The sequence below is a fragment of the Betta splendens genome, chromosome 4 (genome assembly GCF_900634795.4).
Source record: "Betta splendens chromosome 4, fBetSpl5.4, whole genome shotgun sequence".
NCBI lineage: Eukaryota > Metazoa > Chordata > Actinopteri > Anabantiformes > Osphronemidae > Betta > Betta splendens.
In genome coordinates, this window is record NC_040884.2 from 9,209,713 (window position 1) to 9,492,252 (window position 282,540).

General features: G+C 43.4%; 19 protein-coding genes across 36 annotated transcripts; 7 read left to right on the forward strand and 12 right to left on the reverse strand.

Moving 5' to 3' along the window:
* The first annotated feature begins 13,097 nt into the window (after positions 1–13,097).
* LOC114854395 (uncharacterized) lies at positions 13,098–15,311 on the forward strand. 2 transcript variants are annotated; one of them, XM_041070573.2, is made up of 3 exons: positions 13,098–14,021; positions 14,332–14,445; positions 14,619–15,311. In XM_041070573.2, exons 1-3 carry the CDS (start codon positions 13,266–13,268, stop codon positions 14,652–14,654), a joined length of 906 nt encoding a protein of 301 aa, XP_040926507.1. In that variant the 5' UTR covers positions 13,098–13,265; the 3' UTR covers positions 14,655–15,311. The 2 variants fall into 2 exon arrangements, with proteins under 2 accessions (XP_040926507.1, XP_029004559.1); XM_029148726.3 differs by having other exon boundaries at positions 13,106–14,025.
* Positions 15,312–15,809: 498 nt separating this feature from the next.
* psmd1 (proteasome 26S subunit, non-ATPase 1) lies at positions 15,810–41,304 on the forward strand. Its single transcript, XM_029147498.3, has 25 exons — positions 15,810–16,009; positions 16,671–16,714; positions 16,916–16,989; positions 17,201–17,370; positions 17,505–17,713; positions 18,063–18,206; positions 18,417–18,643; positions 18,969–19,029; positions 19,112–19,240; positions 19,356–19,444; positions 19,535–19,613; positions 19,704–19,877; positions 20,028–20,139; positions 20,247–20,443; positions 20,794–20,889; positions 21,250–21,314; positions 29,918–30,032; positions 32,096–32,212; positions 32,836–32,938; positions 35,285–35,454; positions 36,198–36,290; positions 36,649–36,735; positions 38,206–38,370; positions 39,631–39,795; positions 41,108–41,304. The coding sequence occupies exons 1-24, from the start codon at positions 15,994–15,996 to the stop codon at positions 39,775–39,777; spliced, it is 2,883 nt and encodes a 960-aa protein (XP_029003331.1). The 5' UTR covers positions 15,810–15,993; the 3' UTR covers positions 39,778–39,795; positions 41,108–41,304.
* On the reverse strand, positions 21,321–27,807 carry htr2b (5-hydroxytryptamine (serotonin) receptor 2B, G protein-coupled). 2 transcript variants are annotated; one of them, XM_055507797.1, is made up of 5 exons: positions 27,397–27,807; positions 26,659–27,008; positions 26,461–26,577; positions 23,926–24,126; positions 21,321–23,522 (listed from the first exon to the last, which is right to left on the reverse strand). In XM_055507797.1, exons 2-5 carry the CDS (start codon positions 26,816–26,818, stop codon positions 22,582–22,584), a joined length of 1,419 nt encoding a protein of 472 aa, XP_055363772.1. In that variant the 5' UTR covers positions 26,819–27,008; positions 27,397–27,807; the 3' UTR covers positions 21,321–22,581. The 2 variants fall into 2 exon arrangements, with proteins under 2 accessions (XP_055363772.1, XP_029003332.1); XM_029147499.2 differs by having other exon boundaries at positions 26,461–27,008.
* A 4,290-nt stretch (positions 41,305–45,594) lies between the features above and the next one.
* LOC114853510 (arf-GAP with coiled-coil, ANK repeat and PH domain-containing protein 2-like) lies at positions 45,595–78,622 on the reverse strand. Of its 4 annotated transcripts, none has more exons than XR_008694353.1 (26): positions 78,193–78,622; positions 69,654–69,711; positions 68,157–68,276; positions 67,560–67,613; positions 65,636–65,694; positions 64,575–64,758; positions 61,857–61,901; positions 61,680–61,775; positions 58,512–58,586; positions 57,337–57,348; positions 55,947–56,009; positions 54,204–54,316; positions 53,951–54,002; positions 53,706–53,806; positions 53,495–53,600; positions 53,046–53,254; positions 52,579–52,648; positions 52,393–52,487; positions 52,107–52,309; positions 51,469–51,570; positions 50,878–50,970; positions 50,567–50,793; positions 50,298–50,407; positions 50,101–50,211; positions 47,680–49,985; positions 45,595–47,246 (listed from the first exon to the last, which is right to left on the reverse strand). XR_008694353.1 is itself a non-coding variant. In XM_029146950.3 (26 exons), exons 1-26 carry the CDS (start codon positions 78,243–78,245, stop codon positions 47,143–47,145), a joined length of 2,577 nt encoding a protein of 858 aa, XP_029002783.1. In that variant the 5' UTR covers positions 78,246–78,621; the 3' UTR covers positions 45,595–47,142. The 4 variants fall into 4 exon arrangements, 3 of the variants coding, with proteins under 3 accessions (XP_029002783.1, XP_029002786.1, XP_029002785.1); XM_029146950.3 differs by having other exon boundaries at positions 49,924–49,985; positions 78,193–78,621; XM_029146953.3 differs by lacking the exon at positions 51,469–51,570 and having other exon boundaries at positions 49,924–49,985; positions 78,193–78,621.
* Positions 78,623–80,607: 1,985 nt separating this feature from the next.
* Positions 80,608–93,241, reverse strand: ppp1r2 (protein phosphatase 1, regulatory (inhibitor) subunit 2). 2 transcript variants are annotated; one of them, XM_029148048.3, is made up of 6 exons: positions 92,836–93,241; positions 87,777–87,884; positions 87,320–87,403; positions 85,679–85,782; positions 83,946–84,149; positions 80,608–82,899 (listed from the first exon to the last, which is right to left on the reverse strand). In XM_029148048.3, exons 1-6 carry the CDS (start codon positions 92,964–92,966, stop codon positions 82,880–82,882), a joined length of 651 nt encoding a protein of 216 aa, XP_029003881.1. In that variant the 5' UTR covers positions 92,967–93,241; the 3' UTR covers positions 80,608–82,879. The 2 variants fall into 2 exon arrangements, with proteins under 2 accessions (XP_029003881.1, XP_055364269.1); XM_055508294.1 differs by lacking the exon at positions 92,836–93,241 and adding an exon at positions 91,928–92,046.
* A 1,068-nt stretch (positions 93,242–94,309) lies between these two features.
* Positions 94,310–96,230, reverse strand: LOC114854811 (protein ANKUB1-like). Its single transcript, XM_055508636.1, has 3 exons — positions 95,433–96,230; positions 94,537–95,346; positions 94,310–94,391 (listed from the first exon to the last, which is right to left on the reverse strand). The coding sequence occupies exons 1-3, from the start codon at positions 95,597–95,599 to the stop codon at positions 94,310–94,312; spliced, it is 1,059 nt and encodes a 352-aa protein (XP_055364611.1). The 5' UTR covers positions 95,600–96,230.
* A 3,039-nt stretch (positions 96,231–99,269) lies between these two features.
* On the forward strand, positions 99,270–124,001 carry rnf13 (ring finger protein 13). The gene is made up of 10 exons (XM_029146305.3): positions 99,270–99,502; positions 101,319–101,543; positions 101,762–101,842; positions 106,931–107,053; positions 116,131–116,218; positions 116,550–116,640; positions 117,014–117,119; positions 117,402–117,495; positions 122,232–122,312; positions 122,608–124,001. The coding sequence occupies exons 2-10, from the start codon at positions 101,430–101,432 to the stop codon at positions 122,976–122,978; spliced, it is 1,149 nt and encodes a 382-aa protein (XP_029002138.1). The 5' UTR covers positions 99,270–99,502; positions 101,319–101,429; the 3' UTR covers positions 122,979–124,001.
* Positions 124,002–124,347: 346 nt separating this feature from the next.
* Positions 124,348–131,181, reverse strand: pfn2b (profilin 2b). 2 transcript variants are annotated; one of them, XM_029146306.2, is made up of 3 exons: positions 130,802–131,177; positions 128,223–128,415; positions 124,348–126,124 (listed from the first exon to the last, which is right to left on the reverse strand). In XM_029146306.2, exons 1-3 carry the CDS (start codon positions 130,928–130,930, stop codon positions 126,027–126,029), a joined length of 420 nt encoding a protein of 139 aa, XP_029002139.1. In that variant the 5' UTR covers positions 130,931–131,177; the 3' UTR covers positions 124,348–126,026. The 2 variants fall into 2 exon arrangements, with proteins under 2 accessions (XP_029002139.1, XP_029002140.1); XM_029146307.3 differs by lacking the exon at positions 124,348–126,124 and adding an exon at positions 126,263–126,476 and having other exon boundaries at positions 130,802–131,181.
* A 14,395-nt stretch (positions 131,182–145,576) lies between these two features.
* Positions 145,577–170,141, forward strand: tsc22d2 (TSC22 domain family 2). Of its 4 annotated transcripts, XM_055508288.1 has the most exons (4): positions 145,689–147,996; positions 158,773–158,844; positions 167,518–167,569; positions 167,947–170,141. In XM_055508288.1, exons 1-4 carry the CDS (start codon positions 146,396–146,398, stop codon positions 168,184–168,186), a joined length of 1,965 nt encoding a protein of 654 aa, XP_055364263.1. In that variant the 5' UTR covers positions 145,689–146,395; the 3' UTR covers positions 168,187–170,141. The 4 variants fall into 4 exon arrangements, with proteins under 4 accessions (XP_055364264.1, XP_055364265.1, XP_055364263.1 ...); XM_055508289.1 differs by lacking the exons at positions 158,773–158,844; positions 167,518–167,569; positions 167,947–170,141 and adding exons at positions 154,373–154,478; positions 154,609–158,759 and having other exon boundaries at positions 145,577–147,996; XM_029145671.3 differs by lacking the exon at positions 158,773–158,844 and having other exon boundaries at positions 145,691–147,996.
* Positions 170,142–173,464: 3,323 nt separating this feature from the next.
* rubcn (rubicon autophagy regulator) lies at positions 173,465–189,404 on the forward strand. Of its 3 annotated transcripts, XM_029145668.3 has the most exons (22): positions 173,465–173,705; positions 175,444–175,597; positions 176,065–176,148; positions 176,876–177,035; positions 177,190–177,296; positions 177,504–177,729; positions 178,027–178,443; positions 178,712–178,759; positions 179,317–179,412; positions 179,818–179,930; positions 180,040–180,238; positions 180,475–180,579; positions 181,255–181,329; positions 183,051–183,111; positions 183,270–183,402; positions 183,551–183,696; positions 183,897–183,961; positions 184,056–184,294; positions 184,382–184,443; positions 184,535–184,688; positions 184,799–184,892; positions 187,366–189,404. In XM_029145668.3, exons 1-22 carry the CDS (start codon positions 173,668–173,670, stop codon positions 187,500–187,502), a joined length of 2,913 nt encoding a protein of 970 aa, XP_029001501.1. In that variant the 5' UTR covers positions 173,465–173,667; the 3' UTR covers positions 187,503–189,404. The 3 variants fall into 3 exon arrangements, with proteins under 3 accessions (XP_029001501.1, XP_029001503.1, XP_029001502.1); XM_029145670.3 differs by lacking the exon at positions 181,255–181,329; XM_029145669.3 differs by lacking the exon at positions 178,712–178,759 and having other exon boundaries at positions 173,466–173,705.
* A 719-nt stretch (positions 189,405–190,123) lies between these two features.
* Positions 190,124–197,440, reverse strand: LOC114852946 (5-hydroxytryptamine receptor 3A-like). Of its 2 annotated transcripts, none has more exons than XM_055508291.1 (10): positions 197,300–197,440; positions 192,990–193,082; positions 192,505–192,662; positions 192,356–192,400; positions 192,174–192,280; positions 191,855–192,027; positions 191,489–191,652; positions 191,129–191,339; positions 190,615–190,824; positions 190,124–190,502 (listed from the first exon to the last, which is right to left on the reverse strand). In XM_055508291.1, exons 2-10 carry the CDS (start codon positions 193,042–193,044, stop codon positions 190,198–190,200), a joined length of 1,428 nt encoding a protein of 475 aa, XP_055364266.1. In that variant the 5' UTR covers positions 193,045–193,082; positions 197,300–197,440; the 3' UTR covers positions 190,124–190,197. The 2 variants fall into 2 exon arrangements, with proteins under 2 accessions (XP_055364266.1, XP_029001508.1); XM_029145675.3 differs by lacking the exon at positions 197,300–197,440 and adding an exon at positions 195,283–195,774.
* On the reverse strand, positions 197,303–199,957 carry LOC114854812 (5-hydroxytryptamine receptor 3A-like). Its single transcript, XM_041070213.2, has 9 exons — positions 199,818–199,957; positions 199,385–199,542; positions 199,253–199,297; positions 199,071–199,177; positions 198,778–198,950; positions 198,523–198,686; positions 198,170–198,380; positions 197,720–197,929; positions 197,303–197,607 (listed from the first exon to the last, which is right to left on the reverse strand). Exons 1-9 carry the CDS (start codon positions 199,870–199,872, stop codon positions 197,303–197,305), a joined length of 1,428 nt encoding a protein of 475 aa, XP_040926147.1. The 5' UTR covers positions 199,873–199,957.
* A 312-nt stretch (positions 199,958–200,269) lies between these two features.
* LOC121201658 (5-hydroxytryptamine receptor 3C) lies at positions 200,270–203,294 on the reverse strand. The gene is given in 10 exon segments (XM_041070214.2): positions 200,270–200,616; positions 200,723–200,830; positions 200,833–201,024; positions 201,480–201,690; positions 201,759–201,919; positions 202,032–202,201; positions 202,295–202,404; positions 202,479–202,523; positions 202,615–202,778; positions 202,997–203,294. Coding segments are annotated over 10 exon segments (1,677 nt in total). The 3' UTR covers positions 200,270–200,398.
* Positions 203,295–206,499: 3,205 nt separating this feature from the next.
* Positions 206,500–209,177, reverse strand: LOC114854203 (5-hydroxytryptamine receptor 3A). 2 transcript variants are annotated; one of them, XM_055508293.1, is made up of 10 exons: positions 208,834–209,177; positions 208,705–208,756; positions 208,444–208,607; positions 208,309–208,353; positions 208,128–208,234; positions 207,889–208,058; positions 207,645–207,811; positions 207,335–207,545; positions 207,056–207,232; positions 206,502–206,969 (listed from the first exon to the last, which is right to left on the reverse strand). In XM_055508293.1, the coding sequence occupies exons 1-10, from the start codon at positions 208,858–208,860 to the stop codon at positions 206,680–206,682; spliced, it is 1,410 nt and encodes a 469-aa protein (XP_055364268.1). In that variant the 5' UTR covers positions 208,861–209,177; the 3' UTR covers positions 206,502–206,679. The 2 variants fall into 2 exon arrangements, with proteins under 2 accessions (XP_055364267.1, XP_055364268.1); XM_055508292.1 differs by having other exon boundaries at positions 206,500–206,969; positions 208,309–208,607.
* A 142-nt stretch (positions 209,178–209,319) lies between these two features.
* LOC114854206 (receptor-transporting protein 3-like) lies at positions 209,320–210,475 on the reverse strand. The gene is made up of 2 exons (XM_029148399.3): positions 210,252–210,475; positions 209,320–209,984 (listed from the first exon to the last, which is right to left on the reverse strand). The coding sequence occupies exons 1-2, from the start codon at positions 210,398–210,400 to the stop codon at positions 209,627–209,629; spliced, it is 507 nt and encodes a 168-aa protein (XP_029004232.1). The 5' UTR covers positions 210,401–210,475; the 3' UTR covers positions 209,320–209,626.
* A 412-nt stretch (positions 210,476–210,887) lies between these two features.
* On the forward strand, positions 210,888–213,621 carry dynlt2b (dynein light chain Tctex-type 2B). Of its 2 annotated transcripts, none has more exons than XM_055508295.1 (5): positions 210,888–211,045; positions 211,468–211,601; positions 211,710–211,815; positions 212,139–212,202; positions 212,303–213,621. In XM_055508295.1, exons 1-5 carry the CDS (start codon positions 210,999–211,001, stop codon positions 212,348–212,350), a joined length of 399 nt encoding a protein of 132 aa, XP_055364270.1. In that variant the 5' UTR covers positions 210,888–210,998; the 3' UTR covers positions 212,351–213,621. The 2 variants fall into 2 exon arrangements, with proteins under 2 accessions (XP_055364270.1, XP_029004234.1); XM_029148401.2 differs by having other exon boundaries at positions 211,746–211,815.
* Positions 213,622–216,454: 2,833 nt separating this feature from the next.
* Positions 216,455–220,802, reverse strand: nmur1a (neuromedin U receptor 1a). 2 transcript variants are annotated; one of them, XM_029148397.3, is made up of 4 exons: positions 220,409–220,802; positions 218,213–219,142; positions 217,637–217,742; positions 216,455–217,549 (listed from the first exon to the last, which is right to left on the reverse strand). In XM_029148397.3, exons 2-4 carry the CDS (start codon positions 219,114–219,116, stop codon positions 217,360–217,362), a joined length of 1,200 nt encoding a protein of 399 aa, XP_029004230.1. In that variant the 5' UTR covers positions 219,117–219,142; positions 220,409–220,802; the 3' UTR covers positions 216,455–217,359. The 2 variants fall into 2 exon arrangements, with proteins under 2 accessions (XP_029004230.1, XP_029004229.1); XM_029148396.3 differs by having other exon boundaries at positions 216,455–217,742; positions 220,409–220,525.
* A 5,431-nt stretch (positions 220,803–226,233) lies between these two features.
* On the forward strand, positions 226,234–229,056 carry hykk.2 (hydroxylysine kinase, tandem duplicate 2). The gene is made up of 5 exons (XM_029149041.3): positions 226,234–226,345; positions 226,725–227,033; positions 227,301–227,443; positions 227,547–227,727; positions 227,806–229,056. The coding sequence occupies exons 2-5, from the start codon at positions 226,730–226,732 to the stop codon at positions 228,246–228,248; spliced, it is 1,071 nt and encodes a 356-aa protein (XP_029004874.1). The 5' UTR covers positions 226,234–226,345; positions 226,725–226,729; the 3' UTR covers positions 228,249–229,056.
* A 47,055-nt stretch (positions 229,057–276,111) lies between these two features.
* On the reverse strand, positions 276,112–279,389 carry LOC114853920 (uncharacterized). 2 transcript variants are annotated; one of them, XM_029147824.3, is made up of 6 exons: positions 279,107–279,389; positions 277,933–278,271; positions 277,702–277,803; positions 277,294–277,605; positions 276,707–277,050; positions 276,112–276,523 (listed from the first exon to the last, which is right to left on the reverse strand). In XM_029147824.3, exons 1-6 carry the CDS (start codon positions 279,372–279,374, stop codon positions 276,473–276,475), a joined length of 1,416 nt encoding a protein of 471 aa, XP_029003657.2. In that variant the 5' UTR covers positions 279,375–279,389; the 3' UTR covers positions 276,112–276,472. The 2 variants fall into 2 exon arrangements, with proteins under 2 accessions (XP_029003657.2, XP_029003658.2); XM_029147825.3 differs by having other exon boundaries at positions 276,112–276,527.
* Between the last annotated feature and the right edge of the window lie 3,151 nt (positions 279,390–282,540).

Consider the following 282,540-nt stretch of genomic DNA (forward strand, 5'->3'; position numbering starts at 1 on the left):
AGGTGCTGGGAACCTGCTCTGCCCGATCCTGAGGACGGTCTCTGTGGCCGTGGATGGCGGCCTTAGTGGGTCCCGCTGCCTTTCCTTCCCCTCACCTATCAACACATTCCCCCGCTAAAGCAGTGACGATTTAACAGCAGGTTTTTACCAAATAGTTATACTGGACCATGCGAGGGGAAGGCTGCAAAAAAAAAGTGTGAGTGTGCCTTGAAATCACCCACAAAGGGACTAAAAGGCTCAGCAGTAGCCCTTGGCGGAGGTTGGTTATCACTCGCATCCCGCCGCCACCGCCTCCAGGACACGCTGGCTAAAACACCAGCAGCCCTGGAATCTGTCAAACTGTCAGCTGGGGGAAAATAAATAGGGGAGGGGGGGGGGCGCTGGAGTAATAGAGGAGAACCTTAGAAGCACAATGGCCGCTGCACAAAAAACAGAATCACCTCTGCAGACGGCTGATTGGTAACTGGTCCTGGGTTCGCGTTGAGGCAGGCGGCGGCCGCTAGCATCGTCGCCGCGGCGATTCTCTGACTTCCCTATGACGAATCCCAGTAACACAGACACTTGGCAGACCAAAGTGGGGCACCTCGCGCTATAGAGGAGCCCCGCGCATGGAGACGCCAAAGAGAACCTTTAAAAACAGAGCAAGATGTAATGCAGCTTTTTTATGCTCATTCTGGGCCTGTGATAGCTGCAGTGGCATGGATTTGTATCCCAGCTACACTGAAAGGGCTGCTGAATTGGATGGAGCTTTAAAGTGAAGCAAGAAAGCTCTGGAAAATCGGCCCTCAAAGGCACATTTCAACTGGAAAGCGTTTCTTTTAAGCTGTCACTCCTTGGTAGTTGACAATCCTATTATGGCACCAATTTATTGTAATTAAGAGCAGGAGAGATATATGGACGAAGGCGCATTCTCCGGGCCGGCCGGCCGACGCACAAAGAACTTTGTTGTTGCTCTTGTGCCCGGTGGCGAGCGGAGTGCGGGGCGGCCCCGCTCGCCTGATTTGCATTGACATGTGAGTGATGTAAACGGCATCCAGAAGCCAATTTTCCCTTTTCGCGCTGTCCCTCCGTCCCGCGGGCACCGCTTTAGAGAGACGCAATGGAAAATAGGTTTTATAGCCTTTCAGGTCAGAGAAATTGAGCCTTCAAAAGAAAATCCAGAGGAGGTAATGATCCCTCACCTCATCAACCCCTCCTGCTTAAGCCTAAATACATTTTGCACTGAAATTGTGGCCAAAGTCCGATATAAAGCTGCTAGGGAAGGATTGTGCGCCTCGAGTCCAAATGCTGCTATTTATTTGTCTGATAATAAGAGGATTGTGTCTCTTTCTTCTTCACTCTCCTCACAATGGGCAGATTTGGAGGCAGGAGCAGCTGACAGCTGGTGTCCTCAAGAGGAGCATTAGTTGCCTTTTCACTAACTGAGACGTGTCGTGAAATTCAGGCCTGAGGACGCCGACGCGGCCTCCGGTGAACTGGAGGTGAGAGATGATGCACGCAGGTATAACTGGGCTCCCTGGGGGGCGATGGAGGGTGACCTTTGAACCCGCACACGGCACCAGTGTTTGGTTTGATGGAAGCGGGGTGGAATCCGCTCATCTCTGCGTCTCTCCTCGTTGGTTTCTGTTCTCGGCTTCTTCTCTGTGTACAACCCTCACTTCTGGCGTAATTAAACGCTTTTTAAGTCAGCGTTTTAACGAACGTGGGTTTGTGGAGCTGCTCGCTCCATCGCGCTGCACTGTGCCAGTACCTTAAGCAACCCTTTGGCCCGCTGGACCAATCACAGCTCTCCGGGCCTTTAATCCACACGTGTTGGGAACGTGTTGCTCTCTGGAGGACCGGTCCTGAGGACCCCCCCCTCCGCTCTCACACTCAGAAAACCCACCATGCAGGTAGTATTTCTCGCCAGGAGACAACACTCAGCTTCGCCTCTGAGCAGATCAGCGTTTGTGATTTACGCCGTGTGTGAAAGCGGCCGACTGGCTCTTCCAGGGAGGGAGAAGTGGCCCATAATGAATTGGTGTTAATGAGCTGTTAACTCGGCCGCGGACCAAAGCGGCACAGTAACCCCTGCGGCTCGGCTGCTATGACAATACGGATCCGCGCGACCTGGCGCGCCGGCGCTCGTGCGGCGCGTCCACCGCCTGGCGTGTGTTCCCCATTCTTCAGCCGACGTCACGCACGCACACGCGTTCGCGGTTACAAGCGTTCCCACACACCTACACGCGCTCTCCGTCCCGACACGTACTCAGTCAATCTGCCTCTCACCCTCGGGCCGGGCCGGGCCCTGGCTCAGAGGCGGCGCCGCCCCCTCGCGCTGTCGCGTACGTGTGGATGGCGCGCGTCCAGCTGAGGAGGAACGCGTGAACGTTGGCGAAGCGCCGCGAGCCGTTCCCCCGGCGGGGAAGCGGGTGGGAGGTCGAAGGTCAGGCAACGGAACACGAGCGCGGATGCACGTACGTCCGTAGCATCCTTATGGCTTCGTCTGCGGGGAGTCCAACCTGCTCTGTAGCGGGATGAAGCACGGAGCGCCAGCACGTCGTCCCGGTGCTGATGCTGAGCCACAGCGCCGCTCGCCCCTCCCTCACGCTGCCTCTCTCTCCGCCTTCTTCTGCGGTTAGGAATCAATCGCGGAATAAAACAAAAACAAGAGCTGTGCTTGCAGTGTTCGGCTCACCTCAGGGTGCGTGTGTCGTGAGTGTGTGAGAACAGTGTGCTGTACTGAATGTGGCCATACAGATGCCCCCCCACCCTCCTTTAAGGCCAATCCGGGGTAATAGGCCAATTAATGGAGGATGCTGTTAAGTGATTTCAGAGGTTTCGCTGGAGATTTAGGGGAAGGAAGAAAGATGGCCGCCCATAAGGTCCTTCAACGGTGCCCGACAGCGCTGGCGCTTTATAACTAGCAGATGGCCCAGGTGTTAGCCACTGCCAGCACACACACACACACACACACACACACACACACACACACACACACACACACACACGCGCCACAGGCCTCATTAAGGCCAGACCTAACGGGAGGTTGGGAGTCGGCCGTGTGTCTTACTACCTGTGTGAACACACTACAGGCTGCCGGCTGCTCGCCTGCTTGTGGTTGTCATGCTCAGGCATTCAAATAACCATTTGTTGTGGCACATAAAAAGCCCCCGGAGACAAACCGGCACATTTACAGTTTCTCTTCCCGAGTTTTTAAAGGCGGACGCCACCACAACCACCAAATTTGTGCCGTTGTGTAAGCGACTTCTCACGGCGCTGTCTGATTAGCATACGCTCAAACTGTGGACATTCACACCCTGCAGCCCCAGGACCGTTAAAGCGCTGAGTCATCCTCAAAATACAGTAGGAGCCACTCGAAAAAAAATCCTAGCTCGGCGGCACCTTCCCAGCAGCATTCTGGGTAACGGTTGGACGTTAGCGTGCGCGCTTTGGGGCAGCACTCCACGCGCAATAATCGTACTTTGGCAATAAGTAGCTTAGCTAACAAGAGGACGTAAAGGACGCAGGGTGCTGGAAATAAGGAGCACCATGGGGGAAGCAATACAAGAGATTATGAGTTGGGAGAGTCCCCCCCACCCCCCCGCTCCCCCGCTAAGACGCCGACATTCACCTCAGCTCATCCACAGCTAATGCTGCTGGACCTCTCCTGGCTCCGGGCGAGGGAACAAAGGTGCGCCCTCCGTTCGCGCCCCCCGCGCTCTCCTCGTTGGGCTAATGAACATTACGGCCCGGTTCACTGAGAAGCTAAGGATGCCGCCGCCGGCATTCGCTCCAGTCGCCCACAGCCCTCAAAGGATTTGTTTCCTTTTACAGGCCTTTCACTTTTTGAAGTGTCCGTCCTCCTATCGCCCATGTAACAGGAAGTGGGATGTCCCACGTTAAGTGTGTTGTCCTCTGCGTGCGAGGGCGTGCTAGACATTCTTCTCTTTTTTTTCCTCTTCTCCATCTGTGCCTGCTCTGACGTTTATTCACCGCGAAGAACCCCGTAATCGTCGTTATTTAAAGAGACGATGCAAAAGTCAATGTACGTTCATTGTTTTGTCCATGTGGAGTCTCCCGTTACTCTTCACTGAATAAATGCACAAACCGAGGGTGATTTGATGGTGATCAAAAGCGTGAAAAGGGCCAACATTCACACTCTCCGTGGTCTCGAGCTTCCAGATCCGCTCCTGCGTTCACCTGTGAGGTGTGAGGAGGTATTTGACATTTGATTCACAGAGACGCTGAATCTGCGACCGCTGTCATGCGGCGCCCTTTAAAATAGCTGGTGCTGCTCGAAGTGGCTCCCGGTGCTTCTGACAGAACAGATGTTGACTGTACAAACCAAACATAATCTCTCGCTCTGCGCTCAGACACCCACAGACCTTCTGCTTTGATCTCAGCATGACTGTGTCTGTGTCACTTCTAAGACTTCTGACAGGAAGTCCACGCGGGGCTGCGTATTTGGTGAGGCGGCGGCTTTTCGGGATGTGGTTTGTCTGGAAGATTTCGATCTCAGAATATACAGTTAGCCTTTGTTTGTCATTATCCACTTTCCTTTGATGGTTTGCAAATGCGTTTTTGCATCCAGACCTGAAACTGTATACTTATCCTAGAAAAGCAATATTATGATAATCTGACCGAAAACATGTGTTGTCTAGAGCCAGCAGAACTTCAGGACCTGGAGACTCACACACAGCGACATCAGAACTTTAACAGTGCAAAGACATTTAAGCTTTTGAGCTACTGTGCATGTTGGCATGACTAAAGACAGCGTGTCTTGTCTCCCTGTATGAATGTGCATGTGTGGGCGTGTGTCGGGATGCGTGGAGGGAGGGGAAGCGCGGTTTTGGCGTCACCCCCGCCGACATGCAGAGACATGACACGCAGTTCCTTCCCGCGTATCCTCATAAACCACAGTGAAGCAGCATTAATGATAAGCACCTGGATTCCCACAAGGTCCCAGTTAGGCCCAATTGGCAGTAACTGATAAATTGGGACGAGTGGGAGTCAGAGCGCCGGGCCCAGTGAATGAAGCCTTTTCACATCGGGATGCGAGAGGGAACCGAAAGAGAGAGAGGGCGAGCGAGAGCGATGAAGAGGCCCTTTATGCCGGCAGCGTGTTCACATGAGAGGAGACCACACGCTTGAGAGAGAATGAGACAGAAGCAGAGAAAGAGGGGACAGTGTCTTTCCCAGACAGGCCATGAGAATCCAATACACTCCCACACGTCTGCATCAGCGTGTGTGTGTGTGTGCGTGTGTGTGTGTGTGTGTGTGGCCACCACACACACGCTAACCCGTCACATGTGTCCATGTCGTTACATCCACCCTTCGCTCCCTCCATCCGAGCCACGCTCCCCGCCGACTTTGATGCGTCCTTTTTTTTTTTTTAACTCAACGTGTACGACAATAATCTTTTTCACCCCTCCCAAAGGCGCGGGCCACGCGAAAGAAAGGCGCCGCTCTTCAGGCTTTGCTTCATCTTTTGCCCCGGCGCTCTCGGCGAGACGAAATCGCCTCGTCGACACCGCGGTGCGGTTCAGCCGCCGCTGAAAGGAGACGGGGTCCGAATCCCCCTCGTGCACAACAAAACAACACTGTAGCCTTTTGAGTGTGACTGGCCACGAGGAAAGGGCCCTTTCTGTCCGCGGCAGACACGCTGTCTCTCCATCCACCCTCTCCCCACAGATGTTGACGCTGGTTGTTGCGGGTTAAGATGCCCTCTAAAGGCCTTTGTCTCCCTTCAATCTTCGCTGTTATTGAGTTTTTCCTATCTGTCTAAGTGAGGGCCAGAGGTAGAGAGGGGAGAAAGCGCTGAAAGACCCCGGGACGGGGATCTGCGCTCCGGGGGGCCTTTCTGCCGAGAGAGACCCCGGCAAAGCGCTTCATTGTGGGTAGCAGCAGGCAGCCAGCGAGGGCTGTGCGCTGGGAGCATTGTGCCGCTTGATAGGCCCAAGTCCCTCTCCAGGGCGGGGGCAAAGGTTAGCCCCCCCCCCGCGGGCTGCTCCCTACCTGCCCCGTCCCCCCTCCACCCTCGCAGGCCCGAGGAGACAAAGCGAGATACAATGGGAACTCGCCAGCGCACCACTAAGGAGACTCTTAGGATTGAGAGGTAGCAGAGCAGACAGACTAATTCAGTGCACTCTACACTTCTCCATGAATAGCTAATTCGATTAATGGGCCCATGAGAGGGAATAACAAGCGAGGTAGGTCAGAGGCTCATCTGTCGCAAGGCCACATCTCAGCACTTCAGCAGGATAAAAATCTTATCGCAGACTCAAAACAACAAACTTCTGATGACATCTCAGTTATCAGTTGTTGATGCAGGCGTGAGTCATGCAGTGTGTGTGTGTGTGTGTGTGTGTGTGTGTGTGTGTGTGTGTGTGTGTGCGTGTGCGTGCAGGTAGCTGCGTGGATGTGAGTTATGCTTTTGAAGACAACCTGATGGTGAAAGAGCGTGTCAAACGTTCACATCTCTGCTGAGCAAGGTCCCGCCCCTATCGTCTTATCTCGACGCCCCAGTGCATCCTGGGAATGCTCGCTCTCACGCCTCCATGCGCCGTCAGCAGCTCCACAATAAACTGGAGTTCCTAAAATGTTCTTCTTCTAGATTGTTGTTGGCATCCGTAGTTTGGTGTTACTTGTGCTACTCTTTTCATTTGGGTTCATTTAATTATTTTGCATATGTTTTTTTTATCATTTTTACTGTATGATCACCATCATCACCACCATCATTCTTTGCATCTGAGCTGGGCTGGTTTCAAATGACAAAGGCTCATTTGTTGCTCACATTGCAGTTAATTTGTTCTTGATATTGACAGACTGACACTGTCCGTGTCCTAAATATAATAACTATACTAATTTAATAATAACTGATCTTGTGCATTATTTGCTTTGACGAAGCCTTTTCTCTCTGATGAATGCCGTTACACCAGCGTGTTTCTCGTTTTCTTCACAGCAGCTGGTTCATTTGATCACTTCTTAACGCAGCTGCGAGACACAACAAGAGAAAGTGCCCTTCCCTTAACACAGTCATTTAGCTGTATAGCACCAATGTGCAGCGTTTATGACGGGGAAGATTGGAGCCGGTGCTCATCACTGATTGGTGCTGTCAGTGGTGATATATGAGTGCGGAGGCACATCTCTGACCTCCGATTAACAGTACGTTAACCCTCTCCCTAGGCGGGGTCTGCGTGCCTCTTAAACCCTGACCCCCTGTCCCCTCACGCCACCACAGGGGGTCCGCCGCCACCGCTCTCCACTCCAAACCCTGCAAGATCCCACATTGTGCTCCCTCCGTACTATTGTGTGCAGACTTAAATAATGTGCACTATGCTCCCCCCCAGTTCTCATGCTTCTTTCCTGGGGAATGTCCAGGCCTGCGGGGCTGGAGCTGCAGGGTCCAGTCTGAGTGTCGTCCCCCGAGGGGAGCTTGACAAGCAGCTCCAGGTAGCTTTCACCGCCGCCCGGCAGCCCGGATTCCTCCCTCAGTGTCCTGCTGCTAGAAATTTGCTGTCCCCCTCTGGGTTTCTTTCTGGGACTGTCAAGCGCGGGGCCCCTGATGGGAGATTTGTTGATATGATAACTCGATTAGGTGCCAGAATGGATGACATGGTGGCGGGGAGCCGGTCAGAGCGCCATAGACTCATCTCCTTAACCTCTCCTCAGGAGGCAGCAATTAGTGGTAGTAATTGGTAAATTAGCAGCATTACTACGTGTATAGTCGACTTCCCTCTCACTTCAGCGGGCTGCGAGTGGAACGCCGAACACCCGTGCGATTGTTGGTTCAGAGACATACCTTCTTTTCTTCGCGTTTAATGCCGTCGTTTGCCGTCAGAAGACACAATGACGCTGAGCGCGTTTAGCTTCTGAAGGCAACGCTGGCCATGGCCACTGCCTTTTCTTCTGCTCACTCACGCCATTCTTCATGCATCTCTGTGCCTGCGGTTCACGAGAGGAAATTCAATTAATGCGGCCAAGGCCCCCGATTCATACCCTGCCCTTTACTGTATGTTTTTGAAAGATTTGCATCATAAAGCACCGCCACACGGCTGAAGGTCCTCCAACGTTTTATGCTTTTAACATGTTAAGATGGCAAAATATACGTTCGCGCCCAGACAAGGTTGTTAGTTTGGCAACAAGACGCCCCCTTTGTTGGCTCATGGAGATGTAGCCTAGGCGAACAATGCCAGCTCACTACACAACTCAAGGACAGAGTCTGTTCAGACTTTTAGATTTCTGCTTCAGACCATTAGAGAAAACATAATATTTCTTAGTAACAGAAAAAATATATATATAAAGTAACAATATTAATTATAAAATAATATTTTATTTTTCATTCTAGAAAAATAAATTTCTACCTTTTAGCAATAAACTAAATAAACAATAATAGGTTATGAAGTCTGAAATGGTCTCTGTAGATTGTTTCATGTTTCTCTATTAAACAATATTTGGTTCAAAAAAATAAAGAATTTAGAGTTAATACGTTTTGTCCAATTTTCGTTCAGGCCTTCTCTAAGCTCTTTAATTACCTCGACTCATCCTACACTCAGGTCTGTGGAGCGTGACCTCTGACCTGTCACGCACTGTGGGTTTAGTCTGACGTATTCAAGGTGTTGCCATCTGTGCCCTCGCCCCCAGCCCCTCATCCCTCTCTGAGGACAAACCCTCAGTGTCCAGACCCGCTGGGCTGGAAAAGTTGCTTACAGTGGACTGTTTGTTTGGTTTTGTCAGCGTCTCAGGCCTGGAGAAAGGATGGACCGAGGAGGAGCGAGGCTTCTGGAGGACACTTGTGTTGTCTTTTCCCTTTTTTCTTTTAGTTAACAGCGTTCCTCGGGGCTGTGCACCTACGAGTTAACTTGTAACCTATGACCTCTGCCTCAACGTGTGCATAAACACAACAACACAAAATGTATTTGTATGCTCTGTTTGTGAACTGTTAGCCCTCAGGCATATATTTGAGATTGGAAAGACCAGTGGTGGTCAAAATGTTTAATTGATTCAAAACCATGCTTTTATACGAGTACATAAATACACATTTAGTATTTATTTATTTCATTCTAATCTTTAGTTTTGCTTTGGACCACATGAGAAACAACTTGAGCCAGATCAGCAACAAAAGCCAATTTATCATGTGAACTATACAAAGTATATGAGTTATATAACTTGCTTTAAAACATTATCATATCACACTAATAATAAAACTATGATGCTAAATTCAAATAAAATACAAAAGGGACAATGCAGAGAGAGACAGAGAATCAAACTTTACAAATGTGATTAGGAGAACTTGAAATGAGATAATGGTCATTTTTCAGTTAAAGAGTCACAATAATGATGACAATGGTGTAATAAATAGTTAAAGTGTTTCAGTTGGTGTGTAACTGACACTTGAGGTAGACCATTAAATTAAGGGACATCTTTTGACGGGAAATCAGTGACGTCTTTGCGGTTTGAATCATTTCTGACAATCAGCGTTCAAATCAACAGCTTAACCAAACCGTGTCCCAAAACCTTAACAGATGGTGCTGCGGCGACGACACACATCCAGTTTGTTATTTGACTTGGATGTGTCATCTTGTAGTAGGAACACTGTGAATAAGATGAGCTGGCCCAGACTCTGAAATCACATCCAATGCACTCATATTCATCATAAACATAATTTATGGACCAGAAGGCTTGTTTTTTTAGCACGTGTGCACAGGGAGGGAATGTTGTGTGAACACTGGTCTCTCTCCCAGTGGGAAAATGCTCCCATCTTCTGGGCGAGAGCCTTCAAGTCGACTGTGTTCAGTCCAGATAAATGAAACAATCCTGCCACCTAAAGGTGACAGCGCTCAAGGACCCACGACTAAGATTTATGACACGACACTTTAATTTACCTTCTGCAGTGCATCACAGTAAAACTGTCTGGTAACACTAAATGTTATGATTTGATTTATGCTTTTTCATTAGCGCAAGACGTGGAAGTGGAGTCGTTTTAACTGATGTAACACAAGTAATGCTAAGCTGTTCAAGGTGTTTATAGTGAAGCAAAAGAAACCACAGGTGTGTGGGGGTGTCATTAAAATGACTGGCTGCTCCAATAAAAATGTAAATTATGCATAGCACTCATACAAACAAACACATGCTCAGATGACGTCAGACAGACCTGTGCTGGTCTGGCCTCTAGTGGACTGGACCAGAATTGCAGCCTTTTACACATTTGCGCCATTTACACACGCGTCAGTGATGACGTAGTGACGTGGCAACGCGTTTGAATAGACTTCACTCACGTGCACATTTTTTTAATGCTAAGTTACAGTTGCACATGTTCTCTTTCAACTCACAGTGCATACATTGTGCGGTACTTTCCCACACGTGAGATCAACTTTCCCTCACATCACAGGCTCTGAAGCGACAAAGCTCCTGAAATACAATAGCCATTGTTCCCAGTCTATTCCAGTATGAACTACATAAAGCCTGTTGCTTCCCACAGACTCGTCCTCCTGTTCCTGCTTTCCTCCTCAAAATGACACAGGCGTTTGTTGTCGGAGTTGTGCGCTTTCAAAAACGGACACTAATTGCTCATTTGCTTCTCTTGCTTGTGGGAAACAAAACTGTTGGTGAGAACTCCAAATATACACTTCAAATATTTTAAATGAATTATAAAGAATGAATGAATTTTTTTTGTTGTTTGACAAGGCGTTATCTTCTGAACCACTTTATCCTCCTAAGAGTGGCACCTAATGTGAAAACTAGTGTTTAGAATATTATAGCACCAACAAAGCTGCTGTTCTTCTGTTAAGTTTGTCATAGAAGACGAAAAAGAGAGAGGATCAATTAATTTAAGAAAAATATTTTATAATTTACCTGCATTTGTGAATTTTTATATGTAAAAGGATTCAATTAGGTTTATTAAATATAGTGTCAATTCACAAGTAAGGCAGTGTGATATTAAAGAGTGTTGTTGTGCCCATTCCTGTCTCACTTTCATCATTCCCTGAACCAATCTCAGGTTCCACAGAGGAATCTGAGCCACCAAACACAAGAACCGACCCCACGTCACCGGATGAACTAACGCCCCAGCAACATTCCTTCACCACAGGTTTTCACTGTATTTCACTACTGCCCCCAGAGTCGACTGGGCCGCGTTGATATTAGTGGACTGAAACGGTACATACATGTGTAATGAGCTGTAATACTGTTATGAGACAAGTAAATGTGCAGTCTTTTGTTTGCAGTGTGGCCGGTGCACAATCAGCATGAAAGCAATGAGCCAGCTGATGTCCCTGCAGGAGGACGTCGGGCCTCCGCGGCCCCAGAACGCTCACATTTGCCTCCACACGTTCTGACTGCAGCTCATCTCTCGTCGCTCCGACGTCTGGTGTCGCATGAGAAAATAACAGGTTGCAGAGTTTGAATGCAGCTCACTAATTATTCACTCATGAAATCATAAAATATTACAGCACTGCTCGAAGTGTTGGGAAACAAGGCGCATGAGGAGAACTGTCCAAAGGAGGCTGAAATATGAGCATTTAAAACTACTTTGAGTGCATTCTGTCTCTGTGACCCACACGGGTTAATCAATGTCATATGAGCATGAGTAAACATGTAGGTCACATGATCTGTGAGTCATGATTCCAGATGATCACACGCTTGGATCCAGGCTTGTTTCCAGCTTTTCTAACGTGATTTGCGAAGGTTTGTCTAAATGTCGTTGACACATGCGACGTCTGCTGTTGATCGCCTCTTTGTACAGACTGGTTTCCAACAAGATGCCATAAATACAGGCAGCCATCATGCTGTTGGTATTAACGCACCGTCAGGCGTGGCAACAACGAACCCAGTGCTTAGCAGAGCGTCTCGTGTTTGACAGTTACTGTAGTTAGTTTGCTGTTTACTAAACAGCCCCGAGCGTTTACTGGTGAGCTGTACCAAGTAACAATACTACCATAATACAATAAGAGTAACGCATAAAAATAATCCAGATCTGGATTGCTCTTTACGGGGAGGGTCAGACCTTGAACCATAAGATGGCAGCAAAAGACTGGCTTTGCCTCCTGTCTGATATGTAATAAAAGAATCAATTTTACCTACAGGGGACTATAGCATTTAATGTTCAATGTTCAGCCACGTATATTATATTATATTATATTATATTATATTATATTATATTATATTATATTATATTATATTATATTATATTATATTATATTATATTATATTATATTATATTATATTATTTTATTTTATAAAAGTGTACTATTTCTTGCAGTTCGTATAGGTCTTCGTTTGTGTCTCACTGGTCCACGGTCTCTTCTAGACCCAGACGTCCTCCTTTCCCTGCACAAAGAGGTCAGTAACTAGATCTGTCATCTATATTCTCTCCTTCACATTGTTAAGAGTCAGTAGATAGCAAGTATTTTTAACATTTTTTGCATATGTTAGACACCAAACACAGATAGTCTAAATAAAGGTCAAACATCACACTCACAACAACACCCATCTAATCAATGTTCGACCAGTCTAAAGGTCAAACCCTGAACTTTGTGTATTGGTTTTCAAAAGCTCTAGTGGTTTATCATTTATTCTGCATTCAGAATCGGTCCTTAGGTTTATTTCAGTGCACAGACTCTGTGACATTTCAGCCTGGCTGCACTTTTTAATAAAATAACAGTCGTGTGTGGCTTTAAGAAACCCAAGGGTTTAAGAGTCTCAAGAACTCGTGTCTGTTGTTGAAAGTCATATTTTTAATCCTATAAAGAAGTCAAGCATGACTGAAACTCAAACTTCCCTGAAATCTCCCAGGGAAAACGGGCGAAGCCGCTGTGTTGATACTTTTTTATGTTGCCGTGTCTGTTTCTTTTCTTCAAGCAGACAGGAATCTACAGCACTGGAGGAGCGACTGGACCCTTTACCATGCGCATAGTCGACATAAAGAATGTGACGTCTGCACCGTGAGATTTCATCATCCACGGTTTAGCCGGGAGCTGTTGGGAGAAATGTTAAATTAGTTAATTAAACGTATAGATCAAAAGCTTAAAATCAGTATTTGGGTGTTTTGTGTTTAGTTATCGATTAAAGATTAACTTTAAAATTAATTCCACCCACCGATTGATCCCGCCCATTCAGTGGCTCAGCCAATCGGAATGGACGGGAGCCCTCATTCCCACCCTTCCTATTTGCTCCTGGCGGCCGTGAGGAAGTTTTGTGCGCGTCGCCGGTCAGTGGTGGTGAATGGGCGGATGGATGGATTCATTGTAAAATAATGGGATTCGCGCAGCCCTGATTGCGCAACGATGGCAGACTCGGCCTCCCTGGAGGTCCTGGCGGCCGAAGAGGAGAGGGAGTTTCAGAATATTTTAACTATGATCGGAGGCAAAGAGAGGATTTATTTGGTCGGCGACGCCAACGGAGGTAAGTGCGCGGATGAGGATGGAGCTGCGGCGCTGCAGGAGTTCCTACGTGACATGTTTCACGGCGCGGAAAGCAACGGACAGCCCCGCTCCTCGCCCTCGGGCGGTCGCGGGGATCACGCGAGCGCAGCCCACGCTCCTTCGAGTACCGAGCCGGTTAAATGCGGCGACGTCTGCGTAAGAGTGAAGCCGGAGGACCGCGACGTGAGATCCAGCCCGGCGGCACAGGACACGCAGAATGACACGCGGCCGTCACGCAACGGAAGCGCGCGGCGAGTAGCGACGCGGAGGACGGACGTTTACAGCCAGAAGCGGGCGATAGAGTCCCGTGTTATCATGTTCATATTCAGAGAGACGTTTCTCTCCAACAGACTGTGTTTGAAGGAGATCCTGAAGGACGTGAAGGCGCGCACGAAAGTTGCCACGGGTCCCCGACCGGCTTTGATCGGATTAATACGCACCAGACAGGAAAACGCCGAGTCGCGTCGCAGCGCGCAGATCCTGGAGCGTCTGATCCGCTCTGTGTTCCACAAACATCCTCCAGAGACAATATGGGTCGACTGTTTCATCCCGAAGAACGAGGCCAACATGCTCAGCATCAAGAAGAACACCTGCCAAGTCATATCGTCGTCACAAACCGCAGGTGTAATAACATACATTGTATATCCTCTGTTTTAGATGTAACAGCCTGATTTTGCTGTTAGGATAAAATGAAGTGAAATGCCAATCCCGACCCCACTGTCACAGGGTAGGATGTCCCTGCAAACACTGTGTGGTTTGTGTTGTACACTCCATTATGCAGGTTGACCCAGGCCGTGGGTTTTTGCCCTTAGTTTGTTTGCAGACATGGCTACAAAGGTCAAGGGACCGTGGGGAGCATTACTAAAACGATTAGGCATAAGCCTTGCATAAGCTGCCACATTGTTAAACACTTATTATTGACTTTCAGATAATACCAGGGATGATGGGAGTCTGCTGTTTTGGCCAATCCAATGTTTGCCCTGGCCCCAGAGAAGAGGAGCCGGAGACCAGGGCAATGACACTTCAGCCAGCAGTCAGAGAGGTACATGAGTCATACTGTATTTACCTCTGCTCACTCTAGGTATTTTCATTCCCACTTTGTTGTTTTCTCTACAACAACAACAACATAACGTTCAATAAACAGGTTGAACAGAACTAGATATGAATCTAAATATACACATTTCTGCTAGTAATTGCGCTTGGATTGTTTTTCAGGTTGCACTGGAACTGCAGAAGAAAACATTCCGCTGAAAGCCAGTTCTTCTTCTGCTGTTCGTCATGTGGATGGGGGACCAGCTAGAGAGGACAGCTGAAGTCCTCACACATGACCAGTGGCTGCAGGCCTAACACTGTGGACAATCTTTTTTCCTTTTTAACCATAAAAACAATGGTTAGCATTATGGTGCCAGAGAACCTACAGGTTACGGTGTTAATTCACGGTGCTCAATATTCTCACGGTGGAGCCAGCATAACTCTTACCTTATGCAGTATGTTGTGAATGTGGTCATCATCTCACCTATGAGTTCTCTCGGTTGTACTATGGCAGTCATAATAGGTTTTACGTATTGTAGAATTGTCCTGTTAATTATGCCACTGTTTTTGCTCCATTTATTGGACATGTTTGTGCCATGAAAGTACAGTATCAACCTATGAAGTGGGTCCTACACTGAGGCCAAAGTCTGGCTGTATCTACTGACAGAAAACACCCATCCAAATGTTTTCAGGTTCATGGTGAAGCTGTGTGATGTTTGACCTTTTTTTCTTTTGCTTTAGCGGATTTTAGTGCCTTAGATGAATGATTTTGACAACTGCACTATCTGTAGCTAAAGAAAACGGCGCAGACCGGTTTCTACTCTCTTGTACTGTAGGCTATGAAGTTTGTAATAAAACTGAAGGAATTACAACAAATTTAAAGTTTAGTGTGCGCCTCTGCTGTTGGAAGCCGGGCAAGTTTGAGACGTTTTTATCATTTCCAAATCCATCAGACGTCCAGCTGCACCTGCTAGATGCATCCACTAGATGTCGACATGTTTTACATTAAAACGAAGAAAAAACTGGTTCGTAATTTTTCATGAAGTTAGGGACCGTCAAATGCTAGTTTAAAATAAAGTGTGATAATACAAGCAGCATAATAAAAAAGCTACGCTGCATAGATGTATTTAAAACGGCAAGGTAAGGACAGCTTCAAGACGGGACGCCTTGAAGGGGCCGGTACATAAATCGAACACATTTAAACATACATAATAAACATAACTATTTTAACACGTAACAAGGGCATCAGGGATACATATTTTCGACATTACTTTGCAAACAGATGCTAGTGTAGTAGACGAAGATATCAGATAATGAACTTTTTATACTATAAAACATTTGTAGTCAGGCACAGTTAAAGCCAGCCCCCTCGGAGGTCCTTCGCAAGGGACTTGCGGGATTGTACTGGACTTAACGAAATTAGCAGCGGCTGTTTTGGGTTTCGCTGTAGTTTCTGATATTGCAAATCTTTTAGCTTCTTCATTTCGTCTGTAAAAACACGCGGCATTCCGCTGTTGTAGCAGGACCGTGGGGCTTAGGAGGGAATAAAGAGCCAGTCATGATTACATCTGCCGGTAAGTCCCAGAAATTGCTTCTATTTTGCTAGCTGTACCTTTAGATAGCTGCCATTGATTTAGCTGAGTCACATAGCTAGCATAGCCGTTAACAGTCAGTCGTTAAATGTATTAGAAAATTAAACCTTAGTCGACGCTTTTATTTTTATTGCTTTCAGAATATAGTAGTTCATAGTAAATTATAGTTACATTGTCACTAGCAGTATGTGAACTTATATAAAATCATTTTACTAAATGACATCAGTGGCTCATAAACTTATTACATTTTCTCAAGAAATATTCTTTTGGTACCTTCTGTGATTGTTGTTCATTGTAGTTTTGCGCTATAGGATTTGCTCAGTTGTGTGTTATAGTGTTGGCATCTGTTTTTGTAGCTGTGTTTTTTTTTAACTTGATATAGCAGCTTTCGTAGATTTTATATTTTATTACATTTGTATATATATATGTATATGTATATCTATGTCCATTGTAATGTACTAAATAAAATGTTAAAAGTAATATATTATAAATATTATACTGTATTTGAAGAGGTACACTTCATTTTGTATTTTTTTGAAACCTTTTAAATTTAAAACCAGTCCTTTTTAGATGGAAAAATAATCCCAATCAATCAATTGATATTTAAAATTAACATTCTGTTCTTGTTTGTTTGTTTTTTTAGCTGGAATAATTTCACTCCTCGATGAGGAGGAGCCACAGCTCAAGGTAATAAGCACAACATAGTTAAGGCACCCAGGGTTAAGACACATAATCTTCTTGTTATTTAACCTCACCAAATGTAGCTTTTCCACTGACCTTATAGATTTAACATGGTACAGACAATGACATTTTTCATTAAATTGAATTGAACACTAAGCAATGATTAGGCTCCAATAGTATTATATGAAATGTTTGTTGTCTTTACAGGAGTTTGCTCTGCACAAGCTAGATTCCATTGTGAACGACTTCTGGGCTGAGATTTCAGGATCAGTAGATAAAATGTAAGTACTATTGATTCCAGTTTCCAAACTCTTGCGGACGTATGAATATTAAACAAGGCAACATTGGCTCAAAGTGTCTCTATTTATACGTGTGCAGAGAGGCAGTCACTAACTGAAATTGTACATTGCTCTGTTAACTAAATAGCCTGCCTTTTATAAAAAAATATAATATGCTGTACAGGTTTTTAGTCTCATACCAATTTGTTAACAGTGAGGTCTTATATGAGGATGAGACCTTTCGGAGCAGAGCGTTTGCTGCACTGGTGGCCTCTAAGGTTTTCTACCACCTCGGAGCCTTTGAGGAATCTCTGAACTATGCTCTTGGTGCTGGAGAGCTCTTCAATGTCACAGACGACTCAGAATATGTAGAGACCATCATTGGTAAGTGATTAAAAAACAACTAACTGCCTAGTTATTTAGCTGTCCTTATCTTTGGATTGAGCTGGAAGTCGTTTTTTGTTTTTTTTTGTCAGTAAAATTCGTTTTTAATGTGTGTTTGTCTGCCTGTTATCCAGCCAAATGCATCGACCACTACACCAAGCTTCGGGTGGAGAATGCTGAGTTGCCAGAAGATGAGGAGAAGAAAGACATTGATCCACGCCTGGAAGGCATTGTCAACAAGATGTTCTTGCGTTGCCTTGATGATCATAAGTACAAGCAAGCTATTGGAATTGCCCTGGAGACTAGACGTCTTGACATGTTTGAGAAAACCATCTTGGAATCGGTGAGCAGCTGACTATTTCATGAATAAGTTGCATTAATTTGGTATATTTACTGTTATGTTGGCTTGTCAGCACCTGCTATGACATTCATTTACAAATCAGGGTGGTCTGGGATAATTGTATTTTCCTGACTGACTTTCAACAATCACAACCATGATCAACACGTTTTGACACTGGATGCATTACATGGTAATACAATGATACAAGAATTTCAACTTGTCAAGATTGTAACAGTAATAATTCCTTTTATTAATTTTCACGTGAAGAGATGGGGGCTGATTTTGATAACTACTGTGCAGAATCATTTGTCATGAAACATGCTGATAACGTGTCATTTATTCTCCTATACAGAATGATGTAAGTGGCCTCCTTGCTTACAGCCTGAAGGTATGCATGTCGCTGATGCAGAACAAGAAATTCCGTAATGAAGTGTTGCGGGTGCTGGTCAAGCTCTACATGAATCTGGAAAAGCCGGATTTCATTAACGTTTGTCAGGTAAATGACAAATCTTCAAACAAATTTAATTATTACTATTGGGATGTTTTGAAGTTATACTTTCTTGTACTATTTTTTTGTAGAACCAACATACTATATCCTATAAATTTTTATTTTTATCAGCAAGAGCAATATTGGAAGCTTGTCATATTTTGTATGGATACTACATTAAGTTTGCAATCTTATTTTTGTTCCACTCCTCTCTACTAGTGTCTAATATTCTTAGATGACCCACAAGCTGTGAGTGACATCCTAGAAAAGCTTGTAAAGGAGGACAACCTCCTGATGGCGTATCAGATCTGCTTTGACTTGTATGAGAGTGCCAGCCAGCAGTTCCTATCTTCTGTCATCCAAAACCTGCGAACAGTAGGAACACCCATTCCTGCAGTCCCTGGCTCTACAAATACAGGAACTGTACCCACATCCGACAAAGACAGGTTTGCAGGGGGGAGATAAAGGGTGCTCTAATGTATAAACTAAAGCACTGTCAAAGTTTTGTTTGCAAAGGATTAGGGCTTTCCGCTTATTTTGTTTTATGTCACAGTCTACAAACCTACATGGTGTTGCACATTGTTGCCAGTAACTATTAGGAAAAGGCAAAAAATAGTAAATGTAGCCACTTCAAGCATGGCAGGAAACAAATATTTAAGTAATAGTATTTTCAAAAACATGCACAATATTATTTACTGGAAAAAAAGGAACATTTCTTTTTTTGACGAATTTGTTTTCTTGTTGTTTTTTTTGTTTTTTTTTGCATTACAGTGAAGCAATGGAGACAGATGACAAGGCTGGGAGCTCTCCTGCCGGAAAACCAACTGAAGCTGTAAGTTGTGTGTAATATTTGTCTGCAGCTTTCATTCAGTAGGCAAATAATCATTGCTTCATAACGTTTCTATTTTTTACAGAAAGAGGAGCCCAAAGACCAGAATGCCAAGATGATCAAAATCTTAAGCGGGGAAATGGCCATTGAGCTGCACCTGCAGTTCCTAATTCGAAATAACAATACAGATCTAATGATTCTGAAAAACACCAAGGTAATATTTGCTAGCAACAGTGAGAACTTAAGTGTCTTAGAGGAAAGTGTAGTTTGTGTAAAATCACTGCACATGACTGCTGCCTCCTAAAGATGTTTTTGTTCTGTCACTTCAGGATGCAGTCCGAAATTCAGTGTGCCACACAGCTACAGTAATAGCAAACTCATTCATGCACACAGGAACAACAAGTGATCAGTTCCTCAGGTAACCATTCTGTCAGACCCAGAAACACATTTCTATCTGTTTGCCCAAATAGACTGAGAAACTCAAGTACCATTTTGTTTTTCTTTGTAGAGAAAACTTAGAATGGCTTGCAAGAGCCACCAACTGGGCAAAGTTCACAGCCACAGCAAGCCTTGGTGTCATCCACAAGGTAAATGTCTGACACTATGATGAGAAGTTGAAACAAGTTATACAGAAGAAGAATGAATTGTATTTTATAATACTTTTCTTTGATTTTCAGGGTCATGAGAAAGAGGCTCTGCAGTTAATGGCCACCTACTTGCCAAAAGATACCTCCCCTGGCTCAGCATACCAGGAGGGAGGTGGTCTGTATGCTTTGGGGCTAATTCATGCCAACCATGGTGGGGACATCATTGACTACCTGCTCAGTCAACTCAAGAATGCCGGCAACGATGCAAGTTCTTATTTGTCTTAGATTTAATTTTAAATCTGGTTTACTGTAAAATACAGACTTTTTTTTCTCAAAATGATGAAACCACAGTGAAAGTTGGAAACTATATGTTTCAATTGTTTGTCTTTCATGATGTATTTTCTTCTGTTACAGATTGTCCGTCATGGTGGAGCCCTTGGCCTAGGTTTGGCTGCATTAGGAACAGCCAGACAAGATGTTTATGATCTACTAAAGTCCAATCTTTACCAGGATGATGCCGTCACTGGTGCGTGGTCTAATAGTCACCATTACTTTTCTTATTAAATCAACATTTTATCCACAATACTATATGTGCTTATGGCCTTATTCGGACAATATTTTGTAATTTTTCAGGTGAAGCAGCAGGCCTGGCTCTGGGCTTAGTAATGCTGGGCTCTAAGTCAGCTCAGGCCATTGAGGACATGGTAGGATACGCTCAAGAGACGCAGCATGAGAAGATCTTGCGTGGTCTGGCCGTGGGAATAGCCCTTGTCATGTATGGACGCATGGAGGAGGCTGATGCTCTTATTGAAAGCCTCTGCAGAGACAAGGTAAGGCTGAAAGTCACTCACCCTCAGTTGTCATCAGTCATCCCAAGACTACAATAAATTGTCATATTGTCTTGACCCTGATTTTACTCTTGTCTGCCACAGACCATCTTGTCAAGTGAAGATTATGTAGATTAGTGAGTGTAGGTCTAGGTGAAGAGGCTTTAGTAAACCCTAAAAGTAGCTGAATGGCAATATGTTGTTCTCATGTTTATTGTATGCAGTATATAAGCAGTTTGTGTATTCCTTGTCACTTGTTGGACTCCTGCCAAGTCTCCCTTCCGTAAAAGCTAGGTTTGGGAAATGATGATGACACTGACTAAAACCTCTGCTGCTTTCTCTATCTGTTGTAGGACCCCATCCTGAGGCGCTCTGGTATGTACACTGTGGGAATGGCCTACTGTGGCTCTGGAAACAACAAGGCCATCCGACGTCTGCTGCATGTTGCAGTGAGTGTTTGCACACAGTTTAGGCAAGAAAGATTCACCACAGAGCTGAAGTATTGTTGCTGGAGTGATAATTACCATAGTAATACTTAGTTCAATACTGTGATTTACATTTATTTAGTTTAGCTTGTAAAGTTTATGTAGGTTTCACTTGAAACACTTGATTTTTATTTACAAATTCATACTTTTACATTTAACAGAACAGAAAGGTTTGAGCAGTTCAACATGATGTCCTGTAGATGGCACTTTGTACAAGCTAGAGATATTAGACAGTATCACTTTGAGCAGGTGCCTCGTTGTCAGTTGTTAGGGTTAGTTGTAAGATTTGACAAGTTTGTTATTTGACTACTTTTCTTTTCTAAGGTGAGTGACGTGAATGATGATGTCAGAAGGGCTGCTGTTGAATCCATTGGCTTCATTTTGTTCAGGTAAGCTTGCCGCTGATTTGCCTGAAAATTGTATACATTAATTTTCACATGCTGCAGAGACTACATATTGCTCGTTGCCTTTTTTTTCTAAGATAAGCCAACTTGGATACATTGAGTACACATTGCATTACCTTCCTAATATTCATGGAGGACTTCACCTCTGTCATGGGAAGCGGGGCGTTCTTGCCATTGTCACTCACACATTTTCTTTTCTGGCTGTTTATAGGGATTCAGCCATCGCAGACAAGAGCGGTGTTAAACAGGGAAGCTAGCCAATGCACAAATATCTTGGTGTACATTTTTAAGCCCAAAAAAGGCTGTGTGATATTTAGTGTGATCAATTGGCCGCTAAATAAACTCTGTGTAAATCTTCTGTGTTTGGAAAGACTTCTGAACCAGAGCAATTTAGTTGGCCTCCTCTACGGTCCCACCCTAATGGCTCAAGGATCCCTGCCTCCTCTTTCCCAAAATGCACACTTGCACAAAAGCAAAACTCCTCCAAGTCTAATTGTTAAATACGGGTATATTAAATTCATACTAAATCATACACTTGTTTGTTAACAATAAGACAGACCGTCAGACAAGAGGAGTGTTATAAATAGGTTGAAACTTGCTTACCGTTTAAACCATCCAAATCAAACTTGGTCTGCGCTTAGTCTCAATAATCTGCTGTAGTTGCCTTTTCTGATAACCTCATGTTGTATAACATGTACGTATACACACCAATAGTAAAATAGAAGTGGCACTTTTCTTTTGTTCAGAAACAAAAAAGACTGTATAGAACATTTAAGTGTCCATTTATTCTTAATTTAGTTTTTGCTGTATGCAGTTTTTTTTCATTTCGGAAAGCATTTTGTGTCAAAAGAGCATTTCCCAAAGATCCAGCAAATACATTTAAACAGTGCAATAGTTTTGAAGCATCTGGTACAGAGAAATTTGAAAGACCGTACTGGTCATCCCTAAAACAAAAAATAAGAAAGTTGAAGTGTGTGTGATCTTTAGATTTTTTTGATTTTTGTTCTTCACCAGTACTGGTTGAAAACCTCCACTCTTTTTTTTTTTAATAATCCTAGTGTGTATGTATTGTTGCTTGTAAAAATTCACATTATAATGGTTGTGTTAACCCACTAAGTAACATTTTGACAACACAGTGAAAGAATTTGACTTGTTATGTAGTAGCAGCATTAGGCAATTTTGGGGGAGTTACAATTTTGACCAAATATGTCAGGTGCTTAATTTTTACCTGTATTAATGGTGCTTAGTAGCTCTATAAGCATGTAATATGTTCCTCCTGCTTACCATCTTCATTTTCGCTCAGTAACTTTGTGTCTAATATGACGCCACTAGATAAGTGTACAGGTCCTTGCCGGCACCTTATTGGACTTTGGTAGCTCACTGATCCAATACCGTTCTTCATTCCTCGTCTCATGAACAGTTTAGAGTTTTCTGTCATTGAAGACCTAAATGAAATGCGTGCAAGTGTCCGGTCTGCATTTGAGGCCCATGGCTGCCTTCCTGGCTCATTACTAGCACTTTTGTAATTACAGGTGATGTAACGTGTAAATGCCTGTCTGAACGTTTTGTTGAAAAGGGTGTAAACCAGTGGGTTGATGCCAGATGACACATAACCCACCCAAACAAAGATCTCCATAAGGCGCGTGATTACATTAACGTCACAACTGGTACATAACACAGAGGTGATATTAGTGATGAAGAAAGGGCACCACATGACTACAAACAGCAGGAAGACAATGCCTAGTACCTTTGAGGCACGTTGCTCATTGCTTAGAGTCTGCATTGACTTCTTGCCCATTGTTGACATTCTACGAAAAGTCATTTGATCTATAGGAGAGTTTGAGTCTGTGATTGTTTTTTCTTGCGTCCTGAGGCCTCTGCTGTCCTCCATGTTCAGTTGCTCACTTAGAGGGGTGGTTGCAACCTGTTCCCTCTGAAAAACAGTTGGGTAGGTAAAGCGCTGAGTCACCTTTGACTTAAGCAAATAAACCTTTTTACGTAGAACTTGAACAGTAAGTAGATAAATGACCATCATGATAGTCAAAGGGATGAAGAATGCTGCCAAGGAGCCAAACATTATAAAGTCCCGAAAGGTGTCTGTCTTCAGCAGGCATGTGTGGTTACTGTTGAAGGTTATGTTGTTAGGAAGATGGTAGTTCTTAAGCCCCTTGATTGGAATTGGGATAGCTATACCTGTGGGCCAAATGACAAACCATTAAAAGCAGAACCCAAAAAAGTGAAGTGCAATTAAACTACAAACCTATGAAATTACAAGTTTCAAAATGTTGAAGATGCTAATGGGTAAAGGAGAGAAAGGTCCAAACAACTGAAAAAAGTTGATAATACTTTTAAAAAGGTTAATGAAACTACCCATAACTAGAAAAGTGCATTAATTCAAAAGACACTTATCAGGCTATTAAAACAATGATTGAACAATGTTTACTGTTTTGAGCAAATTTAGTCAGGTTTAACACCATCAATATTCTAAATTTATATATAAACCATCATGTTTCATTCCAGGAATTTAGAGGAAAAAAAATGAGATTTCATCTTGATCTGACAATACTGTCTCGGGCAATATTGAAATTATACTCACCGATAGATATGAGCCATACTAGTGCAATTTTCACCATTGCTTTAGCTCTGGATTTGTACTGGCTGTGTTGAATCGGTTTCTTGATGGCAACATATCGATCCAGTGAAATTGCACATAGGTGCATGATGGATGCGGTAGAAAAGAGCACATCAAGGAAGAGCCAAATAGGGCAGAGGAATTCTGGAAGAGGCCAGCGAGAATCTAAAGAGAAAATGAAAAGGGAATTAATCCTTCTGTGTGTGTGTGTGTCTGTGTGTGTGTCTGTGTCTGTGTCTGTGTCTGTTTGTGTTCTGAAGATTGTTTGGGCTTCACTTATCTGAGGAAGTACCTCTACACTCAGTAGTTCCTATAATGTATTGATTTGGAGCATCGGTGCATTTTAATTCCAAACCCCTTTTTCCACTTCAACTTGTGGGACTGTGATTGTGGGGGAATAGAAGCAGCACTCATGCAAAAGATTGGTGTTTGTTTATGTCAGTGAGGACTGACTTTACTGGAATAGGGAGGGTTCCCTGGCTGTTTATGGAGTTAAAAGCTCTTTATGTAGATGTGCTGGAGTCCATGCTCTACAGTAGTGTTTATTTTCAGTTCTTGGAATAAAATTGGCAAGTAATCGTTCTGGCTTCTGTTCTGTCCCGCATTAACATTGCAAAAGCCTGTTGGAATAATTCCTTTGCATAATTAGTTTTTGTTAAGCCATGCTTTCCCTTTTGTGACTTTGTAAGTTATGAGCCATAGTTTTGATTAAGTTTCATCTGGAGGGATTTTTAATTGCTCACTATGTCAACATAGACGGTGTCTGCCTTTTTAATGGGTAGTGCTGTAATTATCCATATCAATATTTCTTGTTGCAGATAAGAACTAACACAACATTAGGCTTTTTTTTACTGATGTGTATATGTATACCCTGTAGTATGGGAAGATTTTCTATTTAGAACAAACTAAGTTTTACAATGCTGATGCCTGTGTAATATGTAATAGAAGTCCAGTTAAAAAAAGTAGTGAATCTGCTGCTCAACTACCCCAGAGATATGTATATTATGTGATATTCTGATATATTTGAAATCAAACAAAAGTCATACTATATTCTAGTATAGCTAATCAAAAGATGAACACAGGGTTAAATGATTTCTTGCTTAGCGTTACACTTCAGGAAGACTCACTAAACCAGATTAGTGAAATTGATTATTGTCATCATAACTATACATTACACTGCTTACACTAGCTCTGGCTGTTCAATGTGCTGCTTGTGCGCCTTGAATTCATCTGCCCAGCAGATGTTGATCACTACCAGCTGTGCTTATTGTAAAAGGGTCACATTCTTGCATTGTCTGGGTTTGATAACCACATGCTGTTTAACTTTGTATATTCAGATGAATATTGACTTTTTGGCCTTCAGTTTGTCTTTACTATTATAATTACTATGTATGGTACGTCTTGTGCTGTGTTTCCCACCAGAAGCTAATCTTGAGTTTGACTGTTGACTTGCTCAGGCCTTTTACAGCCCTGTTATGTTAATGTTAATGTTAATGTCCCGATGTCATCATCTTTCTCACGGTGACTCCAGACAAATTGATCATTAAGACTATTATAAATTTGGGAAGTTAAATGTTAAATTTAACACCTTTTTTAAACAAACTCACTTTCAAACCTCTCTCTACCAGGTTGCTAACTTTTGTGTAATTAGTTGAGTTCTTGGACGTAATGTCTTTAGAAGATCTCTCTCTCTCTCTCTCTCTGCTACACGCTTATGTGATGTTTGCAGGACATGATTATAGCATTGTTCATTGTCCTCAAATTGAATTATTGGAGAAATAAATGCTTCACTGTGGCTTTATGTTTTGTAGTGGTGTTCATACATAAACAGTTGTAACCTAAATCAAGTTCTATTTAGCTGTATTTACACACAACTGTCCCTGGAATTGATCACTATTTGTGTGTTTCTTTTTATGTTGGATATATACACCCAGACCAGCAACATGGCCCAAGCTGAGCAAATGCTAACATAACACTGCCAGAGGAAGTACCATGTTTATTGTCCACTATCTCTTGTTATGTTCATCTCTAATAATTTGTTTACCAACGGCCGTGATTCTATCTGATCTTGCTCACTAACTATTTTTATCCTTCTTTGCTTCCCCTAAGGATGCTGCCTTGTTTTGCTTGGTAGATGAACACAGCTAATAAGGTTCAAAAACTGCTGATTGTTTAATGGCTTGACTATCTTGGTTAAATATCTGCACTTGGTTATGTCCACATCCTGTGGACAAGTGCTCTCGTTTACACTCAGTTTAAAGCCTAGTTTATTGTGCAAATTGCTGCTAACATTTGTTTATATTGGTTGTCTGGGTTATAGATACTGTTGTTTTAGGCCAGGGCAGCATGCAGGGGCTAAAACAGTTTAAACATAGTAATGCATCATGGCTTTTTTAATTATTGAGGTTTAGAAGTAGAGCGAAGAGGGGTTCTGTCGTTTACAGAGTATTTGTGATTGCACACAATCGTTTTAAAGATACAACCGGGTGTCACACTTACTGTAAAGTACAGTGACAAGGGCAATGGGCATCACCAGGAGTCCCACCAGTAGATCAGCCACAGCAAGCGACATCAGAAAATAGTTGGTGGCATTTTGCAGCTTTTTCTCAAGTGACACTGCAAGAATGACAAGGATGTTTCCTCCGATAGTGGGGATGATCACTATGACAATAAGCAGGGCAGCCCATTTCAGCTCACCAAGAGAGTCTTCTGCCCAAGAGCTGTTTGTCTCGAGTCGAGCAACGCCTGTCCACGACATGGTGCTGCAGAGGTGGCTTTGGGCCTGAGTGTGGGTCGGGGCTCTGATCCTTGTGGTGTTGGACATTCGGTCAGCATGGTCACTGGGTCCCACAGGCATGGGCAGAGGGCAGGGCAGCTCGGGTGGACAGGGCGCTTCACTACTTGCAGGCAAACAATATTTGTAAGGGATCCACTGAAATCCAGTCCAACACTATAAACTCCGATACTGGTAATAATCCAAACGTTGTCAGTATTTCCACAATGAGAGTGTAGCAGACAGATCACTTTCTTGTCACCCGCTGCATCTCCTTTAAAGAACAGCATGTTGGTTACTGAACAGTGATGTGTGTGTGTGTGTGTGTGTGTGTGTGTGTGTGTGTGTGTGTGTGTGTGTGTGTGTGTGTGTGTGTGTGTGTGTGTGTGTGTGTGTGTGTGTGTGTGTGTGTGTGTGTGTGTGTGTGTGTGTGTGTGTGTGTGTGTGTGTTCCACAGTTTCATTGTAACAAATGAAGAGGGTCTTTTTCTAGGTGGTGCGCTGTGTATATTTTTCACACTACAGTAGAAATATTCTATGTTTAAACATGTAGAGAACGATGCCTTAATACCTCATGTCTTATACATTTCTACAGTTGAACACACGGCATACTAGCAAATGGAAAAAATGAAACAAATATCAGTTAGCTGACATGATTCTTACCTGCTCCTGAAGTCAGTGCTGATCTTGAACTCAAAATGTTTTTCCATACCCCTGTATCATAACAGTGCAGCTCATCAGTACCTTTCAGACCTTTTTGCACATATTTTAGCACCTCCTTTCTTTCTTTTATATTTCCACCCTCCCCATAAACGTGACAAAGAATGTCTCCCGTCAGCAGCAGCAGCAGCAACAACTAAATCTGTCGGTCGGGATCAGTCCGTGATGTGGAGTTTGTTTTGCTTCCACATGTTGGAAGAACCTCCAGTCTTGCTTCGCATCACCTACCGCGATCACGGCTCTAAAACTTTCAGATGTTGTGGCTCCTCCGACTCTCTCCCACTCCCCATTCTCTGCCTCCTGTTCACAGTCCATAATCAGCTCACACTCCCTCGCGTCTTGTTCACTCCCCCACCCCCCCTCCTTTTTTTTTTTTTTTTTTTTTAACCAGTGACTCAGTCTGTACAAAACAGAGACGAATGTCTCCTTGATGGCAACAGGCCAGCGGTTCTGGGAGGTAATTTCCTCCAACACAGCCGTCCCACTGTTTATATTTGTCACCCTTAGTTCACTCCTATTTGAAGCAAGCAGTGGTGTATGGGGAGAAGCCTTTTGGGTATTTGTGAGATGCTCAGAAAGTCAACTTGTAGACTTCACATTTTGATGCTGAGAAAGTCATTTAAATACAATTAATTTTCTCTTTTAGTTAGCTAACTGTTTTTCCAGTAATCTCCAGGCCTTAACAAGTCAAAATGTTTTTGACTGTGAACTCAATGTTTTTGGAAAACATGATACAAGACAGAAATAAACGATGACTATAGTTTGCTGTCAGCAGATGATAATTGCTCTCTCAAAAATTAGAACTGCAGCCAATAATCCCTGCTGGGATTTACCCTGATTTATGAAGATATGATAATGATTTAGGTAAAAATGCTTTTAATTCATTTAAAATGCAAATAATATGTGCCATACCCTGGTATGGTTATCTATTATTATTATTATTATTATTATTATTATTATTATTGTTATTTAGAAATTGATGTACATAAGCCTTTACCAAAATGTAGTTTATCATTTAACTAGTGTACTGTCTTATGTCCCTTTATCCTTCTCTGATCACATATGTGGTTGTTTGCAGCTCTGCCCTTTCATTTATCCTTTGTGTTAAGCAACGGCACAGGGCTTCTTGGACTGTCTAATATTCACATTGACCAGGACCTTTTCAGGATTTAAATTGGTGTCTAGTTGTAACAGGCGGGATATAATCTAATCAGATCTACTCTCTTACAGTGCGAGTGCATTAATAACTGCCAAGGTCTGCTAAATGCAGTAATAAGTGAGTCTGGGCTGCTGAATCGTTTGTCTTCTGATCAAAGTGGATTAGGAAATAATGCATTTTGTTATATCCCAGGTTACCTCAATGTACCGGGTAGTACTTTAAAACTGCTGCTTAGTTTGACTTTGTCTCTTGAATTGATTGCCTTCAAATGCAGACATTGTTGGTTCAACATAGTTCTTTCCTCTTGATTGTAAAACCATTGCAGTTTTCTCAACTGGTGTCTCAGGTTGCTGTAGTCTCTACTGAATTGTAAACATTATAAACTTGGTCTAGTGTCTATTTATTTTAAAGATAACCTTCCTCTCATCTCATGCCCTTGTTCATACTTTTCTAATTCCTGCAATGAATGCACTGTAAGCACTTCTTTTGTTGGGAACTTTAGTCTGACAACTCTGAACACACTACAATGTAGAGGAAGCAATTATCTTCCTTTTCCATTTTGGCACTATGTATTGTTTTAGTCAGGTTCCTTACAGGACTTAAATAAGGACTTTCGTTGTTTAATAATGTGTGTTTAAATCCGATCAAATCTTCTGTGTGAAATTCAGAGACCCTGTGATCCTAATCAGTCGAACTGTCAGGCTCAGAGAGTGCTTGTGTAATCAGCAACAGATTACTTCAGCCATGTCTTTTTAACCTGTGCTGTCCTGAGCTTTCACATTAAGCATCTCTGGGGAATTGACGCAAGGCAACCCAGTTATGTTACTATAAAAGTTAAGGTTCATCTTGACATGATTCATGGTGCTTCTCTATGTTGGAAGTTGGAATGTTGAAGTGTTCAGAGATATAAATCAATGTCCTATATTTTAAACCCTTGCTGTTTCACTCAGGTCTTTCTTTCTCTTTAGCTATTATCTCTGCACCTTGTCTAGCTATCATATAATTGCTCTTTGTCATTAAGGAGATATGGATGAATGGCACTCAAATGTCTTAATGGCCATTTTTCTTGGCCCTTTGTACCATGTTTCTACAAATTTTAGCCTTTGCACAGTCAGTTTAAACAAGCTTTTCTAATTGTTGTCAAACCTGGATAACTATAATTGTAATTATTGCAAGTAGTCATTTGTTTTTTATTTTCTCTTGGTCTTAGAGGAGGGACAGCTTCAGAATAAAACTATTTTAATATTTGTGTTGAAACATGCTTTTAATGTATCTGCAAACAACACTTTTTTTTTCCCCCACTAGAACTCCAGAGCAATGTCCCAGCGTGGTGTCTCTCTTGTCAGAGAGCTATAACCCTCATGTTCGATGTGGGGCCGCCATGGCACTGGGCATCTGCTGTGCTGGAACAGGAAACAAGGTGAGAAATTACTCCTTTTAATATGCTATAGTTTCCATAAATAAATGGCACAAAAGGACTCTGTGATAGAGTCATGGAGCGATTTACTGGTAAAATGGGTTTTATTGAAGTTATGCTATATGTCTACGTTCCCAAGAGTCCAGAAAAATAGTAAAGAAAGGAAAAATCTTAGTTGACATAGAGTTATGTAAAGATCGAGACAGAGACATGTTTCGCTTGTCCAAATCTAGATTGCATAAGACTTTGAGCACATTAGGGCGTTAGTAAGCGCAATAATGTTGGAGTAAAGGAAGGGGGCCACCTATTTAGAGAGAGCCATCATTTATACATCTTGTAATATTTATACTAGCCTAGACTTTTGCATGCGAAGGTAGTGATTAACCCCAGGTTAAGGCACAAGAACCATTTCAGTGGTTCAGTACATGACTGTATGACACTGTTTTATAATTATGTATGAAAATGGAAATAATGTCTTGGTAAAGTATCTGTTTATTTAAGCACCCTCTAGCCAATTTTTAGTAGCACTGAATTGGAACGTGAATTCTTAACTTGTGCTGTGACACAACTCTATAGAGAACAGTCGACAACTGTAACTGGATTAGTAGACTCCTGAGCACCTATATTATGTCTCGACCTGTTCTGCTGATTGGGCCTGACAGTAACGACGCTCAATTAAACCCCTCAGCAACCTATCAGGAAGAGGATGTGGTGAGGTAGTGTTGGCTTTACACCCCGGCCTATCCTGGTACACTGCTGCCCGCTGAGCCAAGGGCACTGATGAAATATGGTTTATTTTACCTCCACTGTCATCATCTCAGTTTGTTTCTCTTTCCCCATGGTGGAGCTCACACCTCCCTCTCAGTCCGGGGGTGTGGGTTACAGCCATTACCACTCGGCAAGAATAGCGGAAAGTAGAGGAGGTGGTCCTCGCACACGTCCTCATTTGATGAGTGATCATGGGAGGAAACTGAAGAAGGAAGGGCTTGTCGTAACTGCTGCATAGTTGTCAAGGGCAACCTCGATATCAGTGACACTAATGTCATTAATTTGCCTCGTCTGGTTGCCTTCTGTTGATAATCTTTTCCTGTATTTAGCCAAACACCAGCGCCCATGTTGCACTGATATTCTTCCTGGGGAATAGCACATTAGAAGCTACGCAGGCTGTAAAATGCATGCGATTTTCAGCTTCAGTCTGACTATTTATTCCCTCTTTGACGCGCCTGAGAGGCAGAAACAAAAACAATTTGCACTTCTCGTTTTTCACTTACAGTTGAATTCCAAAAATTTTCACGCAGTAAATATTAATCCTTTAGCCTGACAACACTTGACAAGCAAACTCATTTTGTTGGCCCACTTCTAAGCGTCGAAACATCTTCAATCATAATCTAATTCCTTTTTCTTTTTTTTTCTTTTTTTAAGACAGTTTTTTTATGTTAACTTTAAAACTTATGTTTTATGTTAATATAAAATTAAACAGTTCACACGCAGCGGTGAAATGGTCACCAATGTCAATCTATCCATCAATTTTCTTAACTGCTTACTCCCTAGTGCGGGGTCACGGGGGTGCTGGAGCCTATCCCAGCTGGCTACGGGCGAGAGGCAGGGTACACCCTGGACAGGTCGCCAGTCCATCGCAGGGCAACACATAGACAGACAACCATTCACTCACACACTCACACATACGGGCAATGGAGAGAAGCCAATCAACCTAATGCACGTCTTTGGACTGTGGGAGGAAGCCGGAGAACCCGGAGAGAACGGTCACCAATGTGATATTGCTTATTCTATTGCTATTGTTTTGTCCTGAAATGGGAAAACCTGAGTGGCTTTATTTTTTGCAATATATGCGACTTCGTTTTCTACGTGCTGGTCCTTGTATTTTCTTCAGTTGGCATACAAGAGGACCTTTTTCTGTTCCAGTCCTTTCATGATCAGTCATTTATTGCTGCTTCCATCTAAGGCAGTAGATTTTTAAAGTCCCATAAATGTTGTGGATTTTGAAAATAGTTTCAGTAATTAATTTGTGCAACATAACATTTTCTCCTGTGACCTCTTTTCCTCAGGAGGCCATCAATCTGCTGGAGCCCATGACCAATGACCCAGTCAATTATGTGAGACAAGGCGCCCTCATTGCTTCTGCCCTTATCATGATTCAACAGACCGAAGTCACCTGTCCGAAGGTATATGCAATTTTTTTAAAGAAAAATGTCATTGCTTCTTATTTGGTTTATTTGGTCCAAGCTTTATTGTATTTTAAAGACCAAAGAAATTGCTTTTAATATTAGACTAGCTCACAAAATCACAGGCTGAAGCTGACAAGCCAATATTGCCCTGGGTTTTGTCTGGGTGACATGTTGGTTCTCTGCACTCCAACAACATGCCTCGGTGGTTAAAATGAGACCACATCTTTTGTTGAGTAGAAGGTGGGGGAGGGGGGATCTGACTCAAAGCAGAGAACACCAGACCTTTAAAGACAGAATAAACTAGTCTGTCATGGAAGACTGGAGAGTGACCAATAGCTACACACACTCTCTCCCTCTCAGCACTCAGTACTTCAAAGACTGGTTTGCCAGGGAAGGTTTTTCTCATCTGTTGAGGAATCTGTAGTGCCAGCACCCCTAAGGTGATACACAATCAACAGGTGTGTGGTTAAAAATGTGCTAACATGAATATTCTGCTGCTAGTGTGCAACAGATTTGACAAACAAAACCCTAATATATCACATAATTGTTGGTGTGACACTAATGACCACAAGCCCTAAGGATTGTACAGTAACTTGTTCTCTTTCCGATCATTACTTTAGGTGAATCAGTTCCGACAGCTTTATGCCAAGGTGATAAACGACAAGCATGATGACGTTATGGCCAAATTCGGTGCCATCCTGGCCCAGGGAATCCTCGATGCAGGTTTGTCTTCAAACACATACAGATGTTTAGTTTAAATGTCTTCAGATGTGTGGGGCTCGGGTTCCCTCAGCAGGCATGGGTTTATTGTTGTCACTCAGAACAAGAGATCAAGCTGGTATGTGGTCCTGCCTGCCCCCAGACGCAAAAAAACAAGTCAACTGTTGTCTGTGATGTGGGTTTCTGCATGTGTGTGTCTTTGAGTTGCTTTATGCTGAGGCAAACACAGAGTAGCGCTCTTTGGCTGACCACCCGTGCTCTCGGTCTCTGGAACAGATCATGTTAAGGTGCATTAGCGCTTGGCGGTCCTACCTTAGCGTAGCTTGGCTCTGCTCTGAACCATATGGCCTGTTGGTCTCCCACTGGTGATTACTGTTTGTCTGATAGTCCCAGTGTTTGTGTGTCTGTGCAAGTGTTTGTGGACTCAAGCATGCAGTGTGTGTGAGGTCCTACAGAGCTGTACATTATCACAGAGCACGCCCATAGTCACATGTATACCCCAAACCTTTATTAAAGGCACGAGTAGAAACCCATTTTTTAGCACCAATAGAAAACTTTGTGCAAGGCCAAAAAGAAACCAGCTCTGTTTACACATTGGTGTTTAAATACACCGTTGGCTGTTGCTACTTACTGAGTGAAGCCTATGTCAAAAAGTCGCCCTGTTTTATTCATTGGGTGGGAATGTCTCTTTCAATGTTTAGCTTCACACGTAAAATGACTTCTTAATTGGCTCCACACCTTTTTGTATTGACAATCGGGACCTCAATCATATATCAAATCAAGCACATTAATCACAATGCAGTCACGCTGAGGAGCCAAGATGACTCTGCGTGAGAGCATCTAGACCACGTCTGACCACTCGGCTTGTTTTTCAGACTGTAGACACACTCCCAGCTCTCCTTCCCATGCTTCATGCCAAAACCCAGCTCTGAGCGAACACCCCCGTTTTCAGTCCAGCTCCAGTCTGTAACTTATGGTTTAAACACATTCCAGGCTGAAGCTCTACTGTTTAGAGCTCCTGCAGTGTGAATGTTTTTGTTTTCTGGGTTTTGTCGGGGTTTGGGGGTATTTGAGGTGTGGATGTAGTTAATTGACGGACTAAAGTGATTAGAGAGACACTTTGTGATCGCCAGCAAATGTCGGGCCCTTTTGCTTGTTGTCTCTCTCACCCGTTACATGTGAACTCCCGTTTAAACTGGCCATCCTTCGTTAATTGAAATACATCATTAATTAGGTTTAATCTGTGGTTTGTCTTTACCTAATAACCCTGTCTGTCTATTGGATTATTTTGTCAGTATAAAATATAAACGGCATGCAGACAGGTTGTTGATGTAGTCATATTAGACCTCTGAGCAATCACCGCTATCCCTGGCTTCCCTCACCAAGTCACTGGAATAAAAATTGAGCTGGCAAAAAGAGCAGTAAGGGGGAACCCGCTAGTCAAGTGCTCTCAACCTCTTCTTATGTTCTTAAGAGACTCTTCAGCACAGTCTTACGGTACAGTGAACACACCTTGTGACTCATTCTGGAGAATGTTGCGTTTGTGGAACTGTTATGGTGTCAACAGGGTATTCAGTGTCAAGATAAGGCCATGTAATCAGATCATCTGTCTCCGCACGTAAAAGCAAAACCTTAAATGATTGAACTGCTATTGTTTTGGTTGATTTAATTTTTAGCTGGAAGGGCTACTCCCAACTTTTTCAAAGGAAAGCTTCTATTTATTCAGCTCCAACTGACAGGTTTTACCAGGGTTGCCTGCTATTGTCTCTTCCTCCTCCTCCCTCTGTCTTTCCTTGTGTTGTTTCTCCTGGACAGGCCAAGGGAGGGCTGTGACTCCTTTTGTAAGGCCTTTGGGTACAGGCCAAAGCCCCACTGGCATTTGGATCATCTTATGAGTTATCTGCAAAATAAAGTTTATTTAATTATTTAATGAACATTAACCCTAAATAAATACTTTAATGTAATATAGTAAAGTATAAATGTAGCATCTCCATAAATTATTCGCCTTCTGTAAACCATAATCACAATCAATGTAGCCTGTTTTATTCATTTAAATGCAGGATGCTGTAGACAATGCTTTCCTGTACTGTACGTAACTGATGTCTCTGTCTTTTTAAATCCTCCTGAGATCAACAGCTCAATCAGGTTGAGGCCAAAAGCCAAGCATAGCAGGGTGGTGACAGCCCTGGTCTTTAATGTCATGACCTTTCATGTTACTGTAGAAATAAATAAAATGATCTTGCATTTTGTTTCATTCTATTGTCATTTCCAAACTGTGGACATGTAGCTGCTTACATACATTAAGCATCTGCCTTTTGACATTGAACGCTCTAACGTCTGCTTTCTTAGGTGGACGGAACGTGACAATTTCTCTGCAGTCCAGGACGGGTCACACTCACATGCCATCGATAGTCGGCCTGCTCGTCTTCACCCAGTTCTGGTTCTGGTTCCCCCTCTCCCACTTTCTGTCGCTGGCCTTCACACCAACAGCTATAATTGGCCTCAACAAGGACCTTAAGGTACGTAAGCACTGCATTTTAAGAGGACCAGCACAATATTTAGGTGGTGCTATTTGAATTAGCATTGGAACAACGAAGGGTTTTCCATCCCAAGAGTATTGCTAACAGGTTTTTAAATGAATAGACATTACCTTTTTATATCATAGCACCGATGATTAAATTCAAGTAGAATGCAGTCTAAGGCCGCTTCATTTAGCTGCAGAGCAGTTGGCGTTGAAAGGTCCTCTGACGGTGGCCGTTTTCTGGCTCCCTGCCACCTGCTCACTGTTGCCAAGCTATACGTGTGACATACGGTGGTCTCAAAGCCACATTAGATGGGCATTATCTCTTTATTGCTACCGCAAGTTGCAGCACATGACACAAAGGACACATGCACAAGTTGTTGCATATTGTGCATTCCCAGCTTAACAATCCTGTGCCTTGTTAAGACCCTTGTGAGTCCACAGGAGGATCGAGTGTGACAGGGCTTAACTCGGCACCTGTCTAACTCCACAGCAGATGATGCCAGGCAGGTTCTGTTTTAGACAGAGAACATTCCTGTGTGCTGTTGAGCAGCACATTTTGCTTCCAGACACTTGTTATTCAGGAGAAACTACCCAATCACTCTGCCGCCATACGACACTTAGGTGGCTGATATCAACATTGCTTTATTTCATTGTCACGTAAAATTGTATCTTACACAAATGCATGAAAAAAAAAAATATATATATATATATATAAACATCTTTCTCTTTCATGTTCAGATGCCCAAGGTCCAGTACCGCTCCAACTGTAAGCCCTCCACCTTTGCCTACCCACCAGCTCTGGAGGTTCCCAAGGAGAAAGAAAAGGAAAAGGTGAGAACTCAGGCGCCAGCACAGATCAACATGACTTGCTCTCTCTCTTCTGAAATTATTAGATGAAGAAAGTTGATCTCACTTCATATTGATTTGTGATGTGTAATGTGTGTAATTTTGAGCCCTGCCTCCAAAACTCATTTTCTTGCCCATTATGTTTATTATTTTGGCTTTTCTGTCTTACTTTTCTCAGTCACTGTATTTCAGAATCGTACATGCTATTAAAGTCCGTAATAAAAGACCAAACGGTGTTTATTTTATGGTTGACTAGTTTTGTAAATTGTTATCCATGTTTGTAGAAGGTCTGAGTGTGTATGATATTGCCTTTCACCGTTCTCTCTCTCCCTTTGCATGGCAGGTATCCACTGCTGTTCTCTCCATAACAGCCAAAGCCAAGAAGAAGGAGAAAGAAAAGAAGGAGAAGGAGGAGGAGAAGATGGAAGTGGTGAGTGAGAACACCCCAAGCTCCAAACCTTCTCCTCCCTCAGTACTAATCGTCCTATTTTATTCCCACATTTGTTTTCACTAGTCACATTTTCAAAGAATTCTGAGTGCAAGTAAGACAGTTTACATTTAAAAGTAAATCATTTTGTTTATTGTTGGAAGATTCATTTTCAAGAGTAGGGGGTTTATGTTTTATAACAGAAGGATCATTTAATTCACCTTTTAAACACCTTCGACTGTACTGGAGGTGGCTGGCCTGAATGTAAACAAATGAACTGATCTTTCCACCTATGTGTGGAAGGTTTACAGTGCTCCCAGACTGGTTGTAATGGTTGTACAATGAAATATTGCAGTTTATGTCCTGCAGTCTCTTATGTGATTTTCTTTTTAACCAGGTGTTCGTTCAGAAAATCACCAAAAGGTTCCTTTTTAAGCCCTGCAGTCAGAGCAGTTAAGATCCGTTACCAGAGATTGTTCAGTCTTAAGTGGAATATTGTGTTGTTGTGGCAGATCCTAGGCATCAGTCTCTGCATTGACAGCATACACAATCTACACACAACTTTATTTCTTGATTCATTCACCCACTGGCACTCTCTGTTGGTTCACAGTCAGTCTGACTTTCACTTGGATTTTCTTTAGGTTCAAGCAGCATGTTTGTTCCACTCCATCACGCTACATTTCAGCACTGGTGCTGATGGACAAACCTGCAAATGTCCCTGCTGCTCTTTTCTAAGGCTTTTGAATTTATTTAACTAAACTTACTGAGTCAGTTGTAAGAGAGGTATCCTGCCAAACTGGGATCATGTGGTTTATAGTGGTTCTGGTTGTCATTTTCCGTTCAGTTCCATAATATAGATCTGCCTTCAGTCTTACAATATGATCATTATTTGTCCAGATATCATCAGGATAAACTAGTAAATGAACTATTTTACCTCTCGATAGCTGCAACTTGATACTTCCTGATCTATTTTACTGTAGAAGTAGACCCATTGTTACGTTCACTGTCACTGTACGTGGCCCAACACTCCAGTTTGAAGGCTTATTTAGAGACTGGGCCAGTGGAGAAAAGATCAAAACATGTGCAGGACATGATGTAGTTGGGTCTTTTTTGTATTGCCAGCTCTCATGGCTCCTTCTTTCCTCCATTGGCTTGTTTATGGGTTTCCAATGTCTAATGGCTCAACAAATGACGAGCCATCAAGGGCAGCAGAGTAACAAGATGAAAGAAAAAGCATAATGTATTATTCAACTCCTCCATTCTGTCAAATACCGTCAAATAAACGCTGCTTATGTGCATTTTTCTGCAAGATTATGTGAATAGAATTCAGTGTATATTTTAAAAAAAGAATACAAACATAGAAAGACAAATTAAGGAAATAAACAGTGAAACCACCGAACAGTCAACAGATACCTGACACTATACTAGAGTCACTATGAAGAGCATGAAAACAAGATCCTCATTCTGTTACAGGAGGTTCAGGAAGGTGAGAAGGAGAAGGATGAGGAGAAGGAGAAGGAGAAGAAGAAAGAGGTGGAGCCAAACCTCCAGCTCCTGGAGAATCCAGCCAGAGTGATGCCCGCTCAGCTCAAAGTGCTCACCATGCCTGAAACCTGCCGCTACCAGCCCTTCAAACCGGTAACAGCTGCTCCACATGTGTGTCAGTGACTGTGTGTAAAGAAGCAGGAGACACTTTAAGAGCTCTTTGGCTTGATAGAAACATAAAACCCAGAGAGTTACCAGGGCTTTCCTTTAAACGAAGGCATCTACCATCTCCTTTCACCGTCTGCTTTTTAAGTCATTTACAAATATGTTGCTCTCGTCACTTTGGTTAGCTGCAGAATGTGTCAGTCTTCTGTGATACTTAACGATTTAATGTCTCTTCCCCTCAAAACAAATCCGTCCCGTTGGTTAATTCTGGCCTCCGTTGGGTATTTACAAGTTCAGAAACACTCCTTTCCTCTGGCCCATAAACCACATGACTGCGATCCTGCTGTAAATGTTGATAGTTTTTGCAGTAAACGGCAGGATGATGTGCAGTGACCTCACAAGCACGACCCCAGTCCAGTAAAGAGGAAGCGCTGTTTGAGCCCAGCTTGCAGGACAGGTCACAGTAATATGCTGTACAACATGTGGTCTCAGGTGCCAAAAAGGCGTCGTGCTCGTCCAGAGTTTTCTGCCGCTCTCTTCCTTTTAAGGCTTTGTTTTTACAGTCAAAGACAGGTTTAGGAAGTGAAAAGGTTTTACAGACTTAAATCTGTTCAACGTCAACAGGTTTTTATTAAAAGCCTATTATGTGGATCAGCAACGTTAATAAAAGTTTTCCTGTCTTTTTATTGAGTTCCTAATTTGAGCAAAATATTTTCCAAAGAAATTATTATTGTAAACTCTGTCTGGGATTTTTTAAGCCAAGCAAAACCACAGTTTCCACATTATCAGACTGTGTAGTTGCTGCATTACTGAAGCTTTATCAATGGTTACACTGGGAAAAGCATTCCTTCAGTTAAATACTGTTACCTACAATATCTGTTTTGGGTAGTTGTGAGCTTTTGTATCAGTTACCTGTGACACCATAGCGCATGTCTGCAGCTGTGTCAAACATGACCTGACAGGAAATAACAACCTGGTTAAACTCAGTTTTGACATTTCTTTTGATTCTGGGCGTTCCAGGTTCCTCAGTTTGAGGATTAGTGTTTGCTGTGTCACCTGCTCATAATTGTGTAGCCTGACTGTAAAGTCTGAGTCCAGCTGTTTAATAAGCATATGTTCTGTAAGACGTAAGCAAATGTGATGCAGCTAGTTCTCAGCTCTAAGTGAGCATGATTTAAATTATAAACATCAGTAAATCAGCCACCTGTGGAGTTTGACACCGCTTTCTGATTTTCCATGTGTCACCAGCTCCATACAGGAGGGATCATCATCATGAAAGATACCAGCGAAGAGGAGGAGGAGCTGGTGGAGCCTGTCTCTGCTCACGGCCCCAAAATCGAGGAGGAAGAGCAGGAACCAGAGCCCCCCGAGCCCTTCGAGTATATCGACGAGTAGAAATGTTCTTCCTGCAAAGTATGTGCACCGAATACTGCATTCAATCATAACAAAACTAGTTCTATGTTCCGTGTTTCTATTTATTAAAACAGTTTAACCTCACTGCTGCCACTTGTCTTCTAAGAAAACGCTGCTGGCTCTCACCCACTCACCCACAGCTGTCAGGCTGTTTTCATAGGAAGTACCATTAAGACATAACGCACAGTGCAGGTCTGTACTTTTGATTCCAGGCCTAACCCAGTTTTACTCGTCACTGACTGCGGTATGTAAACATCGCTGCCAGCTCACTGGCTGCCGTGTTTGCCAGTGAGCCGGACGCTCACTCACTCCTGGGTGCTTGTTGTGTTTGTCCTGGGCCATATTGGCTGCAGCCTTGCTGCCAGGCAGGAGCTGTGTGTGCGGGTGTGATGAGCGATTGCGGTGTCTGTGTCCAAATTAGGGCCACTGAGCACACTGTGTCATGTCTTTATGAGCTTCAAGGGCTGTGTGACAGACCGGACACGTGCAGCTTGTTGTCCATTTGCTTTTATGGCTTACACAGGCGTACGAGGCGTCTACCGCGACGCTCAAACACAACTGTGCCCTTGAACAAGTCAGTCCTGAGCTAGATGTGTGTTTTCCAGGCTGTGGGCCTCACGTGGATCTACCTGATAAGAGTCGGCTTTGTTTGTACAGATGGTGTCTGCATCGTCTCTGCAGGACGGTTAACAGGAAGTTTAGGAAAGGTCACTTCAGAGTCATTAACTCTAGAGAAACAGCCAAGTGCATGTAGAGCGCCAGCCTTTCAGCTCTAATGCTTTGACTAATACTGCTCCAATGTTCACAATGCAAGTCTTTTCTTAATATACAAGAGCTAAAAGTAGTGAGTATTGAATTGTGTATTATACTTGGCAAACAAAAGATACAGATTCTTTAATAGAGAGAGACTTTTACAAAAGCAATGTTCGTGTTTATAAAAATGTCTGCAGTCACTTTCAGCTTTAGTGCAAGACCAGTATTTTAACACATCAGTCCTCTCCGTCCCCCGTGGAAATAGCCCCCTAGTGTAATTAGGCCTGGAGAGTAAAAGCTCACAGAGCAAATGTCTGACAACCGCCGAATGTCAACAAAAACTGGTCATTAAAGGTAGTTAAGCCCAAAGCTAATGGTGTTGCATTACCTTTGTACAGTCACCTTGTAAAAACATGGGGATCATTATGACCATGCTTTGGTCCCCTCTCAGGGCCGACACCCATTTACCCCATTATGCTATATCAGTAAAAACATGGCAGCTTTTAAAATGAAAATGGACAAAATCACTTCTAACCAGTGTTTCTTTTTATTTTCCCAGGCATCAGAAGAAGTGAGGTCTCTGCCTGGTCCCGCGTCTCCTCTCTCCACATCCATTTTTCCACCCGCCTCCCTGTTTTGCTTCCTCTTTTACACGTTTCTTTCCTGTTCTGGCTCCTCATTTGCCCGACGGGGAATGTTTTACATTCACAGACTGTATAATTTTCTGTCCGTACAATAAAAACGATATATCTTGGAGCCTGGAGAGTGTGTGTTTATTTGAGAGGCGAGCGTTGGGGGAATCTCTCTAATCCCATACATTGGGACTGGTTTACATTTTTAGCACTCTGTCTGTCACCGCACAGCGAGTCCAGTTCTATGCGGCACCGGCGGCTGAGCAGAGTCCAGAAACGCATGTAAAAAACCTTTCTCAGCTTAATGTTACTATTAGTAATTCACTTTTGAACTGGATACTGTGTTTGTTAACTGTCAGTGTATGAAACCATTTTCAGGACATTTACATCAAAGTCTTTTTTTATTCCACCTTTTTAAAACACAATGTATTCAATTCTCCAAACATCCATCATCAGCAGGATCTTGTAAAGGGTCTAAAGGCAGAAGGATTTATTTTGTTTCCTCGTGGTTCTTGCTCTTTAATCCCAGATCAAGTTTATCGTCTCTCAAGTGGCCAGTTTCCCCAAACGAAGTATGGTTATATTTGGGGAAATGAAGCTCCATGTGGAAAAGTGGTTTGGGTGGAGTTCAGGAAATAATAATACAGGCAGTTGTTTTCTGGATGAAATGTGTTGGAATGCGCATCGTTTGATTCCCCACCGCCGATGGAAAAATGTCCGTGAAGGGAGCGGTCCAGCGCTGGTGCTGCTCATCAGAACCCGGCGGACGGACGTCTGGGCCGGACTCTGATCAGCTCCTCGTTCCCCCAGACTGGCTCCCACTGGACACAGCTCCATTCAACCCCACTAACAGGATCCAGTGAGGGGGACTCTGAGCCACAGCTGCGGAGGCATCACCTACCGTTCACACCACCTTGTTCTTCACTTGGCTCCTTTTCCAGCTGAAGGTCTTCGCTTCCTGTCCATCGCGGTGAAGCAGGACAGGATCAGTCTCAGATTTGTCTGTGTGTAAACTGAAAACATGCCTGTGTTCACAGCCATGATGTCTGTCTGGCAGATTAACGCGTGATGAGGCTTTTCACACGTCTGGACACATACAGTAAAACCAGGTGAACGCCGGCTTCCTCTAAGGACGATCATCAAACCTACTAATGCTGCCATGAGTATGTTTGACTAACAAATCTGGATGTTGCTGTGACTGCTTTAGGCAAGAAATTTAGTTTAGTGATAAAAAGCTATATTTGAGGCGAATCGTCGGTTTTGCGGGCCTTATACGACTCTAACCCTTCAGCTTTTCATTCTAGGAAGTGCGAACAAAAAGGCTGCAGGTCCAAAAGCGCAAAGCACCAAACAAGGTAACGGATGCCTGGGTGGGTTCGGTCGGGTTCTGCGCGGAACCTGCCAGTCTGTCACCGAACTGGCGAAGGACGAGCATGTTGTCATCGTCTGCGGATGCTGGATGGTGAAAGGACGGCGGGGGAAGCGCGGCGCGGCGCGGCGCTGCCAGCGGGTTCGGCCCGCAGCGCTCGCGTCCCAGGTTCTGGCTGGACTCGAGGACCAGCGAGTGATGCGCCCGCGGCCCGTGGTGGAGCTGGACGGGGCTCGCGCCTCCGTCGTCACTGGATGCGACGCGCTGCGGGCTTTGGCCGCAGCCTCTTCCGGCTCTGGCGGAGAAGGGGAGCACAGGTGTGCGCGTGCGGCCACGTGCCACAGGCTGAAACGTTAAAGAGCGCACGAGCTCAGTACTGCTTTTTTTTAAATGGTTCAGTCTAACAGCGCAATGAAATGCAGTTATAGAGGCTCACAATCCTGCTTCCAACGTAGTTTTTTATGTTATTTGACAAAATATCTGTTTTTTACGCTAAAGAAAACCTCTTGCCACCGATCACTGTGTTGCGAACAGAATGTTTAATGGACAGACGGTCATTTGTCTTCTCACCACGTTTCCAGCTGCTCTTTGGAGTTTAATCAGCTGCTCTCCGCTTCTAAACACGAGGCTCTGACCTTTGAGTGCCTCGCGTTCAAATACTTTTAAGTTCAAAGATATGACGGTTATTATGTATTTTATTGTCGACGCATATTACATGATGTTTAATATTTTATTGTTTAGATCCTGAAAACAAACTAATAATTAGGAAGAACTGGAGACTCATTTTGTTAGTAACTGCCATTATGTGCATCTGTCAGCGTTTTTTCACTCATCACCATAATTTTGACATATGGCCACAAGTTCTTCGGACTCTGAATATTTACTTTTACGTGTGGCCCAATCGCTGAATTTGTTGAGCAGGTGAGTGTTCTGGGATTCGAGGTGTGTGTCGGTGCCCGTGTTCTTGGCAGCAGCTCACGCGTCCCCGACTCGAACCAGCACCAACTGTAAAGGTTGTGTGACCTTTAGATTCTCGCCGTGTCACTGTTCCTCAGCAGTCCTCCCGCTGCATGCAGCTGTTCCACAGGAGGTTCCCTCTGTAGAACGGCTGCTCACCAGACCAGGTGGAGCAGCAGCCGCCGCCCTGCTAGAATCTGGAGAGAGACAGGGTGCGTTAGAGCGGCCACCGTTGGTGGGAGTCCATTCATCAACAGCACTGTTTGGATTCGCAGCAACATGTGAAAGCTGAGCCGTCCCTGCTGATCACATCTTCCATGTTCAGTCACCAGTCGGGCCGTTTGTGATCGTGAGGTAAACAGCAGCGATGAGGCGGAACGAAGCCGCCGGGTCCACGGGGCCCGAGCAGAACACGTCCTGACGCACGCCTTGTGGCTTGGACGCGCTCCCGCGTTGACGACCAACTCTCTCCCCTCGGCCCCGGCGTCACGTTGAAGTGAAGCAAATCAGAAGCTGATGATTAATTCGGGAACATTCCTCGTAGGATTTGCGTTGGACGTCTCTGGGGTGACCTCATCCGCCTGGCGCTCCTTATTTACGTGAAGGAAATAAGACCTCAGTCACCGCTGGACTCTGTGACTGCTGGACTTCAGCTTGGTCTCTGATCGTCCGAGCAGCGTTAATGGAGCCTGGCCCTCGGCTCGTTTGTTCACGTGGTGATTTTATGGAGGGAGTGAGCGTCTCCAGCGGCGGCCCTTCGCTTCTCCACAGGCGCCCAGACCACGGACTTCCTGGAAAAGGCCCAGGTGGAGCCCGCGGGCCGGAGCACGTCACATGACCTCTGACCTCACGTTGGAGCTCTGGGAACATCTCTTACTGCACATAGACAGTGAGTGTGAATAGGGGAAATTCTGTGAATCATGACCGTTTCATGTAAACAATAAATCATGAATCACCAAACTTCTCCGTTCACCATCAGAGCGGTTACAAGGAACTGACCAGCAGAGATAACTACATGACTAAATGTGACTATAAGTGACTAAACAGCTGTCTGACTCTCAGCTTAAGATCAGCGCAGATAAAACCTTTTAAAACATCATTTTCACTTTTCCACTAACCTTTCAAACTCCTCCTCCTCTAAATTCCTCACTGTGAGCCTGAAGAAGAGGAAGTCGGTGGGACCGCGCTGTACGCTCAGCAGCGCCGCGGTGACTTATGGGAAGCGCTATGAGATCGCTCGCAGCAGACTAAACACACACGGGCCCAATGTACACGCACACGGGCGCCTATAAGTCATGTGAAGTGGTGGGCACCACAGGCCTGCGTGCCTCTCATTCGAAGGGCTGCAGAAATAAATACGCCGCAATTATTAACTGTGGAATGAGCCTGAGTGAAAGATCTGAGATGCAGAGGGGTGAATTATGACTTTCGTGAACATCCATGTGTCAGATACATGATGGATAAAATCTCTTTATATTTCTAATATACATCATTTCCCTGTAACCTAGTGCAACGAGCAACGCAAGTTATTCTAAACTTTTAGTTTTACATGATAAATAGTAAACACTTAAAACAGAAACAAAACACCAGTTATATCTCAGTTCAAGATGAAGCTTGAACCACATTCAAGTCAACTTAGACTTGAAAGGATTCTCCCTCTCAACCTCAGCACACGAACGGCGCCCTCTGCTGGAGCAGCACAGTTAAAACAGCACCAGGGGGAAAAACTGTGGGGCAGAGAATGGAATTTTGAATAGAAAACACATATTTACTTTAATTTTCAAGATGCACAGGAGAAATAACGTTATATAGCTGTTGTAGGTTATAAAGTGAAGTTATTATAAATTACATTATTCAAACTTTGCATCTTTGCTTAAATTGTTCAAATGTTAAATGTATTTATTCTTTGCGAGAGAATTTGAAAACCAGTAAACAAAAACATTCCCTAAAGGATCAATTAAAAAACAATCATAAAAGAGCCAACGCTCCTCAACTCACATGTTTTTACGTGTCTTTACGTGTACTTTCATGATATTACTTTTCAAGTTGGTAGATGGATGGATACACAAAGACACTTGGACCCAAATAGGCAGAATACACAGTAAATGTATTTTAACATAGACAGGCCACAGATCATGGGCTAAAATGACTCAAGAGTACAAAACAAGAGCATATACAAAAGCTTATTTATTCATTCAAGTACCACTAACTTTATACGTCGCTGTATAATTGAAAAGCATCTGTACAAAATGTACAAGACTTGTATCCCACGTTGCATTGGCCAAAGCTCCAAGCTGAAACTGAACGCATCACTGTCGATGTCAGAACTGAGCAGAGGATGACACAGAAAACTGCACAGTTCAGTTCAGGGCTGGAAAAAGTTCAAAGTCCAAACTGTTCATTCATTCAAAAAAAACACAATTATTGTTTAACAACTTACTCGGTCAATGTCACAGATTTTCCAAAGTGAATGTGAAAGCTTTAAGTTTTAAATCTACAATTTCATAATAAATTATGCAAGTGGTTTTTCGAACATTTCCTAGAAAGGACTGTATAACTAAGAGACGATTAGCTATTACATGATAATTGATTATGATGCACCATGAAATTCATCACTACTGTTCGTTGTCTTACAGTAGATCATTACCTCCTGCCTCAGTCTATTAAATGAGTTACTTTTAATCTGAAGGGCTCACAGGAAACGGCGTCTAATGGAGACGTGTTGGCATTTAATAAAATTCATTTTTCGTTCTCTTCATTCGTAATGTTTGCGAGTAATGAAACATTACGAGCTGCAAACACTCGGCAGCTCTTTACTGCTGCAATACTCCCTCAAATTGACAAATTATACAATTATTTCCAGGAAACTACAGCAGTTATATGTAAATTATTACTTTAAGCATGTTGAAATCTAAAAAGGCTAAATAACGACGTGACAACATGTAAATCATCCTAAAGATAACAAGCATTTAAACAATCAAAATAACTTTTAACATTAGATGCATCAATAACACATTTCCTTCAACAATCAATGCACATTGTTTAACATGTCAACGTCTTACCATCAAACTGGTAAACATCAGTGGTGATTTAAGACAACAGGATTTGTGCAAATAAGTAAAAGCATGTTGCCATGGACTCGCTGCACAGAGCTCACTGAAGCAAGGCATTGATAGGAAGAGAGCCCCACTCAAAAGGAGGAAGCACTTAAAGACTGAAGCAGAGTATTTAACAGCCTGTCCAACACTTCGCTGATGCAACTCTCCCCTTCTCCTTTATGTATTTAAAAGAAATGGTCTTATGTCAGGACGTGTGACAGTAAAGGTTAAACTCAGCCTGTTGGCAGCTCTACATTCAAATGATTATGATTAGAAATCCTCTTAATAGTCTTTAACACTGTACCTTAATCTTTTATGTCCTGCTGCGCAGCGCAGCTAAAATCCTTTCTCTTGCCGTTTTAACACGGCTGCAGGACTTTAAATTTCACGAACACATTTCAGAAGCACCAACCGGCCGGTAGCCCGACGTTTCCTAGTGACGCTGGAGAAAGATGAAATCACCCACGTCCATCGCGGTAGAGGCTGAGTTCTGTCCATCTCAGGCCGCGCAGAAGCGTCTCTGAGCGTGGTCGCTGCGTCAAGGCCGCTGAGGGTCGTGCTGCTGGTAGCGGTTCAGCTTGTCCGGATCGTTGGAGGCCATGTGGGTGAAGTCCTGGAAAATGTCCTGGTAAGTTTCATCTCCTGCAAGGACGAGGACACAAGAGGTGAGCCGCGAAGACAAGGAGCAGCTGCTGTTGCTTCCCACCCCACAGAGAGCAAACAGTCTTCACCCACACAGAAGCTGTTCTAAGCTGAGATGATGGTTCATAAGACAATGGATCCCCTGTGGGGATCACAATAACCAACATCTGTGGGATAGGAGCTCAAACACAACACAACGAGCACCACAATGTACAATACTGCACATATAGTGTGATTTTAAATGAAATAATAGGTTGTAATAATGAAAATAATTCATGTTCATCTCTACAGCTCATCTGTTTCTTCCTCTGTTCATCCTAGATTCTATAGAAGTAACTTAGGGTGCCACATCATGCACGGGAGGAGCAGCAGAAATCACCAGGAGTGAAAGGATCATGCAGAGTAAGAGTAAAAACAAACAAAGAAAACATACCTGTGAGATTGTCAGCGAGGCTCGAAATATGAAACAGAACAAGGCGGGGGGAGAGAAGAGACGGGAAAGAAGAGAGCAAGAAACAACAGCCAGAGCAACTAGAGATCGACCCAGAAAGAAGGGACCAGCCCACAGGAGCTTTCATCAACAACTGTATTGTGAATAAAGTGCAGGAGTTTATGTACAAAATACAGTTGTGTTGGCCTCAGCGCCCCAAAGAAAAGAAAACAAAGAGAAGAAAGGCACAAACTCTGGGGAGGAGAGAGAGAGAGACAAGTAAAGTAAAATACAGAACATGGAGAGTGAAGTTACAGAGCGAGAAGTTGATGGGAGTGTGTTTCAGAAGGGCAGTGCTCCTCAACCCGACTACTACTGGACACTGCTGGAAGCACATGTCAGCAAGATGTTGATGAGCAATTATATCTTTATAAAATATATATCATTTCAAAATGGCTACGCCTCGTGAGAGCCGCTGCTCTGCACGTCCACACACACAGTCAGGAAATTACTTGAGCTGAGGGAACTGTAATTAAAAAAAAAAAGAGCTGATTGATGAGATTAGCTCTCATTCACATTCAATAACCCTGAATATCCCCCATCAGTCTTATTGTTAATGGGCTGATTAAAGGTGTTGATGAAGACGCCCCTGTGAACTCCATGACTAAAACCCTGATGTTCACCAATGACCACTGCACATCCTAAAAACAGACAGTCCACTCCCATCATGGATCCAAACTAAACATTCCTGACATTTTCCTAAGAGCAAAATTAACCTTTTAATAAAAAAGCAGCATTCAAGCTAACATCAGTCAGACGACCTACAGCAGCATATCCATCTTTCATCGCTAAAGGATGACAGTTCTGAGTGAAGCCCTCCCTTGTGCGGTCAACACACACAAACACTCTACAATCTAGAAACGTGGCAGAAGCCTCTTAGGTTCAACTCTACACCACTCCACACTACAGAAGCAAGATCCTGCTTCACGGGTCAGCACCACTTAACGTCCTGTCAGCACACGTCCCTCAAAGCTTTGGAGGCGACAGATGTAGGATCAAAGTGACGTCATCAGTAAACCTGCATAAGCATGATGTTCTGAGTATATACAGTAAACTTTTAGGAAATGACTGATATAAATATACGACAGGAGTAGTGGTTACATAAATCTGTACATGTGGATTTTCTTCTGTTGCACTTGTTGTTTGATGATGTATCATTTAAGCACGGTTGTTAAATATGTAATCCACTGACATCTGAGAGGACAAAATCTTTCAATTTTGGGTTTGCCGTCATTACTGGCAATGAGCAATGAGCTATTACATTGACTAATAACCAAGCACAGTCATAAATACATTACAGTCAAAAGGGAAACATTGAAATTAAAACAACAGTTTGGGAACACCTGGTGAAACTCTGCTTATTCTATTAGACTCTGAACAAATGTTAGCATATCATTATCATTACAATATCTACATTTCTATGCTGCATAGAATCAGCTAAAGAAAAACAAACTGCTCTAAAATAGATTCTTTTCTGACAAACAAGACTTTCAATGGGAACGCGTACACCACAGGCTTTTTTTTGCAGAATACAACTTGGCGGATTAATAATAAACATTAGTCCTTTCCAGAGTGATCAGATGATAAAACATGTCATTCAAAGGTCACAATTATTGCCAAGAATAAAAACTGCTATCACTTGAGGTCCGAGTGTCACTGAAGTGGCAGTTATTGGGTTGTTTAATATTTCTTTGCATATGGTCACTCCTAGTAGAGATGCAATAATAATAAAATAATGAAAAGCTTCCAAGCCCAATAAATATTTTCATTAGCTGCTATAAATCACAGAGAACCTCCAAAACAGAGGGGATCAAATTCTACTTACAACAGCTGCTAATTAAAGAACGCAAATGTTCTACTTTGGGTCAAAACGTTTGAGTCGTGTCCAGAGCTGATGGCTCTAACCCTGTCATACGACATCAGTCTAGTACCTGACCTGGAGCAGATGATAGATTTGGGCTCATTACAATAACAGGTCAATTCATTAAAAAAAACTCAAAGCACTAGGAATTAATAGTCTCTGTATTTAAGGCTTCCTGCTGTGAACTGAGCCCAACTCTAAAACATCTGCCGTGGTTTACAAGCTGCTCCTGGGTTGCTAATCACTTTCATCCAGCTGCAGGCTAATGAACTCCTGCATGCACTTCCTGTACTGCATCTCGGTGGGGCTGTTGGTGTTATATTGACCTGACTGGCTGTAGGGGCCCTCCGCCTCGCGCATCTCCTCGTTCATCTTGGCCAGTCGCAGCCTGGGGAACGAGAGAAGAAGCAGGAACAAACATGTAAAGCGTATGAAGCCCTGATGCCAGAGACAGAAATAATTGTGTCCAGGTGAAGATGATAAATAGCAGTGTAGTCACTCACAGGGTGACGATGTCTGCGTTGGCCGCCTCCACCGCTATGGTCAAAGGTGTTTTCTCATCAATGTCCAGAGCATTTTGATTCGCTCCTCTTTTTAAGAATAAACACACTTGCCTGAAAAAGACAGAGAATAAAACATAATTTGTATTGCATCCCATTCAATCCCTGTTCTGAGGTGGTGGAGAAGCCCGGAAACCAACCCTGTGTGTCCCAGCATGGTGGCGTGGTGGAGGGGGCCTCGGCCCTGAGCGTCCTGCTGGTTCACGTTAGCTGCGTTTTGAAGCAGAAACTCACAGGTGACCAGTGAACCCTGAAATTAAATAAAATACATATAAATAGCACAATAGAAGCAAAGTGCTTGGCTCTTCATCTCGATGCTTTAGCTTTAGCTTGTTCTTAATAAATCTGTAGATCAACAGCCTCTTGACCCTCTGCAGAATTTGTTGGTTACAAACAAACGGTAACTCGCCCCGTGCACGGCCATGATGAGCGGCGTCCTCTTCTCCTCCTCCGTGTTGACCCAGTTGACCTCGGCCCCGTGGGCGAGCGCCTCGGCCATGTCCGGCAGGCTTCGGGCACACGACGCCCAGTAGAGCTGCAGACCCGAGCTGTACTCTTTGGGCTCGTAGAACACCACCTCCTTGCAGGGCGACGGGGGCGGCAGGGTGGCAGGCATGGGTGGAGACTCAGCGGCGTCTGAGGGGGGAGGAACCCAGTGCTCAGCGACGCCCAGTGCCGTTGCTTCACAGCCAGGGGGTGGCGCGCGTGTCCGTGTCTTACCTGCATCTGCCAGGCTGTTATTGGAGGGGGTGGTGGCCAGCATCTCCCTGCTCCCATCAGCGCTGTTCTGGATGCCGCTGTCTGCGCTTTTTACTGGGCGACAAAATGTCTAAGTCACTCACTATGCAACACACAGATATCACTAAGCGCATGTATAAAATAAAAGGAACACGTTGCTGCTGGGTGAAGCAAAACTGTTCTTCAATCATCCCCTCGGAAAAGGGTTTTCATAATAATAGACCTGACAGCAGGTGATCCTAATATTTTGTACTCTTAAGTGTACACACACGTGCCCCAGCCGACATCAACAGAAAGAGTAGATATCACGCCCTAAATACCAAAAGAAAATGAGACAGATATAAATGTGGATTTCAAAAGTTGCCAAACCCATATGTCAGAGGTACATTCACCGGCCCCGGAAAAATAAAATATGATCTGCAATGGTGTTAATGTGACAGGATTGTCTATTGGGAAGGTCTGGATGAGAGAGGAACAAAAAGAGTGGATGAATGGTTGTTAGTCCACAGCAGTAAATACACATTGGCAGGGGGAGAGGAGAGGCAAGCAAAACACTAAGCTTATAGTACTTACTGCTCCTGAGCTTGGAGGAGGTGTCAAAGTAGGAGAAGAGCGAGTCAAGCTCGTCAGCACAGAAGAGAGAGTCGCGCCGGGCCTCCAAGCCGCTGGCAACAGCTATGCAAGGGATGATTTGGTAAAGGAGGGCGAAGGGTGTAAATTAGGTGGTAAGAAGGAGGGTGGAGGGTATCGGGGTAGGCGGTGAGAGCAGAGGGGGGGGTTAGTCCCGGGGCACGAACCAGCCAGGAGAGGAGAGCAAAAAGAAAACGTGAGGGACAAAGAGGAAAGCGGGGCGGAAGCACAGAGTTAGACTACGGCTCCACTAACACTGGAAGAGACAGAAGCAATGGGAGGCAGAGGGCTCAGACATGTGCTGTTCACAGGCCACATACGTTATGCAGATGGGTGGACGCGTCTTCACGGCAGCGCAAAATATCACACAGAGCTGAAAACAGAAAAGCGGCCGCAGCCACAGATGTCACAGACTGCGCTCTCCGGACGCAGTGCCACCGGGCCCGACTGGGCCCGACTGGGCCGACTGGGCCCAACTAGATCCAGGCTTAGGTCATGAGTTTGATTTGAAGACTGTTGAAGGTTTGACCCCGTCAGCTCTAATTATTACTCCAAATGTGCTGGACTTGTCTTTCACTGACCTGACTGTCCGGAGACGTTAGAACCAGGTCGCAGTTTCGGGGTGGGCGGCGGCGCTTTTGGGGGCAGGTGCTCGGAGCTGCTGCTGAGCCTCTTCTCCTGTTTGCTCAGAGTAACCACTTTGTTCTGAAGCTCCTCGTCCGACGGCCTGCGCACAAAGCGGCGATGGACGTACTTGGCTTTGATGTACGCCTCCACCTCTTGTCTGAAGAAGACGACATGTTTGACAGTTATTTTCCTGTAGAACCTCCAGGTAAAGAAGCCTCGTGCTTTCTGATGAGACTGCACCTTGGATCTCCTGGCTGAGGCTTTCGGGCTCCTAGCTCCTCCCGGCGGGCTTCATAGATCTGGTTGATCACTCTGTTCCCCAGTTCACACATCAGCTGAGAAGGTGAAAACCAATGCGCGTGTGTACGGTTAGATCTCCAGCCTGAGCGGCATAGTTTATGTACATTCGTCACCTTCCTCACTCACCTTAAGTAATTCTGGCTCCCATGTGTCCAAGGTGAGAGACCGAACCTTAGAGAAATGTACCCCCAGGCTCCTGCAGAGAGAAGGACCCATTTAAACAGTGTTAGTTCACATCACTTCCTCCTAAATGGGAATAATGTAGGTTTTGGCCACTAGATGGAGGAGGATTTACAAAATCCTGTGTTGATAACAGATCTACAACTATAGCAAGTGAGTTAAACAAGCAAACCGTGGACCTGCCCTGGACACTTCAACGTCAACAGAATCTGACCCTAATAACGTTGAAGTATTTTACCCTAGAAAGTAATTAAAGATTGTGACGCTTTCCCAAGAACGCCATGTTCATAAACTTCGAGTGCTTACATTTACAAAATCCCAAAAGACCAAAATGATAACACGCTGATTCTTCATTTATTGCCTTCCTTCCTCCTGCTAAGCCTTTTCCATGTGCAGCGCTCCCAGTGCATTACCTATGAATACCAGAGCACTGGATGCAGAGGGTGATGCCCAGGTTGATGCTGGCCCAGCGGGGGTCCGGCTGGCCACAGTCACAGCAGCTGGCGTTGCCCGGGATGGCCAGGACCTTCTGCAGGGCACTCTCTCCTTTAAGAGACCTCTCCTTCGTCTCCCCACCAGAGTCCAGGCTCCCCGTTGACGTGGAGGACTTCCTGTCTAACTTCTGACAGATGGAAAGTAACACGGTCAGCTATCACACAAAGCAATGGGCTAAAGTAGCAATAATCATATGACCTAATTCGAGTCAGACTTTCGCGGAACAAGAGCTAAATACAACCTGTTTACCTGCAAGGTCAAAATTGTTCTCTAAACTTCCTCATTGTAGAAGTGTTAATGAGTCTCATGCATGTAGGTACTATTGATGTGCTACCATCTCATCAGGCTGACTGTGACTGGCTCGTACCTCGCCGTCATCTCCCTTGTCACGGAAGGCGGTGGCGATGCTGTTCTGCACCGCTTTGATCCAGGCCTGTCGCAGCTTCTCAGAGTCCGCCTGCATCATGCAGCTCCTGTTGGGACAGAGCTGCATCACACCACTGCTGTCGGCTGAAGGAGGTGGGCACACCGCTACCCCACCCTCACTCCGCTCCTGCTCATTACACTGATGAACCTACTTGGTGGGCGACACCACTTCGAAACAGAAGCGACGCTCTATGTCTTCACAGTGTTTGACTGTACATAGCCGTAAGTCTTCCACCACGACTGTCGGGTTATCCTGCGGGAAGAGGAGGTTTGGTTAAACACAAAGTCTCTCACACAGACACACACGCTGTATTACTCTGTAGGGGGATATTTGCGCTGGAAGTCAAACACATGCATACTTGATTGTGGCTAGTGTGCATGCAGTCATTTGACATACCTTGAATTTCTTCTGGTAAACTAGCTGATTGTTTTGGATGGAGAACCAACGCCTGAAAGGAAATCACGAGTTCAGTAAAGAAAAACAAAGTCACACGGAAGATGCTCCTAAAATAGCTCCTTCGTAAAACTTTTTATCGTGGGTGACAGATGGAAATAAAGTAAATAGGGAGCCGATCCAAGAGCAACTGAGTATGAGCTATAAGAGAGAAATATTTAAACTTCATAAACTTCATAAACTAATAGTACTGTACCTGTTCCAGGTCTTGAATGCATTGCTGGCCCTCTTAAACAGATACCCCTCCATGGCGATGCCATTGTCTGCATCCACATTGTACTCCAGCTTGGTGTCGTCATTCGAGAAATCCTACACAAAAAAATGGTGCGAGTGTTAAAAGAACATTTTCCACATGATCTTACTTCCGTTCTTTCAGCACTGGCGTCATAGTTGACGGCACCCCCCACAAAGTCACCAGTGTGGACCAATACCCATATGACAGAGCATGTTCTAGATGGCCTCCATTAGAAATGCAGGAGACAGAGACTGTGCTTGTTTATATAACAGGTTCTTATTGGGAGTAAGGAGTAATGTTACTACTGATGTAACTCAGTGTGTCGTCATATGGCTGCACCTGTGGCGTCCAGCTTTAACTACCTGAGCCTCCTCAACGCCCTCCTACCTTTAGCTTCAAGTGACACTGAACACCATGGCGCATGCATAAACGCGTGTCCTCTTGTGGAGTCAATTTACAGAATGTCGTCGTTTCAAGTAACCAATTTTGTGCTCTAGTTCTGTTACTGTCTCCTCTGTTCCTAAGAGCTAAATTAATAGGACATTTTTTTAGGAAGTTAGGAAGCAATATTAGTATTAATTTTTCAAATCAAAGGGAACCACCTTTTATATACTGCAAACCTTTGGACATAATGGATTCAACGTAAAAATAAAAAACTTTTGAATTATAACGAAAATACTGGCTACAAATATACTACAAATAAAAATATGGAGGGCTGAGCAGAAATGAATCATTACAGTAAGTCATTCAGGAAATGGTGACCACCACTTCCTGTTTACATCCTGGAAAGCATCCATGCTAAACATGCACATAAGAAATATACATCAAAAATCAACGTGTCGTTTCCTGATTATTATCCAAAAGGTTTGAGTTTAGCATATGGTCGTACTGCATGTGCTTTGGATAGAGTTAACCCCCTCTGCCCTCTGGTATCGTGGTGAATCACTTCTAGTACAGAACCAGATACATTTTTCCTGCATGCCATTCACTGGGACAAGCAAGGTTATTTTCGGGGGCACCAGTGGAGGAAAATATTTGTACAAAGCTCCTGCATCAGTCCAGGCATGTAAGACAGTTTTCCCACATACACTGGACAAAATTAACTTGGTCACATAACAGTTATCCAAATAAATACAATGCATGAAAGAATATTTGCTTTTAAATCCAGCACAGGCAGGGGAACCATGGTCCTGAGTACACGTGTACTCTCACACACAAACACTATACAGTATTACCACAACTGTTGGTTGTTGCGGCCGTGTGAAAACCTCTGATTGTCCTGTTTAAATTGTTTAATTAAAATGAAAAATTTCTAATTGAGCCTGGAAAACACTGAAATAAGGTAGCGGTCAAACTACAAGCAAGACGTCGTCGTTCTTGAATATCTTAGAAACTATGATTTCATTCGATAACCTAGATATGTGCATTCATTATCAACAGTAGGCTGCAGAGCGACAAACCGCTCAATCCAGCCAGCAAACTGAGTCCACAGGAACCGACACTGGCACCAAAGTACAGCATGCGACATAACCAAGGCACAAGGCTTATGCACGTATAGCGTTGGGTAACAATGAAGCTGCCACATGAGAAAACACCTCAAACGTCACAGTTCAGTCTCTAATGTGCAGGAAAGGAGAGAAGATGAAACACAAAGGCAAGTGGGGTTACACAACAGAACAGATAAGGTGCAGTGACTCTACGTACGGAGGTCGACCTCCAAGCAGAAAAGCTGCGGCAGTCTAGTAAAGAGTCGAGCTCTGTTGCCTCCTAAAATGTTTCATACAGTGAGAGAACGACACACAAAGAAAATAAATGTATTTTGTGGCACCAACACAGAGAAACTTCATTTATTACTTGTTCGTTGAAACGAAAAATTGGCGTGCACACAAAAGAAGCACACACACAAACACAGCCTATAACGAAACGCCACAGACTTCATTCACGCAGGTTCACTCACCAGATACCAAACATAGTGGAAGCGACTGAATATCTTCATTGTTGCTGAATTTTATAACTTCATAATGTGTGTATTAGTCCACCGCCACCCTGTGCCTCTGCCTGCGTGCGTGCGTGCGTAGATGCTTCGCCGTGAGGCTGCTGAACATTTGCTATCGAGTGTCGCTGTGTAGCATCTCATTGGCTGCATGACACACTGTCCTGTTGCTCTGACAAAAGGTGTTCATAGACGAGTAGACAGAGACCGAGCGCTGCTCCCGTGCGTGTGTGTGGGGCTATGTCAGAATAATTAGGTGGGTCGTACAGAGGTGCACTGCGATTAAAGGTTTATGCAAACTTCAGTTGAACAGACCTGAGCTCAGCTTTTCCTCTCACTCTTTTCTCTGCCTCACGATGTTGGTTGGCTCAATGTCTGTGACTAAGTGTTTTCAAGAACTTGGAAAAGACTGGAAACTGCATTTATTTACTGCTGTGTACATGAATAGAAACTCAGCCACCACTGCTTTAAAATCGAAGCTTGGTTTGTTTCCTTCCAGAATAAAACTAATAAGTCGTCAGTCTTCTTGTAAGATTACAGTGACATTGTCTTGTCCTGTGGTGCTACTGAATAATGCACGAAGGCAGACAGGAAGCATACCAAATACAACCTCAGGACCTCCTTCAGCAACAACGGGGATGAATTTCATCAGAACAATGCTAATTAGACAGTTTTACACAAAAATCTTCCTTGGAAACAGGCCTACAATATATAATCAATTAGCGAGTTATATAAGACCTTCTTGAGTTCCATTGTTTCCTTCTGGCTAAAAACATAGGGCCTCATGTGAGAATGAGTATAAAACAGCAATAGAGAAGATGCTGTGGTCAAGACCTTAATGCTTAGAACCTGAAATACTCTACATATCCTAATGTTTGACTTCCATAACATTCAGCAGTCTTTCAGGTATAAAACAAGGTTTATTTGAGTCATGTATTTAAATGGGCTATGACAAGGATAAATAGATGTATATTATATGAAGCATGTTCTCAGCTTATGGTTGTGATTAATTAGACCACCCATCTCCAAGCTGAAAATATGCAAAGTTATATGAAACCAATGAGGCATGACACAGAAAAAAGGAAGAGTTTCACAGCTTACCTGCAGAGCGGCCTGAGGAGAGCAGGGGGAGAGTGAAGGAAGAGAAGAAGTAGATGAAATAACAGTTGGTTAGCAGTGTCCGTGGACCAACAGCCACACAAGAGAGAGACAGCGTAAAAATAGCATTTGGATAAATTGAGGTGGTGGGTAGATGTTCAAGGACAAACGGAAGCTGGCGCATGTACAGCACCGTGACTGGCAGAGGGAGAGAGAGGGCAGGACAAAAGAAGTGGATACACGACAAACACAAACAAAGACAGAAAGGACGGAAAAAGAAAAAGAAGCGTCTCAAACGAACACCGTCGGAGAAAACGTAGCTGGGCACCAGCATCAAACAGCTGGGGAAACAGCTGGCAGATGCCGTCTGGAGTCGTGGAATCGGTTTGATGTACAATTACGGCTGAGAGTAATTTACCACCACTACGTGCATTACTCTCTCCACGTCCTGCATCCATCGTGCTCACGCAGCCCTCAGACGGAGGAAAATTGACGTTTTGACAGTTTGGAGGATTCAGCCAGAGTCTGGTGGAAGGCGATACACGGCGCTAACAAGTCTGACTCAGAGAAGCACGCTGAAACCCAACCGTGTTTGTTTGGAAGTGGGTTTCCGTCAGCTGTCAATAATGGATGGGTGTGTGTGCTGAGCTCATCCTTACAGATCACCTTACACCTGAGTAATACCTCCATTACAAATGACCAAAGTATGTAGGTGGTCAGAACTAATAGCTTTAACTTGTGGCAATTCCCTGGTGGAGAATAATTTATGAATGATATTCAGGTTCGTTACATATAACGTTTAGTGAGGAGTGTTGCTATAGGGCTACGGAAACCTGGCTGCAGGGTATAAGACCTCCATGATCTGAGCTGAGGACTGGGTTGAATTTAATTGTAATAAGCAAGGCTTAGAGGCCAAAGTCAGGAGGATGTGACTCCAGCAGCTTCATTACATACAGTCATGCGTTCTCAGCCACGCTGAGCACACACTGAGTAGGCACGTGTTTATGATTTGTAGGTTGCTGGGCAGCGGCAATGAGTTCTACGTACGACAGTTCTACGTTATTGTCCTCCAACACTGGATTCACCTACTGATGCTGCCTTGTGTAAACATGTGATGCAAATGCGGCTTTAGGAGGGTTCGGGTTTCTCTGAGACCATACTGTGCTGTGTTTCCGCACCTTTTGCTGAATGGTGGAGTGCTTCTGCTCCATGTCCCTCTTCTCCTTGGCAGCATCCACCACCAGCTGGTCCAACTGCAAGAGACAGAGCGCCTGATTAGTGACACACGCTTCATTCAAGCACATTATTTATATCGAGGCCAAAGCAAATTCAAAGCAATTAAAATTGGACGTGTAAAGGTTTACATCCCTAAATGACTGAGAACAGAGAGAAGTTCCAAGGTATGAAACTGCTTGTGTGTGACTGTGTTTTTAACTCTCTGTCCAATCTGAAGGAAAACAGTGGTGACAGCAAATATACGTTTCCAAGGGACACAACTAAACAAGACACACTTTCCCATCTGAACAAAATGGGCCGTGCTACGGATGCTTCTTCATGTATGAAATTGGAGGGAGGATGATTGATTCTCCTCATCCCCGGGAGAGATCGTCGCGTGTGACGAAGAAAACAAAAGCTCTTTTGAGCAAGTAAGAGATTCAAAATGGACTTCAGGGGAGTGCAGGAGGTCGCGGGCAGTTTGCCTCTCGGCAGCCGAACGGTGTTTTTCGCCTTTTGAAAGTGTGTCACCACCGTGAGCTAAATGAACACGTGAGGCTCCACGCACACAAAAAGGTTCTGTATCATGACTTTAACGGTCAATAACATTATCTACCCCTGCTCACTCGCTCATAACAGGCTTGACAAGAAACTAAAAATAGGTTAAACTAGTTTCAACTATGATCATTTACAACCTCTGTAAACCTGTTTAACAGTAATTGCTTTAAAACTTACATAGCTACATTATTGTCAGTTTTTAACAGTTTAACAAAACTGAACACACAATTAACCCACTCAGCCACGACTTTATAAGCTCAGATTCAATGTGCATTCGTCTGGAACAAAATATCAATGACACCCTGCTAATTTGGGAGAAGACAGCATTTAAAAAAGGAGCCAGGTCCTCGGTTTTGTTTAAAGAGGAAATGGGTGGACGGCCAAGCAACCGGCCGATAACATCGGATGGGAAATGTTTTCCCCTGTCGCCACCATTACAGCTAGCCCAAGCCAGTCCACCACATGTCTCCACTTTTATCTGCAAAGGCAGGTACAGTAGAGCAAGTAGCCCAGCACCTACACGCCACAGACACACTGGAGCCTCTCCTCCACTCACTTGGACGTCCTCATACAGTAGGTCATGTAACTACACGTACAGTATGATGACAACCGCGTGGCTCGTGGAAGGAAAACACAAGGCGTTCCTTTGATTGAGCACAAGCACCAATGTGTAATTCCAAGCTGATGTGTCAAACAGAGATCGAATGAGCAGACGGAACAGGTCGTATTTTTGGAAGCCGTCGGCTTGTTTCCAGCTGAGGGGTTGGAAAAGTAGCGCACTTCACATGAATCACGTGAACTCGCTTCGGCTCGTCGGACTTTGAGTGATTGAGTTGTTGGTTAACTGCAATGCTGTAACACCGGTTTAACTAACTAGTCGCCTAGCGCTGTTACGCTCTGCGTACGCCGCCGCAAACAAACCGGCTCAGTATCTCGTCTTGAACCACACAGTGTTGAAAAATGCCTTTGTTTTACTTATCGTCTTTTTTTTCCCCTCACCAACTCCTTTTTAAAGGTTATGCACCGAAAAACAAATTTAGAAATATTATAATATAAAAATAGAACAAAACCGGACAAGAAACTGTTTGAGTCACATAGTTCCCACAGCTTCATAAATCTTTGTTGCTATGTATTACTATCGATTTCTCACTGATTATGGAAATCAAGGGAAATGATCAGACCTGCTGACAGCTCTTCCACATCTCTCTGCACAGCGTCTGCACCTTCTTCAGCTTCATGATGAAAAGCAGTAAAGTAATAATCCACAATCCTCTTGCCGCCGTTTCCCTTACAGCTCAGCCTCCGAGGTTCCTCTCCCTTGAATTTAACGCGGCTCCAAATTCAGGGCGACAGGCTCACAGTCCACACAGAGCAGGGCGACTCCAGCTTTTAAGCCACGCTCTAGTTCTTCAGTCTTTCTTCTTCTCTCACCCTCTACTCACAAGAGTGGATGCTCTTCCATCCTGCTTCAGTCACCTTTCGCTTATTATGTGTGTTCCCGGCACTCTGAATTTTTACTCGTTAATTTCCTGACAGCATCAACATCAGATGGTGCCAACTTGTATGATTTTTGGAAACCACACTCTTGTCTGTAATCCAGTTCAGAGGTCCGCTGTACCGACTCATATCTGGCAAATTATCCTTCTTCTCCTCAGTGTGCATTAAAACAGTGTTTCTGTTCTTTTGAATTTGTTCTTGGTTCAACTATGAGAAAAAAAACCATGTTTACAGGCTACACTTCTCTCCACAGATATGCTCACTACTGCTCTGCTCCTCTTTCACTCTTCGCTCTGTGGCTGGACTCAGTCCTCTGTCGGTCATACATCCAGTTTTAGAAAGGTCAACCTGTCCTTCAGTCCTTCTACATCACCAGCATCAGATCCACCAGTTTATATTCCACAACGTTACTATCAACCTCTGGTTTTTGCCGCGTACACGCAGCTGGCTGAACCGTGACTATGGGAAAACCCTTTGCCAGCCCTCTGTCTGCCTTCTTCCTCATTCCTTCTCACTACAAACACGGCTTCACTGATAACCGCACTAAACTCATTCTCTGGCTGAGGAAGAAGCCTCTGGTTATCAGAGGATGCACATGAACACACACACACACACACGGACGTTAAACGTGTGTTGATGAAAAGATATCAGTACACAAACACCGACAGGACACAGCCTCCCGCATGGAAAAGCAAGCGGCGAAGGCAGGAGAGAAACGTGCAGTCGCCTCATCTGCAATAATTCCTCTGACTCTAAATGAAACGTTTGAATAAGCAAACAATAGAAGCTGTTTAGCCAAGACAAATCTGTGTGCACTGTAAACTTGGCCAAATACTCCACTAAAAATAGCTGTGCGTTTGCTTGTGTTATGTTTTAACAACACCACAAAGGTTGTTTAGGACCAGCAAAGTGTATATTTATTTATATATACACAAGTTTAAATATTTACACAAAAAGTAACAAAAAGAAGGAAACAAAATAAATGTTGCAAAATCTTAATCACTCATTCACACACTCGTGTGTGTGTGTGTGTGTGTGTGTGTGTGTGTGTGTGTGTGTGTGTGTGTGGCCTGTACCTGTCCTCCTAACTGCTTCATAAGAGGCTGAAGCTCACTGAAGAGGTCATATCCTTGGTGAAAGAACGTTAAGTGTGCATACATGAAGGACAGCATCTGTACAAAGAAGAACAGTTATTCAAAGACTCAACAGGAAATCTGTTGGTGGTAATATAGTATAAAGTATGGGTCACTTGCCGATTTTAGGATTTCTGATCTTCTCTTAGATTGTAGCACATTGATCTGTTAACAGAAGTGAGAAATGATTTACAATTAAAAAACAACTACACAGAGAAAAGGTAAAAGAGTCAAAAATTCAAAGAAAGCTAAAACAAAGTATCGTATGAATAATACTGCAGTTAAATAAACTATTGCTCTAATCACCCAGTACTTGGTGCTGGCACCAGGGGGAGCCCTGTGACTCATGTTTGACCCACAAAAGCTGTACTATATCTCTTTATGTGAAGCATGACTATTAGGATAGTAATGTCTCAGAGTGTGTGTGTGTGTGTGTGTGTGTGTGTGTGTGTGTGTGTGTGTGTGTGTGTGTGTGTGTGTGTGTAACTAGTTTGATGGACTGTAAATGCAGACTGATGTTAGCTGACTTGACTGTGCCTGTGCGGGCACAGACACCTAGTATCTGACTGGGTGTGGTACAGTAGATGCTTTTGACGAATATGAAAAGCAGGACAGCCTCTGAAAGACTTTATGGATCATCATCAGGTGACCACGGTTCCCCCTTTATTCCCCTTTTCCTGCTTCTGGAACATAGAGACAAATCCCTTTGGTCCATTAAAGAATAAGTTAGAATCCCATTTGTGACCAGGGACATTTTTTTGGTTGTATGTTGGAACCTTTGTCCCTAGCAACACCAACCACACTTGTGTTTATACACAGATGCATCTCCCACTCGGAGAGGAAAGCTCACTCTACCGTCTCTAGCCACAGTGGCTGGGCATTACAACTTTTACAAGCCCTCTCCTTCCCTTGATTATAGTCAATTAGTAGTTTTGACTGGAGCAGCACCTCTAAACGACAGATGTTTAACTGCCAAACTGCAATATGGCGTAAACAAACACAACAGCCACAAGGGAGATTTATGAGCGTTCGGGTGGCATTTGCTTGGTAAGTTGCTGTAACTTTACACTTCCTGGACTGTGAGGACACTCTTTACATTAGACACTATTCACTCAGGGCATATTTCAGGTTTGTTACATTTGTGGATGCCATTTGTCTTTAGCAGCCACACTTCTCCTCGTCTGTGTTATGTGAGTCTAGACAGTAAAAGAAACAAACCCCGAGGTTAAATTGTAGCATGTTATGATCCAGCTTTACGTGGCACAGCAGGGCAGCGAGACGTGCGCCATTCTTAAAATGTCATGAATGCAAGTCTGGCTTACAACCCTCGCTCATATATTTTCCTCTCCCTCTACCATCTTGCATGTCACTGTAAACTGTGCACTGTATAATTAAGCAAAAACCCCACGAAAACAAGCTAAAAAGAACAAAAAAAATGAAGCTGAAGTCCGTCTCGGAGGTTGGACGCGAGCACGAATGCAGAAGTTAGCAGCGTTTTCAAAGTGCTGACAGCGACACCGAAATGTGAAACTTCCTGGAGCACCCATTTAAATCAGCTGCGCTAGCTGCTACACACATAGATTTCCTATAAGCACAACAGTCAAGATGAAACCTTAAGTAATTCATTATATGAGGGATTGATTATGCAGTGAACCACTAGAGCAGACTGCAAAAGCTACTGTGAAGCCTGCCTTTAAGGTCCTACCCTCGTCTAACTATGGAGTGAACCCATTCAGTATCATCCGTATCTGTGGGGTGAACTCTAGTAACAGGCCTGACAGCTGCTTAATCGGAGGGCTTCAAGCATTTAGCAGAGCCACTGTGGCCAAGAGCGCAGCTGTAACTGTATTCAGCGATAAACATTTCGCACTGTAAGAGGTCAAAGTGCAAAAACATGCAGGCAACTGTGTCACAGTACAACAGAAACCTAAGGTTTTGATCAAAGGTTTCACCAGATGATTTTTAATAAATGAATCAAAAAGACATTTTCTGTTCTCCTCACCCTTCTGCTTGTTCTTAAAAGAAAACTTCACCGATTTTCAGTGGGGGTTGCCCAAAACGATCTTGGCTAGTATGGGTATTATGCAGAGAAATTATCATTTAAAGCACTAGTTGTAGTCTGTGAGCCCAAGGCAAAAAGGCCTCTGGCCTGTTTCAGAGGCTTTTTGCAGAGGAATAAATGATAATTTCTCCGCAAGTGTCCCTTCATTCTTAAATACTACCAGAGATGGTTTTGGTTAACCTCCATTGAAAGTCGGTGAAGTTTTCCTTTAAATAGATTTACCAGAAAAGAAAAGAAAAAAAATGTCTTCTCAATTTTCAGTGGTTTCAGTTCAAAGAAGACTGTTAAACACTGCTCCTTGAGTCATTAATATAAAACTCAAATATCTGCTGATTCATGAAAATTAAAATGAACTGCTGTAAAAAGGTTTAGTTACAAACATATGAATTAGCAGAAGAGTGGATGATCTTGGCCATTTCACTTCATATGTAACAGAATCCAGCACAGCTGTGGCTCATTCTTCCCTGTGCTACATCAGCATCTTTTCCCCCGTTTTTTTTAATCCGCGTTGGCAAGGGTGCAGAGAATTATCCCACCTCCTTGTGTCTGTAACTCAGTTTTCTTTTTAGCATCTATTTTAAAAGCTGCATGTCAGCAAAGTGTGTATTTATAGTCCTATTGAAAATCACTTTATTTAACACAGTGTGGTCCACACTGGACTACTGTGAACTCAAACTTAAGTTACTGTATTTCTATCATTTTTATTTGATCTAATTTGACGTTTTCAACATTAGCTGACCTGCTACTGATGACTATTTAAATGTGTGACATCGTACCTGCAGGACGTAGTCGAGGACGATGTGACGGAAGCACTTTCGTGTGGCTGTGAGGATGTTGGTGGCCTCCTCCACCTCGTGCTGCTTGTTGCGGGGTGCCTGGGCGTTCTTGATCAGCGCTGCCTCCTTCTCCTCGCTCACCTTGTCAAATTGCTTCTTGGCTTCTTTAAACTTGCGCAGGTCGCTGTCAGAAGGAGGAGGAGGAAGAAGAGAGGCTTTTTAACATAATAGATTGTACATACAGCTACAAACAACACTTAGCCAGATATGAGAATAAGGTTGAGATTAACTGATAAAGGGTTAACCTCTGTGGTCACAGGTACAGTAGATAAGACATGTCCCTCTGATTTCAAAATCCTCAGCAAGGTGAGAGGTGACAAAAGCAAACCTTTCTTTATGTTTGAAGCAAAACAACACTCATAGGAAATATAGGTTGGTCTAAACAAACAACACTTTAGTTTACTGTAACTGTAAGATGGAAGCGTTCGTCCCACAATAGTTGCTTGTAGTTTTTGCCACAGTGAGATCAAGCCTAATTTCAGTGCATGGAGCCGGTGAATAACTGAGTGAACATGTTTCCCTGCTTCGTCTAAGGGATGGGTGCTGCTGATGTGGGTGCTTAGCCTTGGAGTGCCCTGGGCGAAAACTCTTAATCCTTATAATGAAATGAACCAGAAGCCTCCACCACTTCCTGTACTTATACAAGCAGTCGAAACGAGCTCCAGAGACTCGTGTGAAGGAAAAAGGATGATATATTACAATTTTCTTTCATTACACGCCCTATCCAGATTAAATGAGACATCCCTTCTTCTTTTCCATAGTCATAATTTTTGAGACAGAGCTTCTGTGTTACTGTACATCTGCTGCATTTCTCTCCTACATGGCTACAAAGTGCAGCTACATCATTGTGTGTTCACCTCCCGTGTTCATCTTAAGTTCATGAGCTAAATCGCTAAAATGTTAATGTGCTGTGGCGAGACTACACAGACCAGTAAATTTAGGTCATTCTTCAGAAGCTTAGAAATAACCAGTCTCACTCATTTCATTCGATTAATGCTTACTCTTTGACAAATGTTTGAAGCTGGGTCTTGATTGATCTTTGGGCCTGATCAAATAATATCTGTGAAGAAAGAAGCAGAGAGACAGCATTGAATCCTTTCTGTATGGGAAAAAAAAAGCTTCTCTCTAGTTAGTTAAGCAATTCAAGCATAAAACATCTTAAGGCACTTTCTGTGTGAACGCAGCAAAATCTGATAAATGTATTCACTTTCCAGGCCACAGGATGTTTGCAAGTCAGCGTTCTCTGTCTTCACTCCTGTTTGTGGAGATTAGTGTTAACATCGCAGGGAGCAGTTAAGCATCTAAAATTGCTGACTCTGTAAACTCCCCTCGTAAAAAGACACAAACACGAGAAATGACGTGTTTCATTTATTTTCAGCTGTGAGTCACACGCTCATTAACCTACATGGTCCCTAAAAATGAGCTGCCAAGCAAAAGACCAGACAACATCCCTCCCTGACTAGGGCTTTGGTGCGATTTCATGACAAGACAACACAATGTGAGCAGTGTGGCTGGAAGAAGCAGCTACCAGTGACAGACAGGCTGAGCACTGTGTTTGAGTGGGTCATGTGCTGAAAGATCGCTGAGTGGTAAAAACCTATCCGACAGTCAGCTGATGTGACTAGAATCTACCCGGTTGAGTCACAGTCGCGGGGCTGCACTGTGGCTCCTGGAGGCTTTCAGAGGAATAGACGGAGAAATGAATTAAGGACGATGACACTGACACAAGGCCATGAATCACTACCACTCACTCGTTGAATTGAGACATAGTCATAGATGAGAAACGTAATTTCCATAATTGCCATAAGAGACCCAGATTTCCTCATGTATCTACACCGATGCACTTAACTCGCATTAAAGTCGCCTTTTTACATGTGAGCATGTGCACAACGGCTGCAGACAGGTCAAGCATGGACGTCCAACGGTTCGCCGAGTAGAGCCATCGTTGCACAGCGTGATGCTTCCTAGTTCTTACATGGAGTCCAACTCAAATCGAAACGGACACGAAGCTCCCTGTGAAAGTCTACAACAGTCCTTTTCATTTTTCTTTTTTTATCTGGACACGTCCCACTGTGAAAGGCAGCTCAGGCAAATGTCCGACAGCGGCGTTCCAACTCCCAGCAGCACTGCTCCTGGCTTAAAATGTTTACTCGAACAAATATGTCATAAACATCGTTGGCCAATGCTGGCGAGACTCTCGGAAGGAGTTATGATCAAAACAAGCCACGACAAGCGAGACACAGGGAACGTTTAGTGCTGTGGAAGAGCCTGCAGCTCGCCCTGCGCCTGCTTTCAGCTTTTACGGCCATCGTAATGAGAAGACAGAGGATGGTTGCGACTTCATTTTTAAATGTCATGTCTATTACAGACTGACAAGTGAGGAGACTATCAAAGGGACAACTCTGCCACAACGTCAGAGATGTCCTGTTGTTTTCCTTGGACAGTTTAGAAATGGATAAGAGAGGAGAAAAGAAACAAGTAAATTAATCTCATATTTTATTATTGTTTTTATAATTCACTATGTATTGGAAGACCATGCTACTTGATTTTAGTTTTCTGGACCGAGGAGAATTGACCAGGACATTAACTGATAAACACTAAAAAAGAAACAGATTTTGAGACAAAAAAACTCTTCTTTTTGTACAATGGACTTTACTTTTTGACATTTAAGTCATGACTAAAGTTTCTTTTAAATCTAACCACTTTTTCATAGTAGTCATGTTTTGGTATTTCACATTAACATAAACTACAGCCCGGAGGGTATGAACTATAGAAGAACCATGTGATCCTACAATAGATTTTTTTGAATGTGATGTTTTACCATTTTAAACCTTTAGCAGTTGTCTTAAAATCCATTTAAGCAGTTTCACACTGTTAGTTTTCTCAGGGGGGAAGAAATACTGTAGAGCTGGTTTCATAGCGTACCGTGTGATAGTTGATCATCTCCTGCAGACTCTCTGCAAATTTTGTGAGACTGGACTGTGGAGGGAAAGAAAAGGACAGACATGAAAGCAGGCAAAGAGTCACTGTGTATTCTTATCCATGAAGGCTAAACATATAACAATAAAAATATTTACACTAAGCAAACAATTAAAAAAGGTAAGCCAGTAATAAAACAGGGCTGTATAAATTATAAAAAGGACAAAATGCTAGACTCTATTGCAGCCCACAGTCAAACAGGTTGAGATACAAAGAAAACACAAGACATAATAGAGACACAACTGCTGTTTGGGAAAGAATTCTCCTGTCTAAGTTAAACTCTCTCTAAATACATGGAATGGCTCAACTTCAAGCCCAAGGGAGATACAATGTACAAAACACACAAAGGCAAGAGGAAGTGCTTGCCTCACTGTGAAAAATTAATGTGAGAAAGCAAAACGAAAACATCTGACCTCGGCAGACCCAGCGGACAGGATCTAGACCGAAGTTCCTTCAAAGCTATCATGTGAAAACTGTCAACTCGTATCTGGAATTAATTCATTTGGAAAAAAAAAACTCAAGCAATCAAGCCGGATTGTTTACCTCGATGACCTCGTCTTTGGTGGACTGCTGGGCTAGTTCCCTGATCCCGCTAACAAACTGCTTGTTGGCTGCATTGTAGGCCTTTCCAGCGTCAATCATCCCAATGCACAGCTTCACCAGCTACAGAGGAATGGAGAACGAGAGAAAGGTTTTCATGGAAAGAGAAAGAAATTGAACGTTTAGTTGCAGAAGAGCAGAAGAAGTTCAAAAGAATTACAAACTAAGATTTATTTAGAGATTTAAATTTCATTTAAAAAAAACCTACAGTTTGCTTCTGAACGAAGAATTTTAAAGTGAAACGTGGTTCTGCACAGCGCAAGGCTGGAAAACCAGATGCTTAGTCAGTCCTTTTGTAATTAACAACAGGCACTTTTTCCCTTCTGACTCATTGGAGCCAATGATAATTTCAGGTTATGTAAATGCATAACAGAACCTGGACATTCTCCATCCGCCCCCTCAGATGATGACACAGAAACTCAATGTGCCTCCATGCCTCAACAGCTCAAGCAAGACACTTAATAAATTAAACAAGATCACCAATTATTTACTATACTACAAACAAAATCATAATCAGGAGAGCCTTTAATTTCCTGAATATTCATTAGGTGTTTGACAGGTACAAGAAAAAGAAAAAAACCTGTACATAAAGTTAAGCTCTAGTGTCTCCAGTCCATTTTCTCTCAACTCCACCCATTTACATATACACAATTAAACAAATCATTTGCAGCCCACTATCCAACAGATTCTTCCCCTCTGGAGCAGGAGGGGAAGTAAGGCCGGGGCTGAGTCACAGTGGTGGGGTGAGGACGAGGGTGTGACTTTGTAAGACTGTAAGTCCAGGAACAACAAGCTGGGATATTCCAAGCCTGAGGTTATGTTCCCTATTGGCAAACAGCCTCCCAGCGCTGCAGGGGTCCACGGTTCTGAGGGACTGCAGGGTCCCACTCAGTATAATCAATGAGCAGGTCAAGGTAGAAGGCCGGACAGCTTCAGACTAAAGCTCTAGACTATACTGTGTATAGACCATGCCCAGTAGAACACAGTGCTGAGATCACAGAACACAAGCTAATCGATTGGTTTAGTGGTAAAACCTTTCGTTGTTATGTATAGTGAGCTGGACTATTTTCCCCAATCACCCATAATTTAAAAAAAAGTTAAATCTAGTCTTGTCTCCTAATGTCTGACCCCAGTTTGCCTGTTTTATGATTGTGTCCAAATCTTTAGCATTAAGCAATACATATTTGAATGAAATATTTTTATTTGCTTTGTGTTCAGGGAGAATATCAAAGAAAAGGCATTACTTATATGTTGTGATTTACAAAAAAAGTCTTCAAATAAAAATGTATAGATTTACTTATTAAAATATTAGTTAGGAGTTAGGTGGAATTTTTGAGGACAAAGCCTGAAAAAAGGCTGCATCTTTCCATTCACAGGATGGCCTGTGAAACAGCACAACAACTGAACAATTAAGCAATGTTTTTCATGGGTGGTACTCACTTTGTCGAGCTTGGACTCCAGCTCGCACACATCCCCCTCCACTTCCTCTATAGTGGCTCTGTGGGAACCAAAGAAAACCAGGTTTAACCATGAGTCAGTACAATCAGTCTCTGTGTCATTGAGTAACACATCAGATAAACCTGAACATAAAGATCTTCCCTCTGTGTATAGATTTCTCAGGTAAAATGAGCCGTGAAAAACGCATGTTGCTCTACATTACCTTGCCTAGTTACACACAAAACATCCCATCATCCTATCTTAATTATTTTACCACATATTTCTAACCTATAATTACAAACCAAATATTCATCCAACTGTTGCATGGTGTATCAGAATCAGGAGGTACTTTGAGTTAAACATAATAATTTAACTTCACCAACATGCTCTAATTCTACATTACAGCCTCTGAAAGCTACAATTTTAATATATGACAGACTACTGTCAAAAGCACGTAAAGACACACACACACCATTAGAGGCAACCAAACGGAGAGCTGCCATTTTGGGTAATGCCACAGGGCTGGAGTCTGCTCTGGCAGAGTGCCCTTCAAAACGTGACAAAGCACAGCTTGGTTCTCCACAGGACCGGCAACCCACGGGTTTCACAGTGTCAAGACGGTGTAAGACGAAACCCAAAGACCCAGCACGGGCCGGATTAACGAGGCACGGCTCATCTACGGTAGACGATAGATACTGCTGAGACCTCAACAACGCTGTGAACTTGGGCAATAAGACATAACATTATGAAGGTACTTTTAACCTATCTGAGGAAAATGTGCTTGTTGAAGAACTGATAAGTAAAATACTAGATGCCCTTGTATCAGTATTATATGGTAAATTTTTTAAGCCTCCAAAAACCACCACATGTGGATGATCCAAGACCTCTCCAGAGATACGTACCAACCTAGTTATGAACTACTGTACCTTTAGGGAGCGGTCATGAGTCAGAAGCCTTAAAGCATTATTGTTCAGCCAGATAGTAACTTGTCTTCACTTGGAACAGTTGTGAACTGACTGAACCTCTATTCATTTGCTTCTGGTAAATCTGATTATAAAAATGTAAGGCTTTTTATGCAGATGCCCTCAGTGTAAATGGCCAAATAGAATAACATTAGTCTAATATGGAAATGTTTTTCTTGATACAATCAGCGTGACATATAAGCATAAAAACAGAGATTAAAAGTGACACCCTGCAGTAGCAGCGGACGGCTTTCCCCAAACCCCCCACAGCTGTTTGTTCGTCCGTACGGTATCATAGTGGCAGCTGCCAACATCTGGCAGCTGCCAGGGAGAAAGAAGAGGCTGGCTGCGTGAGCTAAGTGCATTCGATTGCACCGAAGATTCCGGTTTTCAAGCACAGGCTCAACCATAAGAACATGCAACAAGAACTTTTGCCTTTTAATCTAGAAACTGAACTTGTGAAAGTGCTGACAGCGAATAAGAAAAAGAGGAAGGGGGTTTGGCAAAATGAAAAACTGGGCCATTGCCTCACAGCACTGACCTTGGAGCATGTCCAGTTCTCGTCTGGATAATAAGCCGAACAAAAGGCGAGAATGAGACGCACAGGCGGTTAGTTCTGGTAGAGACAGCTCTTTCTCACAAAGGCGTCAAACAAGCTCCGCAGTAACAGGTGGACCTCGATTACCTGAAAGGGAAGCGTGTGGTACTCTAGCAGGGTGATCACGGCTAGTGTAGATCAGCAGTATGCATGGTGCTCACACAGCAGCTACAATAATGGCTAACCTGAAATATGAAGCCAATCCTTTCATTTAAATTATAATGGGTGTCCCATCTACTCCCTGCACTTCAATGAGCTTGACGGAGCTCGTTAGGCTTCTGCAGGTTACACAAGGGCGTCCTTGCTCCGGTATTTACACAACAAGGTCCTTTAGTCATCGCACATCAAAGCACATGCCCAATGCCACAAGGATAATATCCTGTGGGAGACACTGCGAAGCATGGGAACTGAGGCTATCAAGGTCCAGAGGCAGCGGCGCACACTTAATTAAAGAGGCAGCTTTACTTCTTGCCAGAAAACCAGTCCTACGGTTCGGTTCGTCTGAGAGGAATTCAGTGTGATAAGAGGTGCCTCCAATACACCGGCACGAAGGAGCCACCTATCAGATGTTAGTGCAGAATCTCCCCACTCAGAGAATACGTGCACCCTCCAGGTTGCCTGCTTATCACAGTCTGCTTTATCTGCTGACAGATGGAAACGTGTTGACGCCGTGCCACAATGTGAAGACAGCGTTGCATCACTGTATGGAGAACATGGGCGTGTGTCTGTGTTGCAGGAAAACAAAAGGCCCTTTATTGTGGGTGAAACCTAAATCTGACCTTTTTTTTTTGTTGTCTAATTGTTTTGAAGGTCCATCAAAAGTAAACGGTGCTGACAGACTTTAAATAGATTGAAGTGAATAAGACTTAATATTCAGTTCCTTGCAATAATAATATCAAGCCTGTGACCACAGAGATCAAACTGACATCACCAAATATTTGCATTCTTCCTGCTTGCCTCTAAAATAAAGTCCTGTGATTAACAGTGTATCCTACAGGATATTGTCTTTATAGCTGTCAGGCAAGAAGCTCAGAGGATGCTGGGTATGTATCATGACAATAAGCCTAAACTCTGGAGCAAATCAGCTACAGAATGACCTCAGAAAATGGAGCGTCCCAGTCAGAGCCCAAGCCCCAACCCAATGCAGATGCTGTGGAAAGACCTCAAGAGAGCTGTTCACACCAGATGTCCTGAGAATAAAACAGAGCTGAAGGAGATTTCTCAAGGAAGAGGCTGCCTGAGATATGGCAGATACTGCAAACTGTTCACATTCATCTCGTCACAGTTGCTTCCACTGTCTAAACAAAACTATCAAAGAGAGGCTCCATAGGTGATGTGACCAGTTTCAAATATACAATCAGTATCTGGACTCTCCCTTTATGACAAAGCTGGTGGCAATAAAGTTCTAGCAGATATGTAAAAAGGTACGTTAGGGAACGGCGACAAGGTTTAAGTGCTGCAGGGGTGTGAGTGTGAAGCCAGGACTAAATAAAAAGAAACCTGTGGTACGAACCAGACTCTAGCGCATGAAGAAGACAAAAAAAAACCCTTGCGTGTGAACCACATGAGTGACAAAGAGGCTAAATCAGCATCACTGGGGAAATGTTTGGCTTCTACTGCTTCTAAAGCTGGCCGAGATCACGCAAAGTGACACTGACCCCAGTACACGCCTGACACTGCATAGTACTGTACGTAAGCATCTACTTTCATTATAGTGGCCTGGTGAACAACACATACGCTGCATCTGCAACTAAAAATCTTTGGGATTGTTTATTCTGCCTATGGTTTTGCTGATGGATTGTCTGTCTGACTGTTCCACTAATGGCCCAAAAAGTCAGTACGAATTAATTCATTGTCAGTTTATTAATTAATAAACTATTTCCAGTTAAAAATCTCACCGCTAACAGTTGGGAAGGCTGTAGGGAAAACATATGAGCATCACATTGGAAACCGGTCACCTGTTGGCCTGTGGCACACACCTCAGCAGCTCAAAGGCATAACCTGATACTCAGAGACTGCATGCTTCTGTATTTTCACCTTCTTTCTCTAATGATGCTCAGGGATCGTCTGGTGCGACTGGAAATCAAAGCTAAACTCATTATATAACACCCCAACTGCCGCGTGTTGGATATTAATTTGCATCTTTTGAACCTAACCTACTTCTCACTCCTCAAAAGGACTTGAAGTTTTGTTTACGGAACAGCAAAACCTGTAAGGCTTTTTAAAATTAAGAAAAAATTATTAGTCATCTCAATAATAATCAGTAATTACAGCCCCAGTTAGTAGTTACAAAATGGTGAAACTATTCAGTGTCAAATATCTCTCAGCTGAGTCTAATCCTAGACTTGTATTTTACACCATGATACAGCTGCAAACTCCACAGCCCAAAGTCGGCTTTAAAATGACTGTACATAATCCAATTTAGACGTCTGACAGTTGAATGGCTCCGCTTTCTACTCCTCTCTGATGTTTTCTAATTATACTTTGTGTGGTACGCTGCAGCGTTCCGGCAGCTCGTCTGGTCTCTGGTGCGTCTGTGATGAATATGCTTTCATTTATTGGGAAAAAGACTGCGTGTGTTGTTTGACTGTTGCAAATTTACAACCTGATCATGAAGCCCTAATGATAACAACGTGCACTCTGCTGGACTGAGATGAAGGGAGAGTGAAGAAGCAGCCAGAGTGAAGCCGTTACGGGGGATGGAAACAAGAAGAATGGGGTGAGCTCTGGAGCTGTGACGTACATCCTGTCATTGTTGGACGGCGATGCAGTGGTGATACAGAGGGGCGTCCCGCTGGCGAAACCCACCGTCAAACACACACACGCTTTAACAACATCGACGAGATGAGGTCATTACTTTAACATAAACACTTACACACGCACTGGGAAATTCTAGTGTTGTAATGGGTGAATTACTGGCAGTTTGACATCCTCAGCCTCCCTATGTCATGCACGCACTGCAGGAAGGAAACAAACAGAGGTGAAGCCAGGAGTCCTTACAGCTACTGTAACAACCCAAGGAGCAACTGTAATTGGAAAGCTGGTCCAAATGACAAATACAAACTATTATTGATTCATTTTGTTCTTCGACAGGACTGATTCCAACTGTATTATAGATTGCATTTACTTTCCTCCCTGCACTGCTCTACATACTGAAATATGACTCTTAGTATGGTCTAGTAGTACCATTACACAGTCCCTCCTCCCATTTCATTAGCTGTTAACTGCCCTAATTAATGAGCATTGAAAGGAAATGGACCACAGCTCAATCAAATGGCTCTGTAACGAGCCCCACACACACTGAACACGGCCACAGGACTCCCAGGAGCCGAGCAGCGCTCACGCCTCTCCAGCCTCTGGGTTCCGGGCAAAGACGGCTTGACAGTAATCTGCTGGCTGTACATGTGCTGCCGGCAACTCAGGGGAAACTGCACCTCCCGCTCGACCGATGACTTCACATCATGGCACGCGGCCAAGAAGAGGATCATCAGCACCAGCGAGGAAAATGTGCGATAATAATTAAGATAAGACGACAGCGGAGAAAATGCTGCTGCTGCTAATTACAGATATTAGCTCACTTCTATATTGACTAGATCTTAAGACATCTCCATCATTGTTTTGCGACATTAAACTTTTTCATCACTTGATGTTGTGCTTCTTCGCGGGGCCTATTTAAAACCGGAAATTGCAACACATCAGCTCCACAGATGTTTACAAAATGTTGAAGCCAGTCACCAGTGTTTTTTTCTAAATAGTGAGACATAAAAACTTTTTACAGATATTAGCCTCTATTGGTACGGACAGGGATTTCAAATATGCAAGCCATTTGTTTCTGCATTTGTTTACGAGAGGGAGAAAAAAGCCAGTCTTCTGGAAGGGGAATTTTCAACTCTCATACTTGAAGAGGAGCCAGAAAAGCTCGCGAAGCAGAGTCTAATGTCTATTCTCTGGTGGAAAACCAGTGCTAGGGTTTACTGCCAAAAATATATAATCTTTGCACTAGTGCATCTCTCCTCTGGGCTGAAAGAATGTTTTATGACCAACGACAGCTACGCAACTAAAATGAGTATGAGAGGAAAAAAAGATGCGGGGTGTGCCAAATTACCACTTGAAAACAGCCCTCTCCGCATTTGGGGGCTCCATATTCTCTGGCACGAAGTTGAAAGTAAACACCAAAATGGAAACAGATGTTGAGAGAGTGAGAGCTGCTCCATGCTTGTGTGTATTCCGTGTATTTATTCATTCTCTCTCTCTCTCTACAGCCCTGGCTTCCTCTCTGGCTAAACATAACGAGTGGAAGTTGGAAAAATGAAGAGTGTAACGATTGCGGTCAAAGTGGAAAAATGTGCAGTGGAACTCTTGGGTCGGTCCCAGCCCATCGGGACAAACCTACAGTGGACCTCGAAGTCAGGAAGCGTTGACGGACGCCTCTCGTGTAGAGCAAAGGTCAAGAAAAACACACACAGAGAAGGGACTACTACATATGTGCCGGCCGTGACGCCTGGATGCTGCAGTGTTTGGAATGTTCATCACACATCACACAGCTGAACCTGCAGAGGCACCGAGCAGAGCACTGAGTCAAATTACAAATACCCACACGACCCCTTTTACATCATACGCATATTGTTAAAAGTTTATTAATTGGTGCTAGCTGTTGGCACTTGTACTTTGAATTCATCAAACATGAGTTAAAGCTGCAAAATCTAACTTGTCAGTTAATAAAGAGAACATTTCTCAAATAACTGATCACTTGTTCAAGATTAATTTTAATATTAAAATGCCCAATATTGTTTACAGTGCCTCTAGCTTAACAAAACTGTCATTTTGTTTTAGAGACTTATCAGTGTCACCAATGAACCAGTAAGAAGGATGTAAGTGCAGCTCCTGTGCCAAAACGCTTCTGGTAACTTTATTGTAGCCATCATAGTAAATACACCTATGCTGTCAGCAAAGCTAGGTATTATCAACTTCCTTTACATTCATGTATCATGGGAGGGAATTGTGTCCCAAGAATGAACTGAGAGCCTCTAGTTAGGAGTTACAGTTTCACACAACCAGTGTGTTTTTGGCACAACCTGGGAGTGTGGTTCAGATGAAGATCTTCAGCCTGTCTTAAAGACTGACGTCAGTAACAACTTCAGAGTGTCTGTGATGACTCAGTGCTGTCTCTTATTGAATCCAATGAAACTAGCGTTTACACAATTAATCCATCAGCCAACTATGTAAATACTAAGTTCAAATATTTTAATTGATTTCAATCAAACATCAGCGCTAACTATTCTTATTCTTTTGTCCTTTATCAACTTCAGTTGTTTATTGTACACAGGAAAATGTCACAATGTTTACTGTGGGTGATTTATACAATTATTTAGCTTTTTCTATATAAAAGCAGTTAACTGACAATTGTGCTTCAAAGAAATATTCTGTCGATACTGATCAATTAATTGTTAATTAATTTAATTTAATTTTTAATTTATAACAGTAACCCAGTAGCCGCTATTCTCATACTACTGTGATGTTTATCAGTAAAGTGTTAAACTACCCAACTTCTAGCAACACAGCTGACTGGAAAGTTCCGCTTTATTCTAACACTGAATACATCCCTCAAGGAAATACGCTGATTAAAATGCTCCATTCTTCTGCAAACAAGTTTCTAACATCTGTTCCTTGTTTTTGTGAGGGAGGATGTAGGAGCAGGAGAGAGAGGGAGTGAGTGTCGAGGGAAAAAAGCGGGGAGGTGCTTCTTGAATCTCTGGAAAAGGCAAATCAAGTGAGGAGGAAGTTTTGAGCAAACATCCTATTTTACGCAGCCTTTGGTGCTTGACAAAGTGGAAAAAAAGAGGTTGTGAGTGACGATCAGAGAAGCAACTCTGCTGCCAGGAATACATCACATGAACACCCCCAACGTGACGAAACTGCTGAACAACTCATTTACACTTACACAAGACCTAGTCACTATTCAGGAGTCTTACTTCCAGCTATTAGTAACCAATCAGATCAAGAAAATACATTACTTTAGGCTCTAATGCAAACCTCTCTAAATTGAGAATTTAAACAACGGACTTTTAGTCAAACTACACAGTGAGGAAATCTACATTGGCCAGCTTTCATCTCAGACCAAGTCCATTAATCACAACATTAATCAGAAGATTAGCTGAAACTAACATTGGAAGATGCTCCTTATTGGAGTTTATGACGGCCTTTATTATTCAGCCATCGTAAAGGGCAACGAGATTACAGGGACACCAACAAAAGCATATAACTTCAGTCGAATATGAAATTAAAGCTGCTGAGTTTGAAAGTAATCGTGCAGCTGTATGAATGTTTAACAATAGCCAGTGAAGGCTACTGGCACAGATGACTGTGACTTCCTGCATTTATATTTAATATACTTCCATCTGTACATAATTTATGCACAGAAAACAGGCAGTGGGACAGCGTGATACTGTAGAGCCACTGGGGTCAGTTTATTAAGTACCCCCAGCTAAGCCCAGCCAAGTCTACCACTACAATCCTGCACTGAATCCCCTGTGATAAACGTGTAGGTCCAGGTTGTGTTGATTCAACTCTCTGTGGATTGTGGAGGATGTAGAGTGTGCTGCTATTGAACTAAGAGGTGTGTCTGTAGTTTTCCCTGGCCACACTGACATAGTGAAAATGGACTATACAAAATAATAGAAACCCCAGTAAATAAAAAGAACATTATCACTTTATTCAATGTGACATATGTTGCAGGAATAGCGTTAGTTTCAGTTGGTCTACGTTTGTTTTCCAGTATGTTCATATGATTATTGCTCTAGTCAGTTACTTTATGGCTGATCCATCCATTCAGCCTCCCCAGCTTTAGGTACAAAAATAGAAAGAGAAGGGGGCAAACAGCTAGCTAGCCACTGCTAATTAGCGCATGTTAGCAAGCAGCTTGTTTAATACTTTTTTTCTGATAAATAAATAACAACTTAAAAAGTCTGGTGTCGCCACTCACCTAAACCTTGGCGAGTCCTTTAAACATTCCTCGAAATCCACAGTAATCTTCATTTTTCGCGCAGTAAGTGAACCAGCAGACTTGCACCCAGTTTGATTAGGGACAGTAATCCAGGCTGAGTCTTTCCGGCTAATTAGCTTGTTTGCTAACGTAACCGCGGCTCCGTCTGACCAGCTGGCTCCACTCTGTCACTGGCTCCGCTAGCCAGCTAGCCCCACAGGCCAGCAGCTACGATGAAAAAGTCGCAGCGATGCGACCATAAACAGCAGTGTGTTTAATGAAGGATTGCCCGAAACGCCGCAAAACAATACCAGCAGCAGCGGTCAGTGCTGAAAACAAACAGAAAGTGCCGTCCGGTCGCTGGTTAGCAGCCAGTGGGAGCGGAGCTTTTCCCCAGCGCACATACTACAGCTCGGGCAAAGATCGTCTATATTAGTGACAGAGGAGCGACCACTCAGCGTAGGCTTCACTGACTCTGCTGATAAAGTTTCAGTTAGCGGAGTGTGTAAATGATTGATTATTGATTATATTACTAGTTTGAATCTGAAAGTCACTGTAGCAAACTGTAGAGACTTGCAATACATTTACTCAGCTATAAGTGAAAGGGAAATACTTTTCACTCCACACCTTTGGACAATCTCCAGAAGCAGATATTTAATACAAATTAAGTAACATATTATTGCTCATGTATTATTATGGGTTAATAACTGATAAGCATTGTCAGAGCACAAATGACTTTAAGGTGTCCTGGCATTCCCAGCCATTGTTGGGAGTATGTTTAGAATATCTCCATTCACACTGACAACTTGTATTATACATCTTGTTGATAAGATAAGGTAAAAACATAAGAGAAATCTTTATTAGTCCCACAGTGGGGAAATTGCTTCACACAAGAGCAAAGTATGGAGCAGAGAATACAGCAACAGAATAGAAGACAGTGTTGGCACAGTACAGCGAGTACAGTACAGGTAGAGTGAGTATGAGGTCATTGAAGGGTTATTGCACAGTAATTAATATAAATCTCGTACCGGTTTACACAAATGTTGCACAGAATTGTTACACATTGTGTAAATATAGAATAGATGTATAATAATGCAGAGTTTGCCCAAATATTGTACAGAGGAGACTACTACGTAACCACTGATGCAGTGGGTGAGTGAGTGTAGTGGGAGGTAGTTAGTGGTTCTGATTGTACAGTCTTATAGCAGCAGGTAGGAAGGATCTGCAGAATCTCTCCTTCACACAGCGAGGGTGGATCAGTCTGCTACTGAAGCTGCTCCAGAGCAGACAGTGAGTCCTCCAGTGGGTGAGAGTCCTGGTCCAGGAAGAGACTGGAGTCCTGTCCAGTCTCTTCCTGTCCCTCACTGTGATGCTGCTGCTCCAGCAGACCACACATACAGGATGGCTGATGCCACCACAGAGTCATAGGAGGTCTTCAGGAGTGGCCCCCCTCACTCCAAAAGACTCAGTCTCCTCAGCAAGTCCTTCCTCCACAGTGCATCTGTGTGATGAGTCCAGTCCAGTTTATTGTTCAGATGCACACCCAGGTGCTAAGAGTCCACTCTCTCAATGTCCCTCCCCTGGATGTGCATCGATGGGATGAGAGCAGGCTGCCGTCTGCGGAAACCCACCACCATCTCCTTGGTTTTCCCTGTGTTGATCAGGAGGTGGTTCTGCTGGCATCAGTCCTCAAAGTTCTGAGTGAGTCCTCTGTACTCTGCATCGTCATCATTGGTGATCAGTCCGACGATCGCAGAGTCATCAGAGAAGTTCTGCAGAACACAGAAGATGTTGCTGTTTGAAGCAGTGACAACTGGACTTGATAACGACCACTCAGGTTTATCAGATTTCACTGATACAAAGTACTTAAAGTACTCTGACCTCAATATTTATTATTTATCTCAATAATTATTATTTTGGTTTCATAGTTTTTTAAAAACCCGACAAAGAGACAACAGTGATCCCTCACCTCGTTTTCCCATCTTTGGCTGGTTGTCAGAAGCTTCCTGATCCACGGGTTTTAATGTTAACGCTACCGCCACATTTTCATACTACCGCATTTTAAACATCTTTTAATAAACAGTCACTTCTCAAGTACAAATAGTACAAGTGCCGATGCAATATGAATGCGTGGAACGTATCGTGTTTTATCCAGCACAGGAACGAATCCCCGTAAATCAACATTCGACCAAACATGCGGGATAATCCCTGCACGAGCACAGCCCCCTGCTTCATCCTATTAGAATGACTGGAATTAAAAAAAAGAGTGCTGCATGTGTCGTGTGACAGCGCCATCACGTGGGAGCAGACGGTACACGTCATATCAAATCAGATCAGAATGCCACATCCTGAGTATGTGAGAAATAACTTTGGTTTGGAAGAGATTCACTTGAAACATATAAGATCAAACACCAGTTATTAACAACATCCGTTTAATGATAGGAGACAAAAATAAAACCGAATGCACACAATCTGATGATTAAGATCATGCAAATTGGGGTTACATGAAAAAAAAAAAGAAAAAACATTCTTGAGACAAACAGTGCAGAGTCATTGGACTGTTTAACAGTCTTTCATTTTTAGAAAACAAACAAAGAGGTCAGAAGTGGTGCAAAAACAAAAAGCAAGACATGCAGTAAAACTAGAGAACAGCAACAAGGAACTCAGCCGGTTTCATTTTACACACATGTACATAAATACATAAGAGGCACATTTTTGACAGGTAATAACCGCCGAGCGGTGATCACGTCAAGTCGTGTTTGTTGGACAATCTGGTCCTTTTGTCTTGAATTAGATGATCTGTTATCTCAGCTTCCCCGCGACTGACTATTCTACCGGTTTACAAATTCAGCGGCCGATGTAGTGTTGTCGACAGTTTCTCCATAACTGAATGATGAACAACCACGTCCTACATCAAGGTCTTGCTGGCTGGTGGAAGTGATAAGGAGCTTTTCTTTTCATCCCCACCAAAAACACCACCAAACACTAATGAGCACAACATTTGCAGAAGTCATACTGTTGGTCTATGATCATTTGTACTTCCATAATACAGATCAACACTTCAATCACAGTGACGAATTAAAGGGTCAGAAGAAAATGAGAAGCTCACAACACAAAGACACACTGAGGTTTCCCACCAGTGAACAGTCGGGTGAGACTGCAGTGTGTAGCCAAGGATTAACTCTGCACAAACTTGCCTTTATTAGACCATTATTTTCTTTTATTCCCATCAATACTCCATCAAAGATGACATTTAAAAAGTATCTTTCGGACACGTGTAGAAACCAAAATCCTCCAAAACGCCTTCCTGTACCACAATTGTTTGCTTTTTTTTTAATGAAAGTCAGTAGCATCAACGCGTCTTTCTTTGACATCTCCCAGACACTTAGGTAGATCAGACATTAAGTATGATGTGCGAGAGCACAGTGGGCGCTGGTTCCTCTTTTGTCAGATCCACGCAAGAGCCTGATGCTCAAAGTTGTAACTTGTTCAAGATGGGAGATTTTTTAACCGATAACAAACAAGGTTTTGTTCATCAGTAGCATGTGCGGTACTTCGGCACCATCCCTCACAGTAACTTAAATAAAATACAATATTTTTATTGGCAATATCATTACCAGGAAAACCCATCTGTTCTGACAGTTTGACTTGTCCTGTAATCATATTTCACAAAATAACCTCATGTGCAGGAGCAACAAATGCAAAAATACATTTAGTTTAGTTTGTTTACCAAAAAAAACGCCTCTACAGACAACCTGAACATTTTATCAGTGGACTCAATTTAGAAAAGACCTTGGGGTGTGATTCTGAGGTAAACATGTTTGTAAAATTGCCAGAATTTGAATGAGATTTGGTGAGGTGTGCTCTCTCTCAGCGAAAACATCATGTAATTCCTAGAGTGTACAATGTGATTGATCTTGAGCATAAAGCGTTGCACTGACTGCAAGCATCAGCATCAAACGTCTGTATTGTTTCTACAATGTTAGCTTTGGAACGTTATGTCCTGCATGGACTCTACTACAAAAACCCAACCACTAAACCATTATGCCAGTGGCACCGTGTTACCGGGTAATCCATGTAATGGGAGGGAAACAACTTATAGTATCAGAACATCTTTCTTATCAGATCAGGTGCTGAAAATGAGAAGGAAATGCAACAGAGTGGTGGGTCATAAAGCAAGTAAAAGTCGTCTGTCGTGCACCCAAAACAGGCGCTGTGTCATGTCTAGGACATGCCTTCGGTGAGTGGGGTTTCCCCTGGCTTCCTCCAAGACTAGCATGGTGGCTCTGTGGCCAGCAAAGAGACTGTGGAGTGGCCAGATGGAAGTCCTGGTTATCCAAATTTTTTTATAAAGGAGCTGACCTTCTTCTCAGAGTCAGAATCACATACTCCTCAGTGCAGAAGAGGCGAGAGGGAAATTATTGGCAACAGGAAAGGAGGAGATGGGACAAAGTGTCTTCACTTGTGGATTGTACTGATTTAAAGAGTTAAAACCAGTGTGTCTGTTACAGGTTAAAAATTGCAGAGACAGACGGGTGACTGGGAGGTTATTGGCTGTTGAGTGTTGTCTAATAGGTGGTGAAGCAGTGTCTGCTGTCTGGCCCAGCGTTGAGACACAGAGCTCAGCATCAGTGTCTGTCTGGGTCTTGAGCAGGCGCTGATTGGGCCGAACATGGAGAGGCCTCATCTACGAATCCAGAGAATCAGCTGGGGAAGGAACGAGAGACAAAGGGGCAGGTTAGAGATTACACAGACAGAACTTGGACTCCTTCACATTTACGTTTATCATTGTAGAAGCTGGTAGAGATAGAATCAGTTCATAACTAAAAATGGGCTTTATAAAGCTGCTGTTGGTTGGTTTTTGCCCTCAGATGATTGAAAACATCATTCAGAATGAATCTGACTAGTTTGTGTATTCGCCTAGGGTTAAACTTGGAACTGAGGCATGCACACATTACAGAGGATCCAGGATTGTTTACACACAGCCACTATAAGTTAGCAATTAGCCAAGCAAAACAAAGACTGTGCCCAGAAGAGGGACATTAAATCCACCAGGAGCTGTAGAGGTGGACGGGCACAGATGGAGCAAAGTGCTGAGAAAAAGAAGGACCTTGAACCATCTCTTCCCTCTAACAGTATGGGGACGATCAGTGCTCAAGCAGCAGCTTTAGCGTGAGGCTGCTCTACCTGAAAAGTGTGGAAGACTGTCGCTACAGATCCTTTTTTCTGCAGAGGCTGAACGTCTCTATTCAGCGACAGCAAACTCTAGTGTCCTGGATAATCGCTGACTGATTTGCTCATTGCAGCTTAAGGCACCTGACAATTTGCAGAATTTGCAATTCTCTAACTTCTGTATCTCACTAGTTGCTTTTCTTCTAAAACGCCTAATTTTGTTTTAACTTTGTTTTAATATATCTGTTGCTGATTGCAGATGTTATCCAGCACTTCACTGCCCACTGTGATATAGTAAAATGATTAACTTATATTAAAATTTGCTGCATATCTATATCTATAAACACCAGGACCTCCCCTGCTACTAAACCATGGTGCAGCATGAACAGACAGCAGCCAGCAGTTTAATTTAACTGAGAGCAGGCATCAGTGCACAAAGCCATTATTCCTGTGCAAATCAGCCCCATTCTGGAGTCGTACTACACAAGTATTCTTCTTGTTCACACCACAAAACGTACTGGACTGGAAACTGAATATTATTTATTCAGAAGTGCACAGGAGCACAGGCTGCCTCCCCTCACCTTCCTGTGGTGGGTCAACACTGATCTCCTCCGTCTCCTCTGTGTCCTCTGTGTCCTCCCGCGCCTCTTCTGTGTCGTCCCTCATCTCTTCATCTGCATCTTCGTCCTCCTCTAGTTCACTGGCGATGAGTTGGCGGGCCAGCTTGATGTTCAGGCCCTCGTTGTAGTGCATCTTCCTCATCATCTGGAAATGCTTCTTTTTGGCTGCAGGAAAAAATAATTCACAAATACAGAAATGACTGTGCGATATACTCAGAGAAGTTACTTTGCAAACACTGCAAACCTAGTGCAAAAAATTGTTCAATGCTTTACATCATTAGTCATAAAAAGGCTTTTTGAACATTCAGCCAAAGTCACATTTATTCAAGAGAACAGCTCTAAAAAACGTTCTCCTGCTTCATTTTAAATGAAATTGAAATTAGGTCAAACTGCAAATGGGACACGCAGCTTATTTTGGTAAACAATAACTTAAGCTCAAGGCAGCATCAACATAATGTAACTGCACTGAAAGAAGGTCACGACAGACTGTATGTGAGGTGAACAACCTACATACACAACCTGTGAGGGCAGCAGCATTAGGGCTTTTCATGTGTTCATATTAAGGCTTTTTTATATATTATAATTTATGATAAAATGATTGACTGACGAAATGAAAATAAGTCCGCAAGCTCCCTCGGTGACACACCTCTGCAACATTGCATGAACGCTGGGGACAGTTCCTCTGTACTGGACAGCCAGGGTGGTTGTCCCTCTTCATAAAAAGGGGAACAGGAGAGTGTGTTTCAACTTTAGAAGGATCAGACTTCTCAGCCTGCCCGGGAAAGTGTATGCCATAATAATGGAGAGGAAAATTCAGCGACCTGGTCGTGAAAGGCTGGACCTGCTCTATACCCTCACTAAGGTGCTTGAAATAGGTTTCCTCCATAGTGTGGCTGGGCACCCCCTTACAGATAGGGTGAAGAGTCCTGTCACATTGAGAGGAGCCAGCTGAGGTGGCTCAGGCATCTGTTTCAGACGCCTCCTGGACATCTCCCTGGGGAGGCATGTCCCTTCAGTAGGAGGCCCTGACACGCTGGAGGAACTATGTCTCTCGGCTGGCATGGGAACACCTTGGGTTCCACTGGAGGAGCTACTGGAGGAGCTGCCGGCAGAGCTGCCACTTACCCGGTCCCACATGGAAAAGTGACACTACAGCATGGGTTTTAGGGTCTGCAAACTGATGTTACACGGTGTTAAATTACGGTTGCTATTAAAACATTTTAATACACAAATGCATGAAATTAGGCATGGAGTATATGCTAGACTAGGATCTGGCCATATCTCAGCTATTACGTTTAAACATTTGTAAAATAAAGATAATATTTTGTTAATGTTTGCCTACTTTCTGTAATGATTCCACAAATGCTTAACAAACTCTCTCCTATACTGCAGGTGGAGTCAAAAACTGCTGACGCTGCAGCTCTGCAGCTCAGATTGCATCGATCGGCTTTGCAGGTTTCCACATTGTTCTCTTGCTTTCACCTACATGGTTCAAATATATATAGGAAACAAAAGGCAACTGTGCTATGCAGCCCTACAAGCAAGTCTGAAATACTGGAACGGGCAGGGTCAAAAAACAGTCACTAGCGCCCTGAAGGCAGCAAAAGGTCAAGTGTGAGCCATGACACTCGAGCCCTAACCCAAACCGACCCCTCTTCACAGGGACTGTTCAGGGAAGTGCCACTTGTGTTTACCTTGTTCTTCAGGACTCAGCTCCTCTTCCTCCTCCTCACTGCTCTCTTCTTCCTCTTCCTCCTCCTTCATGAATCGAGGGTCCGAGCCCTCTGCCTCCACGAGCCTTGAAAGAAAGGACAAGAATTAAAGCCTTGTTTGTCTGCCCTTGTGTTTTGGCCATTTTAAATAAGCACATGGCCAAACAGAAGCACGAATTATCGCTGTTATTTAATGCCATTGTGGTGAGGAACACCACTGGTGAGATATTAGTCTGGGAGGAGGAGAGTGTAGGCAAAAAAGGAGTGTGTGTGAGTATTCAAGTATGAGACAAAAATAACAAGAGTTACCGTCTTCATCCCTCACATTCCCAAAGCGTTAACAGCAGCGGACAAAATGAATAATGGTTCACGACTCAAAGGAAGGTTGTGAATCGAAACCGCCCTGGGGACGCTCTCATTTATTATACTACAGTACTGCTCTCCAACAAACTGGCCTGATTCACCTAGAAAGGAGACAAGTCCAACGGCTACCATTCTTCAATGCACAGGGCATTTTGGAGTGAGGCGCAGGAACACAGAACATACAGAACACACAAACTGTAAGAGATGCAGAGTAAAGCATAACTGCACTGAATATGTGAGACTGACTGAATGTTGAAGGGAACTAAGCACGAGAAGAAAAGAGCATCTGTTGGACTATGTGGATGGTTAAGTGTAAAAAAAAAAAAGCCAAAGCGCTCTGTGCGGAAGAAAACAAAGGCGGCTAATTGACTTGCAGGCCTGGAGCTAATCACTATCCTCTCTGCGGAGCACACACTCAAACTACAGTAGCTCATCGCTGCATCACTTCACTTATGTAAGTGCGATGGCCCAGAGCAAATACACTTCAAGCTCCTATTACAATCCAGAAGACAGTTCTGACTGAGAGATGCGTGTCTCTTAATATGCTCAGGTTGAGATCATAAAGAGGTTCCTCACTGTGCTGCTGGCCTCCTACAGCACCACAGTCATTTTATACATACACTATATTTGAACGACACGATGACAGTGAAACTCTGATGCTCTGAGGTTGCAGCACATACTGATGCGATATTCACGCATCCTGGTTGCTATATATAAAAAACATTATACTGGATATATCAAGCCGGATAAAGTGAAACCAAAGACTTATGGTTATTGCAATTGTACTTCCATCAGCTTTAACACAAACTTTTATCTCAGTTTATGTCACTGGTCACATAAATTTGACCCCTATTTGTCTAGTGTTGTAGTTCAACAACATGTCTGCAGCGCTAACAATGAGTATGAGCTTTGTCTCACCCTGCTCTTCATTCCCTGGAATTCAAGGCTGATGCAAAACGCCCATAAACCATTGTTTATTGATCAGCAGCTAGAGCAGCAGTGGAACAATGCAGGAAACATTTCAGTGAAAAAAAACAAAAAGCTGTCAGACAATGTTAGACCTGCCGGTAAACTCCACACAGAGGACAGGAGAGTAACCCGGTGTTGTATTATGGATATGTTATTTTGCATTAATACTTTTTTCTACTAGTAAAATATACAAATGTTTAGTAAAGTTTTTACTAAATTATCAAGTTTATACTTGTTTACTTTCTGTTTTCTCTACAAGGTTTGTACTTGTCCACATTCATCCATTCTTACTTTGATGCCAAGTCATCGGCAGCTAGTCCACTGTGGCCGTCTGAGTCGCTCAGTGCCCCCTCATCCTCATCCTCTCCCACCATCCTGGAAGACAGAAATATAGTCAAAGAAGTATAAACAAACAACAGAGAAAGCGAGGGAGGAGTGGGAAGGGAAGGAAATGTACACAGACAAGTTGATGTAGAGGATAAAAGGAGCCGGGGAGGACAGAAAGGAGAACCATGACGCAAGAAAGAGGAGGAACAAATCTTTCACAAGGATGACCTTCCTACAGCACCCTGACATATTGGATTACAAACTTGCTGAGACACCCCTTTTAGACACACAGCAGCCCAAACGCTCTGCAATGGCACTACAGGTCTCAGAGTTTAAAAGAAAACAAATGTAATAACCTAACATTTTAATAAAAAAACAAATCCAAACATAATAAGAGGATTTTTTGCTGGAATTCTCTGACCTGTTGTAAGGTGTACTGGGCTCGTCTATCTTCATCAGACCATAGTCTTTGTCAGCTGGATGGTACGTGGCCAGGATGTTCATCTCATCCCATTTCTGGGATTTCTTCCTGGAAAAGGATCAAAGCAAAAACAGTGAATAAAATGAGGCCTAAATAGATAAGACACTTGATTCAGACCACTGCACCAGCCACACACCCACCACTCAGATTCCTTCAGGGAGGACCAGATTTAATCTAGGACTGAACACGCCCCAGTTTTCACTCACTACATTATTTTGGGAAAGTAAGACAAAAAGCCCTGAACTGAATTGGTTGAGGTTTCATTTATTACAACCAATTTTCAGGTACACATTTTTGTTCCACCTCCTAACAATCCACCAAGTGGTTCTCAGTCATCTGGGGAATAAGGTTGTCACTTTTGCTTGCTCGGTCAGGAGTATAATAATCCCATACGCCCTTTATAATCCTTAGAGGAAATGAACAGGAAGAGCCAGTGAATGAGATATTTAGCTTGAGGGGATAAAGAGAACACCTGTCATGATAGTTCAGAATGGAGGAAACTGAAACATTGTTTTAACTTCTAGAAACTACACACTATGATCCCAATCACTTTTGTGTTATTTTGTATTTAACGCCTCAGTCTCCATCACAATTATTTTTATTGTTTCATAAGTTTTAACATTTTTACCGCTTTATCATATTAATTATCTAAACTAATGTGTATATAAATCCAAGGGCTCCAGGACTTTTATGCTGCTGAGTAAAAACCACCTCTGCATTCTCTAGTGTCTGCTGCCAAGGTACGGTACATCAGCCCTGATGTTGTTCATGTAACAAAAGGTCAGGTATCATGGGAGGAAAGCAGGGGGTGGAAGAGAGCGATGCTAAATCCATAGACTGCTGCTACAAGCCTGCAGAGCTGCCCTACTTCCACGGCTCAGAACAGACCCGAGACATAAAGGCTTCGCAAACAGCCGCATGATTTGCTCTGTCACGCAGCAAAGAAGGGCAAGTTCCAGGGTCATAAGGTAAGCTGCCAATCACAAACAGCACCCGGGAAAAGTCATAGCACCGTCCTGGTGAGCTAGTGAAATGTCAAACTGTTTGACTTTGTCACTTGAACTTGAAACTTGAATTATATGCATTAAAGTAAGGATGCCCTTCAGTGTGATCCGCCTCACACACAGAGGTTGGTCAATAGGTCAGTCCATTCGGTTAAGCACGCCGAGATCAGTTGGTTTGTATTGATGTGACTCTGGTAGTTCACTTTGGTACTAAGCTTTACTTAACACACTGGCATGGATCCAAACACACAGAGAAGAAGGTGAACACTCTGGATTATGTTGCTTTTAGTTACAGGATGTGCAGAACAGTGGTTTTTGTGCCTATTCCTTGTTAGGAGGAAAGTGGAACAATTCAAAACATCCTGTAAACACTGTGAGAGTAGAGAGATTTCCTTATAAAGGCGTCATCCTTGCATCAGTTAAGACGGCAAATCGTTCAAAGAAAATTAAAATGACAGCTATTAGTTCAAAAAGTAAAGGACACAAAACAGCATGATAATGAGCTGCTAACCTGCGGGTGAGGAGCGATGTGACCTGGTTGAGAATAAATAAACGAGCAGCACACATTGTTCAATGTGCTTGTGTTCCCTAAACAGCCCATGCATATACTGGCAAACGCAATCCTGCAAATGTGGATTTTTAAAAACAACAACCCTTGTTTTCATATCCTGCTAATTGACAAGCGAGTCAGGAGGAAATGTTCTCAGCATAAGCAGCGACTCTATTACTCTGCATGTGTGAGTGTGGTGACGTTAGGTGTTAATACCTCTGTAGTGCTTGGATGGATGGTTGTTAGTTACGCAACACAAGCCAGAAGCAACCAACCAAGCTCTATTTCCACCCAACTGCTGCAGTCCATAAATCCACTGAGCTCCATTCACTCATTCAGAGCAAATGCTCACAAAAACGGTAGTAGAGCAGTGGAGCACCTGCCGATGCAAGAAGAAAAAACCTACACGCACAGACAGCACCAACTACTAGTACAGGCTAAATATAGACTGCATCTCTGTGTGATGATGACGATCTCTCGAGGGTGGTCAACAGCTGGCGACATAATGCTTCAGGAAAACTCATTAAATAGAGTGAGTCATCACTGAGAGTTGAGCTGTGCTATCAGGTAGCATAGTCAGAGGTGAGTGAGGGAAGGTCCAGAGCGCGAGGGCCACCAAGAGCAGCAGCAGCTACTCAGATGCTGGGTCACATCCGGTTCCAGATGCTGGATCAACACAAAAAACTAAATATATTAAACACACAGTGAGCCGTCCTTCTCCTATTTAACGTTTTCTGCGGTTCCTGGTACAAACACAACATAATCTAACAGCAAAACCGAGCAGCAGCACAATTAAAAAACGTGGGTCTGACAGGTAGCCAAATAGATTTAGGACTACTACAGTTTCTTAAGCGCCTGTCATCTGCCCAACACTTTTTGGAAGCAATGAGGGGGGATTACGCCACAAGTTTGGTTGTGAAGGGGAGAAACGTAAAGTCTAGAAAAGTGAAAATGTGTGTTGGATAAACTGATTTTGAAATCCCTACCACAGCGGCCACAATAATTTATGACGTCAAAGATCAAATGTTTAGTTTCATCTTAATAAGATCATGCCATTATTTACCAGATTAGGTACTTACCTCTGTTTCATTAGCTTTCACTTGTTAACTTCTGATTTTGAGCTTTTTCATTAATGACAACTAACACGCACACAGGAGAATAAATGCTTATAAATGGCAAAGAAGCTTTCTTTTCACTTCACGTTAAGTCAGAGATTCGCCTCCTGTCAAACTGTCTCTTACACAGTCGAGGATTGAAAGACACTGAAGGAGAGGTTGAATTTCATGGAGGCATTTATGAATTATATATGACTGGGTGTGAGACTCGTACATCACTGTTAACTGCATAATGGTAGGAGATTGAAAGGATAACAACTGAGTTATAAATGTGACAATAGCATTATAAACCATTACCCCACTTAAGATAATGATCTGCCACTCATAATAATGGAACATGTGAGTTTCTGAATAATCAACACTGTGAGTATCATATTTGTTGCATTTTTATCTTTGACTTAAAATGTGCACAATTATTTTGAATTTTAGCCTTCCAGAAATCTCTATTCCCTCTACTTCACTATCACTGTAAGAGTGACTATTTTTGTATCAACACAAAAAAAGCTTGATTCACTGTTGGCAATGAAATTCACTAATAACTGCCATCTTTGGATGGCATAATTTCTCACAGCACAGCTCAGAGATGTTTGCACTGTAGTGACACGGGGAGCAGAAAAAACAAGCAAAAAAAACAAAGCTGTAACCAACTCGACAAATCTAAGCTAAACTAAAATTGTTTGAGTACTGTAACACAATCTCCAGACAGATTTAGCAGCATTTGGTGGGGGGGTGTTAATTCATCTGGCTGACTGAATCATACAGAGCTCAACTCATATGTATGAGTGTTTATCTTCTAGACATGGTCACATTCACAGATTTGAAGCCCTGTTTGTTGGCAATATGCTTGAGCTAATGTTTTTTTTTTGTATTATCAGCTTACGATGCAAAGACAAACACTTGTTTGAGCCAGCAAGGCGTAAAACACAAAGAAACTTCCTACCGTGAGGTATGGTTTTACCAGTGTGTTCTTAGAGGATGTAATGCCACTGCCGTCTAATAATGTGTTTTATTTTAATGACTACTGTATATACTGCACAGATTAAATATTACAAATAATAACCAACCCAACAGCATTGCTCCGTCTCCTGGGCTTGGGGGAGGAAGACTGCGAGCTGGAGAACACTGGCTCTTACTTACCAGGAGCTAGTGATCCTGTGCGTTACATCTCACCGCCACATTGAAACTTTCAGTGTGTAACTACATCAAGGCTACAGAGAAGACATGGTTCCAGACAGGAAAGAAGAATGATTCACAAGCTTGTCTTGTCAACATGACCCTAATGCTGTGCATCTATCAGAGGACAGAGCAGCTGATTTAGCAGCTTCGGACGTGTTTTTACAAGTCATTTGGTAGATCATTAAAGAGCCTAGTCACACTTGTCAGTCTGCTGGCACAGATTGTTTGCTCTGAAATGCTCCTGACCTTATCTGAGATGTCCCCATTGCCAGCGAACACGCTGGATATTTTAGTCCAGCGTCCTCTATTGCAAGCAGTTGAATGAGTCAAACCGTGACCCTGGCCAGCATTGGGATGGATGCAGCCTGGAACAAAAGCCTCCTGACATGAGCTCAGGGTTAGAACACAAGGATGAATATTCAGCAACAGTGTTGTTGATGAACTATAGCAGAGGTTGGTCTGAAATGATACACACACATCGACGTGTGTTTCAAGGTGTAACTTACAGAAGCGGAGATGTAACTAACGTGATAAAACACACTCACTAGTGTGTTTAAATAATTCACTAACAGCCAGCGGGTGTTTAAAGGCTACTGACACTTTCAGGGATGGCACTGCATCACATTAATGAGACGGTACGCTGAGGGTGGTTACACGAGGACACAAACATCTGGGGTAAACAATACTTAGCAACAGTAAAGTGCTGGTGTTTGAACTGGCGTTTGTTTGCCCAATTATGGTCATCAGTACATCCGTTTGCCGAAATGAACGGCCACCACTTCACACAATTAGCGCTGGGGCTTTCTTAGTTTTATCTAATTAATAACGTGAATATTATCGTAATAACAACAGTGTCGAATACGTCTTTGAATTATCCAACGTAACCTGTCAAGACTGCTCAGTTGATGGCTAACGTTCAAGCTAACTTGCCAAAACGGCTCCTAAGTCTAAACAGTGATTTTAGATCAAGGAGAATAAACTATCTGGTTGCAGTGTGAAGGAGCCGGAACCTTTGATTACAGACGCCACGCGTTACAGACTTTACTGTACAGGTAGCCACGCAGGGGGAGTAACGTGAGAGAGGCTAACAAGTATTTAGCTAGCACGTTACCCGCCTGTCTCCCGACCTCACGACAGCTAAGCGGAAAACTTACTGTTGGTCATCTTCTGAGAGTCCTGGGGCTTGTTCCGGATTCTCTGCCGGCACATCGTCGGGCAGCGTTTTTACGTTTGTCCCGCTGTTCTTGTTTTTCAGAATGCCTTTTATCGGTCGGGGAGCTGCCATTCCCACACGCTGACTGTCACACAGACCGGCTAGCTGGCTCGCCTAGATCCTTCAACTGATTTATTATTATGGGTATTTGCTTCTGTGAAATCTGCGACTCAATTACCCAACACCGGCACAAATTCAACCGCATCAATGCTCCTCGTCATAACTCCAATAAACTCCCATAAACTCAAGGAGGCTAGGCGGGATCCGACGCGCACTGGTGGTTCAGCATGTCTCCGGTTATTCGCTGACTGTCGAAGCAACAGCGCTACTAGCGGGTCGGCCAATGTCAAAACATCGCGAGACGTCCTAAACGTGATTTCATGACAACCTTCACGGTGCTGCCTTTACAATAAACTCGGACATTTCTAAATCATAAAAGCAACGACGTTTTTCTTTCAAGTGAGAATGTTTTTTATTTATAAAATGGTGAGAACAATAAATTTAGAGTTAAACGGTGTCAAAATAAACATAGCTACACTTGATAACAATATTAACTAATAATAACATAAAAACAATATCAACTTTACATCATTAAGACTCTGTGTTATGATAGAGATAATCATTTAAAGCTGTTGGCGTATAGAGTGTGAACTAGAGCGTAACTTGTGTTTCTATGTATACACAAGGATACATTAGTCAATGTCTGTCTTTAACCTTAAATTACACATATGCTATCAAAAAAATAATGAATGTGTTGAATGATAATAGAGAGACAAAATCATAGTAGGTCGATTTCAACTGTGTTTTAGATTGTCTTGCTTTTCACTCCTAATTCAGTTTGTTTTGTATCTTTTTATAATAAACAACTGTTGTCACTATTCAAATGTGCCCTTTGCTTATTAAAATGTGAGCGGAACTGTGGTGGTTGCTGATCTTTTTCTAGTCTGAAAATCTTTAAGGGGATAGATTTTTCAAAGGCATTACTGTCTGTATATGTCCCACTGCATGTAAAGGCACCATGAAGGCCAGCCGAGACGGAGGCAGACCACAGATTCAAGAAAAATACACATTATAAACATTATATGATATTGTTCTTTGCTAAGAATTACAAGCTATAAGGCCAAGTGTTTTAACTACATAGTCAGTCCTTATTTGGACATCTAACAGATTTCAATTACTATAAGTAATATTCAAAGATTGGTTGTTACTATACATGTCCAGCTTTTTGTCTGTGAAAAGGGATGGGCAGTCAGTTGGTTCTTCCCATAAAGACAGTCTGGGTTATTGTTTTATGATCCACTAGAAATGAGATATATTCTTTGCTTATCACTCTGAAGGATTCTCCAACCAGGTGATACAAGACGCATGCGCAGCTCTGGATGGGACTTGACTTTTAAAATTGCATTGATTAAACATCAGGCCATGGAGCGGAGACGCTTGCGGATCAGGGTTCGTGCAATGCCCAGCTGTTTTGACCACGGTTTCCCTGTGAAGGTCCTAGAAGAGAAAATATCATTACTTACATTATTTCACAGTCTTGAAATAATTAATAATATTCATGATAATTGGATACTACAGAAAACAGTAATAATCATGATGTAATTTTATTTGACATGAAGGTTACTGTAGGAAACATAGTGACCTGGCTACATTCAAGCAGTAAACAGCATTCTGTCTTGTTGCTTGTCCAAAGCAAAGAGAAGACTCGCCAGATGCAGTGTTGTAAGACTCTGTGGAATATGTGTCTCTGCTCACTGGTGGCAGTATCAACTTGTTCTTGTCTCCCCCCTTTATTTCATCCATTCTGGCTCTGTGGTGTTTTATAACATTATTGTGTCTTCTCTGAATCTCTCTGAAGTCATTCCCACGTTGCAAGCTGAGTTTTGGTAAATTGGCTGTTAAGAGATGCTGAGCTTTAACTCTGATTCCTCCTCTGTGTTGGGTTTCTGCTTTGATGGGTTTCGTAGACATCTTAGACTGACCAAAGCCATCGACCAACAACAGCCTGGCTTGGAGTACAGCACTCCAGCCCTGCCATTGACCCAAGGCTACTCTTTTCTTCCCCACACTCCCCCAGCGTTTCATCTGGAGATATATACGCATGGGCAGGGGAGATACTACTGAGCACAGCTTATTGGCTAAGTTGCGCACACAATCCCTGTGTCCATGCTGAATGGCAATTTTCAAGGGCTCACGACCTTCCGGGTCCTGACAAGCCAAGGTCGAAACATTGTTGGTGACGAAGAGTTTTAGTATGAGGAGCTGGCCGCTCTCTGCAGCCACATGGATGGGACACTTCCCAGTGTCTCGATGGGCGGTTTGGTGGCACCACTGGCGGTATGGGTGGACTCCTACCGGCTCGTCAGCCTGTACCCCCCTCCCCATGAGCCAGTCTGCCAACTTCAGGTGGCCTAGAGAGGCAGCGGTATACAGCGCTACCCGAAGCTGGAACCTAGGAACGGAAAAGAAAGACTTGACCGTAGCTGATGATTTCACGTCATATCTGTCCAATTTCGTCTGAAGTGAGATATTTCTAACTGCATCACTGTCTTTTCCTCCGATAGGTGGCTCTGCACTGTTATTCTGCAGCCCAGGAGGCAACCATGGAGGAACGCTCTCCATCCATCCCATGAGTCTAAACGGAGAGTCATGCCTGTGTTAAACAAAAACACATCACTGCAGGAAGATGTCAAAAATAATTTCATTTAGTTGTATTTCAACATTGTAGGACTTTGTGTCAGTGCATGACCTTGGAGACAGGAAGCACCTACCCACGTGAATGGCATAGTCTTTTAAATGGTTACAGTCATAGAGTTTGACACCAGTAGATGAGCTCAACCTAAAGGCGCTGACAGGGAGGCAGCTCACCCTGGATGCCACTGTTTTTAATGTAGCAACAGGCATATGCACAATATCCTCACTTCCTGTAATTGGTAGAGTTTCTCCTGTGACAGCGTTGAACACGTGCATCACAGGCTTTCGCTCACTCTGAAAAATAGAATTAAAAGGTGATGCTTGTCTTTAGGATTTCTACACAAATAGGAAGATAAACAAGCAATAAACATAAACGCAGTGAAAATGATAAAACAAGAATGGAACATTGTACCATGCTGTTGTAGGAAGTATCATATAATTCCGACCTTTACTGCCACTCTGTGGTCAACACTATGTACAACCCATAAAAAGTACCATCTTACCATTTTATTGTACATGAAAAAGATATGCTGGAGGGAAACCTTTCTAATGAACATCCTAAATACACATGTATTGTTGTATTTCTTTAATGAATTTCAATTGGGCTTATCAGTAATGAAAAATATGACTAAAAACGAAAAAAGAAAGTGATGAGGCAATACACAGCCACTATTGTGGGACATAGAATTGAACAAATAGCAGATCCGAAGTCTGTAAAACACTTGTCTTTTATGACAGGATGCCAGATAATCGCAAAAGCTGTAAAGACACGTAAAGACAAATCAGCTTTAACTTAAGGTTGCCTAGTGATGAACCTGGAATGTGTTTGGACAATAAACACACCCACCATAAACTAGCTGCATCATCAGCTGCTGCTCACATGAAAACATCTTCCAACATAAAATTCCACACTGGCCCAACATAAAATTCACTACCTGTAATAACAGTATGACATCTTCAGTTTTCAGTTTCATGATATTTAAATTGCTCAGATTCAAATTTAGACCCATTTATAACACGGTTCCTGCTTTTGTTTAATTTTAATAAAAATATTACATAAAAAGGACAATTCAAAATACAAAAACTACACAGACTAGCAAATGTGTAGATGCATGACTGCTCTTCAACAAAAATATGAAATAAGAAAATTTTAAATATTCTCAGTTCTAAGTGCCAAAGTATTACTAATAATGCAAACTCTTTGCTCTTCATCACAAACATCACAAACTATCGAAAGTAAAATCATGAAAGATAATCCAACATTTAAAAGTAAAAGAAAACTGTTATCCTTGCAAAACCCCAAAACCCTATATATAAAAATTGTATGTAAAAGCAATTTTGTGTGACACACAAAACTAATGTGCATTTCAGTAACATATCCCAAAATGGATCATAGTAAGCTGATTGTTGATTCTTTATTATAAATCCTGGCTCAGATTTAAATCGCTAAAGACATTTAATACCTTTATCAGGCATCGGATCGTACTGCCACTAGTGATGCCGACATCACACAGAGCCCAGCTGTCCTGCAGAGTGGCACCACAGTAGCTCAGTTCTAGGAAGTGCCAGATGTGTTTTTCATCCGGCAGCTGAACAAGAAAGTTTCTCTACAGTAAAGAACAGAATGGATTAAATTCATATGGTCAGTGGCTATAGATGTATTTGTTTCCTTAGTGATTCTACCTATTCTTAAAAACATACTGGAGAACCTGTAACTAGTATATAACTACTAACACTCCTCATTACAATCAAATGTTAAGGCAAAGACATAATAAATCCATACTGTATTTTCCTGCTGGGATTACATCCAAATCACCAGACAGATTTGCAAAATGCAGGCAAAACTTCTCAAGGACTTAAGGTCCATTAACAGCGTAGCCCCTGGGCCCTGACTGGAGCTTTTATTACCTTCACCATCTGCTTCATGGCCTGCACAGTCTGATCCGGAGAGACGTCAAAAGGTTCACACAAACCCTCAAAGCAAATGTAAACCCTCATGGTTGGATGCACGTCCTCTGTCCGTCTGGCTCTGCTGGTGCACTCTGATCAGACTGAGGAGCATGTGGAGATTGATGGTGGAACGGTATGACATGGGTGGGGGTTTGAGAAGGACCACTGTACTACAAAAGGGAAGTTTACCACTCAAGAAAAGACAATGCTTTCTGTTTTTAGTATTTTAATAGAAACGTGGAAATTTTGAAAATGCCAGCTGTGGGAATGTTGCTTGACTTCTATTTCCTTTCATTTTTTATTTTATTTTATGCATTTATTTATTAAACAAATTATTGTATATGTTACACATACACTAAAACAACACATTTTTATTTAGCTTATGACACTGGCTGGTTATTGAACCATAAAACGAGTAAAAATCAACACTTAATCAGGTATCAATATTGCCTACATATATATATACATTGAGCACATTTGTATAAGAGGCAAACATTCAAAGTTTATTTTATAATTGAAAAAATATCTTAGATGCCATGAGCTTAGAGTTTTAGTACATGGGACACCAGAGGCAAATTTGGCCCCATCTCCACCAGAGCGTTACATCAAAGCATCACTGTCTTTTAGTGAGAAACCTTTTACTTAAGACTGGTCTCACACTGAGCCTAAGGAATGTTACAGTAATTTGCAATGGTCACCGTTAGAATTTTACAGCTGTTCTATAAAGTTTTACACGGACTAATAATTTGTATTTGACCTTTTAAAGTTTGACATTGTAAATTGTGTTTTTACAATCTTCGCTTGAGCTGAAGCAAGAAAAAAAGAAAGAAAATGCAGTTACTCAGGGTTTAATAACTGCAAGCACTGCTGCACCAATAAGAAATACAGTGCTGATAAGGCAGAATTTTAAACCCTTTACACCCTATAGCTTAGAATGTAGACGTCAGCTGAGATTTACTGATTGACATAGTCACAGTTTCTGAATGTTCCAAATGTGAACATTGGTGGAAAACATTGTAGATGAGCTTGTAAACTTAAATTAACTTAGGCCATACATTTTTATTGCCCAATCATGTAATGATTGATCATGTTTTGAACATAATATCTTACTTTGAAAATGAGCTCACACCTGGAACTGTCAAAAAGAATAATTCATTTTTTTTTAAATTACATTACAAATCAAATTTCGGATAAAACAATGTTCTATCATCTGTCAATGTAATTTATTTGTGTGTTATTTGTGTGTGATGTTTATCACATGCACTTCAATTCTAAAAATCAGTGACTTATTTAATGTACAGCTTTCCTTTATTGTTGAATATTTCATATTTGCGTTAATTTGTATTTGTGTTTCACGTTTCACAACTAGCTTCTTCGGTTTAATGCATCTAGTCTGACTGTATTTATATTTGTTGGTCTATGGAGGTCGCTAGAGATTCAAAACTACAAATTCTCCCCAAATGGTATGCTAAAAATAACGTGTATTGTTTCGAAACAGCATATAAATTTCCCTTACAATATCCATTTTATTTAATAATCGACTTTGCTGCCACTTAATGTCCTACTTAACAAACTAAGGCGTAATATAGCTCTAAACACAGGCTCGCTACTCTACTGTGGTCGATTTAGCAATAAATGCTTGTTTGTGCCGTCACGTGGATCTGTTTACGTCTGCAGTCATTTCCGGAATAAGATGATTGACAGGTGGCGCAACCAATCGACGAATGAATCAGGTGGGGCGCATGTGGCGGAAGTTTGCGCTCTGGGCTAGCGTAGAGGATTAAACTGTAACGTTTATTTTCATTCTGTCTGACTCAACGTTCAAACAGCATGAAGTATAGTCAGCTTCGTCGTCCGTGTACATGTGTCTTCACGCGACCTGTATGAGAACAGCTGCATGAGAGCGATGTGCCTGCCAGCAGCCACATTCCTGGACGACGTAGACCTCCAGGCAGAAATTAAAGGTAACGCCGAATACCCACGACAAGCTAGCTAGCCGCGTTAGCATCGAGCTAGCTCTGCTGTAGGACGGTTTGTTTTTGTAGCTAGCTGCACACCTTTTAGGGTGCCCACACCACACCTCTGATTTATTTATGTGTGTAACGGCATCCCAAAATAACTGCTGCTTGTCCGTGACATTAACGCTAGCGTCCAGTTTGTTGTGGATTGTCCGTGGTCCGCGCATGATGAGGTGGAGCGGCTGTATAAGTAGAAACTATTTCGTGGCTAAAGCGTAATTCGAAGCAGTAATGGGGATTCAGGCTTCTAGTTAAAGTTGAACACTGCTTCTTGACGCACAGTTGTTCTTGCCGTGGTATCATATTACACCATTACACCAGTCAGCTTTCCCGTGATTGTTGTCATTTGATTTTTAGTCATGTTTACTGCTGTCACGAATGAAGTTGCTTTTACTTCCCCTTCCTTCAGGTCTTTGCTGATCATTCTCGCTTCTTCTTTCATATACTTGTTTCCCCTTGTTTTAATCATTGTTACAGCTACTTCAGCTAAATGTACATCTTTGTTTTATGTATTTTTTAAATATATATACACGTTTAAACAGAATGAAACAAAAGAAATGGCGTGTGCACCTATATTTACATTTCTTCTGTCAGAAGAGACAGGTGTAATTATGACATCCTTTTGTCTGCCATATTAAGATGTCAATAAACATAATAACTCAAGTAAATAGGAGTTGAAGACCCCTGGTCTAGTTGATAGATTCATACTACTATTCTCAACAAAAAATGTAAGAAATACATTTTTTAAAAATTATTTATACAGCTTGTTCTCAAACTTTTCTTATTAGAATGTGCACAACAAATAAATGCTTTGTAATCCTGATATTCTTCTGTAATATCTGTAACCCTCTACTTCTTGCTTGACAACATGATTTTAGTGTTGTTGGCTTAATCATTTCAAGTTTGGCAAGACTTTAGCTTTTGGTTTCCCCTGACCTGATCACATGCTTCCTTCACTTCATAGTGCTTGCAACCTCATTCTTTGATGTTAATGAGAAACAGCACTGTAGCATGGAGTCCCGTGTTTGACATGTAAGGTTCAATATTAATTCATAGTGTCACTGCTATTTATTTTTGGGTGTCCCCTAAGAATTTTGGATAGTGGTGAGGTGGTTAAAATATTTTCCTGTGAACTAGGACAACACAACCCTATGCATCATCAGTTTCTGATGATGGTGGAGTAAAGGAAAATCTGGAATTGGCTTAAATGGATTTTGAACCGTGTAATGTTTTCCACTTCTTCTCGGGTGCTTTTATATGTTCTGCAGATTTTCCAGTTTTCCACTTCACACTAACCTAGAGAGGGTGTGGGCCTGTCGAGTGAGATGATTGAAAGACCAGATGCACGAAGGTTTAGGCAGAACACTGTTGCAGAACACTGTTGCACCACTCAGAACAAGTACAATATCTGAGACTAGCATCAAACCATCAGTCTAGTTGACAACTAACCTGTTTCTTCAGATAGGTGCCAACAGCCAGATGTGAAAAATCTTCTCTCAAGGATAGTAAACACTTAAATGAAGACTTTTTGCTGAATCATAACCTACTTTGACTTCTCTCTTGGTTGAGGAAAAGACATTGCTGACTGTGTTTGCATACTATATATATATATGTGTATATATATGTACTATATATTTTAGCCTTTAGCAAAGGCTGTGTACTTAATTCCTTTTTTGGTAATATTTCTACACATTTCTTTGAGAATATTAATCTATTGAAGAATGATTTCTTGATTGAATATTTTATCACTGCTCTTTTCCAGGTGTGGTGACCACAGACGGTGTGTAGAGGTTCCCCCACGGGCCAGTTTGTCTGTTTGTGTATGTTTCTAAGTGAGTGGCATAGCAGCTGGGTGCTGTAACGTGAAGCCAAGATGCTGCTGTCTCTGGGAATGTTGATGCTGTCGGCCACGCAGATTTACACCATTTTTACCGTTCAGCTCTTTGCCTTCCTCAACCTGCTTCCTGTGGAGGCCGACATTGCTGCTGTGAGTAATTCTCACCTTTTTAAATATGTACTGTAGAGGTTTCCATCAAAATATCATATAAATAAAAGCATAACTCCAACACAGTTATATCCTGCCAGTGCCAAAACTGAACTATACTGTTGTTCTTGTTAATTGGTAATTTCTCACTTGGTTCAAGAATGATACTTTTTTTGTTCCCTCTAATCTAAACTAATGAAACCTATCTAAATATTTTTCAGTATTCATTTGACAACAAAACTGAGAACTTTGATGACCTGCCTGCTCGGTTTGGTTATCGCCTCCCCAGCGATGGACTGAAGGTGAGTGGTGCACTTAGTTTATGCTGTTATTACAGGATTATTGATGTGATGAACATATACAGTTTATGTAGTAGAATGTGAGTGAAACTAACAGGCCTACTGCAAAAAGTGTAAACTTTAAAGATTCTGGCTGAGCTGCAGGTTAAATGTTAAAGTTTTGTGTCACGTGATAAAACTCCGCCCATACATTACTGGTCAGTGCCGTGAGTTGAGGTAACATGCGTTGCTCTGAGCTTTCAGTATGCTGCTGCCCACCCAGCACACTTGTTGATCCACAAAGCTCCCAAACAGAAGGGATGATTCATGTCTGCTCTCTGAGTGGTCATTGTGGTCTTTCTCACTGTCGAGAGCCCAGTTGTTGTTATTCTGCAAAGCTTTTGGTGCACACAAGGCAGCTGGATGCTTTGTGGATTGTTATGTGTTTGTGTTTAAGTGGAAGGTAAGTCCCGTATGTGTGGAAATCCATAATTACTACTGGTTTTAGGAAGCTATGTTTAGCATCAGCATAGTATCAGTTCCACAACATAGCTTTGGCATTGTCACGAGTGGAGCCCATGGTATATTTTAGGAATCTGGAAGTCTGAAGACCATAAAGCTGAAGCCACTTTGAAAGTATTGTCATCTGCCGTTTGCCTCTACCCATTATAATCATAAAGTTACATAAGCAATGTTGTGCCAGAACAAATGAAACCACTCTTTTTAAAAGGTGATTACAGCAACACATACCTGATTCTATACAGTCATACAAAAGTCAGTGCACCTCTTTTATGTTGTTTTTAATGTGCGTGTGTAAAAACGTACTAAAAACTCTGATCAATGCAAAGTTCTTTGAAGTAACATGTAAAAATAAAAAAGGTAAGTTGCACATCAAACTGGAAAAAGGTTATGAAACACTTGGCAATGACTCAGACAATGCTGTGCAACAGAACAATGATTCAATGCAAACCAGTTTGTCTACATTAGAATGTCTGAAAAACAAAAGAGTCGGGTTTTGGAAAAGCCTGGTCAAAGTTCAGACCGCAACCTAGTTTAGATGCTGTGGCAGGACAGGAGTCGGTGAACAGGAGCAAAGATTAAAGGATGTATGTGTCTGCACAATGACGTGACAGCCACACAGGAAACAAAGTGTTGGCTCAGGTGTTGCTCAATATTGCACAGATGTTTTTTGTGTAAAAAAAAAAAAAAAAGTTACATGTTCTTAGTTTTAGGTTGCATTTCTCTCCTTAAATCAATTAATTTTATTATCCAAAAACTATTAAAAAGGATGATAGTTTCCCCCCATTTTAAATGAGTGAAAAGTTGGGAGAGCTGGTGTTCTCTGTCTTAACATTAGTCCGTTTCTCCGCCATTAAGTGAGAAGAACCTTTTCACTTCTCTTCAGTCAGCTGTGAACTACAGAAGCTCTAGTACAGTATGCTCTGTGTATTTCCGTTATTGGTCATGGTGAAGGTGGTTTGCTGAGAATAATATCTGACCTCAGTCCTGGCAAACAGCAGGGGGGATTATAACACTCAGTCATGTTGCTCAGTGTGTACGTATGCCAGCGTATTAGTCTTATGTAAGAGCTTGTGTTATGAAAGTGGAGAATAGGATGGTTTCTGTCTTAAATTCACGTCTGCTGTCTGTGCTGCTGTCTGTATGAGGTATGGTGCTGATTGCATTGCAGACATTCTGCCCTAGTCCTCGAGGGCTATATTAAGTCCATCCATCCTGAAGTTACCCTCGCATTTGCTGCATACTGTGTGGGTGTCTGTCTGAGTGAGTTTGTGAGAGCTGTCTCACACACCAGCTTTGAGTTTCAGCTGCACTTACGTTTCTGTGTGTTGCCTAAACCCATATTATCAGACACAAACACCAACTTTTAACTTTACTGTACCTAAATGCCTTATTTGTACAGTTCTATACTATAAAGAGAGAGATACACCTTATGAAAGTCATGCTTAATTTTTAGTCAGAATCTTTAGTTCATCTTTAAACTGCTATTTTATGCATTTGGTAATGAACCCACTTCCCAAGTTTTGGTACATCACCAGGGAAACCTCCAGCATCACGAGGCAGCACAAGCCACTACAGCCTGTAGGATTCCCCACAGGGAGCGAGGCTTCAACAGAGCTTTCCCTGTTTCCACTTACACAACCAGGGCTTCAGAGATGCTTCAGGGGTACAGCAAGCTTGTGTACACTGGCTCTATGGACATGCAGACAAGCTTTAGGTTCATCCACCTATAACTTCTTCCATTCTCCTGGAACCTTCTGTTTAGGAAGGTTTATGTCCTGCTTGGTTCATGTGAACTTAATTCCTATTCATCATCTTTGAGATATTGTAACTCAACACATCGCACTTCTCCACAGCTCAGTAAATGATGACATTTATCAAACACTGGCAGCAGAACATTTCTGAGAACATTAAGGAGAGGTAGATGTTTTTACATCAGACTCAAGACAGGACGTCTGTACAACCAATAGACGAGGCAATGTGACATTTAAAAAAAATATATATATATATCAATATTTAAACTAAAACAACGTTTCCCCTTTATTTGACATTTCATTCAATTTCTATGCACGTATAAAAACCCACACAATTACAGGCCTCTCATAGCTGAGATGAGACACTTGTTGCAAAGTCTGTGTAGTTGGGTTGTGCAGTGAGAAATGAGGAGGATCAGCTCTGAGCCTTTATAAAGTCTATGAAGAAGTTGTTGTTTCTTCTTTGGTTTCCTGCAGTGCATTCACATGATCACCTCTTGTGAAATGACTAAGACTATTTGGATTGTTTCAGAGATAACTGCAGCTGCAGGATACGCCTCTGAAAGAGTTTGTGGTGTATGTATTTACTGTCATTCTTTAATTAGAATGATGAGCAAAGTAAGCTAAAGCTCATCTAACAGCCTTTTGTGCAGCATTATCTGCTCCCTGTTGTGGTCCTGAATATTGAGGGGTCTTTTGAAGTGGCTTAAAAAACGACTGTATCAGAATGTGGAATCACAAAGGCTTTAATCTGCTTACAGGAAGCCACAGTTATTCTAGAGCGTATCATTAAGTCCTTTTCATCTCTAGACCCATAGCAATCTGCAAACAAGCCCTATGCTGAGAGGTTTTTGACAGCATTGCGTATAATCACTGTGCGATCGAAATTCCCTGTCCTTCCTAGTAAATGTTGTAGAAGAGTTAGTGCCAGCCCCAGCTGTTTGTTAGACTAGTTTAATTTAAGACAACTTAAACCAGCTGCAGACAAGAAATTAATAATCAAAACTAATATTTAGTTTTGTCCTTGTTTGCTGTGGGGTTTTTTTTTGTTTGTTTTTTTTAACCTTTGACATCTTGATCATTGGTAGCTAACGCTGACGGTGTCACTGTTGTGTAAAATGGAATTTCCTTTCTTCTCTTAATCTGTGTTTCCCAGTTTTACCCTCCTCATTTCCGGTTTCTCACTCTGCCTCTACTGCACTGTGTACTTCTGCCAGGTGCTCGTCTTTCCTCTTCCTTTTTCCACCCAACAGAGGGCACTGCTGCCCCTGTTTTTAAAGTCAGGAGGAGGAATGTGAGGCAGTGGCACAGTGATGTCATTTAGCAGCGCAGGGGCCGCACCAGTGGAGTCGCCCAGAGGTGACGGTGGCGAAGGCCGCGGGCGATTCCCCGTCCCTCCTCGCGCTGTGGGATGTGAGACTTCACAGATATCCCGTTTGTTTTATTTCGACTGCCAAGATTTGCATTGGGAGTCAGCAGTTTTCAGGTCTGTGATGTAGTTCAGTGGCTCAGCTGCAGTTTTGGACCAATGTCAGTGAGTCAGCTGCTCAGGGAACATCCGTGAAAGTCCTGGCTCTCTTTGATTTACTGTCTGGGTTTTTATAGCTCTGGCTTCAAGAAAGTGAGAGAAAGACAGAGAGTCAAAGCTGGCGGCTGAGTCCCAGAGTCCCAGAGCAGTCCACACTTCCTGTCTACCACTCAGTTCTACACACACAGACACACTCACACTCACACAATGGTGTTAGTTACACTTGCATAAGGGCAGTAGAGATTCAGAAACTGGCATCAGGGCCCACCCTTCTCATCTCTTGTGTATTCTCTTTTCATAATTTCTTCTGTTTTACTCCTTCTTTGTTCTCACAATCAGTCTGCCTCCCTTTCTATTTATGGTTTCCTTCGTGTGCTTCCTCTGTTTTTCTTTTTGTCAGTGCTTAGTAGGTATCTGATTCCCTTTGCTTCCATATTTGTGTTCTTCGCTGTTCCTACCTTTTGTTCTCCTTCCCTTTTATCACTGCCAGGCCCTCTCTTTTTCTCACTATCTCTCTCATCAGTCACTTCAAACCTCCTGTTGAAAATGCAGCAGGAAGCAGAGAGAGAGACCAAGATCGGAGATTAAAGGTCCAGGGTTTTTTAGCTCTAACTATGAGAAATACTATCACAAATGTAAGGGATTTAGTGCACATTCAGTTTGACTTGGATTTATGCTCTCATTTCTTGTATTTCAGTCATATTCTCTATGCCAGTGGGACAGTCTGTATTAATAATATATGCACCACCAGCTTAAATGAATGTTTGATTTGCCTGTGTTACATCTGGGCTGCAGTAGGACTGGCTTCCAGCGTCTTGGTTTTTCATCTGCGGTTTGTGTTGGATTGTTTCCTGACGACGACGACAGACTCCTGTTCTTTAGAAACAGAGTCTTATTTTGGTCATTTATTACATCAGGATATGATATTTGTATTGAAAACTAAATAAACAAATAAATAAGCAGAAGCTCTGCAATGCATATACGATACGTTAAATTTTTATTGTTTTGATTTTTCTTTTCCTGAAAATCCATTTAAAGTCATACATTTCCTATAGGATCCGGAGGAACATTGATGTTAATCAAGTTTCAGTTTAAGGCCGTTAATTTAAAAAGTAGATGAGCTGATTTAATTCACTTTCACTGCTTTTCAGACTTGAAAGCTCTGTCTTTGCATGTTACTTGTCTTCTTTTGACGGATGACTCCTCATTTGACTCCTCATTGCCTGTTTGTGTCCCAATGAATGGCATTTGCTTAAACTTGGATGTACGTCACTGTTTCTCACACCGTGTCCACTGATGTCATTCCCACAGGGCTTCCTGATTGGTGCACGTCCAGAAAACGCCTGCGAGCCCATCGAGCCCCCTCCGAGGGACAATTTGACGGGTGCCTTCATTGTGCTCATCAAGCGTTTTGACTGCAACTTTGACGTAAAGGTACATTGGTTATACTCATTTCTTCCATACAATTAGCAGCCTTGAACCAGCTGCCTCTACTTTTCACCATAGTTTTAGGTCTGAGGTATGTGCTCCAGATTTCCTGCTATGTGCAGCATTTTTCACACTTTGAACTCTTGCTTGTTTCCCTGACATACCTTTAGTTCTTATACAGTTTTCTAGCAACCATCGCAACACCAGCGTGTCCTCAGCAGCTGTTGAATTATAAGGCTAACCAAAACTCTGACAGGTTGTGTACGCTCACTGTTTGAGTGGGTTTTCATTGAACCTCTTGGATCAACTGGTTGAGACATGAAAACAGGAAGTGTACATTTCCCTTGCCATGGTTTCCTTTGGAATCATGTCCTATTCAGCCACTTCTGTTACTGCTTCCTCCTCTCAAGCTGCACATTTTTACCAATTTGAGAAGTTTTGTTTAGTCATTGAAGTGGGCTGTAAGATGTTGAAAATTGTGAAGAGTCCAGGGTTAAAAACGTAAACGCACACTGATACAATACAGGCAGTTAAATGACTGTAACAGATCTGTTCTTCAGTATTTCAGCTGTTTGCTCATGGGCACAAAGTAAACCTGAGAGAAGAGGGGAGAAGTAGAGTAAGTTGGAGAGAATAGAGCCGGGCTTGAGACAGTGAGAGCAGGCATGAGTAATGGGGTGAAAGCGGGGAAGGCATGCAGCCTCTTGGCATACTTTCTTCCACCTTTTTCCATCCACGCTTCTCTTACTCTCTGACTATTTAGTCTGAGCTTTTCCCTTTGAAGCTTTTTGGTTTCTCACCCATGCGTTCACTCTCACATTTCCCGTCTATTTCTCTACTACAGTCAGATTTGTTTTGTTTTCATATTTCGTTGTTTTACTGTTATTTTAACTCTGCAGCAGCAGTAACTGTACAGCCTTATAAGGTTTTACTGCATCTCTCACACCCATTGAAACATGTTGACAGACAGAGCAGTGAGGTGTTCCTCATGCTGGAGTGTAACCAGGCTCTGTTCACATAGCTCTGTGTCAGACAGACACACAACATATACACGCTACTTTACCATGACATTCTGAACCTCTGACTTTTTGTTACTAAAGGAAAAATGGGTCGTCTGCTATAAAGGTACTAACTTCTGTATTGGTCAAGGAATTAAGATGTAAGTGGCATCAAGTTATATCCTGTCCAGGGCCTTGAGAAAAATCAACAAGCCTTTGTATAGTTTCTTTACTGTAGTAAAGAACTCTTGTGCTGGTGGTCGACTTATCCTTTCTGTTGTTCAATCGTCTCTCTCACATGCTCTTTTTGGTGTAAGCCTTCATCTCAGTCTTACACACACTTCACTTCCTCCTCTCTCTTAGTGGGGCTCAGTTCCCCCCAGAAGCTGCAGGGAAACAAAGGAATAATAGATTCCATCTTGACTGACACAAGGCATTTGGTGTGTGTGCGTGTGTGTGTGCGCCCCCCCCCCCATCGCCTCCACAGCCTCCCCTATAGCGCTAAGCGATTAGCATCTAGCAAGCAACAGCGTTCTAATGGATCCGTGGCTGTAATGGGCATAAAGAGCATGCTCACACACTTAACTCTCGTTAAGTGTCAGCACCTCCACCCCTAGAGTGTGTGCTGTTTAAAATTCCATTCTGACTAAAAAAGTGTGTGACAAGACATGTCAGAGAGGAGGTCGAATGTCGAGAGTGAGCTTTGGAGATTGGGAGGGGTGTTGATATTAGGCACATGCACTCAGAGACAGTGGGAGAGAAAGGATCCTTCATGGCTGTCGGTCTCTGGAGGGAGAGAGGGTTCCACTTCCTGTTCACTGGGATTCTTTGAGGTGGTGGGAGCCTCTTGGTAACCTTTCTGGTCGCACAGGAAATGCAATACCCTTTTCCTCTCTCTCTCTCTCATGAATCTCTGCGTTCGTTGTGAGGTTGCTTGTATCCTGCTGCCCACAGACGCACACACACACACAGTCTATGCATTAAAGCATAATGTCTTTTATTATGTAATGTGCTTATGTGGTTGTTTTCTCCTCTTTCTCTCGTTGAATGACTTTGTCAGTCTCTCTCTTTGTGGCCGTCTCTTTTTTCAGTTTGTGTATCTTCTGTAAACATCGGTTCTATGAGCTTCATTTCTTTACCACCTGTTACTTCATGCGTGACTATATTTGCTGTATGTTTACATAGAGGACTGTTAAGTTGGATTTTAATAAAACTGCCTGTATTGAAACACATTCATAATAGTGTTAGAGTTGTACAAATATCAAAGGGTCCTACAGCCATGAAAAGGACTGTGTAAAGTCTGCAGTATGATTCTAGAGAATAGTGAAAGGATCCTAGTTGCTGGCCGAGGTGACAGGCTTTTGCCTGGAAAATTTCCTGTCTGACACCAAAGGACTGGTTCCGATTTAAATATACAGTTTGGTGTGAATGCTTTTTGTGCCACCAGGAAGCTGTAAACGCCAGGTAACGGCACAGATCAGGCTTCACACTTAGGAGAAAAGTTGTCCTGACAACTTTGTTATTTCATGTTTCAACAAAATGTTGTCTTATGATATATTTTTAAGAAAAACATATTATGTAAACTATACAAGTACTACATTATTATTAAGTATAACAATCTGTCACCTGTAATAAAATCTAACTTGTACTACTGAAAATGTGGGAGTCTATTAATTAACATGTGCGTCACACTTAACTACAATATTAAAATCAGGATTCAAATACTACTTTTACAAGAGGCAGGGTAAAAAGGAAGAAGAAATAAGTTGATTTTACCGCAAAGTAGGCAGCGTACGGCGTTTCCCTATTGTCAAAACACAAACCTGAACGAGTGTTTTAAATTATGAAAAGTAGATAGAGACCTGCTCAAATGGAAGCTTGTTCACATTAGGTGGAGCTTAAGGCGCCGGGACTGTGTTTGAGATTTGCTGTTCATAGTGAAACTATATTCTCCTATAAGTAGAACATACGAAGTAATGACTTGCCAACACATTTTACTTCCTATTAAGTCATGTGTTGGGGTCTGGGGAGCGGAAAATAGACGGTTTCGAGAGCATGCGGTGATGTGCATGACAAGTTAGTGCTGGACTCCATAGAAGTAAAGTGACACAGAGATGAGGGTTAAAGTCTGACTGCTTATCTTGAGGCGTGGTCATACCAGGCTCCTTGCTCTCCACTTTTTTTTATTATCTAAGTTGAATATGTGACAACACGGCTCGATGAGCGGGTGAAGGTTAGGAGGGCAGGAGTATAATCCGTCAAGTCAGAAACTCTGCTTGTGTGTGTCTGCCACCGCTGAAGCGGCCCGGCATTTGTTCTTGTGGCTGGTAATTTCCCATCTAACCTTGCTTCCTATTTGTGCTTTCCAGTAAGCATTTCTATGTGCATTTGTACTGTTTTAGCTGCGGTGAGCTCAGCTCCTGAGAGGAAGAGAGAGACACACACACACACACACACACACACACACACACACACACACACACACACACACAGGCCTCAGTCTATTCAAACAATGATCTAGCTTCTTGCACAGGCTCACTCAGTCTTATGACAGGGTATGACTATGGCTGACTGGATGTATGACTAGCCTGAGTGTGTGAGGCTGAGGTGGGGGGGGCAATAAACGTATCTCATGAGGCACTTGTTTTTCTGACCTGTTCTGTGCTGCGATTTGTTTTGGCAACAAACTGCTCAGCTTTACTTTTATGACACACACACACACACACACATCCTGTACATGTGCACATATTAAACATCGCCATCTGAAGTTCTCTCCATTTTACATGGTGCTGCCTCATCAGCCTTCGATTTCTTTCTCTGAATACTTAAAATGCTTCTACTCAGAAGACAAAACATGCCGATAAAGTTCTCACAGAGAGCACAAATCTGGCTATGTTTTACTTTCTATTTTTAACCTGTCTATTTTACAGCTTTATTTATATAACCTTCGAAATCCTAAAAAGACGAATTCCAACTTAAAGACAAGCAAAGACTGACGTTTACTTGCTCCGTTTTGGTCTCATCAGTGTGTGTTGTAGTCGGCTACAACACACACTAAAAGCTAAGACACTTTTTTAGATCACATAGTCCGTTTTAACTGTGTGATGCGTCTTATGTTTGTGGAGTGAAGCTTTGCGGTGTGTTATCAGCTCCTTCTAGCAGGTTGCACTTTTATTGAATTCTTTATCTAATCGACTTTCTGGACCTTGAAACTAAATCTAGCTCCTCTCTGTGTAGCATCGAAGCACAAGAGAGAGAGATAAAGAAGGAAGAGAATGATTGTGAAAGAATGGGTCGAGGTAGTGGAGATGTCAGAGAAGGGCAGGACAGATTTCTGAAGAAGTTAGCAGTCAGGGTGATGTAACAGATAACGAGGGCAGGGAGAAGGGATGAGGAGGGGGTTAATTTTAGAGAAATGAGGAAGAGGAAGGGTCTGATGAAGAGAAAGGATGGGAGGAGAAAAACGATGGGTTGAGGAAACCCGAGGCTAAATCACTCCTATGTCATGAGGGAGGAGGAGGTGATTGGAGGTCCTATTGCATCTAATTTAGTTTAGGACAAAGTGAAACAGTGGAAGAGCCTGAACTTTTTCTTATCTGTCCATTCTTCCACTACCGGCAGAGCTAAGGGCACCTCAGAGGTTGTCTTGTTTACTAAACCTGCTCAGGAGTGCATTTGACTTTGAGCATATGTTGCCAGGACAACAAGTCCAACTTGACCTTGGAAGAATTAACAGATCAAGGTCAAATTGTAATGGCTAACGTGGCTAACCTGGTAGTGAATGATGACCGGGCCCAGGTGCTGATGGAGACACGCTTTCCTCTGACTGGCTGCACTGGTGCCTAAATGTGACAGCTTCACATTTAGGCAACACTTGCTTTCAGCGACATGTGAAAACTGTGGTGTGCTGCCTGGTCTCATTTACACAAAGCTGAGGTCAAGACTGCTCTATGCAAACGCAGGCCAGCGACTGCAGCAAGTTCTGTACTGGTCCACTCTGATGGCTGAGATTGCACGAAAATGCATAGGAAAATAGATGAAATGGCAACGAGGATGTTGGATCAAAGAATAAAGACGAGGAAGAGGGATGTGCAAAGGAGAAGTGAATGTGTCTGAGCTGCAAAACCCTGTGCGGAGATGCAGTGGCAGCACATACTCCCACACACAGGCCAAGATTTAGTAATTATTGACACAGTCAGTCCCTGAGTTGATGCAGCGTGAAATAGTGAAGCCATCAGCATCACTGTCCACATTATCCGATTTCTATATGGAGATGTGTGCCGAGGTTTGTTTTATTCCCATCTTAGTCAGAACATGATTATATCTAGCGTATCTAACTGGTAAATGGTGAGTTCTTAATTGGTTATGGTGGAGAAACACCTCTACAAAGCAGCCAGACTCAAATACAGAGGCTTTTGCTTTTTGTGGCTCTCTGATAGAAAAGTCCAGCCGAGAGGGAGCGCGGCTGCTCCAGGTGCTCCACCATTTACACACTTCCAGTCATCTGTGACCAGTGGGAACTGCACACTTAAGTATGTGCACACACACAAACAGGCACACAAATATTAGGCCTGCGGTGACCTGTAGTGGAAAAGTACCTCGAAATACCGTTTCTTCATTTTACAGTGAGTGGAGGCCTGTGTGTTTCACATTCAGCACAGGAAGCTGCCTGACACAAACACGGCCTGTGGTCACGGGGCGCTTCACGCAGCTCACGCTGCTTTTCTACGTGTTTGTGACTTGGATTTAGTTTTTACCATCTCCAGTATGTGAGTCTGAGAAAACACATGTTGGTTAAGAGTAGATATTATTTAAAAAAAGGATTTTGTTATTAAGGACTTGCTTTAGAGTGAAAAGCTATTTGTCTCAGAAGACACTCCAGATATTTCTTGAAGATCAACAACACTGAACGTACCGCCACAAAAACCACACATTGAATTGTTTACATAGGTTAGTAATGACTATCATTACCCAATTAATTATATCAGTCAGTGTTGATTGGAACTGAGCTTTAATGAGGTCACTGTGTGTTTTAACATCTTCAAAAGCTTATGACAAACAACCTCCTTTTTGATCTCCTTAATTGGTCGGTATAATAATGAATAAAGATAAATAAACATGAAACTTGGGAAAAATGATCTGTTGAACGATTGGGTGGAGGATTTGTGGAGTCAAGTCACAGCAGATGTGAAGATGTCCTTGAGAAAGGCACTTTGCTTCTTAGTTTTCTCTTTTACTTTTTCACTTCATAGGAACAATACACAGCAGCTGGTCTGACCTTGATGAAGATGTGACAGTCTACACGTTTAAAATGTCTAATTTATTCAGAACAGAATGACATTCTGACGTTTACTGGTACAAAATGTCCCGTAGGCGCTGATTTGGACTGTGTTCAGGGGGTTTGGTGGTGTCAGTCACCCAGGAACATGAAGCTGAGCCTTTTACAACAGCTCTGAGGATGAAATCCATGAACGCCACACTGCTATTGTTCCCATTTTGGAGGCTGTCTTGCTTTTCCATCTCCATTGTCACGTTCATTAGCACCAAAGCAGGTGAAGCTGATTGACAATTCCTCTTCTCTGAGCGCAAAATATAACTTTAAGTTGATTTTAATGGAAGGAAAATCTTTCTCTCGTGTTTCTAAACAAGCCTTCTATCTGTACTGCCCCAATAGAAACCATGGGGGTCAGTCAGCACATCCCTTTCTGCATTATTGATTTTTCTTTTTCCCCACATCTCATTTTTCCCCGTTCTCTTGCTCTCCTTTTCTGTCGCACTCTCCTGCTTCCTCCCTCCGTTCAGTCTCAGGAATGCTTTGAATGTCCTTATCTCTGCCCATGCAAACACAGGGGTGAGCCAACAGCAGAGGTTGAATTCCTCTGCAGATCCCAGTAAAACTGAGTGCAGCACACGCTGCCATCTAGACAGACTACAGCCATCATGGCTTCTTACTTTCACTGCAGATCCCTTACACGACACCGAGCACAAGTCTCGCTCTGTTACTGTGGCAGTAGTAAACACCATGACGCGTTTCATCACCTACTGCACGCTGTGCAGCACAGTGCATTCACTTCTAATGCAGGTTCTGTAAAAACGCGCAGACGTAAAGACAATCCGCTGATTGTCACGGCCTTCTCAGGAAGAATGTAAATCAGCCTCCGTCTCTCTCTCTCTCTCTCTCCTTCCTCAAAGCACGTGCACGTTCCCAAAGTTGTCACTTTGTGCGTCGCTCGTCCAGACGGCCTGCTTCTAAGTGCACACAGCAGCCATTGATACCTCCACACAATACTCCCTCACAGGCAAACACATGGGCTCTGAGCACTGCGGCTGCCATACGCGCTGCTTCACGTATGCCTGCGCATAAAATTACAGTGACAGGGCACCGCCAAAGGAGGGCTGCATCTACACGCAGGCCACAATAGGTCCAAGTGCAGGTCCTCGTGCAGTTTAATGCACAGCGGCGAGGTTAGCGTCAGCGGCGAGGTTAGCGTCAGCGGCCTGGCGTCGTTTGACTCGGCCGGCGTTTCTCTCGCTCCTTCTTCCGGCACCGCCTGCACGTCACCGTCGTTAATCTACCACGGGAGGGTGGCACATGCGCTGACTAATGAGCCACATCAGTTTTCCTGCAGTGGGTTCAGGTAGTGAAGTCAAGGGAAGAAATGGCCCTTGGTTTCGTTACGCTGTGACGTCCCGTGCTTTTCAGGAGCCATGCTATTGTGCGTGTGTGTGAACAAAATGTAGCCTCTCAAATGAAACATGGCCTGTATTTCAGTATTTTTTAGACCAATAAAAAGTACTTGTTATTGGGGGAACAAGATTTGCCAAGCGTTAGTTGACTAATGATACGTCTCCTGCGTCAGTTTGTTTCGTTGGTGATGAAACGTTGTTGTCTAGAGGCTGTTGGAGTCCATTAATTCTGTATATTGTTAAGCTTGGACACGCTGAGCTTTAGCGGCGCTGCCATGACGGAGCAGCACCACCACCTCTCTGTGCGAGAGCACGTAATGATTCATTCCAGGATTATTTTCTCACATCCTATTTCCTCCGCCACATCTGCTGAGGCATCAGCCACAACAATGGCTGTACAGGATGCTCAAGCCTCTGTAGTGTGTCAGAGCCACAAAAACAGCCCCACAGATGGAGGATCCTCATTCCGTCGGTTTCCCCTGCAGCCATGCAGCAGCACACATGGCCCTCTGCTGCTCAGGAGTGTCCCTTTTTATTCTTTTACTGTGTTAACGTTTCCAGGAAGTTGTAAAAGCATTATCAGCTGAGGATTAAGGGAAAACATACATACTGTACTCCCTGGGGCCTCTTGGAAGCTGCAGTGGCTTTATAATGTTTTATGATGTTCATTTACATCAGCAGGCTCAGAATTAGTGAGGTTTAAACGATTCTTGGGAATCTGAAATCCTTTAAAATCTGTTTTTGTTTGCTAATAGTTTGTTTTTAAAGCGATATCCGCTAGCTTTAGCCAGGCGTCGGCAAGCTGGATGCTGTGACCTCTGACCCCTACTGTATGACATCATGCGCATCTCTGGAAAGAGGCGTGGCGATCAACTTCACGTGCGACAGAGACCCCTAAAAGAGCGTTTTCCACCAGGGGGCTGGAAATGCACACGTTGAGAAGGGCAGTGTGGACGATCTGTGGGGCTTCTTGGCATGAAAATTTACAAACATCTTATTGAGACATTAATGCCCAATATTGCTTAGTATGAGAAATATAAGCAGTCTCCTTTTAAATCGGCAACAGACAATGTCTTTGAACAGGGAACAGGATGCGTTTGAGTGCACATGGATGATCATTTGACCCCGGACTCGACCTCACTAGGCTAAAACCCTAAAAAGCGGAATCGGACCTCACTTTCACTTCTGCATCATGTTTAATGTGGTTCGATGCTGCTGCGTGAGACGGTGGAAATTAGATTTGTTCACATTACCTGACACACAACGCCTGTCATCAAGATAAACGCCTCCACTTAGAGCTGTTTTAGTCCAGCTGTAGTAATAGCCTACTGAGGAGGTGGTTTGCACCTGTGTGGACGTGTATAAGAACCGAGCCACAAATATGTTGTCTGCTCACAGGTCCTCAATGCCCAGAAGGCCGGGTACAAGGCAGCCATTGTTCACAACGTGGACTCTGATGACTTAATCAGCATGGGATCCAACGATCGTAAGTTATCACCACCTCCCTCTCTTCTGTGTAGCAAACATCCAACACAGGTGTTGTTCAGGTAAATATGCACAAGACATCGTCTTTAACTGTATTATGAAGTATGAGCATGATCTATAGGAATTACCATGTACTGAAGGATGTGATGGCCTGTAGACCACATCACTCTCCTACAGTGAATCTATATTATTATTATTATTATTATTATTGCTATTAGTGGTGGGTTCACACCAACAAACCATCAACACCAGACTGGAACTATACATTTCGTAATTGCTCTATGAAGTCGGGTGTTAAAATGAACTTTTTGTTTTATTGTGTTCCTTTTCAGTGGACATCATGAAGCAGATAGACATCCCCTCTGTGTTTGTGGGTGAGGAGACGGCCAACTCTCTGAAGGAGGACTATGCTTATGATAAGGGGTAAGTCTGCACTCAAACCTTCTTATGTAGTAACACATGTTTGGTTCAGGGCTTTAACAGATAATCTGCTAATGAAACGTCTGTCAGGAATGAGAGTTAGGAATGTTTCCCAGTATTAAAGTACATTTTTCTCATTTTAAATCAGTTGACGTGTCTGTTAGACTAAGACTTTGTGGACCAAATTAGCAACACTGCAAATCTGACTGGAGCAGAGCTGCAGGGCCCAGTAATTAACGGTGTAAAATGCCATTATATTTAAAGAGGAATGTGAACGTGACCGTCGCACGGCGTGTGAGCTGACGAACTGTGTCGGTCACTGTCACACAATGTTTAGGATGCTTTCATCACCTGACACATGCTCTGCGTCTTTCAGGGGACATGTGGTCCTGATGCCAGACTTCAGCCTGCCGCTGGAGTACTACCTGATCCCCTTCCTCATCATTGTGGGAATCTGCCTCATCCTCATAGTTGTTTTCATGGTAGGTGCAGTAGTGGTTTATTTTAGTTCTGAACTTAAAAACTAAAGCAGGAAAACGCCGGCTGTTACTTCAGGTGTCTGTGCTTGTTACAAGTCCACACCAGCTCGCCATCAGCTTCCTGTCTGGCATTGTCCTGATTTAACAGTGTTGCATGGGAGAGCGAAATCACAGTTACATTTTTTTGGATTCAGCACCTGGACCACAAAGATGTGTGTATGTGTCGATTTTGTTCTGTGTTCCTTTGAGGATGGTGATGGATTTTCTTTTCTCCGCTATGACTAGATCACCAAATTTGTGCAGGATCGACACAGGGCGCGCAGGAGCCGCCTGCGCAAGGATCAGCTCAAGAAGCTTCCAATTCACAAGTTCAAAAAAGGTACGAAAGACGGTAATGTTGCAATATTAGTCATTTATAGCCAGAATAAACGTCTCCTGAAGGAAATTCAGTAAGAAAGAATTTTATGAGTGCTTCAATACCTGACATTTATATAAACACTGTGTTGCAGCACAGTGAATGTATCGAACCTAACTTTCAGCTGATTCTGTCGTCTAACCTTTGACCTCTAGAGTCATTATTGATGTTATTTTGCTTTTACTCACATGACTCAGTCCATGAGAGAGATGTCATCACAGCGTTACGACACATCATTCCTTCCTCAAGTCCTGCACCTTTGAGTTAATCCGATTAATGTGGACTTGATTTTTTTTTCCACAAAGCCCTCTGTGGCTGATTAGGGCTTCTCTCTGTTGAGACCGGACACACGATGGGTTGGAATGTAGTTTGAGTCATATAAAAAGCTGAGTGTATTTTGGATGACATGTGACCCCCCCACAGTAGGTGTCATGTGGTTCTGGGGACAGAGTAAAATAAGTGAGATGAGTGGTTCATGGAGGCTTTGCCGTATCTTTGTGTGAATTTGAAACCTACAGGTTCTGCTCCTGGCTTCCTCCCCGTGCTTGCTACAAGGGTCAGCCTGGCTATAGCTTTGTTTTGCAATGCAAATCCTTTTTGCTACGGTCAAGCTAATTTTGTCCGTGTATTTACTTTTTCTTTTGTTTTTGTGGTGGCCGTGTTTCCTCCAGCAGCTGTGTTCTGCAGACTGGAAATCCCCTGAGTACCATCAGCTGTGCAGAGGGAAACACCAGGCAGCTTTATAGTCTACGGGTGGCGTATAATAAGTAGCCCCCTTGCAAAGCTGCTAATTGACGGGGTTATGAGCGAGGCTGCTCCTCCCCGCCTGGCAGGAACAGATGCGGATGCAACGCTGCTAAAAGCATGCGTTGCTCAGATAGCTGTTTTGGTCACATCGCTCTCTGTGGTTCATGCGCTCTGCTGCTCGTGTCTGTGAGCAGCACCCAGTCTGACTCAGGGTTTCCAGCAGGCGCTGCTACAGTCGACCTTGACCGGAGCAGGGAGTTCAGATATCCAGGAAACGGCCTCCGGGGCGGCGTCTGCGCTCGTCTCAGCTGAGTCAGAGCACTCGGCGACACAGGAAGGGGAAACCGAATCTCCACCTAATCACATTTTAGGCACAACCCTCTGTAGCAATGCTAGCTTGGCGAGAGAGTGGGTGGCCTGGTTTGAGCATGGGATCACCATAACAGGACAACCTGGCATCAGTGGGCCTGGACCTCTGTTAACAGGTCATATGTAGTCACATAAAGCATGATAACGCTGTACTGGGGTGGTGGGGCTGCTATCAGCACAGTGTACCTCAATTCCTGCCTGAACTTTAAAGCACTGTGGGCTGCTTTTCCATGTCTCACACTGAAGTTTTTGGACAGGGTGTCGGAACCTGTTTATGTGAGTGGGAAGGATGCCTAATGTCACCCTTGGCCTCCGCTACGGTTGATAATGCTGAGCTTAGACTCCGGGGGCTTTAAACAGATGACGCTATAGTGAGCAGGAACTCTGTGATGCTGTCGTTGCTTTAAACATTTAAAGGCACTGTCTTTGGTGAAAGATCATGAACGTCTAGCGTGGCATTTGTGAAGTTTACATGTATTTCAGGACCCCTTTGTGTTAAATAGAAGTGCTGTATGTTTCAGATGATACTGAGGCACTACAGGGACCAAAGCTGGCTTTTTATCTGTGCTGCGTTAGTGTGAATCGGAGGCGGGAGCGTTTAGAAATGCAGCGCGATGTTTATGTTCGCTTCTTAGCGAGTGAAGTCATTTTGAGAAGATGTTAACCAGCTGATGAGCCACAGCCTAAGCTGCTGCTGTGCTGGCAGGATGCCTTTGTGCTGACGAGTGTGTCTGCCCACCATCTACCTTCCCTGGCAGAGGAGCTCACACTGACATTATCCGACTGAATCCATCATCTCTCTACGTCCCTGTGGCAGAAAGAGTTATCGATTCTTTCTTTTTACCAGTCCATCTCATACATGTCGCTCCTCTGTCGCTATTGGCTAGTTTGGTTTTATTAATGTTGCAGCTAGTCAGCTGACAATTCTGGTGTAGAATTAGGTCAGATGTGGGGACGTTGGATATTGAATAATGTCACACTTGCATATATGGAAATGGAGGTCTGGCTGAAGCAAAGAGTAGACAACATAAAGGGAGTCTGTCCTAATGGTGCACAATGGCCTAATGAAAAGCACGCTACCCATGTAATTGCTGCACAATACCAGTCTGGCCAGCAGCACTGGAACATATCTGCAGCGATCCGTGTCAATGTACAGGATTATGTAATGGCATCGGCCACGGTTGTCAGCGTGCAGCGCCGCTCTGCCACTAAGCTTGATTTACGCTCTGGTTTTATTGCAGAGCCTTGCGTCATCCCCACTTAGGCCATACGCCTGATGCTTGACAGTGAGATCTGGGCCTGTGGTGCCAAGTTCTGCCAGTAACTGTCTTTTACTTGAATAGTGAACTCGTGCACCTGGGCGCGCACACAGTGAAGTGGGGATGTGAAGGGGAACCCTCAGCTGAGAGGCTCTGGACCTCCCTGCCGACCCCTGACCTGCAGTCTGATCCCTCCCCGAGTCTGACGAGCCGGTCCACCCCTCCCCTCTGCTGTCTTCCTCCAAGCCATAGGCGGGAAGCACACACACACACACACACACACACACACACACACACACACACACACACACACACACACACACACACACACACACACACACACAAACACACACACACACACACAGAACAGAGCAGCTGCAGTATCTCAGCCGTCCGTGTGTGAGGCATGTTGATGTCAGCACAGACGAGTGCTCGCTGCCACCGCTCTTGTCTGGTCGGCTCAACCAGAAGCATTTTATTGTGTGTGTGTGTTTTTTTATGTTCCTCCTCCATCGGTCATTCACTCCTTCCCTGCTACACACAGTCACTGCTCATCCGGAGTTCAGTAGGACAACGTTGTTCCTCTGAGAGCGAGGAATGCTGCCAGGCCGGCTGATTAATGAAAAAGCTACACTGGCTCACGAGCCCGTCTAAGATGTGCTACTGGTCCAAAAATAAAATATAGGGAATTCCCAGTTTCTGAAAAACATGGATGCTGCTAATAACATTTTAGCATCTAAAGAAGTCAGAGGCAAAGTTTAACTGAGCACACAATATTGGTCTTGATATGAGATGAAAACCTACGTTGTTGTATGTTAATATGTGCGCAGCAACGATGTAACACAGCCGGCCTGTGGCAGGAGCTTTTGGAAATGAGGAGCGAAGCACTTTGATCAGCACAAGTGAAGGAAAGTGTTCCCCAGCGAGGGATGACCAGGCCAGACTGTGAATGACGGTCTGCTGCAGAGCACTGCAGGTTTCTCACACAGGAGCCCCGCTTGTTTCACTAGTATTAGAATGTTAGTATCTACAAGTGTTGTGCGTCGCACTACACTAAAAAATGTACGTTTACAGATTGTGTTAAAAACAGAGGATTAAAACTCTGATTGTAACATCTTACATATGAATCAAATGATATCCTCCCTGGTTCATTGTCTTAAGGCTTTCTGTGCTTCACTCAGAATAGTTTGGTGCCACAGTTGAGCATTTCCTGAGTGTATACAGAGTCCATGCCTGTGTAAACGTTCCCCTTCCCTCACGCCAGCTCCAACGCTGGCCTGGCTGGGAGAGTGACAAAGAGAGGAAAAGATGGAGGTCGCTCTGGAGTAACGCCAGAAGGAAAGGAGGGATGTCGGTGGGCGAAGGTGGTCGTTTAGGGGGGAAAAAGTGGAACTGAACGTGTGAGGAGGGAGATGGAGCGAAGCTGGAAGTATCAGCTGGAGGTTCAAAGTTGCTGATGCTCCGCGAGAAAATGAAAAGGGAGCCGAGAGGGAGGGAGGCCGTGATTTGTGTGACTCCCCATCCTTATACGGTCACATGCAGCCTTGGCACGGACACACACAGCCTAGTCGGGGAAAACATGCTCATTTAGAGCTTACATAAACACACCGGACCAGAGCCTCCGCCTCCCTGCAGCCCAGCCTGGGGAAGAGGAAGGGAAGGAAAAGGAGAAGACCGCTGTGGTATTCAAAGGGAGTGCGTTGATAAATTCCTGAGCTTTTAGTGCACAGAGAGACGTTGCTCCTCCTCCAACATCAGGAAATGCAGCACTGGCTGCTGAGCGACTCTGCCTGCAGGCCACCGACTAGATGGGGGTTGGTAGGAACATACTTTATTTTGGAAATGAGATGAAGAATTTGAGGAAATGGGAATCATGAGGCAGCTGGAGCTCTTGACACATCTTGGCCCCACCTGCTGTTAATCATCTTCAGACAATACAAACACACCGGACCTACGCTGGCTGCACGGTCACAACCATCCTTGTTGTAACATTGAAGATATTAGGCCACTGTTAAGTGTGATAGAACTCCATGTCACAGCACATAATTTGGAGGGTGTGTAGAGGAAAATAATTTGGTCAAAGTGATGAGTGATGCAAAGGTTGGCAAAATGCCTGGACTGGTTAAACTCTGTTTAGCTTCTTAAATATCAGAAATCACCATGGCAGGTTGGTGGTTGAAGTCCTGCCATAGTTGCAGAAATAACTGGATTTACATCTGTATCGTCATGTGCGTTTCCACTGGCAAAGTGCGATGATTAATCATTGAATCGCATTCTGTTCGGTTCAGATCAGCTACACTAATTCTTTCCGTCTTCTTGGCCCAGGCGACAGCTACGATGTCTGCGCCATCTGCCTGGATGAATACGAAGAAGGAGACAAACTCCGAGTCCTGCCATGTTCTCACGGTGAGTGTGGACGTTTCAGTATGAGAAAATCTGAAACAAACGCCAGAGTGACGTCATTTTCATCTTGTACTGGACTATGATTAATGGGGAAACTTTTCAATTTATAAAAAGTCCCCAAATTGTGAATGGCTTGGTAATCTCCAACCCAAGTTACACAAAGACAACCAGCAAATCCTGTGTTGTGAGTGTGTGTGTGCAGTTGTGATTTGAATGTGTTTTATGACTGTGGTTAATACTGAAACAAAGTGTGGGATTGCTCCTCAGTCCGGAGCACTAACCTTGTCGTGGTTCACAGCCTACCACAGTAAGTGTGTGGACCCCTGGCTGACCAAGACTAAGAAGACGTGCCCGGTGTGCAAGCAGAAGGTGGTCCCCTCGCAGGGCGACTCCGACTCCGACTCCGAGGAGGGGGACAGCAGCCCTGAGGAGAACGAGGAGGTGTCGGAGAGCACCCCGCTGCTGCGCTCGCTGGCCTCCACCAGCGCCCACTCCTTCGGCACCATGTCCGGGGCGTCGCGCTCGGAGCAGGACCAGGAGTCCTCGGAGTACGAGGACGACGAGCTGGACAGCAGCGACAGCGGGGAGGAGGACACCGTGGAGACTGTGGTGGTGCAGATGCAGCAGCCGTGCTCCGAAGACCACGAGCACGACCTGCCCCGAGCTTGACTGATTCATGGCTGGTCTGATCGGTCAGAAAGAAATGAGACGAGTGCCCTCACAGCGTCCTCAGCCGCGGAGAATCTGGAGGGCCCCTAACAGATTGACCATCCGAAATTCTTCTGTCACTGCTAACAATGCTAGATAACAATACGTAATGTATCCTACAGGTTCAGCACATCTGTTTTATGTTTTACGTTTGACACGATTCTGAGTAAAATGTTGATTTTCGTGTCTAACAGGAAGTCAGGGCTGATCGGGAGACGTAGCTGGACTGACGTACAGTAGTTTGTCTGTACCCTGTTGGTCAGTAAATGTTAGTGAAAAATGTTCAGAGGTCACAAGATCACAAAAATGACAAGTTAATAAGGATATTGTGTAAATATGATGTATGCACCACAGTATGTTACATTTTTAGCTTTCTCTTATGTGTTTACAATAATTGGGAAGCTCATTATTGTACATACATTTTCATGCTACACCTTAAGACGCTATGCAGCATCTTGTTTTGTAAGACTCAACTATCATTAATGGACGATAGAATCATTTAAACCACAGCAAAGCGTTTTTGCCAATGTATTTGTAGGTCTTGCGTACGAAGGAGCCCCGATGCTCCAGTCTGTGTTCTGTGCCACAGTCGGTCTGTTTTAAAGCGTTTCACTGTAAGAGGTGAAGAAACATGTTTGATGTGAAGACTGTGCTCTGTGACGCCACAGCGTGTCAGAAGTTACACTTGTGCAAAGTGCTGAGAGACACTTGAGTGGAAAGTGTGTCCACGTTGCCTGTGGTAAATTTCATTTGGCTGCTCCAGATCTATCATTTCATTGAACCTGGTTCCTGGTTGATGGGTTCCACCGTGCACTCCTAACCGGTCTTGTCTTTTTAATACTGTTCAATGCCCCCCCCCACTGTTGCTAGATTTTTCTTGATAATTCATGTTGCCTTTTTCAGTTGAAATATTCCATCAGTGTTTTGTCGCTCACGTATCTGTTCTCTATGAATTCACTTCAATAAAATGAAAAGTACACTTGCTATGAAATGCTTTAATCGTGTTTGTACGTAAAATGTGCATCATTGTCCACCTGCAGTCAAAGCAACGCCAATAAACTTCCTAAGACCACTGGTGTCAAAAGACCGTTTCAAACAGCTTCAACGCGCTAGCCTATAAATCCTCAGTGTACACTGGGCTTTAAACAATCATCCATGGCCTGCTCCAAGTGAGGTCACTCTTTCTGCACTTAAATTTGGAAACCGATCCCAATTCAATAGCCTCAGGTGATATTACACAGTTCCACCCAAGATATTTACAATAACCGTGGAAATTAAGAGACTTGGCACATCCCCCCAAAACCGCTTTAATTAAAATAAAAACCAACACTTATCTGGTTGGAATAAATTTATTTGATCTGTCTGTAAACAAGGTGATAAATCAATTTATGGCATTTCTTAGTTTATGCATATGAAATCAGATGCAATATAGAGACTGAATCCCAGATGCAAGAACAAAAAAAGTGAGGAAAAGGAAATTAAATCAAACAGGACTTGAAACAGTTTTGAGTACACATTTCCCACAAGGCCTAAACAGTGGTGCTGAAAGCTTTGAAGAAAAAAAAAAGTGCCAATGAAATAACTCTTTAGTGGACAGTGGGTAAAAATCCATCCTACAACAGATCTGTCTACATTATGGCACAGGATACACAGGTTCTGCAGTTACGTTTCCACAAGACAACCATGAATGTCATCGTTCCAACCAATCCCATCTGCTATTAAGTGTCATACCTACTTTTGAAAGGGTCATTTGATTTGGACGTTACAGTCAGCAGTACTGAGCATGGACAGACCATGTGATACCCCAGAGCTTCGTTGACTAGAGTAGAAGGCCATTTATTCCACAGTTTTGTAGTTATCAACACAGCACGGGTTTGTACAAATGTAGTCGTCTTCTAAATAAGAAAACAAATGAAATGATCATTTTATTGATACTCCCACCCTTACCTCCCCGTAGCTAAATATTTAACCACAGTAAGAATTACTCTTCGGTTAGTGTTTCCTTCATTTTGAAAAAGAACAAAAATAATAAAAGTTAGCAGTCATCCTTCACATGGTTTAGAGCATTTGTATAAACACTCAAGCTTAGACTACACTTGGTCCTAAAGGAGAAAAAAAAAAAATGGACACTTCCAGGTGGTTATGCTGGGATATAAACCGTCCAAAATGGCAGCCTTTCAACAACAGAATAAAAAAAAAAAAGTATACATTACAGGAGCTGGCAAACAAAACAGTATTAAGTGCCTGAGCCGTTGTTACTGTGGAATGTCCATGGGCTTGTGTAGTCAGGGAAGTTGTGATGAGGCTACCAGCATCTGGACACCAGTTACTGATTGTTAACTGAGCTGATCAAAGCATCCACCCATGGTTGGGTTGATGCGTAGTGTTTGGTGAAGACAAGCGTTTCAGGTAATGTTCGTAGTGTGGCCTCTGCCTTGCATGAAAAAAGGATGAGAACAGAACAGTTTGGCTAAGAGTGGAAGGAGGTGATGGTGGGTGTAGTGTGAAATGACAAGTGGACCAGATATGACCCTTTCCAGATATAACTGACAGGGAAATAAAAAGAGGAAGACACTGAGCTTTGTTACCACTCAAGTATACCAAAGGCATCGGCTGCTTGGAGAAGAGCGTGTGTGGGCTTTGGAAGGGATTATGAAATGGGCACCAAAACAGAAATATCTACTGCAAATTGACATTACAGCTTTTATTGTCAAAGTATTTGGCCAGAATTTTTTTGCTGGTCTTGTTGAGTACAGATTTATCATGACATCCTGTTAGCAACATGCTCATCTTTGCTATGGATCAAATTATAGTGCTTAAGGGGTAGAGTACACAGCGCGAGTGTGGAGGGGAGAGGGAAAGGGGCTTGTTTGGGAAACACAACAAATTGGGAGGAGTGAAGGCAGAAAGAAAAACAAATTAACTACTAGTAACAACTAGGACTGGAAGTAGTGTGAAATGCAACAGGGTGGTAAGGGCGAGCTGCTAGGTGGCTGGGTACAGGCTGCTTTAGTATCCGGACTTCCTCAGGTACTCGCACATCTGATATGCTTTCTTGTTGAGCTGCCCTCCATGGACACCTTCCTTCCCCATGACCACAACCATTGCTGGAGTACACAAAGGAAAAAAACAATATAAATGGACATGATAGCAGGGCTGAAAATACTTTTACCACCTTCTATACACGAGTAAGTCAGAGACAGAGCCGTGTGCTGCGTTAAATACTCCTGGTATTTTCTTTTCAGACCATTTGGGGGGAAACATGGGCTTGATAGATTTCTGTAATTTTTTTTTTTAAGTTTTGTACTTTGTTTTCTTTTCCTTTCCTCAGCTACATTGCACAAGCTACATAAAACTAGATTTAAAACCCTGAATCCCTCAAGTATTTTGCCATCGAGTATGCCTTCTTATTCAATCCGCCTCCATGGACCCCTTCTTTGCCCATTACCAAGACCAAGACTGAAAGAAAAGAGACAGAGGGGACATTTAGAGAAGGTGTGGTGAGCACACAAGTGAATAGTGAAGAGTCAAAAGCTGCATGCAGACAAGACTGCTACACAAGAGGACAACAGAACAGGAAGCTCAAAGCGGTGTTCTAGGACCAAAGGCTGCGTTGTACCCAAACATTCATTTTCTCATCTGTGCTGCTGCTCGTGAAACATGACAAGTCACATTAAGATTAGCAGGACAGTGAGTACAGGAAGTGAGCACACGTAAAGGACACATGCAAAGCTAGCTTCAATCCCTGATGTCCAGTGTGAATGAACTGAAGTTGGTGTTCCCAAAAAAAAAAAAAAAAAAAAAAAAAAAAAACCTTACATCAGCAAAATAGTGACCGCCGTGAAAATTACTACCAGAACCCAGAAACAGCAATTTTTTGTTCAAATGTAAATTCTTACTTTAAATTTACTTTTACTTTATTAAACTCAGACTAACTACATAATTATAAAATTTCCAGAAACTACCACATCCAGACAACCTCTGATTTCTTGTCCAACTGCTCTCCATGCATCTAGTCTTCATTACTTCATCTGTAGTCTAGATGCCACATGCCAGCAGCAAAGAATAAGAAAGTGAAGTTTCTACCAATTCTCAACATCACTAAAGCAGCACACATGCGCATACAGTGGCATGCTACCACTACCTCTCCTCAATACATGAGCCCTGACGTGCCTGAATACTTCGTTTGTACCAGAGTAGAATCTTGTTTGCAGGAGTGTTATTTTAAAAACGAGGGAAAGGGGTGTGTTAACTAGGAAGGAAGATTCATGCATTTCAGGTAGTTAGCAGAAAACACTAACCCAAGAGTGAGACCAGAGCGAAAAGGGAAAGACAGGGAAATGGTTTATTATAGTCTCACCTGCCAGCTTTAGTCTGTGGTAGGAACGAGGACGATGAGGCATCGGGGCCCATACAGGCAACATGAAAACTGGCACAATGCTCAAGTCGAGAAACTTTAGTTTAAGCTGCACCAACTTGTGTATCACAGAATGTGCAATTTTAAATCTAATGGCACTTTGGTATCAATGGCTTTATCAAAAAGGTTAAAATAAATTTACACATTGGAAAAATGTATTCAGAGAGCATAACTAGTAGTAAGGTTTCAGTAAATGCCTTTAAATTGTGTTTTGTAAACTATGGGGCAAATGATTTGATCATGTAATAGTTAAGTTAGTGATGCTGATTTAGGTTTGTAAAGTTTATAGCCAACTACGCCCAGAGAACACTGCTTTTATAAGAGGAGCCAATGAAACAACTTGCATATTGAAATGATTGATTTATATAAGCTGGAAAACTGATCCACACCAGTTTAGATTTAGCCATTTCATAAAAGGGTTCTCATAATTGAAGTGATCAGTGAAATGACTGGTTAGGTTGTCTGAGCTCTCTTTTTAACTCAACCTAATGAACCTTGTAATGAACTTGCCCATCAGCGCAAACTGAATGTAGTATTCTGTACAGATTACAGTTATTCAAGATACTTGTTCCCATCCTAATTTGCTAATATTCACCCACTGACATTTTACACCTATGCCATATATTGAGGAAAGGTGCATTCAAACCTGCCTAACATGCATTAACACAGAAGGTATATAAAAAGACTGAACTAATTGCACTATAGTCAAAGCAAGCTACAGACTCACTATAGTGCTACTTGGGTGTAGGGGTGTAAAAAAAGAAATAAAGAAACAATACGGCGCTTACTTTGGCCAGCTCTGCCTACAGAAATGTTGTATGTTGGCTCTCCTCCTTGACTCTTTGTCCGGATGTCCATCGTCCAGTCACCGTCAATTTGGAGGCTGTCTCTGATTACGGAGCACTTTTTATTGCCTAAGGTCAGCCCACAGGTGAAGAACCCCTCTCGATCCTTTCCTATTAACACGTCAATTTCATCAGGCTGGAAGAAAGCACAAAAGCAAAAGTCAGGTGCACATCTTTATCCAGAACATAAATCTCTTTAGGTAAAAATTGTCCTCAACATCAATTGGAGGCAATATTCCTACTTTTTCCACATAATTCTACAGGATAGAATAACGAGCACCAGTGTGCACAAAGTGAGAACTTTTAAATCTTGTTACATGATAAATGCAAGGGTGAAATTAGACTAACAAGTATGTCTGAGTCATGTAAATTATCCTTCTACAAGGTGGCAAGCAAAAACTTGCCTCTGTAAACACCTGTCAGCTATACAAATACAAGATCCGCTACAACTCCTCTACAGCAGCCAACAACTCACCTGTAGCAAATATACAAACTTACTGACTCATACATTGAAAATGCCCTTAACTTAAAATACTACCATGATTAAAAAGACCTAAATTTGGAAGCAGAAATGTATTATAGTCAGTTCTTTAATTTTTGACCCAGTTACAGCAAACTGCCAGTTTCTGTTCAATTGTAAATGAAGGGAAAGGCTCATTTTAAAGAAGCCTGCAGTGTTTAATAAAACTTGAATACAACTAAGGTATAAAATGACAAAAATCTAAATATAGCTACATAAATAGAAATATTAATGTAACGTTGTCACGCTAGAATTAGTGTGCAAATCTTGCAGGAAGCAAGCAGTTTTAATCAGGCCTTAGTCAGGACAGCGTAGGGAAAAATACTCGGCCCTGGATAGACAATAAAAAAGTGCACAGTCTGTTTAAAGACACAGCTCCTTTACCCCCCCCCCCGGTGGGAAGTCTTTCAGGCCTGTGCTACATTGTGCTGATTGTTTTAATCTGGCCACTGATGTTTCTCCGGAACATATAAAAAAGACACCACATATGTCATAACATTCATTAACACGGGTCTTGTAGTTTAAATCGATCTGCGGAACAAAAGGCGTCGCCCCCTCAGGTCCAGAACTGCACAGTCATGGCACACGCGAAAATCTTCAGTAAGAAAACGGAAAAGCACGGGATTTCTGCTGCCTCTGATAGCATTAGCATTGCGGATACTTTAAAGTCGGTCCCCGGCTGTTCAATTCCTCAAAAAGGGCCAGTCCTCGTCACAAGAAACCGCAGTTTCACAAATGTATCACAAGCCCACGTCGTTTAATTGAAATACAAATGGATATAAAACGGCCAGTGGTGAGCAGATACATTAGCCGTGGCTTCGCACAGAGGTTCCACATGGACAAGCAGCAAGCACTTCATTGAACGTGCCTCGTTTTCCTGCCCTGGTCGCAAGTGGACACTCCCAAGTAATGGTAGCGACAGGCGGCACACTTCTTTAGGGTTTGCTGGTATAAACCAGGGCAAGTCATTCCACAGCCAAGGGCGCTTGTCAAAATTATACAACCGTCAGATTCACATGATTATTTGAAATTTTGACCGATCATTTATTTGACAAAATGGAGGTTAAAAAGGTATCGCCATAGACGATTAAGTTGACCGCAATGCAACTTATTTTTCGACAAACTCAACAGTCGTTTAAAACGCGCGCATGAAACAGAAATAAAGTCATCATGTATAAAACGTAATATGTTCACCGCCAAAGCCTCAATTTGCTTCTACGAATAAAATGAATAAAAACTGGGAGCGTGTCCGCCATCTTGGAAAATAAGGGGCGGTAGAGGCAGTGGGATTCACAGAAGCAGAGTAGGAAAAAAAAACGGGAAAAACCATAAGCACGCCAAGCAAGCATGTGAGCGCCGCTAACCCTGCGCTAGTAGCGTTAGCCAATAATGATTTTCCAGCGGAGATGACCGGTGTCGGGCTAACCGCGAGATGCAGCGTGCTAATCGGTGTTAACTTCAAATTACAGTGCTGGACAACGCCGCTCTGAGACGGCTTAGGTCGTTTAACGCTCACAGCAGGATTAAATATAAATGACACAATGCAGCAGATAAAGTCTTATCGCCTTGTGGTTTGTTTTTTTGTTTCGAGCTCCCAACCTGCTCATCCTATCGGGGCCGTTGTCACAGGGAAAAAACGGCTAGTTAGCTCATTAGCATTGCTAAGCTAGCTCGTCTAGCGGTCCCGTTAGTTACAGGCTTAGGTGCGCGCCGGCTGTGCTGGTGGGTCAATTTTATATATATATAAAAAGGTGAACGTTTGCCTTGTTTTGCGTTTCAGACTATAAGTGTATCTTACATATAAACATACGATAGTAGGCTACAAAGCAGCGGTCCCTATGTGCCAATACATCTTGTGTGTGACCACCGGATACCATGCGTACCACACCGCTCGCCCTCTCCTCATTCAACAAGGCCTGGCTAAGCAGGCACACGCACAGTAAAGTAAAACGACATTTGTCTCATTTGTAATCGTAAAAATTGAACCACAGAAGACACTTACCGTTATGTTGGCAAAGGTGCCGCCGACGAAGGATGCCCAGACATATTTGGCGTCCGTGTAGCCAACAATGGCCGCGTCCTGGCAGCTGCCATCAGCCATCAGGTTGTCCACGTAGCTTTGCCAGGACATATTTGTGAAATTAGTTCTAAGATGAAAAGAGCAATTTGGGTAAAGTTACGTCACAAATGTCTCCCGAGCGACGAGGAATTCGAGACGAAGCGGTTTTTATCAGTTGCTTAATGGGCCTCCAACAAACAAAACCTCCCCGGCTCCTTCACGTCCCGGCTTTCTTCTGGTCTAGGCAACGAAGAGAAGCCCCTGCAATCGGACAGGCGCTTGGGTGTAGTCCTCCCTAAATCACTCCGCCAGCGTCGCTATTCGCCTCGCCTTCTCGTTGCATGATATACCACATGGCGGAGGAATACGTGGTCGTTGATCACACTGGTAATAAGCAAGACGACCTACTTTTTCTCCAGTACAGCAAATACACATTTTCTGTTGTCAACCTACAAATTTTTGTCACCGTGTATTCTAAACAACTTAAAATGCACATTTACACAGGTTAAAGCCCCAAATTTGAATGCAAAGTTAATTTACCAAAGAAACTGGTGCAATATATGTTATTATAAGGTCATAATCTAATCTATCTATTATTTTAACCATGCTGTATTGCCTAGCATTGTGTGAGAACCTTTATTTTCACATGTGTGTGTTTACATTTTAGGTCTGTCTTGCACTCCAGAATGTCTTTCACTGAAGAAACAAGAAAATGGTACAGGTTATTTGTTTTCCTTTCTAGCCAATGATTCTACTTTATAATCCTTACTTCTTTTGCACATTTTCAATTTTAATCATTAAAGTTTTTTAATGACACCTAAGTAGCCGTTATATCTGCTACGGGCTTCAACCTGTGACCTCCCTTTTAAACGACTCTGTATGTGTCTGTACTTGCTCCATGGAAAACCATTAATAAACTCACCACATGACTTTTTTGTGACGTCGTTCATCTGTGTCTACTACCAATAAAATTAGCAGAATATGAAGAGAGACGGTAGAGGTTTCAGTGTTAACACTGAAGCTGTAGAAGCGTTTATCTAACAAGTTTTTTTGTGAGATTCAGGAACATATTCAAAACACTTTGACTGTTATTTAGCTCCCTGCAGCCAGATTACCCTGTAAATAATCACACACTTATATATTTAGGACACTGGTTGGGCATTTTGTTAGTGGCATTTCAGCTGTAGTGAAAGAATGAGAGAAAGCTATAAATCAGTAACGTTTGCCTCCCACATATCAGGTGGGTAATGTGATGTGATGAAAATAGGTGAAATATTGGTTAAGTGTAAATACACTAATAAACACTAACGTGAACATTTAAACCTTTACACTTAAATCTAAATATAACAGTAATTGAGAAACTGAGTGAGGGCAACAAATGATCCAACCTTGACTTTGCAACCTAAGGTTGTGGAAAGTTAATATTTTCTAACTCTGCAGCAGCTACGCTTTTTTACACGTGCCACATACACAGCCTCCATCGTCCTGTAACAGTTTGTCCTATCTAGAAACCTCCACTATATTATGTTGCTCCCGTGCCGTAGAATAATGAGTGCAGTAAAAAGTTATTGATTGATCAACCTGACGGACTCAAGCAGGAACCGCACGCCTGTCAATCAGCCAGACACACCCATCTGCCTTTCTCCCATTGGATGCTGCCAGTTTCCATGGCCACCTCTGTTTTGCACTTCTGCTCTTTCAAAATAGTACCACACACAGCCGAACCTCTCAGCATGCACATGAGTCATGGCGATACAGAAAAGGGACAACTTGTTTGCTTTAAAATAGGCTGGATTTTGAACAAGATGTGTCTTGTCATTGTAACAGCTGGTGACACAGGGATGAACACGGCAGGTGTTCCTTGGTTTGTGTGCTTGGTTTTTATTTATTTATTTTGCTGCTGCGAGATGTATTCGAGATGTAGTTTTTCTTTTTTTCTGCGCATGCGTGTTGTGAATCAGTGTTTTACACGCTGACGAGGAAAGTGAGTAAAAGGAAAAACATTTGCAGTTTTTCACAAACAGCCTAAAACGGGACACTTACACTATTCAAACTGGGGACACAAGCACACAAACAAACCATCAAGTGAAGCAGGCAACACCTGGAACTACTCTTTAAGCAGATCCATGTGCTGCAGACTGGCTGATTTACTGATTTAAAATACAGGCTGTCTTTGTCCTTTTTCATCTTTTCTGCCTCAACACAAAATATTTTTGACTTTTAAACAGCAAGAATTCAGTGTTTTTCACAGATAGAAAAAGGCCAGAATAAATCAATTGTGAGGTTATAGTCTTAGATTTACATGCAATTGGTCCTAAAGTAGTAAGTGTTCATCCCTAGTTAATCAATATTCCAAGAAAGCAACAGGGAAAAGGTTAAAGGTCAGAGCCACAGCTGCCTGATGTGGGTTGTTACTGAAACTGCTTCAGCCTTTTCTCATCTATGATTCTGTGACAGGCTTTGTTTGTACAGAACTCAAACCATGACGATTTTTTTCTCAGTTGGACAATATGAATGTTCGGCCTTTGTCTTGTAGACCTCTTTTAACCTTTTAACTAGCCATTAAACCTCAGTATGCTTTTGGTTTCATTTTTAAGATATATGTTCCTGACACTCAACTGCCTGAACCATGGCTTCACATTTCCAGTCCCGGTGATTTTGAACACTATTATATCTGTCATGCTCCACAAAACGTGACGTGTGGTGGTGCTCAACGCTGGCTTCAACGATTGTGTGAAGGAATCACATTCGAGTTGGCACAGCTTTAGCAGATTATCTCTTGCGTTTGTAAAACATATCTCAAAATCATCACCGTGAGTTAAAGCGGACTGTGCGCCTCGTCCTGAAGTAGCTTTTGTCCCGAGCATTAAATATTGAGCAGTAGCAGGTAGGAAAGATGGAGCGCCGGCGCTGCTCTGGTCCGAGAATATGTCTTGTCACCGCTCCCCGGGTCGTGTGCCTGTCAGACACAGGGGAAGGCGGGAGGGGCAACGAAGGGTGGTGGTGGAGTATTCTGTTAATAAGTAGTAAGTTTAGCTAAAAGGACAAGTACTGACTGATAACACATCATTCATATTACTCCATTCATATCAACTTAAGGTAAAACATGTATCAGCTAGTCAGTTTTTGTCATGAGTCAGCCTTTGCTCCCTGCTTTGATAGAGGTCACCCCTGGGGATCAAAGTTGGTCCATCTGCCCAGCCAGCCAACCCAGTGTGCATGTGTGAGATGCTGCCGGACACACAACGAGGCAGTCTTCTCCCGGGCCTGCAGCCCCCATCTGGAACGGATCAACACCGCCATTGATGGTGACTGCAGCGCGTGGATGTCACACGCACTCACGCAGGCAAAGCAACTCTGAACAGCACACACCCACGCATCTTCACATATGAATGCGTGCATAATAAGGTGTGCATGCAAATACACATGACACGTAGCCACTAGGCGCATGCACGCACACACGCACACGCACACGCACACACACGCACACACACGCACACACACACACATACGCACGAGCGCGCGTACACACACACGCACACGCACGCACACACACACACACACGCATGCACGCGCGTACACACACACACGCACGCACACACACGCACGCACACACACGCACGCACACACGCACACACACACACGCGCACACACACACACGCACGAGCGCGCGTACACACACACACACACACACGCACACGCACGAGCGCGCGTACACACACACACACACACACACACACACACACAAGGTGAGCTCACGTAACCCAGGTGCACGCAGGGGGCAGTGGGTTACTGCGGATTTGAATAGCGATGATGCGGCCAGAAAGCCTCGTTTGAAATGCACAGAAGAAGAACAACGTGACCTTTCACTGCGAAAAGCTGAGAAGAACAGACAGAGCAGTTTCGCTGTTGTAGCCTTTGTTTACAGCAATAACAAAAGTGGATTTGTCAGTGATATATTGATGCTGAGCCTCACCTTTAATAAATAATAACCTGAAAAGTAATTCAATCGGTGCCTCGGTTGCTCTGGTTTAAATCCGTGCCTGCATTGACGCCTCCTTCTGCCTTTTACTGTAGGTTTGTCAACTTTGTTTTTCTCTTGCTCGCTCCATAAAAACACTTGTGGAATGTGGATCATCCAACACCCACAAATTGTTTTTCTTAAAAAAAGGTCAGTTACTGTAAAACAACTTTTTCTTGTTGTTCCTCTGCCTAAAACACACAAAGAAGACACACGGTTCTGCAGCGATACGTTCAAGTTATCAAGAACCTGAGGTCCATGCGGTTCCCCAGCTGTTGTTCTCGAGGGCCACGAGCTGCAGCCAGTCCCACTTGCGCTGGTTGCGTGGTATGATAATGTACACAAATTGGATATAAAGCCCCACTGTTCTACTGGATGAATAGTCATGATTCACAGTAAAGGATGAAGTGAGTCTTGCTCTTCGGGACAACTTCATGGCATTTTCATGGCATGACTCATTCACACACGTTCTCTGTTTTGCTGCGTTGCTCTCTGCGACGTCCTCATCGTGTTTCCATTTAGGATTTTGGCTCAGTTTGAGGTTATATATCACAGTTAGGAGGATAGTTGATGGTTTGAATGATGTTAATGCTAGATATGAAATGTGAAACAGTCAAATAAGTTAGCATGGTTGTGTGTATTAACATCCTCCTGTGAAGTCTGGCACCAGTAATGTAAACATATTGTACGGGCTTGGAGTGAATCGTGGGGTGCGTATGGTCTTCATCTGGGTCAGATTCATCTGGTTCTGGCTCCATCTGCTGAACTCACCCATTGGATGTTTCTGCCCTTAACGTAAAATTAAACATCACCACATCCGTCAGACACTGAGAAGATCCCCTGCTTGTGGTGCCTCTGTAGGTGGTGCTGTTCTCGTTCACGCTGCACCTAATTTGCTGTTTCCTCAAAAGTATTCAAAACATGCCCACGAGGTTGTTTCTAGGAAGGATTTACTGTAGTCGATGTAGCTAAAGGCTTTCATGTACTGAAGATAGAGCCTGGTTTGTACTCTGACACCAAAGCACATGGGACATTTCACCTCTAGGTTTGGCTGTAATGTCTTTCTCTAATTGGAGAATCTACAGGTAATTAAGCCTAATCTAAATCAGGAGCGGTCGGACGCACACCTTGTATTATTAAACGTTTAAAAAGAAAACGTGCGTCCTAATACCCGTTGTTGCATGATTAGGGGACAGTGGATGTCCCCTAATCATGTTCACCTTCTGAATGTTCTGAATGTTCACCTTCCTTCAAGGGCTCAACAGATTAGCCCTTTGACCACCACGCCTACTGATACGGACACATGTTTACAGCTAATACATAAAACACACACAGTTAAACACGCACACACACCCACTTTCCAGCCGACACCCACATGTGCACACACAAACGCACACCGACCTCACAGACGTCTTCTTGAGAGAGTTGCTGTCATTTGCAAGTCAAATAAATAATCCATGGGAAGTGCCACTGCAATACACAGCAGGTTGTGTGTGTGTGTGTGTGTGTGTGTGTATGTTCACGTCAACCAGTACAACCGATTTGTTTTACAGATTAGACATTATTATATAAATGTGGATAAAATAGTAGAATTTTGACACAACATCTAATATTTCTTCCTCTATAATTTAGACCACAGTTGTGTTGAAAGGACAATTAATATTTATTATATTTGTTTATGCTGTTTGCTTTAATATTTTCATTTCTATTTCTATTTTCTATTCTATTTCTAATTAGTTACTGAAATATTTGCTATTCGTCATGAAGCATGTTTGTGCTGATTCGGCCTAATAATAGAATCGTGCCAAGTAGAATCCAGTGGATACAGCTCGTCTGCCTGGTCAGTTTATGCAGGACTGGTTCACTGCTCTGTCATGACACCTTGTGGCTGTGACTGGTTATTAAGGACGTAATTCACACCGTAGGCAGACAGATGGAGCCCCAGAGTGGCTGGTGAGCCAACAGCTGGCAGGTCAACTCCAGAAAATCCTCAGGCCAAAGGAAAATATGACTTAGAGCTAATTACTGTGTGCTGCATAATACGGAAGGATTATTGAGAAGCCAGTAACAACCTGCAGTCGGGAGGGAAGTGCTGATAAGGAAGCTGACCCAAAAAATCGGCGACAGGTGGAATATTCAACCTCATGATCAAATGCTACACCTGCTGGCGCTCACCTCTCATTTACATGTCCCATGACATGAAGTGACTTGAACTCTGCTTAACTAAATGCAAATGATGTCAAGACATTCTGACAAAACCGTCTTTGCACACTCGCCTCTAAATTCCTGCGTGTTGCACAATCCAGGAAAAATACTGTTTTTATCTTTATAAGATCGTTGGTCAGATTTTTGCTCGCTGGCATATGTGAGAAGATATAAGATAAGACAATGGACAAGTTTCCTTCTGAACAGACAAACTTTTTACATAGTGTACAGTTGCTTTTTCCTCAGAATCACACAATTCTCCCTTTAAATAACACAATATTGCAGCTAAAATAAAATACATATATGCTTTTTTGTGCATGATGACAAGGTGGTTGCAGCAAGCGCCAAGGGATCGTCTGACATGTCATTCGTCAATAAAAGTGTCATTGACTTCGTTTGCATCACAAAGAAGACATTTTCACTTAAGAGACCCTTTTCTCAGTTCAGTTAGCTGTTGTAGTCAACAGGTTAAAGCAGGAAGAGAAGACCACATGACGGCTCAGCTGAAGCAGCGAGGGGCGAGATATGTACACTGAGTTTTAATATTGAGAGTTGGCCGAGCACCAGAAGTGTTAGATCTTATCACTATACCAGTAGGTACACGAGCACTGTTCCCATAAAAGATGAATACAGGATGTTGTGAAACTGTGAAAGCAAAACTTGGAGACCAGTTCTGATAAAAACTAACAAAAAGTTAGTGTTGAAGCCCGAAATCCTCAAATCTGGATGTGTTAAAGTTAAAGCTTTTTGCTGAAGAACACAATAAGTAGGAAGACGGTGGAGGAGGTAGAATGAGTAAATACTGTTATCTGGACAGTAAATCAACAGTTAGACAGACGCTACTTAGAAAACAGCAGATTCCCAGTTTAAGTTAAACAGAATAAAGAGCCACTAATCCCCTCTGAAACTCAGGAACAAACGCAAAAGAAGTTTGACAGTATAAACCAGTATGGCCTGCTGGGTCAAAGGTCACAGGGAGAATCTAGTGCTACAAGGCTGGTGGGGGGTGGGGGGCGAGAGGAAGGACACTTAGGTAACAGTGATTTACAGCATCTATTTCTGACATTGTCTGAAGGAGTCAGTTCTGGGTAAGACTCTAAAGCAATGATGTACATAACGTAATACGGGCAAGTTTTCTGCTGAGCCAGTCATGGGTCACCGCTACACTTCACACACGTTGGCAGGAGCCTGAAACTCTGAGGCGTTCGCGTATTTGGCACGCGACACGGACGCTGGCGACCGAACGCATGTTCTTCACACCTTTGCATCGGTGAAGGTTATTCTAGCGCAGCAGAGCCGCAGTTAAATAGACTATGTCGTACTTGGAAATTAGCTTTTAGAGACACACTGCGCGTTTTGTCCTCCGCGGCTGCGGATGATGACCCACTTTTTAGGTAACTTCACAAATAACCTTTAGAGGTAAAATTAAAAGAGCTGTTCATCACAGTACAAAGTGACTTATTTTCACTAACGCTGCTGTTACGGCTGCGGGCAAATACATATGAAACCAGTGACACAACACAATGTGGCAGCAGATCTGTGCTCATTATTTGTGTCAGCCAGTGAAAAAAACCCAAATAAAAAAATGTCAACTCTGATTTTAACTTATACACAGAAATGTTCACGCAACATATTGTTTGTGTTATTTTGTGACTCTGTCCTGAAATAGTCTGATATGTTTTTCACAGACCTGAAAGAGCGCCATTCATTAGACATAATTGATTCTATGGGGAAGCGTTTCATTACATAAGACTTAAGTATTAAGTTATCAGATAATAAGAATATGGTGACTGTGAGGCTGTGGTTCCTTGGACACACGGGTCTGTTTTGGTAAATGCTTATGTCACCTTGTTAACTCCCTGAAAAGGAGATGTGACATTTTGCATGGACGCATTCAGAGTGTGACCTGATGATGGCACCACAGGAAACGTCACCAAAATAAGTTGCTCATGTAAAGAATGTCTGTTACATAAAACCGCTTTTTCCTCTTTGATGTGTTGTGTTATCGCGTCGTTGGGGGTTTCTGGGCTGTAGATATGAGCGTCTGCTGGATGAGACTTAGAGTGAATAAACTTTGTAAATATCATTTTACTATTACAATGAATTTGACATGAATCATTTTAACCTTGTCAACTGGTTCCCAGAATTTAATTAAGTCAATTGAAAGCAAGTATAAGTTGATTTAACTTCATTTAATTTGCTTTGAGCTGACATAAGTAATTTTCTGGAACCTCTTAAAAGAATAAAATGAGTTAAAACTGAACCTTCACTTTTTTTTTTAAAGTAGCTGAATTCCAGCTCGTTGATGCTCAGTGGATTCCTGGTACGAGGCTTAATTTAATCTTGAGGAACTAAGCCACATCGCATGTCATGATAATCAGTGACTTGCTGCACTGGTATCTGCATCTGCACAACTTCCCTTGAAATCGTACTTCAAAGAAAAGAGGAGCTATTTACTGCTTCCACCTTCGCTGAAGCTGTTGACCTTTTGACCTTCAACACTCAGACCTTCCTGTTAGAGGTGGACGGAAAACTGAACCACTGGCTACTAAGGACACTGACACTTATTTATGAAGGTGCAAACACACAAATAAATATAAAGTCAGTTTATTCTGAGATGACCTTGTCTAGAAGGGAGAAATTAGCAACTTACTGACTTTATCGAAGCCACCGAATGAACCAGTGTGCAGGCATGAGTGGGAGGAATGTTTAGGGATCAGGAATTAGTTTTCTCTGTGCCAGTCATTTCCTGAGAACCAAATATTTTTGTAGTAGCGCAATGATTGTTTTGAGGGATGAGAAGATAAAGAGTCAGAGTGGGAGGTAATCGGTCAAAACATCCCTCACAAGCGCTCGGACAACGCGACCTCCTGCATTACATCATGCTGCCACTTCCATAAAACGCCAGAAATGTGCAGGGGAAACTGTTGAAGTGGGTTTTGGACTCTCTGTGTTATTGTGCTGCCGAGGCTCTGAACTCTTCACAATCCTGCAAAAATATACACATGCAGTTACATGTGGGTGTGTGTGCGCACACCATTGTTTCCATGCTTAGCAACATGTTTTCAGAGTTGTGAATCACAACATTTCCCTCTGACACACACACACACACACACACACACACACACACAGACACACACACACACACACACACACACACACACACACACACACACACACACACACACACACACACACACACACGCACACACACACTTGTTGTGATAATCCTTTAGTCCAACTGCTGTCGCTGCTGCAGTTTCACACAATGAAGCAATGACTCTGTCTCATTCAGGATTACGGCTCATAATTCTGGCCTCTCTAGGAATGTTCTCTTAGCTTCTCTGCATTTATTTCTCCCCGTTTTCAGGGTAACTGGCATTATACTTTGTGTTGTAAGGGCTTTTAAAATCCCAAGACCCTGAACTTTGTACTCTCCGTTCATTCTTTTTGGGAGCTTGTGAATGTTTGTGATTAGGACATTTTTTTTAATACATCCTAATGTTGCCCTCATTACAAACTGTACAGGACGTACAGAAACTCATCTTGATCTCAAATTGGAAGTAAATGAGTAATTTAAAACAAGTGTATTTAAGTACATTTTATATTTTTTTTCTGACTATCTATAAATAAACCAACACAGATAAAAAGATTTTCCTAGAAAAAGTAAAACACCCTCATTTAGATGACCTGGGTTATGTTTGTGATATTAGTAGACTCTTCTGTACTGTTGACCATCCGGAGCCTTTAATGTTCATTAATCTTTCTACCTGAGACAGGCAAACGTTTATGTAGGCCGCCTCTTCAAGCCCAGTGTCTCTTCTCATTCTCTGTGATAAAATGCCCACATCCAACCTATTCAGCCAAAGCCCCTCTCTTCTCTTCTTTGTGCGCGAGCCTAAAACAACTCCATTAAAATGATAACTGCTTCTGTTCAGTGACTCATCACCTCCAGCTAAAAGCTCAAAACGGGGGATTTTGGTCTGTTTCCATGGTGATACTGAACCTGTCTTTATCTGCGGAGGCAATTAGAGAGGACTGATGTTACACAAGGGGGCGTAGCAGAAATGATTCCAGTGTGAGGTCATAAACATAACTTTCACCAGCAGCGGCTCCATCTCACCTGTTGATGCAGCGTTAGCCACTTATTTTCTCTTTTAGTCCCCACCGCTGTGCCAGACGGTTCGGAGGAAAGCAACAACGTCTCGGTGGTCTCACAAACCTGTTTGAGATTCTAGCCGGTAGCAGACGCGTGTGTTATGTAATTGTAATATCACATGAATGGAGACTGCGCAAAGAAGTTGCCAAGTGTCCAAATATTTGGAAGTTTGTGTTGCAACAGTCCTTGGAGTCTCTTTGTCTTCTGTTCATATTATATTGTATTAAATTCACACGCTCTTATATAACCTGTCATGTATGGATCTTGCGTAACAAGTGAACTAATGCATGAGGAGTAAAAGTCTCAGGCTGAACATGAAACTATGCATATTTGGCAAAAAGAGATCCGCTTAAAAACAAGCAGACGTGCTGGTAATGTGACTATTCGGAGCCAGACACAGGGAAATAAATAGCACAGGTCAACACAAACACGTCTGTGTGCATTTCTGTGGAGCAGGAGCCCAACAGACCTGAAAGCATGCGCAGGATTCACATGATTATTCCAGTTTCAGGTTGATGAAGCTGCTCTGAACCGACTCCTTGTGCCCCTCCGTCTCTGGGGAAGCCCCTTTTTAGCAAGCGATGAGCGACGCTTGGTCAGTGTGTTTGTTGACCACGCACCCTCAGGACCCAGAGTGCTTTGCTGAAGGCTTGAGGACGACCACGCTGGTCTGCTGGAAAACGACCGCCAGCCGGAACGCCGGGCCCCAAAATACAGGCGGCACAACGTGCGCCTTGTTGCTGCGGCGGCACGCTGAAAGTGGACTCAGCGTGTTGTGCTGTGACGTGCCGCAGCACAGCCTGGTAGTCTTCGCCTTCAGACCAGAGTAAATAAGCACAGGCAGCTACACAAACACTTCGGCCGGGCCAGGGAAAGCCCACGCACAACCCGCTACTAAAGGAGGGCCACTAAGTATAGAGGGCCTGTTGGAGCCGATGTTGCAACATTGTTTCCAGGTCGACGTACAGTAGAAAGGTTTGTTTGGTTAATAAATAAGATCTTGAAATTGTTTAAAGGCCCAACATCATTCTGTATCTTTTGGTACAGTGTTGACTGTTCATCCTCCGAGCAATAAATATGTGTTCCAGTCCCATAATCATCTGAAAAAACTACTTTTGGCTACTTTTTCACCGCACAAGCCAACTTTTTTCCACACTGAAAAGGGTTCAGTCGTAATCCTCTGGCCTTCAGTTTTTGCATTTTCTTTCTTTGTACTAACTCAGATGTTGAGCTGTTTTCCGGCTCCCCTGTCTTATCTGAACACTGTGTGAAGCTGTTTTGTCAGGCAGACCTTGTGAGTCGGGTACCCGGACATTATGTAAGTATGTAATTCAGTGACTGCTCGTGTCATGAAAATATTTTCAAATTCGATGTTCATCACATAACTAAAGGAAAATCAAGAACTGGTTGCATCACTCTTCCTGGCACAGATCAACAGTTCTTACTGAGCAATAAAATAATTCAGTTGATGATTGAATACAGACACAATGGAAACACAACCTAGTGCTTATGGAGATAAAGAAAGCAAGAAAAACATAATGTGTATAATATAGGTGCAATATAAAAAAATTTAGAAGTTTAGATATATTTTCATCCCCTCTTTTAATATTAAAGTGCTCACTTGTCATACAACAGTAAGATTTTATTTGTTCATTATTATTCATAATTTTATTCTATGTCTAGTCTTAAGTATATATAAACTATTTTATATCATGTTATAATTTCTGTTTTATTTGTATTTTGCGGGTTTACTTATTTTATTAGACTGACAGGAAATTAGGGGAGAGATATGCAACAAACGTCCAAGCGGAACAACCTCAGGCGACCTTAAAAAAGGATTATGTGGTGTTAAAAAAAATTCAAAAAATTTTTATTAACCCCAAAGGAAATTGCTATAACCAAAAAGGGTACCAGGATGTCTCCAGGAGTGTAAGAATGGTTGAAGCTAAATCACTACCAAAAACAAATCTTCAAAAACTAACCTGAATTAATAAAATATTTGACTGAATTGGGACAACTCCATCACCGTGACATCACTCAGACATGGGGCACCCTCACCAATTTCTATTTGTTTGAATCATGTGTTTATCATGTGTTGATCCTATGATAAAGCACAAGCCTTTGTTGTTGTAATAGCTTCTAGTCATCAGTTGATGAACAGCGAATGAGTCACCACAGGAAATAAATTCTTAATGCAGTTTGCATGGAATCAGGTAAACAAGTTCCTATAGGACTAAAGGTTAAAGGGTTTCTTCTCACCCACAGGTTATGGACATGCGGCAACAAACATTCAACCTTTGTGCGTCAACACCTTGACGTTACATGAACACTGGTTGGGCTGTGAGGTCATCTGGGCAGTGTTTAGGGTGGCACTCATGATAAGATTGTGTCACAAGGCCCATAGAGCTTCAAACAGCTGTCGTCTCTGTAACAAATGTCAACATTTCTGTCTTCAGAGGATTATGGGCTGGCCTTTTACCAGGGTTTTCTTATGGGTCCATATGACGAGTAGAACAACTGTGTTTGCTTACTTCTCCAAAGCCAGACTTAAGGTTGAATTTCATATGAATTTGTTCAGTGGAACTTCAGGTGAGGTTTTACTGTTGTAATTTTACAGCTTCAGTCTTTGGAGCAAGTCAAACTAGATCGACTTTATGATTATCTACAGAGGAAACTGCAGATCATAGTTGTTTCTCAAGAAAAACGTTTTTTCCAGGAACATATATTTAAGTTGTGGAAATTGCTGTCTTATTTATAAAACAAATCTAAAATGCTGTAAAATTAAACCAAAGACAAAGTATGTTTTATTCTTAATAACTGTGTGGACTTGTGCTTTACCCTTAGGGGTCACCACAGTCATGGGCCACATGTATAAAGCATTTCCTGTTTCCTGGACATGACTGGATATGAAAACTGAACACAGGCCAAATGCTGAAATGATGCACTGGAAAGTTCTCACTATTTTTTGTTGTGTGCCATGACAAGCCTCCACTGAGCCACTGATTTATGCTTCTACATTACTAATTAGGTTTTATTCATATCAATCATTTGCCTGTCAGTGATCGGACTATTCATGTCTTTTAAACTGTCTTTACACTGACAAGCTGAGTGTGCTGTTTGCAAGTTAACAGCTGAAATGCCGTCCATGTTTATGCAAACAACAGTAAGGTGAGATATGCTTTCACATCTTTCGTGGCATAACAAATTACTTTAGTTTGAGTTTGGGTCTGCTAAGAATAAAATTTTACCTTTTGTTTTCCAAACTTTAAAAATGTGTTGGCTTTTTTTTCTGGTGATTGGCTTATTGGTTTTTGGGAACCACTCTCTTAAATGTATAATGAGAGCCTCCTTTCAGTACTTTAACCCCTTAAACTTTCAACCAGGCCATTAACTCCCCTGCTACCCTTAAAGCATTTTCCCACAGACCATAGTGATGAAAACTGTTAACAGGGCACCTTAAAACCACAAACAAGGTCGTTTTTTTCTTTTTCCAGTACAACACCATTTTCCATGAATATTTATTCCATTACACTGATATGAGGCTAGTTTTTATAAATAAACAATGATCCAAAGTTTTAGTTCACCATTATTCACTTCGCAGTCACAGAAACATGTACCTTTAACCTATTGGTAATGAATGTATTCTTGACATGCTGAATACCTTCATGACAGTCAGTCTTTTTAAGAAGCAGCATGTCATGTAAGCTATGAAAGGAATACAAATTCCAAGATTTCCAGGATGAATGATTCATTCACAAACAACTCCTTTCATGAGTCACTTGACTTGAACCACTGCTGGCTTTTGGTTGCACTTTTAACTCATTGCACAAATCTTTCGGACTTGTTTCCGAAACTAAACTGTATTTTGCAATAAAGTTTGATTGAAAAAAAAAATACCACCAAAAGCCTTCAGTTGTTTCTGTAACACATTTACATAGCTTGCATTCTGCTGTAAATAAAAGTGACAGACTTGTAAAATACAGCCCTGAGTTTTCATGAATCTAAGGTAAGGTACCTTCGATTAACTTGGAAAACAGTAGGGGCTTGAGCCCCCTGAGCCCCCCTTCTGAATAGGCCATGTAGCGGATGTTAATACCTAGTCAGTTCCTAATTTTACATCATCAAGAACTAAAATGTGTTCTTCTTTAGCAGTTTAGTACTTTCTTGGGAAAATAGAAAAGCAATTAAAACTGACAAACACATTTTAACATATTTCTTTTATATGTATATTACTTCAACATGTATTCTTATTTTTATTAATTTATTTTCTTTGATGTGCTTCGTTTTATTTTACGTTTCATTCCAAAAAGCACTTAACTGCTTAACTGTACTAATTTAAATTGTTGCAATCTTCACAAACTGCGTAAAGGTATTTTTAACATACGTTTTGCTTTTATTCATTTATTTGCGATGACAGAAACTAGTTTGACCTCCATACCCAGGATGCACCTCGCTCTTGCCATCTTGTCGAGTGGTAGAAGAGCGGCAGGCAGCAGTTAGCTGCCCGTTAGCTTACTGCCGCTGTGGTAAAGTGGTTATCTGTCAGCTAGCTGCTAGCAGCAGCTGCATGAACTGAGCTATCCACACGGCGAGAGGCATAACTTCAGCCGCTTTGAGACATCTGCCGCTTCCGTCGCTGGATTATATTCTTTTTGAACTCCCCGTGGATTTGTTTACATTATGATGTCGCACACGCTGGTGCTGAGGTTAAACTAACCTTAGCTAACAACTGCTAACTTAGCTAGTCGGCAAGAAATACAGACCTTACTGAGAGAAAAGAGTGGGCTGGGGACCGGGCCCAGCTCAGACTAAAGTACCGGTAGGAGCTGCCGAACAAGAACTTTGACAACGGCCTGATTGCAACTCCGCTGCCGGGACACAAGGAAGGCCGACGGGGTGTTCCAGAGGTCGGAGGAGGAGCGCTGTGCTCAACCGTGTTCAGTGACCGGGACACCGCGGAGCGTTTCTGCGGGTTTGCCCTCGATTGTGACACTTTTCTCCGCTGCGAGACAGGAAGAGGAACGCTATGGAAAAGTCCTGTGACGGTACGTGTCTGTGTCATATCCCTCAGCTGTGAGCTACTTCGCAAGACATTAGTCCTACACTCGGTTTCATCTGGGAGCAGCGGACGGGCTTGACGCGAACAGTCAACATGTCGAAAATGCCAGCAAAGAAGAAAAGTTGTTTCCAGATCACGAGTGTGACCCAGGCTCAGGTGGCGGCCAGCAGCATCACTGACGACACCGAGAGCCTGGATGATCCGGACGAGTCCCGGACAGAGGACGTGTCGTCGGAAATCTTTGACGGTCCTCGCGGCGACCAGGGGGTGTGTGACGGGAGCTCATCGGAGGAAACCTTCAACAACGTGGGGGAGTCTCAGGGGGGCCACCCGCCTGTCACCGCTCCCGTCAATGGAGGGCTATCGTATAAAAGTAAAGGCACCCCGCAGATTTTAGGAGGAATCAATTCCGCGGCAACGACGGCGCAGCCTTTGGTTCCAGCTTCATCCACCCATCCCTTGACAGTCACCAGCACGGTCCCTGCGGCCACTGTCTCCCCCAGTGTGGCTTCCACTGCTCCCACTAGCACCAGCTGCAGCTCCCGTTTTAGGGTCATCAAACTTGACCATGGTACTGGAGAGCCCTTCAGACGGGGCAGGTGGACTTGCAATGAGTTCTATGACAAAGATTCAGATTCAAGTGTTAATCGTGCTGTGGATAGTATGAAGCCAACTCTAACCCTTGACCACAGTATAGACAGGGAAAGTGGGCCTGGGGCCACAACTAACTCTGTAATCACTAGCTCTACGTTTTCTCCTCATGCTGTGGAGAACTCCACAGACAGCAGTTACTCTGCCGGACATCTCCCACACCCTCACCCTTCAGACCCTCTGCAGCCAGGTTACAGCGTGGCTCCTCAGATAGGGAGTGGAGCAAGTGCCTTTCAGCCCCCAGGGTATACAACGACTGTATCGCAGCAACCACAACAGGTTGTGCAGCCTGTTGCTCCCCAGACCTTTCTTTCAAACAGCCTCAATGGTGTGCACCAAGGTGCCATACCACAGAAGTCTCACAACATGCCTCCTGCTACGCAGCCCCAGCAGTTTGTGTATTCTGCTCATAACACTGGCCTTCCAGCTGGCCAACCGGACTTAAGTCAGCAGCACTTTGGCTCCAGCACGCAAAACCTTCCTATGACTTCTCTTCCTCTGGGACCTGCAGCCAGCCAGGTTCCCTCGTCTCTAATCAACCCTTCTGGTCCAGGTGCCCAGGGGCTGGGTGGAGACACAGCCTCAGCTGGGGGCCTGCTGCAACAAGTGGGCAATGCAACAGCTGGGGCCCCCATCAGTGGCCAACAGCAGCCTGTCAGCCAGCCTCAGCCTTCAGGGGGGTTGGGTATCAACCCTGCACCTTCCGTCACCACCACCCCACACAGCAGTGTCCAGAATGTGCCTGCCACAGTGCCCATTGTCACCAACATCTCTCAAGGTGTGCCAGGTCAGGCACCTGGTACAGGAGGACTTCAGCCTCAAGGAGCCCATGGTGGAGCAACAACAGGTGTTCCCCCTGGCTTAAGCAACCATACAGAAGATAGTGGGCAGACGTCTGATGCCCTACCTCAGCCCAATGCCGGTGTGGTGCCACGGAAAGATGGTGTAAAGCCTTTCTTCAGTGAGGGCCTCAACCTACCAGCCCCCGCGGTCAAAAGCCTGCTTGACATCAATAATATTGGTGTGGATGTGGATGATGACAGGTAAGAGGATGTAGAAAAACCTTACTGATACAAGTCCACACTAAAGTGAGCAAGTTTTATGCTTTTGACAGAAAACTAAAAAAACAGAGAGTACTATTAAAAGAGATATTACACAGCATAGCACTGATAACTTGTTAGAGGTAGTAAGCACGCTTTCTTCCTTTTTCTTTTACCAGATATAGGCAGACACAGGCTTGGTTGTACTTTAAAGCTAGCAGAATAAAACTTTTGTACAGTCTTTGTCTCTAAACTTGTGAACTATTCAGGAGGAGAGTCATGAGCCAATGGGAAGTGACAGAAGGAATTTTCTGTCTTTGTCATTAATAGGCAACCCACAAAATGCTGGATAGTAACTGGCCTCTATAGACCCACAGCCCCCTCCTTCATTTCTCCATTCAACCAAACAGACAGTTTGGTTTTAGGGGGCGTTAGCAAGCACTAGGATAAGTTACAACACACACAGTAGCTGTTATTGTAGCCGAGAAGGAAACTATTCCCTAAACAGCGTAGGATGTTTTTGTTTTTTTTGCTGTCTATGAATGAGGTTGGCAAACATGTCTCCTAACTTTAAACCTTGTAAATAGCAATTCATCATGTGCCAATGGTTCTATTCTAACATACGCACCATAGCTATTTTCCGTGTGTAGGGTGTCTCTTGCACAGCTTCTGCTGAAGTGTTGCCACTCTTTACCTTTCCAAGCAACCAGAAGAGAGGTATACAGGGGATGTCGGGCCAAGAATGACCTAGATTAAAGCAGGAGTCTAGCACGTGCATAGCCTGGCCTGTATTTATGTAGGCTTCATTGTTTATCAGAGCTGTGTTATTTTCTTCAGTGCCTATTATGAATGGAGCAGCCACAGGCATTTTGCCTGAATTAATTTTTGAGTTGAGTTTTTTTTTTTTTTAAATCAAATTTACTGTTTTCTACTATGACTACTATTCTTGAACTAGTAACTGTTTATCCCAGCTGCATCACACATAGGTTGATAGTGTGCAGAGGTGAGAACCTCTGTGTGTTGCCCATAATTTAATGAAAGGAACAGCCAGAGTGTCTTCTGTTCATGACTGTGTGTGTATGTGTAAGAATGGGTGACATCAGTGGCTGTCTGAGTATCTATGGTGATGCTGGCAGCAGGACGGATACACACACACACACACACACACACACACACACACACACACACACACACACACACACACACACACACACACACACGCCTCTGTGTCTGTGTGATTCTGTGTCTGAATCAGCAGGACAGTGTCTGACTTCTGCTCCAGCTCCCAGACTCATGTCCTTGTTAGACCCGTTTGTGGTGAGACATCAGATTAACCAAGTGTTGACATGTTGCAGATCTGTGAGGGGTTTACACTTCTTGCACACTTAATCAATGAGCTGCTGCCCTTTTCAATGTAGGTGCTTTTTAAAATGTTTCATACCACACAAATTGGTAACTTTGGAGAATGAGTAACATCTCAAATCAAATATTTTTGTTGCTGATGTTGGACATGAAGGCGAGTTGTCAGTCATAGAATCAATCTATTCATTGCTCCTAACTATCTCAATGAGGACCATAATGTAATAGGACATGGACTTCCCAACTTTCCCCTCATGTCAGAAGTGCATTGTTCTGTGCTTAGTTGAAGGATCTGTTCTGAGTTTCATTGTTTGGTTCTGTTTTAAATCATCGTGCATCACGAAAGTGGAACGAAGCGTTGTGGGGGTGGAGCTGTGAGATGCGAATGATTTCCTCTCTGCTTGGAATGGTTAGTGTCTCCTCAGCTTGCTGCATGGCAGCCAAATGAAAGGGATGAAGCTACTCCTGGGGACCAATTGGTGTCCTTCAATAGATGCAGATGCGTTTAGTTCTCTCAGGACGGACCACCCGCCCCTACGCTCTACTGTCCCACTTAGGAATGTTAATTATTAATTCATAATTGATTACATTTTCTGAAGCAGAAGAACAGTGGTGGCATTATTGTACAGTATGAAAAAAAGCAGTTTGCAATTTTGTTCACCATCTATTATTTCCCATTCATAAAGAAAGGTCCATAATAACCAACTTTTAATTAAATAGTTAATGTAATTGAATAGTTTATTAGTCATCTGTCTACATGGCAAATACCCAACCCAGATTCGAATGACTTGCACCAGTGAATATGCTTTTCATTTGTCTGTGTATGGTGAGTCACGCTGCCACTTTTGTCGCTGTGACTATCCTCTCACATCAACCCTTGCAAAACAATCACGTACCTGAGTGAATTTGTATGGAGGTACACCTTTTTACAACCAGCTTTTAACCCTTGCCTTCATTAATCTCATCCTCTGCTTATTTCTCCTGACCAGACCACACCTCCCTGCTCTCTGGTTGGCTCTGTTGGTGATTTCTTGAGGTAGTTTCAGACACATTGTCCTGGACTGCGTCATATAATGGGGTGGTTGTTTTTGTTGGATTGTATTAGAGTTTTCAGCTGTGTCTAATCAAGTGGCCAGTCACTTAAGGCTAAAACGCATGTGCTTGAAGGTTATTGCTTTTATTTAGTATCAGGTTTAGAACCTGTCGTGATCCAGCAGGGCCTATAAACTGGATGAAGATGAAAAGACTACCGCTCATATCAGCAAACAAGCAATGAACTTGGATCAACAGAAGGAAACTAAACCAGCTGCCAAATATACGAACCTCCTTGCCTAATTCATGATGTAACTGTTGTAACACACACACACACATGTCCCCTCACATGAATTGAATGTCACAAAGTTGTAATCAGTTTGTGAAAGGTCAGCTGCAGAGCAAGTGCAAGTTCACCTCGGTGGAAACGATGAGTTATAACTTTTAGTGGGTTTCAGTTGATTGTTGACTAAAAACTGTGGTTTTCATTTCATTTGAGATCTACAATAGTTTCTATTGTAATTATTGAGTCCTTTCCTGATTGTTCTGTCTCATGTAACTGCTTCTTCAGGTTTAGGGAGGCAGTAAGGTTTTATTGCTTTTCACATTAAAGGCATCATAGTTTTAGCTGCTTAATGTTTGTGTTGCAAGCAAGGAGGAAGGAGGATAATTATTAGAAGAATATTTGCATGTTCAGTACTTGGCGCCTCCCTCCATGTTACCTCTTGGCAGTTTGACAGGGCAACACACAGGACGGAATGGAGAGTGATGTTTGAGGTGTGTTTGTGTGTGGGGGGGGTCTAGTTCAGTTATTGCAATGCCTGGAAACAAGGCAGCGGCTTATTTTCCACAGATAGCTGACCTGTCTGAACTTCCAGGGGACACATTCCAGAAACGCTGAATGACCGTGTTTGTCAGACGCCCTGGGCCACAGCCTGAGCAGACGGGTCTGCACCAGTTCTGTTTTTGGGATGGACAACTGGACTGGCTCCGGTCTGTTTCCCCTGCTTGTTGTTGTTGTTGTTGTTTTTTTTTTTTTTGGTATCCCTAACTGACCTGTTCATGCCGACCTCCCTCTCTGCTTCTCGACTGCTTATGCACATGATTGTTTTTTCTGGTTTGATTAATCAAGGGAACTGTACTTTCAACAAGATGGCATTTTTAAAAGTATAATAACTGAACTTTATTTCAATGACGTGTCCTAGAGCTGCTCTCAGTGCTCATTAATGGGTTCATGTTATCTGGCCCAGTTTCCAGAGATGGAGCGCCAATGATTTCCTTTTGTGTTAGTACTGTGAAATCTGTTTGATTTTAAAACATCAAGTGTGTTACATTTTCCCTTTTTACAAAATGAGGCCAGCAGTGTGAGGCAAAGTGGTTGAGTATGTTAGCACAGGACCCACCCTGTTATCTCAGCAAGATGTGGTCAGAGGATAACTTCCAATTAGAGTGGACTTGCCAAAGCAAGTAAACAACCACGCTCCTGGCGGCCGACCACAACTAACTCGGTTTGTGCTAGAAGCATGGTCATTGAATCAGCCACAGACTCTGTTGCAGGCTGTTCCGCGAATGAAGAGAGTTTGTGCAAATTGTTCCTGTTTGTTGTCTTTTCCAAAATGGTCTTGCAACAGAGAAGGCTGGACTCTTTTCAGTGGTCCCTTGCACATTAAATGTGCACAGATTATTTTTGAAGAAGGGCCTCTGAACCAGGACTAAAGCTGTTGACGGATCCTGGTTATCAGATTATACTTACTACACAATGAAGGGTGCTACAGTATGTTGAGCTGAGGGGTTATGTAATGCTCCAGTATACTGTATGTGTCGCAACTTTGGCTGGAGACCTTTTAACAGTTTACAGTCAATTAATTCCCGTTGAGTCTGTCTTACAGTGGTCAGATGACACACATTGTGTCTCTTCTGTGTTTCGTCTTGACCTGGCTTACGGTAATGGGGAGCTGACCCATCTACACTTGAGGGGACAGGAAGTTGCACTGTGCAAGGAAATAGTAATTTACCCATTGATTACTCCAACCTGCGTATACTTTTACTTTTACTTTTTTAAGCGCTTTTTAAACAGTACCTTAATTGACAGCTTCAGTTTTATTTGTATTTTTAGTTTCGTAGCCTCTCACCCTATTGCTTTACAGGAAAGTCAGATATTCTGATACAAAATAAGAGAAGTGAAAAAGAGAAAAGTTCAAAGTCTATTTATGGGACCCCTTTGCAAATGTCATACTGTAGGTTCAGGACCTGTTAGACAGAACTAGCATATATTACTGTAGTTTCTCTTTTTTTGTTGCTAAAACTGATGAATTGTGTGCATAAAAAAAATGTTTACTTCTCCGTAAGTAAAACACAATAGGGAAGGGGAAGAAGAAAGTTAAAACGAAAAGTAAATGCAAATCACTAATGCAGTAGTTTTATGATTCAGCAGATCTCGGAGCATATGAAGGCTGGCCACAGTTCAGAACATAATCTCTACAGTCGGAAATAAGATTATCTATACCAATGTGGTGCTGTGATGATACTTATTATTACTTACTAGTTGTATAAACGTCTAACTTGAAGTTATGGCGTGCAGTGTACTGGAGTAGGTCTCCCAGAGTGGGAAGCAAGGGTTGAACAACGGGTTTCAGTGCCTGGGGCTCCCCAGAGCCTAAGATGTCTGACTCGTGAGTAATGAGGATGTGTGGAAAGCATTGCAGGCAGCTGCATTTGAGTCATCCATCCCTTCTCTGTGCACTCGCCTGCTTTCAGTGGGTGTCGTCTACTGATCTGGCTCGCCCGTGACTCTTCTCTAGTTGTGTGTGTTGTGGTATGGAAATATGGACTCAGCTGAGAGATGAAGAGAAGCTCCAAGTTTAAAAAAAAAGCAGTCAATTTAAGATGTTTGCAGTGCTTCCTCTTTATTTTTCCCAAGTCAGGGACCTTTTTTTATTTGGCGTCTGTTACAATAACCAATGGTTGTGTGATCTTTAGATGTCTTCCTGGGTAGAGGAGGGCAGGGAGAGTTTGTCTGTGGGTGCCAGGTGCATAGTGAGTCAAATCACTGCTAGCCTAATATAGATGTGTTGAGGCTGGTTTGGTTTGGTCCTTTTTAGTTGGCATACATGAAGTTGGATATTAATGTCAGAAAATTTATTATGAATCAATAATCTATTTGTTACCAGTCAGCCTGTCGGATTGTGTAGGTGTCTAAGTGGATTAATTCTTGAGTGAAATGTGTCAGCTACAAGCGCAACCAGCTTTACAGACCAATTTAGGTATAATCTGTTCAATAAATTCAATCTAACCTCCATGGCTGCACTGATACTTCAACTGAGCAAAGTGCATGCTTTGAAAGAACATTTGTTTCCTGCTTTGCTTTGATGCTCACTTTCATATTCTGTCAAATGCTTCCCCTGTCATCCTGTTCCTCTTCTTTTTCTCACATCAACTTCATCATCTCAAGTGTCTCCTCCTGTCAGCGTCGAATCACTTTCTACCCCCTCCACCACATCCAGTGTCTTACATTGAACAGGTTCTTGCAAGGAAACGGACGTGAGTCATTGTGGCTCTGTCGACTGAGGACAGTTTATTCACTCAATTGAAGCTGTGGTGTCATAGGAGATAGTATCTTTGCCAATCACTGATTCAGGGTTGTTTGTAATCAGCTCCACAACGTGCCCTCCATTTCATCCAGATCATGATGTTATCTTGTTAAGTGTGTGTGTGTGTGTGTGTGTGTGTGTGTGCGTGCGTGTGTCTGTCTGTGTGACAGTCCTAGTGGAAGGACAGACAGATCCCCTGTGTGTGTGTGTGTGTGTGTGTGTGTGTGTGTGTGTGTGTGTGTGTGTGTGTGTGTGTGTGTGTGTGTGTGTGTGTGTGTGTGTGTGTGTGTGTGTGTGTGTGTGTGTGTGTGTGTGTGTGTGTGTGAGAGTCAGAAAACACTTAATTAATTGTTGATGTGATTATCATGTGACTCTCATTACCTTAAATGTTTTCTTAGTCTCAGAAGAAGTGAACCAGTGTGGGCTTTGTGGACATACAGTCAACAGCATGAAGTGTGATGACAGGTTCATGCAGAGTTTTCACACTCTGGACACTTCATCTAAGTAAGTGTCTAAGTAGAACCTAATATTTCACCTTACAGCTGTGAAAAGCAATGCATGTTCCTAAAGAATGGAGTCTCATCTAAACATTCTGTGTTAAGTCCTGTTTTTGCCTTTTGTTGCCTCTGTGCAGTGCTCTGCCACTTTGCCACAGGGTCAGACAAAAAACTCCATGGTAGACAATGGAAAATATTTTGCTACCACTTCCTGTGCTGTTGATGAGTTAACCTCAGCTGATGAATCACAGCTGGGCCCAGAAAGGTCAGTGCATTGGCATCTTATCAGGATTCCAACAAACATTGTCACAATCTGAACGTGCATAGCAAAACTGTTCCTGGGTGTGAGAGGCCTCTAGTTGGGTGATTGCAAAAGGGCATCCATTATAGATTCTCTAGTCAATCTTTGGTCCCATCAATGTCAAAAGCTGTATAGTGTGACTTTAAGAGACTCTTATCCAGTCCTTTTAGTGTGACTGTCATAATAATAATATAGGATCTTTGTTGCAGTGAGTGCTCTGTATCACTCTAAACCAGATAAATGTTAAGGTCCTTGGCAAAGGATGTGGCTGAGTCTGACCTCCCTCTAACCAGTGAACCAAGCTCTGGTGCCAGAGTGACCATGGGGGAAGTTCTGTCCAGGCTGATGGCTTCCACTGTAATCATGGAATAACTCTTACACTTTATGTTCAGCAGAACACTTTAGATTGAGCAAAGTTGCAGTTAGGGCAGTATAATGGTCAAAGACACACCCAGTGTATGGTATGCGAAGGGAGGTGGTTGTGATTTGTCACAGGAATCTGCTACTGCTTTGTCTGCGTGGAGATATGAACGCTTGGGCATCCAACAATACAGACCTGAGATCTAGAGCTGGAGTCAAAACATTGAAGTAATAGTTACAGGTAATATTAATTCTGGTGTTGTGTGTGTGTGTGTGTGTGTGTGTGTGTGTGTGTGTGTGTGTATAATAATAATAATAATAATAATTAGGTAAGGTTACATTGCATTCTCAGATCAGGCTTCTGTTTGACACCAGAAAAACTGAGTGGAGAGTGACAGGCCGGTGTTGTTATTGAACAGCTGACAAGCCTTGACAGCCACAGAGCTAAGGGTCTTCAAGGCAGAGTTCACATTCATGCTACAGAAACAGATTGTTTAACCTGCTCAGTCGATGAACCTCAGCTTTGAGCGGCCAGGGTGGCTCTGTACATACACACTGATGCTTTCAGCGGCCACCCAGCTCTAAGAGCCACCCCACATTCTGAATTATACTGACTCATCAGAGCTCATGTTAACAATTATGTGTAACCCGAGCAGAAATTAACACCCTTCGCTTAGGAGGGTGCGTATATTAGTGTGACATATTTGCACTCATCTTTCTCTGACTTTACATGTTTCTTTGCTGAAGTAAGACATTTAACATCTCTTAACCTTGAGCTGTGATCTTGGTTATCTTTTCCAATAATAGCAACCAACTTGAAACTTCTTGTCCTGCGTGCTTTGTCCTCCTATAGGAGAATGGGTGGGGTTGTGTGTTGTGTTTTCAGCGGTGGTTAGCTGCACAGCTGGGAGGTTTGCCTCATGACTGCAGGCTTGGGCCCCTGCAGAGGGTCACATCCCTGTTTGCCACTGAGCCTTTTGCCATCTCTCCCACGACATCTTCTAATCGCTCCAATATGAGACCAACCTCTACTGCTGGGTCATGTCTCATCCCACAGGCCAGTTTATTTAGCCTTCCCCTAATTGAAGTGAAACAGTGACAGAACATTGGAGTTGTGTGAAATGAACAGGAAGTGTGTTTTGTGTAGCAAACATGACGATTACCTAGGACGGGCACTGTGCGGTTACAGTTGCAGGGATACGGTGTGCTTAATTTAATGTGCATGCAGGAACATCTAGACCTGTTCCAAAAAACAAGTTGTACTTCAACTTGTTCGTTGCGTCGTTCTGACTGACAGAATGGTGCTAATATCTGTTGGCTGTTTGGATGTAGACACAGGTTTTGTACTTTGACTAAACGCAGCCTCACTCGGATCACCTGCGGGAGCATGTGTTCGTTCAGGCCCCGTTTGGGCCTTGAATGGGGTTTACAGGCTTAGCCTTCCTTGAGACTTTAGTTCTTCGCCTTGTGTGTTGTCTCATGATTATTAACCTGTCAGAGCACAGTGAAGTCTATAGGCCTACTTGTTTTCATAGGTTCCCGTTCCACACGTTGGTTACACTTGTCACATGTAATCGTTGCTATAATAGTGTGTCCGTAAATACTGTTGTTTCTAAGAACACTGTCATCATTTATCGGATTATGTAATGTCCTAAATCTTTGATACTGCTGCACGTAGTTCTGCACGCTGGAGTTCACAGGCTCTTTACATGTGATAAATGGCTGCGATATAACTAAAGTGGAGTTTTATTGACATAAGTTCTAGCTGCTAAATCCCCTGTCAAGCACATGTCATGAGACCAGGGAACGGCCTCTTAGATCTGGCAGTTTGGTGTCACTTACCTTCAGGCAGCTCACCCAATGTCAGACAAATCTTTATTCCAGAAAACTGCTCTGAAACTTTGGAATCTAACCTGAATCCTAATACTAATATACAGTTTCGAGAACTGGGTGACAGTGGACAGTTACTTTAACTTTATGAGCTTGATTGGCATTAGCTATAGAGTACTAGAAGATGAGAACATATGGCAGGCATGAAAAAGTCTGCTGAGACTTTAATTCTACCTGGAGCAAGCCTGAGTTGGTGGTGGGTCAGTGATGGAATGGAGAAGCTGTGTGTACCTGTGGTATATGTACATTAGTCTGGATTCAATGGGAAAAACCTCGTACATTTCTCTTTACAGAAGCTAAAGGAGGTTCAGGTGGGATCGCACGTCAAGCCTCTTAGTGCCTGACTTTCCTTGTCTCTATTTCCTCCATTTAAAGCTGTAGCTCCTCTCTGTTACATCTGCCTGCCTCTCCTTTGACCGATGAACTCATCACACATACAAACTTCCCGTGTCCTGTATAAAACAAGGTATTTGGGCTTGTTTAAAGAGCCAAGTTGACAGTTGCTGTGTTGTTGTGTGTTCTTTGCGAGCTAAACTTGCAGTGTCTAAATACCACACCACTGCATGAGGAAACTCAACAGTTTGAGCTGCTGTTCAGTGGGGTGTGGCAGAGATAAATCTGTCATGGGCTCAGATATGGAATCTCTGTTGTAAATCACTCCTGACAGTCAACCGGTACAGTAGTGGATGGTTAACCTCACTTTTCTAGTTGTGTAAATGGATTCCTCCTCCTGCCTGCTTTTGTTTTTCAGTCCCCCGGGGTGTTGTATATTGTGAAACTGCCCATTTTGCAGTTTGTAGGCCTGTTCGTTTTTACTGTCTGAAAACCCTCCCAAGAAAGTTTTATGTTCAGAGTGCAGACGACAGGCTGACTGACACAAGCATGAACCACCCAAAGCATTCAATCGTCCAAACTCTAACAGCAATTTACTTGCCCTGTTTTTCGAACAGCAGGGGTTTTCACTGTATTTATTTAACTGTTTTACTATGTGTTTAACAATGGGCATGTTAGTTATCAAAACTGAAAACAATATAGCATTAACTGAACGTACAGAAACTTTAATAGTCTGTAGACTCAGAATAGTTATTTCTACATGGAACCTTTCTGCAGTTCTATATTAGGCATGGTAGTAGTAGAAATAGAGGATTAATACTACAGTGACAGATTTCTGGGCAGTGGCGGAGCTGTATTTCTGGAGGTGGCCTACATTTAGTGCTTGTTTACATGCTACGCCTTGGCTGGAGTGTTGTGTCAATTCTGAGATCAAAATAGTAAATGATATAGAAAATTCTAGTTTTACAGATTATTATTAACACTAAGTAGAGAATTCAGTTTTAATAGTAGATATTAATAATAGCTCAACATTGACTTCCTGTCCCACTCCTGGGCTTTTAATGTACCAGTAGATAAGGGGAGATAATATGAATAATAATCATGTTTAAAATATATTTTTCTACAGTGAGACTGCATGCGGATAAAGAGACAAGGTCTCCATACAGTTGGCTGATATGTGTTGGTGGTCTTTGTAGATACCCACAGACCCCAATTTGAACGAGATCTTGCTACATCTTGTAATTTTTGAATAAAGCAAACTGGGTTTTATCAATATTTCCGTTGAGCCAGGGTATTTCTCTACTCATTAACATCCTCTCAAAACATGTTCCCCTCTCTCTCTCACTCGTCAGACTATATGCTCTCTTCTTTTACTCATGTTTCTCCTGTCTCTGTTTCCTCCTCCATTAAAATGCAGGAACCCATCCACTGCTTTCTACCAGGCTTTCCGACCTAGCAGATATCAAGGGTCAAAGACCTTCACCGATAGGTATGAGCTCGGGTGTGTTTGTGCATGTATGGCTCGGACTGGCTGGCTAAGCTAGACTGTGCACCACTTACAGCCCAGTGCACTCTGCAAAATGCCCAATTTAACTTGTCATTCAGCTCTATTGACTTTTGAAGTGTAATTTTTCAAACCAGTAACTGATTTAAGAAAAAGACATGTAACTTTTAGAATTAGTTTTGTTGGATTTCTTTTAATATTAAATTTTCACAACATCAATTTTTTTTTACTAGTTGAATGATCCTTTTTAATATTTTAAAGTTTATACAGATGAATTCTGGGGGAAGGTTGTACATACACAGGGATTGTGTTAGTTAGTAGTAGTATAGTATTTTATTTGCATTTGAAACTTTTAATTGATTCTCACTTCCATTCCACGTGTAAGAAAACTAGCACTGGGAGCCTAACTACTGTATTGCCAAGCTGGACATCACAGTTGCTGTGAGTGTGTCACGCATGGGGGGGGGGCGAAGCATGGCACTGCAGGAAGTGCCGGCTGTGTTTTGTGCCCCTCTGATCTGGCAGCGTTTCAGGGCCTAGTGACACTTTAAGTGTCTGTGTTCCATCAGTCACGAGGATCCAGTTCTCAGGTTTCTCTTCCACTAAGGCCTCTGCAAGCACATGTTCTGGTCGCCACTAGCAGTCATTCAGATTCTGATTTTTGAAGCTGCCTCAGTGTTGTGCTAGCTGTATGCTATGGATTATTGTCATGCAAATTGGGTGAACTGTCAACCCATTCTCTGGCCTCAGCAGGATTTTGTTAACGACTTCTCTCTGCCTGAATACATTAATTCTAACCCTCCTGCCTGGATCCCCCTCCATCACTCCAAGCTGCCCCTTCTCTCTCTACCAGAAAAGCTTGATTGACTGAGGGCTTCTTACATGATTTTGCTTCTGGCAGTTTCTCTCATCTTTGAAAACTTCTTTTAGTTTGTTTGTACTGGGAATGTACTTACTACTAATTACTTCAGAGCAAAACAACATGAATATTGAACACTGGCATCTAAAGCTTTGGAAAAGCCCACCACCTTTTTTTTGTCAAGGATGCCATGTAGCGTATTGGATTACACAGTTCACCAGTTTTTTCTCATTGAGAACTAGGCTCATTTACTAGCCTTGATGACTATTTCAAAACTTGTGAGCACCTGTCTATTAGCGTCATTGCTATAGGAATATGAACGTCTTGGTTTGTGTGTGGTTTGCATTAGTCATGTCCTTGTTTTCCCATGCACAGTCCCATTAGGCTGCGTCACAAACTGCCTGCCAACCCAACATACTCAAGTAAACAAAGGTGAAAGTGCCCTTTTCATCTTCTTCATGTCCTGAAGTGATTGGGATTGTCTGAGCAAAGCCCCATGCAACACTTAACCACACTGGTGAGCCTCCAGGGAGTCTCAGGGCCGCTGCAAGAAAATGTAAATCCACTTTAATTTAGGCTGTTTCTGAATTTGTGCACAATGGGGTGTTTAGGCTTTATAGTTTTAGCCCTTTTATTGGCAGTGGTACCAAATTAGTCTCTGATGAATATAAAAATGGAAAAAGTCAGAAATAATAATGCTGTAAAAGCATTGCTCTAAGGGAGATGCATATGTGCTTTGTGTTGGAAAGTAGAGATATGTTATACCTATAGTTTAACCTATACAACCGCAAAATTTTCCATTTGTTTTTGGCACGTACGCGGAGATATGGATGCTCATCCAAAACAACAGTAGCAGTTGGGAAAGAGAATGTGTCACTGCAGCGGGCAATAGATTCAGCACTTCTGTCTGTTCCTCGTCCAGCTCACCGCCTCTGGGCTCTGCGTTACAGTGCAGCTTTATGCAGAAGCTTTCAACTAACTGCAGGTAAACCTCTGGGAGCCGCCTCATTCCATTTCCTTTTGTCGTGAGCCAGCTCTCTTGCAAGGTGGGGCTTGTTGGAAGTAAACGGGGATCGCTCACAAACAGTTTGGGGGCATTGAGGAGCATTCCTTAAAATGATTGCTTTGTGAAAAATGTGAAACCTCAGCTGGGCAGCGTGCCCCTGCATCCCTTAGGGTTATTGCATAACCAAATATAAATATTTTGCACATGTTTCTACTACGCTCCGGACATGTTGCACGCCTGTCTTTATAAGGCCACAGTGGCTGAAACCGAGTTCAATTAAGACAAAAAAGAGGCTGTGTATTAAATAATGTTCCGAAGGTTCAGGACCATATTAGAAGCTAAACTGGGCAATAAAAAAAAATTCAGGAAAGCTGTGGGTCGATTTGCTGAATTGACTCTTTGTAAGGCTGTGGCCGGTCTTAAATAAAGCAACAGCAGCGCTTTTCCTGCCTACAATCCACAATGGAGAACTTCATGATTAGGACAATAAAAGAGATTTATAATCCGACCTGGGAACACCTGATTAGTGGCCTCGCACCCAGGCTCAGTTATTTGATCCAGACCAGGTATGAGGCCACTGTTTATGACACAGAAACAAACATTTCATTATGAGGAAGGCTGAACGTGGGAAAGCTGCGGTTTGATTCTCAGTCAGGCCATAGCTGAAGACTGTGACTTCTTTGTCTGTTCATTTTGTGATTTGATTTTATTTTTATCTCCATTCAAGTTCAGTCTGTTAAAATTTGGATAATTACCAACTACTCTATTTTTGAGGCCTTGACTCAATTACAGACACTCTGCCTTCATTCAAATAAAAGCCAGATACAGGCTGTAGGGCATGTACTCAGAGTTCACATTCAATTTAAGTGCCTTCATTTAAAGCACAAAATGAGTTCATAATTGGAACGGATTACTGTGCTGTTGTACAGGAGACCCCCCAGCCAAATCATTACAGAGCTTAGACGGACATGACATGACTCGACTTGACTCTGAGTAGGAAAACATGCATTTTTGTCACACAGAGAGCTGATGACGCACAGAGATCCTGACCACCAGCATCAGACGTCCTGTCTGAGGTGAATTGTTTAGTGGCACCAACTTCAGCAAATTTTTTTGGAAACTTTGCTGACATTTGACCCTTAATTATCCCGGAAAGGTCCTCACACATGTATCCCTTTCACATTGTCTTGCCCACACTTGTTTAAACGGCATTCACACTTGGGAATTGACTTATATGATGTGTGATGTTCTCATTAAAACAGGCTCTTTGGACCAGCAGAGGGTCAAATGATATATTCACTCACTTGGGAGCAAAAAATGATCTGCTTTTTCATCAGCTCATCGATTCATGGATAGGTCTATGATATGTTGAGATATAGTTGAAAGTACATTGTTGTGTTTTAGATGATTAGGTATAAAACCTGCAAATGTTACTCTACTGACAAAATCCCTACATCTGAGAATCTTTCCTTGAGCAAAGTGACAGACAATAATCCAGCTATTCAGAGTCCTGTCACTTATCTCACGGTTTAACCTCTAGCTAGGAACCACACAAACAGTCAGGAGTGAGGCCACAGTGAAAGGCAGAGCCGTGTTTTTGTAGAATACAGCCTAATGACATTAGGCTGACCCAAACCGTGCACTGCAGAGTGGAAGCACAAATGGGACTTAAGTCCTTGATCCTACGATAAATGCTTAGTATAGTACAGAGGCTCGTTAACGGGGAGGTGCCAGGATCTCCCCATTAAAGCCTCAGGACTAACACTATTACTTACACATTCCAGTGGGGTCTTATGGTGCATTCACACATGCAGTTACAAATCAGTAGGCCGTATCTGGCTTCTTGTGGATTTGTCTACCACACTGGTGTACTGTCATAGCCAGTGCTGCCTCATCTTCTCATCTCTGCTTTCTGATCAGCTTAGGGAGGCTGCAGCAGTCAACTTTCCGTGTTGTTCTAGGCTAAAGAGCTTTAAAGCCATTTGCTTGTTGAGAAGCAGATCTGTGCGTTGGTTTCATTGGCCTATTGTGAGTGCAAGACTCCTGGGTGGTGACTCCTGCTGGAGCTGTGCCTCTCTCAGCTTTCCCCCTTTAGTGGGGCTTGTGTCTCACAGTAGGAGGTGCAGGCCTGTAGAAGGTCTCATTTAAAAGGAATAACTGCCATCACTGTCCTACTATTTTTTTGAATCTTTATGTATAAGTGGGCCATTGATCTACATTAAGCGAGCGGCAGTAGCTCGAATCACTCGGTACAGAAAAAGTAGTGTAATGTGATATTAAGGCTCGTGTGGGTGCTGAAGATCTGCTCTCTGGGCCATTTTGGCAGTGATTACTTAAGGCTGGGGGGTACCCCTGACCCAGATCCCCTGCTGTGTTTGCACATGGAGTCTGATGGTTACCTTACACTGTGGCTCTTGAACATCATTTACACGTCTCCGCAACCATTAACAAACATCTGCCACCAGTTATTTTAGCCTCTGGACAAGCTAACATAACGAGGGCTTTCATATCCCGCTCAAATTAGGAGCGGTGGATGAACCTCATCCGCTCTCCATCGTTCCGATCTTATCTTTGACTGTATTAAACTTATGAGGGTCTTGAGTCCCACTCATGCTTCCTGTTGGGTCGGGGCTTTCCACCCAAGACGTCTTGCTAAAGATGTGCATGTTCAAGCGAGGAAACAATTTTCCACCATAAACACGACTCATATGCAGAGTTTGTGACCGTGCGAATGGGACAGCACCCTTGTTTCTCTTACAAGGAAACAGCTCTGATATAGTTCTGGAGGAAAAGCGTTCCTGTCCAGACGTGTACTGTATCTAGATTTGTTTCCCTGTGTTGTCATGGGTCATGCTCAGGTCCCCACAGTACAGCACCTGAAAAATCCCCCCTGCCCACAGGCACATGTTGGCACGCTGACCCTTTGTGCTGTGATGGAGAACGAAGCAGTTGTTCCAGATTTGTTACTTTATGGGATTTAGGGCTCAATATGTCGATTTGCACGTGTGTTATTGGGATTTCCAGCTGTGCCTCATCAGACAACATGTATGCCTCATCTACTGTCCAAATGTCTCTCAGTTATAAGTTTCTAACTTTGTCCTCATAATTGTGTGGGTTTTCCTTTTGCTGGACAACTGATGTAGTTTATCTTACTAGATAGGCAAACATGATTGGTGTTGCTTGTAGAGAAGACTCTGATATCTTCATCAGCGATTAAAGCCTTGGTCAGATGCAGGGAGCCGACTAGAGGAGCCACTGTCAGTCCGATGGCAACCTGTCCTGTCCCTTCTATTCCTGTGACCTGAGATTTTTAACTGAGCAACGTGTAATATGTCACCACCACTGGAATATTCTAGTCGATTTCTGTACAACAAAGAGTTCATTGTCATCATAACGGGGAAGGCATGACCAAACCTTTCTTGCCTGAAGCTGATTTGTGGGTTCTCTCTTTTTTTATTACAAGTTTTCTGCCCCAACCACCCGGGGCCTCTGCTGACCTCGTCTGGTGAAGCAGCCCAACTGCAGCCCTCCGGTCTGAAAGAGGACAGCGCTGAGTGGCTGTGGCTGAGGGTGCTGCTCTCTCGTTACAGCTCCCGCCCCCGTGCTATTGTTCTAAAGGCGCTCATCTATGGGGGGGGGGACTGAAAGGCTGAGGATTCATTTATTCAGCTGCGTCCCCCCAACAGCGAGTGCTTGTGTACTTTTGGGCAGCGACGTGTGCCGATGCATCTGTGCCCTGATGGATTTGTGACGCTGTAAAACGTGTGATGACCCCCACCCCTCAAAGGGGCGACGCGATGGTGGAACTGTGGCCCACCGTCACCTGTGCCCAGCCGCTGTGGCACTCTTGGGGTCAGGACTGTTTTGACATGTCCCTCACTGAGGAACTCTGCTTCGTGCTGTCGCAGCGTGATGCCGGCTCTGACACAGATGTCTGGGTCTGGAGGAGTCCAGCCATGGAATGCGCTGCCTTGCGGTCCTGCAGGCTTTGTTTGGGGCGGCGGGTGCAAGGACGCACTGCAGAAGAGACCGGCGCTGAGGTGAACACAGCCAGTGGTCCTTATGTAAACCACCACGTGTCCTCCTCCTTGAATAAATGTACAGTACCGGTGTTGTCTTTGGACAGCGCGCGGCAGCGAACTGGCTCTTTTGGGTTCCTCTGTCCCTTCTAACTGCCTCAGACCGGACTTCCTAGTCACTTGACCAGATAATTTGATCCAACCTTGTTTTTTGTTATTAATAAAAACACGCTCTGGTCTGATCTGGTGGACATTCCTCTCGTCTATTGTCCCAGATGTGTAAGTACATCGCTCCTGAGGAATGTTCTCTCCTGTTGTTTGCCAGCCTCCAGATGACACGCGTGCCCCGCTGTGATCACATCTGTCATAGTGTGCTGTCAAAAGTACAGTACCATTTTTAGACGTTGGGTATTTGACCAGGAATTTAAACCATCTGGCCTTTTAAAATTCCCCACATAGCCTCCTCTGTTTGTGTGCTGTTCATCGCCTCTGGAAAGAAGGCTGTGCAATGTGGAACATGCATCTGATTACTTGAAAAGCACAAGCATTCAGTGTGACGTGCCACAGGCTTTTATTTTATGCCCTAAATGTCCAACATCAACATAATTTCTTCAACTGAGTTGTCGCATTTCTAAATGTCGTCTATCCACATTTAATATGTGAGGCTTCAGGTTTATTTTTCTTATAGTCTTGTTGCAAATCAAAAAAATTAAAATGTACTTTTCATTCCATTGTTTTGTTCAAAGATTTGGAACAGGCATATTACCAATTTAAACCCTTGATGCTTGAAATAGAGAAGGAGCTTGAAGACTTGTTGGCCAATTGGCGTAAAAGCACCGGCTCCTCTCTCACGTGCCGTCGCGCGCGTCCGGAGCAGCAGTACGTGCGCTGTGGCGCAAGGTGACAGTGAGTAGCGTCAGCTGCTCCAGCGTCTTCGCAGGGGTTAATGGGAGGAGGAGGAGGAGGAGGGAGCGAGAGGCGCAGCTCCGCCCCCGTGTTTCTCCACCATGTGACGAGCGGCTTTTAAAGACGCGCACGGCTCCAGCTCGACGAGCAGCGTCCGCGCCTGCGAGTCACAGGGAACCGGTCCGTCTGAAAACTTTGGAGACGCTTTAGCGAAACTAAACTCAAGATGCGCTGCAAGATGAGCTACAGTCTGCCGTGCTCGCCCACGTACCCGGGGCGCATGGTGCCCTACAGGTCGAGGTGCATCAGGTAATTGGCTTTTCTCCTCGTCGGATTAATTGACTTGCACGTGAGCCTGGCTGCAGTCCGCCGTTTCTTTTGACTGCATGGACGACGGGCTCTAGTTCAGTTAGTTGGTTGAAATCCCCGTGGCAGCGTCCTACAGGTGCTTTTCACGGGGACCTGAAACGTCATGTGCAGCTGCCCGTGCCATTTGTCGTCTCTCGCTCGCTCGCGCGCTCCGCGTGTTTCGGGTGTTTTTGCGCTCGGCGGTTCGCGGGCCGCCGTCCTCTCTCTGGCTGAGGCACGGCAGCATCTTTGGCCCTGAATGTGCTGTGTGTTCCGTGTGTGTTTACATTGTGTCCCTATGGGCTGCCCCCCTGAATGTGTACGTGCGCCCCAGCACGCGTGGAGTCAACGCATGGACGTACGGCGGCGCCATATGGAGCGCACGGTTCCCCGGACTTAAAGATGCAAATTTAATTTATACAAGACGTTTAGGAGTAGTGATTATATTATATAATGGAGTTTATTTTACTTCAAACTCACATTTTACCACTATAACGTTATTTACAGGCATTTTATTGTCCTTGTCAAAGAGGGTATTAAAGATTTGCGCGCGTCTTTAGAGCTCAGGAGGCGTTTTTTTTTTAATTCCACTCGCACCAGTGGTAATTGACGCTGTTTCCTAACATTATTACAGGCTGTCTGCACATTATGTTCCCGCGTGTGCCTCAGATTCACCACACAGCTCCTTCTAGCGTGACGCTGCGGGAGAGCGTTTCTAGAGCGTAGCTGCGTCTGTGGCGGCGGAGGAGGAAGGTTTGTCTCCATTCAGGTTAAACTCCGAAACTTTGGCGTCGTTCAGTTGTACGAGGATCTGGGGTCTGTCTGAGTTTATCCGTTTGTTTGAGTCTTTGTCTTTGAGGCAAAGCGGGATGTTGCGCCGACGGGATTTGTGATTGGGCGCATCTGTTCTACTGACGGTGGTGAACATTGACTCATGTTACTGATCGCAGACATCACCCGCATCACGTCTCCACGCGTAGATAAAAGCGCATAATTTCGGTACTGAAACGATCTCCGTGGAATGTTTCCTCTTCTATCTTTTGCTGTAGTATTTTAAAATGATATCGTATATCACAATGTTGTTTTTATGTAGGAGACTGATTCATACATGACACTGTCTGGCTGAGGACGTCTGTTTTCTTTTTTGTTGTTTTTTTTTTTCGTTGTTTTTGCTGGCTGTCTTCAGTTTAATTGTGTAGCTCACTGTTGCTGTTTACACCAAGATAAATCTTAGTTCTGTCCTCACTCCAGCCTTGTATATATTTATTATTATTAAATTAAAGTTCTTAAAGTTTGTTTTTTTTGTTGTTGTTTTTTTTTGGAAGACAGTCTCTCAGATGTTTATTTCATTCTCTACAAACCAGTTTGAGCTGTAACAATAACCCCTGAGGGTTATTTTTTACTTCAAAAATCCAAGTGAGATCTCTTAGATCATGTTTGGCACTTTAAGGACAAGACTTGGCAGCTGATGAATGTGGAGGAATGTGATAACAGTGTTAACGCTCTCCTTCTCTCTGCAGTGCATCCGGTGCCAGTGTCGTTGCCATTGACAACAAAATTGAACAGGCAATGGTAAGTTTAGCATTTGTAAAAAAAAAAATATATATATATATATATATATATATATATATATATATATATATATATATATATAAACAAATTGAACAAATGTAGGTGACAGACATTTATATTCACTTCCTTATCTTTTGTAATAATCAATGTTAAATTCATCCATAGCCAGTTTGTGTGTGTCCTCAGAAGAAAAAACAGGAAATGTTAAACTTGCCCACGCAGTTTGTCAGGTCACGTCTTAAAAATGCATTTGCAAAGTCTTCACAGCAGAGACTCTTACGTTCCAGATAAAACTAAAATAAAGACTAATCACACACTGATCTGAGACGACGAGGAGTATTTTTATTTTTTAAAAACCTTTTTTTTTCTCTCCTTAGGATTTGGTGAAGAGCCATCTGATGTATGCTGTTCGCGAGGAGGTGGAGGTGTTAAAGGAGCAGATCAAGGAGCTGTTTGAGAGGAACTCAGTGCTAGAACGCGAGAATGCTGTGCTGAAGTCGCTGGCCAACTCGGAGCAGCTCAACCAGCTCACCAGCCAGCTCACCCAGGGCAGCCCCTTGACTCAGCACGAGGGGAGCCAGAGCATCCCTCACCAGCCCAACCTGAGCTCCGCGTGATCCCCCTTCCCCTCGAAAAACACCTGCTCAAACAGACACCTCCCGCAGACAGGGGCGCTAGCTACTGCTGCCCCCTTAGCTCCATAAAGCAAAAGGCTCGGCTCTGTGTTCAGTATGCTCCATCTCGTTTGTGTACCACCAAGGGTCATGCTTCGACGTGTGCACGCTGCCTTTACCGGGCCTTCGCATCATTAAGACGCTTACCATCCCAAAGTCTTATTCTGGGCCCGTATCAGGCAGCAGGGGTGCGGGTGCACACCCTCGCACTGCATGCAGTCATTGTGCAGAAGATGGGGTCAAAGGGCACAGAGAGCTGGTTTTCTGGGGCAGCAATGGTTAAAAGAGGGTGGTGCCGCCCTGTGAGGAGCTTGTGTGGTGAAATGGGTCTTATGAAACATCCAGCGAGGATGATCGTCCCAACCCCCCCCCCCCCACTCGACCTGAGGCCAGGGCTGTAGGAAGCCAGAGAGCTGAGGGAAAAGTGAGGAACAGGATTCATCCTCCCCAAGCAAAGGGTGACACCAGTGGGCTCCTCGGCTTGAGTGGAGAGATCAACAGCCTCCGCATGTTATATGCTGCAACAAAAGCTTGTGTTGTTTTCTCAGAGCCACCACACTTCGTTATGAATCATAATACTTTTTCATTAGTTGAGTTTTAGTATTTGCATTTATTTATTTCAGGGCTGCTATTTTCATAATGTAAATGAACAATGTAATGGAGATACCTTTAAAAATGAAAAAACAAAAAGAAACTTTTCTCTTTGGTTTTTCGGTATTTTAGAATCTGTCATGTATTAAATTTGGTAGTCTCTTTCAACGAGTAGAGCTCAATAAGTAGGCAATAAGTAATTAAAATGTCTTCTCATGAAATAGTGCTAACACTACAGCCAAGCTTACATTAGGTGGAATCAAGAGTGAATGTATATTTTGTAAAGTATTAAGAGAGGACTGTTTGTACAGAACCTGTTAAGATATGAAATATGTGATGGGATGTTTCGATAAAGGAAACTATTAAATTACATTTTGTAGACTTTCTTTGTCAAAGCAAAAATAGAATTAAATTTGGTTAGGGGCATGAAAAGCTGTGAAATTGTTCGACCTACTTTATAACCAAAGAAGCAAAGCTGTGCAAATCATTGTCCCCCCATTTTTAAATACACTTATTTTTTCTACTTCCTCCTTCCCTGTTTTTTTGTTGCAGTTTTGCATGATCTATAATCAAACCACTTTCTTACCTCATGTTTTATCCAGCACGCTTTTTTTTTTCTGTCAAGTTTGTGAATGATTGTGGGAGGATATGTGAAAGCGAGAGAACAGTTGTCAGTGGGTGGAGTAAGTAGTTGAGATTAAGAATAGAGGTGTCGGATGGAGGGAAGGGCCTTATGCACAAATCACAAAAGGAGCCATTTTTTTCTTATTGTTAAATTGCTTATGCAGAAAAATGGTTTTGTTACATTGTGCTTAATGAATGTCACCATAAAATTTTATGTTCCAACACTTTCCTTTCAAATTAGACAAATGTCCGAAAATCAAAACCAACAACGGAATCTAACAGACATTGTACAACTTTAAAGATGGAACACAGTCGATCTCTGTATGAGCATATTGTGGGATCTCCCGTCTGTATTCATGTCTTTCTGCCTCCTGTGCCGCCGTCTGCCATCGTCAGGCGATATTTTAAATTTTTTTTTTTTTGTTCTCCTCTCTCTGTGGCTTAGAACCAAACAAACATGCTTGGTAATTGTACAATCAATCATCATTCTACGCAATGGACTTTGTGATTTCCCGTCTTTTTTTTTTTCTTTCATTTGAAGGAGATGCCATGTACATGCCAAGTGTACTGTATGAAAGTGATCACTGAGCCTTGGAGAAACTATCTTAACAATGCCCTTGTAATGTGCTGTTCAGACAATTTTAGTTTTCAGTCAAAAATAAATTACAGTTTTATTAAAAGAATGTTTGTTTTTCATTTGCAATAAGAAAACAATCTACATTGATTAAAAACTCAGCCACACACTTGATACTTGTAGCTCACAACTACAAGTGCCTATTACTGATTTGCTGCATCTCACTGGTAGAACATGACAGTGTCCATATGCCTGCGTACCCACTGGAAGCTGGTAGACTTCAATTTCACATCATACTCTGTTTTATAAAGTGTGGCTGCTGTTGACTTATAAGAGGTTAGTGAGAATAAAAGTCTGAATTAGACTAATTACACAAAAAAAGTCCCAAATGAAAGGTCAGTAAAGAGGCTGAAAATCCAAATGTGCACTCAGTCCTAAATATAATCAACAGGTTTTAGGCTGTCTCTCAAATACAAAATACTGTATAAAGCTTAAGCAAAGGTTGTGAATATTAGAAGCATTTGTAAACAAATGTCACCTATTGATAAGACTTTTACTTATATAACAAAAAGCTTCAGGGATATTTAGAATACCATGATCTCATCTCATCAGATCAGCAGCTGTGTTATTACATCTCCACAGGAAACAAAAGCCCCTTCACATAATTCAGGATCCAGACAAACCAATTTATTATCAGGGAAGTAAATAGGTCCAGTGTGTTCATGTTCACGGTTACATAAGGGAAACACATTTGACAGAAGAAGGAAAGACAACACCTGTGAGGCTGAGTAATGAGCGATGCCATCGCTCATCGCCTACCTGACAGACATAAATAAGCATTTCATACCTTTTCATGAAGGCGTTTAACTGCAGAGCAGCTCTGACACGTAGCTTCACGTCCCTCAGGATTTTATTGTCCATACCACAGATTTCATATAGATAAGATAAGAAATAAAAAAAGAACTCTTTTTCATATTCTTCTATTTTATGAATTTATAAAATTTTGACTTGCGATATTTCAAAAAGATAAATGAGGAATCCAACCTACAACTACTTGAGAATTTTATTCAGTATTTTATTGACCTGTCGCTCTTTTCGGAGCCTTTTCTGCTGCTCGCTGCCTTAACCTGTGTCATTGTGTCCTTTTTGTCCTGTGAACCTTGTTTCTGCTCTTTGGTCTTTCCAGGTACAGTCGGACTCAGGGCAGTGTTGTAATGACGTTAGGAGGTTTGGCACGTTAGACTGTGATGTTCACGCTATGTGATCAGATGGAAATGCATCAGTCTATGGTCCCCTGTAAACTGCAGCCGCATGTCAACACATGTGAGTCAGAAGGTTTGTCCCAAAACAAAGCAATGAGTTTTCAGGGGAAAAAGACGGAAAAGGAACTTACCAAGTAACTGAGTCATGATCCTCCCTTCTTCCTGTTTGACTTGCTCTTTTATCTTCCTAAAACCCCTATTGACATAACCGGCATCCTTTCTCTTCCAATGAATGTTCTAATTGCCACCTGCAGTCTTCCTGTGAATGTTTCAGATATTCTAAGAGTCTGTTCTGTTCTATTTGCAGATGCCACCATGTGAATCCAATTTTCATTTTGACAATGTAATCGGATCAACACGACAACCAATCTGGACAGACTTCTGTCTGACCTCTGATATTTATTGATTTATTTTACCTTTACCTCAGTTTTAACCTTCCTGTTTGGGAATGTGTGGACACTCACTGATGGATGTTTGATCTGAATTCATTCATCAAATACAGGAGTTTATTCTACACCTCACCTCCTTCTCTGTTCTGCATTTACTGCCTGCTCCTTGTTGCATTTCTGCTAAATCCTCACATTTTGACTTTCCCTCTGAAGTCGACCAACCAACGGCCATTTTCAAGCAGATGAATCCTCCAGTTACTGCAGGTAGAACATGAAAGAGCTCTACACAGTCAACACAGGCTCCACCTAAAACTTTTTTGCCAACAGAAAAACTGGATTTGCTGGCTTTGCGTCACCGACAGACCTTCAGATTTACCTACTTTCCGCCCGTCACGCTTGTACCTGCTACAGCAAGTTGCAGCTCTGAGTCAGAGTGGCTCGCACACATCTGTGGTAAGAATGGGAAGGGTTGTCCACGTCACTGTGAGCTAATACAATTCAGCAACATGCGAAACTATGTATGAAGCATAAAAGCTAAAATCAACATCACCCCTCCTTATAGCTTGTCAACTTGTCCTGACTTGCCATGACTCCTGACATATTTATTTTAATGTGTGTCATGAGTCTGGACTTAATGAACACTGTTAACAGCTGTTAAAGGTAGATAGTCACTGATTCACTGGCCCCACTTACCAGTTGGTACTGGTAGTTTTATGACACGTTATAAATCAAGAGAGTGTTGATGTTATTCATGTTATATCCAATATACAAACAATATACAAACATATAAATATATATATATATATATATATATATATATATATATATATATATATATATATATATATATATATATATATATATATATATATAGGGACAAAAAGACAAGTAGACTTTAATCCTGTACTGGATAATTTCTTGAGCAACTGAATGAAGTCCTCTTGCAACTCACAACATATTTCCAAAGAGTAAGGAAATGAGACCAGATTTCCCCCCTTACAAACCTTTGTGTGCGAAGCTTTTGCTTCTTCTTGACAGAATGTTACCAAAGAATTTCAAGTTTCACAGAACAAGGGAAGGAAGTCTTATGTAAACGCAGTGGACATTGTTAGGAGTTGTGCGCGCGTGTGCGCATGGACAATTACTCACCATTCAGTCATCCACCACCACACCTTCTAGTCGTGCGTGACATGTGCGCGCTCCTGAACCACCACTGCCCTCAAGCGGCCAAACCCAGCTATGGTTATAGCTGCAAAACAAACGAGGGCGGATTAAGGCAGTGGCGCCACCTAGCGGCTATGAGAGTAACTCCTGAGACACAAACTTGTTCATGTCTCTGTGGCGAACTTAAACGCGAGTGCAATATCTTTTACTGCCTAGCCTTCACAGGGTAAAATTACTGTACTGTCTGTTAATTAAAATATGATAATTCCTTCTCTACACAATTACACAAATAATCACAGATAATACAATAAGTGTGTATGTGCAATGCAAAATCACCATAAAGCGCCACCAGGTGTAGTTGCAATGCTAATTTGCAACAGCAGATGGAAGCATTAACTAAACATCACTTTGCAAATCTAGAAAGTTATTTTTCATCGATCACGTCTAATAGTGTAAACCACCTCAACCAGTTTTACAAGATATGCATTAACACCCCCCAATACCACACAGACACAAAGGGATGTTTGTGTTTTACATGAGGAATGTGAAGCCATGTTAGTGTCAGATGTTGCTAGATGATGGCTGCGTCTGCGCATGCGCCTGTACTCCGCCCTGCCCCGCCCACCTGCTGGTGACAGTAGATCATGCGGCCTCCACTGTTTTGGTTCGCAGCTCGGACAGACGCGGCAGAGATGGCGGAGGAGTGGACGTCCGGGTGACTCTTTATGTAATCGTGCTCCTGCAGATTACATAAATAAAGGCAGCGGGTATATCGGGCAAGCTGGCGTCTTTGTACAGAACTTTCCCTGTCCGGGAGGACATGGAGGTTACGGCGGAGGGAGAAGCGGAGGAGCGCAGGTGAGTAAAAGCAGGGGCTGGGCTGATTAGCCGGTTTGCTTGGCTAAAGTGGGCATGTTTACATAAACAACAATACTTACAACTATATATGTTATAACTCATGACTTAGATAATTAAGATTATCAATTTGAGACACTTAAGATATTGTGGGTGGATTATTGATGCTAGCATGACCTAGCTGCAATGCTAGGCTATGCTAGGCTATGCTAGGCTATGCTAGGCTATACTATGGTAGCTTGACATGTCAGTCTGTGACAGTTTATGACCAGCACCACTACTTGTGCATATAACGTCTTGGATGCAATACGAAGAAAAAATGTCAAACTCATGTTCCTCTTGTGAAGCTGTTTATGATGGTAATTATTGTCGCTGACGAACACTAAGTAATTTTTGCCCTGGTAGCCTAACATTTAGCAATTTATTAGCTAATGTTGACATTAGCTTGCCTGTTGTGTTGTGTTTCAGAAGCAATGTTTAAATGTTCCACGGTTCGCAAAGGTTGTAACAAGGAACCGATGTAATGACTGTTCAGACTAAATGTTGAATTTATAATGTTCGCACTGCTTTACTTTAATTGTTTTGATGGTTCAGTGTAGAAACTCTTGTCCTGCTGTGGTGCTGGTAAACAGAGTAATAGTAGAAGTACTCAGGAGTCCCTGCTTTAAGAATGTTTTCCGACCTATTGGAGTTTAGAAGTGGCCTCTTCAATAAAAAAATGTCCCAGGTCTCTACAAATTGGGCTGAAGCATCTCAGTGAACTCGGACTGAGTCGTCGCTTCACTCTAATTATATTTCACATTCACACACTAGATTTTTCGTCACGAGGCAGCGACATGCTTGTGCTGCAGAGCTAAGTCAAGGTCAGTCAGTAGCTCAGTCTATTGACTCTTCTAGACATACAGCTATCTTTGTCCTGTGTATATATTTGTCCTGAGGATGCAACTATAGAAATGCACTGTGCTCCACGGTATGTGGAGAATGTTCCCCAACAATTATCCCACCTCTGTGTAACATGACCTGATTTGATTAACTAGTTAATCAGCTGAATTCATGATGGTGCAGTTTGGCAGATCTACTTTAATTAAAAGTATCCAGAGACTTCATAAAGTTGTGTTTCATTAATCTAGCATCCATTTTAACACACTTTGAGAAATTCTGCAGAAGGCATTCATTTGGTTTGTTGATGTAGATGTTGTTGTATTTCAGCCAGGAGCACACGTTTTAGAGCCTACTGGCTATGAAAGTAGCTGAGGACACTCAATTATGAGAAAACCGTTTGGTCAGGACTATTTTTATCTGTCATATACTTGTTTTCCTGTTGCTGCAGTTATGGGAGTAGTTTTTAGAACCCTTCAGTTTGACTGCTGACTTCAGAAATAAAAAGAGGAAGTCCTGGAAATGAGCCAGCTTATTTGTCATAGCAACATCTTTTCATAGCAGTATTCTACATTTGACTCTCTTTAGCTGCACATTATGCAGGGTTTCAGGTCTTGCTTCCTACTAGTGACTATCTGTGTCTTGAGTTTTATTGATGGCCAACACACAGAGTTACTGTATGTGTCCTCAAGCAGGATGTTGTATCTAAACTGCTGAACAGTCACTTTATGATTTCAGGAAAATTACTTTATCATTCTTGTTAGTAATGATTCCTTGCACTGTTAACAGTTCTTCTATGCTTCCTTCCTCATTCCATAACTTCCTTTCTCCTCTCTCTCCTGCTGAACTATCCTCCTTTCAGGAGGGAGCACTGGAAGCTGTTGTCTAGTCTGAAGACTACAGTGGAAGGTCTTGTGTCCACTAACAACCCCAATGTGTGGTCACGCTACGGCGGCCTGCAGCGGCTGCACAAGGACATGAACAACATCCTCAGTCACGGACTGAAGAATGAGCAGGTTGGGAGACTTGTCTGACACTGTTGTTAATTTGTTTTGTCCCAGTCTGTTTGTAAGCTAATCATTAACCAGCACATTTGCAGGTCAGAGTTCAGCATTTGTTAAACGTTGACCTTTGAGTTTGCATGGCTGGTCGGTTAAGATCATGGTGTGATTATGCAGGCGAATGCTCCTGAGTCTGACTGTGTGTTTAGTAAAACAACACGCTATCAGAAACACTGTAGTACCGGTTGGATCAGTATTTATTGATTGCCGGGAAAATGTGCTGAACTTACGTAATTTTGACTACAGCCATGAAAGACAAATACAGGGCAGAAGAAATAATTTTAAAGGGAAAGTTGAAGAAAAGACCAAACTTTAAGTTAACCTTCCAAAATGCAGAGGAGTATATCTATTTTTAATTAATAATTTTTTGTTTTTGAGGTTTCTGTAATTGTGTCTGAATAACAAATTCTATTGCATTGTAGGTGTACTACAAGCAGAAAGACTACTGGCCGTTTGTGTGGCATGTTCGCCACATCAGCCCTCACCTTGCATCACACGTTGAACAGGTATGACCACTGGCAGCCATATGCATGAGGATAGGTGAATATGCAAGTTTAGTCTGTACATGTCATATAAAGGCCTTCCAGCCCTTCCCCTTCATCTGAAGAGACATCCTGCAGTCACAGGGTAGGTGTTGGTGGCCGTCTGCCTAAGACCAAGCAGGTTGGTACGGCCACCATACATATGCCCTGTAAACACGCTGCTCAGAGACCTGGGAAACAGAGAGGAAGAAGAACAACAATGGCTCTGTCCATCATGGGAGCTCCCCCAGCAGCAGTCTGTTCATGTCAGCACAACGCAGCTGACTCAGAGTCTCCCTGAGTCAGCTCTAAGTATAGGCTTCATGAAAAGGAAAGCTTTAGAGGTGTCCTTCGTTTCGAGAGGACATCTGCATTATCATAGTATTTATCAGCACTGTTAGATTCACAAACTTGAGCATAGGATATTATTAGTATAGCTCCATGTATTTTGTTGCTTGATTTAGGCTTTGGATCCACAAGGGAGCAGCGTCATGCTACACACTGAGTCACTTGTTGGGCGGACTGTGATGAGTAGTTAATTGCTGTTACTGTATGATCATCTGATTTAGGTTGGTTATCTTCTTCTTTTGGATAATTTTGTCTTGTTTTGCTTCCTAAGAGGTTAGGTTTGCTTTAAACAAGCGATGTTATGTCTTTGTTGTTTTACACATTTCGTGAACGTTCTCATCTCTTCCTGTCTTTATCCACCCAGTTCAGTCAGCTGGAGCCTGTACTGACCCGTGGGCTGCAGAGTGCTGGTGAGAGCTACAAGGCTGAGCGCTGGCTTCTTCACAGCTTGCAGGTTCACATGCTGTCAGCTCAACTCCGACCTCTGCTCAGGCATATGGGGCATGTATGTAAATATTACAAAGGTGAGTAGTTTACTACTTGTAACTGTAGAAGACTTGATGTTTTGAAAACTAAAGAGTCAAGCGATTATCTCACTCACTCATTTCACTCCCACATGTGTGTATGTGCTGTTGACTCCTCTTCTGTTTTTCTGTCTCTGCTGTTCGTGTCGATCAGATGATGCCTTTCTGTTGAGTGAGCCCCATGTGACAGCCATGTGTCAGTGTTTGGAGGCTGTGGAGCAGAATAACCCTAAACTGCTGGCACAAGTTGACACGGTTGGGGTGAGTTTACTTATTGTACTTCAGTGATAGTCATGTACTGTCGCATGTAAAATGTATTTTGAAACATTGATAAAGATTTTTATTTTTCATCTACATGTCTAACTTTATTGAAGTGTCTCTGCATTGTACAAGGTCTTTTTAAAGTTACTTGTCTTGAATGGAAAACAGGGGACAGGGCTTTAAATTTTGTATGTTCTCCCCTTGTAGCTTTCCCCTCTGAAGGGCCCACCGTGTTTGGGCCTTTTGAAAAGCCAAAGCCTGTGTGTGTTGCCGGGGGCCGGTGGGGCCTGGACGAAAGCTGACTCAGGCCCTCGAGAAGAATCTCTGACCCGCAGACTCACCACTTCCAATTACTCCCTGCGCGATGCAGACAACACCAGCCACAAGATTGGGAACACTGGAGCGGTTGGATCCCAGAACAGCAGCAGCACAAGTGAGGAGAGGCTGAGAGTCTTAGTGTACATGCATAGATGCAGTTGTGAGGTCAGAGCAGCACTGTGAATGCACTACAGTTTATATGAATAGACCAGCTGACCAACATACGGAGGCAGAGAGTGTCTTTGGATGAACTCAGTTGTTGAGGAATGTGTTGATGAAGCCCAGGTGTAAAACTACTTTTTTAAAATACTTATTTTTCTTCACATCCTCTACAGCAATTGCTGACTTTAGTTTACAACTGCGATGCAAACGTGCTTGCGCTCACCTTACTTCTCTACCTGTTGTCTTGCAGACACTACCTCTTCTGCTAGCAGCCTTGGAGAACCATGGCTATGGGTGGCCAGGCCGGAGGAGAGCGAGTTGGTTGTGACGCCCCCACCTGGCTCTGTCCCCTGTATTGCCCTCGAGTGTCCCACTCCTGCCTCCCAGCAGCCTGAGGCTGTTGATACCGTTGATGGCGACTATGATGATGGCCCAGAGTACCTGGCTATCGGTAATCTGGGACAACGCAGTCACCGTAATTCCCAAAGTTCCACTCAGAGCGGTGACCAGAGCAAGACCCAGGACCAGTCCCTGCAGAGGAGTTCGCTCCTTTCTGCTCCTCCAAGACGCTCGTCTTTTTCAGAGGTCCAGCGAGGGATGAGCAGGCTGCCCCGAGGACACACCCGCTCGTTTTCTGACACTGGAGTCACTCAGAAACTCAGGAATGGTAAGTGCATTCTGTAAAGTTTCCACCTGGATTTCCACTGAGCCTGTATTTTATGTACACCTCACTGAGGTTGATGGGAACCAATTAACCAATTACTCTGCACAGTGTGGTCAGGCAACTTTCTTGGTGCTCACTTCCTTTTGTGAAGGCTTGACAAGCTTCTGAATGAACAACTTTAATGTCTTTGCTCCTAGTTTCTTGCTCTTGGCTTGACCTTGTCTCTTTTTGCTCTACTCTGTCTTCTTCTTTTACTACTTTGTATGCAAAGGAGGGGGCCACCGAAAAATCACCATAATAATAGAGGATCCTGTAGCAGGTTGGCAGTGCTTTACTGTGCTACATCTTTGCCCCTTCCACTGTTTCAAGTGCATGGTCATAAACTTGTTCACTCCCTCTCACTTAAAGTCTTCCCTTTCTTTCCCTTTTTCTTTTTCTGTTCAGCTGATGTGACATAGCTGTGAATCAATATTATTGTTGCTGTTATTGTTTATCCATGCATTTGTTTGTCATCATTTGTCAGTTTCATTAGAATAAAGGTCCCAATGGAGAACTGAGCATATTGTTTTACACTTTATCTTTTAAAGTTATACACTGTACCCAATTTGAGTCAGAGTACTGTCCCTAATTTAGTAATACATTATGTTTTTAGCATTTTACTGATAACAGTCAACTCTCCATTGTCTTTTTTTAAAATTTTTTTTGCATGCACTGTTTGTCACAGATGGCAATTCAGTCAAATCAATGTTCAACCATTTTGCTTTCCCTTATGCATAAATCATGATGCATATTCCTGATCGGTTTATTAGTTTAGGCTTTAGGGACTGGCAGGCAGTCATAACGCTCCCTTAATGTGGATCTTTTCCACCCACTTAGAATCAACTGGTGGCGATTGCTGTGTAAAGGACTACAGCCCTTTCTCACCTAAGCTCAGCGAAGCCAGCACAACCAGCTCCCTCTGCACAGACTCTTGTGAGTTCTCTGATATTGTATTTGCCAAGACATTGTCTCTTGCAAGTGTGCAACTGTATGTGAGTGAGAGGATGCCAGAAAGCTGTCACATGAATGTTTAATAAAAGTTTTATGACCACACAAACACACCTAACATGACCTTTTCGCACCCTTCGTGTTGAATTTAGGAGGATCATAGAATAGAAAACTGAGTAGTTGAGGTCAGCAGCTACAGTGTGTTTATCTCAGTTTTAATGATTAGGTCCTCTGCTTTGTAGCTTTTTGTTTTTTGTTGACTTGCTTATGTTTTAATAAGTGTATTTGATAATTTCTTTTTGATGTGCAACAGATCACATTACTGTAAGATTCTGACAGCAGAACATTTACATGAATGTATGAATGAAGTGTATATATGGGTTGTTTCAGGTTCCCAGTACAGCACAGTGCCAGATGGGATGTTCAGAAAGCCGTCTGAGGGCCAGAGCCTCATCAGCTACCTGTCAGAGCAGGACTTTGGCAGTTGTGCTGATCTTGAAAAGGTCAGCGTTCACTCCATTTTACTACAAGGAAAACTCGCTCTGCCTTCAGAATAAAACGATCAAATTAGTCTTCTTCTCTTTGTGATTTTTATGTTTCTGTTGTCGGTAGGAAAATGCTCATTTCAGCATTTCAGAGTCCCTTATAGCAGCCATTGAGCTTATGAAGTACAATATGCGGCGCCAGGAGGAGGAAGGCGAGGAGGAGGGAGACAGTGACTGTGAGATTCAGCAGCTCAAGCAGAAGATCCGCCTGAGAAGGCAGCAGATCCGCCGCAGCCGCCTGCCGCCCTGCGCATCCTCCCAGCACAGTGAGACAGCGTTATTGGCTGCAGATGCAGAATGTTCCCTTTCTTGCTTTTTTGTGGTGTTAACAGTCCTTGGTCATTATGTTAAGACATATATTATTTGTTGTAGTTGCATTGACAGTTTGTATGTTAGTCCAGCTTGCAGCTGTTTGTCCAGTCATCTGTTTGTTGTAATCAGATGGTTTGATAGAGGAAAGGCGAAAATATTTTCCATAATTGCTTTTGTTTTGTCTTGACAGTTTTTCACTCCACTGACAGTGGTGGATCCAGGAGGAGCTCCCAGGACTCCTACCAGGGCCTCTCTGACTCCGGCTCAGCGGAGGAGGTGGAGGAGTGTGATGTCGGTAGGTGAAACCGTAGAGAGTGGAAGAGATTCTCACAGACACACATACGTTCTCCGTGACTCCTCCACTAACGATAATTGTGCAGTTGTGAGACCAGAAGATGGAGGAAGACAGAGCCCATGTGGTATAGTCATTTCAATGGAGTATCATTCTGAAAAAGGCCAAAGCTGCAGATTTAAACTGCTCATATTTAGGAGCTGGATGTGTGAGGGAATGAAGTCATTTGTGATCTGTGCGAATGGGTTTGTTTGTCCCGGTCATAATTCATACCCTCATCACCACACTGGCTTCAAAATGTCCTGTTTTATTATGAAGCATGCTCATACAGGCTTGAGTACAGGGATAGATCAGTAGTACTAAGTCTACACTTGGTGTCCCAATGTTAAGTGAAAGAAATTTGTTTAAAATCTGAATTCAGTACTGATTTTGTTGTAATTCATAACAGGCGGCTTTTAAATGTTCAAACGAGACTCACTAACACAGAAACATGTAATGCTTTGATACTAATAACATGGGTTGTTGCAGGTTCTTTGTATTATGGGTTGTTATTGTGTGTATTTGCACATTCTGCAGTTCTCAGTCGTGCAGTTGAAAGCACCAACCTGCACACAACCGGTGCTCGGTGCTGTGTTTGTTCCTGTGGTGAAGGATGTGTTGAGTGTTTTTGTTTCTCAGATGGCTGTGAGGGTCTGTCCTTGCTGGCGGTATCTCAGAATGGCCTCTCCCTGTCACTCGCCTCACTCTTCTCAGGTATCTGCAGGCGGTTTGTGGTGGCGACGCGTCGCCAGGAGGAAGCAGATGGCTCGAGTCCAAACTGAGAATTTGTCTCTATTCCCACCTGCTTTGGCATTCATTCATTTCTATTTATCGTCATCTTTTTGATCAATTCATGTCCTGTCAACAGTCATGCAGTGTCATCACACAGCAGTAACCCATCCTAATATTATTTAACTCTCAGGAAAGGCATGATGATTTATTTTTAACTCAATTTACATATAATTTCAATCAATATGTAGTTTGAACTTGCTTCTATTGTTTACTGACAATATATTCAAGGTATTGCCTCAAACAATCTAACTTGGACCTACAGTAGCAGATTACGTGTTAATTGTCACTGTCTTCTTGACAAATGACACTAAGTTTATTAATATGAAAAATGCGTACTTTAAAGTACTCCTCCACTCTCTTTCTGCACGTCTGACACAGCAGGGACGGGAATTTTGTACGTTTTCAGCTTTGAGTTGAGCCGGCTGCATCCTCACCTCAGCTGAGTCATGTGTTTGCCTGTTGATGCTTGTTGCTTAGTGCTCCGGGGTTTTGGTGGAGTAGAAAGACAGCTCTGTCTATTCATGTTAGAGCTTAGGGCAGCACTGGGGAGGAGACAAGACGTAGCAAGTGTAACTAGAGGGTTTATTTACTTATGTAATCAGCCATTCTTTCACCCCATCATTCATTATTTTTGACATGCCCTGAGTGTGAATGAGGTGCTGTCATGTACAATTCATCCTTTTTAACTTTAAGATTCTTTTTTTTTTTGCATTACTTAAACTCAGTCAAGTCCAAAGCGATAATTATACTAAGAACACACAGGCTTTAGCGTCAGCCATTGTGGGTAATATGTACTGTAATATTGGTCAGAATGTTCTTTTGTTGAATAGTAGCATTTTCTTAAGCATGTTTAAGTCATTCTAGTCCTGAAATCCCCACATGACTCTCACATTATTGGATTTTTTTAATATGAATAATATCTCTCATCACAACCTCTGACTTTCACCTCACATCAAAATACAGAAAATTGAATCACAAAGGCTTCTCTTGTTTTCTTCTTTGTGGTTAGATGTTCTTCACACACGATTCGTGACATTGTTTAGCTGCAAACATCAGTAGAAAACCTGTCTGCACACAAACCCAAAGCCATTGGATGATTCCTACTGCTGAGCTTCTACCCTCTTTGCTGCTCTGTGAGACTTTAACTGGCTGTAACTAGAATAGCTCTGAATATAACCAGTGTTTCATCGAACACCCACAGATGTGATAGAAGGAAGCTGCTGCACAAGAATTCATCTACCCAGTTCTGCTTCATGTCTTCACTTGTTTGTTTGGCTTTACCTGCATGTTTCCTGTACGTGTAGAAATATGCTTGAATTCAAGTAGAACTGTGATCCTGTGTTTCCAGGGAATTTTACTGATGCATTTTTCAAGTAAAGTTGTCGTTTTCCTTTTGCCTGTTTCTTGTCTGTGCGTCATTGTCTAATAGATATTAGAAACTGCTTAGCTTTAGTAAATGGAGAAGTGACGCGAGTCGGCTGCAGACTCATGCCCTTCAATATTTGTCCCAACAAACTCCTCCATCATGCAAATTATAACGTTTGGATTTTATTGCATCACAGACGATCTTTGCTTCATTGCCTGTTTTTTTTTTTTTTTTTTTACCCTTTTAAAATATATTTTACTTCTGCTGTGTCTTCCAGATGCAGACATAAAGCAAAGTGTGCGCTCTAGCAGCAGGTCATTCCTCAGCTCCGAGTCCATGTAAGTAATAGACAATTAGTTTTAATTCTTATTTCAAAGTAAATTGTTACTTCAAATGAACAGATTAAAAAAAAACAAAAAAAAACAACAACAACAACAACAAAAGATGCTTGCAGCCTCATCGGTGTGACATTGTTTTGTTGTCCTTGTGTTTTCAGCTCTCCGTCCTTCCTCCAGTCTAACTCTGCTGAGTCAGTAGCCATGGGTTTACTCAGGCAGTTTGATTGCATGCACCTTCCTGCAGCCTCCGAGCTCGACTGGCTGGTCCCAGAACAAGACGCTCCGCAGAAGGTAAACATGCTGCTTTTCTAATCAGTGATACTTGGCAGATGAGCAGACGTCCAGCTGTTACGTGCACCTGGAATCAGTAAAAATCTATTGGAGTCATTCTGCTTCACCCGTAGTAAGTGAACTAAACTCTGACTTCTTTATTCCTCAGCTCCTGCCCTTTCCTGACTCTCTCCCAATCTCACCGGATGATGGAGAGCATGCAGACATCTATAAACTAAGGATTCGTGTCCGAGGCAACCTGGAGTGGGCCCCGCCCCGTCCTCAGATCATCTTCAACATTCACCCTGCCCCTAAGTGAGTCTGCATCAAGTTCACTTTCTCTCTCTCTGATGTTCCCACTGCTTTTATATTATTATTATTTATTACTTTTTATATTATGCTCAGATTCATCAAACGTAAACTGTTCCCAACCAGTTTTGGCGCTTCAAATACACCCCCCCTTTCTCTGTCCTTTTTAAAGGCTGAGTATGTTACATGCACATTTTCTTTGTTAGGCGGAAGGTCGTTGTGGCTAAACAGAACTACCGCTGTGCTGGCTGTGGCACTCGCATTGACCCAGGTATCGCAAGCAGTTTCTCCAACTCACTCACTTCTTTCATGTTTTCTGCTCAAAATAATGTCCCCATTGTTGTTTTTTGTGGCTCTCACCTCAGACTACATTAAGCGTCTGCGTTACTGTGAATACATCGGCCGTTACTTCTGCCAGTGCTGCCATGAGAATGCCCAGGCCGTGGTTCCCGGCAGAGTGCTGAGGAAGTGGGACTTCAGTAAGTACTATGTAAGCAACTTTGCTCGGGACCTGCTGAACAAGATTGCCGGAGACCCGCTGTTCAACCCCAGTGACATCAACAGTGGCCTGTACAAGAAGATCAAGGCTCTGGAGTCTGTCAGGGTGAGCACACGGGCAGCAGCACAAAGATGCTGGGAGCTGGCTTTTTGCTTTATCTTCACATCTATATGTTTGTTTGTTTTTATTTAGATTTTAAGGTTGCAGCTGTTTCACATGAAAAATCTCTTCAAGACCTGTCGCTTTTCTAAAGAGTAAGATTTTTTTTCCCACAATAAATTTGTAATCTTTACAGATTATACATCCTGTTATGACCAACGTGATGAGTGTTGGTGTGTTCCGCAGGGTCCTGGACCAGTTCGACAGCCTGCCAGGTCACCTGACTGAAGACCTTCACCTCTTCTCCCTCAATGACCTGACTGCCGTGCGCAGTGGGGACCTGGCTGCACGAATGAAAGAGCTGCTTAAACTTGGCGCGATGCATGTGGCCGAGTGTGTGGTGAGATAACATCTGCTCGTTTTGTCCCGTCGTTTGTGACAGAGAGATTTGCTACAGAACCGCAAATGGAGAATCTATTGCGTGACTGCTTTTTTGCTTTTGCTCCTCAGCTCTGCCAGGCAAAGGGCTTCGTGTGCGAGTTCTGCGGCAACGACAAAGACATCATCTTCCCCTTCCAGCTCAACAAGTGCCAGCGCTGCGAAGGTGAGCCCTCTCTCCTTGTGGCAGGCGGGTGTGCCTCACGAGGCCCCTCTCCACGTGCCCGCGCTCTGTTTACCTGGAGAGACTGGAAGATACCCAAAAACCGTAGGCTGGCACGGGACCTCTTCAAAGACAGAAGAGAGGGGGAGGGTGGGGAGGTGGATTTGGAGCTAGGTGTGGATGAGGAGGAGTGCGAGAATGGAGAGCAGGAGGAGAAAAGATTACTGAAGGAGGAGTTAAGAGACACGGCTGAAGAAAGACAGGAGAAAACCAGAATATTTAAAGCATTTAATACTAAAAAACTGCTAAAAGCTTTTTTAAAGAGTAAAGAGGAGGAAAAAGAGATGACGGGAGGGATCGAGGCAGAGATGGAGGAGGAGAGAGAACATGGAGTTTACAATAGAAGCGAGACAGATAGAAGAGATGGAGCCAGGAGTAAGAGTGATGGACATGCACACGAGGAAAACGTCAGCCACAACGGAGTTTCTCAGATAGACGGCCTCACGACGAACACCTCTAAAGGAGACCGATTGGACAGTGACCGTGAAACTTTCAGCAGCATAGAAAGTTTAACTGAAGTAGTGCAAGAGAAGAAAGGACGGTGGAAAGTGTTGGGGTTATTGAGTCTAGCAAAGGGTTTGACTAAGAGAGAGGAAGGAAAGGCAGAAGTGAAAGAGGTAGAAATAACAGTTGTGCAGAAAGAAGCGACGGACGGCGAGAAAGGGAAAGCCGGGTGGCAGGCTGAGCAGAGCAATGAAGCCCAGGAGCAGAAGCAAGCAGGGCCTGGTGCGGGTACGTTCACAGACCCGACACTGCTCGAACCTCAGCCGCCGTCCGCCGCGGTTTCAAGAGGGGAAAGCGAAAAGGAGGAGGATGAAAACGATGAGCGTGACGGAAAGCAAGAGGTGGATGCAGAGAGGCGGGGGCCAAGCGGGGTAACGCAGCCTAACTGGAGAGCGGGCAAAACCCGCAAAGCCGAGAGGAGACGCCGAGGTAGGAAGACGAAGGGGGGGGCGCAGGAGGACAGCGGCGCAGAATGTGGAGAGACGGACGGTCTCCTCCAGAGAGGAGGCGCACGGCACGTGGCCCACATGCTGGATCTCAGCATGATTATTTAACTCGCACTGTGGGGTTTGAGGGGATTTTACAGCGTTACAAGTTAGTTATTGGCATCCGTGCTGGAACCCAGGGGTTGCACTAGCGCTCACAAGTAGCAGGTTAGAGCACCTTTTAAGACTTTGTACAAATGACTGTTGTTGGTTTGACACAACAGATGTTTATGTTTGAAAGAAATATGTCCTCGTCATTTTATGTCAGATGTGACTTCAGGAAAGCGTGTCCCAAGTCATTTAATTTGTGTATTTTTTAGCATTGCTAGGATGTTACACATGAACCTCTAAGCTTTTCAGCCCAGCTCCTACATCCATCCTTCAATTTGTCCTTGCGTTACACAGCCTTTCAGCTGTTTGGGTGCTTTTTTCCTCCAGTCTTGGGTCTGGGCTCTACTGGTGGTGCTGGTGTTTCTTGGTTGTGTAGCGATTCACAGCTGGTGAATGGGCAGTTGGTCTGTTACGTTTCATGGGTGTCGCTTGGCTTTGATTCCGTTTGTGGGTTGGTTTCCTGTTTGTGGCACAGAAAGCTGGATTGCTGCTACTGAGCTAATGCTAATGAGGGGTTTGTTTCTAGTGAATGGCAATTGGTACCAAAGTGACATTTTGCTGAGCGTTTACATTTCAGTGTGCACCTTCTTTGGTCTGTTGGACTTTTAGAGGTGTTTAGACTCGCTTGCGTCTCACGGCTCTAGCTGTTTATCTGTGGAGTCAGCAGATGTAGTCATTTGATCCCTCGGGTTAGAGGCAGCATTGTTCATATCATTTGTGGTCACGCTCCCTCATCTGTGTTTATTTGAGGATGTTTGTATTTTCATGTTTTTTGTGTCTTTACTGTAAAGGAATGAACTTAATTTATGATTTTTAGTTATTTTATTCACATCTGCCTGCTATTATTTAAGCTTCATCTCCATGTGAAACCGAAATAAACATTATTTTTAAATTGAATTGCTTGTTTTTTTCCTCACTATCATTTATCTTATTATTGAGCTTCACGAAAGAAGTAGGCGGGCAGAGGGATTGAATTATCTTTTGAAAAGGGCTTTTGGGTGGGGTGTTCGTGTGTCTTTTCATCTTTCTCAGACCTGAGTCTTCCTGCTTTCTGCCTCGCTGCCTTCGCCCTCGCTGCCTTTTATACTCGTCTCCTCGGCCCTGCTCCGTCTTGTCTGACTGGGATTGGCTGCTCTGTCATGACATTAAAGCTCATTGGTGGCAGCAGGTTAAACTGGTTAATGTTTGTGAGCGCTGCTGGTTTGTTTGGTTTGGCAGGTGGGAGCTGCCTTCTGTCAGCTCAGTGTTTTGACACGTGGTGTAAATGCTTGTTCATCACTAATCCTCTGTTTAACCCCTGTGTTTTCTCTTTTCAGAGTGCTTCGCGTGTTACCATCGAAGCTGCTTCCGCGCCGGCAAAGACTGTCCTCGCTGTCGGCGGCTGGCGGAGCGGAGAGAGAGGATGGCGCGCAAAAACATGGAGGAACAGGAGGACGAGGGCGGTGGGACATAGCTCCGGTGACGAAGGACAACAAAAGCACAAGGCGACCATGATTGTAGTGACCGACCACCTCTCTCCCGGTCTCCAGTCCTCAGACCTGGGTGATGATACTCTCAGCAGGTCCAGATGTGCAGGTTTTACTGCACCACTCAAATGTCAGCGGGAGCACAGCAAACGCTGACCTTGATTTTGCATGGGATACTTGACCAGACTTGTGTATTAACAGGGATGACCGATGCCACGTTTGTTGCAGTGATGGGTGGGGAAAGCCTGAAGTGCATTTTTTTTTTTCCACAGCCAAGATGCTTACCATTTAAAAAGATCTGAAAAATAAGTATCTGCTCAGCTTTGCACTGTTGCACCAAGATTTGTCAGCTCCTACTTTTGCACCTCCTACTCACTGCAACTTCATTTTTTTAATAGCTGCTGGCTTTGCAGAAGTTGTTGTGACCCAAAAATGGAAGGACTTTTTTTTTTTTTTTTTTTTTTTTTTTTAAATCAAATGCCAAGTAAAGATTTAGCTCATGAGTTGAGTGACTTTCATGCACGTATTGACTTTATTTTAATTTGGAGACACTGAAGATACGCAATACTGACATTTTTAAGCTATTTTAGACACAACTATGTGCCTCTGCACCGGTAAACCTATACTGGCTGAGCTAGTGGAGCATTAGAAATACGAATGGACTGGACTGTAAAAAAGTCCATCTTGCAAATATTTGAAATGCGACTGCGAATGCTATTGTTTGTGCTGCTCTGTGTGCGTGTTGTGACTAGAGTGAATGCTTGTGTGTGTGCAAACATAGGTGCACACCTGTCTTCTTGATGTACGTGCAGCCATGCACAAGAGTTTTGCACCAGCCCAACCAGCACTTGTTGTTTTCTTGCATCCAGTTAATTGCACTGACTCAGTCGGGTTTTGTTGGAGACTCGCTGAGATGCCACCGTTCATTAGTTGGTGGAGTTTATGGGTTGTTTGTTGTTAGTGAATCTCACCAAGCTAATACTTTTAATATGATTGTTAAAATACATTAATCATCTATTGGACCAAAACCTCAAACCTCTGCTCCTCCAGCAGATGTCACTAGTAGAAATGTTTGGGTTTTTTTTGTTTGTTTTTTTGGATTGTAATAACTTGGGTGAAGTTTGTCTCTAGCTACTTGAGAAAGGTATTATTTTTTTTAATTTCAAAATATTTTTATTGATCTTGTTCTGTCTAAAACAGCATCTTCTTGCGTTTGCTCCCACCAACTTATAGATTTACTTTAACTTTACTAGAATTTCAAGCAGCTTAACCAAACTGTATTGTTTCCTTCTCAGATTATTTAAATTGAAGGATTTAGAGACCAAATGAAGTAGGATACACAGTGTTTCTGATGGCTAAATCCTAAATTCATTCTAGCGCAGTACAACCACTGTCTTGTGTTTTGAGTGTAGCTCATGTACAACTTTTGCTTTGTTGTGGCTTATTTTGCTTTTACAGCATATTTATCTTGAATCTTCTCAATCAAGACTATAGGACAAGACACATAACATTCAAAATTAATTGAAATTGATACATTTTTTTTTTGCATTTAGTTTTAGTACATTTTTAATGTAGACAAACTTTTTTTTTTTTAAATATTAACTTTTACACATACTATAAACTGTAAATAGGCTTTGCTTAGATGACTGTTAATCCATGCAGACTTAGAGACAAACTGCTCCGTCGCTCCCCTTTACCCGTAACAAGGCTGCTTTTGAAAGCTATTTACCTCATCGTAAAGTAACTGCTCAGCAACCCAGCAGAGTGAGATATGGAGGTTTGAAGTGCACTACAGATTAAATTAGATTAATAAAATGTTAATTTGTTATGATTCTCTGATTTAATTTGCTGCTGTGTTATAATGTTAATAAAAGACTGGCTAGACTGTTGATGTGAGTCGTTGCTGACCTCATGTGGACATGTGAAGAGTTTTAACAAAACAACCCACAAAAGGAAATAACCATTCTGTCGCTAATTTGATCATTTTTATTAGACATAAAATGATTCGACATCAGAGCAGCTTCATGTGAGCAAACCAGTGTATGTGCAGTTATAGATCCTATATTTATCTGTATTATTGTGTAATGCAGTATTAAATTCCCAGCCCACACAACGGAGACAGCAGTATATTAAAAAAAAACTAAAATTAAAAAAAAACACACCCATGTTAATGACCACCACTAAAACAAGTTGAGAACACAAGCACTGAAAAATCAAAAATCTATTATTTTAAAATAGAGTATTTAAAGGCTTTTACATATATAATATTTAATTATAATAGTTAATTCATCCTATTTACTAACAAGTTAGTTATTTTCTAGTTATTTATTTTACCAGCCCACCAGCTTCTCCGAGCAGCTCAGAGAATAAAACATCAGGAAGCAGGAAATGTCACTAAGCTCTGATCTAAATCATATACACAGATATTGGATCACTGATAGGAACTGTTTATGTCTCAGCTGCATGTAGATTATTAACACAAAGAACATAACTTGTTTTTCAACACTTGCAGACCTACACACCTGTTTTATTCTTTCTCGCTTACTCTTTTTCACCTATGGGACCTGCAGCCTGTTCTCCATACACTTATTTATAGCTGAATTATATGTTAAAAAGAAAAAGAAAAAAAAAAAGAAACCTGGATTTACTCATCTACCCGTAGTCAATGTTTCAACCCACCAGTTATTCATTTTGCATACAGTATGAGGTGCTCCAGATCCAGACAAATACAATGACCAGAAAGCTGACACTGATGAAGACGAGGTACAAACTGAACAGCAGGCGGTCGAGGACCAGCCCGATCATTACCCACTCCTGTGAGATGTTCTCCTCCCTGTGTTTGTCCACCTGGACACGGATGGCCCTGACCTCATGCCTCAGCTTCCTCAGCTCTTCCAGAGTCGGGTTGCTGTCTTTTTCTGAATCATCAGACACACTTTGAAGCTCTTGTGACAAGGTGCGGCTGATTGTGCAACTCAGGGATGAGTCTGTGAAAAAGAACATTTCCACACTGAACTAGTATATTTAGTTCAAACATGGAAACACTGGATGAATACCAGCTTTAAATAATTAACAGTACTAATTGTTGGTATTCGCTACCTTTATTAGAGTTGGTGTGAAACACTGAGGCTAGGTTTTTCCTTTTCTGTTCTGAGAGGCAGACAACAACAGACAGGTATTGTAAGACGAGCACCCTGAGCCAATGAGGCGCCCTGATCTGTTCACCGGAGCTGCTCTGGAGGTTGGTGATCAACACGGTCTCCAACAGACTGGCCACCATCAGAGCGAGGCTGACGGAGAAGAACACGCCTGCAGGACAAACAGGAAGGGTTGGTACTTTCCATTAGGTGAGGCTATACAATACACAAACCAGTATCTTGGCTGGTTGAAATGTAGCTCACTGTGTCCCATGAGCTTTGTTAGGCATCATTTTTAAACCGTGAGATTTATTCTGAGGTTCAAATATTATGTTAGTGAATGAAATTTGATTTGTGACCTGTACAGTGTGGGGGAAATAACTTCCAAGTTTTCCAACTTTTTCAAGAGGAACACCTTCCATCCTTTTTGACGCTGGCTGAATAAAACATATGAGAGATTCTCAGATGTCACTCACTGATGAGAGGCGTGCTCCCCCCGGTGACGGGCAGCAGTTCGCTCACAATGAACAGGAAGACGGTGTAGCCCAGGAGGAGGGTCATCTTGAATGAGGAGCGGTCCACGCTTTGAGTAGGCAGCAGGAAGCTGAAGAGGTCCACGCTGATGAGGAAACAGCTGGGCAGCAGGAGAGTCACCACGTAGACGAGCGGCCTGCGTCTCAAAACGATCTGAACCAGAGAGAATTCAGCCAGAGTGAACTGACCTAGCTAAATGTTCCACAGGCTTGAGGTGGAATGAGAAGAGCAACTTTAAGGAGCAGAACAAATATACCAGAGGAAGTAATTGGGTAATTATTAAAATAATCTTTAATGCTTACAAAGAACTGGATCTGAGAGTAGTTTCCCACTTCCAGCACAACTGTGTGTTTATCGTCTATAAAGATGTCTGTCAGTTCCCACTCTCCATTAGTCTGCACCACGTCCTTGGATTCGCTCAGGATGTGGTCACGCGTGGAGCTTAGAAACATCTGGATGTCTGTATCTAGAATAACATTGGAGCATAAAGATGAGAGGAGTAATGGAGCGTTTCAGGGAAGATGCTGGACCACTGCTTTGCTAATATTTAAATATTCAAATACAAAGTTACATCCTGAAGTCAGTGAGCTTAACTTAAGACAGAAAACAGGAACTCTTTTATGCTTCGGTTGACGTCACATGCTAATTCAGTGTTTGATCAGTTTTACCAAAGTGCAGGTAGGAGCCAAAGGACAGAGAGCAGTTCTGGATGTCGAAGGGGAATGTGTAGGTCCCGAGTTCACAGGAGCTTTGCACCAGCAGTGGCTGGTCATCGTAAACATAGCCCGTGCTGTTCAGGTAGACGTAGGGAGGCTTGAAGGCAGTTTTGTCTTCATCGATGCTGGAAGAGAACTCGACTTTTAGTTATCACATAATACTGATGAGGTTTTTATAAAACATCATTATTCTATAACAGTTATTTTTGTGTAGTGAGGAGGCTTCTGGTTTTTAGTTGGCTGTCGTTACTGAACATCCTTTTTTACTCACAACTCAGCGATGTAGATGTCAGGGACCCAAAGGTTTTCACGAAGTACAGACACTCGGTTCGTGCCACACGTGGTCTCGTTCCAGCTCAGTCCTCCTATATTCCACTGCTGCAGTCAGCACAGACAGGTTTACTGATGTCAGTCATTGTAGTTCACCTCACTGTTACTTCGGTAGCGACTTACCAGGACCCGCCATATGACTGTGGACAGGATTTGAGACCTTTCATTCTGCAATTAAAACATATTTCTGTTATTATTTATTATTATTATTACCATTACATTACACAAATTCACAGTGGCTTGGTAAAAGTTATGTAGGCACGTGGACTCACCACTCCTATAATTGCCACCACGGTGATTTCGATGGATACGTTAAGTGTAGAAAGGTTCCCAACAGGTAAGACTTGGGAATTATTGAATAGGCCCCCAAGTGCTTTATTCAGGCTTTGAAGGTTGGGCTTGGAACAGGTCACATTATATGCATAGTTACCTGAATTTAAAAAAAATATATATATATATATTATATATATAAATGCACTACAAAGAATTATCTTATAACCCGATATTGAATTAACTGTAGATATTTGTGTGTTTTCTGTATTGTACTTCATCTCTCTGTAAATGAGGATGTATTTGTATTAAACTTTATCTTCTGACAGTAAACCTTTAAAATAAACTAATTATTATTATTAACTAGTTATTAACTGTCAGTGAGTTTGTGACTGTCCTAGATAGCTATACAGAGTGTTCCACCACATAATCCACATAAAAATTCTTTAAACTATTATGTATCATGTAGGTAGGAATGCTGTCTTACCCCAGTGCAGCATGCAGCAGATGAGGAGCAGCTGAGTGAGCTTCACCTCTGGCATTTTAGGCACTTGCTGAATCTTTGTGGTGTGAAGTGTGTCTGATTACAAAGAGCAGAGGTTTCACCAGCGACATTAACTACGTAATTAACTGGATGAAACACCTACTACTTCCTCCACAGGTCGAGAGCAGCGATGTAGCAAACACGTCTCAGGAACTATTCTGCATAATGAATGGAATGCAGCTGGACTTGAATAGTGTCAACAAATTAGGGTGAATTTGTGACAGCTGAGCTAAAGGCAAACACAGATGTTCACGCTAGCACAGCTATCTCACGATGATGTTAAAGTGTTGATTATTGGTTGCTTCGATGCATAAACATCTGTTGTGTTTAATGTTTTGGTTGCTGCATGAAAAAGGCAGGTTGAATAGAATCAATGATCAGTAGCAATAGCCTGAAGTGAGGAACAGAAGTTTAGACTTTAGCTGAATCCTTTTATTTCCCCCTTAGTTAACAATTGCATTAAAGTTTAGTTTAAATCCAACCATCCCCTTTATCTCGCCCACTAGGTATGTGCCCACTAGGCATGTGGATCATGTCTAATCCACATGCACCACATGATAACGACCACCAGGGCGTAGCAGGAGATAAGCAGCAGGTAGATGCAGAAGAGCAGGTAGTTGAGGATGTATCCTATGTGGCACCATCAGGTGGGAGCAAAGGTGCTGCTGTCAGAGGAATGGGCAGAGCTTTAAAATACTTCACACATGCAGAAAATGATGAGTAGAATCACCAACATTTGCTGGGCCTGTTGAATTACTTCCTGAATGCTGCAAAACATTCACTGTATTGTTATTTATTATTATTATTATTATTATATAGTTCTTCTTTTTTCTGTAATAAATATTGACACAACTTTTTATTTATATGATTTTTTTAGCTCTTGAACTCTATTCAATAATAATAATTAGCTGTTTTGTTACATTTAGCTATATTTTATCAAATACATGTAGCAAACCTTCACATACCTGATTCTCTTTAGATACATTTACTTATGATTTTAATGTCTTAGCTACTTTCACATTTGTTTAAAATGTTTCAGCTACTTTCAGCAATTCTTCAGCAATACATTTAGCAGGACAGCATTAACCGGGCAATTTACTTATCGAAAGGCTTTATCTAATTCTTCTTCTTCTTCTGTACTTTTTCTTGCATTGAACTAGTTCCGCATACTTTTAGCTTCAGAAACGATTTAAATATCAAAACATTCAGCTTTTTAAGGAGAAGTGTGCTTTGAGTTTTCTTATTCTTTTCTGTCATATTTTTCACGTTATTTTTCAGCTATTTTGTTTTTATTAAAATAAATGGGAAGGTTTTTAAATACTCTTCAGCTTTGTCTTCTTTCAGCTGAACTAATTCAGCATACTTCAAGCTATAGACACCATTTGAACTTTAAAACAGTCATTAGCTATTTAAATATTAATCTTCCGTTCAGCTTTTTAATATCTTTAATCGTTTCTGATATATAGCAGTTTAAATATTGTGTAGTTTTTGGTCAAATTTCTAGAGCTAGAGTGCGTGATGTCACAGCTAGAGTGTGAGGGCCTGTTTTCTTTCACGTTTTTTAAGCCAGACGCTTTGTCCTTAACTTGTCATTACAGCCACAGTTTTTATTCTCACCATACTTATTTCACTTGTTCGTAGTCATACTTGTCTTCTTTCTAATTATGTGCCTTAGCCTGCTATCTACCTGTGCCTCTGCTGATCACTGGCCTTGTGCCGAACCCTGCTTGTGTACTGACTTATTCTCCATTACCTGACTGCCTCTGAGCTGTGCATGTGGGTCCGCCATATCCATACTTCTGACAAAACTGGTTTATTATGACTAGTTAATAAGATTATTTTACTGTTTAGCAATTACCTGCACATACGTCCTCCAAATCCTTTCAAAACAAAACACCAATACCAAATTAGCCTAAATAGCACTTTTTCTGCTTATGCCTGGTTATGTACAACTACTTAATGAGCTTATTTTATACAGTTTGGCAATTTAGGATACACACTCAAAATCAAAACTTCAGCCTCAATAGCACTATTTCTGCCTTTGGCTGAATAGGTATGATTTGTGTACAGTCCAGCCACTAAACCTCACCCATACAGTACAAGCTGCACACCGTTGGAAAGCTTAAACTCTCGTCCGTCCGACCACATAAACCATTTCCAGCTACAACAATAACAGCGCAGTCACCAAACTATCAAAAAACAATAAACATAAATCCATAAATTTTCCATCACTTACTTTTGACGACTTCTGAGCTCCAAATGAGGCTCATTCACGTGTGGTCTCATTTTATCTGTTACGATCCAGCGAAATTAATCCAATAAAGCGTTTTGGTCCAAAACACACGTAATATCCACAATGGTTCGAAAGCTACAAGTGTTCTGCTCCAACTCCAGAGCGAAAAATATTTTTTTCCACTTCTGTGAACCATAACTTACTAAACTTAAAACAGAAGCTAACACGGAGGATTCAAAATGGAGGCAGCAAGCTCCCGCTTCTATCGAGACCAAACCAGGTGGAAAATGCCCTTGTATGGGGTAACCAAGGCAACCCCTAGCCAATGATGTCCAACCCCCTCCCCTCTCTCCACTCCCAGGCCTCTAGAGTTAACCTCATAAATGCTGGATGCAGGTCAAAAGGCCAAAAAGTGAAGCCTGCTCTTTCCTACCTATGAATTATTGACCCAGATTGTTACATATATAAGCTTTTAGGTTACAGTGAATGCTAATATAGCACTATAGGGTATTTTTACAGCCTGTAAGTTTTCATTTGAGCCTTCCCTGGTGTCTGTAGGTTGATCCATGCCAGAGTTGTGACCTATTAGGGGGGGGGGGGGGGGGGGGGGGGTAGAATTAATTATCATGAATTTAATTTTGAAAGGTCCCATACATATATATTGGTTTTTAACACTATCTGATTTATTTCTCCATATATAAATGCATAAGGCTTCATTCTTTTAGACCCCTTTTGTTTTTTTTCTCCGGCTACCAGTCACCAGGGACATATTTGCTTATCTCTATAAGGAAAAAATCCAGTCAAGGGTTTATCAAAAAATTAATTCAGGTTTGTGTTTCTTTTATTTTTCTCCTGTATGACTGTAACAAATTCTGTTTCTTTCTTTGAAAACTAGAAGGTGTTTCCAGTGATACCAAGCTCAATATTGTAGCCCTTACCATTTAGGAACTACAACTATTTTAAATTGAGTATGCCAAATCGTCTCCAAATTAAATAATAGGTTTTAAATAGGGCTCGATAACAAATAGGTTAATGAAACTATTTTACTGTTTAGCAATTACCTGCACATGTTTCCTTCAAAGCTCCAACTTTTCTCACTTTAAGATCTTAGTGCTTCCTCTGCAGCTACTTTCACCTGTGTTATATATTTTCACAACTTTAAGCTGTTCTTTCAGCTCTTGAACTCGAAAGGATTTAATTATAGACAAACTTTTTTTAAAAATTAATATGGAGAAATAAAATGTTAATTTGATTTGATTTAATTTGAATGATTCACTGATTTAATTTTCTACTTTGTAATAATGTTAATAAAAGACTAGGTAGACTGTTGATGTGTGACACTGCTGACCTCATGTGGACATGTTAAGAATCTTAACAAAACAACCAAAAAAATGAAATAATCATTGCGTTGCAATTTTGATTATTTTTATTAGCCATAATATGTGTTTGACTTCGGTGCAGCTTTATGTGAGCAAAATGCACAGTTATAGATCCTTTTGTTTGTTGGTATTTATTATTGTGTAATGCAGCATTAAATTCCCAGCCCATATAAACAGAGACAGCAGTATAGAAAAAGCCAGACCCAATAGAGTATTCCGAACCTTTTACATATGTAATATTTAAGTTTAATTCATCCTATTTACTAACACAATCTTTTCCATAATTGCAGCGTAGATTTGTTCCCGTGATAAATTTGTTTAGTTATTTACTTCCTCAGCCCACATTTCCCAGAGTAGCTCAGAGAAAAAAAGCATCACAAAGCTCTAATCTAAATCATATATAAAGACATCGGATCACTGATAGGAACTGTGTGTGTCTCAGCTACATGTTGATCATCAACACAAAAAACATAACTTGTTTTTCAGCACCAGCAGAACCACACACCTCTTTTATTCTTTCTCACTCTCACCTGTGGGACCTGCAGCCTGTTGTGTTCTCCATGCGCTTATTTATAGCTGAATTATCAAATAAAGAAACATCCTTATTTACTCATGTAGCCATAATCAATGTTTCAACCCACCAGTTATTCATTTTGCATACAGTATGAGGTGCTCCAGATCCAGACAAATACAATGACCAGAAAGCTGACACTGATGAAGACGAGGTACAAACTGAACAGCAGGCGGTCGAGGACCAGCCCGATCATTACCCACTCCTGTGAGATGTTCTCCTCCCTGTGTTTGTCCACCTGGACACGGATGGCCCTGACCTCATGCCTCAGCTTCCTCAGCTCTTCCAGAGTCGGGTTGCTGTCTTTTTCTGAATCATCAGACACGCTTTGAAGCTCTTGTGACAAGGTGTGGCTGATTGTGCAACTCAGGGATGAGTCTGTGAAAAAGAACATTTCCTCACTGAACTAGTACATTTAGTTCAAACATGGAAACACTGGATGAATACCAGCTTTAAATAATTAACAGTACTAATTGTTGGTATTCGCTACCTTTATTAGAATTGGTGTGAAACACAGAGTTTAGGGTTTTCCTTTTCTGTTCTGAGAGGCAGACAACAACAGACAGGTATTGTAAGACGAGCACCCTGAACCAATGAGGCGCCGTGACCTGTTTGCTGGAGCTGTTCTGGAGGTTGGTGATCAACACGGTCTCCAACAGACTGGCCACCATCAGAGCGAGGCTGACGGAGAAGAACACGCCTGCAGGACAAACAGGAAGGGTTGGTACTTTCCATTAGGTGAGGCTATACAATACACAAACCAGTATCTTGGCTGGTTGAAATGTAGCTCACTGTGTCCCATGAGCTTTGTTAGGCATCATTTTTAAACCGTGAGATTTATTCTGAGGTTTAATCTAATGTTGGTCAATGGAATTTGATTTGTGACCTGTACAGTGTGGGGGAAATAACTTGTTTTTTTCAACAAGTTGATGTCACTCACTGATGAGAGGCGTGCTCCCCCCGGTGACGGGCAGCAGTTCGCTCACAGTGAACAGGAAGACGGTGTAGCCCAGGAGGAGGGTCATCTTGAATGAGCAGCGGTCCACGCTTTGAGTAGGCAGCAGGAAGCTGAAGAGGTCCACACCGAGGAGGAAACAGCTGGGCAGCAGGAGAGTCACCACGTAGACGAGCGGCCTGCGTCTCAAAACGATCTGAACCAGAGAGAATTCAGCCAGAGTGAACTGACCTAGCTAAATGTTCCACAGGCTTGAGGTGGAATGAGAAGAGCAACTTTAAGGAGGATATACCAAAAGAAGTAATTGGGTAATTATTAAAATAATCTTCAATGCTTACAAAGAACTGGACACGAGAGTAGTTTCCCACTTCCAACACAACTGTGTGTTTATCGTCTATAAAGATGTCTGCCAGTTCCCACTCTCCATTAGTCTGCACCACTTCCTTGGATTCGTTCAGGATGTGGTCACGCGTGGAGCTTAGAAACATCTGGATGTCTGTATCTAGAATGACATTAGAGCAGAGCATAAAGATGAGAGGAATAATGGAGCGTTTCAGGGAAGATGCTGGACCACTGCTTTTGATCAGTTTTACCAAAGTGCAGGTAGGAGCCGAAGGACAGAGAGCAGTTCTGGATGTCGAAGGGGAATGTGTAGGTCACCAGTTTACAGGAGCTTTGCACCAGCAGTGGCTGGTCATCGTAAACATAGCCCGTGCTGTTCAGGTAGACGTAGGGAGGCTTGAAGGCAGTTTTGTCTTCTTCGGTGCTGGAAGAGAACAGAAGACTCGACTTTTAGTCAGATTTTCTAAAGCATCGTTACTATTACTAGGGGTGGGGGGGGGGCTTTACTGCTTAGTTCACGGTAATGAGCATCCTTTTAACTCACAACTCAGAGATGTAGATGTCAGGGACCCAAAGGTTTTCACGAAGCACAGACACTCTGTTCGTGCCACACGTGGTCTCGTTCCAGCTCAGTCCTCCTATGTTCCACTGCTGCAGTCAGCACAGACAGGTTTACTGATGTCAGTCAGTGTAGTTCGCCTCACTGTTACTTTGGTAGCGACTTACCAGGACCTGCCATATGACTGTGGACAGGATTTGAGACCTTTCATTCTGCAATCCAAGCATATTTCAGTTTCATCGGTGCATCACACAGACTCACGGTGACTCTGTGAAAGTTACGTGGGCGTGTGGACTCACCACTCCTAGAATTGCCACCACGGTGATTTTGATGGATACATTAAGTGTAGAAAACCTCCCAACAGGAAAGACTTGGGAATCATTGAATAGGCCCCCAAGTGCTTTATTCAGGCTTTGAGGGTTGGGCTTGGAACACTTCACATTATATGTACAGTTACCTGAATTAAATATATATATATTAACGCACTACAAAGATTTATATTATAACCCAATATTGAATTATGTACTTCATCTCTCTGTAAATGAGGATTTATTTGTATTGAACTTTATCTTCTGACAGTAAACCTTTAAAATAAAACTAATTATTAATTAGTATTTAACTGTCAGTGAGTTTGTGACTGTCCTACATAAGTATACAGAGTATTCCACCACATAATCCACGTAAAAATTCTTTAAACTATTACGTATTATGTAGGTAGGAATGCTGTCTTACCCCAGTGCAGCATGCAGCAGATGAGGAGCAGCTGAGTGAGCTTCACCTCTGGCATTTTAGGCACTTGTTGAATCGTTGTGGTGTGAAGTGTGTCTGATTACAAAGCGTAGAGGGTTTCACCAGCGACATTAACTACGTAATTAACTGGATGAAACACCTACTACTTCCTCTACAGGTCGATAGCAGCGATGTAGCAAACCCTTCTGAGGAACAGTTCTGCATAATGAATGGAATGCAGCTGGACTTGAATAGTGTCAACAAATTAGGGTGAATTGAAATAGAAAAAAATGAAAAAAGTTTAATTTGTGAGAGCTAAGCTAACGCAGCTGTTCACGCTAGCACAGCTGTCTCACAAGGATGTTAAAGTGTTGATTCTTGGCTGCTTCGATGCTTAACATCTGTTGTGTTTAATGTTTTGGTTGCTGCATGAAAAAGGCAGATTGAATAGAATCAATGATCAGTAGCAACAGCCTGAAGTGAAGACAGAAGTTTAGAATTTGGCTGAATCCTTTTATTTCCCCCTTAGTTAACAATTGCATTAAAGTTTAGTTTAAATCCAACCATCCTCATGATCCTGCCCACTAGGTCTGTCGGATCCACATGCACCACATGATGACGACCACCAGGGCGTAGCAGGAGATGAGCAGCAGGTAGATGCGGAAGAGCAGGTAGTCGAGGATGTATCCGACGTGGCACCACTGCTCCTGCAGCTCGCTCTCCTTCTGCAGCGAGGTCAGGTGGGAGCGAAGGTCGCTCAGGTACTGGCAGATCTGCTGCAGTTCGGCCGGAGCAGCTGCGGCTGTCGGAGAAAACGGGCTGAGCTGTCAACTACTTCACACACAGTGGTTCTTAAATAGAGGAAAGTTGAGCAGGATCACCAACATTTGCCGGGCCTGTTGAATTACCTCCGCTGCCGGTCGGCTGCCGGGCGGCCGCCTGGGCGGGCGCCTGGGCGGCCTGCTGGCTGGTGCCGGTCCCCGAGGGGCCGCTTGAGCTCTCTGGTTTCTGTGTGTGGGCTTTAGGGGCGGCTGGACGCCCGCCGGCCACTGGTAGCAGATCATGTTGGCTATGTGTTTGAGGACCACCACTCTCACCCACTTTGGAATGGTTTGGTACTTCATGGAGCTGTGGTGGAGGACGTTGGTGATGACGACCGTCTCCAGGAGACTGATGACCATGAGGGCCAGACACACGGAGAAATAGATGCCTAGACGGGCGGAGGGAGTGGCAGATGCCAGTGAACGGCTGTGTGTGTGTGTCGGTCCCCAGGACCGCTGCTTCCTCTCACCTGCTCTTATACTGGTTTTTCTAACTTGTAGAAGTAGAAGAAGCAGTAAGGCATAATAAATGAAATAAAAAAAACATTCTTTATAATCTGTACACTGACACAAAATTAAAAATGTGGTAAAAGCATTATATTTATCAGAATTAAAATCAAAATCAAAAAAGAGTCATGTAGCATCCATTGAAAGCCATCAGCTGAACTCAATCTGATCATTAGAAGCCCAATTGAAAATGCCCCCCCCCTCTGTCCACCCCATTGAAAACTTTCTGGGGCGCCACTGGTTTTATGTAATGTTCTATATACAGTACCAATGTCTGTGAAAGGCAAGATGCAAAACATCTTCCAAGATCAGTTGGAACAATGTAACCCACTCTGACCTATGATGGGCGTCCCGTTTGCTGTACTGGGCAGCAGGTCGTTCATGATGAGCAGAAAGACCGTGTAGCCCAGGATGAGGGTCATCTTGAAGGAGGCGCGGTCGACGCTGTGGGGGGGCAGGTAGAAGGACAGGATGTCGATGAGCATGAGGAAGGAGCTGGGGATCAGCAGGTTAACCACGTAGAGCACCGGACGCCGTTTCACAACCACCTAGAGAGCGAACAAGGTTTAATCGCATTGTCATCAACGATCAAGCGTTTCCGGATTGTTTTCCTCACCCAGAAGGTGATGATGTCCCACTCGTCTATCCCGAACTGGAGGATGGAGGTCTCTCCCAGTATGTCCACCAGCTCCCACTCTCCACTGGCTTCCAAGTAACGCCTGGAGTTCTCGGACATCTCCTTGAAGGTCAGAGCTGGACTCAGCCTTACATCCTTTACTGGGAGAGAAGAGAACCTTTGGGAAAACTTCTATTCTAACATCTAACCCACAGAATTTAGCTCAATTAAACCCCGTTCTTCTATGTTAGTCTGAGGATTCCCTTTTCTTACTGGTGTGCATGTAAGAGCCAAACGTAAAGGTGCAGTTCTGCACGTCAAAGGGGAAGCTGAAGATCTCCAGGTTGCAGGAGGAGACCAGCCGCAGCATCCTGTCCCAGCGGATGTGGCCCGTGTGGTTGACGTAGACGTAAGGACACGCCTGGGACACGTCGTCGTCCACGCTGGGAGGGGAGGGAGGTGGAGGAGTGAGGACCAGACCGTACATGTCGTCCAGAACTGCCTCTTGAACTTCACTACACACTAGAAAAACTTACAATTCGTACACGATGATGTCTGGAGACCAGAGCTGCCTCACAGGGAGAGAAATCTTAGTGACGCCGTCGCACTCATCAGGATCCCAAACCAGGAACTCGTGCTTCCAGTACTGCAACACAACAAACACTATTAAATCCATACACCGTGTGGACTGCACTTCATTTCTCCCTCCATGTTTCTCACCAGTCTCAGCCACAGGAAAGTAGTGAGTATCTGGGTCTTCTCATTCTAAATACAGACAACAATCCAGCCAGACTGTTGAGTTACTCCATTCATTGTGTTTTCATAGTTGTCTAGGTGGCTCAGTGGACGTGCTCACCACCCCGAGGACGGCGTACAGAGTGAAGGAGATGTTGACGGTGGTGGGGTTGCTCAGGTTCACCGCTGGTCTGAAGGACTGCAGGTCAAACACGGCCTGGATGGACTCGTAGGTGGGACCGCTGTGTCCTGCATCACAGCTCAGTTTACCGTAACACAGAGACGCTGGAGAGAAAGTTCACAAATGTTTCATGGCGATTCTGTTATATTTGATAAATGACAACTATAATAACAGCCCATTCAAAAACAAACCATTAAAAAGACCCTCGTACAGTAGGAGTCACTGAGCCGATGAGGAGTAACAGAAATGCTTCACTCACTTCAGCCTTTTCAATAACACACAGGCATCACTTTGAGGAACGCTGAAGGAACGTAGCCATTACCTGCCATGACGAGCAGACCTGAGACGGCAGCGATGCTCCTCTGAGTCGGACTCATGCCGGGTGATCCTGACAGAGCCAATATCCCGCAGGCAGCGAGCCGGTCCAGAAAAGTGAGCTCCTGCTGCGGAGCACGGCTTGTTGTCTCACTTGGTGGGACATTGTAACGACTAACATTAACCCTCCAGAGGCCTAACCTTCTGTAACTGAACACACCCACGGCACCGACCCACAGGAACGATCCACCTTCATCAAATTCACGTCTTACACTCAGTGACTCCCTGCACCCGGACTCATACATGTGAACATGGACTTCCAATGCCTTTCAGCACAAGCCTAAAGTAAAATAAACAGTAGTTGTATATTTAACTGTCAAAGACAGAAATTACAGTAGCACAGTTAATAACAAAAGGGTGTTTTGTGCATGTGGCTCATAAACACTCACAGAACAACACGGGACCTGTTGTTTTACACCTTCAATAACCAATCACCCATTTTATTTTAACACCTCCACCTGTGGGAATAGCAGCTCTGGGCTTATTTTTGGTTTCACACTCGTTTAGAAGCCTGAAGCTGCTTTAAAGCAAAGTAGCAGAGTATGGTTGAATGAATTCACAAAGGAGATGAACTGTAAAGAAACAATGACCCGATGGTGGTGAGATTGTAGGTGCAGTTCTTCATCCATCATTCCCAGTGTAATCCAAGTAGGATCTGGATCAGCTGCAGGAAGGACCTCTGCTCTGCCCACAGTGTTACTGTGCTGACGCTTTATTCACTCATCAATATAAAAGTAACACACAGGCACAAGTTGGCAGTTTCTTTTATTATTGTCAACAACCCTCCTCAACTAGAGGCACAACTCTACCGCACCTTTGGCTGGATTTTGGACAACTGTGGCGTCGTCATCTTTGGGCTTTGGAGGAAGGAGAACCAGTCGGCCACATCACGTTGGTTATGATGATAGTGTCCAGCAGACTGGCTATCATCAGGGAGAGACACAGCGACAGGTGGGATCACAAAAGTGATCCCACCTGTCATTCTTAGACACACGTTTAATCCTAAAAGAAAGGAAGTTATTTGTGGACATTTTTGGCCACTTGATGGCAGCAAAAACACACTGACACAGTTTCAAGACCTTTGAGTTGAGAACAGACATTTTTGGACATAACAAGCAGCAGCAAGTGCTTTTATACAATAATGTTCCTTATTATATCAAAACTATTACATCACTTTTTGTCTCCAAGGTTTGGTGCTGCTGATGCATAGCATGAATTTAGAGAACCGGTACGGTGTCTCTGGTGATGGGCAGCGGGTTGAGCACAATGAGCAGGACGATGGTGGAGCCCAGGATCAGGGTCATCTTGAAGGAGGACCGATGGACGGCTTTGGGAGGCAGCAGGAAGCTGCATCGGTTCACTGTGATGAGACACAGCTGGAGGTTCACCACATGCATCACGGCCTGGCGCCGCAGTGAGACCTGCAGACACCCGAGAGGCTGGTCAGCCTCACCGCTCCTGTTACACTCCAGACTATGAGACGCTATATGGAGCTTTGCAAACAGTCTTTTCTTACGAAGCCAAGCGACTGGGTCCTTTCCCCTGCTCCAGCTGGTACGACGTCTTTCTTCAGAGCGATTCCTATTAGATCCCATTCACCCATTTGTCAACTGTTTTAGAGAATTCTTCAAAACGTCCTCTGCTGATGACATATTGTTGAGCTTTATAGTCAGAGCCACAGAGAAACAAGAACTAATAATAAAAGGGGATGATAAAACACTACTATAACCAAAATGAACACAAAATAACCAGGACAAAAAAAAACTCAAAGAAAAACAAGTAGAGCACAAGAAAGAAAACCAGGCAACCAAAACAAGTCTAACCAAAATGGTACAATGCACGTCTACAGTGCGGAGCAGAGCGTGCTTGACATGGCTGAACAAAGCTAAACAAGGCTGGACATGGCTGTGGTAGCAAATGTAGTTGACTCCATGCACGACTTACATCAAAAGGAATGTGTAACGATAAGGCCATAAAACATTAGGAACATGAACAGAAAAACAAACAAAACCTGGACAGGATGGGCTCCAGAGCCGTGAGTGGCAGCATATTTAAAGGGAGAACAGAGGGCAGGTGTGTAGAAGTGGCTTGATTGCAGAGAGTTTACTGAGGGAAAGTGAGGGAGAGTCTGTGGGTCAGAGCTGATGTCATGGTGAGATACAGAATGGGCCCAGGTTTCTTATTTGACAAAGACAGGGTGAGTTCTGGACGTCAAATAGAAACGTGTCCACGAATTGACCACTTTCACCGACGGAGTAGTTGTACGGACGTCCCCATGCTGACAAAAAAGACCAGAGCCGTGTGAATACGGAGCGCTGGGATTCTATGGACCTGGTTTCATATCGAATCCAGATTTAAATCCTAGCTACAATAATCACGTCCGGCACCCAGAGCAGCTTCAACTATTATCCAACCAGAACCACACTGGGTCCCAGTTCTTCCAAGACTGCAACGCAAATCATCATTAGTGCAACAGCGTATCTGCAGTAACTACACTCAGTCACTACACTACTACACTACACTACACTTCTCAGCTGATTGTATTATTAGACTAGTAACTACTTTATCTGCATGAAGAAGAACTTACTGTATAATACTTTGCCAAATAAAAGCTGTCAGGATTTGGTCCTTTTCATCCTGAAAAAGACGCATTCGATTGCACACATGTATGTCATTGTCATGTCATTGCTCTGAGGCTAACATAGTGTCTGGGTGCAGTACAGCATGGCAGCACTGCCTGGATCTACAGAGAAACAAAGATATCTATATTTTCTGCCAGTGGCCAGACCTCTGAAATGCCCAGTGGCAAGATTTTCCCTTTTATTTGTAAAAAAATGTTCTGAGAAGTAAAGTAATAATTTATGAAGTAAGTGCAGACCAACAAAAGCCCCACAGCTCCTAAGCTCAGACAATGTGTCACAGTGAGACAGGTGAGACCTGACTCAACTAGAACTGACATAGACACAAAAAAAGGCAATCAAATGTAGAAGCACTTGCCACGCGTGAGCACACGGATGAAGACGAACAGAAGCTCAGAGGGCCTGACTTTCAGAGGGCAGCGCTAGAAACATATTATTATTATTTACAGGATCAACGACAGGCGTTGGTTTGAGTTTGGTGCTGATGGTGAAGACGCTGCCGAAAAGCCCTCGTCCCAGAGACAAGATGACGGGTCACTGTGTCTTACATCTGCTCTGTCTGGATTCAGCTAAATATTTGATTGAATTAAGAGAGACTTGTTCAGCGATTATTTTCAGGCTTTGGGACATAATTCAAGTTCACGTCATGCAGACGACCAGAGGCACCAAGGATCAAAGCTGCCTCCTGATTAGTCTCTGTTACTCATCCTATTTACCTAGATTTAGTTTTTTAAAACCAACACGTTAAAGAAGAACAGAATCATGTGTTTTCAAATAAAAGTCAAAGGGTGACAGTATTTTTCCAAATAATTTTATTATGGATACAATAGCACAGTACAACACAAGAGACAAAGTTATTATAGTAGAGCTAGTTTGATTTTTCAATAGTGATAACATCAGCATCTGTTCTTATAGACAGCAGTACAATAACTATAGCATGTCTATTGTAAATAATAAACAGTGATATTATGAACGGCTCAGAAACAGGCTGTCACTGTTTGTATGAGGTCACCCAGATAATGATGATGGTGATGAAGCTGACCGAGAGGAAGAGGATGTAGACGGTGAACAGCAGGCGGTCTATGATGAAGCCCACCTGCATCCAGTCCTCTGCCTCCCGCTTTCTGCCCAGCTGCCGCTCCACCTGTTGGCGGACGGCCTGGAGGTCTCTGCCCAGGCTCCTCAGCTCCTCCACGGCCTTGTCCTCCGTCGCTGGTTCCCTCTCCTCCGGACGCTCCTCATCCGTCTCGCTCTTTGCCTTCACAGCGCTGACTTCAGTGTCTGTGTCACAGGGACAAATAGATGGGTTGACGGAAGTCCTCTCTCTCTGCCTTCGTTATGTGTGAGGCGCCCAATGAACACAACACCTGACTCTTCCTGTGTGTGAGGCAGGCAAAGCAGACAGCCCAGGAACTGCAGAACGAGCACCCGGACCCAGCGAGGGACGGGCGGGAACCTGGCAGAGCCGCACAGCAGGTTGGTGACCAGGATGGTCTCCAGGAGGCTGGCCACCATCAGGGCCAGGCAGAGAGAGAAGAACACATCTGGGACACAGAATCAAAGCGCACACTGTTTTCATGGCTCAACTCCAGTTATTTAAACACGCTTTGGGGCTTTAACAGTTGCCGTTTGCTAAACTAGCTGACTTATGAGCGGTATGGTGTTGCCGGTGATGGGCAGCAGGTCGTTCATGATGAGCAGGAAGACGGTGTAGCCCAGGATGAGGGTCATCTTGAAGGACGACCGGTCCACAGTCTGCGGAGGCAGCAGGAAGCTGAAGAGGTCGACGGTGATGAGGAAGCAGCTGGGCAGCAGGAGGTTCACCACGTACATGGTGGGTCTGCGCCTCACGGTGATCTGCGGCGCAAACAGGGTCACACAGCGCTACAGTAGCCAAGTCTGCTGACGCAATTAAACCCAATCTGAGCCGACAGGTGATCATTAAAGGCACAGTACGTGGAAAACCAGCATGTCAATGTAGGTAGATTCATCCTCATCGGGGTGGGGCGGTTTGTCAGCGGTGATGTCCAGCAGCTCCCACTCCCCCATAGTGGCCATCGCCTCCTTGGAAAACTCAGAGATGCTCTCGGCGGGCAAACCCAGGACAATCTTGATGTCCTTTGCTGTGAAGACAAGAAGGAACGCATTTGGTATGCTGTGAAGGCAAAGCGAAGGCAGGAGACTGAGCGGGTGCTCTTACCCGAGTGGAGGTAGGAGTTGAAACTCAAGTTGCACGTCTGGACGTCGAAGGGGAAGGTGTAGATGTCAAGGTTGCAGGAGCTGACCACTCTGACGGGCAGAGCGTCGTGAACGGAGCCGTCGCTGGACAGGTACATGTAGGGGACCGTCGGGGCTGTGTTTTCATTCATGCTGCAGCAGAAGGCGTCAGTAGGCGTAACGTCGTTGACTCTGTGCCTCAGTGTTGATGCTGTAACTCACAATTCGTTGATCACAATATCAGGCGTCCAGAACTTCTCTCTGGGGAGAGCGATCTTGTCGGTGCCGCACTGGATCGGATCCCAGCTGATGAACTCGTTCATCCACCACTAAAATAAGAGTGTTAGTGCAACAGCAAAATACTGTACGCCGAAATCATCTTAAGGACGACTGCAGTGCTTACGTAGTCCAGCCAGATGTACGTGTTCAACAGCTGAGCCTTTTCATCCTGCAACGCGCGAGGAGCAACTTTAAAGCACTTTGCTTTGCTTTTCCTGCAGTAAAAGATCAAACTGTAAAAGCGCAACCCTGAACCCACCACTCCCAGTATCCCATACAGAGTGAAGAACGTGGTGATGTTGGTGCAGGTTGTCAGGTTCATGACTGGTCGTATGGCGCTCAAGTTGAAGACCGGGTTCAGGGCGTCCAGCAGAGCGGGCTGGTTTGGCTGAGAGCAGTTCTGCAGCATGGGCGTGGACGGAGCTGATTCATAGGAGACGGGATTATGTTAAAGTCTGCGCTTTGTCTTAGGTGGAACTCTGAAGCAACCTCGATTCAGGTATACAATACTTAATTGTACCTGGCATAAGAATCAGCACAACCAGCATGAACTTGACTGAAGGAAAGAGTCGCTAGAATGAAAACAGATGAAAACAACTGAGTAAATAACACTTCACACTGTGGCATTCATCAGGAGAAGACACTTTACCTTCAGTCCTGTGTCCTCGGGTGTCATGATGAGACTTAAAGTGAATATATGATTTGAGTTCTATGAATCTATGAATATATTTGCTGCAGCAGCTGCTCCTCTAAACTGAGTCCTGCTGTTGTGGCCCCGATATTCATAGAGCCACCGTTGACCGAGCGTGATGCGAACAAACCCCTAACAAACGATGTGGGAAATGCAAAGCTCTGCGAGGTAGCAACTTTCCCAGAGGCCTGGTTTCATGCAAAACAAGTGAGAACCACAGTGAACGTCTGGTGCCACTGCTTGTGACCTGCAGAAGGTCCAGGCCCACCGCAGCGGCGCCGCAGTCACACCTGCTGTCTGGATGCAAATGAACTGGTGTCGCCTGGTGTGTGAGCCCACACCTGCCTGCCAAGCCCTTTATCCTGTTACACCGTCTAAAAATATTGTTTTAAGAAGCCGGAAATGTTATGTAGGAGTCGTATTCAAAGAATGTTCCGGGCAAAACAATGCATCAGCCAGTTTTATTTCATTCCAAAGACACATGGGATCTGATCAGTAAATGACTCCTCTGTGCACATCATCTACAGTGACACAGTGCAGTCATTAATACTATGTGGGTTACACAAGCGTGAAATGATAACACTCCAGTGTTAATTTAGTTAAAGTGCTTGTCGATTGTTTCCCCGATTAGATATAAGGGAGTGACTTCAAACTAAAAAATATATAATGCTTTTACAACTGGAAAATAAAAAAACTGCTATAATTCATATTGCTGCTTTTGATGCTGGACATGAACATCAAGAACAAGTGATCAATAGAATTTGAACTTGAAGCTGTTTTCACTCCTTGTGCAGACGCCTCTGATGCAGCCCTCGCAGTGGGACGGCTCGTGGGGACTGTTGACATCAATGCTTCTGAACGGCCTGTTGCTTTGCCCCAGGTTTTCATTGTAGCATTTTATTCTGATCTTCTGCACCAGATGCTCCATGAGGCTGGTGACGTCCTCCGGGGCGACGTCGGGCGTCTCCATCGGAGCTGCGGTGCATCTCTTGCAGTTTTGGCGGAAGCGCCTCGTCCTGACCGTGCCCTGTCCGTTCGTCAGGCGCATGTGGAAGACGACCATCACCCGGTTGGAGGGCCAGCTCCTCCTGCACATTGAGCAGCGGAACCTTGTAGGTGATGGTGAGAAAACATCAGGCCCCGGATTAAGGCAGGGAAAAACACAGGCAGAACATATAAACATGACACCATCATCAGCAGAGAGAAACCACAAGGTACAGTATGATGCAATGATGGGTGTGACCATGGTAAGATCATAACAGATCTCCTGTTTATACAGAAAACAATATTCTTTAACACTGAAGTGCACCATAATTTAATATTGTAATTTATTTAATAGTTCCTACATAAAAAGTCATAAAAGCCAGAAAACCAACCTTGCACAAGTGTTCCTGATGTACTCTTTCCATCCAGGGTTCGGGAATTCCGGCTCAATACTGTCGTCGAACTCCAGTTGCCAGGTGTGTCCACGGGAGTGCTCGTTCATTTTGCTCTGGAGGATGCGCGTCCACTCCTCTTGTGCCATCCTGCCGGACCCAGTAGCGCTGCTGACTGAGGCGAAGACGAGCTCACACAGCTGATCTCTAACGTGAAATGACTCATCGTCCCCTGGCTGAAATACTGCCAATGAAATGAAACTTAAACCTTGGTTAAACCCTGCTAAGTTTCACACTATGGATGGGATGATAAATGCAGGTGTACGTGTTTAGAAGCACTTCAGTCAATACATAACTATGTATATGTACATAATAATGTTTGTGCAATCAGCGTTCCCTATAAATAATGATTATTGATTCATATATTTGTAAGTTTCATTTCATAAAAACTGGGTAACAACACTGTCACCTACTGGTGTAAACAGTCTACACTATGTCGTCTGTTTGTTTATTCGTATACCTTTGTATAAAATGATCTACAGTCATCATCTGAAGTCTTCTATATATGGATATTCCACTTCCACATATTCCAGGACATCAGCGCAAAAAGAAATATTTTAGTAGGAAACCGGAAGTTACGAAAGTAAGCGGAGAAGGCGTTGCTATGGTAACAGATACACCTCTGATTAGCTTTCTAGCAACTCTCCTGTCCCCATGTTCTCTATCGCGCTTTATTATTGACCGGCGATGGAGGGCTCGGACTCATATCTCATTAGACCTAATCATCAGCACAAGTGAGTTGGAGAAAGTGGTCAAATGTCATTTTTTTAGTTAGTCACGCTACCGCATAACTAGCGAGTTGCTAACGGAGGCTATTCAGCTAGCGTTAGCTGCTATTTACTGTACGTCCAGTGTAACATTAAGAAAAGCATAGGCAGTGAGATGTGTTAGCTTGTTTGTCGTTTTGATTGTTTTCTGTGTATTTAACTTGTTTACGGTTTTTTAAACGACGTCAAACGCGATAAGCCCAAAAATTAGCTAGTAAGATGCAGGAGGTTCAGGACAAAGTGTCTAAAGTTGCTGGTCAGTCACTAATACCAGGTTCCCCTCATTTACTATTACACGTATGTGGTAGTCCCAAATCATGAGATCACAAACAATAGGCATAAGCTACACTGTATTTAATGTATTCATCCCTTCCCTTTTCACCCCACAGGTTCAAAGCAGCTGTTGTTAAGGAGTGTATTCGTGACGTAGTGAGGGAGCGGCTGGGTGGAGTGCAGTACGACCCAGAAGCGGCCCCGGACCTGTCCCGCTCACTGGCAGACAGCATTAAGGACCGGGTGAAGAGTGAGTGACGCTAGAGCTGGACTGTCTCCACAGATACAACAGCAGTCAAATATGTCATCAAAGTTATACTGCTGATTGACTGAAATGAATGTCCCAACTGTATTCTAGCAAACAGCAGCTGCTCTTCTCCTTCTTTCCCTGTAGATGTGGGCTTTGACCGCTATAAGCTTGTTGTGCAGGTGGTAATTGGAGAGCAACGTGGGCAAGGAGTCAAGTGAGTGGTCATTTGGTTCTGCTGCTGCATAAGTTGTTATTACACCAGATTAACATGTATTTGCTGTTTGATAAGTCAGAAATGGGACATTTTAGTATTTGTCTAGTACACTATTACTATTACTATTTTAGCTATTTGTAGTGATGTATTTACACAAATTCTGCTATTACCACGCTTTTTCCAAAGCTATTCTTTTGGGTGAAAAATGATTTTTGCATAGTGTTTTAAAAGCAATAGTTCTGACATAATTCTGTGTCTGGTCTTTAATACTGCATAAAGAATAGATGCATGACATTCTCTTTTTTTCTGTTGTTTCTTTCCAGGATGTCTTCCAGGTGTTTGTGGGACGCTGACACAGACAACTATGCAGAAGATGTTTACATAAATGTAGGTGCCTTTATTGTTTTCACACAGCCATGAGGGGGGTGGGGGGGGGGGGGGGCAGCGTGTTCAGTCTACGGTAATTCCTGTGTTTTTCCCTCCATAGGACAGCTTGTTTTGCGTGGTTGCAGTTTTCGGAAGTTATTACTACTGAGGATGAACAGATGCGCGTGAGAGGATTCCGTGCAATGATATAAGGTGAAAAACACAGAGGGATGCTGCAGAGAGATCAGCTCAGAAGAAATGGATACACAAAGCGTGCTGCTAATATCCTGATCATAGGATTTTGCTATTGTGGCAAGATTACAACATGTGACATGTGTTACAGCGCCTTGAGACAGAAACATAAGGTTTGATGACAAGGTAAATGTGGGACGCCTTTATACTAATAAGATGAGGCGTTTACTGCAGAAGGCAGCATAGTTCCACATCCATGACAGCAAATGCACACAGCACAATCTTTCACTTAATTTGATTCTATAAGGTTAAACAACTTATATATATATATATTAATATCGAGGGGGAGCTGCAGCACCCAGACAGAGGTACTTCACAAACACTGTGCTGACCGAGGGAAGAGATGTCCACAAGAAACGCAATATGATTTTTTTTTTTAGGTCAAGCAGCCATATAGAATAATTATTATTCTGTCTTGGGGATGTCTAAACACGGCAACATGATTTTCAGCTATTTTATCGTGAACTGTGTTGTTTGCAGCTGTTACCACTTCCTGGATCTGATACCAGAGTCCATTAGGGAAATGCTTGCTAATTTTTCTTTATAGTTTCTTGTTGAAACAGGGACATCATCAGTCTTCATTTTGACAGGAGGTCATTTTCAGATATTTTTGTGCTTTTGGTAATAACTCTTGTTGCTCATAAATCTCAGCAAACCAGCCTTCAATGGGAAAACTAGATGCTTTCCAGTCTATATATAAAGACTAATGAGGCAGAAGTGAACAGTTAACGTGATCAGGCTTAGCTGGATCAATTAGTGAAATGACTCATGCTCTGAGTCTGTGTTCTTCCATTTATAGTTGCAAAGCTAAGTTGTGAATGAGCGCAGTAATATGTAAATAAGAGTGACAGAAGAGACAAACTGATATTGGATTATACCCAGTTCACTGAGTTTAAAGTGCAAAGTATTTCATGTATTTCATATTGTGTCTTCTTCGGCTCACTGAATCATCTACTGATGAATCTCATCCACTCTAACCTCCAGCAGATTACACATAGCTTTTGAGATTTATTCTGTATTTAGTGATGTTCATGTGACATTTGATTAATGTCTGAGAACCCTACAGCGCAGCTTCATGTTGATCCTTGTCTTGTTTTTGTACTCATAGAACTCAAAGATCTTGAGAATTAAACAGTCTATATTTACTTTATTTTATGCAGAATGACTATTAAACTTGTTACATTAAAATGTGCCTGTGGCTCTTTACTGATATTCCCTCCATCACAGTTACGCATCATTTTTTCCTTTTTTAACTTAGTATGTGTACAGGTCAACTTTCTTCACACCAACACCTTCCACCTTTATTGCAGCGTTGTTCAGAGTTTGCTCCGATGTGTGCTCTAAGCCGGTCTATTGATTTTCTCAGTAAACTCTTTGGCTTCCTGTCTTAAAGTCAAGCGATGTTCTTAAGCACCTGCTTTTCTGAATAGTTTCATAAGCAGAGGACAGCTCTGCTTACAACTAATGCTATTCCTTTCACACGCTTCACTTCAGCATGACTGAATTAATTTAATAGATGAGCTGCTTAAAATGAGGAGTCAAGGAGATTTCATACTGTAAACTCAATCATGGCTTTGCTTTTATCACTTTGATGCCAGACTCATGACTGTCACATTGTTCCCGTGGCCCTGATGGTCCCATCAACAGTGATTCCTTTGATGTTGGAAGGTTTTCTACCATAGGATTGATGTCATTCATTTGTAAGTACTATATGTTGATGTTAATGAAATGTTAATGGGTAAAAAAATCAGTCTTCAGTTTTCTCTGCTTCAGTTTCATTCTATTGGACTTTGAGTTATATGCGCTCATTGCATGGTCTACATGGTTGTGCTTTGTCTGCTTCCTTGTTTTGGATTCTTTTTTCAAATTAATAATTGCAAAATTATTATTATTAATTAATTAATTTAAGACATAATTTTTCATCTTCATATTTATAACTCAAACAGGATACTTTTCATGTGCAGTCTGAGATCAACGCTCTTCCTGTTTAACAGCGACATTTAATAGAAGACTTTAGTGAGACTTTTGTTCATGGTCTCCCTGATGCATCCACATCTAAGCTATGAGTCTAAATTCCCAATATAGTGATGGACAGTTGTGCCTGTGCATTCATAGAGCCTTATTTTCCAATCCTTGTCTCCCTCTCTGGAGAGCTCTGGCTACGAGAGGGATGCTAGCCATTATTGGAGCATTTCAATGGTTCTGAATATTCCTTCTCCCTTTTTGTAGCGGTTCCCAATGTGAAAGAAAAAAAACATCTGGCACTAACTCATTCAGTTTTTTAAAAGTAAATATTTTCCGTTGAAATCCAAAAATTAAAATGTGCTGTAGTCAGGATGTACTGTACTGTAACTGTAAAAAGATGTCTTTTAGATTACAGGCATGTGTGAGATGAGTCTCATGTATTTTAATCAAACTAAGAGCCCTGACATATATCAATATACTGCCATGTAATCTGCACAGGGTGAATGCAAGAAAGAATGTACAAGATTCTTTTGATCCTCAAATGCATGTAGTAGCGTCTTCATGTCAGCTTCACACTCTGTTGTGATTTCAGGTTTTTTTTCTTAGCGTGAGCTGAAGCTTTCAGTCAGTCAAATGGCGCAATTTAAAGCCTTGACGTGCTTTTAAAGCAATCGCACGACACTGCAGTGAAGTGCTCTCTTTCATTCCAGAGTGGATGAAAAACATAGGCGTGTAGTATGGGGGGGTTAGTATGAATTATGTAGGTAGAAAATAAATATGTTTTGATTGATCAGCATTATTGTTAGAGAAAATCAAACCCAAACCTCCACCACCGCCAAACAGCTACAAATCAAGGCAAACGCAACCTTTTGCTCGGGTACGTTTAGATGAAAATCCAGACATACGATGTGCTTGAAGCTCCTGCAGATGTCTCCTGCCTTCTATATATAGTCACACTTACTCCTGGCAATCTGCTGTACACTCCAGCGGACTTCCAGCATCGGACGTGACGGGAAGCGTGATGGCCATGGTTTTGTCCAATTACTGCCATAGGTGCAAAACAACCCAGGGCATCGCTGCAGGCATTTATCTTATGTACACTGAGCGTCATGTCGATTAACACCACAAGGGGAGAAGAAGTCACCGTCCATGCCTTCCTCCGGTCAGCAGCTCGGCCTCAGCGCCTTGGTGGCTTTGACTTCATCCACTGCTTGAGTCCACAGAACAAAGTCGGATAAGAGCTGTCCTGGCCTTTTATAGCCTGTATTTCAGAAAAAAAGGATTTTCTTTCTTGTTTGTCAGTGAGATAAAATATGATAGCAGTGCAGGTGTCTTTTTAGTGAAGTGGTGATCTTTTATCTTTTCTTCCGGTAGCAAATATGAAAAATGAAACATCTATCAAAGTAAAAGTGCGATGTGAGTATTACTGAACAAATGTGACAAAACTATATTCAAGATCTATATCACATAGTAACTGTTAATTCAGTCATGTGATTCTGAAATTAAACTTCTGATAACTGCTGACATTGTTTTGTTGTTTTAACTTATTCATTGCGACAGTCTGGTGTTATTCAGTGCAACATACAGTATCTGAGCAGAACACGCGTCTGTGTCACACTCAAATCAATGTTTTGTGGGGCTTGTGACCTTTCCACTGTGGTGCACCATCAGGCTGCTATTGTCATGAAAATGCTCAGTAAGTTTTCAATACAATTTGCTTTCCTGCGTGACTCCATTATCTTTCCTCCCGACCCCCACCAAAGGGAGACATAATAACAGCTCTGACAATAATGGAATCATCACTGTGTTGTACATTCTGTCCTAAACCGTCATCATCACCTATTGTTGGCTGCAATGGACAGTGTAGGATTGCAAAAGATACTTCTGACCTTTAGTCCTGTGAATAATTTACATGCATTCAGATCTACAGACTTACTTATCATACATCAGGTTATTTCAGCCTGTACTGAATTGACCTGATGAAAACCAGTGCAGATCATTGTCAGATGTCTTTTCTTGTATCAGTCACATGAATAACTCTCACATAATAATAATGTGGCAAAAAAATGTCTTTGAATTTATTTCCATGCAAGTTTACTAACAGCTGATAAAAGCAAGCCAATAAATTTGTAACAGTGATAATTCAACCTAAAAGGTTTCAAAGCTCTGCAAATTAAAAAAACGCACAAGTACTGAACAGCAATATGGACGATACAGAAGTAAAACCCATTAAACCTTAAAAAGCAACAGAAAAAAACACAAACCGAAGCGCGAACGATTCACAAGACGCGCACGCTTGCTTCACTTTACTTACGCTCACAGGTGACTCACAGCGAAGACACACATTTCTGTTACACCTTTTCCACCACACTGTAAATAGGTTTGTACACCCAACCATTGTCTGAATGTGGTGATTTACTGTAACACAGAGGGTCCAGACAGATTGAACCCACCTCCAGTTACGTGTTTATGCCGTTGCTGCAGAGCTGCTGGCAGCTGTACTCACTGAACAGCTGCATCAGGTGTGACTGCTGCCGGACTCATGTTCACCTGTCGATGGTTCCAACGCCTCCTACGAAGCTACTTCAGCCTTTTAGACCAGAGGAGAAGCTTCACGGCCTGCAGTTTACCACAACAAGACCCGGACCTGGATGGCAGAACTGTGACACACATTAAGGACTAATAATGGGTGACTTTTACATGCACAACGACCACAAAGCACCACATCTTGTTGAATAGATGGAAGCTACGATCCAGTGCAGCATCACTGGCATGACTGAATGGGACAAGCGTTTCAATAATGTTATGGCCTGTGAGCCGCTTGCATGTGTTAATTTAGTTCTGCATCCCTTTCCATTACCTAAAAGCTTTTCAAACTTGCACTTGCACGTTTATAGGTATGATTGAGGAGGATAGTCTTTTTAAACCCCACGATGTCCCAACAACGACACGGCCTCTGTTTTAATATGAGAAATGTTCGTCTTTCAACTTCGCGTCGCCATCTCCTGCCTCGGCTTCCACGACGGCGGCTCCGTTGCCGAGCGGTGCGTCGCTCAGGGTGCTGCGGAGGGTCACCCGCGTGACGCTGAGCGAGTATGTTCTGGGGGCGATGTGATGCGGCCGGTGGCACATGGCCTCCTTAAACATTTCCCTGAATCGCGTGGACATGAGGTTGTAGAGGACTGGGTTGACCGCTGAGCTGAGGTAGAAAAACACCCCAGAGATGATGTGCACGTACTTAAAGATTTGCAGGTGGCTGTCGGTCCAGTCATTGATGAAGCTCCACATGAGGCGGTCGGTGTGAAATGGGGCCCAGCAGATGCCGAAAACCACCACCAGCACAACTTGATAAAGCGTGGAGAGAGAGAGAGAGAGAGAGAGAGAGAGAGAGAGAGAGAGAGAGAGAGAGAGAGAGAGAGACAGGCACAGAGTTAGAGTGGATTCTAATGGCAGTACATTGATTAATGCAGTCAACAGCTCCCTGCTCTCAGTTCAATTGTTCCTGTAGAGTCTGTGCAGATGTTTAAATGCTCAGCTGGGAGCTTTCTAAAAATAAAACATTTTATGTATGAGATGTATTTGTACCATGAAATATTCAACAGGTGTCCTGTGTGGTGGTTGCTGTTGCTGATTTAATTCACGTAGATAAGGATTCCATTTATTATGCTGTAACCAGGGAATATCTATGTATTTGTGCTTATTTGACTATTATTTTCTTATACTCTGCCTGTGAACAAATGACTAGACGTGACTAAACGTGTGGCCAGAACGCTTTACTAGTTAAATGTGACATTTATTGCAATCTACTACTCACACAGCATCTTGGTGACCTGCCGGCGCCGAGCCTTCTGCTGCTGCGTGCGGAGGCCGCAGGAGCTGTCGGACTTGGCCTCCAGCGCGCCGCGCATCTTCTCGCGCTTCAGCCGCAGCCCGATGAGCATGTAGAGCACGCTGATGGTGAGCATGGGCAGCACGAAGAACAGCAGCGTGGTGCCCTGGATGGTCAGGTTGTACACCCAGCGCGGCTTCACCAGCGTGCAGATGGCGGAGTCGGGCAGCTGCGCGCGCCCGCGGCCGCCGGGGCCCGCGGGCGCGCGCAGCGTGGCGATGCCGTGCAGGCTGGTGTTGGGCGCGGCGCACAGCACGGACACGCCCCACACGCTGAGGATCACCCTCTTGGCGTGGGTGCGCGTCACCACGTACTTGGCCCGCAGCGGGTGCACCACGGCGATGTAGCGCTCCACGCTGAGCGCGGTGACGTTGAGGATGGACGCCAGGCACACGGTCTCGAACAGGAAGGTTTTGAAGTAGCAGCCGCCCGTCCCGAGGAGGAAGGGGTAGTTCCGCCACAGCTCGTACAGCTCCAGCGGCATCCCGAGCAGCAGCACCAGCAGGTCCGACACCGCCAGGCTGAACAGGTAGTAGTTGGTGGGGGTCCACATCACCTTGTTGCGCGCGATGACCGTGCACGTGAGCGCGTTCCCCACCACGCCCACCACGAAGATGAGCAGGTAGACGTGGCAGACGGGGAGGAACACGGGCGAGCGGCGAGGGCCCAGGTATTTCTCCAGGTAAACCTCGACTGTCAAACACGCGTCGTCCAGGTCCACGTGGCTGCCGTTCGTTCCAGGGGTCTGATTCACACACGCGCCCCCCGGAGGACAAGGCAGCCCGGCTTCTCCAGAGAGGAGGTCTGAGGAGCAGTTGTGGGAGGACATGATGCTGTGGGAGTCAGAGTCGGAGACTGGGAAGAAGCAGAGGTGTCAGCGTTAACCTCGCTGGTCCACGGCGACCACGCGCGTGCGCGTGAAAGGAGCGTTTTCTCGTCACGTTTTCTCTGAACTCGTGATGAGATTAGTGGCGACCGCGGTTTCTGCTGATGACTTCTGGATTCGCGTCTGACAGTAAACAACGATGAAATGAAGTGGAACTGCCATCTGTTTCTCCGCCCACGTGCTGCAGCTCAAAAGCCTCGCGAGCTTTACCTCGATGCCTCCGTAAACTACGCGCTTTCAATTAGTTTAGCATTTTCCAAACTAATTAGCAAATTAGCATGAGGGAGATTGTTTCCGGCTGCTGCTCTGACCAGGCGACTCTCCAGTAAAAGAAAGAAAGTTTAAAGTCTATATATTTGGATGGGTGGTGAGATTCAAACAAAGAAGAAAGCGGTAAAGATGCTGCAAAGCAACAGGCAGCTCTGCATTAAACACCCACAGGTGGTTCTGACAGTCTTTTATCCATTTCTTTACAGTAAAGCTACACATATGGTGCCTTTATTCAGAAAAAAAACATACATTTTCCGTAAAACTGACTTTCATGCACGTGACTAAAAGCAGCAAACGCCCAGTCAGGATCTGAGAAAAACGCTGCCCAGAAGCTCCTTCAGCCTCTCACTGCTCTTGTCCACAGTGCAGACGTCTCCTAGCTTTGCTTTTACCCCTCAGTGAATCCCTGAATAATCCAAATCAGGTTCACCTGACAATTCACCAAACCCACTGTGTTAAATCCTGGGAGTTGAAATAAAAGAGCACATCTGTTCACCAAGCGCATCACTGACCATCTGATTCCTTTCACTGTTGACTGTTACCTCGTATGAGGAGAGTAATTCAGATGCAAAACTGCTCACCATCCTCATCTAAATTATTATTACTATAGTAATTAAATCTGAGCTTTAATTAAAACAGGTTAACATGTTCACTTATGAAACATATTATTACTGCTTTAGGCGTTACAGAAAATTTTATCATGGCATATTTTTGTGAGAATGTATTTAATAACTACAAACAACCTTCTATTTCAAAAAATGATTTAACTAAACAATTGTTCATTCATAGCAGATGATAATTTATTATTGTATTACAGTAGGTTCTATTAATGGTCTCTTCCCATAGTCAGATTGAATTTACTGTTTAAAGTATCACACGAAAAAGTAAATACAAATAAAAACAGAAGAATTTCTAAAGCCAACAGGTTAATTTATCCCTGGAATATTGAGTCTAAATCTTCTTACCGTCAAAGTCTGTCCTCGCTGTCGCTCCCTGACGTGTTCAGTGTGTGCAGCGTGAACAATGATCTCCTCACTCGTCCACTCTCCTCCCGATTTGCCGCGCTCCCTCCTCAAGCCTCACATGATCACTGATGTGCATATATTACACACACACACACACACACACACACACACACACACACACACACACACACACACACACACACACACACACACACACACACACACACTCTCTCTCTCTCTCTCTCTGTAGTTCTGTCTCGCTCTCTGTTTCTTATAGCATTGTTAATGTAAATAGGGTGAAGATGATGTGTTGTCACGGTGACCAATCCTGCAGAGATATTAAACTTTCAATCTTCTTGTTTTTCACAGTTCTCTCGCTCCTTGTGTTTGGGCAATTGTTTGTTCAAGTCTTATGTGAAAGGCTGTGATTTGTGGCTGAGGAATAAAGAAACAATAATTTCCCTTTGGTGAAACAGGCACAAGGAAAAGTCATGGCAGCTGGCAGCTCTACCACTAACCATATACAGTACATCATCCTAGAGACAATGATAGACGGGGATGAATAAAAGGTCATCCAGGAAGAGTTTGAGGTAATGACAGCTCGTCTGTGACTGGGATATGGCTGGGATGCATTCTGCAATCATGACTTCTTTTAGCTTCTTTTAGTCCACAAGCAGCATCTAAAGCAGAGCATCCTGGAGCCTTGATGATGCCCACAAAGCAGAAAAAGTGTTCAGTCGTGCCAGAGGTAAGGGTTGCATTAGTCATTATGAGTTAGAATGAAGCCCTGAACGTCTTAGATGCTTAAAACACAATCCCTATTTGTGTTTCTGCCCTGTGATCAAAAGCAGAATCGAGCTTGTTTCAGTTGGGACTTTGACTCAATTATGTTGTGCAAATTAGAACAGCAATTCCCATCATTACGTCAATGCTTTTGATAATAATAAGAAGAGAGATGAGCCTCAGTTCTCCTACTTTGATTTTTATCTATGTGACGTTACTATAAGGTCTGTGTGGAGCTTGCATGTTCTGCCTCGTCTGTGCGGCTTCACACCAGGTACCACAGTTCAAAGACATGTCAGCAGGTTAATTGGAGGCTCTAAATATCCTGTTCTGTAGGTGTGAGTGTGAATGTCTGTGGTTGTCGACGTGGCCATGTGCAAGACATGGTGACCCGTGGCCTCACAACTGCAGTCACTAAACCAAAGAATATGTATTTATGTTTTTAAATGGTATCTACTGTCTTCTGTGTCCGTGTGAGTGAGATCTGTTCATTGTTTGATTTCATTTAAATCCCTCGTGTTCATAATTTTGATTCCATTTCCTTAAAAACCCATGTGCTTTGCTCGTATTGTGAAATGTGGAGGCCAGCATCAAACAAGGAAATGAAATTGCTCTGCTCCTTCATCCTGAGTGTCAGCATCATGTCTGTGGGTGTTTTAGAGTCACACCCACCAGGATCAGAATCTCACAACAGTCATTATCATCATGGAAAATGCTTGTTTTGGTCTGGGTCGGAGGAGCATTCAATATTTCCTCGTTGTGCAGTCGATAGGCTCGTAGGCACCAGGCGTGTTGATATGCCAAGCACATGTCTGTCAAAATCGGAGTCCTTCTACAGCTTTGAGCAGATTGGTTTATTATTATGGACCTGATGTCTGGCTCTGAGTCGACTGCACAGAGATACATCCATCCACCATAGATTTACTCTTCAGCCTCTGTTTACAGTAGATGATGACTTCTTCTGTGGGCTTTTTCTTGTAGCATGAATGAGGCTGATGAGTGGTAAAGTAGAGTGGATCGGTATTTTAAAATTAAGACAGTGCATTTACTACAACACTAATTAGTATCATGTTTTGTTTGAGCTCTCAGATGCTGCTTCTTTTTTCTATTGTCTCTTTTCATTGTTTTGCTGCTTTGTCCCACATTTAGTGTCACTATTAATCTTGTATCGCTGTCTTCAGTGTATTTTAATTCCGTTTGTCTGTGTGAGCTCTGGATCTGGTCTGGATTCACCAGCGCTCCGGGTTTTACTGATCCGTGCATGAGACAGAAGGTTCCTTCAGGTCGTGGCCACTAATCACCTCCCAGCAGAGGCTGATTGCCTATTCACTGGTTAATTTAACAGAAGCAAGTCACTTTCCTACCTGCCGGTTTTTAATGAACTCATATTCCTCACTTCAGGTGCAGCAGAGGCTCCTGATTATTTAACAGCACACAGGCGTCACGTGGCATTACTTTTGTCCACGGGTGCCGATTGTTTGGTGAGCAGATGTCGACCCTGACGGGACCTTTGCATGTTAATAGATGTTCATCGCATCACAGCAACCTCACAAACCACCAGATCTGTGCGAGAAGATTAGATGGTGTGATTTATAAAGACATCTGATTTATATACTGTCTTTATATTTCCAGCTAATCACTGACCAGCAGCTGCAGAGGTCTCTCTCTCTCTTTCTCTGCTGGCAAATGTAAAGCTCCTCCAGCCCATTCAACGTCTGCCAAGGCTCCAGCAAACAGTAAACCTTCCTGACCGTGAAGTCATTCAACTTCCAGGCTCGATTCCGTCATCACGCAGCACTAAGAGGGCGACACGCTGAGCCTGGTTGTTTTGGGCACCGTGGGTTCGGTGCCGGCTCTTTAATGTCACTGACAACTTGATTGCTCGTCATTCGAGTCCATTACTTCAAACAGTGATTTTACGTGTTGCCTGGCTGACATTGAGACCACACGGGCCTCAGTGGAGCAGTCGTGTGGTCTCCGGCGTGCAGGTAGTGAGGTCACGTGAGAAGATGTACAGGTAGAAAAGTAATAGTTAACAGCACTGCTGCTCAATTCAAATCTAAATATCAAGATGATCTTCGGTCATGTGGTGTTGGTTATGTACTGCGGGTGGAGCGGTGGTGCAGTCGCTGGCTACCTAGAAATCTGTTGTCTTTCATGCTGAGCTGCAGTAGTGTCAGCCTGATGTGGTCGTCCCTCGAGGGGAGTGCGACCAGAAATAAAACATCAACTGACAGCTCCCTCCCACGCCATCAGGAAGCAGCACCATCAGTATGGCATCGCAAAGTAGACAACGGTTACGATGACAACTGAGTTGGAGATGAGAGATGAGATGAAGTCCTGGCCCTGATGACGCACACGTCGTGGCTCACAAACACAACACACCTTCAAACTTGGGCTTTGGCATCGGGTCAAGACTTCCTCATGTTCGTGGGTCTAGAACGGAAAAGGACAGTTCATACTGCAGGGGGTGGATTTAACTGTAGGACACACGTGTGGGTAATGTGAATGTTCACATCACATAGTTTAAACTCACAGCCCTGCGGTTCACTGTGCTCCACGACCAAAGGACAATAAAAGTCCTTTATTAACATTTATAGCCGCCGGTGTCCATGTCAGACACATGCTGCTCATGCTGAACATTACATCAAGTCATGAGCTGGTGGGACCTGATAAGGACCCGTGTGGAAACGCCCGGCCATGTCATAAATACAAGCAGCACGACAGATGGAGCCAACAAACACCATGCATTTTTAATTTGAACCTCTTTATGTGTTTTTCCCTGTGAATCTGTGTTTTGCCTTCGAACAGTTGTGTGATAATAAAGCTGTAGATTTACTTAAGTTAATGTGAACTACTTTCCCAGACAATTACATGTAAATAGTTTTAACATTTGCTCTTGATAAAGCAGTGATATAGAAGTGAGGAGTGGGAACAGTCTTAATAATTACATTTTAAACAGAGGGTGGATGTAAAGATAACGTAAAAAGCTAGGAGTGCTTCATTGTGTTGTCTGTGCTGTGGTTTCACATTAAGTGCAATCTGTTGCCAAATCCTGTCACGTACAGCTTTCCAACAAGGAGCTTTACTGTCTGTGAAGGGCCTTTTGTCACTCTTCACAGTCGACATAGCAAACGTGGCCTTCAGCTTACAGGACCAGAACAACTCCTGAGATGAGGGCCCTTCATAGAAAAACAAAGTCATCTCACGTATGATTTTGAAAAAAACGTCTAAATTCCACTTTCTTCTTACACAGAGTGACGTTATTTTGCCGTGTGCACCAGCGGCGGCGCCGTCCCACTAACCGGAGTGATTCTGGGCTACTCGGACTGTTCAGAAGTCGCTGCTGGAGTTTGGGTTGTGGAGGTTCTGTGGTCCCAGAATTCCCAGCACCGCAGGACATTTACATAGAGTCATACAGTCACATCAGCTTCTTATGCACCAGAGCTGGTGAAGACTCTCTCTGTCTGTGTGCATTTGGATCCTTGTTTGTCCGGTCCAGATGCGCTGAGCAGAGCAGGCTGACTAGACTCCCTCTGTGAGGCTTTGCCTGTCGGCCTCGGCAGCCGTGTCAGCGCAGCCTGAGAAGCTCTGGGCGCATTACAGTGCCTGTTAGCAGGAGCGTAACAGTTTTCAACACAATATAACTAAATATTAGCTTTAAGAACAAGATGCTGTACATGTTTAGTTTGGATTTGGATTTGCTGTTGCAGTAAAACAGCATTCTTCTCTGCTTAGGTTCTGTTTCGTATCCTCTCACCTGCGTTTATTGGCTGCTCATCATTAGATCTCCTGTTCTTGCAGACTTTCCTGCACCTGCTTCATCATTTAAACCTTCCTTCAGTAATTTGACAGACAGTCTTTTGTGACCTTTTGCCTTTTCATGTTTTTCCCTCCCTGCTTTAAACCTGATTTAAATGTCTCCTCTGACCCTCGCTGACCGATTAAAGTAAAATGCCAAAGGTCATGTTTTGAGTCAAAACCAATGTAATCTCTGACAGGGCCCATAATAATCTATACTGCATATTAGATGAAGCAAATTGAAAAGCACCACCTTGCATTCTACTGCTGAAATGAAGTACAGTAGTTCATAACACCACGTTGTGCCAGTTTGCCATTTAGGCTTTAAATAAAGACCTCCATTAATAGCCGTGCATATGCTGCTGCATCTAAAGTGAACTGAAATGGGGACATAAATGTCAGAGCAGTGCACAGAAATTAAAGGTGCGCTCGCACGGGTGGAGAGGAAGGAGGGGTGATGAAACTGAGATATCACCTATAATAGGTTGCTGTAGTGCCAACAGCAGCTGAGGTTCGGCCTGACCAGCTGACATTTCTCATTTCCTTCTCCGTGCTGCTGGGGGAATGGTTGCTAAATCTCTGGCCCCGCATGCACAGGCAGTCAGCAGGAGGCAAACCAAATATCACTGGGATCAGATCAGCTGCATGTGATGAGACGCTTCCCATCCCTCCTACTGTATAAGAAGCACATACGTAAACGTGCCTCAGTCTGTCTTTGCACTTTGCTCGGTGTGACTGCGCCCCCTGCTGGAGCTCATTCGCACTGCCTCGGTGCTGTTCCTCCAAGTGGCCGGCAGGTACCAGTATAAAGTCCGGCTGAAGGGTCCGGCAGGCTCTGTTCACGCTGTGCTGCATTTGTGACTGTCGCTGTAATGATGTGTAAAATGTGCACCATGGAAAAAAGGTAAGGTAGGAGCACAGATCTGTCAAAACGACTGCAAAACTGACTCTTATTGACTGACTCTATTACAGTACTATAACATAAGTATAAATTATAAATAAACCAATTACATTTCTAGCTTCAGTTCAACCGAGGCGTCATGCTGTAAAACCAATTTGGTGATACAGCTAACTGTACTCTATACAGCTGCTTTACTGCAAACATGCACCAATAATTTACTGTACATTTTTGTTGAACTCGTAGTGCATCGTTAGTAATGGGAAACATACATGTAGTTGCATTTATATTATTTAGTTTAATATATTCTTTGTTGGAGGCAGTGGTTTTATTTTGAAAGGCCGAGCAGGATGTTCATTTCTCCTGCTGGGCGATCAACCACGCAGATGACCGCGCTGGACGCAACGTGTAGTATGTTATATAACTATTCATCCGGCGGCTCTGCACAGACAAAGGTAGGCGAGTTCGTGTTCTGGGCTCGGAATCAGTCGCTGCCTCTTTGTCGGGTCTGTTGCGGCTTTTATTTTTCCCTTCACGGCTTCATCGCACCGTTATTTCGCGGACGAATCACACGTTGCCAGTGTTAATTAGCGACGTGTTTACCGAGCAGCGGAACCTCGTCCTGTGGTCACTGCGTTTAACAGGGGACTGGTTCCGAGGGAGGCTTTAGAGACACGAGCTAAACAATAAACTCCTTCATTCATTTATTTAGTGTGTAGACGTGTTTCACACACTTGAAAAGTTGTGTTTCGCCTTCAGTTCGTTCTCCAGTTATTTAAAGGACGTTCCTCTGCAACAGTTTATGGCCGAGCAGTCATTTCTGCTTTCGTTCAGGACTCATGGCAGAGAAACACTCCCAGCCCGGCTTCAGCCAGCGTCACGCGGCCGAGGCGGTGCGGCGGCTCTACGGACTGAGCCCGTCGCACGTGCGCCCGCTGCCCAGCTACGACGACCAGAACTTCTACGTGGCGACCGCGGACGGCGGCGAGTACGTCCTGAAGATCATGAACTCGCAGGACAGCAAGGAGCCCGCCCTGGTGGACGTGCAGACCCACGCCATGGCCTTCCTGCACCAGAACGGACTTCCGGCCCAGACCGCCGTGCGCACGACCTCAGGGCTGCTCATGAGTCTGGAGGAAGCAGGTATGAAACAGCTGGAGGACGGATTGTAGAAACATCAGCTACACATTAACCGCCGCGCAGGTAAACACCTCCCTGACCTTTGGGATTCATTTCTTGTCTTGTGATTTGTTCCTTTGCACCTGCCTGTTCCTATAAAGGGATAAAAAGTAAATCATTAGCGTGATTGTTTGACAGAACGTACTGCATGTGTGCAGGGTTCTACGTCAGAACATAAATCATGACGCCGGAGGCCACAACACACCTCAGCTCCCGCTCCCTGTTTTGCAGACTGCGGCTTCGGTTCTCAGAAGTACCTGGTGCGTCTGCTGACATATTTGCCCGGGACCACTATTTCCAAGGTTCCTCTAACTCCGAGGCTGCTGTACGAAACGGGCAGGACCGCAGCCAGAATGGACCAGGTTCTCCAAAGGGTACGCGTCGCCTCCGCCGCTTCAGCGCCGGCCCGGTTTCTGCCGCTTTGGACCGCTCAGAGCCACGTTCCCGTTATGGTTTGGGTTTGTTCTGTTCCACCAGATGGAGCACCCTCACCTCGGCGTGTTGCAGAGGGAGAATTTCCGGTGGAGTCTGTCCAGCGTCCCCCTCCTGGAGGCCTACGTTAACGTCTTGGACGGAGATCCGCTGCAGGACGTCGTCAGGTCTGTCATTCATCAGTTCAAGACCTGCGTGATCCCAAAACGCTCCGGTTTCCGCAAGTGTGAGTGTCTTTCGTTGGTTTTGTCAACGCTCATTTTGCTGCCGCCATCACTAACCCTTCATGCGTTTACCTTCCAAGGCATCAACCACGGCGACTTCAACGACCTCAATATTCTTGTGGAGCCGTGCGGTGGCGGCGACTACAGGATTTCTGGCATCCTTGACTTCGGGGACATGAACAGTGGCTACTACATCCATGAGCTCGCCATCGCCATCATGTACATGATGACGGAGCATCCCACACCCGTGGAGGTGGGGGGGCCCGTCCTGGCCGGCTGGGAGAGCGTCCTCCCCCTCAACCGGGCCGAGAGGGACTGCCTCTATGTGCTGGTGCTGTCCCGGTTCTGCCAGTCGATCGTTCTGGCCCGCCACACCGTGGCGCTGCACCCGGAGAACGCGGAGTACCTGCTGATAACGTCCAGGAAGGGGGTGCGCACCCTCCGCTCGCTGTGGGAGCTCGGGAAGGAGCGCGTGGAGCAGCTGTGGTTCGAGGCTGCTGCTCGGTTCAGCGACGGACGCTAGGAGAGCGGGCGATTCACAGGATGAAGAGACGTTGAAGTGTGTCTGAATCAGAGATGGGCAGAACCACTGGTACTGTATGATAGTACAGTAGCTGGGTGTGAAACTGACACAGGCCACTGTCTCCCTCTAAACTCTCACTATAATGGACTCTGATGCTTCTGATGCACAGTCTGAGGTAGTTTGTGTGTAAACTATTTTGTTTATCTCTGTTTTGGTAAAGGAGGTATTTGATATTGTGCAGTGAATCATAGTTGAATCAACGTCATGTTATGGTCGAAAGACCATTGGATTATGTGTTGACTTTGAAAGGTAAATCAACGTTGATGGGGCAACATTGATTTAACGTTGATCAAACGTTGTTTGTTGTTACATCAGCATCACAAAAACGACTGACATTATTTCAAGTTTCATAGTTTAACTTCAGTTGACGTCGGTTGAAGGTCAGTTGAAGGTCGGTTGAAGGTCAGTTGAAGGTCAGATGGTCAGTTGAAGGTCGGTTGAAGGTCGGTTGTGTGCCTGCTGGGGTGGTTCTTGTGGTTCGACTGAAGGTTCAGCTCCTCATAACACAATCGACTGTTTACATCACATCTCAAGCTACAACACTTGACAAATAAATGCACTTATTGGTTATTTTTTATTTAAAGCAAAGCCAATGCTGTAATGGTTATATGTGGGCTGAATTGCAGTAACTAGGACTTGACTTTGACTCAACTGAAATCTAAATTTTATAAACTCAGACTGTGTTTTAAGCTTTAGGTCCAGCTGTTTGAATTTCTATTTCCTCAATAAAGAAAGTTACTCTATTAAATGCTGAGCTTTGTTTGAATGTATGGTCACTGATCTGATGTTTAGTCGTTGGAGGAAATTCGAAAAGTTAACTTTCACGTCACCGGTTAAATTGTTGGTTAATGTTTATCTTTAGTCACAAAACCTGCTGACGCTGGGCTTTGTTTTCTCTGCGAACCTCTCTTCTCTCGGACTGAGAAAAAAGCTGCTGTCTTCACTTCATCCAAGTGATCTAGTGCACACACACACAAACAGACACACATTTAGTGTGTAATAAAGAAGTATTAAGCAGATAATGTGATGTTTTAAACCGTGACTGGACAAAAGATTGTTTCTTACGCTGTAATTCTATTATTCTATTATTATGATCTATTATTATGAATATTTTAGAATTTTACACTAAAAAGGACAAGATCGGTTCACACCTCACACAGCTGTGCCTTCTCCATTAAAGATACATCTGACACTTGACGCTTTTATTTGTCTCTCAACCAGCAAACAAAAGGGTAAAGCAGTGATACAAGGTCCAACACCAGATGGAGACACACTCCCATTTATTCCATATCCTCCTGTGGAGAGTCAGTGCTGCTGACTCACATCGAGGCCTAAACACCTTCTAACGCTCATTGAAACAGTTCTAGTCATTTTCTGAGAGAGGCCTCATGCTGATACTGCAAAGACATTGAATAATGTTTTATTATTTATTAGCTAAAAATCTAGCTGAACTTCACTGTCCTCACACACACACACGCACGCACGCACGCACGCACGCACGCACGCACGCACGCACGCACGCACACACGCACACACACACACACACACACACACACACACACACACACACACACACACACCTTCTACCTTCCCACATTTCAGCCTCCCACCACAAAGGCACCATCTGCCCTCTGCCCCCGCTGTAGCTTGTGACATGTACCTGCAGTCATGCAGAAAAACTCCCAGTGTGCATCTGTGAATGTCTGCCCGTGTTCACGTTTGTCCTCCGTCTGTTTCACCGTAGCTCGCCGGCGCCCGAGCCCAGCGAGCGCAGAGAGGCGTGGAGCACGGCGGAACCATTGCACCGCCTCACTCCCTCCTCTGCGTCTGTGTCTCTCGCTGCCTTTTTCTCTTTTTGTCTTTGTAATGCTTTAAATCCGCCTTTCAGGAATGATGGCTGAAATAGAAATGGCAACACTCAAAGGACTTAGCTTAATACACCAACCCCACTTATCAGTGCCATTAATCCTCTTGGCATTTCAAAACAGAGCACTGCTTCTGCACTACACCTCTTTCTTTTTTTTTACAGTGCAGCAGAGAAATTTAATTTATCCTCTAAAGACCAATCTACAGCCTTTTAAAGTCACAATTCACCGTTTCCAAACACACTGCATCCACAGTCGAGCTTCGTAAATCACAGTCTTTGTGTATATGTATATTTTCTCCCAGTTCTCCCGGTTTGCGACGAGGTGAAACCCGCTTTGCCTCTCTGGGTCTGATGTGTACGCGTCGCAGGCCCGTTCCCATCATGCTCTGCTCCTCCGGGTCATTTGTCAGATGATTCTTAATAAATGTTCCCATGGTTTGAGTGAAACCATCCCGTAGCAGTATATCGTGTGTGTGATGCTGCATACAGCACATACATGTGTCCACTGCTTCTCATTTCTGAGCCGTGCCTCAGATCTTTGACTCTGTCCCTCAGAGGGAGTCCTGCACTCTTTAAGCGGCGCCGTGACTTTGAACACAGCGATGTGATTAATTTGACCAATGAACTCTATAAACCAGCGCTTAGTGGGCACATAAGGCTCCTTCCTGCATCAAAGGCCCACCTGAGAGCAACAAATACAGTAAACAAGTCCCCCATCCCTGCAGCGTGCGTGTGTTTTATTGAAAGCAACTCTCCAGCTTTAACACAGGACCATCAGCTGCTCTTGTACGCTGTCCCAGATATCAAAGTTTAATACAAAGCTCATCTCCGTGTTCTCACAAATGACTGTCTTCTGTGGGCGGTTTGACAAAAATCAGCGCTGACCTCATCCCTTGTTCCGATGGCGTCGTTTCCTGGAATCGTTTGTTTGCGGGGATAAAGTCGCCTCTAACGCGCGTCAACCTGCTTAAAGCCACATATTCACATGTGGCCGTGAAGCTCCGCAGACGGCGGCCGCCGTTATCGAGCGGCTGCGGGTTGGCTGGAGGTCTGCCCGGCACCACGGAGGGCGGCCAATCGATTGGACGGGCCGGATTTACTGAGCTGACTGAGTCACAGGGCACCTGTGAGAAACAAAGGGAAGGCTACCTGAATCATCAAAGCAAAGCAGAGGAGGAACACAGGGCTTGGCCAATAACATGCCCCCCGGCTCGGCTTCAGCGACGTCCAGTTGTTGACAGGGAACGTGTGCCCGGTGACGCAGGAACGCTTGGGACAGCGATGCTTCTTTCCTTATCAGCCAGTTTCCATGCACGTGACGTGATTGTCAGTAACAAGTAGGAGCTTTTAATACCCTGGACCCGTGATGGGAGCGGCGTGGGAAGCGCGGGGCCTCTCGTCTCCTACTTTCAGAGCGAATGGGGACCATTTGCCTTTTACTCACGTCGGCTGGAGAGGTTTTACACAACAGTAATATAAGGAGTGGCACGCGGCATTTTTATGAGACTCGTAAAAGTGTTTGCATTGAGTGAGACAATTAATAAGACATTATATATGTTTTATTATAGCTTTACTAGGTGTAATGAAGTCACAGTGGGCGACGGCATTGAATTTGAGTGGATTACTGGAGCGGTTGTCTTCTATATAATATATATATATATATATATATATATATATATATATATATATATATAATAATATATATAATATATATATAATATATATATATATATATATATATATATATATATATATATATATATATATAATAAGGATGTTGTCAAAGTAAGAGCCCATTCTTTAGGACCAAAGCTTCATTGTTTCTGATTTTGGGGAGATTTTTGAGAGACTTTAATGGTGGTCCATTTTGAAAACGTCAAAATCAAACCTTTTTAATTGGAAGGTTTTGCAAGTTACTCATTATGTGCCGTATTCTGACATACAGGAGCGTCGTCAATTTCACGGCGTTGTGCAGTTCGGCGGCTGGCGGTGGGAACGTGCAGGGAAACGTAGCGAAGTGTCAACAAAGGCAGCGGAGACGAACGCTGTGAGGCTGCAAACACCAACGTAAACGATGCATGACAGCGGGGAAAAAAAGAGGCTTTGAAAATGTCTCACGAAGAAGGAAATAAACACGACGCTGGTGACAAACACCGCATCTACATGTTCTGTAAACACGGCGTTTGTTTATTTCCCAGAAGGCCTCACGGGACGCCGTGCTCATCAGTAACACTGGTTGTGGCAAAGAGCGTCTCAGCAGTCATCACATCGCGTCTTAGGCTGAAAAAGTGCACATTCAGATCTCTGCCTTTATTTACGGTCCTTCCTATTTATTTGCTGACGCGATGAGAGACGCCGAGGCCGACGCACCGGCCTTTGTCCCACTCGAGTTCGAGTTGAGAGACGCGTTGGGCTCAGAGGGTCTGGGTTCGAGCCCTGAACCACTGCAAACACGCGCTCGCTTCAGGCCGTGGGGCTGTAACGCACCTCGGCCTCAGCAAATCCTTTGCAGACCGTCGGAACACAACAAGGCGTAACACGAGTCGTTCAACGAACGGACCTGCAGAGCTCCAGCAGCAGACGGCACATGTGCGATGCCTCGGCCCGGTGTCGATGGACTGTAGGCGAGGCCTCCGGGCTCCTACTGCAGCGGGTTTCATGAGGGGCTTTGGTCTTGGCTGCGCTGGTTATCGTTAATGTACTGAGTGACTGAACTGGGTTCTACGTCTCGCCGTGTTGCAACAGCTGTTTCGGTGTCGCCGCAGAAAGCGCGTTTTATTTTTCCTCCACCTCCAGCCATTCCGCTGTTTTATTAAACACGTTGCCCTGCATCTGGTTTATGTCACGAGGTAAGCTGTCGGAATAAAAGCACCACCGAAGCCCATTAAATGAGTCGTAATGGAAAAGAGTCCACCTCCTAATGCAGCAAGTCTTTACAGAGTCCAGCTTATTTCACGCGCGTATTAGACGACGCAAATGAACTTTGCGATTTTTGTGGCCTCGTAATTACCTGCAACGTGCGCTGCGGGTCATTTGTCGGAGTCAGGCGCAGGTTGCCGCGTGTGCATGCGTGTTTGTGGGTCCGGTGCGGGTGGATCAGTGCACACTCAGCATCTGTGACTCCTTCACTGGGAGATCTGCTGCAGAGAAACGGGAATTAACAGTCATTATATGAAGATGGAGGAGCAGCGACGCTAATCCCAAAAGTTCCTCTGGGAGAAAGAAACCAGAGCCTCGTCCCTGTTTTATTCCCGCCGCTGAATGTGTGTTTATCTCTCTCCCTTTTGACAAATGACATCCATTAAAAGAAAGGAGTCGAGAAACTAAGAGAAAAGCTGTTTCGCTGAGACAATAGAGTTGTGTGGAAGTGTGCAGGGCGTCTGCCAGCGCTCAGCTGCGCTTTGTCTCCTCACAGGCCCTGTGTCTTTACATTCAATGGACTTTTAATTCAACATGTAATTTCCAGTAATTCTGCAAAACCTCCTCAATCGTCGAGGCGAGAAATTGAGGTGACGCGGGGTCGATTTTTGCTTCCCAGCTGTTGGCGAGACGCAGGAAACGGAACTAGGACGCCTTTCATTTTTTACTTTTGCTGTTGCTGTTTATTAGTTTGTCAGCGCGCACAATGTAGGACATAACATTTGTGTTCTTCTCTGTATTAACGCGGGGATCTGAGGACGTCCCGCCATGTGTTTCCGATAAGATGCCTGATGGGATGCGGTGACGCCCGGCTCCGTGTGCGAGCGGCTGCGGACGCGGCCGATGTGGAAAGTCCTCATCGCCGGCGGGGGAGGAAAGATGGCGGGAGATCAGGCGAGCGAGGGGCGAGCGAGTGGAAGGTGCGGACATGCAAACCAGGGGTCGCAGAGAGCAGCGAGGGGGTCAGCGCGACCCCCCGTGACCCTTCACACCCATCTGCGCCGTGCGAACCTCCTCCGAGCGGCCGTGTTGGCCTCGCGCCGCTTTTCTGTTGAGCCAACATCAGAAAACAGTAAAACCCATGAGCCTCTCGGCTTCGGCTGAATTACAAATGATGTCCGTCGTAGCACGAGATTTAATACGGTATTGGCGCTTTGAGAGTTTCCTCTTCCAAAGTGAAAACACATGCAAACTAAGCAGCGCATGAAAAGCCTCGCTCGCTGTCAATTGATGCAGGTACGGGAACACAAAGGCCTTTGAAAGCCTCCGTGGCTTCCTGTTCCTCAACCTGAGCTGCTTCCAACTTCCTTGTCATCCGTGCCCTGTCTGGGTTTTAAGTCCAGGTGATAAAGCCTGCGTTTAGCCTCCTGGCAGTGACAGCACACAGAACCTGCCTCGTCTGCTCCTGGCTGTGTTCGTGTGGCGCTGAGCATTCAGTCGTGCCCCTCCAGCACCTCCAGAGTGGTTCTGCAAGCACTGTTTGACACAGGGTACTGCACTGACTGGAATGGGATGCTGTAGTCAGACAGAGGAGAGACCAGTGGGGAGGTGAAGCATACGCTGACTTCGCTGTTTGAAGGTTTGCTGTTGTTGGACCTCTGTGTGCCTGTGGACCTCCTGTCTAGACTTGCTTTCATTGTGTGTTTATCTTATTACACTTTGGACTACAAATGGCGGCCATCTTGTCTGAGCGTCCCACCTCCTGCCTGGAGATCTCCAGCCCAGTCTGACTTCGCCACCGTGAGTCAGTCCATCCAGCTTGTGAACTAAACTGTCGCTGCCTTTCACCAAGCCGACCTCTTCCTGGTTCCGGTCGCTGATTCCTTTGGCTGCTTCACACCAGCCTTCAATGATTCATGTCTTTGAGATGCAGCATTTGAATTTCCTCATCTATTACCTGATGCCTGACTCTGTATGGAGTATGGAGGCCCGACAAATGCACAGCAACACTAATTCAACAGTCACAAATATTATTAGAATATGTCTGTGAGTCATACAAATGCTCTAAATATTCTCCAATTTCTCAGTTGTTGTTTCCAGAAGCAACAAACCCCGAGTGAATGTGTTCAATACTTGTGTCTGTGTTGTTGTAGGTGGGCTGTGGGCTCAAACAGAAAATGTGAGTGACGACAGTTTGACATCTGGAACTGAACAAAATAATACAAATTGTCAAATTCCAGATCAGTCCGTCCCACGAAACTAAAGATTTGTTCCACTTTCAAAGTTCTCTGACATTTCTGTTCTTTGGCAAATGAACAGGTTGGATTTTTCAAGGGCTACTACCCTGATTGTGTCACAGGATTATGATGAGTGAGCGCCTGCGTGGGAGCAGCAGGTTCGTCTGTGGACCAACTGTGAGGCAGTTCCAAGCTAACGGCGCCTAAGTGTGCCTTTAAAAAGGTGCGTTGAATTTCACGGAAACATGACGCTTCCTGTTACGGCTTCAGAGCCGCGTTACGCTCCCGGAGACGCGATCCGAGCCGAGGCCTGAAGCGCGAACCGCCGCTCCACTCTCACCGGCTGCTTCTGAAGCGCTCCTTTGCTGTGCTAATGACCTGTTTTTCCACCAACAAAGCTCTGTGGGAATGAGCCTCGGCCACGAGCTTCATCCTTCAGCTTCTTTTCTCATGTGGTTCAGATGAAGCGAAAAACAACAAGGTGCATTGTTCCAAGGCTCAGAGGAAGTGATGCCACTGCGCCTGCAGCCATGTCCCGGACGAACGCGGGGATGTGACCTCACAACAAGCGCAGAGTTGACCTGTCAGTGGCTTAATATCGGGCTGGTGTGTCGGAGTCTCTGCAGCAGTTGTGTAATCTGTCAACACGTGGCTTTCATTGCGCTCCAGAGGCCGAGGGCTCCGTTATTTGGTTCGTGACAAAAGCCTGGAAGGAGAGATGAGCGCTGCCTCCATCTTTGGTTCATAGAGTTCGAGACCTGCAGCAAACATATGGCTCCAATGTGACACGTTCCCTAATTATAACAGGATGTGAATTAAAGTATTACCAACAACGCGGCTAAAGCGGACTTGTTTAAACCAGTGAGGCCAGTATGTGTGGATTGGGCAAGGGATGGTTTCCAGTCCCTAAGCCCATCACTCGTCAGGCAGACCACAGCGTGGGAGCTGGGCTGAGACTCTCCCTCAGGCCAGGACATCGTGTACCGAAGCGTGTGACGGTCATTCTGAGGAGCTGCGTGAAGACGTATCAGTGTTTCGAGGTTTGACTGAGAAACTAACGTATCTGTCAGAACCCGACCGGAGCCCCTGAGCCCCAGCGAGGCCCGTTTCCTCCACTTTGGCTGCCGTGGGGAACCTTCATGGGTCTGTAACAATAACAGACTTCACTTAGAAAAGTAGTCGGTTTGGTTTGTTTAGCAAATAATTTGGGTTTGAATAAATAAATCAAAATGCAATTTTTGTGTTTCTACCAGTTCCAGTTGACTAAAACCAAAACGACCTCTGTTTTTCATCGGCACCACGTCGTCAGATGACTCGATTCAATCGGCTGAATGCAGTTCATTTATTATTTACTTGTTTATTTTATAAAAAGCAGTATTAAATATCCAGACGTTCACAGTCTCGGGGAGCGGCCGCATGTTTGCTTGCACAAGCGGAAGGTTTCAGCAGGCTGCCCATGATCTAAGAGGAGCCAGTGGCCAAAACACAACACGGATCACGTGACCAACGGCGACTGAGGTCTCGGCTGTTCAGACTCATCGTGGGTCAAATGGTTTGTTGTTGCTTTTGGAGAATGAAACTCCTGCGAAACTTGTGTGTGTGCGTGTGTGTGTGCGTGCGTGCGTGTGTGTGTGTCTGTGTGTGTGTGCGTGCGTGTGTGTGTGTTTGTTTACACGTGTGCGTGCGTGCGTTTGTGTGCGTGCGTGCGTGTGTCTGTGTGTGTGTGTGTGTGCGTGCGTGCGTGCGTGCGTGTGTCTGTGTGTGTGTGTGTGTGCGTGCGTGCGTGCATGTGTGTGTGTGTGCGTGTATGTCTGTGTGCGTGCGTGCGTGCGTTCGTGTGTGAGGCAAACATGGTCTTTGAAGTGTGATGCTGTGTAATGTGTTCCGGTAAGTGCAGGCTGTTTACATGACCCAGTTTCACTTTTTGGTTATTTGATTCATTCCTGCTCACGACTTCCAGCGGCCGTTTGATTTCCTACCAAAGCCAACAGAGGAATAGGAGCTGCGCCTCCACCGTGGGTGACTCCGGCGCCTCGTGCAACATCTTGACTGTGACGGTTTATTGTGAGGTTCTAAGGTTCTAATTTAGTGTCAGGAAGAGACACTGACGAGGCCGCTGGACTAATAACAGGATGGCACAGTGGAAACCACAGCGGTGCCATTAACAATAAATTCCGGCAGCGGATGCACGATATTTAAACAAACCACAAGCACAAACCTCCCACAGATTTAAACATTAAACACGTAATATTCCTTGCTCGAGCATGTTTCCTCTGCAGAGTCAAACTTTCATGGATAAAGTGCTAGAGGGAAACCGCAGAGCATCTCTGCTTGTTCCACAGCTGCATTCTTCCTGCTGAATTTGTTTTATGCTGTCAGATTTCACTGAGCTGCACATCGATCTGCAGCCGTTTTTCTGCTTCTTGATTACTTACGTCACCCTCATCGCTCATGATGATGATTTTGAAGCCTGTCCTGCTCTGTCCATGAGTGTCCCCGTGTGCGTTTGCTGCTTCAGGCCTTCTCTTCACGTGTAAAACACAGTTGCTGACTTTCTATTGGACAAATGTAAAGTTGTTAAACGCTGGAAACCGACCCTTTTTTCTCCTTTGCTGGGAAACCGTGTGCGCTGCTTGCTTGCTTTAATTCCAACAGTACTGATCACATCCAAATATCTCCGTCTGAGTTTCACAATAATACTTCTACCATCTGCACGTCCGAGGGCAATCAGCAAATGATCGCTCGTCAGCCCTTTGCTGACGATTCGCTCGTTTTAATGCTCTCCCACTCTTCTTTTGGCAGCTTTTTAGTGCGTAAACACCCACAGGAAAAGACTAACTGAGAAGCGAGAGAAAGGCTTTTATTTGTCTTATGAAATGTCTTGAGGACACGGGCGACGAAACCAGTAAACGCTGTGGGAGATGTAACCTGCTGACACCGATGGCGCTGGCGATAAGTGGGTGGGGAGCGCATGAGGGACGGAGCACGTGAAACTCAACCCACCCCCTGAAAGCCCGGCCATCTGCGAACGAGGACTCCCGTAAATCACACTCTCTCCATCCACGTCCCCCCGTTCTCGATCTCTTTTCCTCCAGTCAATCAGGAAAGGCTCCAAGTCTCACCCACAGCTGCCGCCAGCGGCACCGCTCGCCGCTCACGCTACCGCTCTCGACCCCATTCTTCTGGTGACTAATTGGTGTTATGGTTCGTTAGCGTTCTTGGCAGGCCGGGGGGGGGGGTTCCCTGTGACATTATAAAGCGCTTGTCAAAACAGCGCTCGGTGGAACCGCGCTGACCCGCTCCCCGGGACGGGGGCCTCGGCCGGGGGTCTCGGCCCTGACAGCCAGGCTCTCTGCCCACAAACAGCGCCGGGCTTCAGGGAGGCAGGCGGCGGTGGAGCAGCTTGGCTGGAGCAAACGGCTGCGTGTTGCCCAGAAGCAAATCAGCTAATAGATGTTCATGTGCTGCAGCGGCTGCTGTCACCGTCCGACCATAAACTCATCGACTGCTTGCTCTTTTATTTTTAATTTCTTCTGTGTTTCTCCAGCCAATTTTCACCCTTTGTTTCTCTGTGTCTAATCTTCTTGGTTCCACACTTTCTCTCCATCCTCCTGCCTGTATATCTGATTAGGCTGTTTCCTCAAGTGTCTTCTGTTTGAGCAGTCGTACCCCCTGCCTGCTGCCATTCACGTCTGATCCGAACTGATCCCCCACTGATAAGCTGCCACTCATTGCAGAAGTAAATCCTGTGTGTTAGACGGCTTGTTATGAGAGTCTGTGGTGGAGACAGCAGCTGCGCAGTTTGTTTTTCTTCAATCAGACACTTAGGAGTTCAAATGGAGCATACCTTTACCATGTGGACCCCTGATCTGATAGCGTATAGTCGCTGTAACCGAGTATCAGAGATCACAAGGGTTCACCACATTACAGCTCCTACATGAAGGTTCATGAAAACATTTGTGAGCAACGCTTAGGATTAATATCAACAGGGTGAATGTAGTTTTAACTCAGAATAAAACCTGAGTGCAATATATAAATAAATGAGCTGGACAGTGACGTGACCAGCAGTTCACTTCCCTCCTCAAACGCTCCTTCTGTTTTCCAGCTCATCCAGGGTTCAGGACAAAGCTCAGTGTGAATTAGAAGCATTGTCTCTGAATATGGTGATAATGTAGAATCTGACAGGAACGGCCAGAGACGTCTTCGGCCTTCTGTGCATCACCTACAGGTCGATGTGTGTCACATGATGCACACATGTGTCCTCAATCAGACCCACATGTTTGTCTTTCCTTCCACTTGGATGAACTTACTATCGCCAGCCTACAGCACGCCGTGCTCCGGCTGCAGTAGAATCCAGCCATGGTGCAGAAAGCTCGGGAGCAGAGGAGCTCATCAATAATGCAGCAGAGAGGAGCCGATTAGCAGGAGAAGAGCATCTGCCCGCGGGGCTTGGAGGTCCGGTCGGACCCTGCAGGCAGAGAGATGGGCCGGTGCCCCGGGGGCGCCGGGCCATCGACACCAACACCGTCTGAGGAAGCCCAGAGAGGAGCCCTGCTGCCTGGAACAGCCCTGCCTGACTGTGTGTGTGTGTGTGTGTGTGTGTGTGTGTGTGTGTGTGTGTGTGTGTGTGTGTGTGTGTGTGTGTGTGTGTGTGTGTGTGCGCATGTGTGTATCTGTGTCCGTGTGTGTATGTGTCTCAGTGTGTGTGCGTGTGTGTATCTGTGTGGGTGTGGTTGTGTCCGTGCGTGTGTGTGTCTCAGTGTGTGTGCCTGTGTGCTTGTGTTTCCGTACCGTTTGTTTTTGTGTGTGTGTAGGAACGTGGCGCTAAGAGAACCACGCACCATCAGGACCATTAGCACCTCTGATTACTATCAGTGCGCTCTAATGCTGAGTGGCAGCTGCGCTGTAGATAAATAAACATAAAGACACACACCGATAGCAGCGGCAGACACACACAGCCCATGTATATGTGCAGCAGGCGCACGGACAAGAGAGGCATTCTTACAAACCTTGGCCATGAGCCAGGCATTACCAGGCGGTTTCAAACCCACCCTCGCTGCTCAGTGTCACACAACGACTAACGACTTTCAGATATTTATCTTGAAGTCTAATCATGTAGGTCTTTTGATTTCAAAGCATATTTCCTGTAATAAAGCAGCTTAACATACTCTGGATAGTTTCAGCTACTTTCACAGTTTTAATCCTCGCAACCCTAAAATTGCTTGACAATGACAAACAGAGTCAAAGTGGCGATTAATCACACAGAACCTTGGGTTGGGATTTTTCCCTTTACTCATTGTGCTGCTCGCTAATGAGACATCTCCACAGACGGAAACGCGATCCAGCCTCCATGTTTCCTGAAGGAAAAGCCCAGTTCCTCCAGAACGCCTGCAGCCGCAGGCTTATCTGAGCGAGCTTCACCGCTCAGCGTGACGGCTGCTAGCTGCAATTAGGACCAACGCTAACCAGGACGAGGCTTCAGCAGCTGCACTCGTCCTGGGAATCACTGGTCCTCCTCCGGCCTCCATGCACCCAGAAGGACAGGGCAACGTGTGATTCTGAGGGGATTCTGCCTCTGCATCTGCGTCCTAATGGAGGGAATAATGTTTATGGGATGCTTCTGCTCGTTGCCGCTCCACGTCGTGGATGGAACGGCTGAAGGGTGGAAGGACGTACGCTCGGTCATCTCTGACTCAGAACGTGGAAACGAGGGCCGTGGTTAAACTGTAATGCATGATTGGCTGCATTATGAGCTGTGAAGTCTTGCAGATGTTCTGGACTCCGCCCTCGTCCTCGTGATTCCTGACACCTGGAAGCTGACCTTCCAACGCTCCAAGGCCCCTCCCACTCACACACTGCTTTCCCTCATCTGCTCAGCAGCCATGTTGGGAGCTGCCGTCCTCTGACTTTTATCTCTGCTACGGTGCGAGAGCGTAACTGGAGGCCGGGGGGCTGCTCCTTTTTTCTGCACGACAACCTCTTTCCTAAATTTGTTGACATAAATTGGTGCAATGTCCAAACGATCGCTTGTTTGTGAGCTTAGAATATTTTTTAAAATGCTCCGTACATGGCATGAATTTGTAGAAGCTTGTGCACTTTTTTTTTTTTAAATAAAAAGAATTTTTTAATGACGCCGCTACTAAATTAAATGATTTAATGAGACGGGTGGTTCTTCTTCCTGAGAAAAACATGCACTTCAGACACATAAATAATGATGAGCCAGCACGGAAAGCTTGTAATAATTCCCATTTGCTTTAAAAACTGGGCAGATAACAAGTTGATATGGAATCAAAGAGACTCGCTGTTACTGGGAAGGGAGAAAATAGAGGAAATGGGAGTTGTGGAATGTCTGGCAGCGTGTGTGTGTGTGTGTGTGTGTGTGTGTGTGTGTGTGTGTGTGTGTGTGTGTGTGTGTGTGTGTGTGTGTGTGTGTGTTACTGTGACTGGTGGCTGGCTCTCCAAACGCGGCTTTCATGGATATTTATACACAGAAGTACTAAAAAGACGCCCATGAAACCACTGTCACTTTGCTCCTCGCCACCGCCACCGTGACTGTAGCTGACGCATGGCTGCGGGGCAGACAAACACGTCCTTATAGTCCTTACTGTTCCATTAACATGCACACGGGCGAACACTCTCCTCTCTCAGCTCTTCCCAAAGTGCTCCTTTATAGTCTGCAGATATTTATTTTGCAGCGTTTATAGTCGTGTGTGTCAAAACCGTTGGGGAGCGTGTGCCCCGGTGTGTTGACTTAAGGGAGCATTTACATAGGTCGCTCTCTCTCCTCCACTTTCTTTGTCTCCCCATTTCCATTTCTAACCAGGACCACATTGACCCGTATTCTATACGCGGCGCTGAGAGCAGCTGTGTGTGTAGACATGAACTGAGTGGGTGCATAAAGAGCTGGTCTGAAGCCAGACTAATAACTGTACCGTGGGTACAGGTCACAGAAAACCCTGTTTTTACATGTCGTGGGCTGCAGTCAAATAAACGGATGGGTCGGCGTGAGCTCGGCCCGATGTTCTGAATGATTACGTTGTCAGAGCAGCTTGGTGGAGTATATTCGTTCGGTCACTGATGAACCTGTAAAATGGGCCCAGTTGAGGTTTGTGCGTGGTTTACGTTTATTTGAGTTACCTTCGGTTCTGTTTCTGGTTAATTTGACAGACCAGGAATGTTCCAATGCAAATATATATGTTTCCCACAGCAACCCTTCACCTTTCCACTGTACTAGTGAGAGAAGTCGACTGCAAATAGAGCGTGAAAGAAGAGAAAAAATCATTTTTCGAGAGGCAAGAACTAAGTAAGATTTATTTCTTCCCATAGACCGAAATAACCATAATTCATCCAAGGATTGGATTGGACACATGATTTATACCATGATTCAACCATTAAATCACCAGCTGATGAGCTTTTAAATAGCATTTTTCTGAATATAGAAATGCTTATTTTCAAATAATGGAAAAAGTTATATTTGCTCCTGAGTATTAGCATTATTGAAACAATATAAAGCAAGTAATAAAATAAAGCATAAAAACCAAAAAAAATATTTTTTGCATTATTCACGAGTTCAGTTCATCATTAGTATAATAGCACAAGCAGAAAGCATTTCAACAGGAAATACAGATGATTTTCAAACTAAAATGCTAATTACAATAAAGCATACGTAGTAACCTCATGATGGAACAGAATATCTGCTTTTCTTTTGTTTAGCTGTGGGCACAACCGATCACAAACCAGAAGCCTGCAGTCCTGTAAATACAGCTGACGGTGCTGCTCCATTAGTCGTGTACAGTTAAGTGGATTTACTGTGAACTAAGAGGATTTAAATCTCAATCTCTTATCTTGACCAGATTACAAGTGAAAGGGTCGTGATCCTGGGGACGTGCTCAGTGTCACACTGCTGGACAGACGCGAGGCCTCTCTGTTGCAACTATTCGATTTTAATTTTATTATGTCGGCCGGCGCGGAGGTCAAGTACAGGACAAGTGTAGGGTGACTGTCAGAGTCCATGCTGATGTACAGCACAGGCCCATGCTGAGGGAGGGGTGGCAGGAAGGGAGATTTTCATTTATTTAAATGTTGGTGCATTAGGTCGGATACAGTGTGTTTACTGTGAAGTTGGATGGTTGTTGTCCTATTGAGTGAGAAGGACACACACACACACACAAACACGGCGCCTTTAGTCCCTTAGTGTTTGTTCCAGCGTTTCTCCACTGTCTCTATTTTTTCTAATACGGGTTTTCAAGAAAGTATAAAAGTTTAAATGAAAACAGAGCCGGTGCTTGGAGGAAGGTAATGGAAATCATTAGAGGACATTATTGTTCAATATTTATCTGTGCGTAGTCGTCTTCCTGTGTGTGCGCGCATGACTATGTCATTGTGGTCGACTGTAATGATGCTTATTAGACGGCATTAGACAGTTAGGGCACGTTCACACACGGTTTACATGTCTCCAAGAAATCCCTGTGTTTACAGCTCGAGAGAGAGAGCTCGAGAGAGAGAGAGAGAGAGAGAGAGAGAGAGAGAGAGATAGAGCAAGAGAGCGAGAGCGAGAGAGTGAGAGAGAGAGAGAGAGAGATGTCCCAGAGTTTGAGGCATTCCTCACAGTTTCACTCGGTTTAATAGGAAACCGAGTGTGATTTGCTTTTGTGGAGGCTCATGCATGGACAATAGCGTATTGATGCTAGCGCCGTCTCACTCCCTCTGCGCCTCTAGGTGTTGACAGACCGATAGGCGGCTATTGTTCCACATGTGAATCGGAGGAAGGCGAGCTGCGGCCTCTCCCTCCCTCCTCCCTCGCTTCACGCCGTCTCCTTGGCTCCATCTCTCAACTTTTTTGCTTGTTAACATTATCTCGCCTCTTTTTTTTTTTTTATTGCGCTTTCCCCTTTGTGCTACTTTCCTTCCTCCCTCTCATGTCCCCGTCTCTTCCTTCCTCCACCCTGGATGCTTCCCGCTGTGCATCTGTCATTCTGCGTTTTATCTCCCGCCTGTACGTAGCCATCACTCTCAGCCTGAAGTGCCACAGCAGCCTGGCAGGTCACATTCTCTGCTCCTCCGTGCGTCGGCTTGATCTCTAATTTCGCTTTATCGACGCTGTCATCTCTTTTACTGCGGCGTTCCCTCCTTCCCCCTCGTGTCTCCCGCGCCGGCTCCGTCCATTTGCATGAGTTCACGAACGCGTCCGCTCTCATAACCCTCTCCGCCCAGCAGTAACCCCGAGGACCCGTCGAGGGTGACTTCATGGTGAAAGCACGTCCAAAGTTCAAAGCGAGCTTCGCTCAGCAGTGGTAATTTAAATGAAGGCAGCCATTATCTGCTAAACTTTGCCTCTGTGGTGACACTCTGTGATAATTGCAGCAGCGCTTTGTGATAACTCGGGTGTTATCAAAGCTCCGCTGTGGAAACAAATCCAGTTATCCTGTGTCTTCAAAGTGCCCAGTTAATGCCTGCGGTTGAGGGGCATTTTGGATACGTGGTGTCACGTGGCAGAACCCGGGTCTGGGTTTGAATCTGCGGCCGGTCAGAAGCTTGTGTTCGCGTCTCTTGCTGCTGCGCCTTCATTCAACCGTCCTACGACGCCGGTCGGGTTAATTACTGGCTCCTAATTTCCCACGGGTGTGAAAAGTTGTCTGTCTCCTGACATGTCGCCTTCACAGCCGCGTGCTGTAATTTAGAAGATTAAAGGAATATTTAGAATAAATCAGTAGTTTCACATGCACTTGTTTGTTTTCCCGTCTCAAACGAGATGAGAATCTCAGTAAATATGCGACGACTGCAGCTGCTTAGCAGCGTGAGGGGATGGAGGTTCTGTAGCAGAGCAGCAGCACCCAACCGACAAATGCTCACAGTGACGCTTTGTCTCGTATCTGCTATTCCTTCATCTGCTCCAACCAACAGGTTAAATGTGGCACATGTGGTAGCAGCTGTCTCTGAGTATCTAATGGAGTCTCAGAGGAGACGACTCCACTGCTTCCTGTTCATGCTGCATTCTGGCCTCAGTCCACTGAGTGGCAGTGTCACGTCACAGCTGACGTGCAGAGGAGCGCCTGCTGTTGCTGCACGCACGCACGCACGCGCGCGCACACACACACACACACACACACACACACACACACACACACACACACACACACACACACACAGCTACTTACTGTACGAACCAGCAGGAAAGATAAATGGGCAGAACATGGGACACACACACACACACACACACACACACACACGCACGCACGCACACACACACACACACACACACACAGCTACTTACTGTACGAACCAGCAGGAAAGATAAATGGGCAGAACATGGGACACACACACACACACACACACACACACGCACGCACGCACGCACACACACGCACGCACGCACGCACGCACGCACGCACGCACGCACGCACGCACGCACGCACGCACGCACGCACGCACACACACACACACACACACACACAGAACAATCTCCTCTGTCTCTGACAGCACCAAGTGACACTTTACAATAACACTCCGGTCTGAGGGGAGAGAGGAAGTTGACTTAACGAAGTGTCTGGGAATGAAAGGTGGCCTCGCTCACTCACATACAAAAAGGGTCAAAGAGGAGCAGCCGGAAAAGGCCAGTCCCTTAACTGATGTGACACACTTTCACTGTCTGGGATGTCACATGAGCATTTTTGCACAAAACATCATGGCATTGAAGAACAGCCAGCACATTTATTTACTGTAGACGTTAGAGTCCTGGATGCATTCCTTACTTTTCTGTTTTATTTAACTGAAAAACTTGCCTCCTACCAACTTTACCAACATTACACTGTATTACAGTACATAAGTATAATAATATAATAAATTCTTGACTTTCTGTTAAATGCTGTAGTGTAACTATTGTTATTGTAGTAGGAACGAGGTCCAAAATGTTAGTAGTGTTGAGGTCTGCTGGGGTTTGCGTGCAGACGCGTTCCCTCTAGCAGATTATTTTAGCTCGGATGTTCATGATGAGCTCCGTACAGTAGTTTTGTTTGTTTTATTAGTTGCCACTAAAGACCAGAACGGCCATTAGAGTGTAATGAAACAGGAGGCGAGAGCAAGGCACAGCACAGTGGGTTCAGTGGGATTCCCACGCTACCACCGGCAAAGTGACATGTTGGAGCCGTGCTGTTAGTTTCACGCACTTGAAAATGTTTAGTCAGACGCGAGGAGGCTGTGACCTCACTTCAAGTGTTTACGTCTTGCTGCCTTCGACACAAACACCACACATGTTTTGTGACTTGCGATGTCATCGAAATGTGAGCATTTAAAGGAATTGAATGCGAAAGGTGCCTGGATGTGAAAGTGAACAGAGCTGTGGAGCGGTCGTGAAGGTGTTGCTTTAAAACAGTGCCCTGCACAATAAGTCGGCTCTGGCTTTGAGCTGCTGCACGCTCTGATTCCATTCGGCGCGCACTCATCTCCCGCTGTGTATCTGAGTTCACTTGGCTTTCGCTTATGAAGAATGGAGTAAGCCAGTTCCTGGCACAACATCACACCGCATACTGTATATATTCAATGCAGACAGAATCCTGTTAACTCCTTAAAGGCCCAATCTGTAAATACAGTGTGCCGATGAAGCTCCACTATGTGGCTACTGGCTGTGTTTACGCAGTGATTTATTGCTTTGAGGGCACTGCTTTCAGTAAAAGTTATTGTCTCAGCTCTGGATACAAGGACTCCCAGGGTCTGGCAACTGAACATGAATTTTGCATGTGTTTAGAGCTTATAAATGGTTTGTACAGGACGGTACAAGCAGAGCACACTGGGAAAGCGATTTTCTCATTTGCATTGTTGCTGAGACAGGAACGATGCTGCAGGAGAGGATGTTTTCACGCAAAGCTTTCTTTACATATATTCCTTTCCTTGAATGCATAGAGGAATAAGTCACTCTCAAAGTGCATTTTCCAACATGCAAATGCAAGCACTAACAAACGTGCAGGTTTTATTAGGATATCTGGAGTCATGTTCAATGGCCAGTGCTGGATACTTGCATGCTACACTATCATTGGTGTGAGAGACAGTAATTGGCCACAGCAGCATGAACAATGTGCAGTCAATATGCTTTCAGAGCAATTTTCTTGGAAAGCTGATGCAAATGTACATTCAGTGTTTGGTGTTTAGTCAGTGAACGCGTTGTCTGTGTTAGTGGCAGCTCCAAAAGACGCTGTCTAATGGAAGCTGACACTAAAACATGGGATTTTAGATTGATGTGTCAGTTAGACTGCGCTTTTCTGCCACAGTTCTATTCCACTACAATATAACATCACATTGTCTCCTGCCGTTAATCCACTGAAACACGCTGAAATATCATTTAAGTAACAGAAAATGGAGTTAGTACATGGATGAGAACTGTCTGTGTTCAAGGGAAGAAGGAGGAAAAGGATGTCAACAGCGAAAGTGTGTTTGAATCCAGGAATAATTGGTTACAGAGGAGAAAACAAAGGTAGCAAATTTGGGGAAGGTGTTTTCTGGGAGAAAACCTTTGGTTCATTTGCGTGTTGGCAGCAGAAGACTTTTAGTGTGTGTGTGTGTGTGTGTGTGTGTGTGTGTGTGTGTGTGTGTGTGTGTGTGTGTGTGTGTGTGTGTGTGTGTGTGTGTGTGTGTGTCTGGAGATGCTGGGGCTAGAGCTTCCAGATGTGGAGTGGGCAACCTGCCTGTCGGGACCCAAACACAGGAACTTTCCCCTGACAGCAGAGATTAATCAAAGCCAGGGGAATCTCTACAGCGAGGATGGACTGTGTGTGTGTGTGTGTGTGTGTGTGTGTGTGTGTGTGTGTGTGTGTGTGTGTGTGTGTGTGTGTGTGTGTGTGTGGGTGTGTGTGTGTGTGTGTGTGTGTGTGTGTGCGTGTGTGTGTGCGTGTGTGTGTGTGTGTGCGTACGTGTGTGCGTGCGTGAGTGCATGCATGCATGTGTGTGTGTGTGTGTGCGTGCATGCGTGCGTGCGTGCATGTGTGTGTGCGTGTGTGCATGTGTGTGCGTGCGTTTATTTGTAGGAGGCTGAGCACATTTTATTCTATGAGTGTATGACTACCAAATTCCTGTGCTCTGTAAAGGGAGAGCTTCTGCTCGTGCCAAGTCTGCTGAGTCGCCGTCCACTTATTGATGATGCCCCTTAGGAAGAGACTCAGAGACTTTATTATAGGAAAGTTGTTGTCATGCTGGCATGTGCACTGTATTTACAGTACACCTAACCAGAGTATTTTTTTCAGCCACATTTCAATATGATTGTGAATCAGCCTTTGTATATACAATAATCACTCAGTCAAAACACATGCCTTGCATCCCTAATGACAGTTTTCAGACTCCGAGTCTCGCTGATGGAACTTCATGGGCCTGTGTCAGAAGCAATCAAAATGGGTTTTCAGCCTTTCATGGAAGACTTACAGACTTTGCCATAATCTCGAGGGCTTTGTGCAATTTAAAACTCGCTCTATTCCCTCCACTATCAGTCGAGGGCTTTGGTAGGTTAATGGCATTTCACTAACTTTCTCTTAATGCATTTTTCAGTCTTTGATTCACGCCCCACTGCACTCTTTTGCTGCTCTTCCATACTATCTGACAGGACATCACGTCCTGGCGTTTATCAATTAATTGCACGCTGCTCCTGGGTGCCATTGTGAGCCATTGAGATTTTTCTCCTTCCTCAGTAAATGACTGATGCATGTCTTCCCCGAGTTTCCCTAGACAGAGGAGAGTAATTACTCACCGGCGAGGCTCCGGTCCGATCTTTGGGTGCTGTGGCAAAAGGCCGCGACATCGGAGCGCGTCAGTGTACGGAACGACGCCGCAGCAACAGACAGTCCTGTGTGTAGTCTGTGATGTTGATCCCTGTGGATTTCACATTGTTAGGAAGTTGATCCATTGAACTGAGTAAACATAGCTTTATTTTGAACCCAACTCTACAAAGTGCTATAACAATATCCATCACAGAATCTGTTGTTGGAGAGTAAGATCAAACGCGCTGGCACAGAAAAATCACATATTTGTGTCTTGCCTTTCACGTTAATTGCACACAGAAGTAAAACATCATCAGGTTACAGCTACAAAAATGCATTTTTGAGCAGTTGAGTGTGAAGCATCACTTTCAGAAGGCGGCGTTGGCTTATTCATGGGCTAAATGTAACTATTCATTTATTCATCACGAGGCATGTTCAGGAGCAGTGCCTTTAATAGTTAATGCCCCTGTTAACACCAGTTGCCTCGTTCTCGTCCGTGACATTTTCCTTGAACTCCTGCGCAAACATTCCCTCCGCGCTGTTGTTGGCAAAAAACAGCTGACAAACACGGAAGGTCCACGGAGGATCTCAGCGAACCCAGCTGTGTGGTTGGGTTTCTATCAGCATCGGCTCCTTATGGCTTTGAGTTATAGCCGTGTCACGGAAATAGTGAGAAGTGATTCCCTGATATTTAATAGAGCAGTAACAACCCAGGACATTAGGCTATTGGCTGTAGTATCCTACCATTAAGATTAAATACTCAACGTAGTCATCAATCTGCTTCAAAAACTTCACGGTTGATTGTTTGCGCTTTCAAATTCCACCCCTCGCTCGTGAAGCATAACTTGTGCGTTTTAGGGCCGCGCTGGCGCTACGGAGACCGCGGCACATCTGCATTCCAGCTCCGTCCCTGTATTTGTTTGAAGCGCGAAAGAATTTGTCAGGTAAACGATGTGGAGCAGAAGAGGAGCAGGTCTCCGTTGTGTTGGCGGCGCCCGACGGGGCCCTCGCCGCGCGCGCTGGCGAGTGTGCGTTTTCCCCCCAGTCCGTGCTGAAAGTCGAACCGCGCGCGCACGCACGCACGCCTCAACGCACAGCTGATTACAATCACAGCCCCCCGCAGATGGAATTAATTGCAAACACACACACGTTCGCCGCGGCCGCTTCAGAAGAGGGCCGAGCGACTGGCTTTTCCTCCTCACTTCTTTCTGTCTTCACTCCACTGTCCTTCCTGCTTCCTCTCTCTCTGTTCGTGACGCAGCATCTCCGTTTGAGCCTGCGAAGCCCAAGATTGTTGTAATTACATGGATGCTTTCTGCCGCCCAAATTAGGAGCATTACATTTCTGACCCCTAAAATGAGGGCGCGACTATCTCTTAGCAACCCGGCACAATATAAACTTCTTAGCCAAATGGGCTCAGATTGGCGTATTAGTTGGGAATGTGCTTTTACTTTAATCCGCCTGCACAATTTGCATTTCGACAGACTGCTGGAAAATAGGTGTAGTGCCAGGCAGATGGTTTAAATTGATTCTTCTGTTCATATAGATAGAAGTCCCAGTTAATCCTGTAATATACTGCCGGTGCCAAAGCTCGTCTGCTTCAGGCATTATTGCAGAGTAAATGCTCAAATATCAAGCCATGCATTCAACATACTGTACAGTAGTAATCACAGTGTTGTACAATATGAATATACAATCACTGGAATACATTTATTATGTACATAACACGTATATTTCGCAATCACGCTCGTCTCCCAGGTCTGTGAATATCCTGCAGGAATTCACCTTTTACTCCTGAATGTCGACATCTTTGAGCAGCTCAGAAACACGGAGCCTGGGAGCACACACGGCCCAGACCTGGAGCCAGGTCCCTGAAGGAAGCTTGGCACTCACTGTTCCTGCACCTCCTCAGATCTCTGGACCGCGTCAGACCCTGTCATGATCACATAACCCAGGTGATGCTGAGTCGGAGGGAGCACAGGCAGAAGCTTGGGGTTTGGGCCACATGGGAGCGGAGGTCCCTGGTGTGATGTGGGAAGGCTCAGCGTCTGCGCTGTTCGTTTGGCCATTTTGCATGTTTATGACTGTGCAGCAGATAACATGCAGCTGTGGAGATAGAGGCTATCTGTCTTACTGACATCCACATTTTAGAAATTTAAAACGCAGCTGCTGCATAATGGCCCACAGTGAATTAGGACCTTGGTAGTTTTGGCTTATCAAGTTTATCAAGGATGCTGGTTCAGGACATGCAGATGAACTGTTGCAAAAAAGGTTGAGAAGGAACTTTACAGTATTATAATGTAATATTAAAACATCACAGCGCTAGCGCACAGCAGTGAATGTGTGTAAGTGTTTCACCCTTGGGTGTACTGTATGTGTTAGTCATTAGCTAACTTTCACCCAACCTTTTAAAATGTTTTGTGGGGGTTAAAAGGGGTTACTTCATTAGGAAGATAACAACGGCTGTGTCTCCAGGCCCAGTGCTCCACTGCTCCCTCCTGTGATGTCCTGCCTCCTTCATGACCAGCTATTAACAAACACAGTGAGATAATGGAACTAAACACAAGTTGCTTTAAGCTCTACGCTTGCAAGAATCTTTAACAAATACTTCTTCAAGATCATTGCACTTATTTTTAACTATTATACTTTCTGATTTGAAGTTTTATTCTGATATTGTTTTGTACTTGTCCCTCACAGCCAGGTCGTTATTGTAAATGAAAGCTGGGTCTCAATTACCTTAACTGCTTAAATAAATAAAAGTAAAAGTTAATAAAGGGCATTCATTCAGTGTTTGGAGTGAGTCTGGAAGTCACTTTCACTTGCCCTTGACTTGCATGTTGATGAATGAGTGAATTAGATTTTATCTGCTTTGTTAATAACTTTTCTCCCGCCTTGACTCTATTGCTCCCTCCTCGTCCTCTCTCATGCATTCCAAGAGTCTTAACTCACCTAATGAAGATGTGCTTCAAATCTTTATTTTCAGACACATCTTTTCTTGTCTCTCCAAATAGCTCCCCCGATGACGTGTGCTTCTTAAATAAACCCCTTCTCCAGGATGCTCACTCCTCCTTTTCGCGTCTCCTGGTGTTGTTCTCCGTGTGTTTCTCCTTTTCTTTTTTCTGGCGTGCAGACTTGGATCAAGTTATTTACAAATAATTGTCTGATCTATTGTAAGCTGCAGGGAGCAACGCAATTTCTCGTGCAAGCATGTGGCGTGTCAGTCAAAAAGTTATGGTGAAACCACATTCATCACGAAGGTTTACCAAATAATATAACAACAAATAATCACAAAATAAGCAACAATGAAACTCTAAGTTTTAAAAAATATAATTAGATGCCAATTTAAATTTAAATAATAGTGCATGATTTTTTTGTTCAGTATGTCAGGTTCAATAGAATTTTTTGATAGATGCCTCAGTATTCGTACAAACACATTTCAGAGATGTTTCTGTTTTCATGCAGCACTTGTAAACAGTGTCATGACAGTCTAAACCCTGTCTGTGTTACTTTAAAACCATTGGTATAAACGTTTACAGTTTAAAACCGTTGGCATGAATGTTGACAGGTTGCAAATACAGTACTTGTTCCAGCTTTGTGTCCGTCTTTGTGAGTGGTGTCACTCTCTCCGTCTCTGCCTGCATCACTCTGTCGGTGCAGGTGGGTGTCCTGGGTTGCAGGGTAACGAGAGCTGTGTGTGTGGCGTTCCTCGGCCCCCTAGAGGACCTGGGATCCACCTTATGGTTTCCATCACTCTCAGACACAGCGCTGGAATGTAGGCGTGCGTGTAAATGTGAGCGCGTGTGATGCAAACGTTGGTGATGCTTATTCCAAACCCACCGTGATTCAGTTCCTTTCCTGTAATAGTATGAGAAGGTGCTTGAGAAATGCTATGGGTCAGCAGCCTGTTTTAAACACTGCTACACTTTATGCCTGTGATACATCACCTCAACATATGAGCTCATTCATTTTATATTATACTTCACTGTACTTACTCCTGACCTGTAACATTTTCCCTTGACCTTTTCTACATATCCTGTAGTAAAGGTTCTGGGTTGTGTTAAAGACAATTGTGTGAGAAGCACACTGTACAGTCTGCTGCCTGTTTTTTATTCGACTGTTGGTACATTTCAAAGCAATGTGAACTAAATGTCTCATCATTAATGTCAAGCTGTGAATGTTGGTGCTTTAAAGACACCATAAACAAAGCAGGCCACAATGAAACAAACAAAGCAGGGGTTAGGGGCTCACATCTGTTTAAAAATGACTTCTTGGCTTCAAGTCTTTCAGTGTATGTCTTTCTGTGAATGCAGTATAAGGTTAATTGACATTTTAAGGCCCAAGATTTCCATTGATGTTGCAATGTCTTTGTTGTCCTTGAGGATGAGAAGTGTAACGGTAGTTCCCTCAGCTGGTCAGGTTTCCAATACCATCACCTGCCACTCATTTTGATGAACCACCTACCTTGAAACAGCATCTAGCCTAAGGCAGAGAGTAACAAACCTCCTTAAAGCCACCACCTGCGCAGAAGGAGCAGACAGCAAATACAGGAAATCAGCAATAAATTGGCAATTATATCCAGGCTCTTTCAGCTTCACTGTACTATTGTTCTGTTGTCACAATGACATCCCACAGCTTAACACCCAGGATATCACTGTTCACAGGAATCCATTATTGCAGAAACTCCACAAAATACTCATTATTTATTCATGTCATGAAAATGCAGCTCACACATTGTATAACAATGTAAACATGAGAGTAGTTGCATTTTTCGATAACTATAACAAAGTTTTGCTCATTTATAAATTAGACACACAGTCAACGATTATTATTATTATTATTATTATTATTATTATTATTATTATTATTATTATTATTATTAGTATTATTATTAGTAGTAGTAGTAGTAGTAGTAAACCTTAGGGTAGGTTTATTCAGGAAATTGATTCTGAATTCTCCATGCTTTCATTGGCTGTTGCGACATGCTTTACGGTGATTGGCTCATTCTCAGCCGTTTCAACAGTAACAGCCAATCGCAATCATTTTACTTTAGGCGCGTGAACCTGACGTTAATTAATTGATTACCGACGTCGTTTTCGTCGCTTTCTACCTGACACTATTTTGACTACTTTCCCGTGTATGGCGTCGCTGCAGTCCCCGGGATGGAGCTACAGATAACGGTAGGTGTCAGCTGTTAATGCTAATGCTAATGCTAACGGCTAGTCTGCTTGTTTAGGCTGTGTCGGTAAGCTAACGCTAGCGGGGGCTGTTGCTTCGTTGCTGGTCACGTTCGTTGGTGACGAGGTCACAATGTTGTAGCTGCTCGGTGGAAGCTACTGCTGCCTGTTTAAGTAGCTAACATTCATATAAAGGGTTAATTTTGAGGGTGTCTGGCCTCTTGCTTCAGATCTGGCTGCTTGTAAGAGAACGATAGTCGCCTTTTAGTTGCCTGTATCAGATGAAAGCTACCTCCAAGTATGCTTGTTTCAAAAATCCAACTTTAATGGTCAAATGTGTTTTTTACGGAGCCAACGTTTTGTTTTTAGGACTTGTCTCTCAGGTAAATTGTGTGTGATCTCTTCAGCACCAAATAATAAAATAACAGCTGGCCTCAGTCTAGTAATGAGTTGCTGGCATAAGCAGAGCACTTCAGTGCTACATGGAAAACATCCCGTGTGACCTCAGTGTCATACGACCCGCATGACATGTGTAATACGGCAGCAGCCTCGGCCCTGGGAGCCAGTGTGGCAAACTTTGTTGTGGTCATCGTTGACAAATCAAAGTTCTGTGTTAAGGCTGCGGTTGGCAAGGTCAAGGGCTCAGCTGAGGTTTTTCCCCGTCATAGGATTAGGACAGCAGAACTCCCTCCTGCTTTTTCGAAACGGATGGCGTGCTGATCTGAGAGCTCCCTCTGTGATCTTGTGACCACAGGTTTTGGGCCGAGGTTGTCAGCCTCGCCGTTAAAATAAGTTGAACTCTACCGATCCCTATGCTCCCAGATGAAAAGCATCGTCCCGTTGAACACCTGCTTCCACAGAAACCACTGAAAGAAGGTTTTTCTGCATGCTCATATTTCAATCTTCAGCTCCTAATAAAATTATGCTGTCTAATGATAATTAACTATTTTTATTGGTTTAAAGGTTTAGTGGTAGTTTAGTTTTTACAGATCTGACAAATTTAAATTCTTGTAATAACTGACACACACCTACTTATATACGGTACATATTCACCCTAAAATTACAGTTCCTATAAATATACTTGTCCTTATGTCTAGCTCTTCCTATAGTCACCCCAAATTTCACAAATTCTTATGACATACAAGGGACCTCCTTTCCCTCCACCATGGTTCCTCTCAGCGCTAACCCTAAAGTTGGCCTGCAGTGGGTGTAGGCACGTTTGGGCAACCTCAACAACACTTGGTGTTGCCAGCCTATTTCTTTATGCCTGCCAACAAGTCCTTTCAGTGGGATGGTGTAACACGAAAGAGCCTGTAGCATTATTACCACAAATGACATTCCTATAACCCCCTCACAGTCCATTAATCAGTAGGAGAGCGTACTGTGATGTAGCTCAAACATGCTTAGTGATGGCTTTGTATGTACAAATGTAAAAACTGGGGTCCTGTTTATTGGGACTACAGTAACAACAATCTTCTTGTTTGAGTAATGGCTTTTTTTAATAAAGGGTCAATAATGACATAATAACAGCTGTACTGTATGTCAACATCTATCTAGTAATAGACATTTACCAGAAAACCTGTACAGCTACTCATTTATGCTTAAAAATAAAGAAGCAGCGTAGTATTCAACTACACTGGATTCATACAGGAATTCTGATCTTGTACAGACAGACTGTGGATGGTGAGCTGACTCTAAACAGTGCCCATGGAGATCTGTGTAGGTGTATCTTGCCTTGTCGTGTTGCCATAATTTATGAGGGACACCACAGATATTATAGGAGATGTGGTGTAAATCTGATTCCCAAAGGTCAGTGGCAAGGCCCAGGGGAGGAGTTCATTATAGCAGATTTTATCAATGTCCTTCAGTCATGTTTGTGTGAGAGTGTGGTCAATGAGCACAGCATGTGAGTGTGTACAGAAGGAACGATGGCGGCATAAAGATGATTCAGACTAAACTAAATGCATCTGGTACGATGTGTGATTCGCTGAGCTTTTTCCTGTTTGGGTGGAGGTGTATTCATCTGTTTTTTTCTCTCTGTGCTCAAGGCAGACAGCCGCAACTGTGTGGTTAACAACACGTGGCACTTGCACATATCTGTGTGTGTCTGTGATAGGTTTTCCCAAGATGGAAAGAGGAAAGGATTTGGACCACTGGTGTACGGCAACATAATTCCTTCTTGCTCTCCTGGCCTTGATTCCTTTTGCTTGCAAGTGTGACTGCAATTTGTGCACTGTCTTCAGGTTCAGATTTACGACCTCTTCAGACTTTCCTGAACAAAAGAAGGGATTCAAGGCAGGAGGATCCTTTGGGCCCCATCAAACGCTGTTCTTTTGAATGCTATTTAATTGATGCCAGATCTTCTTGGGGGCCAATTCTAATGTATGGGGAGGTAGAGGTGGATGACTCCAAAGTAAGATTCCCCATACTTTCATGATACGGAAGAATCGTTGGCAACAAAACCTGGAGTCTCTTCTCTGCTATGCAGTCTGAGCCTGGTGCTTGCAGGCAATAATGTGTGTATGTGTGTGCACATGCTGGGTGCGTGTGTTCTGGTGCATAAGTCTGCACAAGGGCTTTCTCACAAGTGTCAGTGCCTCCCTCACTGGCGTGAGTAAGTAGGGTGTTGACCCCATCTATCCCTCGAGAGCATATGGATGCAATCACACAGTGCGAAAGAAAAGTACTAGAGCTAGAGAAAGAGAAACAAGAGAGAGAATAAGAGAAGGCTGATAAATTGGCATCTGGATTGTGTATTTGGAAGACAGAAAATCTCCCTAATTCCTTGTTCTTCCTTCCTTTTATGGATTTGCCAGTGAAGGGTTTTGGTTAAGTCAAGCTGTGATGGTTTCCTCACCCGGCCTTGTTAAAAAGTTGAGGGATGATTGCGGTCACTTTGATTCCTCTTGTTGGACTTTGCTAGTAGCTAATTAGCACAAAAATAGCAGAATCCCATCCTTGTTTTGAATGAGAGAAAACAATAACTTGGTAGTGCGTGTCATACACGTGTGTTTATGCGAGAATGTCTTATCCCAGGGAGAGCAGCAGGGAGGGATGAGGAGAGAATGCGCTCCTGACATACACTTGGATTGCAAAAGAAAATGATTGGTCCAAATGATCCGCCATAGTTTCATTCCGTCCTTTTAATACATAAATTCATGGCGTCCGTCATTCCTAATCGGCAGTCTTTCTGGCATGTTGTCACGCATGCAACGCCCCACATCCCTCCAGTGTGATTCTGTTCATTTAGTCTGATAAACATCTCAGCCCTCTCCGAGTCCATTACTTGCAATTTACTTCTCCCCCCGGCATGTGGACACTGGCAATTCTTATTGAAGTTACCTCACACGCTTGCTCATCACAAGCCGTAGGGTTCAGTTTACCAGAAAGAGAAGTTGCTAAACTGACTGGCTAAGTAATCACCAGAGAGATACCTTAATTAGTGTATCAGTGTAAACCAGTTATGCTTTGAGATTATTTTTGCTACATTAGCCAATATCCCCCTCTACTCTAAACACTCCAAATGGTGGTGTTTGAAAATGCCACATGTTCAAAAGGCCTGGAGTCATTTGTGCTTGTATATGGATTTTAGTGATTATCAATCAACGCCATATGCTAATTTGTCAGCCAACGCAGGCACTAATCACATCCTTTCACAGTTAATGAAATATTCTGCTTCGCTGTTTTAACCCACATTTCAAGCTGCCGTCTGTGTTAACCAGTGCAGCTAAAACAATGAACTACCATCCTCTTCCTGACTGTCAGGGCCGCCTTTTAAGCAGTGACTTGTTTTTGGGCTATTTGCATGTCAGAGTCTGAGGAGAAAAATCAATGATGCTAATTAGTGTTCCAAAGGCAGGCTTTGCTGTGCGCTGATTACTCTGAACCAAGTGCCAAGGGATTAGGGTGGACTTGCCTCAGAAGACTCAGGAGGCTGAGGAGCTATTAATTAGAGAGCTGCTGTCTGTGTGTATGTGTGCCTGCTCTCGCATTAGCGCATGTACCATTATTTTCCCCTCAGCTTTTCTTTGTTTCAAAGGCTGGATCCAATAAACAAGGCGCTGCACAGCGTTCTAATCATGCATCTACTCTGCTTGCATGTTGATGCATTACAAACATTTACCTGCCAGAAACAGCAGGGTCAAGCAGGAGGCTTTTTAAAGTGCTGCTCAGAAGGAGAGGTGTGTTTACATATGTGATTATCACTTTGACCTCTCACCCTACACTGAGCCATTTGTAATACAAACAAAGGGAGGCACCCTGTGGATTTTGTGGCACTTCCACGCCACACCTCTTACAAGCTCTTGGCTCCTTTGGAAGCTCCTTTTGCACTCTGGAGGTCATGTTTGCCCATCGAGGAGCATATTTATTCCAATAAGGCATATTTCTGTAAGCTTTTGATTCAAACCAGAGACAAAAGAGGGTCTTTCTTTCTCTCGCTTTTGTTCCTTTTTCAAAACCCTCCATCCTATAATGATCTCCTCTGGCATGTATTCCATAGCTTTGCAAAAGGTGCATTGAAGGTTATTTTACACATCATTACTGCTTATGGACCCAGAAAGCATGACATGGGAATGAGAGGAGGCATGTTCACTTTTAAAGAGCAGCCCGAGTTTACATATTTATTCCCACTTGCGCAAAGCCAGCCTGGTTTTAAATAAGGCTTGGATTTCACAGACTGGTTCACCCTACCATCTGTCTGTCCATATGAATTAGACAAGCCCTAATCATTCCAACGTTTGGCAAATTTGATAATGTCTCCCAGCTCAGATGTGTTGTGATCTGGCGTGAACTTCAACAGTATCACATTCATTCTTTCTGGTCAGTTCCTTTTGGCTCCCATTGTCTGATCACACTTGTGAAAGGCCCAAAGTACATAACCCTGAGTACAGCACTACTCATGGAGAGATTTTTGCATGTAGATAATTCTTCGCCTTGCTCCTGTTCCTACCTATTCTTCATGCATTTAAAAACCTCACATTTGGGCTTCAGTGAAAAAAAGTAGATATTTTTAGTGCATCAATAGTTATTCAAATCGCATAGTGCTTGGGAAAACATTCCAGGGCTGGTGTAAAGTGAAGATGAAATTGAGTTTGTGAAATGTATGAGCTTGCAGAATGCAAATTAAACTGCTGATAGAAAAATCTTTAGCCTGAGCCAAAATTGTATTTGCTTTCCTGCTTTGTTTTAAGAGATTATGGAAGAACCAGATGATAAATAAATTGTATGTTGCAACAAATTATGATTTTTTTTCTCCTTATATTTAATCTACATATCTACAATATGCACTTTTTGGGGAAAAAGTGTTTTAAGAAATGGAATGCTATAAAAGCAAAATAAACACGATAATCCAATTTAAATGTGTCACAGCAAAAACAAATGGAATATCTGACCAGTTCTCCACAAGTAAGTGGCTGCAGCAGCTTCACACAGGATGAAGATGCTGCTGTGGTGCACCCCTGTGGTGGAATGCCTTTGCAAAGGAGTGGATAAACTTCACTTTGGCTGAGAGTCTGCATCTCTATCTACTTATAAAAGTCCCAAGACTTTTATAAGTAGATAGAGATGCTTTTTGATGTCTCTGTGCAACTGCACCACATGGAGAGGTGGTAAAGCCAAAGGGAAACAGCTCTCATAACACCCACCGAGAGGGAACACATCAGTGCCATGCAAAGCAGGAGATGAAGGCAAAATAATAAACAAAGATTAATTGTTGTTGAAACTAAAACTTGCATAACTGTGATTTGTGGAAAAAATCTCCTCATTCCTCAAGCTGCTGCTTTCATTCAGCTGTACTGACCTACTGGTAATGGCAGGTAATAGTATGCTAGGATACAAGTTCAAACTATTCCTCAACTTATACATTTTGTTTGGTTCTACAGGGAACGTAAGTGTGTATTTCAAAGATGGTGTGGTGCAATCTAATAGTTTATAAACTTTAAGACCTTTTAAAATGTGCTCAGTCTGTGGTGGTCTCTTAATTTAAATTAAACCTGTGTCGCGTGAACAAATCCACACACAACAGATGAGTAATTTGAATTCACAGTGTGCATGAGCTGAACTCCTACAGGATGTAAATATTTAATTATACTACTCGTAATTGTTTAACAGGTGCAGTTTTTTTAAACCATAGGTATTTGTATTATATTCAAAGGCTCTCCTCCAGTGGCCTAGAGGGCATTTATTCAATAAAGCTTGCATTAAAGACACAGGACATGCATGACCCCTAATTATTTTCACCCTGCTCTAATAACAGATATTGTTAAAGACGAGAAACGTCTGAGGTTGTATCTCCCGTGGAGAGACTTTGGGATATTTGCATTTCATCAAGATGGTGGAGATTACTTCTGAGGACCCAGAGACCTTGCTCCAATAATGGGAAAGACACATCAGAAGAGGGTGCTAGGACAAATAACGAGACCATTTACAAGGTCTTGTATTATTAAGGCCACCTTGTGCCTAAATATGATCTCAACCAGGTCATGTGTGAGAGTTAGGGCAGTGCTGATAGTGTAACATTTGGTGGGTTGTCCAAAACCAGATGCTACTATAGATCTAAGTGTGTAAAGCCATTAATAGAAGCATTTCCTGATTTTTTTAGAAAGCTATTCTTCTTCTATGTGAACAACAACAACTCATGCTTTCAGGGAGTAGTATAAACACAATCCCACTTGAAACCCTCATTCCAAAGCTTTAGCTGGCTGTCTGCATTGAAGGAGATCATGAATATACAGCAGCAGAGTCGCATCCCAGTGGACACAAAATCAACACAAAGACCCTAACCTTGCTGCCAAGCTGGTTCAGAGTGGTGTCTTTGTGTGTTTGCATGTGTGGGGTGGATTTGGCTTGGATTTGGCGAAGGTTGCGCCATGGCTCACATCAGGTCATGGTGTCTCCCATCAGAGGATGAAGGTAGGGAAAACAAACAGAGAGAAAGATGAGGAGGGAATCCAGAGAACATTAGTGTACAGAGGAGGAGGGGATAAAAGTTTTCTCTTCATGTTTATTTGAACATGGCACAGAAGAAAGAGTGGTCACCGTGGGACTTAAGGGTGGGGAGTAATAAAGTCAAGATGTAGTAAAGCCCCCCTGCTGACACAGGTCACTTCATTTCAGTAAGGCTCCAGGAACTGAAACAGGAGGACAGAATTTGTCTATTCACACACATGGGAGAAAGCCAGACTGCCACAATATGTTATCTTTGTTTGTGTAATATGTAGTTTTAAGTAAATCATACATTGCTGTAATAGCAAGTCATGTAGAGGTCAGTTATAAAGTTTAGATGGATCTTAGAATGCTACTCTGAGTGGTTAACAACAACATGTTCTTTCAGCCATGGGATTTCTTTAGCTAAATTGTTGGACCAATTAATTTTTCTCTCGGGGATAGATTGTAAACATGGCTTAAACATGCAGTACCTGGTAAACATTAGTATTGTTACAGAGTTGCTAGTATGATACTGAGCATCCCAAGTGGTCTACCAGAACCATGGGTCAGTTATTATTTTATTCCCCCGAAATTAAATGAAATAATTTGCCCGAAAACAGTCCAATACTTTGATTGATGATGTGACAATGAGGGCTTTATTATAATTGTGCTGTCCTGCACCTCTAACCAGTTCCAGTGAAACGTCTTCTACCCCCGTTTTTCATCCATCTTGCTCAGGAGAGCATACTACTTAAAATGCATTGTTAATATTACTATCCCGTATTAAATTTCACCGCTGCAACCCTGCGCCTTAGATTGATAGGTGGAAACAACTGCATCCATAACGACTCCTATTAATCCTGTACTAGACTGCTGAGACTTTTTGCTTCACTTGTGTACGTCCATGTTTCCTACCCCAATCAGCATACATTTAGCGCTGTCTGAGCCAACCATGTGCTCACCCCTTTCGCCTGGTGCTCATTTCATGTTTTGATCCCGGGGTGAATACATTATTTATTAAATGGTAAGGGCTCCATTGCAAACTTTAAGCGGCAGCGTGTTGTTTTTGCTTAATGAATGGGGTTAGAGGAGATCAAAGCTTGAAAATATGACAGATGAAGGGGAGGGGTTAGACATAGAGACTTGGCTTGTCTGACTTAATTGCTGCTGTGCAAGAAGAAATCTCATCAAGTCAGATTTTAAGAGTTCATGGTTGGATGCAAACCCTGGGAGAGCTTTCCTAATGGTCTTAGAACATGTAGCCTTTCCATGTTTAATTAGCTTTCATTAATATTATTCTTTTTACAGGATTCAGAAGGCTTATCAAGTAATTTATTTCCCATATCTGCCTTCATCACAATCACATAAGACAGGATAGAATAACAGGAAAAAAACATTTATATTGTTTGTTTTTACCAAAATAACTGTTAAGTAGTGATATGTTGTCCCTGAAAAGTTTTGCAGTCTAACACAACTACCTGTAAAATAAATGTTGGCATATTTACCTTCACAGTAGTTAGGCATCCCAATGTTATTATGGGAAACATTCAGAGGCAGTAAAGTTCTCAGTGTACTTCTCGTGGACTGGAAGTCCTTGTCTGCATGGTGCCTCTGAAGCTCGTTCGCCACTCCCTTTTCCTCTCTCCACAGATCATTAGCAGTCATGCTTTTGCTCTTTGAAGTCTGTGAGGTCTGCTGTGTCTGTCATTGCCATGCAAATCCAGGGGACAACCCCAGCCACCTGTTCTCAGAAACATCTGTTCACGGGCCGAGGCTTTACTCCAGCACCATTCAGTGCCCCGCTCAACTCTGATCCTCAGAAGGCTGGAGGATGGCAAATGTCTATTTTTAGGAGCTTGCTTGATATGCTGGTGCAGACCTTATGTTCTTTATTGAACATACAGCATGTTTCACTGAGTTCAGGCTTGAAACCTAAATTTGTTAAACATTACTTAGTCTACTTTTTACACAGTTAATGTTTGCTTGTATTGAGAAAATGTAAAATCATCAGCATAATCATATTCCTCCTTTGATACAATAATCATACCTTATTTAATGTATTATCATTCTGTCTGATTTTGCACTGATGCATTGCAATTACAGTCTACACTGCCTGATAGTAGTTCACTTCAAAGCCAAACTTTGAATTCTTTGAAGGCAAATTTTGTCAAAATACTAGAGCTCTCTGTGCTTGAAGAGAATAGTTGATGCAAGTTTCAGTTCAACCACAGTTCCCCTTCAGCAAAGATATGCTGTATTGCTTTTAATGAAGTCCTTTATCTGTGTCTTGCAAGATTTCACCAACGTCTTCTTGCCCTCAGTACACCAATACTCCTAAAACGTGGTGTCTTTCTCGTGTGGTAAGAAATCTGATCAGAGCAATGAAGGCTAATGGGGAGTTCAGCTGCAGAATGATGGCCACATTCATTAAACATTTAATTCATTAGGCGTAAAATTTAGGTAGATTTATTGCGTGTGCTCTCACCGGCTTGCCCATGAAATATTTGATTTCAGCCATCATCTTGGCCTTCAGCATTGGACTCCCCACTCAGCCTTCAGGACGTTATCCACAATGACATAATGGCATGGCAATGCCCAACCTTAAAAAAAATCATATGGGTGGTGTTTGTACCAAGGGACAGACTGTTTAACCTGTTTTTTTTGTGTCGGGAGGCTATGAATATTTACCCAGAAGGTGTCTGTCAAAGGATGTGGTCAGAAAACTGACTTTTGATTGATTTCCAACTGGATTGGATGCTTGAATAGAGAAATCAAGAATCGCAATAGGCCACTTGGGAAGCTTTTGGAGGGAATATCTTGGTGAATGTCCATCATGACTTTGAGCTGTAACCTGCTGTGGAATAAGTAAAATGGTGCAATGTAAGGCTGCTTATGCCTGGCTCTCCAAGGGATAAGATGAAAACACACATCTTGCTTAATCCTGTATCTAGTGTAGCACCGTTTGTAACCACTGTACTGACATCAGGAATACATTATAAAACAAGAGGGAAATGCCTGAGTGATAATTCCCTAATCTTCAATGCAGTGTATTTTAAATAGATTACTAGCACAATTAGGAAAGCCAACCTTCATGGGTGTTGTGTTACTACTGACCCAGCAACAAGATGACGTCAAGCGTCTGTCAGCAACCTATGTAAAGTCCAGAAACCTAATCCTTGAGAATTAAGTCTATGCTGTCGCTGTATATTATGCGACATGAAAAGTAAAGTAATACAATATGAGGCGTGTAAAATAAAAGTGCATAATGTCCAGCATAGAGTTAGAGAATTGCTGGATGTGGTGAAACATGGGCCTGACTCAGTTATTGTAGCTCTTCTGAGTCTGAATGCAAAGTCTTGGGAAAGTTGCATTAGCAGCTGTGTAGTCTCTTTCTTTTCACGGGAAGGAGATCAGTGGAGTGTGTAAAAGTAGATGTGCATGAGGGGAAGACCTGCTGATCCAGGTGTTGAATGCAGCATGACACTGAAATTTGAAAGAGATCGAGCATACGCTTTGATGCACATGAAGATATTATACAGACACACAAGTGTAGCCTACAGGAAAACACAAAGTTGGTGCTGTGGAGTCTTCACATACACAGGATGTTGAGTGCCACATTGTTTCCACCGGATGCATGCTGTATTGCCCTGCCAACCATTCGTTTGGAAATACATGAGACAGAAATTCCTTTTAGGTGTGATGCCAGGGTTTGCGGCTCAACATTGCACATCTTTCCCCTGTGTGTGATTCGAGCCATGAAGATGATCTGAATGAAAGCACAGGCAACACCCATTTGAAGTTGGCTCCAGTGGGCCAATTACAAAAACATGCCTCTGCTGATTTGTACATTTTCTAACAGCTTAAATCTGAGAGGAAAAAACCTGAGTTACATGTAACTATATCTTTGGCCCAGTGTGTAAAGATTATAAATCTTAGCCAGCTTCACACAATGCTGTGGTTTCTAGCTTCATATCATTTTGTGGTTTGGTTTTTCATTGACCCAATAAGTTCTTAGTCATTGGTCGTTAAATTATTTTATTTTATGTCACTGTAAAAACTGTTACAGCAGACCTCAAAATTTTTATTTTGGATTTGTTTCCTACAATTATTTATTTGGAAACTTCAAAACTCCTCATTACAATGTTTATACATTGTTTGATCACTGTGTATTTGCCTCTGTTTTATTTAAGTGTTTTTTCTTTTTAAACGAAAAGATTATGCACATTTCACAAGGAACAACAACACTGCTGCTTTTATTGTTGCCTGCTTCACTGAGGTGTACATCACATTTCAGTGTATCACTGTACCCAACGTAACCCAGGCTGCTGCTGTCCTTCACAGGCGCCATTAGCTTAATCACCTGAATTCCACTATGTAAAGTTTCAGTATGTTCAACGTACTACATGTTAACATACTGTGATTTAATGCCCTCTATTCTCCAGATCTATGACCTCATTTCCATTTTTGTTTACCCTACCATTTCATTCTCTCTTAAACTCTGGGTCACAGAAATTTAGCTTTCAGTTGACATTATTCTTACTTTATTTTTGATTTAATAATGAGTCCACAGAATGGCCCTACGCTCGTTAGTCTGCTTTACTGTACATTATGAATGCACTTTCATGTTCTATGCAGTCCTTATTTCCACATTACCCTGTCCAGATCTTGCAAGGTGATTGAAAAGTGGGCTGTGATGTTCAGGGTTACTTTCCAATAGTGAGTCCTGTGGCTCCTGAACAGCCAATGCAATGTTCTCGGGCAAGGTCATCTGCTCAACATGTAGTGCAGTGTAGTAATTACAGACAAACAAAAGTTTTGATTTGAGTTCTTATGCCATCCAACTGGTATGCCATTTGAGAAGCTGTCACCAGTATGTATAGCTGCTGGTAACATTTAGGGAAATGGCCAGTATTCTTCCAATCAATCCCTCATTGAAGGGCAACAGTGATTTGTCTGTGGCTATTTCTGCTGTCAGAGATGTTTAACTTCCATGTGCATAATGGCTCTTGTACTCTGGGTAAACAGCCATTACTAGCCTGTTTGTTTGGAAAGAGGGCTCACTGCGGGTTTGACCCGATTTTTAAATGACACCCCAAACCCGAGAGATGAAGGGGTGAGGGCGGAGAGCAAAGGAGGGAATAGAGAGGAAGACCCAATTTCTTTTGAGTAATTGGCTCCACTTGAGCAAACACCCATTGCTTGCCCAGTAGTTGTCTCAAACCAAGACTGTGCCAACAGCTAAAAAGGAAAATGTATCCCCTCCTATGTTCAGCTTCAAAGATTAAAAATAAATAACTCCTTAACAATAATTCATCTTTGTAATTCTTTGTAACAACTCTGAACGGCAATTTTCTATCTTCACTCTATATATGTATATACCATTTGTTGCTCTGTAAAAGGAAACAGATGGTAACATTCATGGCTTCTCCTGATAAAAGCAAACAAATAATAATATTAATCACAATCTGATAAGACCAGCACAGCGCTTGAGGCAGTGAAGTGGAAAAACACACTCCCGGTGAGGAAGTCGCCTTGTCAGATGACATGGTAACAGCCAGGGAAAGTCCAGCTCTTTCATCCACACATATACACCTTTCACAGTCTAAGTGGCCGCAGCTGGACTGTCCAGTACAGGAAAGAGGAAGCTCCCTGAAATAATAAGCTTTGCCTATTGATAGGTGAGTCTGATAGGTTGCACAGGGGCCACAACCAGGAGGAAGTCATGGGGCAGTGAAGTGACATGGGGCTGAGGCATAGCTATGATTAATCCTCTTAAAGCAAGTCATTGGTCGGTCAGGGTGCTAAGTTAGGAGATCTGAGTCAGTGTGATTGTTAGGCTGTGAATAAGTACTTTTTTTGTGTGTCTGTGTCTTCTCTTTATTGCAGTCAGTGGTTTGAAGTTTTCTTGAGAGGCCTGATGTCGGACAGTCTTGTGGTTTTTCCTCCGAGGCCGCCTCAAATGTCACACACCATGTGTAACTGAAACAGCTCACTCCTCATCAGAACACACACAACCTGTTAATCCGCAGTAACACATAACCTACATGCATGCAAACAAAATAAAATATAAAATGATCTGTCTACCCTGATTACAAACACAAACATGCGCTCATATACAATAACTCTACCCCCACTAATGTACCCATCTGGACCACAGACATTCATTTCTGAAAACAATCCATTGGTAACCAGTCTCTTGTCTCCTTTACCTACATGTCTCCGTCCTACCGCTAGAGTTGGAATGAATGAGAAAAGGAAGAAGTATTTTCTGTGGCTGCTTTAAAGAGCTCCTGAGGTCAAGTGGCTATCCCTAAGGCTTATTTAGCAGCCAAAGCTCAAATGAAGACAAACGCTTTGCTCTAATTGTTTCCTGGAAACACTCATGGGGTGGCAAACCATATCAGCTACTAACTGGTCTGTGCTCCTTTTTATTTGAGTGAATACATGATGGCTGAGCATTTAAAAAAGTAGTGACTGTACATTAAGTCAAATTACTTTATAGAAAAAACTATAGAAAAAAGTAGGCGGGAAAAGTAGTGATACCGAGTCTTTCTCCGATTTGGGGTTTGTGGTTTTATGTGGTCATCTGGATAATGTTTATGTATTTTAACTACTGCAGGATCAAACATGGAGTTAAAAACTCAACATGTTGTAGGGCAGGAACTTGCAGTATGCATTAATCACTTCAGATGTACACCAGTAATCAGACTTGTCATCAGCATTTAACTCACAGTTGAAATGTTTCCATTTTACATTAAATGATAATCTCTTTTGACTTTTCTCTATTTTTTTCTCTGCAACTCTCTGTTTGTAGTAGGTGATCAACAGGAGGTTCTGACCGCACAATTTTCTGCTGTCCAGCTACTCGCCTAACTAATAGAAGAAACATGACCATCGTGGTCCTGCTGTTGGTGGATGGAATCAGGTCCTCTTATAAGGGTTGGAGTTTTTGTCCATAAATATTTTTTTGAAGGAATAGTTTAGAAAGTAAATATTCATATTGCCATGAAGAGTTGGCTGGTAAAATTGATAAGTCTCTGTTATATCTGTTATATCCTTTCTCTAAGTTAGCTTCTAGAGACCAAAAATAGGCTGATTAGAACTTACAATATAGTGTTAGAATCTGTTATATTCGATTAGTGATTAGTCTTTCTTGTTTGGCATCTGGTTGATAGATTTTTGTAACCTTGTGTTCCCAGTACGTATACCAACCTAAACTTGTATAACACGGCTTTAGCTTTATAACTACCATTCATAAATCTCTTCTAACTTCACCAGAGCCTTCCCAAAAATGTCTAATTCCTTAATGAGGGAATTCTAGCTTTTTACATAAACTGTAGCTAGCATCAACAGGGTGTTTTATTGCTGTTAACATCCAACACAGACATGATAAACCTATAACATAAGTTTGCTTTCTTTCTGCTTTTATCTTTGACCTCTGAGAAAGTTCTTTACCGTCCCACAAAGCCACATAAAGTTTGACCAAACCAGATGTCTGCTAGAGCACAGAATCCCTTGTAGTTGTAAATCTGGACTGCCTCTATTTAGTCCTTGTCAATCAAAGCCACATCCTAAGTGGGTGCTCATAACAGCATGAATCCCTTCACACTTTATGCCGCCCTATACCTCTATTTCACAGGTTTTACCCTTCTCTCTTGGTGTGTTACTGTAAAGCTAATAGGCCCATTGCAACACTGATTACAGTCTCCTGGAAATACACCTCACTTGGGCAGAAAGTACATTAACCACCAGAGCCATGGTATTTTTCTTGGACCTTACTGACTGTCACATTTGTCTCCCTAGTTTAAAGTGGGCTTTCTAAACATTCAGAGAAACATTTGACAGTTTCTGCAGAAAGTACTACAACGCATCAGGGCAGGTCCTATTAAAACAGGCAAAAACATGAGCATGATGATTTTACCCCATATTTCCACAGGGCAGAGAGTAAGAGGTATGCAGGGATGAAGATGGATTTGAAGGCTGTGCATTGTATGGTGTGGTCTGACCTGTTTATAGCTGTTGGAATCTTTCCACCGCATGATTTCTTGCTTTCTGTGGCTCAGCTTTGTCTTTTGCTCTGTCACTTTTGAGTGCTTACATGAACCATTGTGGTCAGCCATGTTGACTTGTGCACACACTCCACTGTGTGCACAGTTCCACCAAGTTTTTATCTGAACAAAGAGCTTGTAGACTTTCAACAAAAACACAGAAAACTAAAAGGGTAAAAAAATGCTCAGTGAATGAAGGTCACACAAAAACAGATGGGTGTTTTTCTGGCTTCAGGATCATCCACTGACGTAACAGCTGAATGTGCTTGTTTCATACTTGCTGATGTGATTTAGAAATGTGTATTTGTTGATTTCATTTCTTGGTGTTTCTGGAATTGGTGCATCGCTCCATTGGTCATAAACCATACATGTGTTATGATATGATTGACAGTGTTTGGGTTGTAAAACTCTCCAGTCCAGTGATATCACTACATTCTGGATCCAGGGCTCTCAGTGTGAATGTTGATTTGGGCTTAGTGCCAGAATACTGTCTGCTTCACAGGATACCCTTGTCTCTCCCCTCCAAAGGCCTTAGGGGCCGAAGTGTGGCCATTTCCTTTGGCAGAGTAGCTGAACCACAGGGTGATGTCACCCTGAGGAAATCAACCGCAGAAATCTGTCATTAGAGACTGGCAATGGAGAATCCTCATTGAACCCCACAGGGTGACACGCAATCCCACTACAAACTGATAAACAGGTGCTACCATTTTGGCATTCTTGTTTGATGGATGCAGACCAGGGCTGTTATTGCATGGTCAAGTTTAAAAGCTGCTCATAATGCTGCTCTTATGCAATTTAAAATAGCACTAGCATGAGATTAGGAATCAATACACTCTACTTTACCTAGTCCTCGTTTTCAATGGTGCACTGGGATACTCTGCCCAACATTATTGTAAAACCAAACTTTACCAAGTGAATTTATCAGGTAAAATAATGGAAAATCTCTTGTTTAGTAAGAGGGCTGACCTGTGAATTCAAAATTCCATTTTGTTTTATTGAACCCAAAGGAAATGTAACTTTTAACTGCTTGAACTAAGACATGTTTTGAAGCATATTTCTTGCATATTCAGCTGGTTGCGCTGTTACAGTTCACTCCTTCTCTGTGCTTCACATTATGTTGTTTAAAACTTACTGGCCTGTTGTTGACCCCCTCACCTCTGCCTTAAAGGTCAGAGAAAGCCTTTACTGTATACTGGTAATACAGTGTATATACTCCACCTAAAATTGATAGCTGACCAGATGTTGGATCCTATGCAATACATCCATCGTCAATACGTCCTTCACTATCTAGTGCAATGAAACAAACAAGGAAATTTTCATTGGCTCAGTCGAGAAGGTTATTTGCTTCGGATTACTGATTAGCTACACTCCTCCTAAACCAAACATGACCTGTTTCACCCTGGCAACTCAGTCTTCGTAGTACAGATTACAGACTGTGAGCAATAATTACCGCCACCAGCAGATGCAGGAACGGTTTAATCCCAGAACAACTAAACTGTAGTTTAGGGCTTAGCCAGACCCCATACTGTTATCTACATCCCACCTCCACTGTAATATCATACACTGCCAAATCCAGGAATGTAAGGAATTGTAAGGTCATAATAGGTTCAAAGAAACACCCCTCAATGCTACAGTACAACCACTAGTCATACTATATGCTCTATGTGAGACAGTCAGGAGGCACCTCTGTGGCTCCTGGCGCCTGATGCTGGTCAGTGCACTTTTACTCTAATCACTCTTGCCTTGTCTTTCATCTTCCTTTAGCACCAACCCCCAATATTTCCTGACACCAGATGAAAGTGGGATACTCTGCGCTATATCCTATATCAGTGCTTGGGTGCGCTTGTTTTTGGAGCCACAACACCACCGGTCTCGTCCCCTGACGACGATCTAATCGGGCTAATGCTTACTCTGGGGTGCATCGGTGGGCTTTATCGCCAACGTCCTCATTGTACAGTTCTCTGCTGAAATGTCTGACTCAGCACTGGCTGTGACACACTCTGAGAGGACGTGGGATTTTCTGCAGTAATTCCCTGGAGATATAAAACAAGTATGTTTGCCTGTGTGTTCAAGGCAGCAGCAAAGCATGGACTGGTAGAAATATACATAACTAAACATCCTCAGGTACTCCGAGGGATAAGCAAGACTCAAATAGAGGCAGAGACCATCAAAGAGTGGTTCCAGGATGTTAGAGGGGGTGAAAGGAAAGAGGGAGGGGTATTGAAGGAGGGCTGTAGGGGATTCTCAAAGCCTCCATGCACACAGTGAGAGCTTGACCTGAAAACGAATCTTGCTTTTCAAGGATGAAAAGATGGCAGCCCTGAAAGTTTAAGGTATTCACGCATTGCCTCAAGTCTCGTAAGAAATGAGTCAGCATGATGTTTGCAGCAAATTCAAAATAGAAGGTGGGAGGGCTGGTCACAGACGAGCGTTTTAATTAAAAAAGATGGGTGAGCACACTTTAGGTCTTGCCATGGCCGCATATTCCCTAGCTACTGTTAGGTGTAAAATATTGAGAGAGTGAAATATTATTCTCTTATGCCTGAGCTCATACCTCAGCTTGACTCGAGCATTTTCTCTTCTCTGCTTCTCAACACCTCGGTGTTGGGCAGGAGAGTTAAAGGTTCAAGTTATGTGGATTATTGTTTTAATAACGTCCAATAAAACAGTAATGAGATGCTTGCTTTATCTTGATCCAGTTGCGTGTGCCGTAGCGACACATGTCGTTTTTTCTCTGTGATTTTGAGATCTGCTTGCAGATGAATGAAGGTCAGTTGGCATACCTTGCATGTTTTCCTGTAATTATGAACTGACTTGCTGAAGGTCACTCTTACAGCCTCAAAAGCGTTACTTGCTGGATAAATATTCTGCACAGGGCAAAAGCTCTATGTTGTATACAATTGAGGTACTGTACAAGACACAATGAATGAACCTACTCTCTCTTACTCTCTAAGTATTTTTAAAAAATTTGATCATTGGCTGTAATAGCTGTGAAATAGTTTCCCCCATGTCTTGTTATATTCACAACTTTTTCTTTTATTGTATTTGTTTTATTTAGCAAATGCTGCTATGTTAACTTCTCAGCCTGATGAATGACAATTGTGAAAATAAACTTCTACATCTACTATTATAGAAACATTTTACATTAAAGCCAAGTATGACAAATTACTACATCATCACAATGAATGCATGAATGCACACCTAAAAAATATAAAATCTGCATAATTATATTTTGGGTCTCAGCCATTTTCTTTTGAGAGTCGGTTCCCCCTCCCCGGGGAAGACACACTCTGCAGGAGAGGCATAATCCAGTGACAAGGCTGTCTGCCAGCCTGCTAACTCCATGATTGTTTCCAGACAAGTGTAGTTGCCCTCTGGACAGCACGTCTCTCAGTTCTAGAGTAATGGCCAATTACCAGGAGGCAGTTTGTTGAAAGGATGCAGCCAGGAACTACATCTGCCTTCAAACAGCTCTCGGATCCAAACATATGCTCTGGAACAAACTACCTTTGGACATGAAATGAATTAAGGGGAAAATACTGCCTTCAGAGCTTTGTGACTTGAGAAATGCCTGAGCTATGACTGACATGGGAACTGGGATATTTTGTTTGTACCAGATATGTTGCATAGATGGAATAGCAAAAACTTGAAAGCTTGTGGATGGAAATGACTCATAGTGTGAATATTGTTAAAGCTGAAATCAAATGTGATACAGCAAATGTAATGTGGCTCCACACCAAACAGAAGTAGTTGCGTCCAAACTGACACATCAAGGAAGCTGAAATAAAAACATTGTTCAGAATTTGCCCTTTTTTATATTGGAAAAAAAAGACTTTAACAAATTGGGGGGGACTGGAAGCCAATGTAGTGCTTTACAAACCTATTTATTTAACCCAAAGTCTTCACAGGATTCAAATGAGAAAAGCATTCATTGAAGATTGACGGTTGTTTCAAACAGCTTGTTTTGTTGCTATGTCAACATCAGGAGCTTGACACAGACCTGCTGCTTTCACAACCACCAAGGTCTACAAGCCAGAGCCCAATAAATCTGATCATTGAGAGGAGGGGCACCTACTCCAGATCTTTATTCTGATTAGGTGGCCAGTGTTGTAAGTGTCTGCCAGATGTTTTCCTCAACTGAGTGATGTATTTACTGATATGCTGGAAGATATTAAAGTCGCATGAAAAGCTTGAGGGATAAATAATTCTTTCCAACAATCCATCTCTCGTCAACTAATGCATGCGCATGAAAGTATAATGATTAGTACTAAAAACTGTTGTAAGCTAAAAGTCAAATATTTATTCAGTGGGTAAATTGAACCACCCATCAATCACATAATTATGACAGAAAATCATCAGATGGTATAATAATGAATTTACTGGGCTTGTTACTGTGCACCTGTACAATCAAATTCAATTGTCTAAAGAAGTTCTACCATTAATTCTACTTTTACAAAGTTATAACTTCATTAAATACCTCTTTATATACGGTTAATGCCTTGTCTTTACTGGATGAAATCAGAAAAAAAAGCTTGCTCAAGGAATTTAGTTTTCTATATAAATATTCTTGGTTGTAGTTTTGCATCCTTTATGGTGTAAATCCTTACATTATAATCACTAAATAGTAATCTGAAATGAAAAGGTGTGCCTAATAAATTGGCCAGTACGTGTCACTAGAAATGATTGGTTTATATATATCCTCTGTCAGATTTTACAAACTACACAGCCCTAGACAACTGGCTCTTTGATCTTTAACCTGGTCATTATATCGACCTGTGCGTCGAGCAGTATTTGAAATAATTTTCATATCTTGTGTCGGGTTGGCCATGTGCTGTCATTACAGCTGCTACCTATTACGACTGATGTAGAACAGGTGTAGACAGGATCGGCTGGTGAGCAGCCATCAGTCATTTTATTGCAACTTCTTATCCTGTTCTCTTAAACAATTTCACAGCTTTGCTGTCTAATGCTCGTACTTTGGACATTAAAATGATTCAATTATTTTTCATTCTGGCATTCTGGAGTTTTTCATTTTCTAACTTTTAGTTGACTACAGCAAAGGCTGCAGTATAAACCAATATGCATCTTTGACTAATAATTCCAGCAAATTTCTAATTCCTTCCTATTTATCTTTCAGAAAGCCTGAAATTATAAATCACCCAGACTGATGTGCTTGAGTCAATGAGGGCATTTGAGAATTTCTCTCAAATCCAATCACTGTAATTGTGGTAAGAGTTTGATGTTATTGCCACCAACACTGAAAATTGTTGTCATGTGAAACCCTTACTTCCATCTTAGTGCTGCGGCAAACCTTAAAATATTTTTCCATATTTCTGATGGAACTTTCCACATTTGTATTATGTGTAATTTCCTTCTCTTACTGTCGTGCCTGACTACTTCTTATTCACATAAATTTAGGACAAATTAGAAGTCTCCTTTGATCTCTTGATTAGGCGCTGTTGTGATAGTGGATATTCGTGGAGGATGAAGATTGATTGACTCCTCTGATGCAGTTGTGAGAATCCAAACAGTCCCGTTTCCACTGGTGATGTCACAACGTTGAAACCAGGTGTGGAGGCCACTGGGTGCATCGGTGAGGCCCACTGTGATTTAGTGCATACTTTACAGCTAGTCAGAGTGTGTCAAGATCCTTTTATTAGCATTATGTTAAATTCCTTCACATCGTGTGTTTCAAATTGTCAGAGCTCTAGCTTTAATCATCTAATTGCGGCTGCACCTTCAATAGTAATTTTAGCTTCTCTATTTTTAAAAATAATGAAATAAAAATGTTCAAAAATTTGAAATGGGGCACCGCACCCTTGGGCCCAAGTTAATAAACCCACCTTGATGTGCACATGTAGCTATGGTCTTTAGCTGTGGAAAATAACTAATAAATAATAAAATAAATAATAATAATAAACAGTATTGCTGCTCCACTACAGGAACTTGGAAAATACAAACAGCTGATCCAAGCAGTATCCTGTTTTTCTGCTTCCATCATGTGAAGATATGTCAAGTTCCTATTTTCGAAGATTTTTTTTGCAAATTTTTACTGCAAAAGTTAGGAATGTTTTGCAAAAATGGTTATTTACCATCACGAGTCACTATGTAAAACAGGAGGGACATGATCTCTCAGAAGTGAATAATAGGACTGAACGATAAATAGAATTTTCCTCCTCATTGTAACTAACGTCAGGCTAGTTAGTTGTAGCCCAGTTCAACAAAAGAGCTCTTGTAGTCAGCAACATGTAACATAGTCATAGTAAAACAAGTAAAACATTGATTAGACTTCAGTCTAATTGTGCAGTTGAATGAAACATCATATGCACTTCATTGAAACTTGTAATGTTCACTTAACACATCTCACACCTTCATGCAGGCCAGATACTGTAGATAATTATTCAAAGGTAATCGTGGCACCTGCTTGTCCATATGAATGACTGCTTAATTAAATTATTTTTCAGTGGCCTTCTGTACTGTTACCACACTATTAAATTTATAATCCGTCACAGGTTTGGTTGTGGAATTTGGATGAATTAACCACTGTGGTTCGGTGTGTTCTTTCCTAATCACAATAGTTTTTTAAATCATAAAAATCACCCACTCATTACTGACTAACTACTGCATTAGAACATGATTTTAAAGAACCCGACAATATGTAAAATGTTTGTGACTGATGGTCATTAATTCACTGCAATATTAAACTGCTAAATTAACTAGAACATTAAATACTAAACTAGAAAAAGTTATTTCTAGAACTGATTTGCTGCTGAAACGATGCCAAACGCTGATGATCTGCTGACGTCAAAACGTGAAAACGAACGATTAAAATGATGACAATGACTGATCATAATAGTTGAATAGTTAAAGATTGTTTTGTTGTTTAAATAGTGTCTGTAGCTTAAAGTATGCTGAAGTAGTTAAAGCTGAATGAAGACAAAGCTGAACAGGATTTGAAACACTTTTTCCATTCATTTCAATCGGACACAAAAGTTGAAAAAAGCTTAATATTTAAAAAAAATATAAAAGATATGAATAAGAAAAATAATAGCCCACATCTCATCTTACAAAAATGAAAATTTTGATAGTTGAATGATTTCTGTAGCTGAAAGTATGCGGGACTAATTAGAGACAGAAAAACGTACTGAAGAACTATAACTATAAAGAAAAGTTGCCGCCATGAATGAAAAACAATACAGTGAATGCTGGAAGAATTGTGATAATAAGCACTGTGATGATGATGATGATGATGATACTACTACTACAACAAAATCAGATAATTGGTGAGAAGTAAACATTTCCTTTATGATGTGTCACAGCCCCGCCTCCTCCACTTGATTGACAGATGGGTCATGGGACTTCTTCTGTCTTAATAGAAAAGAATGGGGTGGTTTGTGAGGTGAAGAAATAAAGATTGATGTGCCAAAGTTCTTATTTGACCAGTTAACAAAACACTGGTTTGGTACAGAAATGGTCTGGTCCTTGTTTTAAAGCAGTGCTTGGTTCTATGTAACCATCACACGTGCTAAATTGGCTCAAACACTGACCTGTGGGTTGACCGTGAGGTACACAGTTTTGTTTCTCAGTAGGAATCGCTGCTGTCCCTTCTTTTTCCAGACGCCACAGACGTATCTTCCTCCGTCTTTAACTGTGGGTTGATTCAGGGTCAGACTAAAGTTCCCCGTTGTTAGAGCGTCTTTCTGCATCTCTGTTCGGTTTTTGAATTGCTCATGCTGGACTTCAGGCTGGTTAGCGGTTGTGTGGACCTTCATGGTTTCAGGTTCATACCTTGTCCACTCCACCTCATAGATTGACTCCTGGTCCACAGTGATGGCTGTGGTGAAGGGCAGCTGGACTGATTTCTGCCCTTCTTCCACCTCCACCTGGTGGACTGGGGAAAACAAAGCAGAAAGTAAATTTGAGGTCAAACCTTCAGGACGACCAGTTCTGAAGGTTGTCCAACCTGTCGCGATCTGCTGTTTGTTTAATGCTGCTGTGGTTTGATGGGTTGGAAGCATTTTTGAACTTTAATCCAGATAAAAAATGAGACACCAAGGTTCTGACTTGACCAAAACACTGGTTTGGTAATTTTTAAGCTGATTCTATGCAACTATCACTTGACTCAAACACTGACCTTTGACCTTGAGCTCAACTTGTTTCTTGAACAGTATGTTGCTCTCTTCGATATAAGCGGTGCAGATGTAAGTTCCAGAATCTTCGTCTGCTGGGAATTTCAGTGTCAGACTCCAGTCTCTTGGATGGTTCCTGTTCAGATTTGTCCGGCCACTATACAAGCAGTACTGTTCTTCAAGTCCGTCACACTGCAACTGGTGGACAATATTGTTATTACGTTTCCACTTCACTTTGACTTCTTCAGGCAGGCGAACTAACGTTTTGCAGGGCAGCAGTACCGACGTCTCCTCTGGCTCCACCTGCACGTGCACGACTGTGAGGACAAATTGAGAGTGGCTGCTGGGTGACACTTAACAGAGGTAAAAACCTGATAGTGTTAGTCAGTTGCATTATGGGTATGTAGTTTTACCTGACTGGAAATAATGACGGAAGTGGAAAAAAAGACCCCCAGACAGAAGAAGAACAGTAGCCAGGACGAGCAGGAGGATGGTGGCCCATGATGGAAATGTTTCTGTCGAGAACAAATTAGACCTTGACCTGTGCCAACATCTGTGACTTTTGTTCTGGAGACTTCTGACCTATGCCTACACCTGTGACCTCTGACCCTTGTCTACAGTAGGTGTTTGGTTTTTTTACTGACCTTTGACCTGCAGCTGTACGTCCTTCACTTTTTTTTTTCCTCTAGCGGATGTGACGGAGCAGGTGTAGGTTCCTCTGTCAGACAGCGTCAGTGCCGTCAGGTTCAGACTCAGGTCTCCACTCTCCAAAGCTTCTGTCAACATCAGTGTTCGGCCTCTGTAAAGCTGGTTCTGGTCTTTGAGTTCATCGCCATCCTGCTGACGCTGGTGGATGATGGAGGGACTCAGATCGGAGCGGCTCCACACCACTGTGGGGTTGGTCATTTCAAAAGTGGGAAACTCGCAGGGCAGCAGCACACTGTCCCCCTTATACATGTCCACGACTGAGGTCTGCTGGGAAACTGTGGGTACGCACAGGAACAGATGATGCATCCTCAGCCGAGCCATAAACCATCCTGGTACTGAGCAGAAAGCTTTGAAAGCATGACAGTCTGATGCTGATGGAGCATCAGCAAGCTCTTTACATGGTATGTTTAGGATCAACTTTAATTGTCCCACAATGGGGAAAGTTCCAAACCATAGACAACCATCATCTAATCTGTAGATCTGTAGACATCTCATGTTGATCTGTAAGAAGTTGCTTTATCATAATTTTCTACATTTTAAAGAGTTCCTCAGGTCCTGATGCTAGTAATGATACGGAAGAGGACAGAACAAATTTAATAACTAGTAATATGTTGTTGAGACAAAACGAAAAGACATCAGCAGCAGAAGCTTTGAGAGCCTTATTAACCCTGGTCCAGATGTTCACTCCTTCGCACGGAGATGGGTTTGTTATGTTGTCTATGGAGCAAACGAAGCAGTCAAGGAGTTTTTATTACCTGCTTACAGCACAGGCTGCACTAAAGCCTGGGAAGTTGTATTTATCGTATACACCTACTTGTAGAACCTTTAATATTCCATCCATCCATTTTCTGCCACTTATTCCCGTGGGGGGTCGCGGGTGGTGCTGGATGTTTTTGGAATGTGGGAGGAAACCAGAGAACTGGCTGTGAGGCAACAGTGCTACCCACTGCACCACCACGCCGCCTCATCTCTAATATTCTGGGTAGTTTAGTTTGTCCATATAAACTGTAAAAGGAAAAGTTTAGTTCTAAGGTTCTACGTTCTACAACTTCTCATACAGCTGCTTAACCCGATAGACCAGAGCTGCATCCGAGATGAAGCTTCCCTTACCGTCCACGAGTATCACGAGCACCACCAGCATCCATCTGGTTCTATCCATGTCTCCAGGAGCCTTCTCAGACCACTGGTACGGTGAAATCGCTGATCGCTGTGAAGGGTGTCCGTTTGTTGACCGTTGCGCTCTTCTAACTACTGTGAGCAGTTGTGGACTGTCAGACAACTGATAAAGCCGGGCTGCGGTGGAGGGTGGCGGCATGCCTCCAGAGTAGATTTGAGCTAGTTTGCTCTGGAGACGCTGTGTTTTGGTGGAAATGGCCATCCTCTCATTACTGTGTTCTAAATAGAATGTAAACACCACTTTATCTTCAGGAAGCAGCTACACATCAAAGTCAAACAGACTATCCACTCACTCATGATAGCTACCCATATCATGTCATGTTAAAATGATTTGGAGGATGGATGTGCTAAAGTTAAAATAGTGTCCCCTACCATTATATTGAGGGGGGTGCCCCCCAATATAATGGTAAGAGACCCCCCCCGAAGGTCAAGTTAATTTTTAATTTAATTTTTTTAGAATAATGACAGAAGTAATTTAAGATGATCTTTCCTATATAACAGGTCTTTTTCTTTTATGAAACTATGTAGCCTGTTATTTGTACGATGCCATATAATTTCTGTCTCCATGTTTGCGCGCTTACAGTTTTCCTCTGTATCGCACACAGCGGAGTTCCGCCCCTAAAAGGCAGGCAAAATTATAGAGATAAGAGACCACGTGCTGCTTGTCCTGCCACTGACAAGCAGCAAAAGTGTAGTCACCACCGATTGACAGGTTTAGACTGAGCTTGGCTGTTAGAGGGCAATTGTTAAGCTTTTTTCTATCCTTTTTTTTAATTAAGATTCCTAAAAATAATTCTGATGGTCAGTGTTTAGTTCAGTGTACAGTTGTTAAGTTATTCCTAGGGGAAACACTGGTGTCAGTAACGGCCAAAAGCAGAACAACTTGATAATCTAATTTAATTAGATGCTTTTCTTGTCAAAAGATTTTGGCAGTGTGGATATTTATTATACTGTAAAATCTTCTAATGAACTATTCGTAATTAATCATTTGAAGCATTACTGAAACTAGCTGATGAGTTGAATGTATAGCTGATTGGATCTGCAAAACAAAAGGTACAGAGCTGAATGTCCACAACTAAAGCAAAATTAGTTTAATTTCAATAAAATGAGTAAAATGTTTTTTACATGTTACTACAGTCCTTTTTAACTGATTATTTCAATTTTTGTTGAAGGACATGTTCTAATCAGGTATTGGACCAGGATCTCCAGGGTCAGAGTCAAACTCCTTAACCACTCAGGCAGACTAGCTGCTGACAGCACTGCTAAGAGCAGCCTTAAACACCAGTTTCTGTTAGGGTGCTAGAATCACTCACAATAAAAGCGAAAACATTTTTTAAAAATAAATCAAAGTGGTTAATACAAGTATAGTTAAATTTACATATATAAGAAAGATCAGGTATTTCAAATAAAGCTGGATGTGCATCTCTGATCCGATTCCACAGTGTAACGAACTCATCAGTAATATGCATAGAGCTGCTGTGCGCACTAAGCATTAGGAGTTGGACCTGTCAGTCAAACTGTTGCTGAGCTCAATCACTGATCTACTGCAGCTGCGCTGTTGTCATGGAGACGGTTCTCCTCAGGAAACTCCTCAGATCAGTCAGTTGCATTGAAGCTGAATTTTACCCCTGCTTAACAGGTGTGTTACATCAAAAGCATAAGGGTTATCACAAGACAATAACTTCACTTGACGAATGCCACGGCTTCAGTGAGCAACTAGTGTGCGTTTTATGTTTGAGGAGTGAAAATTGTGGCTGCGGTCTTCATTGGGCCCTGGGCGGAGGTTTGCCCTCAATGCACAGCCGCAGAGTATGTGACCCACGGTGGCCCTCTCTGGCCTCGGGTGCTGTCTCTGTGGCTGCTGCAGCTCTGCCTGGGGGGGTCTGTGTGGGCGGCTTGGGTCGCAACACCTGCCCTCCTGGACCAGAAGGTGTGTGGGCTTCCTGGCTGCTAGGGTTCTCTCCTCCGCTCGTTGGCTGGGTGTAGCGGCCAAGCGCCTCCCATCACCCAGGATTTCACAAGTGGCATTGTTCATGCACCAACGTCTGCCTCACCCTTTGGGTGAACAATGTTAAGTGATGTGACGTTGTGAGATTATGTATAAGAATGCATATGTGTATGTATATGATATATGCATATGTTTGTATGAGTGTGTGCACATACTATAACACTATTATTGGTATTAATATTAATTTAAAGGTAAACCACAGTACAGCAGTTTGTTTAGTTATGAATGTGTTAGCTTAAGGTACATCCCTACTTATTTATTTTGTTGATTGTTTGCTTAACTGATTTGCTTGCTTTCAGCAGCTGAACGTACTGTACAAGGAATTTAATCCACCCTAAGCCATTAGGTTAAATAACAGCCCTAAGGTTTTGTTCAGCGTGTCTGTGGAGTATTTTTTATTTATTTTTTTAAATGTTTTAAAGGCTCCTCATACAGTATTTGCTGTGTCTCATCGTTGTCAGTGAGATTGTTTCCTTACGTCACAGTGTTGCCACGTCTGGACTCTATAAGGCTGTTCAGCACTGAATCAAAGATGCTGGAGCTGTGGCCTGCCAGGCAGCAGTGTGTAACCGTATACTCCCTCACTGCTCTGGCTCTATCCATCAAACTTCCAACTAGCTGACCCTCTGATGGGATAAATGATTCCAAATCTGACTGAAGGTGCTGCTTTGGCACCGGGGTGTAAATCTTTGCTGTTAATTTAATAATGTGGGCTCTGGGGGGGGTGAGGCACCTGATCTGTGATTGGTCAGAGGGGACGGCGCCACAGAAGGGAGTCTTTGGGTACTGTTTTAGCTTTAACTGCTCCTGGTAGCCATTTGGTAACATCTCTAAATCGGCCCGGTCAGTCTTAGCAATAGCTGTAATAAATTGTTTCTGCTTCTTTTTTGTTATTGCTTCTTTTTAATCTATTAACATCTAAAAGTTCAAAGGGTTATTTCTGTTTTACAGACCTCTGATTCATGTCTTTAATGTACAACACAAAGTGATAGGGTGAGCGCAAGCTTTGAGTTGATTTAAGTACCATAATACTTCTCACAGGCTCAGATCTGGTTTCTCTTTAGCTGGTTTCAATTCAGTGGCCAGTAATCGCCATTCCTGGGGAATTTCCACTTTATGTCCTCCTGTCCTCTTGTCTTCAGCCAGCAGCAGCAGGTAATCTCATGAAAAGATCCTGAATACCAATGAATGATTGTTTTCATTTTGAATGTGGGTGAATTGTGCTGATGGGGAATAAAAGGAACAGACTTTTTATTTATACTCGTTTTCAAGGTTGCAGACAGTTTTAACGTGAGTGTAGATGAAGATGTGAGATTTAAACCCATGTAATTATGCTGTGTTGGCCATGTGTGGGCCAGCA

Bases quoted from the DNA above. Each gene is read 5' to 3' on its own strand.
- LOC114854395 (XM_029148726.3), top strand. From the start codon at position 13,266: ATGGCAGACTCGGCCTCCCTGGAGGTCCTGGCGGCCGAAGAGGAGAGG. The intron at 14,026-14,331 runs GTGTAATAACAT...ATTGACTTTCAG, and splicing joins ATCGTCGTCACAAACCGCAG to ATAATACCAGGGATGATGGG. The intron at 14,446-14,618 runs GTACATGAGTCA...ATTGTTTTTCAG, and splicing joins TTCAGCCAGCAGTCAGAGAG to GTTGCACTGGAACTGCAGAA.
- psmd1 (XM_029147498.3), top strand. The intron at 19,030-19,111 runs GTAAGTTGTGTG...TATTTTTTACAG, and splicing joins CCGGAAAACCAACTGAAGCT to AAAGAGGAGCCCAAAGACCA. The intron at 32,213-32,835 runs GTATATGCAATT...TCATTACTTTAG, and splicing joins CCGAAGTCACCTGTCCGAAG to GTGAATCAGTTCCGACAGCT.
- htr2b (XM_029147499.2), bottom strand. From the start codon at position 26,818: ATGCCTGTGGGACCCAGTGACCATGCTGACCGAATGTCCAACACCACA. The intron at 24,127-26,460 runs GTAAGTGTGACA...TTTTCTCTTTAG, and splicing joins CCTTGTCACTGTACTTTACA to ATTCTCGCTGGCCTCTTCCA. The intron at 23,523-23,925 runs GTGAGTATAATT...TTTGGCCCACAG, and splicing joins AGTATGGCTCATATCTATCG to GTATAGCTATCCCAATTCCA.
- LOC114853510 (XM_029146950.3), bottom strand. From the start codon at position 78,245: ATGAAGATTACTGTGGATTTCGAGGAATGTTTAAAGGACTCGCCAAGG. The intron at 51,571-52,106 runs GTCAGTGAAAGA...TCCCTTGCATAG, and splicing joins TAACGTCTCCGGACAGTCAG to CTGTTGCCAGCGGCTTGGAG. The intron at 50,408-50,566 runs GCGAGTTACCGT...ATTTAATTTCAG, and splicing joins TCATCATGGCCGTGCACGGG to GGTTCACTGGTCACCTGTGA.
- ppp1r2 (XM_029148048.3), bottom strand. From the start codon at position 92,966: ATGGCAGCTCCCCGACCGATAAAAGGCATTCTGAAAAACAAGAACAGC. The intron at 87,404-87,776 runs GTCAGAGAATTC...TCTGTCTTCCAG, and splicing joins CCCAGTACACCTTACAACAG to GATGGTGGGAGAGGATGAGG. The intron at 82,900-83,945 runs GTGAGGGGAGGC...TTCCTTCCCCAG, and splicing joins TGTTGACCCACCACAGGAAG to CTGATTCTCTGGATTCGTAG.
- LOC114854811 (XM_055508636.1), bottom strand. From the start codon at position 95,599: ATGAAATTATTTTTGACATCTTCCTGCAGTGATGTGTTTTTGTTTAAC. The intron at 95,347-95,432 runs GTTAGAAATATC...TTCCGTTCCTAG, and splicing joins GAGGAAAAGACAGTGATGCA to GTTCCAGCTTCGGGTAGCGC. The intron at 94,392-94,536 runs GTCACTATGTTT...TTTCTCTTCTAG, and splicing joins TACTGCTTGAATGTAGCCAG to GACCTTCACAGGGAAACCGT.
- rnf13 (XM_029146305.3), top strand. From the start codon at position 101,430: ATGCTGCTGTCTCTGGGAATGTTGATGCTGTCGGCCACGCAGATTTAC. The intron at 101,544-101,761 runs GTGAGTAATTCT...AATATTTTTCAG, and splicing joins TGGAGGCCGACATTGCTGCT to TATTCATTTGACAACAAAAC. The intron at 116,641-117,013 runs GTAAGTCTGCAC...TGCGTCTTTCAG, and splicing joins GACTATGCTTATGATAAGGG to GGGACATGTGGTCCTGATGC.
- pfn2b (XM_029146306.2), bottom strand. From the start codon at position 130,930: ATGTCCTGGCAAAGCTACGTGGACAACCTGATGGCTGATGGCAGCTGC. The intron at 128,416-130,801 runs GTAAGTGTCTTC...GCTTTCTTCCAG, and splicing joins GCACCTTTGCCAACATAACG to CCTGATGAAATTGACGTGTT. The intron at 126,125-128,222 runs GTAAGCGCCGTA...TGTGTACTCCAG, and splicing joins TGTAGGCAGAGCTGGCCAAA to CAATGGTTGTGGTCATGGGG.
- tsc22d2 (XM_055508288.1), top strand. From the start codon at position 146,396: ATGTCGAAAATGCCAGCAAAGAAGAAAAGTTGTTTCCAGATCACGAGT. The intron at 147,997-158,772 runs GTAAGAGGATGT...ATTAAAATGCAG, and splicing joins GTGGATGTGGATGATGACAG to GAACCCATCCACTGCTTTCT. The intron at 167,570-167,946 runs GTAAGTTTAGCA...TTCTCTCCTTAG, and splicing joins ACAAAATTGAACAGGCAATG to GATTTGGTGAAGAGCCATCT.
- rubcn (XM_029145668.3), top strand. From the start codon at position 173,668: ATGGAGGTTACGGCGGAGGGAGAAGCGGAGGAGCGCAG. The intron at 176,149-176,875 runs GTATGACCACTG...TTATCCACCCAG, and splicing joins TTGCATCACACGTTGAACAG to TTCAGTCAGCTGGAGCCTGT. The intron at 181,330-183,050 runs GTATCTGCAGGC...TGTGTCTTCCAG, and splicing joins ACTCGCCTCACTCTTCTCAG to ATGCAGACATAAAGCAAAGT.
- LOC114852946 (XM_029145675.3), bottom strand. From the start codon at position 195,316: ATGAGCCTCATTTGGAGCTCAGAAGTCGTCAAAA. The intron at 192,663-192,989 runs GTAAGACAGCAT...TTTTAAATTCAG, and splicing joins CTGCTGCATGCTGCACTGGG to GTAACTATGCATATAATGTG. The intron at 192,028-192,173 runs GTGAGTAAAAAA...GTTCTCTTCCAG, and splicing joins GACATCTACATCGCTGAGTT to CATCGATGAAGACAAAACTG.
- LOC114854812 (XM_041070213.2), bottom strand. From the start codon at position 199,872: ATGCCAGAGGTGAAGCTCACTCAGCTGCTCCTCATCTGCTGCATGCTG. The intron at 198,951-199,070 runs GTGAGTTAAAAG...GTTCTCTTCCAG, and splicing joins GACATCTACATCTCTGAGTT to CACCGAAGAAGACAAAACTG. The intron at 198,687-198,777 runs GTAAAACTGATC...ATGTCATTCTAG, and splicing joins CGGCTCCTACCTGCACTTTG to ATACAGACATCCAGATGTTT.
- LOC114854203 (XM_055508292.1), bottom strand. From the start codon at position 208,860: ATGACACCCGAGGACACAGGACTGAAG. The intron at 208,235-208,308 runs GTAAGCACTGCA...CTCTTATTTTAG, and splicing joins CGTACATCTGGCTGGACTAC to TGGTGGATGAACGAGTTCAT. The intron at 206,970-207,055 runs GTGTTGTGTTCA...CCTGTGACACAG, and splicing joins TCACACACAGGAAGAGTCAG to ACACTGAAGTCAGCGCTGTG.
- LOC114854206 (XM_029148399.3), bottom strand. From the start codon at position 210,400: ATGGCACAAGAGGAGTGGACGCGCATCCTCCAGAGCAAAATGAACGAG. The intron at 209,985-210,251 runs GTTGGTTTTCTG...ATCACCTACAAG, and splicing joins ATCAGGAACACTTGTGCAAG to GTTCCGCTGCTCAATGTGCA.
- dynlt2b (XM_055508295.1), top strand. From the start codon at position 210,999: ATGGAGGGCTCGGACTCATATCTCATTAGACCTAATCATCAGCACAA. The intron at 211,046-211,467 runs GTGAGTTGGAGA...TTCACCCCACAG, and splicing joins AGACCTAATCATCAGCACAA to GTTCAAAGCAGCTGTTGTTA. The intron at 211,816-212,138 runs GTGAGTGGTCAT...GTTTCTTTCCAG, and splicing joins CAACGTGGGCAAGGAGTCAA to GATGTCTTCCAGGTGTTTGT.
- nmur1a (XM_029148396.3), bottom strand. From the start codon at position 219,116: ATGTCCTCCCACAACTGCTCCTCAGACCTCCTCTCTGGAGAAGCCGGG. The intron at 217,743-218,212 runs GTGAGTAGTAGA...CGCTTTATCAAG, and splicing joins GCAGGTCACCAAGATGCTGT to TTGTGCTGGTGGTGGTTTTC.
- hykk.2 (XM_029149041.3), top strand. From the start codon at position 226,730: ATGGCAGAGAAACACTCCCAGCCCGGCTTCAGCCAGCGTCACGCGGCC. The intron at 227,034-227,300 runs GTATGAAACAGC...CCTGTTTTGCAG, and splicing joins CATGAGTCTGGAGGAAGCAG to ACTGCGGCTTCGGTTCTCAG. The intron at 227,444-227,546 runs GTACGCGTCGCC...CTGTTCCACCAG, and splicing joins TGGACCAGGTTCTCCAAAGG to ATGGAGCACCCTCACCTCGG.
- LOC114853920 (XM_029147824.3), bottom strand. From the start codon at position 279,374: ATGGCCATTTCCACCAAAACACAGCGTCTCCAGAGCAAACTAGCTCAA. The intron at 278,272-279,106 runs GTAAGGGAAGCT...GCGTACCCACAG, and splicing joins GCTCGTGATACTCGTGGACG to TTTCCCAGCAGACCTCAGTC. The intron at 277,804-277,932 runs GTCAGTAAAAAA...TGTTCTCGACAG, and splicing joins CGTACAGCTGCAGGTCAAAG to AAACATTTCCATCATGGGCC.